The sequence below is a fragment of the Corythoichthys intestinalis genome, chromosome 4 (genome assembly GCF_030265065.1).
Source record: "Corythoichthys intestinalis isolate RoL2023-P3 chromosome 4, ASM3026506v1, whole genome shotgun sequence".
Lineage (NCBI taxonomy): Eukaryota > Metazoa > Chordata > Actinopteri > Syngnathiformes > Syngnathidae > Corythoichthys > Corythoichthys intestinalis.
This window is the reverse complement of record NC_080398.1, coordinates 51,086,358-51,345,586: the sequence shown is the minus strand read 5'-3', so window position 1 is coordinate 51,345,586 and position 259,229 is coordinate 51,086,358. Positions and strand designations below refer to the sequence as shown.

Sequence of the window (259,229 nt, the reverse complement as noted above, 5' to 3'; positions counted from 1 at the left end):
CTGTTTTCATGCTTTTTACTGCCCGCAAAATGGTCGAAATGCAGCAAAGGATCTACACTCTGCATGTGCTGAGGCAACGTCGGCGACGTGAATTTTGGTTTGAAATTGAGAGGAGTCGTGTACGTCACAGAAGGAGGAGAAGAGCCTTTGTTTCATCTGTTATGGCTATTACTAACGCTGCTACACCGACTGTTCGCCGTATGTGGATCCGGGCTAGAATATATGGTTTTTGGTTTTTGTTATGACGGATCACGTACTAGCCTACGTCACCACGTAGATTAGCGTGTTGACTGTTGACCCGGGGTTTTGCTTTCACACTGCATGGCGATCAGAGCCGAGGTGATTTTAACGCGGGTCACTTGCCGGGTCGATTGACACGGGTCGAAGCGGGTCGCTGCACCTTTCCCACTGCCACCAAAAGCCGATTGTTAGCGGGTTGACACAGGTTTTTTGGCCAGTGGGAAAGGGGTATTAGAAAATCAAAAATGCTCATCCATACACCTATAGACAGTGTCCTCAATTAAACTAGCTTTAATGTTTTTGAAATGTGGAGACTACCTGGAGAAAATTCCCACAAGCATGAAAAGAACATGCAAACTATACAGGAAAGCCAGAGCTACTATGAATCACACAAGCAAATAATACATATTGCCTAAAAAGATCTGCTCACGTGGTACTCATGATTTTTAAAGACATGTGCTGCCGATTACAGATCAATGTGCGATTTCCAGATGTCACGCTCTGCGCAAAACTATCACTTCTCTAAACTGGGAAGACCTTCAAGGCTTATAGGGAAAAAGGACTGAAGTGGATACAGAAAACACAAGACCACCACAAAAGTACACATTGCATAGTTTACAGTATAAAGGAAAAATAAAATTGGCTACAAATAAGTAATTGAAAAGTGCCTCCTGTGTTAAAAGCGGGACTAATTTAGTGGCACCATTCTACTTTGACATTGCTTTACACATGCATTAAAAAAATGGGACACTTGATAATTCTCATACGCTGAGAGGGAGTCTTCCCTTTGCAAACCACATCTGTTGTGTACGTGTGTTTGCGTGTGCATGCATGTGTTTCGCCGTTTACTCAATGTGGTTAGTTGGCTAAGATTGAAGCACCCTTTTAATCTGACTGGGAGTGTTTTCATTAGTCGTGTTGAGTCCTGTTATTAAAGCCAGGTTCAAAGACCCGACAAGTGCAACCACTAACAGGAAATGAGCTCTGAAATAGTAGTGTTCTTTGTGCTTCTACTGCATGGGGATAAGAAGATAGAGGACTACAGTTGTCTTTGCAGTGCTATAGCCTACGGTAAATTTGAAGTTGGGGCATAAGTGACACATTTGTTCCAATGTCAACTGAATTTGCAATGGTTGCTACATGTTTTGATATTGAATCACCCATTGGCCTTTGAATTGAAGGAAATCTGGAATCACATTGGTCAGTCATGGGTTTCAGCCAAAACATATGTCAAAATACAAAAATTAAATGACACTCATACTAATGAATGCAATTTCCATACACTGCCCGTCATAGTGTAAAAGGCCACTGAATGACTCCGTGCTATTCATTAAAATCACCTACTCCAAAGTGTCATCTAAATCTATTCTGAATCACCTCATATGGTGTTGCTCGTTAAAATATGTTTTTCAGCAAAAGTAAATTGTCTGTGACCGGTTTTATTTTCCTGTAAGGTTTTTTTTTTTTTTCAAATTAAAGTGACGGGAAAGGTAATTGCAAAAATGTTCTTCATATTTCATAGGATATATTGTATTCCTGCTGACAGAATAGGTTAACGCCTAATGGTTCGTGTGCTTATGCTCACATTTTTGTATGAGTATAGTCGTTGGGACTCGTAAGGCTGCCATGGAAAAAAATGATACGCCGAAGGGAAAAGGGGAGGGTCACTCATGTACACGAACAGGGTGCAAGGCCAATTTCACAGTACATATAGTACATTGGTACCTCTACTTATGAAATTAAGTGGTTCTGGAACTAGTTTCCTAAACTGAAAATTCCGTAAGAAGAGACTCGTTTTCCATGTATATGCCCTAATTCGTTATAAACCCTGCAGAATTCAGACATTAATCTTTTGTAAAGCATGAAAATGCATCAAAACAGATTACAAATACATGTTACAATTAGATTATTGCACAATAAATTTAAGAGTTGTGCATTATGCAAGAAAACAAAGAAAAAAAGTTAATACACTTGCGTAAAGCTGTCCGAACACCTCATGGCCAGAGGGGCGAATGAAGAGGACGCTTGGATTGACACATACACATGCAGTAGCGATCCCTCTTAGCCACTTGGATGCCAGGAAGCGCTAGGTAATAGCCAAAGGCAGAGCAGCTGTAAATACGTTAAGTTCAGTAAACTCTGGCAGCTGCGAGTAGCGGTCCATACTATATTTTTGCCTTTCGTATCATGAAATTTCTTTCGTAACAAGCGGCAATATTTTCCCGTTGAGGCATATCGTAACCTGAAAATTCTGTATGTAGAGAAGTTCATTAGTAGAAGTATCACTGTATCTATGATTTCTATAGCAAACTCTGCATAATCAGGTCAATATTTGTACTTCCTGATATCAAGTGCACATCGACTTTCCGACTCCAGCAAATCAGTTTCTTCTTTTGTCATGTCAAGAACGAGAAATGCTCCACAAGCTCGCTGCCGTTCAAGGGTATAGACAATTTTCCGAGGTACTACCGCATTTCTGCTCGCGACTTCCGTTTTACACTTTCTCCATCCAAAACAACAGTGGAGCTGGATTAACATTACTCATCAAAATCCCTCAAAAAAGACAATTTCGAAATACAGCATCCATCTGCCATCGTGATGATGGCAAGGCAAGGGAGGACAACATGTTTATGAAGGCAGATGTGGAACCAAGCTCGTGCCACCACAAAGACCAGGTGTTTTTGTAGCCATATTGCCACTATGTTATGGAAGGTATGTTCTTCCTATACCTGCATTTTCATGTGTCCGGTGATGAGGATTGTAATTATGATGATCTTCAATACTACCATTTACTACAACTACTGTACTGTTGTGGCTGCTGCTAGCCTGTTGCTAATCAGTACGTGTAGGATGGCACAATTATTTAAACACATAAATGCAAGTGTTACAAGTTTTCTGTTGACAGGTGGAAAACGCTGTTGGGTAAGGGAAGACAACACCATGTGCCTCACAACAACACTTACTGTACATTGATGGACATATTGAGACTACGTGTGTTCTACTTTGATGATGGAAGGCTCGACTCCCAGGGCCGCGAGGCAGGGGCTGGGACAAACGGTGGCTCGCCTCGCAGCGGACCGTCAGCTCGATCCCGAGATCCAGCTACAAGCTTTTTAACTGCAGCAACTTTAAAGTGCGTATGACACCAAAAAGCATGTTTCTCATATTTCACGAGGTGTTTTATGCTCCTGAATGAAATGGACCGCTTGGATGTGTGTGGAAGCGATCATTTTATATATTCAATTTTATGAATCCCGCCCCATGAAAATGAGGCGACTTCCGGCTCCAGTCTCGAACTGAGAAAGAGGACGCTGTGACGTGTACGGTAGAAGGAGTCCTCTTCACTATCCAGCCGTACTGTTGTATGAGAAGGACTATGGATTCAGCTGATTTTGCGGATTCATTCGTTTATTTTTTGCATTACGCCAGCCAAACGGCTGCAGAAACATTTTGCTGCACCAGGGAGAGGCGTGTGATCCTTTTTTGCTGTTTCAAGAGGTTCCCATTCACCGGTGGATATTGGCCAAAACAAGCTCTACTACTGTGGGACCATTGGACTTACGAGGAAGTGAGTAAACATCAAGTTTCGTATTATGTCAAATACTGGGATCATTTTAATACGTAGGTGGCTTGCATTTTGTGGCAGACATGCTCCTTATCCACTTGACTGACGACACCGGCGTCTTTTCGCACATCCCCCCATAGAGAGAGCACTATACTCGGTTTATTGCCCTCTTCATGTGCCTGGTGTTTTGTCAAATTTTCAACCCCATCAGATTTTGCAACTTTGTGTTAGAAATGGCTGTGAATACAGCGATTACAAAGTAAACACTACAAACTTTCTTTGAATAAAGGACTATTTACTTAGGTTTCATCATGGATTAGAAAAGATCTCCTAAGACACATTATGTCTGTCATGTTAGCTAAACAACAACTGCACGCCGCTCTTTGTTTACGTCGTCGCCGTGTAGTAAAGCATTATTTTTCATTATATTCGTGTTGATCATGTGGGAGCTACGCGTTCCTCCGATGTCTGCCGATTTGTCCGGCTGTACTCTCCAGCTGCTTCCTCGGCGAGCTCTCCTGTCCGTAGTAGCAGGGGAACGAGCTGTAACTTGCTCTCCACCGGGCGGGTTGCCGATCAGCAAAGTCAATCGACAACCCTGCGGCTGTGTGATATGATGCGCGCTAGTTTTGTGTGATTTTTTGCTTCGAAAAGTGAAAATAAGACTTTGAGACGTCACTTGGTTTGGGTTAGCATGTCGGCTAGCTGACTAACTACGGCGGCATAATATAGCGTTCGGGAGGTGCGACACTAAAGGTGAAGTCGACAGTTTTGACCATTATGGAGTAATTTTGCCATGTCGGACTGAATAAATGCATTTTTATTATTTCATATTCCATTTAGCACAAGATTGTTATTTGTCATGACCATACCATTTATTTAACAATTGGGAAAAGTACTTCGATAAAAACATTCATTCATTCATTCATTTTCCATGCCGCTTTTCCTCACGAGGGTCGCGGAGGTGCTGGAGCCTATCCCAGCTAACTCGGGGCAGTAGGCAGGGGACACCCTGAACTGGTTGCCAGCCAATTGCAGGGCACAAGGAGACATACAACCATTCACGCACGCACTCATACCTACGGACAATTTAGAGTGTTCAATCAGCCTACCAAGCATGTTTTTGGGATGTGGGAGGAAACCGTAGTTCCCGGAGGAAACCCATGCAGGCACGGGGAGAACATGCAAACTCCACACAGGAAGGCCGAAGCCCGGGATTGAACCCTTGATCTTAGAACTGTGAGGCAGACGTGCTAACCACTCAGCCACCGTGCCACCTCGATAAAAACAATATCCGTTAAAAATATTGGAGTAGAGAAACTGAAACAATGACATTTTGCGGCTCTCTTCATCACTTTTTCCTCGTTATGAATAATTCCCACTCAATGGGCTGCATACTAAATCAGATGAAACCATTCTCCCGCTGACCTCATCCACCTGTTGGGGACACTAGAGCCCTATAATGGTAGGCGTGGCTAGTCGGCGGATTAAAACTCAAATTTCTTGTCATCTGCGCTTTGCCAAATTGTTGTATATAGTCAAATCGTCTCAAAATATGATTCTAATTCACATAATAATAATATTTAAGCCTTTTTTTATCCTGTTGTACGTACTTTGAGATACGTTATTGGAGCTGGAATTACCTAGGACAGCGGGAGAAAGCCCATCTGAATGCTGCCGAGAGTCTCCGTAATGTCGGGTGAAAGTTTGGCGAGGCTCACTTATGCTCTGCTGACTGATAACACATTCCTCGTACGCTCAACCATCGTTAATATTTTTCTAATTATTTTAGAAATTGCGATTTATTTACCTGTTATGAACATGCACCAATCGTTTCAAATAAAACAAGAAATGTAATCATGTTGTCCAAATGTTTTATGGCGATCAATTTCTGCAATATAAAATAACTACATATTATTTTTTTTATATGTACATACCTATTTCCTTGTAACAACAAAATCTGTGTCAGCCCTTCTGCATTTGGCAACTGTGATATTATTTGTAATTTTACCCCATTTTGGTCACTCAAGTGGCCGGCATATCAATCTACACGTCACGTCAACACAGGCTGACACAGGTTGTTCTAATTTATAAAGAACAAACGCACAACACAGAAAGGGCTGGAGCTACATCTCTGTTGTGCTGAATCAATTTTTGGAGATTCCGTGGGTTCCTCTGGTTTGATTTTGCAGTTTTAACTTTGTGAACACACTGCTTACTTTAACCGCACGCCATATTGTTCTGTCTAAACAGGAAGTTCGAAGAAGAATTTGTCAAAGATGGTGGCGCTCATGTTTTGCTCAGGAAACTTGTCAATATGGAAAAAGACTGCTAATTGGTGTCCAATGAGGTTGCAGTATTCATTCCACCAGCAGTACGAAATGCCTTCATTTTTATTTGTTCCCCAGCACGCATCCACCATAGTCTGACATGCCTACCAGCCAAGTTCAACAAGGCGAAAGAATAAAGCATTTCAAATCTAACGGTCTCAGTTGTTTATCCACTTAAAACTGTAGAACTTATTTACTAACATAAATCATATTTGGAGTTGGAAAACATATTCACAGTACTGTATGTAGAAAGCTTAGCAATACTCCCCCCCTCATTTTCATCTCATGATGCCAGAAAACCATTTTCAAGTCTACTGCGAAAATAAATGTATTGGTTTCACACTGTTTCACTTTAGGAGGAGAGTGGATATAAATCATGTTTATTTGGGTGGACATGTACCTGCAGCCCAGCTTGGTACCAACAGGTGCAATAGGGAAATAGATTTTTATAACCATCCATGTAACTCCATGTGTTTCTCACCAAACTGGTGTAGTTTTTTCCCCATGAGTGCAATACATTCTCAGTCCATGTTGCTATGAAATTTAAGGTTCCAAATACAACATTAACCATTGTCCTTGTTCCCATGAGGGAAATTGAGCCACTATGTCCTTCCACACAGGATGTGACATATGAGTACTTTATGACCTGAGCTGAATCATGCACACTTTAAAAACATTATAGGCTGGGCATATATTTCTTCATAGTGGTACTTTCAGAGCCATGGGCACAAGTATTATATTGGGCTTCAAATCCAGCTGGTGTGGACAAACACACAAGTTTTCCTTTTTCCCCCTCCTGACTCTTTGGCAATCCAACTCCATTCATTCAATTTTATATGTGCCGAGTAGCCGTGTTACTACCGGTTTCCAGGGAGAAATAATCGAAAACAGGTCTTATTAAAGTATATTAAGACCAGTTGAAGTGGATATATTGTACTCACTAATAGCCAGGAAGGATATATTTGCACCATTGCTGACACTTGTGGCTTCTTGAGGTAGGCATTGCACTGATTCCAGGGTTGTTGTTTTTTTACTCCAGCCAAGTGCTACATTGTGGGTAAGCAGCTTTTAGTGGGTATGAATACAGTTGGGGGTAAAGCGGGGGTCTCATTGTTCCAGAATGTTTTGCCTCCCACGACTCATTCGGAGTCAGATTATACAATGCAATTAATCAAAAATAACATTTGCCTTCACTTGGAGGTCTGAAGCGGAAGTATCCATTCATTTATTCGTGAGTACAAACATGGCGTATCTGCAAGCGCCAAAGCCATACAAGTTCTACCTCAAGTAAGTGGAAGAGGAGCTCAGAAGCCTGGTTATCGTACCGAATTGGTGAGTTTGGTTATACAGCAAAGCAAGGGCGTAGATTTGATCACAACATTGGTAGGGACGATATAACAGCATAACCTGCATGTACACTTTTTGCTGGGGACGGGACATTAATCAGAACAAACAAAATGGGTGAACGGGGGTCGGGGCCACATTTCTCACCAATAAGAACTTCATTAATTGATAGGCTAAAAGATCAATGGATTATACTAACATTTATGTGTATTGGTTCAGGTGATACACCGTTTGAATCAAACCTTTGTTTTAATAAACTACTAAAGAAACATTTTGAAAATTTGCAGAGTAAATGTCTGGATTTTATTGGCAAATTTAAATGCAATATTTGAACATAGCTTAAATTAGATTAGCATAGATGATAAAAACTTCTTAATAATCTCTTAACTGTCCAGGAATGCAAAAAAATAAACATTTTTCTTAAAAGCACTCAACATTGTCTAAATAAAGAAATCAAATTTACACTTCAACTACCAAGGGTGGATCAGTTGATACAAATCATTTTTGTTACCAGAGAAGGGTCATCTGACTCTAATCAGCATATCTTTTGTGAGCATTGGGGTCCTCATTAGTCATTCCCATTCACACTCGCAAAACCACAGGGTTGGATTGCTCCACTTAGCATCTTGAGTGTTTGCAGGGCAGGGCTGCCTTGGCTTTGTCGGACAGTGGATCGCTCAGGCAGGCAATCGGGCGGACAACCTTTTTACAGTATGTACTGTATGCTGAAGCTTGTGTTTGCTTTGACAAAAAAGCTGTTTGAGCTGCTGTGGAAAGTTATTTGGTCATTGTGTGCTTCAACATAATAAACTGTGAACCTTGACAACTGAATGTTGGACTTGTCAAGACAAAGTAAAGTTGCTTGATGGGATTTGTCCCAGATGTTCTAATACTCAATTTTCTAAAATGTAGACAGTCTGGTTTAGCTACAGTTCTGGATGCTAGTCTTAGTTCCATGCCACATGGCCCTCTCATCATTCTTACACCAACCCAGGAGTTAACAAGTCTGGATTTGCAAATATTCAAGATGCTGAATGCAGCTATCCAGAGTGAAACCCAGTCTTCACACCTAGGCTGCTTGATTGCTTGTTTGAGTGGTCGGTCTATTGTTTGACAAAGCAAAGTAGTCAGTTTGGTATCTGGGTCATTTGGAGCCTTTCTGGTATTTCTTTAAACAAAAAAAATCCTCGGGACTTCGAGTCTGAAAAAACTTCTTAGTCAGGGTATGACAAAAAGACATAAAAATGGATCCTTTCTTCGGGTAAAACACTACTTCTTTTGTCCATAAGCACATCCAAACGCAACAAAAAAAAATGAAAATTTCTTACCTCGATCATGATTAATGTATAATTATCTGAAAAAATGTCTGTATAGGCTGCAAATAAAAACATTTTAAATAAATCATGAAGAAAATAAATAAATACATTTTAAATAAATACAAGCCATCAGCCAATGAAATGTGCGTTTGAGGGGAAAAAAATGGACCGGCACATTCAGCAAATGAAAAGGGGTAAATGAACATAATGAAATTAATTCACCTAATAATGGTAAGGTCAATTCTATCCTTACAACATATGGGAAGACAATCTAAATGTCCTATATTACGGAACTCATTATATAATGCAAATTAGGTTGCTTAAAAGTTGGTGGAGACAATTTGAGAATCCTAAAAAGTTGGTAGTGTTATGTCCCTACCATCCCTATGCACACCTACGCCCTTGCAGCAAAGTTATCATTGTCATCACAGCGTCCATGAGTGCGTTCTATAAGCTCAGCTTAGCTGTCGAGACGGTCTTCACATCATTTTGATATCTTACTGAGTTCCTCTTAAGGTGTTTACAGGGATGGATGTCTCACAGCTTTTACTGCTGATGTCCTGTGGTGTAGTCTCTAGTTCACACTGTGCTCCCTGGTGCTGGATTAAATGAAAGACTGTACAAAAGTGATGACTCATTTTTGGTCAAGACTCTTTAAACAATTGTGGTCAAGAGGAACACTAACCAAAATCAGTCCCTAAATTCTATTTCATGGTGTTAGCTATCCATTCATTGCTTCTCTGAAGGAAAAAAAAACACTGCCCGCAGTTTTACATACTCACAATGACAAGCCAACATTGAGATGATTCACAGACATTGGGTAACGACTGGAGAAAGTGTTTCTTTTTTATTTTTTAGTAGAAAATTAATTTCGCCTGTTGCTGAAATTATAATTTTGGATAATATGACAACATTTTGCATTCATGATATGAATATGAAGGTTAAACTAAAGTTGCAGAATTCAACATTTTCACCACGCATGTGGAACAATGTAGGCTACAAAAGATCCATTCAGAACCTCAATTGATAAACAATTGATGTTGTGTTGTGTATTTTCTTGGCAAAAGACAAAAGCCTCAGTAATGGATGTGGAGAGTTTGAGGGAAAGCAGAATGCTTCACTATTTATTCATTTTATTAGAGTTAACTAAAGCAGGAAATCTAAAACATCAATATTAATGATGCCTTTTCGAATCACATTTTCATCATTCCTCCATCACTAAAGTTAAGATTGTTTCATTATACAGTGGTACCTCTACATTACGAAGTTAATTTGTTCCAGGACTGTGTAAGTCGAAATGGTCGTAGTCGAGCAGGATTTTCCCTTAAGAATACATTATAATTCCATTAATCAGTTCCACAGCCCAAAAACCTACACTAAATCCTGAATAAATACTGCTGGTACTATTACAAATGGCAATAACACATAGCAAAACAAATAAGTAATTAACAAAAACCGGAATAAGAAAATAATATTAATTCCTGTAATAATGTAACGAATCGTGTTCTAATGCGGCAGATGTGTTTTGCATGCTGTACCTGAACGCACCGCGTCGCTGACGTGACAGAGAGAGTTCGGTTAAGATTTTACTTTCTCTTTTAATGTTTTGTTGAGAACACCGTCAACTGCAGCGGACAATAGGCGTGTTGTGTTGCACAAGTTCTGAAATAAATGATAAAAACCTGACAAAGCTGGCGATTTCTTTGGCGATGTTACCACAATATTTATTGTCACCTTAACTTATAAAGACTGGCAAACAGAGGTTGTCGACATTCTAAGGCCGTATTGTTGAGCCAGTTCACGGATGCACACCACACGTTCATATTTTTCTATCATTTCCATCTTCATTTTAATGGTAAGCATCACCCTTTTTCTTGTTTCACCACCTGCATTAACTTTCTTGGAACCTATGGGTATTTCTCCCACAAGAAAATCCGCTTTGCGTCCGTCAGCGGTGCTGTCATGTCGTCGTATTTCGAGCATGTCATCGGATGTAGAAAAAAACAACGCAAGCCGACATCGTTACTTGGGATGTTACAATAGAAGCATATGGTGTGGCGCTTATGCATAAGAGTGGCGATCCTGGAAGTGGCAACAGTTTTGACAGGCAGAAATGTCGTGGAAAAAAACTGCTCGCGCGCCCCTTTGACTGGGGATACCACACAGGTCACTTTTCCGGGTTTAATTTTCCTCTACAGTCTTTTTATATACTCATGTTTGGTCAGAATTGAGTTGGGAGGGGCCAGCCACACAGCTGGCTGATCGGAGACATCGCGGGAGACAAGCTGTGTAAAAAAAACGCTCATCTCTGCATTATCCGCGATTGGAGGGCCACAAATGGGCATTGAATTGAAGCATATTATTGCGACGTAGTTTGAAGGTTCGAGAAAAATGCGTGGAAAAGATAAGAGGAGCAGGAATACCACATCGTGATCGTCCACCTCCATTGTTTATGATGACGTCATGCCGCACTAAAAATGGCGACGGCATGACGTCACTTCCTTAGTATCCGATTGTTGTACGGAGACAGTAGTCCATATTAAGCGTCGTGTAATATTACCCGCCTACATTATCCGTCTTACAACTAATCCGGGTAATAGGCATACTAGTGTAGCCGTCATGCCGCATAGTCCAACTAATTACACGTTTAAGGTCATTATCCGTCCTAGTGTAGACGTAGCCTCAATGAAGCATTTAACAAAGACAAGCATTTTTCTGTTATTTTTGTTTAAAGATAATTCACATTATGAAGGTGGCACGGTGGGACAGTAACATGTTTGAAACTTTTGGTAAAAGAAAAAAAAAACTTTTCTGTATGTGATCGGGACTGTATTGGCAGATTCTCAAAATCAGGTGACTCTGACTCGGGTGCAAAAATATACAATCGGGACATCCCTACAACAGATATGTGATATAAAGTATTGTTATTTTATTTTTTATCGTAATTCTTGCTTAGAATTAGAAAGGAGAACTTGCCAATGAAACACATATTTTACGCGTTTTTTTTTTTTTTAAACCTAGAATATCTTATGGTGAAACGGTCTATTAAATTATGAACAATGGCTAAAGGATCTCAATCAACCCTGCGTGCTGCATGAACATCAACAAATGAAATTCTTCTTTCAAACACAAACTTTTCAATTTATGTAGCAAGTTTACTGGCGTTAACAATGAACAGGCCTCTAATTGCTCCCTGGCTCAGTTCTGTTTTGCGCGTGCTGATGTGGTTATGAGTCAGTGCGTGTGTGGGTGGTGTGGGTTGTGTGTGCGTGCGTGTTTCCTCTCTATTTACTATCACCTTGTGTGGATTGGCAAAAGTTATGTTCTTAAAGGGTGGAAAAAGGGCATCCGCCTGGGCGCGAGTCATGGCTGGAACATTGCCAACCCCCCCACAAGGATACGTCAGTGTAACTCTCGGTATGTTAGGCTCCTGTAGAGTAGTCTGTGTACATGGATGCTGTAGAAATGTGTGTTTCTTTGAAGGCAACCTTTTTTTGCTATAGCAGTTGAATAGCACCCTCATTGTTGCTTTTGTTCAGGTTGACCTCCCTCTAAGTTCCTTTACCGTCCATAACGCAATCAGTCCATCTGTCTCTGCGTGTTATCAAACCAGTTCTGCTTGAAATTAACACCAGACAACTTATTTGACTTTTGTGGTCTTATTGTTGTTGTGAACAATCCAGTCTTACTGAGAGTAGCTCAAAGAACTCACACCATTGCGATTGGAAGTCATGTAGTCCATGGCTCGATTAGATAATAATCAGAGCTGCCTCACAGGAAGGCAAATTTATCTTGCACATTTTAAAGTGTGAGTTGATCATCATTCTGTTGGCAGAGATTTCAGCATCTGTGCTGGACATTAGCAAAGGTCCCAACTGGACTTGTAACTCCTTGGCAATTCTGAAGAAGGCCCAGTACAGACTCTACTTCGAGAGTATAACTTAAGATGTGAGATGCTGTGTCCTTCTACCACTGCAGTGTGGAGTCGGTGCTGAGCTACTGCATCTAGCTGTGGTTCTCCAATTGCAATATGACCAAGAGGAAGAAGCTCCAGAGGGTCATGAATAACACAGACAGACCTGCTGACCTTTTCTGTCTCTGGTAGATATATCCAGTGCCCGCAGGATCTTCCTCTCTCCCAGGCCACCACCTCTTCCAAATCCTTTCCTTAGGCAATTGTTTCAAGAAAATACAGTACAGAGGAAACAGACTTGGAGAAAAGTTACTACTCTGTCGTTGTCCTGAATAAACATTGAATGATAAAAAAAAAAGAAAAAGTACCCTGCTTTTGTGCTCTGTTCCTGCTCCTGAAGAGCAATCGTATGTATGTACAATATGTAAGCACGGTGGTACCTCTACATGCGAATTTAATTAGTTGCAGGACATGGTTTGTATGTCGAAATGGTCGTATGTCGAGCGGGATTTTCCCATAAAAATACATTTATAATCCGATTAATTCGTTCCACAGCCTAAAAACGTACGCTAAACCCTTTATAAATAATGCAGGTACAATTACAAATAGAAAATACCCATAGTGAAAAAAATTAATTAAAAATACAAATCAGAATAATTAACAATGTAATAATAATGTAACAAATCGGATGTGTCGGTTGTGTTTTGCATGCTATTCCTGAACGCACTGTGTGACTGACAAAAGAGTGGGAAAGGTGCGGAAGAGTGGGAAGGTTTTACTTTACTGAATATTCTAATTAAAAATACCGCTTAAAAACGTGTTAAATGTGAAAATGAGTAATACAAAAGCGGTTAAACTCTTGTTTAAAAGTGGTTATTACAGGTATGAAATGCGTGTACAAAGCATTTAGATCCACATTTGTAAATATTCCGTTTTAAGATCTATCCATATTATTTAACTGTGAATGTTAAGAATTCTTCAGTGAAAATACCCTCTAACTCTTTTTGAGACGATGGCGGTGGAAATCGAGTTCTCAACTGAATCTCTAAAACTGACCTAAATAATGTTGAGGTCTGGGGATTGTGCCGGCCATACGAGATGCTCAACTTCCTTCGAATGTTCCTCATGCCATTTTTTAACAATTATGTTCAATGATTATGGTGCCAAAATGTTAGGTGTCCATTATATTGTCTGTCTGACTGACCTATCCTCTCCTGTCCTGTCCTGTCCTGTGTATATACTGTATATGATTTATAAAGTACTAACAGTATGGCCCGGCGTTGCTCAGGTTTGTGTAACATGAACACAATACAACTGAACCAATCACTTTTATCACTAGAAGTCCCGTTTTTTGTTTTTTTTTTTTGGCTATAAAGAAAGAGCAAGGGCATCAGATGACCCCGATACCAAACTGACTACTTGGCTTTGTCAAACAATAGACCGCTCAAACAAGCAATCAAGCAGACCACCCCCCTTCACACTCCTGTGGAGTCATTGTGTAGGTGTGAAGGGGGGGTTTCCCTCTGGATAGCTGCAATTACCATCTGAATATTTGCAAATCCAGGGCTCCCTTTACTTTCTTAAACACGGAGATGGCCAGTCGCTGTGTTCTACAATACGATTGACACGGCAGCACTGAATGCATATGTGTTGTATCAGGCATGCACCGGAAGGCAAGAGAGAGACGGGTGGACTTCTTGGTGGGTCTTGCAAAGGAATTGGCTCACTCTCATGTGGGCGCAAAGAAGGTGCAGGAGGAAAAATTGTTTCAGCAACCACCTCCAACACCTTGCCCCGGGAAAAGGGCGAAGTGTCATAAGTCACCACATAACAAATGTTTTGTATTGTTTTTTTTATTACATCGTTCCCTGTATATTGTTTCTTTTGTTGTCTTTTTCACATACGTTTCTTTATTACATCCATCGTATATAGTTTCTTTTGTTGTCTTTTTCACTTATGTTTCTTTATTGAATAAAAAGCTTTGTTTGTGCAAAAAGGACCTGTGTTGTGCATCATCAGCCATCCATCATCAGCAATATGACAATTATATCTCCATACATACAAGAAACAGTGCAACTAAATATTCAGAGAAATTGAGACAGCTGTTTTCTCAATGCTGTAATGTCAGACAGTCCTCCGCAACAAAACCCCAGCAAAAAAAAAGTGCTCTGATATCTACCCAATTTTGTCAAATCGTGCACAATTCGATCACATTAGATTAGACAACTATACTGAGCAGTTACCAAGCACTAAAACATACTGTAAAAAGGTTGTCCGCCCAATTGCTTACCTGAGCGGTCCACTGTCCCACAAAGCAAAAGTAGCCTTGCTCTAGAGTCAGATGACCCTTCTCTTCATCAACTGATCCACCCTTGGTAGTTCTAGTGGTTACATCACCAAGTACAGTATTTTTGCGAGCGACTTGGAGAAGATTTAGACAGTTTTTATGTTTCACACTTGCTGCTCTTGTGCTCCATACACCGCATGACCCCAAAAAACAGTGCCTTTATTAAACAGAAAACATCTGATCATCACAACGGCAACCTCCACTCTGAGCCATGGTTTCCACAACTATCTATGAACCATTGCGGACGTAACACATAATAAAAAAACAGTCGTTACAGTATGAATAACTGAATCCCTTTGTAATATTCCTGAAAATTGTACTTTTTCTTTTAAAAAGCTTCATGTGGTCAACAAGTAGAAACGTCAGCACCTTTCTGTTCAAATGATACAATTTCACACCCTAAAAATTTTTGTTTTTACACACGGAAATCCAGCGTCTTGTCCTGGACTACTCAAAGCCACAGCATATCATCACAGCACATTTAATTTTGTACATTAAACCATAAAATTTGAAAGCCAACTGCGACATTGCAATCGCAAGAGATGCCTTTCCCCACAAGATAGCGCTGTCGCCTCCATAATCAGGGATTTTCAATGCTGATTTTTGGAGTTTAGAATTTTCCCGCAATAAAAGGAGACCTATAGAAATCAAACCCATCTTGGAACACTCGCAGACATTTATAGTACAAATGTGTATTTTTCAAGAAATTTTGTCAAGCTGTTTCGTAGTCAATAGAGAATGAACACACACACACACACAAGACAAAGCTCAATGTATCCAGTATCCCTATTGGATTTCAGTTCCAGTTTACATTCATATCTGCCATGTCTGCACCTTAAATCTATGTTGAAATGACACCGCAAGTGATTCACTGATGGCTGATCTGCTAACTGGCTACAAAATGAGGAACTGATTTCCTGAAAAGAGGTCTACCTCAATGAAAGGGGGTATAATGAGAAAAAGCTTTCCACAGTTGGCAGTCGGATGATAGGATTTTCTCTGTGAACAGGATTGCCAGTTTTCTTCCTTCCTTTTTGCAATTTGCATACATTCATATATACTGTATGTATCTTGCTTGCCTGTAGGTAGGAGTTAAATCTTCATATAAAATTAAGAAAAATCATTAGAATAATATTACAGGAAACAAGATATCTAATATTGTAATAGTGTTGGCGGGTATCCTAATTCAGGTGTCAAGATCAAAATGAAAGTGAAAAAATATGGATTGGTGCATCCCTAATTTTTTTCTTTTCTTTATTTTAAGAAGTATCTTAACATGGCTTATTTTCTTTGTATCAATAACTGCTTAACATTTTGTGCTCTAACTCTTCCGGTTTCTACACTTTTCTTTCTTGTCCTATAAATTAGCTGGTCGATCCCTTCCTCTTTGGGTGTCACCTTGATAAATCGATGTGACTATCATGTGATACTAATTATAGTCGTGTAGCATACAGTATATACTTAATCGTGTTACAGTTTTATTATGTATCCATATTCTCCATGCTTGAACCTTCTATTTGCCCCTCCAACCCTTTTCTTTCCTGCTGCATATTTGAATAAACACAACAATATAAACAATCAAAAAGGTATTATGTATGGTAATATTCCCTGTTGCACACCAAAGTTGTTCCAGCATTTATAGACATTCAGTATACAGTATATCCACCATTGTATGTCCAACCAACTGAACATGACAGGATTTGAATCGACCGGCTTGTAATAGGTTTATGTTTTTTGTTGTTGTTGTTCAAGCTTTCAAATACTTCTTTTACTCAGTCTGCTTTGGGATCCATATCAACATCTGAGCTGTTTTTAACCATTTTTGTTAATTTAACTTTAAAAAAGTAATTAGAGTTACAAATTACTTCTCCCAAAAAGTATTTTAGTAACTCAGTTACCTCATTGTAAGAGTAAATAGTAACTGACGTTACTTTTCAGGTTCTACAAGCTATTACATACTATAGCCTACTATATAACATCTTTCACATCAAATATGTTTCTCTACACCAAATTACAATTGCATAAACAAACATATTGGCTCAAACACAAACTTACCTTATGCTGGTCTTAACAGGGAGCTGATGGATTCAGCCAGGTTAGATGAGTTTGGTTGTATCCACTGATGCCACGAGAGGGCAGTGTATCCATCCAAATCAATAAAACTAAATGCAGCTTTAAAAAAAAAAACAATTACAACACCACTCTAATAAAACAAATCCTCGAAGTAGCAAAATTTGATTCAAAGCTCTCGAATTACTCTAATTAATTAATTAATCGTGAAGTTCGTGCACGTGAAGTTTCGCACTCGTGTATATACTGTATATACAATACGTGCACACCCGGACGAGTGACACAATACAAAAACATATGAAATGGTTCTATTTCAGTCGCTGTTGCCTGGCACTACAACCAATGAGCAGTGGATTTATTGATCGACAAATCACCTGCGAGGACACTGGCCAACCCAAAAATGGACATCCACTCGCCAAACTTTCTCCACATGGAGGAGTGTATTATTTTAGCAGTGTGCAACCGGTACATACTTTATGATACCTCTCCGCATGATTTCTGGGACATAAAGCAGCATTATTGGAAGTTGGTGAGGTTTAGAAAAGACCGGAAATTTTGAAATACCTTCATAGCCAATCAGACATGAGCGATGATGCACAGGCACAGGCCCATGTGGTGGCTTTCAGCTCAACGGCGATGACTTCCGCATTTTGCCTTGCCCGGCACAGCCAGATTATTCTCCCTATATTTTTTCAAACACTGTGAGTAATAGTCTGGGACCCCGCCCATTAAAGGCCTCTCGAGCAAGGTACAAAATCAATCATCCAATCAGATTCGTTTATTTGCGTGACGTGTTCTTAACGAGTAACGTCACTCTTGCGAGCCGAAAGTCGTGTCTACAACAACACAGATGGCGAACGGGAGAGCCGAGAATATGTTCCAATCTGCGGTAAAACCGGTTTTAAATGACCAAAAACACATCGAAACAAGTCATCGACAACAGTCAACATGGCTCGCGGTAGCCATCTTGAATAAACTTCTCCATTCTCCGCTCACGCTAATTACCTTTCGCCTTAACAACGTCACGTCTGCCCGTCGCTGATTGGTCCACTTCCATGTCTGTTTGCCTTGGCTTGCTCCGCCCTCGGAATTTGATCCGCCGGACGGTCGCCAGACTCAGTCGCTGGAACAGCGGTGAGTCTGGTATACCAGGCAACATTTCGCCACTGCTTATCGCCTCCCATGTGCCTTGCCCCTTAGGCTGCAGCAGCTCTGCCTTTCACATAAATTGAGAAAAGATTTATCGCTTTAACTAAGGGACGTCATTAGCCATTTCAATTAACCTCATGGCCCAAAACTGATAAATAACTAATTCTAATTAAAACAAGTAATGGAACTAAATAAGTAAAATTAATAATAAGGAAATAAAACTTTTCAAGTCTCTCTGACATCCTAGCTGACAGTCTGTAATTTACATCCACAAAACAAGTTTGGGAGTATTTCATGTCAATTCTGTCCTATTATCATTGCTCTTAGAAATTCCTGATTTGTATATTTGGATTCTTTGGGTGGCCATCTTTCACGTGAAGGTCATTCATACTAAGCGATCACTTTTGTTGCAAGTAATTAAAAATGCTGGTGTAGAGCAATAGAATGATCATGTTGTTTTGCTTGGTCACACAGATGTCGTATACCAAGAGACACAAGTGTCACATCTGCTGTGGATGCTGCACTCCTGGTGTTTGTGGAGTGTGCTGCAAATTTTGGGCACTCTTGCGCACACAATCATAAGGCACATGTTATATTGGCTCAACCATTTTCTTTGTGAAATAACAGCTTTTGTTGCATTATTCATGAAAGAAAATATTTGTCATGAACATCACTTTTATGTTTAGCTTTGAATGTTTCAGTCTTTAGGGTCATGCTATTTACAGTATTTTGGTATTTGTGTGATTTTACTTGCCTGATAATAAGGCTAAGATCTTGATGTTGGGTTTGTCAGCATTAAAGTATATTAATGTAATGAGATAATTATGGAACACATGGAAACTTTAGCTTTATTACTTGACATCAGAAGATGAATATAATAAAACACATCCTTTTCACCTGTCAAGTTATTTGCACACTGTACAAAAGTTGCAGAGGCCACGATCAACCAGAGCAGATCAGACCAAAGGTACAGACTGCAAAGATGCTCTGGGGACAGTCCATCCATTCGTAGCAGGGTGTAAGATGCTAGCTGGATCTGCATATATATTTCCAGATCCCAATGGGCCATGTCACAGAGCGTGGCTGAGAACAACAAGATCAAGGTATAATTGAACTTCAGCTTCCAGATTGACAAACAGCTCCATGCTCACCAACCGGACATCGTAGTGGTGGACCAAGAGCAGAAGAGAGTGACGGGGATAGATGTGGCAATACTTACGGACAACAACATCAAGAAAAAGAAACACGAGAAGGTGGCGAAGTACCAAAGGCTGAAAGAGCATGTCAGGGAAATTCAATTTTGAACTTCAAGACAAGTGTTACCTCAATAGCTCGATTAGGGAAATGAATACAACCCCAACCATGGATTGCTTTTCTTCGAAGGCTTTATAAACAAGAGTTCTCGGGTACAAACCGATGAGACCCAGCCAGGAGCTATGATCACCCAGAAAGTAAGAAGAAGTACAATAGAGGCTGGACATTTATACTGTTGAAAGGGCGGTGCCAAAGCCCACTGTGAAACGAAACTTACTAAGAAAGTGAAGGAGAAACGATATCGTCATCGCACACACCATATAATTGTCTGCATTAGTCTAACACATATATAGTCTAACACATACATATGGTACAGGTTTTCGTAGGCACCGTCTAACTGTTTGCATTAGTCTAACACACGTAATATAATTAATCAGGAAATAGTATCATTTTTATATTTACGGTAGGACTACACCACTAATATAAAATAAATAGCACACCATAGTTTAATGAGAAGAAATAGAAGAGATACACAATGCCGTCTTATCACAAGAGTGACGCACCAACTCGGGTAATCTGCTCTCCCAGCAAACTCCAAGGACAAAGCGCTTTGTCCTAAAACAAGTACAACCAGCCTGGGCAGCAAAGTTGATAGCGGGCGTCCCAATCCGCGCACGAACCTAAGCCGCCCAAAACCGGCCACAGCGGGGGCGGCCCAAAAGCAACGCCCAGAAACGCCTTCGACAAGACCCGCGTCAGCAAAGACTTCAAAAAGACTGGACACTGAGATAAGACAGATTTCTTCTGCTCGGAAACATGTAGCCTTGTTTTGGATCCAGAATTGTCCCTCCGTCGTCTGTTTTTGCCTTGTTTTTTACCATTGTCGACGAATAAATTGTCAACCTGTTTTTGGCGAGTGTTCTTCAAGCTTTTGAAACATGGAGTCAGTGTGCAAAGGGTTAACACAGGAACGCGTGGAGTTTGGCTTCCTCCTGGCCTGGCTCTTCTGGGGCGTCGAGCGGCGGAGCACATTTCCGTTCTGTTGCCGGCCTCCCCGTGGGGTTTGGGCTGGGAGGACTAAATTCCTTCAAAAGGAAACTCATCATCTCACAAACCTGGGTATTTTTCCATACAAAAACATCTTTGAGCTGAGACCTTGAGCGCTGGTCCCGGCTAGAACGAATATAAGCTTAGTCTGATAAACCACAGTCGCTCATTGTATTCATTCAGGGCATATTGCAAAACAGGAACATAACAGACCATATTTGGGCATATTGTGAAGGCTATGGGAAGGCACACTCAACAGATTAATGCTACAATGTTCTCATGCAAGCATAACAAAAGGATACAAAATATGATGTAAAATGGTTGTGTTTTAAGCATGAATAAATTATGTCACAGAGCAGTTGGAGCGGATGCGGAAGGTGAACGCTAGCGTGTTTCTCATGATCGCAGGAGCACCTGGGGCAATTACCCCAAAGCATGGAGCTGACAGTCCTCTGGTATGGGACCCAAGCTTGAAGATGATACAGATAACACCACATGAGAGATGAGAGGGACGTTTTATATGTGTATATAATATATACCTTTATAATATATATGGCAGCCCGTCGGCGGGGGGGGGGTTCAACCGGCCTCAGGACTAGGGCTGGGCATCGTTTGAAACTGAACGATTCCTGTTCCGATTACGATTCCACATTTCGATTCGGGTTCCGAACAATTTTCGATTCCAATTCTTTTAAGAGGCAGGGTCAATAAAAAAAGGCAGGGTAATAACAATTGGATGGTTTAAGTTAAAATCTTAAATTCTCGATGATTTTTTAAATTATATGAACTTCTTACAGGGCTAATTTAAACTTGTATATAAATATCAGTGTTTGAACTTGAGCATTTTTTTCCGCTCGGCGGTCAAGGCATTGAAACATGGAATCAAAATTTAAAAATTCGAACGATTCCGGGAGCATCGGAGTGATAGAACCGATTCCTATCGATGCTCGATGTCCAACCCTACTCAGGACCACAGGGGTCCCTGAATGACCTTTAATTTATGTTACTTTACAGTCACATATTTCTTTGACATTTTAAATCATTGTCTGATTTAATATTATGTTCTACTCGATATATACTTGAAAATTTAACATATTAAATATTTCAAATATATATTTTTTAGTTTTTTTGCACAACGTCCCCGCCTCATTCCCTCTGTCTTAGCAGAGAATGGTTTGACCCCGCTCTGGCACACTCAAGGCTACACTATGTACGTGCCCTGGAGAGGGAAATTAAAATCTGTCATTGTTATAAACTCTAAACATAGCGAGTCGTCATAAATCGGGTGCGCAGAAAAGAAAAAAAAAAAGAAATGAGGATCATAGAGGTGAACGAGAAAAAAATGATGAAGATTTTAAAAGGGGGACAAGAAGCCAGAGAATTTAAGCTAGAGTTGTCTGTGGACGGGGTTGTCGGTTAATGAACAACAGTCGCTAACTCTGAACATTTACATTCGCGATCACCGTGACCAAATCCAATGGCATAACAAAATAGCCATGCTCTCCAGTCAGCGTGAGCTTGCTCAAAAACTGGATTTCACTGATGTTATATATGACTTTCCTGTCAAAAAATCCGGGCACATCACTGTTTGAGGGCTTGATAACTCCAGGGATGTGGAGGGGGCAGGCAGAGGATGTTTAGTTATACTGTTTTGTTGCTTAGCAGGCAGGCATAGCAATCTCAATTGTATTGTATTGTAGCTTATATGGGACAATAGATGGAAATTGTTTGTTTATATTGTGTCACATCACATTACGTTCTGTTAAATTTAACTGTCCATCTCAAATAATTTTAAAATGTATACTGTCATTGCATTGTCAAAGCGTTAAAAGTAATGCGTATGTTGAAGGGGTGGGGTGGGAGGCCCTGTAATGGTCTTTTGTCCCCGGGCCCCTGCAAGTCTGTTGACAGCCCTGTCCTGTATATATACTGTGTATATACAGTATATATAAAATTACGTACCATTACAATTTTTATAGTAATATTACGACTTTTTTTGTAGTATTATAATGCATGACTTTATTCCCGTTATATGACTTGATTCTCATCCTCCCAGTCTTTTCTTTCTTTGCTTCCACTTAATACTTCATCATACCCTGTTGTGAGGACGTAGCCTTACTCAATAAAAGGCTAAATGTACTGAGGTGAGAGTTTTTTTTTTTTGGCATTATGTGTCTCAGCGCCGAATTTCTACTTGTAGGATTTTCAGTTAACAAGGTATGTCTTGTAGCTATCATTTTCATTCATTGTAAACTACTTTTGTTTTCCTCCTTGCCCGAAGCACTGGCATGGGGATTTCTCAAGTTTTGACACTGAGCCATGTTGTACATGGCACAAAATGGAAAATTGACTCTGAACATTTAAATCAAGTTTAATTACATACATGAAACACAACATTGCTTCGGAAAAGAAGCTGCACCGGAACGACAGTATTTAAGTTGTTCGTTACATTTTAGAAATGCATTTTAAACTTATTAGTACATGCCATGTACACTTAATGTACAAATTCAAAAATTGAATTTAAACAACATAAAACACAATTTTTTAACTTTTTAAGCTTAAAAATGTAATGTAGTGGTACATTGTATGTACATAATGGCAAGGTTTCAACAAATATTTATCATCTTTTTGTACTTGCGGGAGATGGATTAACCGCTTACCTTTGTTGGAGCACAGACTCTATACACTTGCTACATATACTACCACTGACGAACTGTGATGTTAATGTTGTCTACTTATGTTTTCTACAAGTATACATGTAATGTGTTTTTATATGTTTATATTTTTTTAAATAAATATTTTATATATTTTTTTATTTAATGTTTTGTTTTATAAATCATTCTACGTTTTGCACTTTGCTCTTGGTCTGAGAGGACAGATACAGTATTTCATCCATGTTATATGTCATGTATGTATAGTATGCCTGACAATAAAGCTGACTTCTTCTTCGCACATTGCCACCAGAACCATTCACACTAGGTTTCTGCGAGTGTTTACTCACCCCAAACAAGTCTGGCACAAGCACATACAGTATCCATCAATCAGACTTGCCCGGTCACAGGTCACTGTTCCAATTTGTCCTTCTTTCCACTTGAATTTATGTGACTGTCCTCTCTTAGCTTTCTACAAACTTCATTTCTAACAAATGACCACTTGTACGACAGAGTAATTGCTAGTAAAGCCACCGTATGAAATATTCTCAGTTATTATACAGTAATTTGGCTTTTCAGAAGCAACATCCAGACCTATGACTATCCTCATATTTTTGATTATGTTTTCCTGACCGTGTATGATATTATTTATCTGTACTACTAATGATGATGCAGTAAAGATTGCTTGTGATCCCATCCAATTCACAAGAGGTGGAACATATGAAGACATTTATGCACAGATTCACACATTGTTCGAAAACAAATAATATTAATAAAGTATATCAATTTGGATTTTAATTTGACCTATGTTTCTCAACTGGTGGATTAGGATCCAAAAGACTGTAACACATCAACTTTGGTAGCATATCAAAGAGGCCTGTGCCAAGATTCAATTTTTGGGAGCTGCAGTGTTCACATGTTCATCATTAGTTTCTTATTAGGATACTCTAAAACACAGAAAGGACATGGATGCATATTTACTTGAAAAAAAGTATAAGCTTGATAAAAACCAAACCATACAACAACAACAACAACAAAATTCTCTTTATTGTCATTTCAACCTATTATAGTGAGGTTCGATTTAGTGAAAAAAGGAAGCTTTAGTTATTAGTCAAATATCAATTGAGAATCGATGAATTTTTTGACCAATGGCCAAATTTGCAGAGAAGGAAACAAGCCAGGATTGATTTGATTTCACATCAAGCATCATTGATATTTGATTTTACACTGTTTTTGACATATATTCCAAAGCTACAAATGTGAATGTAGCACGAAGTGCGGGGAAGGATAAGAATTTCTGCCACCAGAATCTTGACTCCTTGCAAGTTTTTCCCCTTCTAATAGGGACAGACAACACTTAGTATAAATGACCATCACATGAACGACAGCTGCTGAAAGTATTTTATTATGCAAATCACAAATTTCTAAAATCTGATAATGAAGAAAATAATGTCAAAACAAAAACATTACATTGCTGGTTCATTACTCAAAAACGCAATCATGAGCAAGACTGCCAACCTGACTGCTGTCTAGAAGGCCATCATTGACACCTTAAAGCAAGAGGCTAAGACACAGAAAGACATTTCTGAGCAAATAGGCTGTTGCCAGGGTGCTGTATCAATGCAGCGCTGGACTGTTGCTCAGTGGTCCAAAGTACTTTTTTCAGATGAAAGCAAATTTTGCATGTCATTCAGAAATCAAGGTGCCAGAGTTTGGAGGAAGACTGTGGAGAAGGAGATGCCAAAATGCCTGAACTCCAGTGTCAAGTACCCACAGTCAGTGATGGTCTGGGGTGCCATGTCAGCTGCTGGTGTTGGTCTACTGTGTTTTATCAAGGGCGGGGTCAATGCAGATAGCTATCAGGAGATTTTGGAGCACTTCATGCTTCCATCTGCTGAAAAGCTTTCTGGGGATGAAGATTTCATTTTTCAACACGACCTGGCACCTGCTCAAAGTTCCAAAACCACTGGTAAATGGTTTACTGACCATGGCATTACTGTGCTCAATTGGCCTGCCAACTGACCTGGCCTGAACCCCATAGAGAATCTGTGGGATATTGTGAAGAGGAAGTTGAGAAACACCAGAACCAACACTGTGGATGAGCTTAAGGCCGCTATAGAAGCATCCTGGGTCTCCATGCCACGCCACATTGAAGCAGTCATTTCTGCAAAAGGATTCCTGACCAATTACTGAGTGCATAGCTGATATATTTAATTGAAGGTTGACTTTTTTTGTTTTAAAAAACACAGACAAGACTGAAAAAGCAGTTTCTGCTCTTGCACTCCTCTTTAAAAGAAACTGCTGTATTTTAAGCCAAAACAACTGTTGTGTTTGATAGAACAATATGTCTACATGCTGCCATAGCAGATTCATGGCACATTAAGCCCCCAACTATTTTTAATTTGTCCCCTTTTACCCAGGAAACCACCGTTTACAGACGTCGCACAACTGCCTTTTTTTTCAACCCATCAATAAAACGAAAGTAATTAAATATATTTATTATTCAAAATGTCTGTCATTTTTAGCTTTGAATCATTAATTGATGTCTAATATTTTGTTAAAAAAAAAAAAACTACTTAAAATTATTCACTCACATATTTTAAAGTTTTAAACAAATGACGACACAATGAAAAAAATGGTGTCTCTAAAAAGGTCATGAATATCTACCCCATAACTATCGCTTAATCGTATTTGTTTTGTTACTGTCGCATTTTCTTTGGTATGTTAGATGATAAATAATCGATCCAAACAAAGAACATTTGAAAAAAAAAAAAAAAAAAAACCTTTGAAAGGATAAATATATGAAAAAGAAAATCTGGACCACTCCTTGATGTTTGCGATTCCTGCATCGCGACCCTTGTTATATTACCATGTTGCACCCATAAAATCCCCAAAAATCCAGCCGTGGCCCTTCACAGCTGTGTCTTGAGACTCAGTGATACATGCTACTTGGAGATGGATCGAAACAAGGTAAGTTCGCGATCATATCTTGTTAAAATCATGGCGGCTGTAATTCTGCTCTCGTGTGCTCTCACCTCCGGACAGGGTTTTGCTGTTTAATTTTTTTTTTTTAAATGCCCTCTTGTTCAAAATTTGTTTTCCCCCAGAAAATTGAGATTTTAAGCTTTCCAATGATGTATCACACCTGCATACCAGACAATTTTGAAAGTTGGCCAAATTGAAGTTCCGCTCTGAGACCCCCAAGTCACCTGAGTGTTTTCCGCCATATATATATATATTATGGAAACGCCTAACATTTATGCATCATAATCCTTGAACATAATTGTTAAAAAATGGCATTAGTTTTTGTTCTTTTTTTGATGTGTTTCTATTAATTTGACCAACCCCCGGGGCAGCTTTCAATCTCATGACACTTTGTGATATGACAATAAAGGCATTCTATTCTATTCTATTCTATTCTATTCTATTCTATTCTATTCTATTCTATTCTATTCTATATAGGGTTAGGTTTTTATTTTATTTCATTGTATTTTTCAAACTCCCTTCCTGTAGTTTTTCCTGTTCTACTGCCTATTTTCAATCCCATTTTTTTAAATTAATATGTGGCTGCCTGAATCCAGTTTGAATGTTCAATATCTAAATTTAATCTCTTTCACAAAAGTATTGTGCTAAACAACAATTACATAATTTGGATACCATGGGCTTGGTGCGGTGCAGTTTAGAACCAGGAGGTGGCCAACAATATGCACTAAAGTGGGTTTGTTTTATTTATTTATTTATTTTGTATGTGGCTTTGAATGCCAATTTACCAAGTCTGCATGACAATCTGTGTTGAAAGGGTTCAGATTTTAATTTTTACTGTAGTTTTTCATTTTTACAGCCTAATTTCAAAATAATAATTTTAAAATCTTAATTTACATTATGATGCGGCTGCCCGGATCCAAATTGAATGTTCAATATTAAAAATGTCAACTCTTGATGAAAGTATTGTTGTAAGCTGCAACATATTGACATGTATACTGCAATATTTACAGGGTGACACAAAAAAATATGTTTTTAACAATGTAATATATTCAAAAATATTTTACTCATAGTACTTCAAACCTTAAAACATACTATTTAAGAAACGATTATGAAATTGTAATTTTTGAAAACTTATGTCCTTTAAATGGGTACCCTGTGTATGACTGCATTCTTGAAATCTGCTGTTGAGATTCCCCGAGACTGCTTGCCTAATTGAAATCAATTTTTACCAAACATTTTAAGTCAGTTGTGTGCCCAATCACTGATGAATGGTTTAAAGCTGCCCTGCCCACTATTCCAAACATTTGGCCTGTACTGTGTGTAAACAGAAATGTAGATTCATTCAATGAAACATATTTGAAATATCAAAAAAGGTCAACAAAAAGAAATCCCAGAGACAAAAAATGTTTTGATGAATCATTTATTGATAAAAACTCAGGTCTTGGAGTCTTTTTGTTGCCATTTGTCCCTACACCCCTACTTCAAGGGTTGCCTACTTGTGTCTGATTGTCCACAGTGTGTGTGATGTTTAACACAAAATATACAGTATATCTGTGTGTGAGTTTTGTTACACCTTCATGGACATGAGTATAAACATCTAAAAAAAAAAATTCTACTGTATACCAAGGTTAATTGTGACAATACATATTGATGACTGCACAGACGTATGTAGAGATTCCTGGAATCACCACTCGCAGCAGAGACCACACCATGTAGGCCCCATTCTACAACAGTTACAGCACAAGCGACAATCTCGCTCATCTCTTTTGTGTCTGTCCCTGACAAAATCGCTCATCTGTTTACAGAAAAAATTTAAAAGAGCATAGTTAAAAATTACCGGTTCCATTTTAGTCTTGCTTGTTGCTCAACTTACCTTTTCTTGTTCTGATTGCATTTGAAAGGCCTCGAAAACATCCCCATCTCTCACTTCTGGCACATTCTGCTTCTGTTCGTGAAATGCATATTTGTTAAGAATGATTTGAGAAAACAGCTTACAAAATTTGTTAACAGCTTACGAAAGTTCAAGCTTACTTGAGTCGATGGCCAGGCAAAGCTGTTCTTTATCAAAATAAAGGCGAGCATATAAATGACTGCAACTGTAAACGTGAAGGTCTTCATGTTACACACTTGTGTTGTTTTAATTGGCAAGTTTCTTAAAATATTCTCTGGCTCAGCTCTGTAGACTGGCTTGAGTAAAGTGTGCAACAAATACTGGCATTTATAGTGGAAGATTTCCTAATCACTGGCAGCGTGTATTTGTTTTTGTTTTTCTTTTAATGGACTTTGCATCTCCACCTGACTGTTTAGAAATAGCAGTGGGGTTTTCCTGTTTTAAAACTTTGAACAGTGAGAATTCTCAATTTAAAGTCAAAATTGTCATCCAACCTTAAAGTCAGAAATCTGACTCAATTCTCAGAACTCTGATTTAAAGTCAGAATGTGCTGAGCTATACTAAGAAAAATACACTAGCTTATAGAATAAACTTTTCAAGAAAATTAACACCAAGTATGCAATGATAGCAAGATTATGGTTCTTGAATGTACCGTAATTTTCGGACTATAAGAAGCACCTGACAATAAGCCGCAACCGACCAAATTGGACACGAAAACGACATTTGTTCATAGATAAGCCGCACTGCACTATAAGCCGCAGCTGTCCTCACTGTATTATGGTATATTTACATGAAAATATACTATCCAGTAACACTTTATTTGACAGCGGCATCATAAGACTGCCATATGACCAAATGAACCACCATAAAGCTTTGAACCAATTGGCTGCAAAGCTTCATGCTCAGAAAGCTTCATTTGGCCACCAGTGCTCGTTTGGGGGAGACAGTCAACGTCTGCTGCCACCTGCTGTCAACACTGTTGTCGTACAGCATGCCTCCTAGCATGCATTGCAGCGCTACAGATGTAAATAACAACAAAAATCCATGTTCTGTGCTTATTATTTCTTCAGTTACTGTTCCAGTTGTTTCACTAATTGCTATTTATGTTATTTGGTAACACTTTATTTGACAATGGTGCCACAAGACTGTCATTAAACAATCATACTTATCACATGACACTGCCAGATGTCATTTTGTGCCATCCGGCAAATGATCTCACTTTTGAATGGGTTTAAATGATCTGAAATGGACATAAATGGAGTTGGTTACATTATTTGCCGGATGACACTTAATGACATCTGTCATAAGCATTCATTAATACCAATGACAGTGTCATGTAATAATTATGATGGTCTAATGGCAGTCTTATGACGACACTATCAAAGTGTTACCTATTAACCTATTAAATTGACAAATAAGCCGCACTGGACTATTCTATTCAATTCAGTTCAATTCAATTCAATTCAATTCAATTCAATTCAATTCAATTCAATTCAATTCAATTCAATTCAATTCAATTCAATTCAATTCAATTCAATTCAATTTTATTTGTATAGCCCCAGATCACAAAAATGTTGTCTCAAAGGGCTTTGCAGAGGCAATATGACACACAATCAGAAACAGCAAACGAAGCAACAAAGATGAATAAATAAATTTAAGTCCTGGGTATCCCCCATCCTTAGACCCTCCATGTCGGCAAGGAAAAACTCCAAAAACTCCAGAGTCTTCGGGAGAAAACGAGAAACCTTGGGGAGTACCACAGTCAGGAGAGATCCACTCCCAGGACGGATAGGCAGTAAGCCCCAGGACCGCTAATGGGAATTAGCAGGCGAAGTTACAGTACGTAAAAAATGCGGTGGAGTAAAGGAACAAGAAGAGGTCCATCTAGCCAGATGAGACGGGGGTAGCAACGAGGACGTCCATCCAGCTTGGGGTCTGGACAGTCAGGAGGCTGCAGCTGAAAAATAGCCCCTCCCCAGAGGGGAGGAGGGAAAGGGGACACCGGGTGACTAGTGATTAAGAGACTAGACAACTAGATACTAACCTTAGAAAATAGAAATAAAGTAAGATAAATGGTAGGTAGAGTGAGAAAAAAGGAGATAGAACTCAGTGACTGTACTTCCCCCAGCTTTATAGCTTCTAGTGCAGCTTAGACTAAACTTTGAGTCTACTCCGACTTCAACTAGCCTGACCATAAGGTTTGTTGAGTAGGAACGTTTTTAATCTAATCTTAAATGTGCAGACTGTCTCGGCTTCTTTAATATTAGCTGGAAGCTGATTTCATAAAACAGGGGCTTGGTGGCTAAAGGCTCTCGCGCCGACAGTACTCTTAGAAACCCTGGGAACTACCAGTAGACCTGCATTCTGAGAGCGGAGTGTTCTGTTGGGGCGGTATGGAACCAGAGCATCGGAGACATACAATGGCCCCAACCCATTAATGGTCTTAAATGTAAGAAGGAGGATTTTAAATTTAATTCTAAACTCGACTGGAAGCCAGTGAAGGGCCTGGAGCACAGGGGTGATGTGCTCTCTTCTATTGGTTCCTGTTAAAAGTCTTGCTGCTGCGTTTTGGACAAGCTGAAGACCTTTTGGACTATAAGCCTCATGATTCAAAATGAGGAAAAAAGTAGCAGCTTATAGTCCGAAAATTACGGTACTTCGTATGTTTAAAATTAATGAGTGTATTTTATTAGGAATTAAGAAAAAAAACACTAGCAGTTGGCTAAAAAAGGTATGTGGGGTTAATTGAGGATAGATACTGTATTTATACTTCTTTTGTGAAGTCTTGAGAAGCAAGTTTTTTTTGCTTCATTGGCAGATGATTTCACTTTTTTTAAGTAAATTATCGACTTTCTATTCTTGCTTGCCCACTTGTGAGTGATTTGGTTCTGCAGTATTTGTGCTCACCCCAAAATATATACCTCATTGTGAGTTTAATTACCCTTCATGGAAATGAGTATAACATATAGATCTAAATCTAAAAAAAAAATACAACTTACAGTGCCTTGCAAAAGTATTCGCCCCCCTTGAATCTTGCAACCTTTCGCCACATTTCAGGCTTCAAACATAAAGATATGAAATTTAATTTTTTTGTCAAGAATCAACAACAAGTGGGACACAATCGTGAAGTGGAACAACATTTATTGGATAATTTAACCTTTTTTAACAAATAAAAAACTGAAAAGTGGGGTGTGCAATATTATTCGGCCCCTTTACTTTCAGTGCAGCAAACTCACTCCAGAAGTTCAGTGAGGATCTCTGAATGATCCAATGTTGTCCTAAATGACCGATGATGATAAATAGAATCCTACTGTGTGTAATCAAGTCTCCGTATAAATGCACCTGTCTGTGATAGTCTCAGGGTTCTGTTTAAAGTGCAGAGAGCATTATGAAAACCAAGGAACACACCAGGCAGGTCCAAGATACTGTTGTGGAGAAGTTTAAAGCTGGATTTGGATACAAACAATTTTCCCAAGCTTTAAACATCTCAAGGATCACTGTGCAAGCCATCATATTGAAATGGAAGGAGCATCAGACCACTGCAAATCTACCAAGACCTGGCCGTCCTTCCAAACTTTCTTCTCAAACAAGGAGAAAACTGATCAAAGATGCAGCCAAGAGGCCCATGATCACTCTGGATGAACTGCAGAGATCTACAGCTGAGGTGGGAGAGTCTGTCCATAGGACAACAATCAGTCGTACACTGCACAAATCTGGCCTTTATGGAAGAGTGGCAAGAAGAAAGCCATTTCTCAAAGATATCCATAAAAAGTCTCGTTTAAAGTTTGCCACAAGCCACCTGGGAGACACACCAAACATGTGGAAGAAGGTGCTCTGGTCAGATGAAACCAAAATTGAACTTTTTGGCCACAATGCAAAACCATATGTTTGGCGTAAAAGCAACACAGCTCATCACCCTGAACACACCATCCCCACTGTCAAACATGGTGGTGGCAGCATCATGGTTTGGGCCTGCTTTTCTTCAGCAGGGACAGGGAAGATGGTTAAAATTGACGGGGAGATGGATGCAGCCAAATACAGGAACATTCTGGAAGAAAACCTGTTGGTATCTGCACAAGACCTGAGACTGGGACGGAGATTTATCTTCCAACAGGACAATGATCCAAAACATAAAGCCAAATCTACAATGGAATGGTTCAAAAATAAATGTAACCAGGTGTTAGAATGGCCAAGTCAAAGTCCAGACCTGAATCCAATCGAGAATCTGTGGAAAGAGCTGAAGACTGCTGTTCACAAACACTCTCCATCCAACCTCACTGATCTCGAGCTGTTTTGCAAGGAAGAATGGGCAAGAATGTCAGTCTCTCGATGTGCAAAACTGATAGAAACATACCCGAAGCGACTTGCAGCTGTAATTGGAGCTAAAGGTGGCGCTACAAAGTATTAACGCAAGGGGGCCGAATAATATTGCATGCCCCACTTTTCAGTTTTTTATTTGTTACAAAAGTTTAAATTATCCAATAAATGTTGTTCCACTTCACGATTGTGTCCCACTTGTTGTTGATTCTTGACAAAAAATTAAAATTTTATATCTCTATGTTTGAAGCTTTAAATGTGGCGAAAGGTTGCAAGGTTCAAGGGGGCCGAATACTTTTGCAAGGCACTGTAAATAAATAAAAACACTTTCTACTGTGCATCAAATTTTATTGTGAAAAACTGAAAACATGGACTGATGAGTGTACAGAAGTAAAGTTTCAGGGGGGCAGAAGGTGCAACAGGGACCACACTCTCCAGGCTGAAAAGCACAACAGTCACAGCACCAGCGACAATCTTTCGCCTCCCTTCTCTGTCTGTTTTTGGCAAAATGGTCCACCTGTATATTGTATACCTGTATACAAACAGCTGAAGAAAAAAAAAGTTTATTAAGTTCATGCACTTACTTGACTTGATGGCCATTCATAACTGTCCAGTATCAAAATAAAGGCGAGCAATAACGCTGCAACTCAGAATTTGAAGGTCTTCTTCTTTCAGGCTTCTGTTGTTTAAGTTGCTAAATGACGCTTAATGATGCAAACTGTTCTATGGCTTAGCTCTGTAGAAAAGCTCTTTTGTAAAGTGGGCTACCAATTCAGGTATTTATAGTTAAATACTTCCAAATCAAAGGCAATCTGTAGCTTTTATTATTTTTTTTATTGGACTTTGTATCTTTACCTACATGTATGGAAACAACAATGGGATTTTCCAAAATACAGAGGTTAATTACCGTGAAAAGAGATTGATATTATTTAATAAATGAAGTTTGTCCACTGTGGTCGTCTTATGTGTCATTGAAGATTCCATATGTATCTAGTGAACACCCGCCAAAAAGGCTCAGACAAGGGTTAATGATTCTTGGCCTCTTTGACAAATGACATTTTATGTTTATGGGAATGCATCTTTAGAAAAAAAAAATCATCTACCATGAAAACTGTAAAAAATTTCAGACTAAAATGATCGTGCAGACAACATGTCAGCAAAGAGAACACTATCACGCTCACACCCTCCCCCCAACACATACACACACACACACACACATTTTGATATCGATTGAGAGATTCTGGATTTTCCAGCCATATTTGTTATTGCCTCTTTCTGTCCTTGTGTTGTTTACTTGTAATTTCAGTATTTGAGCCAAATTAATCATGAGAGGTATCAACCAGTCTTGCCCGGTGCTGGTGACTTACCCCACCTGTCATGGTTTGCACTTCAATTTATGTATCCCTCATCGTTCCTACGCCCTTGTCTACCAGATCTTTGACGACACCAAAGCCACTACACTGTGTAAAATATTTCCGGCACTCACCTGACAAGCCAAATTGATCCAATTATTCTATTTATTCTTAATTTTGTTTCAAAATAAATCAAAAGCTAAAGGAAGTACATTCAAGCAATTACTTCATAAGTATATCAAAAGATGTGAGGGTGTGAGCTGTCCCCAAGGACGGCTCACATCCTGGTTTCCAGCTGTTTGAACTGTTCCCCTCTGGAGACGCTAAAGGTTTTTAAAAGCAAGAACAAACAGACTGGGGAGCCATCTACACCCTGAACTGCCATATGTAATACCACATCACCTAAAGTCCAATATTCACATACATGCAATATTCTATGTGCAATACTACTTACGAGCAATATTAACTTACAATATTGAATGCCTGCACTGTCAACTGCTGCTACTTCACTGCTATTCACACATATTCTATGTGCAATACTATTTACATGCAATATTAACGTGCAATATTCCAATGCCTATTCTATTCTATTCTAGTCTAGTCTAGTCTAGTCTAGTGTAGCCTATTCTAGTCTAGTCCAGTCTAGTGTAGCCTATTCTAGTCTAGTCTAGTCTAGTCTAGTCTCTTGTATTGTATTGTATTCTATTCTATTCTATTCTATTCTATTCTATTCTATTCTATTCTATTCTATTCTAAAATAAATTGTTTCTCTGTATGCAGTGAGTTTCTGCGCCAAATTTGTTGGTTGTTGCTGGTTTGGCAAAATTGCTGGTTTCTATGGACAAGTGAACAGTTGTTATCAAATTTAAGTGGCATTTTCCAATTGTGTTTACTCCAGGATTTGGAAATCTAAGATGCACGGACCAAGTCTAAATTTCTTTGAGGTAAAAACAAATAACATAGCAAAATTGGACAGGTGGGACTTGTTTTGTGCCCACCCACGGACCCGCTCTGCCCACTCAAAGAAAACTGGATGTAGTACAAACGGCAGTCTTGGCACCGCATATGGTATCTCATTCATATAGTACTGATGTGTTCTAAGTTTTAACCTTTGCGTTGTTACTTTCTCTTTCACCTAAAAAAAAAAAAAAAAAAATGAAATGAAATGTTGTTTTATTCCTGGTGTCAATCGGAAACCATCAGTCAGAACGAACCAAATTCACGTGTGGAGTCCCTCAAGGGTCAATTCTTGGACCACTCTTATTTAACATCTATATGCTTTCCTTAGCTCAGATAATGGAACAGTATGACATCTCCTATCACGCCTATGCAGATGACACACAACTGTACATTTCTGTGTCCCCACATGATTATAGTCCCTTAGTCTCCCTGAGTAAATGCATTCATCAAATCAATGAATGGATGTGCCAGAATTTTCTCCAGTTAAATGTGGAGAAGACAGAGGTGATCATTTTTGGGCCAAAAAAGGAAAGGTCAAAGGTAAGCAGGCAACTTAGCTCAATATCACTTACAGCTACAAATCAAGTCAGAAACCTTGGCGTAATTATTGACTCAGACCTAAAATTTGATAGCCATCTAAAGTCTGTCACTAAATCCGCTTATTACCACCTAAAAAATAAAACCAGAATTAAGGGGCTTCTGACTCAACAAGACATGGAAAAACTTATGCATGCATTCATTTTCAGCAGATTGGACTATTGCAACGGTATATTTACGGGTCTTGATAAAAAATCAGTCAGGAAGCTGCAGCTAGTACAGAATGATGCAGCCAGAGTCCTCACAAATACAAGGAAGCTGGACCACATTACACCGGTTTTGAAATCGCTACACTGGCTTCCAGTGAGTCAAAGGATAGACTATAAAATACTACTGCTCGTCTACAAAACACTTAATGACCTTGGACCAAAATACATGCTTGATTTGTTAGATTCCTATGAGACATCTAGACCCTTAAGGTCGTCTGGAACCGGTCTGCTAGACCAGGGGTCCCCAACCTATTCCACAAAGGCCCACTGTGGGTGCAGGATTTCATTCCTACCATACAAGGTGACAACACTTTTTCCCCAATCTGGTGTTTTACAAGTGCAATCAGTTGATTGCAGTCAGGTGTGGCTTGTTTTAGCAGAAGCCTCATTGGTTCAACTGTCTCTGCTGGATCGGCTGGAACAAAAACTAGGACCCACAGTGGGCCTTGAGGACTGGGTTGGAGACCCCTGTGCTAGACCCCTAAGGTCGTCTGGAACCGGTCTTCTGCATGTTCCAAGAACAAGAACCAAGCAGGGTGAGGCAGCATTTAGTTATTATGCTCCTCACCTCTGGAACAAGTTACCTGAACGTCTGAAGTATGCTCAAACTGTTAGCGCTTTTAAATCAGGGCTAAAAACGCTTTTGTTTAGCACTGCATATCCATAGCTGTCTATATATTTCAATCTACTTTCTTTCTATTCCTCTTTTTTTTATCTCCATTGCTGATTTCAATTATTATTAGTAGTAGTAGTTTTTGTTTTATTTTTATTTATTTATTTTTGTTCTATTTGTTATTAAATGCTATTTTTATGTATAATTTTATTTCCAATTTTGATTGTCTTAGTTTTTACGTTGTATTGATTTAAATGTGATTTTTATGATCTTCATGTGATGTAAAGCACTTTGAATTGCCTTGTGTTGAATTGTGCTATATGAATAAATTTGCCTTGCCTTGCCTTGCCTAGGGGGCGCTACACACATTCACGTATATTTTGATTTTTTTTTTCACATTTCATCAAAGTTTTCACCAGTGTTCACCTGGTTGTTGAGTTTGGTGAGTTTAGAAGCATTTTGAGTGGGTCAAAGTAGGGCTGAATGCATCGGCGGATCAAAGAATGACTCCTAGGGGGCGCTTGGCGCTACATAGCGTGTAATGGGAATTTGTCTTTACACGGTATTCAGGATTGCACCTGTCTTGACCTGCCTGCCGATTTTGGTGCATTTTGAAGCATTCTAACAGGGTCAAATTGAGCTCAAAGGGGCTGCAGAACAAAGAATAACTATAATAATAATATTAATAATAAAACCAAGGAACCACAATAGGTTACCTAAAAAAAACATTGTCACCTGCATGCATGTCCATACTGTTCAGTTATGGATGTGTTCTAAGTCAAAATCAAATCAAATTTTATTTGTTTAGACCAAATCACAACAAAAGTTATCTCATGGAGAAAACAAAACATGTTTTAAAGTGCAGTAGCCCTACGCTGGATTTCGAGCTACTTAAGCATTGTAGCTTACCCCCCAGGTAAGACTAATGCCCACCCACACCTGGCATCCTGGTAACACCACTGGTGTGAATGTGTATGTAGACAGATAAGATAAATTAGATAGATTAGACTGGTAGATTGATTTGATGGAACAAACCGAAAATATATTTCTAAAAAAAAGGTAAACAATTAAAAAGGAAAAAAAATCCTAGATGACAAAAAAAAGAAACATTGATGAAACATTCATTGAAAAGGACTCGAAACTTGGGGTCTGATATTTGTTCACATCTGTCCCAACACCCCTACCTAAAGTACTGCTCCTGCTACTTTTAAGTACTCATAATTTCGTCCTGCATGCCTACTTGGGTGTGACCTTCCGCAGTGTGTGTGTTTAACACAAAATATACAGAATATCTGTGTGTGAGTTCTGTTACCCCTTCATGGACATGAGTATAAACATCTAAATAAAAAAAAAAGACTTACTATTAATTTAGATTCCTGGATTCACCACTTGCAGCAGATCCACACGCAGGCCATTCCCTACAACAGTTACAGAACCAGCGACAAAATCGCTCACCTGTTTTTGTGAGTGAATAAGAATGTGAAGTGAGAGTTCTCAATTTAGAGTCGGAATTCTCATCTGACTTTAAAGTCAGAAATCTGACTTTTTTCTCAGAATTCTGACATTAAAGTTAGAATGTACTGAGCTGTATGAAGAAAAATACACTAGCTTATAGTGCAACTAACTTAATAAAAAATGAATGCCAAGTGCATGTCATTATCTCAAGATTATGTTTCTAACATGGACTTAATATGCTTGAAAATATTGACTAAGTAGATCACACGTATTTTATTAGAAAATCAGATAAAATCGCTTGCAGTTAGTTAAAAACACTAATTCGAAGGTATCTGGGGGTTAATCGAGGATAGATATTTATACTTCTTTTGTGAATTCTTGAAAAGCCATTTTTTTGTTCCATTGGAAGAACACTGACTGTGCGGGATTTGGTTCTGCAGTATTTGTGGTGTTCAACTCAAAATACATCATATTTATATCACAGTGTGAGTTCACTTGCTTCTTCATGGAGATGTGTATAATCAATCTTAAATATATTTTTAATTTTTTTTTAAAAAAAACATAATAATGAAAAAACATCACTTTCAACTGTGTATCAAGTTTTATTGTGACAACAAAGATTGATAACGTAAAAATAAAAGTAATAGTAGTTTCCTGGAGTCACCAGTCAGACTGTGCTCAGCTATCTCAAGAAAAGTACACTAGCTTACAGATTAAACCTAGCTGGTTTCAAGAAAATGTATACCAAGTGTATGCAATTATATAAGGAATATTGTTCTAGCATGTACTTCATATGTTTACAATTAATGAATAAGCATGTGTTTGATTAGAAATTAAGAAAAAAACACTTGCAGTTAGTTAAAATACAAGTATTTTAAGCTATGTGGGGGTTAATTGAGCATAGATATTTATAGGCTACTTCTTTTGTGACGTCATGAGAAGCCTTTTTTTTTTTGTTACATTGGCAGAGGATTTCACAATTTTTAGGCAGAGTACCGACTCTATTCTTGCTTGCCTAAATGTGAGTGATTTGATTCTGCAGTATTTGTGTTCAACTCAAAATATACCGTATATCACAGTGTGAGTTCAATTACCTTTCATGGAGATGAGTATAGCTGCATACATAAAATAAATAAAGAAATAAAAACACTTTCTACTGTGTATCAAATTTTATTGAGGCAACACAGATTGATGAGGATACGGAAGTAGAGTTTCCTGGAGTCACCAGTCGCAGCAGAGACCACACTGTCCAGGCTGAAAAGCACAACAGTCACAGCACCAGCGACAATCTTTCGCCTCCCTTCTGTGTCTGTTTTCAGCAAAATGGTCCACCTGTTCTTCATATCTCTCATCCGGCTCCTACAGTATTCGTGAAATGAAGATCTCTTAAGAATATTCTGACAAAACAGCTAAAATTGTTTATTAAGCTCATGCACATACTTGACTCGATGGCCAGGCATAACTGTCCTTTATCAAAACAAAGGCGAGCAAAACCACTGCAACAGTGAATTTGAAGGTCTTCATCTTCCAGGCTTCTGTTGTTTTAGTTGCTTAATTACTCAAAATATTCTCTGGCTCAGCTCTGTAGACAAGCTCCTGTTTAATGCTGCTACAAATTCAGGCATTTATAGTTAAATACTTCCTAATCACTGGCAATCTGTATCATTTTTTTATGGACTTTGTATCTTTACTTAACGTGTTTGGAAACAGCTGTGGGATTTTCCAAGTTTGTTAACCTTTTGATTTCAAGCATGAACTTTGTAAATGTAGCCCACTTATATATTGTTGTCTGGTCATCCTACACTGCAAAAAGGCACCTCCCTAAAACGAGTTAAATTCCCTTGTTTTCGGTGTAAATCTACTAGAAATAAGTAATATTATCTGCCGGTGCTTCAAGTGAATTTTTCTCACTTAGATTTCTTGAAATAAGAACAATAGCTAGCTGAAAATAAGCTTAACAGACTTATTTTAGGCAAAAATTTGTATATCTAATCTTAACAAAAAAGCTTGTTTACCAGAAATGTTCTTAATTCAAGAATATTTTTCAAAATATTTTTTGAAAGCTTTTTTCCTGATTTAGGTGAAAAATGGCCAACTATTTCATGATGTATAAGCTTAATAAGAAGAAATAAATTATTCCACTTATTTCAAGTAAATAATACTGACTCATTATTCTGTTAACTAGTCTTTAACACTCAAAAGAAGATGGAGAAATGTTTTTGATTAAGACAGTGTAGCGGTGGAATCATCCATCTGTTGGCCTTCCCAAGGTTTCCTATTTTCCCCCTGTTGGAGTTTTTCCTTACTCTTTTGGGGGATAGGATCACTGGAAGTCATAATTGTCTGTCAACTGTGGGCCTGAAAAGACCTTTGAGACATTTGTTGTCATTAAGGGCTAGAAAATAAATATGATTTGACATGGCTGAACAAGTCCATGGCACCATGCATTTTATCTGTTCGCTGTAGCAAAATTTTGTCAAGTCCACTGTTTCTTGGGGAAAAACAAGACATTTTCTTGACTGTAGGTTCGTATTAGTATACATTAACAAGCTAACTGAATGCCCACAAAATAAGGCCTCTTAAGTAGGCGATGGTGCTTATATCAATTAATTTATAATTCTTATCATTCGTCTGTAATCCTCAACACTGCTCACGAAGGGTCAACAAGATGCCCAAGTACTTCCCAGCTGACTATGGGCATGAGCAAGGGTACACCCTGAACTGATCCCATGGCAATCCCAGGGCACACATGGACAAGCAACCTTTCAAACTCTTTCAAACAATTTTATCTATAAAAAAATGGAACAGTGGTACCTCTACAGACAAATTTAATTCGTTTTATGACTTGGTTCGTAAGTCAAAATAGTTGTACAGCAAGCAAGATTTTCCCATAAGAATACATTTTAACTCAATTACTTTGTACTAAAGCACAAAAACCGATGCTAAATCCTTCATAAATACTGCAGCATACCTGTCAAACCGAGGCCGTTGGCAATCTTACAAATAGTGACGTAAGCCCTTACAAATTGGTGACTAATCTTACAATGTTTTTTATATAAAAAAAAAAAAAAAAAAAACTCAATTTTTAAAATAATATGAATTAATTGGTAATATTGTCACATACACTGGGGCAAATAAGTATTTAGTCAACCACTAAATGTGCAAGTTCTCCACCTTGAAAATATTAGAGAGGCCTGTAATTGTCAACATGGGTAAACCTCAACCATGAGAGACAGAATGTGGGAGGAAAAAAAAAAACAGAAAATCACATTGTTTGATTTTTAAAGAATGTATTTGCAAATCATGGTGGAAAATAAATATTTGGTCAATACCAAAAGTTCATCTCAATACTTTGTTATGTACCCTTTGTTGGCAATAACGGAGGCCAAACGTGTTCTGTAACTCTTCACAAGCTTTTCACACACTGTTGCTGGTATTTTGGCCCATTCCTCCATGCAGATCTCCTCTAGAGCAGTGATGTTTTGGGGCTGTCGGGCAACACAGACATTCAACTCCCTCCACAGATTTTCTACGGGGTTGAGATCTGGAGACTGGCTTGGCCACACCAGGACCTTCAAATGCTTCTTAGGAAGCCACTCTTTTGTTGCCCTGGCTGTGTGTTTGGGATCATTGTCATGGTGAAAGACCCAGCTACGTCTCATCTTCAATACCCTTGCTGATGGAAGGAGATTTTCACTCAAAATCTCTCGATACATGGCCCCATTCATTCTTTCCTTTACACAGATCAGTCGTCCTGGTCCCTTTGTAGAAAAACAGCCCCAAAGCATGATGTTTCCACCGCCATGCTTTACAGTAGGTATGGTGTTCTACGAATGCAGTTCCGTATTCTTTCTCCTCCAAACACGAGAACCTGTATTTCTACCAAAAAAATGTATTTTGGTTTCGTCTGACCATAACACATTCTCCCAGTCCTCTTCTGGATCATCCAAATGCTCTCTAGCGAACCGCAGACGGGCCTGGACGTGTACTTTCTTCAGCAGGGGGACACGTCTGGTAGTGCAGGATTTGAGTCCCTGGTGGCGCATTGTGTTACTGATAGTAGCCTCTGTTACTGTGGTCCCAGCTCACTGTAGGTCATTTTAATAGGTCCCCCTGTGTGGTTCTGGGATTTTTGCTCACCGTTCTTGTTATCATTTTTACGCCACGGTGTGAGATCTTGCATGGAGCCCCAGATTAAGGGAGATTATCGGAGGTCTTGTATGTCTTCCATTTTCTAATAATTGCTCCCACAGTTGATTTCTTTACACAAGCATTTTACCTATTAAAGATTCAGTCTTCCCAGCCTGGTGCACGTCTACAGTTTTGTCTCTGGTGTCTTCGACAGCTCTTTGGTCTTGGCTATAGTGGAGTTTGGAGAGTGACTGACTGAGATTGTGGACAGGTGTCTTTTAAATTGATAATGAGTTAAAACAGGTGCCATTAATACAGGTAACGAGTGGAGCCTCGTTAGACCCCGTTAGAAGTTAGACCTCTTTGACAGCCAGAAGTCTTGCTTGTTTGTAGGTGACCAAATACTTATTTTCCACTCTAATTTGGAAATTCTTTAAAATGTGATTTTTTGTTTTTCTTTCCACATTCTGTCTCTCATGGTTGATGTTTACCCATGTTGACAATTACAGGCCTATCTAATCTTTTCAAGTGGGAGAACTTGTACAATTAGTGGTTGACTAAATACTTATTTGCCCCAATGTATAACCTGGTTGCAATCAAAGAACAATATCTTCAGCTACATAATGATTACTAGAAATTAACAGTGACTTTTGTTATAATTGTATGTCACATTTTTGGCAATTTCTATCATGTCTTTTGATGGCTGCACTTCAGCTCGCAATTCAGTTTGACTTGAGGGTAGTTCGTTAGTGTGTCCAATTATAAATTAAAAAGGTCAATTGATAAAATTAACTTACCGATGCAATCGTTGAGTCAGGGAACATTTATTTTGCTAATTCTGAGAAGTGATCAGCAGTTGTTGCAGGCAAATTGTGTTCTGAAACAAATTGGCAGAATAAAATCTCCGTTTTCATCACAGCATAGCTTTTCATTCTGCAGACTGCATCTTTATGACCAATGTTGTTCATCTTACTTTAAAAAAGTAATTAATTACAGTTACAAATTACTTCTCCCAAAAAGTTTTTGAGTTAGTAACTCAGTTACCTGAATGTAAGAATAATTGGTTACTTGGCAAAGTAACTGGTGTTAGCTTTCATGTATTTTTTTTTTTTTTTTTTTTCCATTCAAAAAATGTTTTCATTCAAAAAAATTCCTTCAAAAAAACAAAAACAAAAACATAACCTTTGCTATGTTTGGAAGTCATTTAATGTTGTGAATCAACCGTTAAAGTTGTTAAAATTGCTCCTGTTTTTGCATTAGTTCCCTTCTGTCTACTTTCGACATGTTAAAGTTTTAAAACTGTTTAATCATTTAAAGATAGATTAAAGTCAAGATTTTGCTGATTTAGGAGTATTTTAGATAAAAAGTTACTGAGGTTCGCTAGGAAGGTTCACTACAACAGAATATTTCTGAGAAGTCTACTGCTTTAAGATGGCGGTTGTTTACTAAGCTCTATATTCATATGATATCTAGTGTAGTATTAAGTGGGCGTAGATTGTAGGCTGTCGGCTACAGTCAGGAAATATTGGAGCCCCCTAGCATCGCGTTTGCAACAGTGTCACAACACTCTTCCCTCCTTCCCACTCCTGCTCTTCTCTCTCCGTGTCTCTGACTTTTCTCGCGTCGTTCAACCAAGTAGTAGTAACGCATAGTAATGCACATTGTCTCGTTGCCAAAACGGTGACAAAATCCGAATGGAGAAAAAAAATACGTAATGCACGAAAAACGCAAAGATTTTGAATGTACGGCGTACACATTTAAAAATCAGTGCTCACTTTTACAAATGGCTCCGAAACCGTACAACTTGACAGGTATGCTGCAGGTACAATTACAAATGGCAATTGCACATTGAAAACCAAGTAATTTATAAATGCAAATCAGAATAATATCATAATAATAACAATAATAATGTAACAAATCAGGTTTAATGTGACCATTGTGTTTTGCATGCTGTTCCTGAACTCTCCTTGTAACTGACAAGAGAGTGAGAGAGGTGCGAAAGAGTGGGAACTTTTTACTTTCTCATTTCATGTTCTGTTGTTGTTGGCATCTACCACAGCGGACAATAGCTGTGTTGTGTTTTCACAAGTTCTGAAATAAAAGATTAAAAACCTGACAAAGCTGTTGATTTCCTTGCCGATGTTACAATCATAATAATTGTTACCTTAACTTAGGAAGACTGGCAAACAGAGGTCGGAGGAGGATCGTTGAGATCGTAACTCCAGCCGTATTGCCGAGCCTGTTCACAACACTCAAATCTTTCTGTCATTTCCTTCTTAATTTCAATGGTTAGCATCACCTTTTTTCTTTTTTTCACTATCTGCAGTGACTTTCTTGGGACCCATGTTGATTTTTCTCACAAGGAAATCCGCCGTGCGTATATCTTGCAGGAAAACAATGAAATTGCGACGCTGCATATTTCGAGCATGTCGTCACATGTCGAGACAAATGAAGAGTCAATTTTTACCTCGGATATCGGAAGGATTATATGTCATACAGAAAATGATTACAGTACATCCGAAACAAATGATTATAACAATCTATTTGAGAGAAAAAGCATGTCATTTTGCCTTCTTCAAATCTTAATATCTGAACATTTAAATAGGTAAACTAAAGTGCATTCACATTCGTAAATGAATGGCTTCTGGTTTTTTAAATGTAAATAGACCAATCTATTGTGATAAAACAACAAAATTGCAATAACTGCATTAACCATCAAAGTGAAGTCTAACTGTAACTGCAGTCGTAAAACAAATCTGAATAAGGAAAAACATTGCAATAAAATAATGCAAATTGGTTAAACTAAAAAGAGTAGCTAAGATCTATCATGACAGAACATCGCTTAAGTTATATCTGGCGCCATCTAGCATCGTGAATGGGGAGAGTAGCTGAGATCTGTCATGACAGAACATCACTTCAATGATATCTGGCGCCATCTAGCGTCGTGAATGGGTATAATGTCGAGACCGCGAATATAAGACGACCCCCTCTTTTTCAGTGTTATTTCAATGTAAAAAACACCATATTATATTCGGGCCAATACGGTACATTTTCTTCTTCCTTATGCTTTAATCGTTTTTTTTTTTTTTTTTTTTTTTAAACTTTATTTTTCAATCACATATTTTTTCTCATTAACCTTTTGTTTTTGATGAGGTAAATGAAAAATGGCAGGACTTATTTCAACCTTGTCTACAGGCGAGTAACGAGCACTTATGTTTGTTTATGTAGGTATTGTTGTTTATTTATTATTTTTTAAGTTTTTGTTTTTGGTCGAGTAAAATTTATTGCATTTGGAACTTTCAGCTGGTCCACTGCGTTCATTGGAGTCCTCCATGTTTGGATGGATGAAATAATTGTGAAATATCCTGTCACTCATTCAATATCTTCTTAGCCCAATCACACAGCTAATACTACATTGTATTGTACGTTAGATGCTTGATGAGACTGATTGAATCTCCACCATTCTTTTAAATGGAATTTGGATAAGATAAAATCATGTTCATATAGTATGTTATTTATGTGTAGTATAGAGTGTACAGGTAAAACAGCCCTTTTACTTGATCTTAGGCCAATTAACATTATGTAACCAGTTGACGAATGAGCCAGTGTGCTCTTCCAATTACATCTTTGATGTTTTCCTCACAACCAAACCAACCAAATTCAAATTTGACATATTTTATTTTTTTATTGGCATACAGGGAGAGAGACAGAGATATTTCTGAAGGGTTTTTTGTCTTTACAATAAATCCACAAAGCATGCCAGCCAGATCAACTACAGCCAGAACCAAAAATTTGCATATTTATTGTATTTTCTGATGGAACTGACAATGCAGATGATTCCTAGAATCACCACTGGCAGCAGAGACCACAGAAATTGACTTGGCCACAGCAGTTACAGCACATACGGCATTCTCCAGGCTCACTGTGACGTTTCTGCCTGTTGTATGCCACCTGTGTGAGCAACATCATTCAGGAGCAAAGAAACAGAAGTCATGAGCATTCTTTTGCATTATCATTCATCCTGCTTGATGTAATAAATTACTATACCTTCCATTGGTCAGCTGGGATCTCATAGAATTCAGCAGCCACATCTCTTGTTTCTGCCAAATCCTGCTTAAAATCAAATGATTTAATATTCCAGAAAGGGAAAATATCTTAGAAAATAAATGGAATGTATTCCTTTTAAGTTCTTACCCTATTTTCAATGGAGATGGTGCATACCCCTTGAATAAAAAAGAGGGCAAGCATGATGATCACTGCAAAAGAAAAACTGAAGGTCTTCATCACCTTCGCGGAATACCTGTGATTTTAGTTTTGTTAACTTCTTATCCTGTCAGAGCAAACACTGATATACCTGTATATTGCTGCCAAGGTGACACATTCATAATGCCTTGCTGCATTTATATGCTTTTGGAATGGAGTTTGTTTTCCTATTCAAATTACTATTGGAACCAGAAAGGGGATTTTTCCCCTGCTATCTAAGGCAGATGTCACCAACCTTTTTTTGCAGCACAGATGTCACTGTTTGGTTTCATTATTAATTGTTCACTTTTGTTTCGGTTAGGTGTCATTTTGGAGTCTATTTCACAAAGTTTTATTAAACTCTGAGTCTAACTGGACTCAAGAATTCAAGTACTTTGAGAAGGAAAATTGCATTCTCAGCCCCAAGCCCTCAACTTCAACAATAAAGTTGCTATAGTTATGAAGGAGCAACAACAAATCCTATTTGCCTTGACTTCATGGTGGACTAAAGCCTGAGTTATGCTTCTGCGTTGCGGTGACGGCGTAGCGACTATGGGGTTAATTAGCATTCAATAGTTCTGCAGCAAGGGAACACGTTGCTCTGTAATTCCCTGCCAAGCCACAAGAGGGGTGTTGCGTTTTGTTTGTGCGGTTTTGGGGGACTCTTGTCAAATTCCTTGAGTTTTCTTCCAGTTAGACAACAATGGCAACAGAGATGGAACGCTTGAATATGGATCATCAGCTCATCAACATTGAACAACAAATGTTGAGGTGCAGTCGATGCAGAAGACGGTTGCGGAGGTGGCCTGTCCGACTGTTGATGTCGCACTGTGACTGGCAGTCACATTAGGAACACAAACACATAATTGTATCTGAGGTTTTTCCATTTTTTTTTTTTTTTTATGCAATCGCTGACCTCCTCCCCCATATTTTCAGCAATCTTGAAACACAAATTGCTTGCCATTTGCCAAATGACATTTGGCAATCTTTTTAATGTCTTGATGAGACATTTTAGAGGTTGTCGTACTTGCGGACCTCTTCGATGATACTCTCATCGGCTTGGTCCATTCTTGCATGTAGCGCTACAATGTTTGAAAGAGGCTGTGATTTTGCGCTGAACCGGAAACAACAGTGAGCGGACCAATCAAAGTCCATTTGCGTCATGTCATCAGGCGTTCACGTGACGCCAGGACAGTCAGGATTCTGAGGAGGTGCACGTCAGGCTACGGCGAAGGGTTGTAAATCGGGTCTTCCTTGACGGCGTAGGTCTGCCACAGAAACAACTCGACCAGATCTCCAAAGTGTCTGACGAACTCTCTCTCCTACCTTCCAAAGTGGCTTTTTTGGTGGTACTTGAATGTTTTCTCTAGCCAACAAATTAGCATAGGGGTCTGCAATTCCGGTTCTCAAGAGCCGCTATCCAGCTTGTTTTCCATGTCTCCTTCCTTTAACACACCTGAATCAAATAATCAAGACCGTGATTAGATACCTGCAGAGCTTGCTGATGATGAGCTGATAATTTGATTCAGGTTTGTTAAAAGACGGAGACATGGAAAACAAGCTGGATAGCAGACCGGATTTGTAGACCCTTGGAATAGATCAATATGCACCTAAAAATAGCCAACTTCATCATGGCAAGTAATGTGTTTGAACAATATTTCTACACTTAAAACCATCTGAGTCCTATTATCACAGTATCAGGTAAGGGTTCAGGTAAGGGTTAATGATTCTTGGGCTGATTTGAAATGTTATGTTTATAGAAATGCATGTTTAAGAATAAAAAAATATCTGCCATGAAAAATATAGCAATACCAGTCTACAAAGACTGTGTAGACAACATGTCAGTTTACCCCAGTGCAAAGAAAATCCTCATTACAGCGCCCACCACCCCCGCCCCACACACACCCCTTTTGATACTGTACTGGAACATGAACACAAATATTGGTTGAGCAATTCTGGATTTTCCTGCCATCTTTGATTTCACCTTCTGTCCTTGTGTTGTTTACTTTTAATATCAATATCAGAGCCAATTTAATCACGAGGTGCATCAACCAGTCTTGCTCGGTCATGGTGACTGACCACCCTGTCCTAGTTTTCACTTCGATTTACATGTCGCGAGTTTGTGCGTAAATTTGTTGGTTGTCCGGCCTCACTGAATGACTGGTATCTCAGGACAAGTGAATGTTTGTTATCAAATATATTTGTTTTTTGGGTTTCAAGATGCACGGACCAAGTCCAAATTTCTTTGAGGGAAAAATAGCTAAATGTTTTATTGATCATTGAGAAGCTGGGACTGCACTACTTTTTTTTCTTATGCCATAAGCTCTATTTTGGAAAAATCATTTTGTCACAAATAATCTAATTTATAGTCTTTAGCTGCTTAATACTACCAGGTTTGAATGCCTTATAATATTTTCTACAAAGTACAGTGGTACCTCTACATACTGTATGAAGTTAATTCGTTGGAGGAGCTTGTTTGTAAGTCGAAAGGGTCGTATGTCGAGCTCGATTTTCCCATAGGAATACATTATAATTCCATTTATTCGTTCCACAGCATAAAACCTACACTAAATCCTAAATAAATACTGATGGGACTAGTACAAATGGCAATTACACATAGCAAAACAAATAAATTATTGATAACAATCGGAATAATAATAATAAATAATAATAATTCCTGTAATAATGTAACGAATCGGGTTCTAAAATGGCGGATGTTTTCTGCTGTACCTGAACGCACCGCGGGGGTGACGTGTCAGAGAGAGGAAGCGATGGAGGTTGAGAGTTTCACTTTCACTTTCAATGTTTTCTTGAGAGCACCGTCAACTTCTGTGTTGGATAAGTTGTGAAATAAATGACAAAAACCTGACGAAGCTGGCGATTTTTTGGGCGATTTTACCACAATAAAAATTGTCACCTTAACTTATGAAGTCTGGCGAATGGTGGTCGGAGGAGGACCGTGGAGATGTATTGTTGAGCCAGCTCACGGATGCGCACCCCACGCTCATATTTCTCTATACCTTGCATCTTCATTTAGAAGGTAAGCATCACCTTTTTGCTTGTTTCACCACCTGTACCAATCTTTTTGAAACCTGAGTTGATTTCTCACACAAAAAAATCCGCTGTGCGTTCGTCTTTGGTGCTGTCATGTCGTCGTATTTCGAGCATGTCGTCGGATGTAGAAACAAATGGCGAGTCAATTTTTACATCGGATGTCGAAAAGATCTTGTGTCGAAGCGATCGTATGTCGAGGTACCACTGTACATTGCAAAACATTGAAATCACAACGTAAATGGACATTGAGCCAATGCAAGTCTGCCATTATAGGTAGCAGGTAGTAATGTCCCCATAAAATGTTGGACATATTCTGAAGTGCAAGACGGTAGGCTATATGACAAGGGGAGTGTTGCGCAATTGAAGTTGTACATTACGTAAAAATCCATACATCCATTCATTTTCTCCCGCTTATCTGAGGTCACTGATAAAATAAACCCACTTAACAAAAAAATCTTCAAAAATTAGCATCCTCAGTTAACAAACAGAAAGTTGTTAAAAGGAAAGCTGATGCAGTGCAGTGGTGAAATTCCCATTATAGTTTCTTTGAAGCATGTTACAGGGATAACATTCAAAATGTGTAAATATTTGAAAAACAAAAGTTTTAATTTTTTTTTAAATAAATAAAATTGATTGTATTGATTTCAATCAGGGGCGAAATAGCCCGGGAGTCATTGAAAGACCGGCCCACTTCATGGACAGTAATGGAAGCCATCCAGCCAGCAAGACAGAGGTTCACTACTTATATTCACTAACCTTGGCCAGAACTTATTCAGAGCTGTGGATTTACATTACGACAAAAATGAGAACTGTAACCTGCAACCTGATCATAGTATGCATGCAGGACTTTTTATTCAAATGTTCTAAATTTTGGTATAGTAAAAATGCATAGTTTTGAGTATGTGGGTAGTCAGAGAGGTTGACGACTTAAATTTACCAACCTTAGCCAGAACTTGTAAATTCACAGTACCACAAAAAATGAGAACTGTAACTTACCATCTACTAAAACAACCCGTTGCTCAGGGGACTCACATAATATTGTACTGACGTGACAGCGCACATGTAGCTGGAGTGGTTTTAAGATCAGACAACTTTATTTAATTTTTAAGAGTTGGGAACAACGCGAGCATGCCGAAGTCAGCTGCCTTGACGTTCGCTGCATTTACCGTAATTTTTGTATTATGCGGGTGCGTTAATTTTAGGGTCCGCTCATTTGACCACGGGCCCACCGGGGAAATCCACGGTATGCCCGTATGCATTGGTTTCAGTTTAATAAAAGTCGAAACTGGTTTTCAAGTCACTGAACTTTAGTCATGCTTGACTTCATAAAGAAAGGCACTGACTACAATCAATGGGGACTACGTGGAGAGAGTCAATTCTTTCAAACTACTGGGGGTGCATATTTCTGACAACCTTTCCTGGTCTGCTACTACCAGAGCAGTGGTAGGAAGGGCCCATCAGCTACTCCACTTCTTGAGAGGGCTCATGAAAATCCACCTGGAACAGAAGCTGCTCGTGTCCTTCTACAGAGCCGCGGTGGAGAGCATACTGCATCACGGTGTGGTATGCTGGATGCACAGCAGCAGACAGGAGATCAGTCCAAGCTAGCTATATTTACTCACTTATAGCCCAAGAGTATATATTTTCCTATTTATTTTAATACTTATTTTTATACTGGAGTGCCTCGCCAAATTTCGTTGTTGACAATGTTCTTGCTGACAATGACAATTAAGTTTTGTTCCATTCTATATTTACATCTTACGTAACCTCCAAACTTTACTGGATTTGTGGTTTGAACGTTGGAATTGGTGCCAAACAACAACTGGTCTGTATGTGTTTATTTGCATCTATTTACAGTGGCGCAAATAAGTATTTAGTCAACCACTAATTGTGCAAATTCTCCTACTTGAAAATATTAGAGAGGCCTGTAATTGTCAACATGGGTAAACATCAACCAGGAGAGACAGAATGTGGAAAAAAAACTGAAAATCACATTGTCTGATTATTAAAGAATTTATTTCCAATTTAGAGTGGAAAATAAGTATTTGGTCACCTACAAACAAGCAGATTTCTGGCTGTCAGAGAGGTCTAACGTCTTCTAACGAGGTCTAACGAGGCTCCACTCGTTACCTGTATTAATGGGGCCTGTTTTAACTCATTATTGGTATAAAAGACACTTGTCCACAGTTTCAGTCAGTCACACTCCAAACTCCACTATGGCCAAGACCAAAGAGCTGTCAAAGGACACCAGAGACAAAATTGTAGACCTGCACCAGGCTGGGAAGACTGAATCTGCAATAGGTAAAACGCTTGGTGTAAAGAAATCAACTGTGGGAGCAATTGTTAGAAAATGGAAGACATACAAGAGCACTGATAATCTCCCTCGATATGGGGCTCCATGCAGGAATGCACCCCGAGGCGTCAAAATGATAACAAGAATGGTGAGCAAAAATCCCAGAACCACACAGGAGGACCTAGTGAATGACCTACAGAGAGCTGGGACCACAGTAACAAAGGCTACTATCAGTAACACAAAGCGCCGCCAGGGACTCAAATCCAGACGTTTCCCCCTGCTGAAGAAAGTACACATCCAGGCCCGTCTGCGGTTCGCTAGAGAGCATTTGGATGATCCAGAAGAGGACTGGGAGAATGTGTTATGGTCAGATGAAACCAAAATAGAACTTTTTGGTAGAAAAACAGGTTCTCATGTTTGGCGGAGAAAGAATGCTGAATTGCATCCGAAGAACACCATACCCACTGTGAAGCATATGGGTGGAAACATCATGCTTTGAGGCTGTTTTTCTGCAAAGGGACCAGGACGACTGATCTGTGTAAAGGAAAGAATGAATGGGGCCATGTATCGAGAGATTTTGAGTGAAAATCTCCTTCCATCAGCAAGGCCATTGAAGATGAGACGTGGCTGGGTCTTTCAGCATGACAATGATCCCAAACACACAGCCAGGGCAACAAAGGAGTGGCATCGTAATAAGCATTTCAAGGTCCTGGAGTGGCCTAGCCAGTCTCCAGATTTCAACCCCATAGAAAATCTGTGGAGGGAGTTGAAAGTCCGTGTTGCCCTACAACAGCTCCAAAACATCACTGCTCTAGAGGAGATCTGCATTGAGGAATGGGCCCAAATTCCAGCAACAGTGTGTGAAAAGCTTGTGAAGAGTTACAGAAAACGTTTTGCCTCCGTTATTGCCAATAAAGGGTATATAACAAAGTATTGAGATGAACTTTTGGTATTGACCAAATATTTATTTTCCACCATGATTTGCAAATACATTCTTTAAAAATCAAACAATGTGATTTTCTTTTTTTTTTTTTCACACATTCTGTCTCTCATGGTTGAGGTTTACCCATGTTGACAATTACAGGCCTCTCTAATATTTTCAAGTGGAAGAACTTGCACAATTAGTGGTTGACTAAATACTTATTTTCCCCACTGTATTAAAAAGTTAAAGATTTATGAGATTTGCAAAAATTTATTCAAAAAATATCAAATTATCTAAAAAGTTGAATAAATGAAAATATTTTTAAACCTTAATGGGTCCCATGGTGCGTAGAAGCCAATTTTGTTTAGTTTATACTTGATTCCAGTAGCGTATTGTACCTTGGCTGTTTCAAATGCAATATTTCCTACTTCGCAGAAGTCTGATAGAATGCAGCACAAGTATCTGAGCTGGTCATTTTAATGTGGTAGGTGGCAGAAGCACTCCATTTATCCTTTGTGCACATATGACGTTAATAAATGAGAACAGACGCCTTTCCTCAAATTTGGATTGTATGTCGTTAATCAACCATCCCAAAAACATGTAAGAGGTACTGTACATACTGAACATAGTACACCACAAATCCATCCTCCCATCTTCTCGTCATGGATGTGCTGGAGCCAATCCAAGATGACTTTGGTCAAGAGACGTCCTACACCCTGGACTGGCTGTGAGCTAATCACAGGACGCATACACAAAGAACGATTCATACTCACGTCTATCTGCAATTTAGAGTCTTCAATTAACCTACCACGCATGTTTAGGGAATGTGGGACGAAGCCAGAGTACACGGAGCAAACTCAAAACTCCACATAGAAGGCTCCTGGATGACATTAAAACCCAGAACCTCTCAACTGTGAGGCAGATGTGCTAACCATACAACATTGTGGTGCCATACCACAGATATAATGTAATATTATTGAATCGCAATTTCCTTGGAAACTAAATTGAAGCTAAGCTTTAGTAGACTGAAATTCTCACTGCCCACTACTTATTCCAGACTGGTGGTCAGAGTGATGCACACTTGAGATCACCGCTGATTTAAGCAGGCAGTTTTACACCCAGTTCTTTTACCGTGAACAAGCATTTACATGTTAGGGGACAAATTATATATTTTGTCAACTGGAATTTGGGAATTGCCCTGCCGATCTAAAACAGTGTGGAGTCACAGTAAATTAGTGTTTGCTGCTAAGTGAAAAGTGTACATTTTGCCAGAACTCTACTGGCTTGGGACCAATAGAGAACCCACTATACCGCACAGTGGAAGGAGGAGAGCCACAGGAGATACTGAACCAGTGGCAAAAGGAAGCCTACTGTCAGTGAGATTCTGCAAAACCCAGACTTCACCCTCTGACAACTTGGAAATATCCATTTTAATAAGGTGGAAAAGTGGATTTGGCCAGACATCCTCATTCCTCCCATGGAAACTCATCTGTCCTGGTGTGAGGCGACACCCTCCATGACTTTTAACTAAAGGGTTGAGTTGAGTGTAGACTGCTGCGGATCAGTACATCCCACAAAAAGAATCTGCAATTTGCCCCTCTGGTTTCTTTGAAAATGACTTAACTTGAAATCCACTTTAAGAGCTTCTTTGAAAACTACAGGTTGTTTGTGAGTCTTATAAATCAGTTTATTCCCTCTTTTTTTAATGATAGATTATCCAATATAATCCCTTGTTTCTTAATCTGGAAACCACTTTTGGAAGAAAAGGAATTGGGGAAAAATAGTTGACAGACGGCACATTCAGACAGTACAGTATTCTTATGGCCATCTTATCTGAAAGTTCTTTGAACTATTGGCATATTCTAGAAGTCTCGTATCACCATGATGTTGCAAAAACAAATAGTTTAAGGTTAAACGGGACCAAGCACCCTGCAGACGATCAATCGATACCCTCGTAAACATATGTGTTTTTTTATTTTTTTATTTTTTTTACCTAACACAGGCATTTCCCCTATTTCGTAATATCGTTGAATGTCAACAAATAGAAGTTCAGAGAAATTGTAGCATTTAAGATTGTTTTCATCAATTGCTTTAAAACATGCATATTTCACGTAATTCTAGTCTTTAATTTTCCTAAATTATTGCTTAATCGTGAATCACAAAAGCCTAAGTCCAATATTGGTTAACTTGAATTCAAATGTTTTTTGAAGGATCTGTTTAAGGAAGCCACTGCCTTTTTTATGATTTGGATTATAATGGGGTCTTATTTAAAACACATGGATGCCATAATATTCAGCAGCTGCACCACTCTGCCTCTGGGGCATTCTTTGTTCGGCATGGAGGAGGGAAAAAAGGGGGAAAGGAAAAAGAACAACTTCCACATGCTAACATTTACACAGTGATTTCTTTTAATTGCACTCTACTTTTTAATTTACCCTGGACTAATGCTTTTAAAAGTGGAACTGGAGGTATTTTATTGAAGTCATGCCGAACGCTGGACCAAATGTTCCTGATTGCTCTGGCCTTTTAGCCTGGCTCTTTTCTACCTGACAGCCGGTGTTACTCCCTTAGTTCACTTTGTCAAACATGCCACAAAACATTTGGAATCAGAAAGGTAAACGGGAACACGGACTGGGTGAGCTTCCTACAAGCTCCCCCCTTCAAAGAATTCTGATGAATAAATGGTCCTTGTACGATATCAGACAAATGACAAAGTCAATAGGTTTCAAAGTAGGGTTAATTGGAAACTCTGAAGGTCTAATAGTTTTTACTTTGTAATGGGCCAGAAAAGAAATGTTATGTAGACAGTTATCTAAGCAGCCAGAGGGAAGGTGTAATATTTACCTAAACACTTCCATTCATTATCAAGCATCTGTCAAAGCAGTGAAAGCCTATCCAGGGTTTAGTCGCTTAAATAGTGTAGGCTTTGCGATGTCTGACGATGGGAAAGGTCAATGGGAGGTTAGTTTTGAAACAAACATCAATGACTTGAAACTTTATCTAAATAGCTCAGACCTGATGTTAAAATAGAAGTGTTTTTTCCGCTTTAATAAAATATGAAAACTTGTGTCTTTATATAGACCTTATATGACCTTTTAATTCACTATTAACTCATTTGCTCCCAAAAACGTAAAAATATGTTCTATTTTTAATTGTTTCAGTGTCCCAAAGACCTATTTATACGTCTTTTACATTTTTTTTTTTCTTTTTTTTCCCCAAAAATACATCTCTGGGTTCTAATTCAATTTAGCTCCAAAGCACAAAGCTGGAAATCCATTTTAAAGCAATAAAACTGGCCATTGGAGGGCAGTAGCGCATTTAGTAAGACCCGCAACCTGATTCAACAGCAACGAATGGCCAAGCCGCACGGCTGGAGCCGGAAGATGACCGAAAGGATGCCAGGCGGCGGATGACCGAGCAGAACAACCGGTAGGACGCCTGGAATGCCAGGCGCTGGATGACACAGCAGAACGACCGGGACCACTAGTGCAGCCGACGATGCCTTTGAGTCCGTGCTGCTCGCGAGCAGAGCCCGCAGAGACTTTAAAAAAAAAAATCATCTTTATGAGACAGGCGGCGATGAGGGAAAAGTCTAACCGGCAGTCGCGGCCGGAACAGCGTCATCTTTCAGTTAGTTATGTGTAAATAAATTGTTACTTTGCTATCAAAAGCTCTATTTGTCTTGTTGTTTATCTTATTTTGTAAAAGGAAAACATGATTCAGATGTTTGGGATGTACTGTAACTAAAGCAAAAAATAGCTGTGTTAAAGTCAAAGTTATATTTGATATGTATGCTTTCACATAAGATCAATTTCTCCATTTTTTCATCAGAAATTGGAAAATTGCTCAAACTAGGCTATTTTCTAATGCTGATTTCTAAAGAATGGAAAAAGATATGAATTAACTTTTTTGTCTGCTGAAAGAAGAGAGTCTGATCTTTCTTTTGGTGGGTTCCATGTTTACCGTAATTTCCCGAATATAACTAGCGCACTTTTTTTCCCCAAAATCAACTTGTAAAATCATTGTGCGCATTATAAATTGGTACACGGATGGAGACAGAAATATATACATATATATATTATATATTTATAAACCGATTTTTTTTATTGATACGGCCACGTTGTGTTGAAGAAACGTATGCAGCGATCCCTTGCCGACCATTACGGTTAAGTTACGTCACCATTTTGTTTTCGGTTATACTTCACTCTAATCGGCCGAATGATTTCGTCTGTGTTAAATTCTGCTTTTTTCACTCTTCATAAAGCACAGAATTTAATTTCTTGAACTTATTTGAGTCGACGTTTATTGCAGCTCCGCAATTCGGACTATAACAAACATAAGCACACACACTTTCAGTGTCCGTCAACTATATCGGTCCCTCGGGAAACTCAAACCCAAATAACAATAGTTCCTATTGTTACTGTCGTGTTGACAGCGATGAGCTCTCACGGATTTCCGACTTACGTTCTCAATTTCATTTTACCGTATCCATGGAAGAAACATTTATTCATCATGATGAAACGAGCAAGTTATACAGCGGCCTTTAAAAGAAAAGTCACATGTGTTTTGTTTTCTCCTAGATTCTGGTAAGTTGGAGAAGTTGTCAAATCCTATTATTATCGCAAATATTGTCAGTTTATGGTAATGTTTTGAACTACCAATGTGCTATGCTTATGCTGTGTTTCACCAGTCAGTAAAATGACATTTCTGTATCAGTACACGAGCTCTGTTTTCTTTTATTCTTCTATTTATTGGTGCTAAAATTAGGGTGCGCGTTATAAACGGGTACAATACTTTTCCCTAGATTTTACAAGAAAATTTGGGGTGCCCATTATACACGGGTGTGCCTTATATTCGGGAAATTATGGTATATAGCAATAGAACAGAATTTTCTGTGGGCCTTGCAATATCAGTCAAAATCCAGTAAAACGGCCGGCAGCGAAGGGCCTTGCTCCGGCGAAAATGACTGGGAGTGAATGAGTTAAACAAAATAGATGTAACTGTAGGTTAAAGTTTTTTTTTTTTTACTTGTGTTATTTATTTCCTGGCTTTTTCTGTGAAGAACCCAGAGAGGGTTATTTGATTATTATCTATTAAATTAATAGTGTAATTATTATTATTTTTTTTTTTAATTTAATTTTGTTCCATGAAGAATCCAGAAAGGGTTATTTGATTGTGGCTTTCTGAAAAACAATAAATTTTTACATTTAGGCACTCCTGCAATTGTCACACTTTTTCTGTTACAAACTAACCCCGGCCCCTCATCAGAGAAGGGAAAAGTTATGTGGCCCTCACAGGAAAAGGTTTGGGGACCCCTGGTTTACAGTACATTGGAGGCAAAGGAACTACTTTCTGTGAAAGATGAAATCTATCAGAAAGCTTAAGTTTGACAGCAAATTAGCTTACATTATGAATGCTTTTTATGCTGATTTCAATGTTGTGATCCGTTATATAATCACAAGAGTACACTTGATGCTGTTGTTTAACGTCATTAGTGGTACGTGAGTGCTGGTAGTAAGTCTGCTTCACCTTGAACTGAGCTGTTGTCCAAACAGTTGTGCATCCCATCCCTGACCTGTCGCTGGATGTCCCACATTCTTCTCCGCTCAGTGCGCTCTCCTCTCCTTCTGAATCTTCCTGTAAGCTAGCTGATGTCGCACTTCTTGCCTTTTGCTCTGACTGCTCTACCGGGCTAACTGATGCCAGGGTACTGGCCTGTTGCTCCGACTGTTGGTGGTCCACTTGGCCGACTGCTGGCGCTGTAGCTGGCCCCCACTCCGGGTGGTGCTGAACCTGACCAGCTGCTGCCACGGTAGCAGCCTCCTGCCCCGGCTTGGCTGGCTTGCTGCTGCGGCACTTGCCTTCTGCTGCACCTGGTTCTCCTCGTTAGCATGATTTTTAATTTTTTTTTTAATGTCACACGAGAGGTGCCGGATCTGCCCAAATAAGTCCCGGAACACAGAGAGGCCAAAATCAAGAGGTTTTAACAAATTAACCCCTGGTCAAATCCTTCTGCACAGTCAAATAATGGGATTTGAATCATCCCATTATTTGAGGAGGGAAGGAAATTTGAAAAGAAACGTGATTAGGCAAGGCAGGGCATACACAATTCCGGCAAAGTGAGGTGGGGAACCCAGTATTATGAAAATCACCAGTAATTGCTGATAGGTAAACATCCTACTCTATGCTACCTGATTTCTAATCGTTGGCACTGACAATTTCATTTAACTGAATGTGCATAGTTGCACCTAGTAATGTGTGAACCCACTTCGATGTGTGATAGTCATACAAAAAAATTAAAATGTTGTGCGGCGGCTGCCAGAGGGCCCTGGCCCCGCCAACCAGGAGGGGAGCGAACCTGGCAGGGCAGAAAGGGGAGAGGAAGGTGGAAGCAGGAGAAGGCCACCGAAGGGCGGAGTGGGACCAGAGACCTAAATCGGCACACCCCTGCAAACAACATCCCAGACGAAGAGAAGGCCCCGTCCCAGGAGCCCCACTAAAAAGAAAAATGTGGAACCCACCTATACCGCTATTACTGTAGCCACCTCGTCCCCAACTGGCAGCCACCACCCAGTAATGAATGACATTGTCTTAAGGAACATTCATGCGCACAGTATAACAAATCTTCTACTTTGTCAACTGTGTTCGCATAAAATGAATATCAAACAGTCATGGAATCTCCCCTCAAAAAAACAAATAGTGATGTAATTTGACACTCTAAAGTTGTCAAAATAATAACATTTCTACTTGAAAGTTATAAGATTCACATTATATTTAATGTTAATGTTGGTTATAATTTGAAAGGAACATTATAGCTAAAACATTACAGACATTTCCAAGAAGAGATTATAAATATGTAACATGGTTTCTTCTCCATCTGATTTTTGTTTTCAAGCTTTTAATCCATTGATTTGCAACTAAAAGAAACAAATGCCCTATTAAAAACAATGCTAATGGTTCCATACAGAACATATGATGAACATTAAAATGATTCACATCGTTTTCACAGCAACAATACACACCAAACACTTTTGGATCAAATTAAATGTTGTTGTGTTCAGTGGAGTCTGGGAATGTGGAGCCAAATAATAAACATAAGTAGGTGGTGACAAAAGAACTGAGGTCTCACAATTAAACAAAAACAGTCTCGATAATTTTACACCAGGGTTTCTTAAACAAACAAGACACGAGAAATGATTACAATAAATGAATACAGGGAATTTCGAAACCAAGCTATAAGATAAACTAAGCACAAAAGAACGAACGCCACGGGTGCAACATTACAAGCCTGAGTGCTTGTTCAGATGCCTTGCTCACCTCTTTCATTCAGTGCAGTCATTCAGTTACTCCTCATTACAAGTTTTGAATTTGGACTTTTTTTTTTTTGGTTGTTTTTTTTTTTTTTTCAGGTTGCTGTGGTTTTTACCACTTCAAAAACATATAAGGTCAATTTCTAGCAAGTTACACTTTCCAAAACACTGACACAAATTATGGATGGGTTTGGGTCTCGGGTGCTACACAGTAGGTGTCCACAGCTGTTTTGAGACTAAATGTTAAGATTTGCAAATTATGCTCTATGTATGACAAAGTGTATTCAACCTTACATTTCATCTGCAAGCAAAAGCTTGACACCAGATGATTTAAAAAAAAAAAAGAAAAGAAAAGAAAAAAAAAATATATATATATATAATAGGGCTGTCAAAATTATCGCGTTAACGCGCGGTAATTAATTTTTTTAATTAATCACGTTAAAATATTTGACGCAATTAACGCACATGTCCCGCTCAGACAGTATTCTGCCTTTTGGTAAGTTTTACAGCAAGGCTTTTTGTGCTGTCTAACAGCGAACTCTTGTGGTGGCTTTGCGACATGGTTAATTGTTTTCTTGCCAGTTCAATATGGCTGCACGACGTCTCGGGCTGACGCCTACGTTGTAATGTTGTGCTTATATGATCCTTGGACAAGATTTGTCCGTGAGTATGGTTGTTGTAAAGAATGTACATATTATGTTAGTAAGCGAAATGTTATATTTTTTGTATGAGACGCTTTTTGTTTATGTTTAGTGAACCTGTATAGCGGGCTAGGCTAACGTTGTTGCTAATGCAATGCTTGTGTACTTTTGTAGTTTTACGACGGTCTAAAGAGGACAATGGTTTGAGGCCATTTTATTAATAAATGAGATGAAAAAGGAAGAAGTCTGATTATTAAGGCGTCGTTCACTAGCTGTCTAGCTTTGGAAAAAGTAGACGCTTCGGAGTGAGGACAGCATAGACAGATTTAAATGACAGTAGAGTGAAATGCCCACGACAGTCCTTATGTACCGTATGTTGAATGTATATATCCATCTTGTGTCTCATCTTTCCATTCCAACAATTTATTCTGCAGAATATATAATTTACAGAAAAATATGGCATATTTTATAGATGGTTTGAATTGCAATTAATTGCGATTAATTATGATTAATTAATTTTTAAGCTGTAATTAACTCGATTAAAAATTGTAATCGTTTGACAGCCCTAATAAATAATAATAATAATAATAATAACAATAACAATAACAATAATACAAATACAAAGTCCAGTGGAGTCTTCCAAACTTGGAAAGCAATCCAAAAATTGCAAAGCAAATAAGATAAACTTCATATTAGGGTAAAATTGTTGTCATGAAAAAAAAAAACCTTCATTATATAGTACAAGAAATGTTTTCACTTACATCAAGTATATACTGTATTATGAACACAACTATGAAATAAGGGAGGAGGCTTTTTCACTTTGACAGTGGACAGCCAGGTTTTGAAATACTGATTGACCCTTCAGTCACTGGAGAGAGGCCTGCTCTATCAACTATGGCATGACTGCCTCAAACTGTGACTCCAGGTGTTATCGGTAAGACGTAGTACGTTACCACACAGGTAATTCCACGACACGTACAGTACTGAATGAAGTCTTACGTTAAGCATCTGTAGATTTAATGTTGCACATGTTGATGCATCTTCCTCCTTAATATTTGGACAACCTTTGTGTCTTCCAGGGAGAAGTGGCCCTAATCCAATTTTTTTTTTTTTTTCATTAACCACGAATTTTTAGTTTTATTATTTATTCATAACTATTGCTTCACTATCACGTCAATGGAGCACCCCTAGACTCAAATTAAAATTTTGTAATATAAAAGTGATTTGGGGAAAAAATTAATTTAAAAAAAATCTGAGGTATCCAAGGACCAGTTTTGTTTGTTAAAAACGGCGTTAGAATATAACGGTGTTACTAACGGCGTTATTTTCTTTAATAGTGAGTAATCTAATTACTTTTCTCATCTTGGCAACGCCGTTACCGTTACTGAGGCGGGAAAGGCGTGCGTTACTATGCGTTACGATGTTTGTTGACTGACGCGAGAAAAGTCTGAAAAAAGACAGACTCACAGAGACGAGAGAGCAGAGCAGGAGTGGGGAGGAGGCAAGGGAGTGTGACGCCATTACAAACGCGATGCTAATATGCTAGGTGGCTCCAATAATACATGACTGAAGCCGATAGCCTACAAACTACGCCCACATGATGCTTCGGTAGATATCACATATATACAGAACTAGATGTAAATGACAGACACGGAGGCATTAGCAATTTAGCAGCATACTTTATAATAAAGAACTACTGGTAGATGCGTTGGTAAACAGCCGCCATCTTAAAGCAGTAGACTTCTCATGAAGGCTCTGTTGTAGAGAAACTTCCTAGCGAACCTAAGTCACTTTTTATCTAAAATGCTCCTACATCGGCAAAATTTAACTTTAATCTATCTTTAAATGATGACACAGTTTTAAAACTTACATATGTCAAAAATAGACGGAAGGGAACTAATGCAATAACGGGAGCAATTTTAACATCTTTAACAGTTGATTCACAACATTAAATGACTTCCACACATAGCAAAGGTTATTATCTATTTATCGCAATAATTGCAATACCCTGTGTCTAGTAAAGTTTCTTTAGGGTAAAGATTTTTTTTTGGGGGGGGGGACAAACAAACAAACATGAAAATGATCACCAGTCACTTTGTCAAGTAACTAATTACTCTTACATTCAGGTAACTGAGTTACTAACGCAATTACTTTTTGGGAGAAGTAATTTGTAACTGTAATTAATTTTTTAAAGTAAGATTAACAACACTGCCAAGGACCGATCTACATCTGAGGCATACTAAACTACCCTAAGACCCGAACTAAAGCACTCTCATGAAATTCTGATGTGTGATTTCATTTCAAAGATTTTTTTATGTCAGTTCATGTACATGTCAGTGTCCCCATTCTTTGGATAGCTCCCTGTTTTTTTTTTTTTTTTCTTTAATAAAGGGGCTTGGACTCTGAAGCCACCGCATTGCATTACTGTAACGCACGTAATGCAAAGAATGATCCAAATGAGGGACGGATAGCTGGACTTTGTTGTTCCTTGTGGAGGCTTACCCGACTGCTGTAGTTTTGCAGGTTAGGAAGTTCACACAGTTTAAAATTATGCTAACTTTGATGCAGGTCGAACATTCAATAGGAAAATTAGTGGTGTTTCCCCCACCTCCACAACATTGACGTCTTTTTACACTACTCACAGTGGCTGCTGCTGGCCCCCCAAAAAACTTCTAATATTCCTCCTCTTCGAAGGTGGCGGCATGTTGTTGACATGACTCTGTCCGGGCTGTATAAGTGTGCGTGTGCGTTGGGGATCAAACGTGTGTTTGGGGGGGGGGGGGGGGGGGGGGGGGGTGGACCAGCACATTCAGCAAGTGAAAAGGAATAAATGTAAGTCCGAACAAAATGAAAATAAGTTACTTTATAATGGTAGGGTCTATTAGATCCTTACAATATATAGGAAGTCCATCTAATTTACCTAAATAACTGAACTAATTATATAATGCAAATAAGGTTTCTTAAAAGTTGGTGGGGACAATTTGAAAATTCTGAAAAGGTGGTCGTGGTATGTCTTAACAGTCCCTATGCAAGCCTATGCCCTTATGTTGAATGATTTCCTAGTATAGGAGAAGCGGCTGTTTGTTTTCAAAACATTACATTTATTACTTTTAATTATATTTTATTTATTCACCATAAGTGTATGTTGCGTGGCAATTGATCACAGCCCCTGTTTGCTACTTTTGTGACATGGAGCAGGAATGTCAAATGACTGACTGATGTTAAACGTTTCAGTTCTTTAAACGTTTCAGTACTTAGAACAGTGTGAAGCTAATCTTGCTTGCTGTAAATTGCTGTTAAGTGCCAGTGACAATAGGCAAATGTTCAGTATCAAGGTATGCTGATTGATCACATTAATTTAGAGATTTCTGTTTTATTCAAGAAGAGTGTGGCAAGGCTCTCCTATGTAGTGCACTCCTGAGTGAAGTTTAACCCTGGGTGGCCGCCAAACTCGCCCTTATGAGAAACTGCTTCTCATTCCAGCAAGTACCGGGACTCTTTTCAATGGCTACAGTTACACGGACAAAATGTATTTAATCCGATCAGCGTCACGTCCCATCATGTTTGGAATTTCTCTTCACCATCATCTATTGCTACGAGCATGACATGGAGTAGGGAGCAGCAACATAATTGACTGCTGTATTTCTGATGAATCACTGCTTTGAATCAACACAAATGCCTGATTAGAGGGGTTAAGTGAAAAAAGTGAGTGTTTATGATCCCAGTTACCACCTTTGCTGCAGTGCAGACTTTAACTACGCCATTTCTCACACTGCTCTTCAAAGACTCAAATTACACCACATACAAGGTTCCGCATACAACTTTCATCAAAACAGGTCGTTTCCTTTCTATGATGGTCATCATTGTCATCATCATCACCATCATCCTTAATCACAATTCATTTTCAGTTTTGCAAAACTCCTCAAGATCAGCCATGAATATTTTGAGCATGGCTCGCATCAATTGTAAGTGAAACAATGTCAGGCATATCTACGCTGACTGTTAATGAACCAGCATCGCACCGCATTCTGAGACGAAGTAATAAGGATGTGAATTTGTTTTTTACTCCACCCTTTTTCTCAACACTGCAGCTAAAGCTTCATTGATTCTAAAATGCAGTAGCAGCACTCTCTTGTGGACACATGAAATAATTTCACTTATCCGTGACAAGTAACTACAAAGGCCCTGAACATTTTAGTGAAATAGTATTGACTTAACTGTTTACCTTGAAATGATTGCAAATATTTCAAATAAACATGAGTTGCGTAATAAAGCTGACATTTTTAGCCAATACAATGACATTTTAACCAACTTTCACTTGACCATTTTGGTTTTATAGCATTACATACTGTATTCACATCCACCTGTATTTTATTTTTCTTGTATATTATTGATTTAAACAAAGTTATGACACGATTATTGACATCCTAGTCTATGTACGTATAGCCCCTTTCACAGACGCCGAAACACTGTGAAAATCCCGGGATTTAAACGGGCAGCTCTTGAATATTAATGCAATTTCCCGGGTTGACTGACACAGAGATTACGCGGACATTTCACGGGTCGCGTCTTAGTATAATGCCCGGAAAAGTCTCAGGACGAGGCTTATGTGAAAGCAAGCTATAAATTCCCGGGTCACAGCACGATGGCTGATGACGTAAATATCATGGCGGGCCGATCGTCACTTCCTCTTTCTAGGCAGTAAGACAAGAAGTGGTTAAAAACAGCACAATTATCAACATAGCCTGCTGAAATTAAACTGAAAACATAACGAAATTAAATTTCAACTGGATCGTAGAGCCGATGAAGAGAGTCCATCGTCGAAAATGTGTGGTTTATTTTGTTGCCAATGTTAGGGTCCCCAACTGCGGAACCAAGGTTGTACCTCAAAGCCAAAAACAACGGAGGGATGCATTCAAGGTTTTGTTTTTAAATACGGACAAAAATACACACGATCGCTGAAAAGGGGGAGTAACACAATGGGTCCATGAAAGTACGTCGACAGGCATCATTAATACTAACCTTGGCAGAGAGCCAATAAGACAAACAAACAAATACACTCAACTACCAGCACAACATAGGGGATTTCAAAACAAGGATGGCAGAGGTGTCGAATGGCACCCAGCATGTTAATATCTAAGCACCCTTTTCTTTGATCGCCTAAATTTAAATACAGTCTTGACGAGCTTGGATTGGCTGCAGTTACGACATCGGGAACGCTCCCACAAACGGCTCCGTAAAAAAAAATGATTTGACCAACATTGTGACAGCCGATGCTGACCAAAAATGACGTAATGTCTGGGTTTTCTCCAGCTAAATGTGGAGAAGACAGAAGTGATCATTTTTGGGCCAAAAAAGGAAAGGTCAAAGTTAAGCACGCACCTTAGCACGATCTCTATTACAGCTACAAATCAAGTCCCAAATCTTGGCGTAATTATTGACTCGGACCTAAAATTTGATAGCCATCTAAAATCCGTCACCAAATCTGCTTTTTACCACCTAAAAAAATTAGCCAGAATTAAGGGGCTTCTGATCAAACAAGACATGGAAAAACTTATGCATGCATTCATTTTCAGTAGACTGGACTATTGCATGTCTTGATAAAAAAATCAGTCAGGAAGCTGTAGCTAGTTCAGAATGCTGCTGCCAGAGTCCTTACATATACAAGGAAATTGGACCACATTACATTGCTTCCAGTGAGTGAAAGGATAGACTATAAAATACTACCGCTCGTCTACAAACACTTAATGGCCTTGGACCTAAATACATGCCTAATTTGTTGCATCCCTATGAAACATACGGACCCCTAAGGTCGTCTGGAACCGGTCTCCTATTTCTTCGAAGAGCAAGAACCAAGCAACTCGCCTGCGAAGGAATGTCACAAAAATAATAAAAAGGTATACATAAATTGATGTATGCGGGGCGTCCAGGGAAGTTGTATGCATCCTTTTGCAGCTGGAAACTGGACATGTTTAAATCCGAACTGTTTTATACACTGCAGCAGCATATAATAAATAATTTTTCTTCCTTCGCAGTTTAGTCAGCCAATGGGTTTAATGTACAAAGAAACCCACAGACAATTTGGTTTCCAGCTGCTGGGGAACATATGCAACTCTTTTGGAACACCCTATATATTACTTATCAGACTTGGAACAATTAAGGAACTATGCTTAAATAATACACTTCACTGGTCCTTGGCACATATCTAATGGTGTTTAATAAACCTCTTCTTCTGTCAGCTTTACAGGTGGAGTTTGTTGGCGTCCTGCCCTGGGCCGTCCCGTCACCGGTCTTGGCCCCCGGGGTTTTCGGCCGGGGCTTGTCTGGTTGCGTCTGGCTGTGCGGGGGTCCCGTCGGGCGCGCGCTGGTGTCATGGGCGGGTGGGGGTGCCGCGCAGGTGCCGGTCTGGGGCCGCGGCCCTTCCCCGGCCGGCCGGGGTGGGGTGGAGTTGGGGTGGAGGCCGGGGGGTGTATGCGGCGGCCATGGTTCCCTCCCTGGTCCGCCCGGCCGGAGCCGCGTCTCCCTGTACCGGGTGCCGGGGAGGTGCCCTCTCGTGTCATACCGCACGGCCCTCCTGGCCCGGGAGTGGGTCGTGGGGGGTGCACTTCCATCCCCTTGGTCTGTCCCCGGCCCGTCCGCCTCTCTGGGCCGCCGTGGCTGCTGCTGCCCCCCTGCCGGCAGGGCCGTCGACGGGGCCTCTTGGGGCCTGCGGGCCTTGGGTGGGGCTTGTTGTCCCTTGCCGGTGGGGTGGACATCCCCTGGTCGCTTATACTGTAAGTATTCTATGCTGCCTGATCGCTAATCCTGGCACCGATAGTTTCTCCCCTTGAGTGTGTCTAATTGCACCCAGTCATGTGCAAATCCAATCAGACGTGTGACAGTCCTGCAGACAAGTAGAAATGTTGCGCAGAAGCCGCCCTAGCCAGTCAGGGGAAAAGAGAGATTTCTCTCAATTGCCCTCCCTGAATAAATACAGGTGAAATGAAATGCAGTACATTTTTCCTTTCAATCACCTTTAAGACAGTACATTTTCTGAAATAAATTAAAAAAAAAAAACAAACATATAAAGGATGCTTACAGAATTACAAATATAAAATTAAAAAAACAAACAAACAAAAAAAAACCCAAGTCATACCAAATTTCAGTTGTGGAGGGACACACATGCAAAGTAAGATCACATTACTGCTGGTAAATAAATGCGTTTCTTTATATTGAATCAACAGGGCATGACTGAAAGGAGTTTCCTATCCATAATCGTAAATCACAACTTCACTGTCTTTTATTCAGCATCTGGTCATTTTTCCCCCTTTTGATGTTTTAAATATATCCATACTACAAGTATTCAAGTTAAACAACTTGCACGAGTTTGTGTTTAAACATAAGTGGTGCAATACAGTAGCTGTGTATCTGGGGCTTGCATCCAAGCAGCTGGTACACATCTGTTTCTTCGTCTGCTGCTGCGGCCTGTTGCTCATGGAGTGAGTTGAACTGGCATGCGGTGTCTGGGTCTGCACCATTAATGGGGAGGTTGGCTGCATGAATGCGGTTTATGGCGAGAGAAAACTCCTATGGGTAAACTGTAGCCTATAAGGTTTTGTACTCAAGTTGTGTGTGTGAACATGTGGGTACGTAGCTGTGCTTGTGGGTGTACATCTTAAAAATACTGCATGCCTGTGTGCCTGTGGGTTGGTGGTTTGTAATAATCAAATTATATAGATCAATTTAATATTGTTGATAAGCCTTCATATGTAATAGCGAGCTCATCTCACTAGTGCAGTACAAAGTCTTCCATGATGCAGTCGGTTCCAATAGTGACTCATTGCGGTGTTTTCACTCTTTCCACTTATTATTTATGTAACTCCTATATCCATTAGACTGAATGAACATAACATTAGCCATTGCTTTCCAGTTCCTTCCTTCACATATTCCAATAAAAAACCAAACACAAAATCTGTTGTTATATTTCATTTTATTATTCATTTCGATTGAAGCTAATTCCCATTTGCTTCTTCCAGTTGGTTTGCTAAAATTGTGCTCACAATCTCAATCAAATAACGTTTGGTTTATATTACAGCTCTATACTACTACTCTACTGAGTGATGAACACGTAATTCCACTGGAGGGCAGTGTTGGAAAAGAAACTGCTTTGTTGTGAAGTGAATTCAGCGCGACATATGTACACTATTACAATACACTAACACACTGATAAAATTACTACAAGGAAAAGTATAAAGATCACATAATCACAGCTAACAACATGTCATTTCTCTTCAATGTGGCATAATCTGGATTTTGTAATGAATACAATTTTAGTAATAATAGTAATAATAATAGTATTTTGGTAAATATGAGGAAAGTAGAATAAATCAACTTAATAATAATGATCAAAACTATTTATTTTATTATTTAGCTTTCAAGTTTCAAAAGGTCACAATTTGACCACGCTGCCACGTCAATTATGAAACAGATGTGTCAAACTCATTTTGGTTCGCCAGCCACATATATGGCAATTAGAGCTGTGTATAGGACCAGCATATTTTTGGCCTAATAAATTATAAATTACCACAATTCATTTCCCTCACCCATATTAAAAAAAAAAAAAAAAAAAACTACGTACATACATACAATATTCACGTAAATATTCTTTACTGATGATTATCTTTTTGCATTTTTATGTTAACAATATTATGAATAATTGTTTTAACTTACATATGTGGAAATCTCAGATGATCACTTTACAAAACGACCGGGCTCCATCCATACTTTCCATTATTAGTTCATTTAATCACCATTAGAAAATATATATTTTTTTTTAAATTATAACATAGGTCTGATTTTGAATTGACATGCATTCCCACAACCATCTAGAAGTCATAACAAGTTCTAATTGACTCATCACACCCTGAATTCTAAAGTGGGAACTTTTCAGAATAAAGTGCATTTGTCTCCCTGCCTTAAATTTATGCATCAAAATGTGTTGGTAAGCAGTGTGTTACAGTGACATGTAGCTTAGCCTTCTCACAGAAATGTTCCATTAAACATGCAACTTCATATACTCTTTCAGGTCCGTGCGGACACCGATGGAGGGGCAGGTGCTAATAGTTCAAAACGGGCACATGAATAAGAATTTAATAGATCTTACAACAACAAGGCTTCCAGTTTAAGCAGCTTTACAGTAGAATTGGCTGTGACAGACTTTAATTTGGAGTGACCAATAGTGAATAGAAATCAGCACTGTCATCAACACTTTTTGGCTGTGACTCAGTCAGTCTTTGCCTCTTTTCTTTTTTCAACCTCTATATCAAAACTCTTTCTCAACGTGTTGTTCTTCTGAGAACAAACCACATCAGATGTTCACTGAGTCACCATCAGCACAGATTTTTCAAAAGTATTATTTCATTATTATCCCTATTTGACAACTCTAGCACCTAATAACTAATAATGACATATCCTGGTATAGAACAATAACATTGTAATTGTGTTTATAATTGTTGGATTTTATACCTGGATATCCTTTCAATCTGTGTTATTCTTACCTATTGTGCTTTTCACCCAGCTGATGAGAGATCCACTGCCTTTAGCAGCCTCATCCAGCTCCTTTTTTTTCAATCCCTCAACAAAAGTAGGTGGAGTAGCCAAAAATTTTACTCAAGTAAGAGTAGCGCTACCAAAGCCCATATAATAAATCACTCAAGCAAAAGTAGTCATCCAAACAATGTACTCAAGTACAATTAAAAAGTATCCAGTGAAGAGAATACTGAAGTAATTAGTAACACTGTTAGTAATTGCTTACAATTTTTTAAATAGATTAAAATAAATAAATAAATAAATAAAACAATGTTTTTTTTTTTTCAGCACAAAAGTATCTATATGAACTGTTGTTATAATGATACTGTACAATTACCAATTGCATTAACCACGTTAAGCCGAAGGAAAAAAACAAAACAAAACAAAACATTGAATTCCGGCGAGAGAAAAAAAATGACAGAAATGAAGACTTATTCGTTTAAAGAGCATGAGTGCCCTCTAGTGGAGAAAATACTTCCTAGTTTGAATAGTGATTAGTTCCTTCATAGTTACTATTATGAAATTAAAAGGATCATATCTTCGGTTTTCCGTGGTCTATCGGTGCCAAATAAAAACTGGGAGAGAGGTCAAGGGAGTTACGTGGCGGCTAAGCGGCCCACATTTTTTTTTTTTTTTTTAAAGGAGTTTTCGGTGTTCAAGCAAAGTACTCGTTGGCATGTCTACACAGTCGGCCAGCACACATGTGTGCACACACACAAAAAAAGCCCAGTCAAAAGGGGAACTTTGGACATGTAGGGGACAAAGGGGCAGGTGCTCAAGCACCCTTCGCCTCCCCTGCACATGCCTGTACTCTTTGCACTTTTGAAGTCAGAATTCTGGCTTTAGAATAAAGTCAGCTTTCTCTTTTTAAAGAATCAAAATCCTGACTTTAAAGCAGTGGTGTTACCAGGATGCTAGGTGTGGGTGGGCATTAGTCTTACCTGGGGGTGGGGGCTAAAAAAAAAAAAAAGAGCTAAAATGCTCATGTAGGTCGAAATCCAGCGCAGGGCTACTGCACCTTAAAACATGTTTAGTTTTCTCCTTGAGATAACTGCTGTTATGATTTGGTCTAAACAAATAAAAGTTGATTTTATTTTATTTGACTTAGAACACATCCATAACTGAACATTATGGAAATGCAGGTGACAATGTTTTTTTAGGTAACCTATTGTGGTCCCTCGGTTTTATTATTATAGTTAATCTTTGTTCTGCAGCCCCATTGAGCTCAATTTGACCCTGTTAGAATGCTTCAAAATGCACCAAAATCGGCAGGTAGGTCAAGACAGGTGCAATCTTTGATACCATGTAAAGACAAATTCGAAGTACATTATGTAGCGCCCCCTAGCAGTCATTCTTTGTCCTGCCGACGCTTTGAGCCCTACTTTGACCCCCCCAGAATGCTTCAAAACTCACCAAACTCAACAGCCAGGTGAGCCTGGTGAAAGCCTGGTGAAAACTTTGATAAAATCTAAAAAAAAAAAAAAAAAAAAAATCAAAATATGTGTAAATGTGTGTAGCGCCCCCTAGGAACAACACCAAAATTTCATTTCTTTTTCATTTTTTTTTAAGGTGAAAGAGGAGGTAACAACACAAAGGTTAAAACTTAGAACACATCAGTACTATACGAATGGGATACCATACGCAGTGCCCAGACTGCCATTAGTAGGCGACTACATCCAATTTTCTTGGGCAGAGCGTGCCCACTCCTGCCCCCCTCAGCCCCGTAACACCCCGGCTTTAAAGTGAAAATTCTGACTTTCTGAGGCTAAAGTCATAAGTCTGACTTTAAAGTGTGAATCTGAGACTAAAGTCATAAGTCTGATTTAAAAGTGTGAATTCTTAGAATACAGTCAGAATTTTCACTTTAGAGTCAGGAATCAGAGAATAAAAGTCATATCCTGTCAACCGTCTCCCCAGCCCTCAATCCTCTTCTGTTCGTTGGCAATTGCACATGAAATTACCCAACAAACAATATTATAATATTACACAGTATACCGAGATGTTGCTTCTGCAGGAGCAGTACTCACTTTATGCTCGCTGCGTCCGCAAATTCAGCAACCACGCCTCTACGCGCCATGTCCTCAAAGGCCGAACTTTGCATGCCTACTGAAATGTTTAACCCATACGGACATTTTCACACAGAAACACAGTGGATGACTTACTCCTGGCAGGGGTGCTAAAAGGACTTGATTCTGTATGTACGGTATGGATGAATTAAAACAGGCCTGTCAGGCAGAACAACACTGCGGGACGGATTGGACCTCCTGGCGGGCCGTTTTTGGCCGTCGACCGTAGGTTTGACACCCCTGCTTTAACCTAATATTTAGGACAAATAGGTCATACAATCGATCATCGAATTACTCCACTCCAGCATACACGCACACAAACATACTCTTGCATACCAGCCGGTTGAGTTCAATGCACTCGATCGGCATATCAGTCCATGGTTTCCAGCGTCCCACGAGACCGTCTTCCTTCTTCTTTTCACCTCTGCAGTGAAGAGTCGTACAGTTTTACGGTGTCATACACAACCAGAAGCAGGGACGAATACGAAGCCTGGAATGTTTGTTGGCGTCATAGGATACTGGCTGATGAGGAAGGACGACAATGACCGGACACTACACAGCTGGTCTGTTATATGGCACCGCATGAAGGAGTGGCTGGTTCCCGGTTAACACATGCTGAATGCACCGCGCAACTACATTTGGGTGCTTTCTGCGACTATTGTTGCCTCAAACCTACGGATAATTTAGAAGAAAACGCAGCCATGGCTCTTTGGCAAACGTTTCCTGCCCTGCCTTAGGTAACAAGGTTGCAAGGTAAGACAACCCTTCGGATGCTGCCACTGAAATAATGCACCTACTAAATCATTGTAGATTGATTTCTTAGAAGTCAGAGGTAACTTGGCTATCTTACGTTATTTGTTTATTTGTTATTGTCTAACTAGAAGCAGGTGCACCACTGTCAGTAGAGGCAGATGTAAAATAACCTCTATTTGTCCATTTGCCTTAGAATTACTGTATATTACTGTATGTAGTGGACTACGCTCACCCCCTCTCCCCTTATTTATTCATTTTTACGTCCAGGTTACAGGAAAATCAGATATTTCATTCAATTATAGTAATGGCAGTGTTTTTTTCTTTTTTCTTTTTTTTTCTTTTTAAATATATATATTGTCGACAACAACAAAATAAACACTGCAACAGTGAAACAGGGACATGGCCTCACAGCATGCATTATTGTTCAGGTCTACACTACTACAAACTTCACCAATGATAATATTTCATATTTAGAATAATTCCTATTTGTTATGGTAATTTTCTTGTGTTTGGTCCTCATTAGGTTAGCCAATTGATGTATTTAGCATGTTTGCAATGAAGGTAAGACTAATTCACACAAGTATGGAAATAAAAATATATGAGTGGGCATGAACTAAAACAGAAATGCCAGAATGCTAAAGTTGTATGCAGTTAATGCAGTAAGGATGTAGACTAGAAAGTCATGCATTTCCTTGCTTAAATTAATGCACGAAGAAACTAGAATTACTATTTATACATTTATGCTGTTGACTACTTACAATACTCTGCTATTTATCCCTTTGTGTCCGGCTTTTTTATCACAGACTTCTGCAGTTCTTTTCCTACTGAAACATTAGCCAGTCAGATCAGACTTTGTTCTTTCTCCGCCCTGTCAAGAATCTCTTCAAACACATTTAGATCATTTACTCTTGTCATATCATTCTATGGTCAAAAGGATCTGCTCAACAATTTCGGTCATATGATACAGTAATTGCACCAGGCAGGTCATCCTTCTTTGGACATGGATATGTTTGACATAATGCACCATTGATACACCTAGAGAATTTAATTGAATGATACAGTTCTTTACAGTAGTGGCAATTAAAATAGTGAGTATGTTTGACCCTGACATAGTCATGTGAAAAAATTAGGACACCCCATTAAATATTCAGTTCTTTATTAAGAAATGTTCACATATCTTCACATATCATATCTTCACATATCATATATATATCTGAGTTAGTTTTTCTTTATCTCTGTTAAAGAAAGTGATTTAATTGCTGGTAAACAACAAAAAATAACATTGTTTTACTCATTAAACCAAATATATCAACACAAATGCATGTTCTAACAGAGGAAAAAGTTAGGACACCCTATCACCTAATAGCTAGTGTTACCCCCTTTGGCTGAAATAACTTCAGTGAGACACTTATTGTAGCCATCTACCAGTCTTTGACATCGGTCTGAAGAAAGTTTGTTCTACTCCTTAACGCAGAGCACTTCAGCTGTGAGATGTTCGGGCGGTTTCTTGCATGAACAGCCCGTTTCAAGTCACCCCACAGCATCTCAATGGGATTAAGATCTGGGTTTTTACATAGCCATTCCAGGACCATTTCTTCCTTTTCAGCCATCCATGGTGGATTTACACCTATGTTTTGGGTCATTGTCATGTTGCAAGGTCCAATTTCGCTTCAGCTTAAATTTTTTCACAGGTGAGCTCACATTTTACTCAAGCACCCTCTGATAAACAATAGAATACATGCCGGATTCTTTGATGGTGAGCTGGCCAGGTACTGGTGTAGCAAAGCATCCCCAAACCATGACACTTCCACCTCCATGCGTCACAGTCAGTATGAGGTTCTTTTCCTGGAATGCTGTATTGGCTTTATGCCAAACATGTCCTCGGTTCTGGTGTCCAAATAATTCAAATTTTAGATTCATCTGTCCAAAGAACATTATTCCAGAAGGTCCTGGTCTTTGTCTACTTTAACTCTGGCAAACTTCAGCATGGCCTTCATGTTCTTCTTGGAGAGAAGAGCACACCTCCCATTAAGGTTAAACTTGTGAAGTCTCTTTCTGATTGTACAGGCATGCACTTTAATATCAACAGTAGCAAGAGCTTGCTGTAAGTCCCGTGATGACATTTTAGGTTTTTTTGGAGACTTCTTTTAGCATCTTGTGGTCTGCTCTCGGGTGAAATTGCTTGGACGTTCAGACCTGGGCATGTTGGCAGTTGTTTTGCATGTCCTCCGTTTGTAGACTATTCTTTGGACAGTGTAATGGCTGATTTTATATTCTTTTGAGATCTTTTGAAATCCCTTACCAGACTCATAAGCATCTACAATCTTCTCTCTGAAGGCCTCAGACAGCTCCTTTGATTTCACCACTGTTGTTTTGTGTCACTTCAACAGTCAGGAGCACACCAAATTAACGTGAGGTTTAAATAAGACAAGCCTCCCTCAAAACACTGGGTAATGTTGTTCTAATCATGTGCACTTGATGTAATACCACTGTGTGTGATTTTTGACATTTTAAGTGGAATTGAATGTGGGGGTGTACTAATTTATCCCTCAGCAGAAATGGCATTTATTTAAAATGACATTTTACAGAAAGTTATAAAAAAAACGTTTTTTTTTCTTTCTTCAGTTTTATTGTCTATTTCTATTACTTGAACCTCTCAAGATTGTTAAAACTGATATTACATATCCATTCGACTAAATACTGTATGTTAAAAAACACACAGGCTTCCATAGGGTGTCCTAATTCTTTCACATGACTGTAATTATGACATTGAAGCAACTAGGGGTTAACACATTCCTAAGAAAAATATGAAATAGGCTAGCTGTGAGAGCGCTACATCATCAAACAGCTGAGAATCATGAATCATTTTGTATGCGTTACCTTTGTAATTCTCAAGACTACAGATGAGACCAAGATAGGTCAACACCATGAATACATATGGTTTTGGACTGTGATGTGAGTCTGAGTTTCCTTTATGTGCTGTATTGCAGCAGTGCCAACTTGCCTCTTTGATCATTCTTACCTTCTGTGATGGCGACTTCAAAAGAAAGATGCAGGGATGGAATACTATGGGAGGACTGTAATAGAGAAGCTAGCAATATTCCGTGTCCAGGTGACACACTCCCCTGGAACCTGTCCAAACATCAATGGGTCAAACGCTCCAAGTCAGCTTCAGGGGAGGTCCTTGATCCAGCGGAGAGGGCTGTAATCCGCATCGCAGGTAAACTCTGTTCCTTCATTGCATGCCAGAAATGATGCATGTGATTTTAGTATATGATTGGTGTAAATATAAACTCACATTTGAACTGGATTGTCAGTATTTACTAGTACCATCTTTTTGGGACTTTCCTTTTTTTTTTGTAAGTATACTTAAAAATTAACACTGCACCTTATAATCTCCTTCATGTATGAACACAGGTTGTCTTTAACGACGTCGAACCCATTGCTTGTGAGTGTAACTGAGGTCACAGCCATACACGTACGGAGGAATGGTTACTCTTTTAAGTGGGTTTCCTGCTTGGGTATAGCTATTGTTCTCTCCATTATCAGAGCTCTAAGAAATTCTCGATTGCATACTAAATGGAGCCATGTGTAAGAATTGCACTTCAATTATTCATTAAATGGCCCCAATATTACAATACACATTAAAGAAACATTTTTTTGGAAATACTTGTAACTAGGCATGTGCCGGTATGAGATTCTGACAGTATGATACCTTTAACCAAAATATCATGGTTTGACAGTATCATGGTATCGCAAAAAAAAAAAAAAAACAACAAAAAGCATTAAACAGGATTTATATTTTTCAAAACATATTAGCAAATTGGGACATAAGTATAATGTTAAGTTAAAATGAATAAAAAATAAAATAAAAACTGAAATATTCTAAATGAAATTAAAATAAATGTATGCGAGGCTAAACCCACAGCTCAACATTACCATCAGAACAAAAATGATTGATTTTCCATAAAAAACACGTATGGATGACTCATATCATATTTACATTATACACACACTCTTTCTCAATACAGACAGTTGCCAGAGAGAAAAAAAAACATGTTTTACCACTGCTAGACACACTAAACACGCTGGAGTTAACTCTCGTAGTTGGTGGGAAACGTTCATGACAGTGTTTACTAACCTTTAAATTTATATAAATGCAAAATCATATTGGAGGTATTGCCTCCTCGGCAGCCACCCTCCACAAACATGTTTTACATGTCAGCTGGCCCTCCTCCTCTAAGCCGCGGCCGTCTGCAACTTTTCTGTAGCCGAAGTATTCCCATAACAGCGATTTTGTTCACTTTGATGGGGGAAAATATTTAAGAGTTTCACCTCCTCCAGCCATCGTGTAGCACAGCTGACTCACTGACACTGAGCAACAACCCGTGAGGGAGGGTTGAGCCTTGCAGCTGCAAGCGAGGGATTTCTCCCTGCATTTTTGGGACACAAAAAAATAGCTAATACCGTAGGAACCGTATGATGGCAAAATTTTGTGGTTTTGAAACCGTGATGTTTTCATACCACGGTGTACCTTAAAACTGTTAATCAGCACATGTTTACTTGTAACACGGCTGAGATTTTCCCATTTTAAAAGTTGATACTCAACACATTTACAAGCTGCGAAACCAAGACGCAACAAATATGTTGTAGAATGGCCTCACCTTTACATGGTGAAGATGAAAACGGAAGGCGAAGACGCAAACTTTTGATTTCGGCCTCCAAAGCGGAATGATTCAATTGCAGGATTGCTCTGCAACCATATGCATGGAACGCTCGAGCTCCGATGACTTCAGCACTCGCACACGTCACTTTGGGCGTGCAAAGTCGCTGCTAGTAAACATTCTAAACTGTAAACATGGTGAATCGACGGCTTTAATGTACTGTTTTCATAATATTTTTTATTTAAATATACCAGTATTTTATTTTTGCGTTTTTCTGCCTTTTAAAGAGAAAAAAAAAGGCATGGACGCCATTGCTTCGAGTTTTTTTTTTTTTCTATTGACAAGCAATGTCATACAATCATTTAAACTTGTAAAGAACAGCAAATGTACAAGAAATACGCGAGAAAAATAAATATACAGGAAATCTAGAATAAAACTGCGAAATATAACACGGGGGGATGTTAAAAAAAACCAAACCAAAAAAAAAACATTGCCTCGAGTGGGTGTCTTCTGGGCTTCATTATTGGCTGTCGTTTTGTGAAACTGGACTGCCCTCTTGGGTCCGGTATGAATACTACATCGTTTTTGTGCAGAATTGCGACATCGTTCGAATGGAGACGGAACCAAGACGGAACCATGTAAATGCAAACATGAAATTTGTCGTATTCTTGGAGTGTCACCATGTAAACGGCCCCTTAGGTTGTTATAAATTGCCATTGTGCTTACATATTATTGAGAAAGGTATGGTAGTTCCTCTTCTATCATGGTGATAGAAACTAACCTGTACTCGTAACTTGGCTTTTTCTTGGTTTTGAACTCTGTTCTTTTGTGTTGACCACTTTGCTAAAACGATTATTCATTTGTGCACCAACTTACCGGTAATCCCGATGCAATTTGAAACTCATGCGTTTGAAGACTGCAGCTTGTACTCATTTAATTTTTGGTATGTAATAGATATAAGCTGTAGACTAGATATGCTATTTTCACATGATCATTGCTTAGGTTAATGTGTATTTTCTTAGCCTGTCTTTTGTGATTGAAATGCAACATTGGTATGATAACGCGGCTTGAGTCTCCGTTGTAAAGCGCTTATCTGGCAGTGGAACGGGATGTTGTGCCCTACAGTTTTGATCCTGGTTGCAGTACCATTTTTGGCCACCAATCTTACATAAGGTTCCTTTACTTAAATCCTTTAAGAAACTAATTTTCACATGGAGGTAATTTGAACTAGCATTGTGAGATTTCCTGTGAGTGAGGAAAAATAATATTGTTAAAGACATACTGCTCAAGGTTAATCTTTTACCCCACAGTGGCCTACTGTGATATACATATATTTTACAGTCAAATAAGGAAACATATTTTTACATTAGGACTACGAGTACAATGGGGCTGTTTCCAAGTACATTGTGCTCTTTTTTGTATCTAATAGACAATAGGCTGGGATCATTTCCAAACTAAGCGTAGTGTTGCTGGGAACACATGACTTATTCATGTTAAGGGATAGTAGGGGCATATGTGTTTTGTAAAGTAGATGTTTATAGGTGTAAGATGCATTTAGTGTTAATTTTACATCATTCACAAGAGGCGAAGATGTAAAAACAAGAAAGGGAGATAATTACAGTAATTGAAAATGTAAGGCAGGGTAAATTTATTTATAGGACAATTCAACCCAAGGTAATTCAAAGCACTTAACATCAAGTTCAAATTCAAAAAGACAAATAAAAGTATACATATGTAAAAGTCACTTTAAATCATCAAAGAAAGTGTCAAAACAAAAAGATATGGTATGGGTAATAGAAATAAAACCAACAAAATGAATAAAAAGCAAAAGTCATATCACTTGAAATTTGATGTAAATGAGCAGTTATGAATTCGCTTTCAACAAAAAGCACTTAAGCCCTGACACCTGTGACACATAGCGCAATATTAAGAAATGGTAGTTTCCAAAAGCTCTGACAGTGGAGTTTTAACCTTTTACTACTCTTCTGATTCTTGTTTTCAATGGAATTCAAGAACATTTATTTTCACCTGCATTAGATAGCAAGAAAGAAGGAATAACCTGGATTAGTTTTTGTTTGTTTGTTTTAATGAATTTCCCGGCCAGTTTTTGGACAATATGAAGTGTCTTTTAGAATGTTATTTGTTCATGCCAAAGGTGGAGGAAGTTTGCATAACTTGTGTACCTACAATACGCCATTACGCATATCCTGTGCTGTTCTTCCTTGGATCTTCCATCAGGTCAGCTCAGGCAAAGGCCGCTTGTGTTCTAGTGTTAGTACCTGTGTTGGTCACAGAATGGAAATGTGGACAAACTCCCATGGGAATTATTTTTTTTCTCTATTTAAATTAAAGTAGCAGCTCTATGTGAGTACAGTAAAAAAGAAAAAAAAGAAAAAAAAGGTGCAAACACACCCAAGTACACAGCAACCACAGATATTGGTGGTACTTTCCAATCACGTGAGGACAAGGAAGATAAGATCCTGAACAACTGCAGTTTCAGTTTTATCCAACATTGTGCAGCTTTTGAACATATTACCACACTATCATGATATATTTTTGCAAGCAAATCATGTTGCCATTTTTGTGTGTGTGTGTGTACTCAGTTTGCTATCATCTTTTGGAGAACTTTATTGATTCTCATTAGAAAAAGTGCTTATCTATTTTCAGCACTGCTCTGCTTCATTTTTCCTGCTAAATGGTAGCATGCCCACTGTTTTTATACCTTATCGTTTTGTGAGTTTAAAGTGCCTGTGACATGAAAAAGCATGTTTATTTCACAATGCACGCGGTATTTTATGCTCCTGAATGAAATGGACTGCTTGGATGTGTGTGGAAGCGATCGCTATATTTATTCCGTTTTTTGAATCCCGCGCCATGAAAATGAGTGACTTCCGGCAACAGTCTCAAGTTGAGAAAGAGGGCGCTGTGACGTGTACGGAGGAAGGAGTCCTCTTCACTATACAGCCTTACTGTTGTATGAGAAGGACTAAGGATTCGGCTGATTTTGCGGATTAATACGTTTATTTTTCGCATCACGGCAGCCAAACGGCTGCAGAAAATCTTGCTGTAGGAGGGAGAGGCGTGTGCGTCTTTTTGGGGTTTCAAAAGGTTCCCATTCACTGGTGGATATTGGCTAAAACAAGCCCTACTACTGTGGGACCATGGGACTTACGAGGAAGTGAGTAAACATCGTGTTTTGTATTATGTCAAATACTGGGATCATTTTAATATGTAGGTGGCTTGCATTTTGTGACATGCTCCTTGTCCCCTTTGCTGACGGCTTGTTGCAAACCCCCCCCCTCCGCTGGGAGAGCACTACTAGTATACTCGGCTTATTCCCCTCTTCATTCAAGTGCCCGGTGTTCTGTCAAATTTCCCGACCGATCAGAAATTGCAACTTTGAGTTAAAAATATCCGCGAATACAGCGATTACAAAGTAAACAGTACAAACTTTTTAAAAAAAAAATGGACTACTTACGTTTGATCATGGATTGGCATGTAAATGTTCAGCGGTCATTGTCCAGCTGCTTCCCCAGTGAGCTCCCCTGTCCGTAGTAGCTAGGAACTAGCTATAAATTGCTCTGCGCCGAAGACTTTGAAACATCACTCAGTTCGGGTTAGCATGTTGGCTAGCTGTCACGCCTCTTGGTTTGTTTACATTTTCCGAAGCCGGGGAAGGGAAATGATATAAGCCCGATTTAGGTGGCATAAAATATCGTTTGGGAAGTGCGACAGTAAAGGTGAAGTCGACAGTTTTGACCATTATGGAGTAATTTTGCCATGTCGTCTTGAATAAATGGATTTTTATTATTTAATATTGCATTTAGCACAAGACTGTTATTTGTCATGACCATGCCATTTATTTAGTTATTGGGGAAAAATACTTGGATTAAAAATAATATCCTCTAAAAATATTGGAGCAGAGAGACTGAAACAATGACATTTTGCGGCTCTCTTCGTCACGTTTTCCTCGTTGTGAATAATTCCCCCTCAACGGGCTGACTGGTCCTTCTCAAGCCATTTATTTAGCTATTGGGGAAAAATACTTGGATAAAAAGAATATCCTGTAAAAATATTGGAGTAGAAAGACTGAAACAATGATATTTTGCGGCTCTCTTTGTCAGGTTTTCCTCGTTCTGAATAATTCCGATGCGAAGCGTGGTTGCGTTTCGTGTAATCACATTTGTGATGATGCCTATGCATAATGATAATAAATTAAAGCCCATCTTCTGTAACGAATTCTCACAGTTAAACAGTTAAACTGTACGATGCATATTCAATAAACATTTATCTTTAATATTTGTGTGTCTGTTCTATTAGGCAGATAGTGGATTTGACATTTATTTTAATCTCTTCGAGTTGGCAGAAAAAGTTTTCTCAATGTTTAAATAGTTTACATATTTTTACGATTATTATAAATGCAACGAAATAACGCTGGAAAAGTTTGTTAAATATATTTCTCGTATGCGAGCAAAGCTTCACATTCGTTTACATTCAGCGAAGCTGACACAGGTTTCTGTATAGCATTTTCAATAATCAATTTGAAGCGTTTCCATACTCCACTGTGTTAAAGGAGGGAGACTATGGAGGACCAAAGCTGCCAAAATTCAAAATAAAAATAAATCAATCAATAAAAAGCAAAATAAAAACGAAAATAAATACAAAAATAAGAATTAAGATACAAAAACTAAAAATAAATCCAAAAATAAATATGGAAATAAATAGCTAATTAAATAAAAGTAAAAATAAAAATGAATATATATACAAAAATAAGAAATTACATTAAAAATGTAAGAATAAATACAAAAATAAATGTGGAAATAAATACAAAAATAAATATATTGATTGAAATAAATGTCAATCAATAAATAAAAACGCTTTGCCATATATTTACTTATTTCATTGTCAGTGCCAACGTTCAAGTGGAAATGTTATTCAAATGAGGGGGCGGTACTACATGTGTTGAACTATTCACCCATTGGTCGATCGACATGCCAGTTCAGTGATCCTCTCGATCGACGAAGTAATGTCTGCCTTCCTGCTGCTTGCTTGCTTCGTAAAATAATGGGACGAGACGAGAAGGTCAGAATCCAAACGGCTACGGGATGCTGGCAATCGGTTGGATGAGGACAAGGTACGTATTAAATTGGTAATTTGGTGTGTGTTTTTTAAAAAAAACTTTTTACTTAAGTCCAGTTGTCCCGCCTTGCCTCCCCTTCCTGAGACCCAATGCAAGGTATTAGCTTATGGAAGATTATATAGATTCAACATACCTCAACTGGACTTAAGTAAAAAGTTTTTTTAAAAAAACACACACCAAATTACCAATTTAATACGTACCTTGTCCTCATCCAACCGATTGCCAGCATCCCGTAGCCGCTTGGATTCCGACCTTCTCATCTCGTCCCATTATTTTACGAAGCAAGCAAGCAGCAGGAAGGCAGACATTACTTCGTCGATCGAGAGGATCACTGAACCGGCATGTCGATCGACCAATGGGTGAATAGTTCAACACATGTAGTACCGCCCCCTCATTTGAATAACATTTTCACTTGCAAGTTGGCGCTGACAGTGAAATAAGTAAATATAAGGCAAAGCGCTTTTATTTATTGATTGACATTTATTTCAATCAATATATTTATTTTTGTATTTATTTCCACATTTATTTTTGTATTTATTCTTACATTTTTTATGTAATTTCTTATTTTTGTATATATATTCATTTTTATTTTTACTTTTATTTAATTAGCTATTTATTTCCATATTTATTTTTGGATTTATTTTTAGTTTTTGTATCTTAATTCTTATTTTGCATTTATAGTCGTTTATATTTTGCCTTTTATTGATTTATTTTTAATTACTTTTATTTTTAATTTTTGCAGCTTTGGTCCTCCATAGGAGACATGGAACACAAGCAGGAAATCGGCTCTCGAAGACAGGACTTGCAGACCCCTGTTCTACCCACTTGAGTCACCGACATATGTATAATGCGCATATGCATGAAGTTAAAATTATTCCAACGAAACAACTTTCCGTTCAATAGTGTTAACATCGTTTTAAATGTGTAGTAACATCCAAGAAAACTCGAAGCTAGTCACTGATAAGTCCTTTTAACACTTTTTCACCAGGCGTCTACAGTATTACCACTCTTGCCTCTAGCAGAATACAATACAAGTAAGGATGTTTTTTAAGATTGACATTTTAGCACTGAGAAGTCTAACATTTCATTTTTTGGACTGAAGATCAGAATCCAGAATGAAAGGCTCTTTGTGAATAAAAAGTTACATTGCGTACCATAGTGAATTGTCACTGAAACACATTTTTCTGCCCATGATTTTTATTGCTTAATACAGACTGACTGTTGTTCGACACCTTCAATTGAAAAGGGGAATATCTATCTTGACATTTTCCAGAAAGATACAGTACAGCTCTGTCTTAAAATGTCTGTGCAGACAGTAATAAACCATTTGACCAGTAGGTGGCAGTTTATGTCAAAGGGCTCGTTGACTGAAAGCGTTCCTCTTGAAGGACCACCACATCCTTTGGAAAATATGTCTCACTTTCCACTCTCACTTCAAACAGCATTGACCACATAGACTACCCATTGTACTCCTAGTATTACAGTGGACTAAGACAATATGATTTATGCTCTGTGACGTTGCCATGGTTACAACCGTCACCTTCCCACTTGCACCTTTATTTCAGCAATCCCTTTCTGAAACATACCATAAAAAATGGCAGCAATTATATCATATAAGGGTCGGTACAGATCCAAGTGCAACACTTTTAATGCTAGAAAAATAACTTGCCTTTTTGTAAATGTATTCTATTCTTTTTACAATGAATCATGGGAACTTCCACAAGAGAAGGAGTGGTCCCCTTGTTAGACATTCCTGTGTGGTTTGCATGTTCTCCGTGTACTCTGGCTTCCGAACACATCAATAAACATATAAGCTATTTGTTAGGTAAATGAAGGCCCTAATTCTCCTTAAATGTGAATGTGAGTGCAAGTTGTTGTTTGTCCTCAAATCACGACCAGTCTAATGTTTACCCTGCTGGAATAAACTTCAGCTTGCCTGTTGCTTGATAAGAAAAAAAAAAATCTGATGTCAAAAATGGTTAGATTTTTTTTTTCCAATATTGAAAAAACAAAAAACAAATTTTAAACACATTTTCAGAATGCAAGCAGTAAAACTACCATCCAGTGGTGTTGCTGTATGACCTCCCATAAAGATTGGGTAGCACAGTTTGCAGATCAGGTTGCCAAATATGTGCCTCTCTCAAGCTATTATTATGCCCAAGCTCTTTGTTTTTTTTTTTAATTTATTTATTTATTTTTTGGTAAACAAAAAAAAAAAAAAAAAAACACACACACACAAAAGAAGTGGTACTGGGTTACACTCTATAGTAGAGCTGGATATTATATGGCACAGTTTCTAACTGACCCTCACATGCCTGGCAAGTGTATTTCTGCTTGGTGTGATAGGGAAAAGTGCACGGATGTTTTGTGTGCACCACACTGAAGAATGAGAAAGACTGCCTTCTTTGACAACGAACATTGCTTCATGAAACAAATACATCATTTAAATAACTTTTTCTCCCTGAAGCACAAAAATGTCTGTCTTGAAACCATCTTTCATCTGCATAAATGTTGGCGTTATTTAGCATTATATATTATCAACATGTTTTAGTGCCAATGATGTTTATATACTGTACGTGCATCCAATCCATTCCAACATGGAGGCGCTGGCAGCAAATTATCACTCCCAAGCCGTCCATCCAAAATTGATTCAACCTCTATCGCTGTCAATGGCAGTCAATGAGTTAAATGATGCATCCAGAGCGAATGAAAAACTTTGCAAGGAAAAAGATAAGTTTAACCTTACTGTATTTTTTGTGTGGCATTTACGTAAGTTTAAGTCTTTGTTTGCATTAGAATGGTAATCATTATATACTGTATGTACAGTAGAATTTAAATAGGCACTTGTTAAAAAAAAAAAATGGAAGGGGCAGAGGGTGTTCATAATTCTGTATTATATTTTATTTTTCAGCCCCCCCACAACATTCATGAAGTCTTACTGTACTTCTATATCTTCATGAATAGTATTTTACCAAATTTCACTAACAATTAAATGTGAAATAAATTAATCTTAAACACAAGAGAGGCCAAGAAGTCCCAAACGACTTATTTCCTCCCGATTATTCAGCCGACTACTTTTACGATTTGTCGACCAATCTAATATATATATATGGCGGAAAACACTCAGGTGGCTTTAAGTTCCGCTCTGAGACCCCCAATTTGGCCAATTTTCAAAATTGTCCGATATGCAAGTGTGATACATCATTGGAAAGCTTAAGATATCAATTTTCTAGGGAGAAGAAACATTTTGAACAGGAAGGCATTTTTGAAAAAACAAACAAACAAACAAAAAATAAACAGCAAAACCCTAATTGGAGGCGAGAACACGCGAGAGCAGAATTAAAGACTCCACGATTTTAACAAGATATTATCGCGTACTTACCTTGTTTCGATCCAAAAACTCCATGTAGCATGTATCACCGAGTGTCAAGACACAGCTGAGAATGGCCACAGCTGGATTTTTTAAATTTTATTTTACGGGTGCATCGCAGACAAGAAGGAGTGGTTGAGATTTTCTTTTACATATAGTTACCCTTACGTTATTCTTCAATTTTTTGTTTTTGTTTTTGTTTGGATCGATTATTTATCATCTAACATATCGGGGGAAATGCAACAGTAACAAAAAAAATACAACTAAGCGACAGTTATGAGGTAGATATCCGTGACTTTTTTACAGACGCCAAATCTTTCATTGAGACGTAATTCGTTTAAAATTTTAAAATATGCGAGTGAATAATTTTTTAAAGTCGTTTTTTTTTTTAACTAAAATTTAGACATCAATTAATGATTCTAAGCTAAAAATGACAGACATTTTGAATAATAAATATAATTACTTCTTTTTATGGCTAGGTTGAAACAAAAGCGGTTGCGTGACGTCTGTAAACGGGGGTTTTCAGGGTAAAACCGACAAATCAAAAATAGTTCGGAGGCTTAGGGGGCCAAGAATCTGCTATGGCAGCATATAGACATATTGTTCTACCAAGCACAACAGTTATTTTGGCTTAAAATACAGCAGTTTATTTTAAAGAGCGGTGCAAGAGCAGATACTGCGTTTTCAGCCTGGTCTGTGTTTCCCGCCATATAAATATATATTTTTTGCTAATTTAATAATGACATTTTTGTTGAAGCTTATCAGTTCACAAAAAAACATTTTGGAACACCTAAATTCTTTATTACCGATGTACAATATAGTCAGTTGGTACAATTTAGTATTGTAAACAATGAACACTTCTCTGCACAAAGCCTACTTGAAAGGGATTGCCAAGTATTTTAGGAAATAACCCCTTCACAGCTTCACAACAAATGTGTGTTCTAAAAAAATAAACATGATTAAAGTGAAACAACCACTGAAGTAGCCATTCTATAGCCATACAAAATATAGGAGGGAACGCAGTTCATTGTGCTATGGCTTAGTTGTCACAGTTGCTGTAACTCGATCACCAGAGGGTGGTATTGCACATTATCAGTATTGAAATGATGATAATTGTGCCTTGGGGGAAAAGATTGTAGAAAATCGCAGACCACTTTGAGGTAAGAGGCTATTTCTTTTGGGGGGTAAATTTCAAAGTCTTCATTATTCTTATTTGGGGCTTTTACGCATTTGACCTTTCGCAAAAGGTCAACCTCCCCCATACGCGGAGTTTAACGGGGTGCCAAGACGCTAGGCCCCCTGGTGGCCGAAAAGTGTTATTGCATGTAATTAACTTTCCTATTCTGTATATGATTTTAAAATTTAGAAAAATAAAGTTTTCCTGTAAGATATTGTCTATAGAAATGTAAAGCAATAAAACCAACAACGAAAATGAATGAAATGAATGAAAGATATTTTTTTATAATGGGTCAACTTTATTTTTCGAACAAATCATGTGACTAGCACCTCAGACGGTCATTTGCTTTGCTTAGCCAAAACCACTTGAGTACCGAAGAGGCAAGATGGGTATATGCAATTTTTTCACGCCTAAGCTTTCAAAAGTGACAACAACTACTGAGCAAGAACCAAGGATTGAAAATGTGGAGCATGAAACGCCAGAGACCACTGTCAAAATGGTGAGCGGAGTTTCAATTTGCCCAACTAAAGACACTAATTGTACAACAGAGCCACCACCGGTGTCTTGCCAATGTAGTTACCCCCGTCAAAAATTGTATCCCTTGGCCGTGAGAGTGTACACACACACATTAGTTATGAGTCATGTCGACTTAAACAATTAATTGAAGCCAGAAAAGAACCACATTTATACATTTTGGACATTGACGTTTATTAAACTGGAGAAATTCCATACAGGACTTGAATTACAGTAATAACAGTTATAGGTCATTCTATGAGTAAAACAGTAAAACATTGTCTCTTTATGTTCAGTATGTACAGTATGTTACATTATAAGAAAAAATGTGTTTTTATGTACGGGCCATGTTTTAAAACCTTGTAGATAACTACATAAAAAAAACATGGAACTCAAGCAAATCAGTGTAGCACAGTGGTTCCGAGGGGATATAATTTTTGACGGGGGTAACTACATTGGCATGAAACCGGCGGGCGTAGCATATTAAATGGATGACGATCATGGCGAAAAGTATAGCTGTCCTAAGCAGCCTGATTTAGAATTGCCCTCAAGAATGATGGGAAACAAAAAACGCTTATTTTCAATATTCTTGAAAGTTAATTTTATTGTTGACACTGCGTTTCGGGGTCATCAACATGTTGTGCCTCCCCTGCCCCAACAGTCAAACTCCACCTATGTCCTCCCCGTTAATTACTGTTGGTAATCCGTCAAGCTTCGTGACTCTGACAGCACTGGCGTGGCACTTATACCGGAGTTTATTAAGATTTATTTTGGAGCAATACAAGTGCAATATCCCTAATACCTAATGTGTGTGTGTGTGTGTGTGTGTGTGCGTGTGTGTGTGTGTGTGTGTGTGTGTGTGTGTGTGTGTGCGCTCCCAGGGGATACAATTTTTGACGGGGGTAACTACGTCAGCAAGACACCAGTGGTGGGGTTGTTGTAGAATTAGCGTCTTTAGAGGGGCAAATTGAAACTCCGCTCACCATTTTGGCGGTGCTCTCTGGCGTTTCATGGTCCACATTTTCAATCCTTGGTTCTTGCTCAGTAGTTGTTGTCACTTTTGAAAGCTTTGGTTTGAAAATATTACATATCTTGTCTCTTCGGTTGTCGGGTGGTTTTGGCTTAGCAAAGCAAATGACCGTCTAAGGTGCTAGTCACATGATCTGTTCGAAAAATATTTTTGACCCATTATAAAAATATCTTGTTTTGTTCATTTTCATTTTTGTTGCTTGTTTTATTGCTTTACAAATTTTATAGACAATATTTTACCGGAGAATGTTAACTTTAAAATCATATATATAGGAACGTCAATTAAATGCAATGATACTTTTCGCTCCCCCGGACCCCCCCTTAAACTTCACGTATGCATTTAATACGTGCAGAATGTGGCTTGGGATATTTTTGCTGAAATTAGCAGGGATGTCCCTGTAAAAGATGCTGCGTGGATAGCAGCATATGTGACTGCAAAAGCTGAACCTTTTTGGTGCCTTCACAGATCTGCAAGTTATACTTGATACTTGGCTTTTCAATTTTGCTCCGATAACAGTCTGTATGTTCCTTTTCCTCTTCGCCCCAGTTTAAATTTACCAAAACTTTATTAATCTAAAATGTGGACTCATTAAACCACAGTGCAATATTCAACTTTGTGTCAGTAATTTCTGATGAGCTTGGTCCCAAAGATGCTGGTGGCATTTCTGGGTGTTGTTAATACAGTCATGGCTTTTGCTTGGGATGGTTTTACTAACTTGCCTTTGCTATGTCTTAGGATTTCAGTGTTTGTTTTGGCTTTGCTGCTTAATAAATCAGTTCAGTTCAATTTCTTCAGGCATGCCACTCAATTTTGTCCTGGAACAAGACACAGGGCTACGTCACACAGCCCACGCTTCCAGGAGATGTAATACTCCAGCCATTCTTTGGCCTTGCTGCTTAAGTGCAGAGATGTCGTTAGATTTTCTGTGGATGAAGAAATTCCTAATTGCATTTGCAATTGTACATTGGACTTGATTTTCTCACAGATGCTCACGAAGTGCGAAGTGACTAACCCCACACCATCCTTGCTTAAGTAGTCTTTTATGAGAGTTTTCATTCAGGGTTGGTCAAAAGCACTGTTTTTTTATCACCAAATTTTAGTACAACTCTGGGTGTGTTGGAGTACCTAATAATCTGCCCTCTGAGTTTATACCGCCATCAATGACATTCCAGTTGAGTTGAAGTGTTACCGGTAAGGGCAGTGCTTGAACTCTGCTCTTATTACTTTGCGAGTCCAAGCGGTGAGTGAGTGCATACCCTTCTAGTCAGTGTATCTTTAAAAGGAGGGGCCGGACGTCTGTATTCGTTTTTGTGAGTGTGCGTGTGTTTAGGGATGTGTGTGAAGCAGGACTGTGGAATGAAGTTGGCAGCTGTGGAGGGTTCACACACTGCTGAGAGAGCTGACAGAGGACAACACTGACTTCCTAACAAAAACCAAACGCTCTGACACGAAGTAACTGAAAACACGGGGAAGAGGTAGAGTTGGGGGAGAAGGAGGAAAAGAGGGTGAGAGGACTGGCATGGCAATGTACGAACCTGCATACCTGCCTCCGGACGCTGAGGAGCAGGACTTCATCCAGGCTTACGAAAGCGTCAGGGAGAAGTATAAAGGTGGGAACCTGTGTGATGACGTCTGGTGTTTGACTACATGATGTGAAGTTTTAGTGAAAATTCAGCTGTTCTGCTCTGTTGTAGGGGCCAATAACATTTTATATGTCATTATAATGTACTTGTGTGCATTTGCAGTGATGGAAGCTATTGTTTATTGATTGGGGATTTTTCTCTTGCTCGTTCTTGAGTGTTGTGGGTTACAAGAGTCCACCAGGTTTTGCAGAAGTGTTCCACATTTTATGCATGACTCTAGCAATAAGTCTGCTCAGCTCACCTTTGATCCTGCTCGGCGATCAGTTGGGGAGGTTAAGTCTGAATGATTCTCTGATTCTTTTCCACAGGCAGGACCCTTTATGAAATAGACATAATTTTACACTTATCGTAATTGTTTTGTCACTGGGTTGATGCAATCTTAAGGCTGATTTCGTACACTGCGCAATTGATCAAATACATTTACCATTTTTTTATTGCCATGGATACAGCTACAAATGTGTCTAAAATTTTGACTGTGCAATTTTTCCTCTAGCACAGTTCATCTTGTATTCCTTTTCAGTGAAATCCTTTATGGAAAGGTTACAAACAATAGGTGCAGAAAATTATTGGACTCATTAGTAGTTGCTAAAGTCAACAATAATGTATTCTTTACACAAAATTTTTTACAGATACATGTTTAAAAAAAAACAAAATCAAACAAACAAACATAACCATCAAAGTGCAATAAAAATAAACCCACCAAGTTTGGGCAGTAGGGCTGCAACTAACAATTATATTTTATAATTTAAAAAATTAATCAATTAATCAGATTAATGTCACTTTTTTCAATTACCTTCACAATTTAACTTTTAACTAATTTAAGTTGTATTAAAGAAATGAGACAACTTTACTATCTAACAATATATCAAATGCTAATATGCCTCTCCAAAACAATACAAACAGACACTTAGACACTGATTAGCATAATCGCCAACTAGTTTAGCTCTCCATGCTAAGTAGTAATATCTCATCAACAAAGAATACAAACAATATGAATTGGCTTAATTTACTCACCTCTGACGGAGGCACCCTGGATCTAGACACTTCGTAATATTGATTCAGCAACCCAACCTGAGTGTAGCAGTGAACTCTCTCTTGCCCCTGATCACTGGCACTACTTTACTTACAAACAATGAACCAAAAGGGACTGCTCATTGCTGCCGGCAAAAAAAGATTATAACATTTGTTGGAAACTAATTTATTAATTGATTCAATCGATTAATAATTAAAGACTTATCAGGCAGGCACTTTGTATCACTCTTTGGCTGCAATTGGCAGCTATAGATGTCCAATTAATTTTGACCGGTTGGTCTGGTAGTGATCAAAATAGATTGCTTGTCAATCACCATTAATTAGTGTTTTTAATATGCATTTTCTTTTTTTTTTCTTAACTGCAACAACGCTTCTCTGTGAATAATTTGGAATTGCCACTCTGTTAAATATATATTTGTATATATATGTATATATATTAGGGCTGTCAAAATTAACGCGTTAACGCGCGGTAATTAATTTTTTAAATTAATCACGTTAAAATATTTGACGCAATTAACGCACATGTCCCGCTCAGACAGTATTCTGCAAGGCTTTTTCTGCTATCTAACAGCGAACTCTTGTGGTCGCTTTGCGACATGGTTTATTCTTTTCTTGCCAGTTCAATATGGCTGCACAACGTCTCTGTTGTGCTTATATGATCCTTGGACAAGATTTGTCCGTAAGTATGGTTGTTGTAAAGAATGTACATATTATGTTAATTAGCGAAATGTTATGCTTTTTGTATGAGACGCTTTTTGTTTATGTTTAGTTAACCTGTATAGCGTGCTAAGCTAACGTTGTTGCTAATGCAATGCTTGTGTACTTTTTTTTTTTGTAGTTTTAGGACGGTCTAAAGAGGACAATGGTTTGAGGCCATTTTATTAATAAATCAGATGAAAAAGGAAGAAGTCTGATTATTAAGGCGTCGTTCACTAGCTGTCTAGCTTTGGAAAAAGTAGACGCTTCGGAGTGAGGACAGCATAGACAGATTTAAATGACAGTAGAGTGAAATGCCCACTACAGTCCTTATGTACCGTATGGTGAATGTATATATCCATCTTGTGTCTTATCTTTCCATTCCAACAATTTATTTTACAGAATATATATATAATTCACAGAAAAATATGGCATATTTTATAGATGGTTTGAATTGCGATTAATTGCGATTAATTACGATAAATTAATTTTTAAGCTGTAATTAACTCGATTAAAAATTTTAATCGTTTATCAGCCTTAATATATATATATATATATATATTTGGGGTGCAACGGTTCAGTTAGCCCACGGTTCGGTTTGAACTTCGGTTTTGGGATCACAGTTTCGGTTCGGTTTCAATTTGATTTTTTTTTTTTTTTTTTTTTTTTTAACTGCCTTTATTTTGCTTTTAAGAAAATGAATAAACACTTAAAATGTAAACATGCTCGACTGTTAAAATGCCTCTTAGCTCTTTGGCTAGTTTAGTGACTGACTACTGAAATACACACACAGTAGTAAAAAAGTTACTTGGCAAAGTAACTGGTGTTACCTTTCATGTTTTTTTTTTTTTCATTTAAAAAAAATAAAATAAAAAAAACATAGTAACCTTTGCTATGTTTGGAGGTCATTTAATGTTCTGAATCAACCGCTAAAGTTGATAAAATTGCTCCCGTTTTTGCATTAGTTCCCTTCTGTCTACTTTCGACCTGTGAAACTTTTAAAACTGTTTCATCATTTAAAGATAGACTCAAGTCAAGATTTTTCCGATTTAGGAGTATTTTAGATAAAAAGTTACTTAAGTTCACTAGGAAGGTTCACTACAACAGAGCCTTTCTGAGAAGTTTACTACTCTAGAATGGCGGCTGTTTACTAACGCTACCGAGTCTGTCATTTCACATGTAGTTCTATATGCTTGAGATATCTAGGTGTAGGTTGTAGGCTGTCGGGTACAGTCAGGAAATATTGGAGCCACCTAGCCTAGCATCGCATTTGCTACAGCGTCACAACAAACACTCTTCCATCTCCATGCCTCTGACTTTTCTCGCATCATTCAACCAACGTATTAACGAACGGAGGAAAAATAACGTAATGCACGAAAAACGTACAGAATTTGAACGTAACGTACGGCGTACACATTTAAAAATCAGTGCTCACATGTACAAATTACGCCGAGACTGTACAACTTGACAGGTATGAATTATAGTGGACCGTTACAGTTAGGTAGTAGCACTCTGTAGCACAGGACGTCCAACTATCAGTGGTCACGGCGAAACTATGTGCTTCAGCGAAGTCATCTTCGATGGCTTTGCGTGCCATTTCATAAATGTCGGTGAATACGTTGTTGGAGAAATATGTCCCCGAGGGAACAATGTAACGTGGTTCAAGCGTTGCAAATAAATTAACGAAGCCCGCCGTGTGTTTTCACTGGTGTCATCTCCGGGGTTGTCCTGCTCTGAGAAAGTGATATTTGTGCGTGATGCCGGCTGAGGTGCCGGAGTCATGTTATAATTGTTGCCATTAGCATAGGGAACAAGTGCTGAGCAATGCTTGCAAATTGTTTTTTTTTTTTTTTTTTTTTTTTTTTTTCAATATTTTCTCTCCCTCCCATTTTCTCTCCCACCGCATTGTAGTCCACGGGGAAACCGAAATGTTGCCACACTGCAGATTTGAAAGAAGCCGGTGCTTCCTCACGATTCGGTCTCTCCACTCCTCCGCTCGCCATAGCTTTTTGTTTTCTTTCTTGTTTCACTTTCACTTCGCTCGTAAGCGAGAGAGGGCATTACTCGGCTTCTATTACACAGGTGCTTGACAGCGATTGGACATTTACTTGCGGCGGGGCGGGAATTTCTCCACAGCTGTGCTTCATGTCGCACACAGAGCTCAACCAATTCATTCCACAAGCGTTCGGAATAAATTAATTGCAAAACCGAAAAGGTGCGGTTTATAAAGGCGTATTGAACCATACAGGGCGAACCGTACGGTTCGGCTTTGAACCGCAAACCGTTGCACTCCTAATATAAATGTATATTTGGTAATGTCAATATATTTTACTTTCAGATATCAGCAACATATACAGCAGGAAATGATGTTGATTGTTGTTCAGGCATATATTATATACTCTCTATTAATTGTTTCAATTTAGTTGGGTTAAGGATCCTATCAATAACTTGCAAGAGGAGAAGAAATTTTACAGTAAAAGCAAATTATTGTAATGTGGATGATTGTTAAAATTAATCTAAATCCAGTTTGTTGTCCTGGTTCTTTCCAAGGTTATAGGAAGCAGCAGCTTGCTTTGTGGCAGTTGTTTACATTTCAGACGTCTTCCCTGCTAGACTTAATCAGTGTTGCATTTAGTAACTGGATTCACTCCTTATTAAGGCACATTGGTGACGACCTAGCAACCCCTCTCTCCATCATTCTTCACCTTCATTTCATATTAATGTTTATTCTTTTCAGTGTTAATCAAAGCCAGTCTTTTTTTTTTTTTTAGCATTGATCGGTGATTCATTTAATGAGTGGCGCGGGATGTGGGGTGTTGAGGGTGATGCAGCACCTTCTGGTGTCAGAGTGAAAAAAGGTTTGGTAGATTATTTTTATGAAAAATAAATAAATGCAAACACATTGAAGCAATAGTGTATTTAACTTTGGAGATTAAATATATATGTTGAAAAAATTAATTAATAACATGGTCACCACCTGACACTTTGCTTGCTACCTGGTCACATAGAATAAGGCGCTATTGGAATGGAAAAGTTAACTGTTGACAGAGGAGGCGATAACATGGCACAAAAACGATTTTTTTCTTTACAAAAACAGTGAATTTTTCCAAAGTTCAATTTGGTGGCAAAATGAAGATTATTATGATAATAATTCTATAATAGTGCCCAGCGAGGAAAAGTAGACCGTGGAGTCCAGAAGGGAAATGTCTTTGGTGTCTTCAAATACTGTATGTAAGACATGCTTGCATTGTAGCCATATTATATTATTTGTTGTTCCTGTTGAGCTTCCGGCGTGCAGAGCGCTGTTGGTTATTCGTGTGCAACTGACCTGTTACCTTTTAGTTTTCAAATGTGCTCGTGTTTCATTGTACCATCTAGCTGCCGGGATTGCATTATAACACACGGGCGCTTTTATTTCCAATACAAAAACTCCAACACACACTGTAGATGTAACAGAATGCTGTCTTTGTAGTAGTTGTTGTAGTAGTAGTATGTAAACTATCCAGCATGCGTGTGTACTGCCAATGTGCACGCCTTGTATGGAGAAAATGCGCGAGCATGACAAATTTGGACCGAAATGACTGTTTTTGAATGGGAAAAACCAAAAAAGATCCTCAGCACCCCCTGCTGTGAGTTACTTCCAGCGTCCCTGCATTTGGTTGATGCTTCTTGGAGATTTTTTCTTGACCACACTTTAGAAAATATAAAGGGATGTGTAAGGTGTAACGTTCTCATAACTAACATTGTACTTAATCTCTGCATTGTTTGTGCAAATGGAAGTGGTTACTACAGGGTGACCCAAAAAAAACGGGCCCCAACTCTAATTCGGCCCCGTTTCTTAGTGTTTCGTCCGAATGAAATGAAACTTTGGTCATAACTAGTTTATTATATTCAAAACATCACATCAAAACACTAGGGTCTTTGGCCTTTTTTTCTCCGTTCTACAGCATATGTTCTAGATGGCCTCCTTTTAGCTCCATGCATTTCTTGAGGCGCAGCACGAAGTTGTCCATGACGTTCTTACAGACTGAATTGGTAATGGCTCTCATCTCCTCCCTGATGGCTTTCTTGAGTTCCGTGATGGTTCTGGGTTTCCCTGCGTAGACTCTGTTCTTAAGATAGCCCAAAAGAAAAAAATCTGGGGGGCTTAGGTCCGGGCTATGGGGTGCCCACTCAAAATCAGTCTTGAGACTGATCACTCGGCCTCCAAAGTTCTCTTTCAGCCAATCTCGGGACAGGTTTGAGGTGTGAGAACTTGCTCCGTCTTGCTGGAACCAGAACTTGCTCATGAGCGACGGGTAGATGGTCTGGAGCTCATTCTTGAAGGTTTTGAGGACCTCCACATACCGCTCCTTGGTGACTGTCACTGCTGCGCCAGATTCTTCGATGAAGATTGGTCCAATGATGCCTCTGGCCGAGATTGCAGCCCACACCGTGCACTTAGGAGAGTGCAGGGGCTTGGTGGCTACTTCATTAGATGAAGCCCACTTCCATCTTGATGGAAAGGCGAACTCCAAGACAAATGTCTTCTGGGGGTCCTCCAGACCCAATGAAGTAGCGCCTCAAGAAATGCATGGAGGTAAATGAAGGCCATCTAAAACATACGCTGTAGAACGGAGGAAAAAAGGCCAAAGACCCTAGTGTTTTGATGTGATGTTTTGAATATAATCAACTAGTTATGACCAAAGTTTCATTTCATTCTGACAAAACACTAAGAAACGGGGCCTAATTAGAGTTGGGGCCCGTTTTTTTTTGGGTCACCCTGTATTTGATTAACTATGGAAGTTGCCTGTATATACTCTGTGTGCACAATGTATTTTGTGTAGGGTTTTGATATACTACACTTTGATTTTCATCAATTGCTTATTACACATGAGAAATGATAATCATAACTGGTTTAGACTGCATTAAAAGAAAATTTAGTAACATGTAATACTTTTTTGCTGTTCAAATTGTTTGATGTCTCTAAAAGAAAAGTATTAGGTCACTATGACAACTTCTTCATTAGCACTTTCAGCTACTAACATTGGCATTAACACAGGAATTTAGAACATTCACCAAGACTTTCTTTATTTTATGTAATATTAACAGTTTATTTTATTGACAGGAAATTGATGAAATGACAGTTAATATTCAATTTCTTCAACCAAGGAAAAAAATGATCCATACTACCAAAAATATCATCTCAGCTTTTAATAATTGAATTATAGTGAATGAGTAATAAAGTATGCGACCTGTAATATTGCTTGCTGCTCATCGCCTGCCCTAAACTGCAGTTGAATGGATGGTGGAGTCCAGGCTGTCCTCCGACTGACGTCGTAGGCAATGTGTGCTAGCAGCAGCTGATGCCGATGTTCCACAGCCACCTAAAGGGGATTACCCTGTTTATGTTGGGTAGATTACTGATGGAGCACAACCATGGCTGGCATCCATAATTTGCCAAAGTGAATGTTCTGTAAGGCCCTGTCCTTTTGGTATGCTGGTCTTGAAATAATCCTAGTACTGTATAGCCAGGGACATATTCAATCATCCAATTAACGGGTTATAGTTGGCAAGCTATTTACTGTACTAAATTAAATTCCATTTTTTATTAGGTATAAATACTTGCACACTTAACAGGCTGTAATAATGGAAAAAAATAAATGATTAATGACTGATTGAATTGCAAATCATTTAGAGTGGAAATAAAAAGTCTACAGACTCCCGTTCAAATGCCAGGGCTTTTGTGATACAAGAAAATTAGACCAACATTTCAAAACATAATTTTGTGAGACAGTAAAACTCAAATTGAAAAATCTATATACTTGGAAGGAGACACAATATTATTAAATGTGATAATGTGCATCTTTTAACTGGGGATATGTCTGTGGTGAGAATTGAGAAATCATGCCAAATCACGTTAAATGGGAGGCAGAACATACCTGACATTTATTTTGGTAGGCTCAATTTACACCACAAGTCATGGTCTGCAGAGATCGTCCAAAGCATTTGTTAGATCTCTGGTCAAGGAAATCTGTCAGGAGAAGGATACCAAAGCATTTTACGTTTCATCTTATTTAATTATACCGTGGAATGAAAATACAACAGTCATCACTTTTTTTATTTTTGCCTTTTTTACCGCCACGACAGCCGCAGTGTTTTCCACAGGTACCAAAAATTCACCCCATGAAGCATTCATGTCGACCTTCCACTATCCAAATTCAAAGTTTGAACCCAGCTTTAAACTGGTTTACTTTGATGGTGAAATCGGGCAGTCTAAAATGGAATGTAGCGTCAAACTGCTCAATTGTGCTCACAATGTCAGGTTTCCAACTGATTGCTGTTCATGAATTTTATACAAGACCACTGTTGTTTTTAATTTCTCAAGAGTGATGCTGTACAGGAAGTTGGGTTTCTATACCAAAACCCAGGCTAAAGCTCTCCCCTTAGCATTGTTGATAAACTGATCATTCCTGCTGTTATGAGAGGCAAATCATCTTCTACAACATCAACAATTGTCCAGTTGCCATCGATTCACTGCCCCTAGAGCGACAGTACACTTTACCTACAGAAAATGGAGAGTTGGCAGAAAATAGTATATGAGTTGTGTACTCTATATGCACATATACAGTGGGGCAAATAAGTATTTAGTCAACCACCAATTGTGCAAGTTCTCCTACTTGAAAAGATTAGAGAGGCCTGTAATTGTCAACATAGGTAAACCTCAACCATGAGAGACAGAATGTGGAAAAAAACAAATTTTATAAATATTTCCAAATTAGAGTGGAAAATAAGTATTTGGTCACCTACAAACAAGCAAGATTTCTGGCTGTCAAAGAGGTCTAACTTCTTCTAACGAGGTCTAACGAGGTTTAACGAGCTCTAACAAGGCTTCACTCGTTACCTGTATTAATGACACCTGTTTTAACTTATTATCGGTATAAAAGACAGCTCTCCACAATCTCAGTCAGTCACACTCCAAACTCCACTAAGGCCAGGACCAAAGAGCTGTCGAAGGACACCAGAGAACAAATTGTAGACCTGTACCAGGCTGGGAAGACTGAATCTGCAATAGGTAAAACGCCTGGTGTAAAGAAATCAACCGTGGGAGCAATTATTAGAAAACTGAAGACATACAAGACCACTGATAATCTCCCTCGATCTGGGGCTCCATGCAAGATCTCACCCTGTGGCGTCAAAATGATTACAAGAACGGTGAGCAAAAATCCCAGAACCACACGGGGGGACCTAGTGAATGACCTACATTGAGCTGGGACCACAGTAACAAAGGCATCAGTAACACAATGCGCCGCCAGGGACTCAAATCCTGCACTGCCAGAAGTGTGCCCCTGCTGAAGCCAGTAGATGTCCAGGCCCGTCTGCGGTTCACTACAGAGCATTTGGATCATCCATAAGAGGACTGGGAGAATGTGTTATGGTTAGATGAAACCAAAATAGAACGTTTTGGTAGAAACACAGGTTCTCGTGTTTGGAGGAGAAAGAATACTGAATTGCATCCGAAGGACACTATACCCACTGTGAAGCATGGGGTTGGAAACAATCATGCTTTAGGGCGTTTTTTCTGCAAAGGGGACCAGGACGACTGATCTGTGTAGAGTAAAGGAAAGAATAATTGGGGCCATGTATCGAGAGATTTTGAGCGAAAATCTTCTTCCATCAGCAAGGGCATTGAAGATGAGACGTGGCTGGGTCTTTCAGCATGACAATGATACCAAACACACAGCCAGGGCAACAAAGGAGTGCCTTCGTAAGAAGCATTTCAAGGCTCTGGAGTGGCCTAGCCAGTCTCCAGATCTCAACCCCATAGAAAATCTTTGGAGGGAGTTGAAAGTCCGTGTTGCCCAACGACAGCCCCAAAACATCACTGCTCTAGAGGAGATCTGCATGGAGGAATGGGCCAAAATACCAGCAACAGTGTATGAAAAGCTTGTGAAGAGTTACAGAAAACGTTTGGCTTACTTATTTTATACTTATTTTATACTTTATACTTATTTTCCACCATGATTTGCAAATACATTCTTTAAAAATCAAACAATGTGATTTTCTTTCATTTTTTTTTTTTTTTCCACATTCTGTCTCTCATGGTTGAGGTTTACCCATCTTGACAATTACAGGCCTCTCTAATATTTTCAAGTGGGAGAACTTGCACAATTACTGGTTGACTAAATACTTATTTGCCCCACTGTATATACATACATTAGATTTATCAGCCAAACAATAAAGGATGCTCTCTGAAAGGTGAACTCATTTATTGGGCAAGTAAACCAGAAAATCAGTTATCGTGTAACTGTTCCACTAGCAGTCGGAGAATGCTACAGTACTTTGAATTACATGCATAGTTAGTCACAGTGTAACGTGTCTTGATAGAAGGCAGATCCGATGTGTGCAGCCAAAACGTGTTTTATGTTCTATAATCATCTTTTTGTTGTTGTCAGCATCTTACTCCCTTGCATCGATCAGCGCTGGAATACAATTTAGGAAATACTGTACTAGATTACTGTTGGGCAATAATAACACTGCTGTGAAGGAATCCTTCAGGGCCTTTTAAGGGAGCATGAGTTCCAAAGGGATTCTTCCTCAGGCTTACATCCTTCCTGTCAGACATTGAATTACATTGCTGAAAACAAGCTACTGTCCTTTTTCAAAGAAACAAACCAGATCTGCTACTGCTGTTGGTCAAACTATTTTCACACAGTTTTAGTTAATTGATTTTTGTATGCACTTGTCCTGTTAAATAATGATTTTTTTTCCAGTTAGGTAGAGCTTTTTTTAACTTCTCTGCTTGTATTTCTTGCCTTACATTGTTTTCAGCATGTTCATATGCTGTATCTATATTGCATACTGTGATAAAATTAACAAAAAGCAGCATTCACATTATGATCTATAGAGTATATGTTTGTCAACACAGTACACAAAATAAAATATACTGTAAATATTATGAAAATTAGAAATGGCGAAAAATAAACCTGTCAATTACCATTACTGTTTAGCAACAAAAAAAAAAAAAAAAAAAAAAAACATCTCTCTATTAATCAGCTCAATGCATTTATACATGTGGGGAACTGTGGCTGTGAAAATGACTCTTTGGTCCTTGTTTCTAAAGGTGGTTGCCGTGATGCATTCATTACTATCAGTACAGGTGAGCACACAAAACATGTGTTCAACCTTTTTACTTGAGAAAGGAACAACCTTGCATTCACTCACATGCCAATTTTGCTGGTTTGTTGTATTTCTTATATATTATGTGTTCCACTGCAACTTTTTATGAAGTGTGTACTTTTTGAAAGGAGTAGTGGAAATTTCTTCTTTGCTGCCAAGGAGACTTAAGAAATACTTTGGGTGTATGACTTCCTAAGAGAATATAGTAATGATGCAAATCCCTTGACACCTGATTTGATGCTTGGTATCGTAGAGTTCACTGATGTTTGATAGTAAGCATGTGTGAATTTGAATTTGACTTGTTTCCTGACACTGAAAGGCTGTGACATTATTGCTTGGCTATGGTATTCAGGGCAACTGGAGCCAGTGTGACAGTCACCAACCACAAAGTCCGGGAATGTCTCCACAGGTCACCCCTCACAGCTGACACTCACGGTGAATGCACCTCATGCACATGGTCTCACTCTGATTTTCTCTCTCTCTCTCTGACTTCTCTTTTTCTCACTCCTCTCACTACTTTCTTTCGCAAAGTGACACCCTAACACAGGAGTGTCAAATGTACAGCCCATAGGCCAGAACTGTCACGCAATGGGGGTCCAATCTGTCCTACAGTCACGTATAGTTCATTCATAAATACACAATCATATTTTGTGACTAGCATTTATTTTGATATGGATACCATGAAACCAGAAGTATATGAGCTTACATAATGCAAGTCTTTTAGGCTTGCACACGTCGATAGGATAGAAAGACCAATATTTTTTTTTTCAGTTAGCAACTTAGTGTGCTCTTGCAGAAGCAATAACTGTATGTATAATACAATAGTTTGTTGCATGGATTTATGTGTAAATGAGGACTTAAAATGAGTTTTTGCATTTACATGTCTATTAAAAAATTTCAGTGAATGGAAGTGTAGTGCTACTATCTATCACTATCTATAACCCAAACCATGTCGGTTCGATGCGCTGTCAATTCTTTCAGAAGTTCTTTCAGTATTTTGCTAAGACAGTGATGAGGTTGTCAAGATTTCAAGACTGATGTTGAGATGTGGGTACACTTTAAAATGATTTCTCGCTCATACATTCATTTATGAGGTGACGCAGAGGTGATAATGGATGAATCTGTAGATTTTCCTTGTTTTGTAATACATCTAATGACCCCCATTGTTAGCTTTAATTTATGTGTGTTGTTGGATAATGCAACATTCATGCTAGTAGGTAGAGACACTAAACACACATTAGCAAACTCTTTAGACAGCTAAGCAAAATGGGATGAATTAAAATATATGCTTTGTAACAGGAAGGCATGAAGCTCGAAAAGAACCCTATAAACAAGCCGTTTTGTTATTAAAGCCGCAGATTTCAAAGGGAGAGAAAAAGGTAGTGGCACATAGTCTGAAAAATCTAGTAAATTAAAGCAGTGATTCATAGTTTTTTGTTACGTTTATTTTGATGAATAAATAAAAGTCAATTTGCAGCAACATAACCACCTGTAAATTTATCATATTTAAAAATGGGTAGAATAATTGTCATTCTTTATAACTTCATATGCCAAACTCATACTCGTGCGGCCCACTTAAGATCAAATTGCCATTAATGTGTCCTGGGAGCCAAAATGACTGCGACACCCCTAGCTCCTAACATGAAAGTTCTCCCAACTTTTTTTCACACTTACACAGTCTTGGATATGACAAAACATGCAAGGAATTGGTGCATCACCCCCCTAAACAGATCACTTAATCTCTTTTGAGTCTGGAATACCAAAGAAGGAGGAGGCGTGTTAACTCAGAATACCCTTCACTGTAATTCTCTTCAGCTTTGACAGAAGATGTGGTTAGTTTTTAACTGCCCTAAATGGCTGGTCTGAGTCCATGAGCTGCTCACTGTTCAGTTTCATAAAAGGTATGCATAAAAGCTTCAGAGATAATAAATGCCTGTTAAATTAAACAGAGACTCGGGACATGTTAGCATTTCTGTTGACTGTGAGGTCCCTGAAGGGTGTGGCTGCTCTCCCTCAGAGCACAGGTCAACAGGCAAACCCTGGAAAAAACACAAAAAAACAAACTCCCATTTGTTTTTCTTATCTCTGAGCTTGAATCACTGCTAATTTAGGCTTTCCTGTAACACTGGAGCTACACTTCACATTTACAGTCTATCAGAATAACGCAGCACCATGTGAATTTTGACCTCCAGCCAGCTTTCATCTTGTCATATAAATCTTTGATATGTTTATCATGTGTTTGTAATTAACGTTGCAGTGTACAGTATTCTGAATATTTAATGTTTGAAAATGTATACATAAACATACTTTTTAATTTCCTGAAATATTGTTAATTTGGAAGGGGTGGCATTCCACCAGACTGCACCAATATATAGTAACATATAAGTGAGTACTCCCACTTTATAGAAAAGTTAAATATACAGAGAAACCAATTTTAAGCCTGGATTAGGCTTTATAGGCAAGTCTCACACACTGTTTTAGGGGCAATCTGAAATGAGAATGAAACATGGTGATGCAGAAACTGGCCCATGTAATGTACACATGATGGGAATCAAAGGAAAATCAATAGCAGGAAACACAGAACGGGATTCAGAATTATTGGGCTTCTCATGTAACTGAAAAGAAAGTATGCAAGGTAGATGATATGCTCAGAAGCAGTTTATTTAGAGAAGAGAGCTCTGGTAAGATATGTGAAAACGATTATATGAATAATATAAACTATGCCTTATCATTTTGGCCTCATACAACACTCTGTTACACAGATTGATTTTTGTAGTTCTGCTGGGAAAAATTATTTGAACTTTGAGGATGAGGGGGCAGGGTCAATGTGAAGAGTGACCCTTGAAATCCTCCATCTGGTAATGTGTGGGTGCGACACATCTTCCACATGTGTGACACTTGTGGTCACAGTAATAAGCAGATTTAAGTAATAAGAAAATATATTTTTATTAGGGCTGTCAAACGATTAAAATTTTTAATCGAGTTAATTACAGCTTAAAAATTAATTAATCGTAATTAATCGCAACTAATCGCAATTCAAACCATCTATAAAATATGCCATATTTTTCTGTAAATTATATATATATTCTGTAAAATAATTTGTTGGAATGGAAAAGACACAAGATGGATATATACATTCAACATACGGTACATAAGGACTGTAGTGGGCATTTCACTCTACAAACTACAAAAACAAAGTACACAAGCATTGCATTAGCAACAACGTTAGCTTAGCACGCTATACAGGTTCACTAAACATAAACAAAAAGCATCTCATACAAAAAAATATAACATTTCGCTTACTAACATAATATGTACATTCTTTACAACAACCATACTTACGGACAAATCTTGTCCAAGGATTATATAAGCACAACATTACAACGTAGGCGTCAGCCCGAGATGTCGTGCAGTCATATTGAACTGGCAAGAAAGCAACAAACCATGTCGCAAAGCGACCACAAGAGTTCGCTGTTAGACAGCACAAAAAACCTTGCTGTAAAACTTACCAAAAGGCAGAATACTGTCTGGGCGGGACATGTGCGTTAATTGCGTCAAATATTTTAACTTGATTAATTTAAAAAATTAATTACCGCGCGTTCACGCGATAATTTTGACAGCCCTAATTTTTATTCATGCAATAAAATGGAAGTAATAAGAAAATACCTTTTTATTAATGCAATAACCCTTATAAACCCTTACACATGTACTCATACTCTAATATGTACTAATATTTATATTCCTGTGAATCTCAACCGTTTCAAATCAAATTATATATTTGCAGTTACCCTTACCAAAACGTTTTGGCTTCAATTAGTCTTTTGCAGGTATAATACAGGGTTTCCCCTACACACAAGAGATTGTGGCTCACCGCCACACCCAAATAAAAGCCGCCATGCCTTGCAAATGAGATTTTTTTTTTTTTTTTTTTAAGTTCGTTTCAAACCAGCGGCAGCAGAGTGTGTAGAGTTCAGCGGCAGCCTATTCATAGTTTATTGTAATGTCCGTAACTAAGCGCGGCCCTCCCTTAAGAGACGTTTGGACTGGGGAGCTGTGATGCAGGGGAAAGTGAGTAGGAAGAATGGGGAGCACAGGCGAGATATTAAGAGATAACGGTCGCTTGTCGCGGCAGCCCGCTTTTATTTTGTTATTGTTTTCTTTATTATTGTTACCACAATAAAGTGGGTAAGCCAATACAGACTCCTCTCCTTCTTCCTCGTATCCGGGGCATTACAGTAGTTTGGATCTCACTTTTCGGACGGAAGGCCAAATTTGAATGAATTTGCGCCGAGAGGCGGGGCCTAGAGCGCCTCCGCGCTAACTTTGACAACGGGGGGCAGGCGTACTTATATCCGTGCTATCAGGCTGTTTTGGCGGACGGATATACGCAATCACGGTTGATGAAACTTTGATAAACGCGCATTTTTCAAGTTTCGTGAGTTCTGGGACACTCGAAAAAAGACTCTTATCCTGCTCCTTGCTAAGTTAATGGTACCTCGATGTGTGTTTGTGTGGAAAAGTAGTTCACGAACAACAAAAAACTATTTACCTTCTCACCGAAACCAGTAAAAGTCTTTACACGGCTATTAGAATTTCCCCCCATACTCCTTCAAATGGGTCCATTGACAGAAGGACTATTATTGTTGTGGTAATGTAGTACGTACTAGTACTGGACTGTCTCAGGAAATTAGAATACACAATATTCTAATTTTTTGAGACAGTCCTGTGTATATATACAGGACTGTCTCAGGAAATTAGAATACACAATATTCTAATTTCCTGACTGGAATATTGTGTATTCTAATTTCCTGAGACAGTCCTGTATATATACACAGGACTGTCTCAAAAAATTAGAATATTGTGTATTCTAATTTCCTGAGACAGTCCAGTATTAGGGCCAAATAAAAGCAAAAAGAAGGACTACGACGGGGGTCTGCAACCCGCCGCTTTAGAGCAGCGTGCGGCTCTTTAGCACTGCCCTAGTGGCTTTTCAGAGATTTTTGAAAATGGAGAAAGATTAGGGAGGGAAATATATATTTTTTGTTTTAGAATGGTTTCTGTAGAAGGACACACATGACACAAACATTCTTTCAATTCATTAATATTGTAATGAAGTTAAACTCAAGGTGGCATCGTAAAACAGCGTAGTCACGTGGTGTGTCATTCTCTATAGGCTCCACTGCAGAAAAAAAACATTTAATCATGAACGCTAATTATGTATTTATAGCCAGCTAAGTCATTTTTTATAGTAAGCTAATATAGCTATTATCTATACATACAGCCGGTGTTGCTTTCATTATAAGGCTTTTACATTATAAGGCTTTTAAATTTTTGCGGCTCCAGACATACTGTATCAGTTTTTTTTTTTTTTTGGTCAAATATGGCTCTTTCAACATTTTGGGTTGCCGTACCCTGGGTCACTACGAGTTGCAAGTTGTACTATTGCTACGAGAAAAAATGTTGTATTATTACGTAGGGTAACGTAGCTGTAATCAGCTACTCATTTTACGTACCTGTAGCGTAGCTAAGAGCTACGACATTAGCCTGGCTAATGAAATATTTCAAATTTATCTTTGTTATGGTTTTTCTTGGGGGAAAAAAACATGAAAAATAAAATTCGACACAACATGGTGAGGCTGTCCAACTCTGATGCAGCCCACCACCACAGCTTCAAAAAATCCTAGGGAAAACCCTGATAATACATTGTGTAATGAGTTTAGAACAGTTTAAAGCCTTTGACCCTTTTTTCACTTCACATTTTATATTTGCCCACTGCCTAAACTATTCATGAGTATAAATTATAGTCATGCTCTGGGCACTGTTTGGGCAGAGGGATGAACTCAGGGCACTAAGGTTTCATTTTCCATTCAGCTGTTGACATTGTACAGTCATACAACTACTGCCAGCTCCGTGCAGGTTCTTCACTCGAAGGCTCCTGTTTGTCATCACGCAGAGAAGGCAGTGTTCCAGTCTTGTGTTAGCAAACAGCCTTGTGTGAATCATTGCTCAGCCAGCACCATTCTTGAGATTAAACTTAACAGAAATTGCTGTCTAATTATTCTATTACATTTAAAAAAAAAAAAAAAAAAAAGGAAATTCTGTGACTTTACATAACCTTTAATCGGATTTTGATTTAGGTTCTGCTTTTTGAAGTGTATTGGGTTGTATTTAAATTAAGCTAAAATTGATTCAGATATTGAAACTTTAAAATAGGGCAGTCTTTAATAAATATTACGTTAAACAAGCTACCCAAAGATCACTAGACATGTTGTATAAGAGAAATACCTTGAATGGTAGAAGTTCTGACTAAAGCATTGTGTGGCAGATTACCAGAAGGAGTGTCCAAAACTGTCAGTTGATAGTTCACAAAACTATTTTTTTGCTGACAAAAACAGTGGGCAGTGTCTTGGATGAAAACACAGACTGGTTGATTAGTGTCCAGTGCTCTAAAGCCACTACATTGGGCAGGAGATTTCCGTGGCTGCGTGACATCATGCTGGAGGAATGTTTTATCTGGATGTCTACCGCAAAGCTAATCATTCTTATGAAAACACCAAAGAGTCAAATACATTATTGGACACTTTAAGTAGGTCCCCTCCCCCCAACACATAAACACTCACAAACAAAAAGCTGATATCTGCAAAGGATGATAAACGAGTGACCTTTACAGCTACTGTATTACATGGCATACAGTATCTGTCTCTTAGATTACCTACTGACTTTAACCTTGGTATTTAATATATCATCTCATGAAATACACCAAGAATCTGGAAGGAACTTTCATTTTATTGGAATTTTCATATGCTCTGGGCATACATAGATTTAGAGATCAGAGATTCAATTTATACTCGTCTGAACACAGTAATAAAAGTAGGCCGCCTAACAGCCCCCACCACTCAATAGCAGCTTGTTTTCAAAATTATCTGTCTAATTATCTGGCACCTCCCCTTCCAGCCGAGGTCAGCGATGACATGATCCTTACAGATTGTGTGAAGTGTGTGTTCAGGGATCTCCTGAACAAGACAATCATTAATGCTTAATATTTATTAAATATCTTTTCAACTTCCAAGGACATACTTAAAAAAAAGGATTGTGATTGTTAATAAAATGGAATGATCGCCAATTGGGAAGAAAGCTTAACCCTGGACTGCACAATACTGTTTTTGAGTTAAATATACAGTATACTGTTATCTTCAACTCATGCACTGCAATTGATAGCAGCAGATCCAATCAATTTGAGCTGGGAGGGCTGACAGTGAATGATTATTTTTCAGTGTCACTGATGGCGATAGACAACCAATTAATTTCAATTGGGAGGGGCTGGCGATGAATGATCGATGCCACCCTCCCAGTTTAAACTGGATTAAATGTCTATCCCTGTTAATGGCAGCCGCTGAGTAGGTTTTCAATCGTTTGATCACATTTTTCCTCTGTCTGGCTTCATCTCCTAACTCTAATGCTTTAAAAAAATACTCCTGCCTGAGTAACAAACAACCAGAGCCAGCAGGTGTAACCAGTAGGGATGGGAATCGAAATCTGATTCCAATTCCGAACCGGTTCCTTGTGTTTCGAGGCCTCGACATCACAATGAAAAAGTCTGGACGATCCCTTTAACGATTCCTAAAGACGCATATTGCGTCGTGACGTGTCTTGTTGTCCAGATGCATCAAACTAGCATGGCGCCAAGAACCACCCGCTCCAAAGTTTGGCTACACTTCACCAGGAAAGAGGGTGAAAACGAAAGGTTACGATGGTTTAGCACGAGCATTGCAGCCGTAAACATAACAATGACAGCACGTAGGTTCAAACGCTCGAAAGTGTGTCTTCACTTCACGAGGAAAAATTACAACAAAACGACTTGCAGTCTTGCAAGGTGAAGATAACTGCATCGGGAGGGAAGGTGGAGATAACTGCATTGGGAGGGGAATAGACTGCTCTGTCCTCACCAAGACACTAAGGCTTAGTCCTGGCTATACAGCTAGCTAAACTCCCAAATGACGATAAAGAAGACGTTGGTATAATTTGCTGACTTTATTCAACCATCACATGAAGAGTGAAACTAAAAATAGAAACGAAACAAATCAATTTCGTCCCCAATAACAAACAGGTTTGCATCAACGTAAATCAGCGATGATTAGCTGCTAACAGTGATAACAAAACGGTTAGCATGCGTTCGCTAGCATTAGCACATCGTTCAAACCACTATACAACTGGATTTAAGTGTCCGATCGCGAGTGGAAACACACAACAACAACAACACAAAAGATGATACATACAGGCGATGCCTCTGTAGATATTTTACAAACATTAAAAAAGAACGTAGGCTCGTAGCAGTGTTTCCTCTCTCTCACTAACTTGCTCACTCGCTTGGATGCGCATTTCTTCTTCGCGTGTAAGCGCGCTCTTCTTCACGTGAGCACGATCTTCTTCGCGTGAGGAAGCGCAAGGGCGCCCCCACTTGAGCGTGAAAGCGCCATAAAAACTAAAAGACGTGCATTTCAATATGCTGGTAAATAATACACTTTAACAGGGGTCCCCAAACTACGGCCCGTGGGCCGGATACGGCCCGCCCCCACATTTGGTCCGGCCCCTGAACAATACCAGAGAATATTTTGAATTTTTAAAAATTTTTCTCAATAGTGTTATTTATTTTTGGGCCTTTTTCTGTGAAGAACTCAGAGAAGGTTATTTGGTTATTATCTATTTGATTAATAGTGTCATTATTATTTATTATTATCATATTATATTATTATTTTTATTTTATTTACTTTTGTTCCGTGAAGAATCCAGAAAGGGTTATTTGATTGCGGCTGTCTGAAAAACAAAAATTTTTTACATTTCGGCACTCCTGCAATCGTCACACTTTTTCTGTGTTCTGTTCAAACTGACCCCGGCCCCTCATCCGTTAAAAGTTATGTGACCCTCACAGGAAAAAGTTTGGGGACCCCTGCTTTAACATATATTGCCAACGGCAGAACAACGACCTATATGCCAATATATACCAATATTTTTTATTTCTATTGGAAAAATGTTTCAGTAAAATGTTACTCATTCTCGGCATTTGCTACTTATTGCCACAGTTAATATTGAGGCTTTGGGCCTCTTTTGACCTCGTTGTGAGTTTTGAAGGTTGTGACTTCTGATTAAACAAACTCGATGCCAATCAAAACATTTGTTCATCTTTTTCCCCAAATTAGAATCGATAAGAGAATCGATAAAGAATCGAATCGTTAAGCAATATCGATAATGGAATCGGAATCGTAAAAATCCTATCAATTCCCATCCCTAGTGACCAGCAAGGTTCAAATCATTTACCCTATCCCCTGTTACTTTAGGCTTCATGAACTTTGCTCAGTCTATGGCGGAATATTCCTTGTTTGCCATTGAGAATAACACTAGCAAACAGAATCGGTGCAAAGCAGCAACAAATGAAGGAGTTGGAAAGTCCTGAGACAAAACAAGGGTGGACATTAGAGGTGTGCGAAATTTCCGATTCTTAGATTATTCGCGATTTGGCCGTGCAAGATTCGAGAACGATTCACAAACATCCAAATTCCGATTATTGAAATATGTAAAGCGGAACTAGAACACAGTCAGCGCGATCTTCGGGACGCAATGAGGAACGGACCGCATTGCGTCCCGAGAGTAAACATCATGCTTGTCCTTACCCGGCTAATGACAATGCTCAATTCACGGCTCAGGCTCAAGTCATGCCGCTAGATTAAAAAAAAACAATAATACCTGACTGCTGCCGACAGCCGCTACAAACTACGTCCATATCATGTTACAGTAGGTAATAGATATCATATGTATACAGAACTAGATACAAAATGAGAGATTCAATGGCGTTAGTAGCACATGTATTGAAAACTAATTGCGAAATGACAGACTTGCCGGCTTTGGTAAACAGCAGCCATCTTAAAGCAGGAGACTTCTCTAGAAGGCTCTGTTGTAGCGAATTTAATTACCTTTTTATCTAAAACACTCCTAAATCGGAAAAATCTTAACTTGAAACTATCTTTAAAACAGTTTTAAAACTTTCACATGTCTAAAGTAGACAGAAGGAAAATTATGTAATAATGGGAGCAATTTTAACAACTTTAACGGTTAATTCACAACATTAAATTACTTAAATGTAGTTTAAAGCTGCTGATACAGAATGGGGACTTGAATATTTTATTTACTGTTTTGAACTGTTAACTTGATACTGAGAAGTCGTTTATTCAAGCCTGAGAGGCTTTATGTACAATTTTTGTAACTAATGTATGAAACATTGAAAGCAGCTAATAACTTGGGGGGTTTGTGGGTGTCATCAATAATCGATTTATAATCGAATCGTTGCCTCTGAATTGTAATCGAAATCGAATCGTTAGGTGCCCAATGATACCCACCTCTCGTGGACATGCTGTACATGTTGCCTTTAAGAGGTAGAGGAAACGTTGAAGATTCATTAGTCATGCTAAATTAACAACATTCTTGAAAAAAAAATCCTTAACTTGTTTTTGTATTTTTTAATTGCACATAAAATTATATTAATTAATTGTACTTAACCAATAACATCCAGTTTTCCAGTCACATTCCATCACGAGAAAGTCATACCACCAATTTAGCACACTTTGCTAAGAGAACTGTTAAAAAAAAAGTCATCGTAGTTCTCATTGAATAAAATATTATGGTTGAAAATGATATTAATTAAGTAGTTGAATTAATTCAGAGTGATTGCTCGAAATCAAAATCATCATCCAATGGAGAGCTGAATTAAAAATCATACCAAATATCAAAGTGGAAAATAAAAACAGGCATCTCCAACTCCCCCAAAAAGTGTCAGCATGAACCTGTGCATGGGCTCCACATTCATTTATACACTCCCTACAATGCCTGGGTATGTGTTCTCCTGAAGGATTTCTTTCAGACCTGGATTATTGCATCAGTCAATCCTGGACATATTTGTGTTGCAAAATGATGTTAGTTGATGGCACAAGACATGTCCCAATTGTGCTCAAATGAACAAGAGGGCTAAGGTTAGCAGGAGTCTAATTATATCAACGCCTTCATCATGCAGGAACTGCTAACTCACTCCAGCCAAGTAGCTTGATATTATCAAGCAGCAGAACAAACCATTGTCTCACCACACCAGCATATTATTTTAGAATGGATCTGAGGAGCTTGTCCTGGCACATAAAGATAGTGGCCCTCCAAAATAATTCTTCCCCATCATTGACATACTTCTGAACTGGTGATGCTGGAGGAACTTGCAGGTAGCAGTAAAGTTCAACTTTGATCTCGTAATTTCCCGAATATAACGCGCACTTTTTTTCCCCAAAATCAACTGGTAAACTCATGGTGCGCATTATAAACGGGTACATGGATGGAGACAGAAATATATATGAATTACATATATATATAAACCGATTTTTTTTTCATTGACACGGCTACGTTGTGTTGAAGAAACGTATGCGGCCACCCGTTGCCGACCATTACGGTACGTGACGTCACCGTTTTGTTTCGGTAATACTTCACTCTAATCGGCCGAATGATTTCGTCTGTGTTAAATTCTGCTTTTTTCACTCCTCATAAAGCACAAAATTTAGTTTCTTGAACTCATTTGAGTCGACGTTTATTGCAGCTCCGCAATTCGGACCTTAACAAATGTAAGGACACGCACTTCCTGTGTCCGTCAACTATATCGGTCCCTCGGGAAACTCAAACCCAAATAACAATAGTTCCTTTTGTTACTTCTCGTGCTGACAGCTATGAGCTCTCACGGATTTCCGACTTACGTTCTCACTTTCATTTTACCGTATCAATCCATGGAAGAAACATTTATTCATCATGAGGAAACGAGCAAGTTATACAGCAGCCTTTATAAGAAAAGTCACATCTGTTTTGTTTTCTCCTAGATTCTGGTAAATTGGAGAAGTTGTCAAATCATATTATTACCGTAAATATTGTCAGTTCACGTTAATGTTTTGAACTACCAATGTGCTATGCTTGTGCTGTGTTTCACCAGTCAGTAAAATGACATCTCTGTATCTGTACACAAGCTCTGTTTTCTTGTATTCTTCTATTTATTGGTGCTAAAATTAGGGTGCGCGTTATAAACGGGTACAATAATTTCCCCTAGATTTTACAAGTAAATTTGGGGTGCGCATTATACACGGGTGCGCCTTATATTCGGGAAATTACGGTATTCAATATCAGGATAGTATCATCAAGAGATTCAATTTCAGATCAAACAGCAAAGTAATCCCATACTATAAAAGATAAAAAAAATAAAAAAAAGTGAAACAAATTTTAGAAGTACTTTATCTGAACAATTATTTTTGGGAAATTCATCATAGTGGCATGGTGTCTTTGAGAGATTGAGGGAAGATTACCTACTGGGGCTCCAAGAAATGATGTTTCCCAGTTAGGTTTTGTGTAGCCTGGACGCAGCCTGTTATAAAACAGTGCTCAAAGACAAGTCAAGGTCACCTTGAGCTCGTGATTAAAAAAAAAAAAAAAAAAAAAAAAAAAATCTGCCCTTTATAACAATTTCCTCACTCACTTTTCTTGTATTATTTTACTTTTATTGGTGGAAATTGTGACATCTTTCTCACGGATTATTAACATTCCCACAAGGCATATTGGCTGTTTTAAACATCATAAACAGGATAGAACTGACAGCTAGCACTGACAGATAGCTGACAAAAGAGACAATGGTCTGTAACAATAAAAACTAGAATTTCAAGGGTCCCTGATGCCCACAAGTCTGCCAAAATAATTGCCTGCCTGAATTTGCGACTATACGAGGGTTTTTTTGTTTAGGGTGGGGGGACAATTCGAAGGAGAGCGTGCATGTGTGTCTGTTCAAAGTGAGCGCCCCCTTCTGTTCAGTCCTCAGGGTTGACAAAAAGCGCACTGATTGCTTTATTCAGCAAAATTAGCCAATAAGCTTTCACTGTATGCGGTGTTTTGACGTACTGTCTTCGACCGTTATGGAAGTTATCACTTTCAGTCAGAGCAGTTCACAAGATGGCAGAGGGTGAATTCTCTTGAAGGAAATGCAAATACAAAACTCACTTTACAGCAGAATATACAAAAGTATATCACTGTTTAGTTAAAGTGAAGACTGATGACACCAAGGCTAGGTCAACTTTGTGCAACACGGTGGACTTAATGATTGTGAAAGACATGTTGAGGTAGCCTAAGTTTACCACTCCATCACCTGTATTTTATTTCTACAGGTTAAAGACTGTCATACATTTTAGAAAAACATAGGCTAAAATATACATTAGATAATTAATTATTTTTGAAAAATGTATAATATGCCTTAAAACAGAACTTTTGTTGGGTTGCTGCATAAGGCTCTAAAGAAGGAACACAGTATGCGGATAGGTGTGAATACATACACTGTAGATCAAATTTTTAGCAAATACTGTCGTTGTTGGTTAGGTTCTGCAGAAAAACATTCTATTGGTCAAGTGTGATATAGTTGTGAATAACAGCCCCATAACAGTATGCGCAGACTTATTTTCTCTGTAAATTGTTCTACTTTTCCATTAAAGAAATATTAAACCAATGTGGTGACTGAAATAACTTGACACAGATTAGATTGGACTTTGGAACAAGATACAATTTTTCTGGGAAAATGTCATTTTGGCTGATGTGACTTGCCAAGAAGCTACAGTATTTTTGTTGATTGTAGTTGTGTGTCTTGTCAAGTTACATAATTTACAAGCACGAATATGAAGTATGCAAAATATAAATGATGACATCTTCAGATTGGTAACCCACTACAAAAGCTCTGCTAATTTTTGTTATTAATGTGTATCTATCCATTGCTGCTTTCATTTGTTTTGTTCACTGTTTTAATCATTTTGTTTTTGTGGCATTTATTGGAGTAGAATATCAGTACTTTGTGGCTGTGCCTTTTTGGTAGCTTTGTTTAGAAGGATGGAAGCACTGGTTACTATTCAACTATAGTGATTTAACTGTGGGACACTATTTTTATTTAAATTTTGCGTTCCTGAGTGTCATATTGTCTGCATGACATTAAATTAAAAAAGTGCTCACTTCTTTCCATTTAAAAAAATAAATAAAATCAAACAAACTTTCGTATTCTTTCGTATCTTTGAGATTTTCTATAATGGCATGATAAGGGCAAAATATTTGAAGAAATTATTATAAACATTGAGTGTTTTGATTGTGACAATCAGTCATTCCTGTACAGTGGTACTTCGACATACGATCGCTTCGACACACAATCTTTTCGACATCCAACGCAAAATTTGCATTCTCGAAATACGACAATTTTGGACAGCGCCGCAGTTTCTTTGTTTTTGGCTGGAAGACGGACTCAATACTGGATCCTAAAAGGTTATTGCAGGTGGAGAAAAAAAAGAATAGGTTAAGATTAGGGTAATAAGAATAGGCTTACCATTGAAATGAAGATGTGCGTGGATAGCAAAATATAATTATGGTGTGTGCATCCATGAACTGGGTCGACAATAGGGCTGTATAATGTCGATCTCTGCCGGTGGTCCTCCTCCGTTCGCCAGTCTTAATAAGTTAAGTTGACAATTCTTATTGTGGTAACATTGCCAAAGAAATCGCCAGCTTCGTCAGGTTTCTAATCATTTATTCCATCAACTCGCCTAGTGTCCGATGCTGTTGACGCCAGGATTGAAACAGAAAGTAAAGTAGCGCACTCTTGCTCACCGCCATGTCAGCCCCGTGGTGCGTTCAAGTACAACAAAAAAAAAGTCCGTCATATTAAAACCCGATTTGTTCCATATTATTACATGTATTATTATTATTATTATTGCTATTATTATATTATTGTTATTCTGATTTTTATCTGTTTTGGTTTTTGTAATTGCTATTTGCAATAGTAACAGCAGTATTTATTAAGGATTTAGTGTAGGTTTTTGTGCTGTGGAACAAATTAATGGAATTATAATGTATTCTTATGGGGAAAATCCTGCTCGACATACGACCATTTCGACTTACAAACAAGCTCCTGGAAAGAATTAACTTCCTCTGTATTTCCTTTCATTGCGCAGCCATGCATATTTCTGTGTCCTAGGGATTCGTTGATCTTTTGTTTGAGTCTGTGAATGACACTCATTCTTCCCTCCAGGCGTATGGGTGTGTTCCTCCCTTACGCACTTTCCTGTGGTTCTAAAACTGTTGAACAGATGAACGTGCCCTATAGATACGTCCTTCCTGAAATGACTTCCAAGGCCATTTTTTTTTCTTTTGAATAGTGGCGTTCGATAGGATGCATGAAGAGGAGGGTGGTGCTCTGCGTCATGTCTGTAAACGCACATCGTGACTGGGGATGAATGTGTGCTTAAAAATATTCCCAGTTGAAAGATTTCTGGTAGCCTTGCGACATCAAATTTGATATTTGTTCAACAAAGACGGAAAAGTCTGAGAACAACTACTTAATTCTATATGCCAAACTTCATCACTGTATAAAGAAATTATAACAAAGAAGATAGCTGCAATGGACGACTCAAGATTAATCCATCATTAGATTACCTCTATGAAAGGTATTTTCCATGTTTACTTCATGCTACCGATAAACAGCAAAAGTTGTTCTTATTGTGATTAATGTGGAAGGAGGGGCGGTGGCGGGGGACATTGTTTCGAAAAAAGCGGAAAGGAGAATACATCCTGGCATAGACCTTTTTACTCAACTGTCACTTTGAAACAATTTATATAAGTTAAGTCAGGGGTGGCTGGCTAGCGGAAGAGGACCCGATTTTAAGGAAACAGAAGGAAAAAACGGGAGGTGATTGAAACTTAAAAAGTGTTTATTTAACATTAAGTGGTTCTCCAATAACGGACTACTCCAAGAATAAACAAATTTGACCTATTAATTCATCAACGACAATAAGAAACGTATAAATGTAAATTTATAGTTTCTTACCATTCACAACTTCTTGTTCGCGCGCCGCCATTTTTAAAAAGTAAACTGATGTCCCATCTCAGAAACTTGGATATCATAATAAAATCCCAGTTTTCCAGTAGAAGATACGACTTATGGGGGCGTTAACATGCAATTTCCGACTTGACAAGGGGTATTTACTATAATTACGACTAGTGTTGCACCAATACCATTTTTTGGCCCCGATACTGATACCTGGCTGTGCATTATCGGCTGATACAGATACCATACTGATACCACTGCATATATATAGCCTATATACACCAGCCTCTTTATTAGGTACACTTGTCCAGCTGCTCGTTAACACTTAATTTCTAATCAGCCAATCACATGGCGGCAACTCAGTGCATTTAGGCATGTAGACATGGTTTAAGGCAATCTCCTGCAGTTCAAACCGAGCATCAGTATGGGGAAAAAAGGTGATTTGAGTGACTTTGAAGTTGAACGTGGCACGGTTGCTGGTGCCAGAAGGGCTGGTCTGTGTATTTCAGAAACTGCTGATCTACTGGGATTTTCACGCACAACCATCTCTAGGGTTTACAGAGAATGGTCCGAAAAAGAAAAAAATATCCAGTGAGCGGCAGTTCTGAGGGCGGAAATGCCTTGTTGATGCCAGAGGTCAGAGGAGAATGGCCAGACTGGTTCGAGCTGATAGAAAGCCAACCGTCACTCAAATAACCACCCGTTACAACCAAGGTAGGCAGAAGAGCATTTCTGAACGGACAGTACATCGAACTTTGAGGCAGATAGGCTACAGCAGCAGAAGACCACACGGGGTGCCACTCCTTTCAGCTAAGAACAGGAAACTGAGGCTACAATTTGCACAAGCTCATCGAAATTGGAAAATATAAGATTGGAAAAACGCTGCCTGGTCTGATGAGTCTCGATTTCTGCTGCGACATTTGGATGGTAGGGTCAGAATTTGGCGTCAACGACATGAAAGCATGGCTCCATCCTGGCTTGTATCAACGGCAGAGGTTGCGCTAGACTTTTTCGTTGTCTGTCATTTTGACTGACAGGGTCATAAAAATCCGGTCATAATCTATTTTTACCCGTCACTTAAATTTTTAAAATGATGATAATGACATTGTGGTGACCCTTTGTTTGGCATAATTCACCTTCCGTACTTGTGTGTCCATTTGGCCGAGCGCGTTAGCGGCTACGACACAGTCACGTGACAGAGACACTTAAGAGCAGAGAGCAGCAGAGCTACAGTGGCTGGACACAGCAATTCGAGCTAACAAGACTCTTAACATTGCATACCGCTTCAACATATTCAATAGTATTTAGTTTTCATTCATTTTAAATTAATATTCTGTCCGAACAAGTTTAACAGAGAATCCACACCGTGCCATCACACATCAAGCAGATGAATATGTAACTTTTTCTCCGCAGTGACAAAAACAGCTGACTGTGGCCCCAGTAGGTAAGGCTACATATGGAACAATGAAATTAACAGTTCACCTGCTGTGGCCTGAATGGAGTCTTACACCTTCCTCCTGGTCCGCATGGACTTGAATTGCGTGCCCGCTTGTGCAGTCCCTGTTTTTTCACCTCTTTTATCAACACCATCGTCGTTTTGGGGCTTTTTGAAGAAACTTCGGACACTCAGTTGCCTTGACATTTTTCAGAGTAAGGCCAACGACGTCATGCATCAAGAGAGACAAGAGCTAATTAATATGCTCACTCGCCACCCTGTGGTCTGGGGTGTGAATTGCAACCTGTCAAAATGACAGGTGGACTTCATTTTTTTCCGTCACCGTTTTTAAAAATCGGTCAACGACGGAAAATATTCGGTTAACGTGACCCCTGATCAACGGTTCAGGCTGGTGGTGGTTGTGTAATGGTGTGGGGAATATTTTCTTGGCACTCTTTGGGGCCCCCTGGTACCAATTGAGCATCGTTGGAACGCCACAGCCTACCTGAGTATTGTTGCTGACCATGTCCATCCCTTTATGACCACAATGTACCCAACTTCTGATGGCTACTTTCAGCAGGATAATGCACCATGTCATAAAGCTGGAATAATCTCAGACTGGTTTCTTGAACATGACAATGAGTTCACTGTACTCAAATGGCCTCCACAGTCACCAGATCTCAATCCAATAGAGCATCTTTGGGATGTGGTGGAATGGGAGATTCGCATCATGGATGTGCAGCCGACAAATCTGCACCAACTGTGTGATGTCATCATGTCAATATGGACCAAACTCTGAGGAATGCTTCCAGCACCTTGTTGAATCTATGCCACGAAGAATTGAGGCAGTTCTGAAGGCAAAAGGGGGTCCAACCCGTTACTAGCATGGTGTACCTAATAAAGTGGCCGGTGAGTGTATACTGTATATATACTTGGATGTGAAATCATTGCTATCATGGCTTTTTCAGGCTGCTGCTCACCTTTGCGAAACAGGAAAAATACTAATATAAAGTGAATCCAGTAAATCTTTTAATTGCGTACCTGGTATGGGTGATAATAGCTGAATAAACCTTTGGCTCTTAAAGGCCAAAACAGTGCTAAATTCGTTAAATTTAAACATGTATAATACTAGCCAAACACTACTTTTTAAAACCTCTCATAGGCCAAACAGTGCAACATTCATGAAATTGTAAGTAGCCTAATAATAACAATAATTGACCACAGCATTCTGTCTCGCTATTAGCCTCCCTCTTTGTGCACCAGCAGCAACATAACTCAACTCCATCTATAGCAACACACAAATGCAAACAGCGCACATGCACACACAGCTTAGCCACTTATGGTAAATAGAGAATACTTACTGTATATAGCACATTTATCTTCATTGTTACAATTCCCAAAGTGCTTTCCATTAGCACAGATTTACCCTTTCTTTGTAAATAACCGAAGCCTAATTTTTCTGTCTACCGTATGTCTTTTATTTTGTAATTCACCATTACTTCCAGTTATGCTTTTATTTTGTTGTATTTCCCGTTTTAAGTGTTTTGCAATGTTTCTAGCTTGAAGGCGGGCGAAAAGGAGTGACGTGACTGCGAATGTCTCGTCTAGCGGCCCCTCGGGAAGAGGCAAAGCTCTTAAGGTCTAGTGTTTTTTTATTTTCTAGGGTGATTGGTTTAATTTTCTTATCGTTAAAAGAAACATTTTGCAAGGTTTGATAATAAGACACATCAGTCAAGTTTCCCCCTTATTCTGAGCGGGTCCACTACATTTAGCTTACTTCTATACCACTTTTGAAACAGGTCTCAAATTGCTGCGACATTTGTTTCAATAAAAGACAAGAAAAATAAAGTACCTTTGACTTTGGGATAATCCAGTTGTGCAGCTTGGCCGGTCTGTGTGATCCCTTGCAAAGAATGCAAGTAATCACGTTTGATCACACAACATAGAGTGGAATGAGGAGAAAAAAGGCTGTGTTCAGTGTTACCGGACCAGTAAATGGTATCGGCACCCTCTTTGTTGGTACTCGCCGATACCGATACCACCATTTCGGGTCAGATTGGCCACCCCTGCCGATACTGGTATCGGAATCGGTGCATCTTTAATTGCGACATCCCATGGAGGCAGCATAACTCAAACCCTACCAATATACAGTATTCTTTTCTTGATTTTTTTCTGCAATCTCATCTGATTCTTTTTATTAGGTTGATGCCAGACCAGCAACTACCTAAAACAGACAGTCAAACAAGAGACACTTTACGGTTTTATTGCTTTGCATTAAATGCCCTCTATGTGTCTTTATTGCAAAGGTCAGGAGATCAAAATTTACACTTCACGACTGTAGTCTAAAATGTAACGTATTTTCCGCACTATAAGGCACATCAGAGTATAAGGAGCAGTAGTTTTAGTAGTAGTAGTAGTAGTGGTTGAGGTTGCGTTACGCATCCACTAGCTGTGCTCAAGGGACTCTCATGCAGTGATTAACTAATATTGAGCCATTTATATATATAAGGCGCATCAGATCATAAGGTGCACTGTCAGCTTTCGAAAAAAGGCTTTCAGGTGCGCTTTGTAGTGTGGAAAATACGGTAGTTTATCAGTTAAGTGGAAACCACACCGATTTCTTTAAATCTAGCGGCGATGGTGTTTGGTCATTGTTTGGTATTCTTACAAATTTGATGTTGAAAGTGCATTTTTTTTCTGACCTCAGACTCCGTATCAACCAAGGCATTTCACGTGAAAAATAAACCAATCAAAGGGCGGTATATTTTGACACTTAATAACCTAATAAGATCAGAGAAATCAAGTCTATATTTGAATAAAAACAATATTTTATACATTTTATTTTTAAAATTACGAGAAAAAAACTAGTAATCCGCTGTGTGATTTTAGCTCATAATGATGCACTGTATAATTATTCAATTGGGTGAATAAATTAGCAAAAGGGAATCTTCATCTTTATTTTGAGTCAGTTGGGAATTCCCCATGTGCATATCTACTAAGATAATATATAACTATTTGGTGTTATATATTTTAGACACGTTGTGATGTTTATTTATTGGTAATGGAACCTTGAATCAATAAAAAAAATGTGTTTATGAAAGCTTTAATGAGCAAATGTAATTTTGGAAAATTTTCACCGAGTGAAACATTTAGCCTTTTTGTTCAGAATCTCTTTGTACGACGTCTGATTCATTTTTGAATAGCACATCACATATTTGAAAACAAATCGAGTTCTTATGTGCATGTTTTATCAAGACAGGCTCACAATAATTACCTACTTTGGTTAAGGGTTATCAGGTGACATTGGGTTCCAGCCTGTCATGTGCGGAATTTGAATGTTCTCCCTCTTCTTGTGTGGGTTTCTCTGGACTTCCTACCAGTCCCAAATTTAAACAAAATACGCATGTTAAGTTCATTGAAGACTAAATTATCTTTAGCAGTGAATGCAAATGTGGACTGTTGCTCCACTGTATATGCCTTTGATTGGCTTTCAACCAGTCACCCAAAAAAGGAAGGAGGAAGGAAGCAGTATAGATAATTGATGAATTAAACGGACAGTGGCAATATTAGAAAATGTCCAATTAAATAGTCTTACGCATTTCAAGACGTAATAGGCCTACTATGCACAAATGATCGAAAACACTTATATTAGAGTGAACAGAATATCCAAGCCAAGGTGTAAGATAGTGTAAAGAATAAACCCTCAAAATTTGTAATTCTGCCTCATTTTTATTTTTTGTTTCTGTGCCATTGCTAAACGATATCAGTCACTGGCCTGCTTGATCACCTTTAGTTTTCCATGAACACTTGCGTAGACTGTTTCCTTTTACCCCGGTCAACTTCCTGTTCAGGAAAAGACTTCAATGCTGAAAAGCATTTTGCCCTTTTGGTCATCCCTGGTGGGATGCTGCAAAGATACCAACCAACAATAGTTTTAAAATGTGATGCGCAGATGAAATGATCCCTTGCCTTCCTTTGATTGTCTTTTTGATGTCTTAGGAATTTATTGAATGTCCTTTGAGCGGTTATTGCATGTGGGTGAAGGTTAAAGCTTCTGGCTTTAGTTTGTAAAACGGTAAATCTGAACCAGTGTGAGTCTGCGACAAGCAAAGGGGCATTTTTAGACCAGTTTTTGGTAATTTCGTGGAAAGCAAACATAATTGCATAAAAGCAAACATGATACTGAATCTGTGACTCTAAGGCTGGAGGCATCTGCACAACAATGCCAATTTTTGACAGATCTGAGATAATATAAATAAATAAAATAACATACATTTTTTTAGTGTGTGACAGTTTTCAGTGCCTCCTCCTTCAGGGCAAGTACCGGTACCATGACAACTTGAAGATAATAGGCTTGACAGTCAGATGACATAAACTCTAGTCCTCAGGTTTGGAAGTGTTCTTACTTTGTTTTGCAGTAGATATATTAGGTTGATATTTTTGGAAAGAATGGTTGCTTCCTTGATAATGACTATGTTATGCACATTTAGTCAATAAACAGGTACCATTAGAAAAAAAATGAATAGTTACAACAAATCATGTTTTGACTATTTATTCAACATTTATTTATGTATTTTACTTTTTATTTATGTTATTCTTGCACTCTTGTTCTCCTTGGACCACATGAAATAATTTTATCTGTCATTGGCTCATCAAACTTGGTGGGCGGGCGTGAACTAGGCGGGGTTTGAGTTGATCGAGTCAAGCTACATTGCTCTGAAGTCAAGCTATTGCTACTTCCTTCCCAACATGGCAGCATGGCAGCAATTGCTGAGGTTTTGTAAGCCACGTGCTCAGGGTCTGAATTTCTGCTGAATCTTACATGTCTGTTGTTAAATCCCTAGAAAGCTCATGCAGAATAAAATATGTGAATATAAAATGTGTGAATAAATATATCTACAGCCCCTGGTCATTTCACCTACATTGCTGTTGACAAATAACGCTAGCCAGAACATGGGGACTAGTCAATCAGAAGTGTGTGTGTGTTTGGTGGTCGTTGGCAACTGCAGTCATATCGTAAAATGCATACCAAAATGCACCATTCAGGGTTTATGCGGTTCGTTAAAAAGAATTAAAAGTCATTAAATGGATTTTGGCAAAATTCAGGCTTTAAAAAGAATTAAACTAAATGTGAACAAATATGCAAACATTAAGGTTGAAAAAAAACATTTTTTTTTACATAATTTATCCAAATCTAATTTTGATTTTGTGTGTGAGTGTCTAACGTAGCATATGTAGGTTGCTATTTGATGATATCTAGTGTGTGCGTGCCAGTGTTGTCGGGCATTAAAAAAGTAACAAACGCCACAGAAGTCACGTCTGCTCATTACGGCACAACACCAGCATTTAACAATCGACTTTCATAAACAGGACAAGTTTGAAGTACAGCGCTGTTAATTTGCCCCTCATTGTTCCTCATGTAACCGTGAGATAGCTCTCAGTATCGTCCGGGGGTGTCCAGCTGTCTATTGTCATAGCAAAGTTGTTCGTAGCAGCCAAGTCGTCATCAATATATTGGCGGACTTTGTTGTACGTATCCGTAAAGACAGTCTTTGTTAAATATGTACGAGTGGGGATTGCATATCAGCTCAGCTAAAATGCTGCCAAACAACGGATCTGTACGAAATTGAAGCCGGCAAGCCGTTTATAGCTCATTTATACAAGCAATGACCCTCGTGCGCCACACCTCCCACTTTTCAGGCAGTTTGGGGGAGGAATGGAGAAGGGGGGCTGCTAGCGGCAGAGTTTGTTTCTTTTAAGGCAGAGCTGTGCCTGACATTTTAGCGAGAGAGACGACACAAATAAATTCGGAAAATACATTTTGGGAACTTTTCATTTGGATCGAATGTTTTTAAGTATTGAATCAAAGAGGGCGTATCGAACGTATATACGAGTATTGTTGGATCTTTAACCGGTAGCTTCTCTTGTTGCCTATTTTAGTGCTGAATACCCATTGGCTGGTAGTGTTCCTCTGCTAGCTCTCCTCCATGCATCCATGGCCTACCTGAGCCTTGTGTTCTCACTAGAACAGAAGTTGTATCAAACTGTTTGTTGCGTTTAAGTTGCATTTGTATTTTCAACTATTTCAAATTTTCATTGTTTAACACTTACAATTTTGTTTGTGAAACTATCTGCAGCTGGCCATGGGCATTAAAAAGCATTACAGTATTTTTTGGACTTTTAAGTCGCACCAGCCAAAAAATGCACAATGAAAAGGAAAAAAAAAACATATATAAGTCGCACCAGAGTATAAGTGGCATTTTTTGGGGGAAATTTATTTGATAGAATCCAGCATCAAGAACAGACATTTGAAAAGCAATTTAAAATACAATAGAGAACAACAGGCTGAATAGGTGTACGGTATGCTAACATGACATTAAGTTAGATCGGGCCTAAAAAATCCAGACCGGCCCGAGGGTATTAAAGCCCGAGCCCGATCAATTAACTTGATTTGCTTGCTCGATCCCGAAAAAACCCAAAATTTTATGTTTTATTTGTAGGCACGAGCCTGGAAAAAAAAAAAACGAAATTTTATGTTTCATTTGTGAGTACTCAGGAGAAGGCGAAAATGCGGGGATGCAATGCTTGGATGCGTTTTGTGTGATCATGTTTGTGACGATGCTGTGCATACATGCACAATGATAAAATATTAAAGCCTGTCTTTTGTATCAAATTCTCCCAGTTAAACATAGATGTAAGATGGATATTCAATAAACATTTATATCTTTTATATTTGTGTGTCTGTTCTAACCGGCGGACAGTGGATTTGACATTTATTTTAATCTCCTCGAGTTGGCAGAAAAAAAATGTTCTCAATGTTTAAATAGTTTACATATTTTTATGATCATTATAAATGCATTTACACAACGAAATGCTGGAAAAGTTTGTTAAATATATTTCTTGTATGAGACCAAAGCGCCACATTCGTTTACATTCAGCGACGCAGACACAGGTTTCCGCATAGCATCTTCAACAATTAATTTGAATCCTTTCCATATCCCACTCCTACTGCAGTTGTTTGCTTTTCAATTCCCCTGTCTTTAGTTTGTTTTTCACTCCTCGCTGCCCAATATTGAAACGGAGACACCACGATGCTCACGGAGGGCGCCAGGGCGGGAGGGGAAGATTGAAAAGAAAGCGGGGCCACTGCGTTTACGTGTGCAGGCATGCACAGTGCCTTCTCTATTTTATCCAAATTATTTATTTTATTTAACATCCATACATCATTTTAGTATAAATATATGAATTAGGGTTGTTCCGATCATGTTTTTTTTGCTCCCGATCCCGATCGTTTTAGTTTGAGTATCTGCCGATCCCGATATTTCCCGATCCGATTGCTTTTTTTTTTTTTTTTGCTCCCGATTCAATTCCAATCATTCCCGATAACTTTTTCCCGATCATATACATTTTGGCAATGCATTAAGAAAAAAATGAATAAAACTCGGACGAATATATACATTCAACATACAGTACATAAGTACTGTATTTGTTTATTATGACAAGAAATCCTCAAGATGGCATTTACATTATTAACATTCTTTCTGTGAGAGGGATCCATGGATAGAAAGACTTGTGACTTTGTTTATTGTGACTAAATATTGCCATCTAGTGTATTTGTTGAGCTTTCAGTAAATGATACTGAAGGCCATGCCCAATGCATGATGGGAAGTGGAACCACGACAAGTGAAACCACCAATGTGCGTAGTGCTACCAGTTCATATATCTTCTCTGCGATGGGATATAATACAAGGTGTTAAGCAAAAAATCAATTGTTACCTTGCTTCCCCACATTGCTTCCCATGATATTTCCAATCGTAGGGAGAGGGATTGTAAGGTTGTAGCCAATTAAAATAAGGCTTCAAAGGCTGCCAAAATTCACTCTACTCATTATACGCTGCCTTTTCGCTCTCTGTATTGGCTAAACGGCGCCATAACAGATGAAGCATGTCAATGCGCGAGTGGGTCGTGCAGCGCATGCATTAATTGCGTTAACTATTTTAACGTGATACATTTTTTAAAAAAATTAATTACCGCCATTATAGGGATAAATTTGATAACCCTACCTTATTAAGCCTTAACTAAAGACTCTGGATAAGTTTAACATATTATGTCTGTAACGTCTAGAAAACGATTTGATTAAAAAAAATATATATATATATATATATCTATATATTAAAAAAAGGCATGGCCGATATTTTTTTGCCGATTCCGATACTTTGAAAATGACGTGATCTCTAATATGAATATATATTTATTTTTAAAAAACTTAACGAGTGAGAAGTCGGCCAGACCCGACTGTAAATAATCCCACATATGTCGCTCCAGAGTATAAAACGCACTCTCCACCAAACTATCACGTCATCAAATCCTGGCACTCCTGACCCAGAAAACCCAAAAAACATTTAGCCCAGGCTAGGGCTGGGCGATATGGCCTTAAACATGTATCACGATAAATTGAGCAGATTTATCTCGATAACGATAAATGACGATAAATTCGCCCAAGCGGACTGTTATATACCGTATTTTTCGGACTATAAGTCGCGTTTTTTTTCATATTTTGGCTGGGGGTGCGACTTATACTCAGGAGCGACTTATGTGTGGAATTATTAACACATTATGATATAATTTCACGTTATTTTGGTGTTTTGCAGTGACACTGATGGTTTTGTAAAGTTGTTAGCATGTTCTTATGCTATAGTTATCTGAATAACTCTTTATAGCTATGGCCACATTTGCATTCTGCCTTTGGCAGTGTATGTTCAATTGTATTATTGACTTTTTTATCTTGAAATGGATGCATTTAGTTTGTGGCGCTTTCATGCCCACGTGAGGGCGCACTCGCACTTGTTTACGTGGAGAAGAGTGCTCACACGCCAGAAGAAGACGGACAGCTACTTAGCTCTGAGTGAGTGGGCGAGTTACAGCGAGAGAGAATAGACGGCTGCGAGCCTACTTTCATTGTTTATGCTTTAAAATCATCTCTACAGAGGCAACGCCTGCGTGTATCATCTTTTCTGTTGTTGTTGTGTGTTTTCCACCCGCGATCGGACACTTAGAGCCAGTTGTGTGGTTGTTTGAACGATGTGCTAATGATAGCGAACGCATGCTAACCTGTTACTTATTACTAATAGTACCTAATTATCATTTATTTACGTTGATCCGAACCTGTTTTCTATCAAGGACCAAATTGATTCAGCAAATTATACGGACGTCCAGCATTGTCTTTTGGGAGTTCGCTGTACAGCCAGGACCGAGCTGTAGCGTAGGACAGTATATTCACATTTCGTTGTTCATGCACTGTACACTGTATATTTATTTAGCATGTTGTTCTCTATTGTATTTTTATATTAAATTGCCTTTCAAGATGACATGTCTGTTCTATGTGTTGGATTTTATCAAGTAAATTTCCCCCCAAAATTCGACTTATACTCCGGTGCGACTTGTATATGTTTTTTTTCTCTTCGTTGGGCATTTTATGGCTGGATCGACTTATACTCAGGAGCGACTTGTAGTCCGAAAAATACGGTAATTTGAAAATCTGAATCAATGCATGAAATACAGATTAACTATTTCTTGTTGATTTACCAGCATTCAATTTGATATACTGTATTTAACAATTGTACATGCAGTCTAAACATTAAGTTTATAAAAATGTATTGTAAGCAATAAGAATTCAAGTATGAACATTTATAACAGCGTGTATGACTTGAACAATGTACATTGTCAAAATCAATATGCCTGTGCAAACATGTAATTGTAACACAAATGACTTGCAGCTTGAACAGTACACTTCAAAAAGACTTATTGTTAATGGCTGCTGTGATATAATTATTAAATACAAGTGTTTACTTTATGGTTTAAGGTTTTTTTTCCCCCCAGTGCATTTTTTAATAAATGCACGCACAATAAAAATAGCTGGGGCCATTTCTCGGTCATTATAAGTTTCGCCGTTGGATTGTACTTTATGCGGAATTCTTTACCATCACAAAAGCTATCAGAGGAATCACACACAGACAGATACAAAATAACGCCACATAGTAATTGCTAGATGCAGTCCGTGCCCAATCCACTCATTAAATTCAGCCGTTTCGACAAGGTTAGAGCCTCTATCCGACTCCATAACGTTCATTTGTAGCGTTAGCCGCTAGCTAGCGTTAGCCTGGCTATCAGTAGAAAGCACTGAAAGCACCATCTCCGGAAATCGTGAGAACAAAGGAGGACATCGGGTGAAAGCCCGTCTGGATGCCACCAAGAGTCTACTAAATGTCGGTTGAAAATTTGGTGAACCTCCCTTAAGCCACACTCCATCACGTTTTGCTTGTAGCGTTAGCTGCTAGCGTTAGCTTACCGGGCTTTTGTTTGATTGGCTTCCTGATGATCACGTGACTCCCTACGTAAGCACATTCACTGCTTTCTTAAAGGGGAATGAACATAGACGAACAACAGAATTAAAGCGGGATGAAAAGACTATATTTTCTTGTTTTATTAATTTACCGAATTTACCGACATGGTCAAAATTACGTCGGTCATCGTTAAGAATTTCGGTGACGGTAAATTTTCGGTTTACCGCCCTGCTCTAGCCCAGGCCAACGAAAGCAAACTATGGGCTTTCTTGGTGTGAATACACGCTTAAATAATTCTGGATCTACAGTGGTGGAACAGAGGATGACTAAGGCTAGCTTCATATCGCAGGTCTTAATGGAAAAATCTGACTTTTTCGTGTTTTTCCTACTCGAGATAGGCAATAACTTGACAGTCTGAACGGGACAGGTCACATAAAAGTGGACCATTTCAAATCCGATCTACATCACTTTCGTATGTGGTTAAAATCCGATCTGGGCCTCATGTTTCCAGAATGTGGCTGTGGTCTGAACCGTCAAGTCCCCAAAATCAGAATTCATGCAGCAATTACGTCAGCAAAAAGCGATGGAGCCGTGCATTAACGTTAGCGCCTAGCATGAACGCGGCTTTTAGGGTAGAGGTGAGCTTGACAACAGTCATAAAAAAATAAAATCGGGGGAGGTAGGGGTAAGCCTGAGAATGCTCTGTTTTCTTTTTGTCCTCCAAATGAGCAATATTTCAAAATTGCTTACACGGCCGAGAGTCGGGGCAAACTATCCGTATATGAGTGCATCATGCAGGCACAGCGTTCATGCTATCAATTACAGCTGTCCCGACTAGTTGACGTTGTCGACGTCATCGATGACGTAAATGCGTCGACGGGCAAAACATACCGTCGATGGGTAATGACGGGTTAAAAATAATTACATGCGGATAAAGTTTAGAATGGCGGGCGCTCGCGATACAAGCGGTTGTTACTGGCACCCCCAAGGGGGTCGCTGTTATTTCAGTGTGACCGACGTTGTCAGATTGAGCAAAGAGGAAGAAAGTGGCCTCGGTGAGTTGGAAAAGTGCGCGGGTAACGCCAAGCTGAGTGGCTTCATCCCCCACGTTTTTGTTGTGGTCACTAAAAGTATGCATAAAGAGCCATCCGAAGCCTCCCGGTGTTTTTATGCAGGCCGCCGCCTCCCTGAGGAGGAAATCGGACGAACCCAGACGAACCGACGACAACGAGCCAAGTGAATCGCCGGTGAGGAGTTGAAAACACCGCCAATTTCCAAAAAGGGCAGAGTCGGTAACACGTGAAAGCGGCATAAAGCCAAAAAAACGGACCAGAATAGCCAGAGGCTGGAATTATTTCAAGGAAAATATGGAGGGTACCACTTTGTGTACTCTTTGCTAAGCTGAGCTTGCATACCGCGGTAGCACGTCGGCTATGAACGAACACTTGAAGCGCCGTCACCCAAGTGTAATTTTCTAAGACAACAAGAAACAACAAGCTAGCGGATTGTAAGTCCATACAACTTTCTAACGATTTTTTAAATGGAAGTTGCCTTTATGTGCGTCGTATCAACGTGCATTTTTATATAACAAAATAATTAATATAATTATATATATATTTTTTTGTTATTATTACATTTATTAGGATCATGGAAGCTCCCACTTGGGGAAAATATACACATATATCCTGTATATACATAATATAATAAAAATATAAATGGAAACACACCACTGGCCTGCTTACTGTAATCCATGACTGCACTAATGTTAGTTATTTAATATTATAAAGTTTTACATATAGTAGTATACTATAAAATTTATACTATATATTTAATTTTTGTTACTGTGGGTATGTGTGCCTTTCATTCCAAATAATTGTGGTAATATTTCAGTGTGTCCTCTACTTTATATATTTTCAGGTTAAAACAAAAGTTGAACAGTTTTTCCCATCCCCCAAAAATGCGGCATGCACACCAGAAAAAGCATCTGAACTCACACAAAGTATTCTGAAAATGGTTGTCCGGGACATTGCAATTCATTTTAACATTTAGAAATATATAGACAATGACATACCACAAAAAGAGTAAGAATTGTTTTGACTCCTGTTAAAGAGGTGAAGTCACAGTGTTTCCGTTTATTTTTTTGCACTAGTTAATGCCAGCAGCATTTGACCTCATTGTCTGTGATTTATTATTGGTATTTATGTTATTTATGTATACGTTAATAAAGAATTTAGGTGTTCCACAATGTTTTTTTTTGTGAATTAATAAGCTTGAACAAAAAAAATCATTATTAAAGTAGTAGTAAAAAAAAAAAAAAAAAAATTAGATTAGTCGACTAAACGTAAAAATAGTCGGCTGACTAATCGGGCGGAAATTAGTCATTTGGGACAGCCCTACTATCAGTCCGGATAAACTTTGAATACAAGACTAAACAGCGATTATTTACTGTATGTCTATTAATTGTGTCCTCTTTTTGGAAGTCAAAATATGATCACCCTAGAATGATGTTGAGCCAGCATTTGTTTTGATGCACGTGGGTCAGTTTGCTTAGCGCATCTCGGACTGCGAATTTGTGCTCATGTGTGATACTTGAATGGGCTCAATGGACAAACGCATTCTGATCAGGCACGCCTAAAAAACATATATCATAAAAAATTGGATTTGTACATTAGGACCTGAGGTATTAACCTAGCCTAAGTGGCACATCTGTCTCCCCGAGTTCTGAGACCAAGGATTCATTCCTGGGCTCCAGTCTTCCTGTTCTCTCTGTGCTTATGTGTTCTTACTCCAAGTACTCTGTTTTTTTCCCCCAAATTAAAAAAAAAAAAAAAAAAAAAAAAACATGCATGGTGGTTAAACACTTTCAATTTTCCATTGGTGTGATTGTGAATGTAAAAGGTTGCTTGTCTACTGTAAATGTACGCTCTGATTGGGTGGCAACCAGTTCCAAGTGTAATCCGTCACCTGCCCATAGTATGTGGGGATATGCTTCAGCATCCCCATGACCCTCGTGAGGAGAAGTGTTTGCCTACATATAATGGATGGATGGATGGATGGATGGATAAATGGATAAATGGGTCTACAGTAACTTTAAAGGCCTAGTTAAATGTAAATACATTTGGTTGCATTTGAAACTTTATCTTCTCTTGCCCAGCAGAATGACAAAGTGTGAGGAGGTGACGTGAATTAAGGAATTAATGTTGAACTTTTGAATGAGTGGTTAATCTGTTGAGTTACTCTGATATCTATGTGCTGGGTTAATGTGTGTTGCTTTGCCACAATGTAGGTAGGTGTATCAATCATTAACCTAACCTGTATAGATGTGTCCATCTGAACACCTGCCTCACAGTTCAGCTTTTACACCACAGTGCCAAATATCTCAACCGCAACGTGTGTCTGTATTCTGGATGTAATTGTATGGGAATTTAGCACATTTACCCTAGACAGATTCATCATAGTCCATACAATAAACTCAATTATATATACTTTCTTTTGTATAATGTTATGTAAGCATTACTTGTATCATTAACCTGCATTAAAAGTAGATGATGGAACATTCTCAAGCTATACCTTTTGAGAAATTTCACAAATGAGAAATTGTTCTGGCCGATTCACCAGCAAAGAACATAGAATTTAATGCAACCCGATCATTTATTCAAAGCTGAGTGAAAACCTAAATTGTTATGCTCATGGAATCACAAATAATTTTTCAAAAATTTTATTTGGCAACTCATCCCACAGTCCTGCAAGACCTGGGAAGTGACGCTTCTTTTCAGATACTTCATACACTTACTGTACACAAGTAGAGGCATTATAAAGGAGGGCGGCTCTGACCTGCGTGGGAGGGTGTTCAAGAGACTCCCATTCTGTTCGACGAAGCGTGACTTGTTTGGAAGAGAGAAGGAAAGATCATCGAGAGAGAAAGTCAAAAGTCGGGACACAGCGAGAGCCCTAGAGATTCAGAAGTTCTTGCATTTTCAAAGTATCTTTGAAATCATGTTCCCCATGGCGTCCTTCTATTCGAGCAAAGGTAAGACACAATATTGTGAGTAAATGAAAAAAGGTGCAGCTGCAAACAAAGAGAGGTAACAAAGCCAAGAGGTAAAGTGATCCAAGTGGAAAGTAGACAGAGAATTTCAGCACTGTGGGAGGGACTCCACATGGGGGGCATTGTATTATCGATCATGTGTGGCTGGATTACTTGTTACATTGGGTTGGGGTTAGTGTCTGTTTGAAGATTGTTAAAATTTCAGATTTAACTGCTTTTCCCTGAATTATCCGTATTGTTTGGTGTACCACTTAAACTCAGTTTAGTAAATTGGCCTATATATTTTTTATGTGTTGAAAACATGACGTTTAACTGAATTTATGCACTTAGTCGATAAAAACAATGGAAGAAGTTACTTTGCAGTCATGCGTATGTTGCGTTACATACGTACATTAGATTTACTATCCTGCATTCAAGGCACCAATTGACAAAGTATATTTAAAGTACCTGCAGTCAGGATGCTGTCTAATCAGTCATAGTAAATGTGTGATATGTTTTTAAAAAATATGTATGATGCATGGCTATCAAGTGCACTTAATAAACTTTAAAATATTTTACAAAGTGACGGAACACACAGCTGTGTTGGACTCCTATTGCAATTTTGCAATTTTGCAGAGTGCAATAGCTTGCTTTTGGACTGTGGGCAGGAATGAGAATGGCATTCCTTCAACAATCAGTCCCAATTTGCAAATCACATTTTTCATTGGGATTTAGACAGACTTTTTTTCAGGACATAATTTGTTTTCATTTCTTGGTCTGCTAAATTGCTAGTAAGTACAGTTGTAACAGCTTGAAGTCTACACATACAGAATACCTGCAAAGGTGCCCATGCTGAGTGAGATGTTTCACGCACTGAGGATTTTTTGCTGTCACTTTTTAGAATATGGGCTAAAGTTCTCACCAATACTCTATCTGGCTAAGGAATGATTTATGGAGCTCCCCATAGTGAGAAGAACTAGTGTGCATTTTGCGGTTGTTTGAAGCTGTTTGTTTGCAGGTCAGACATTTGGAAGGTACACGTCCAATACAGCAAGTAGATGCTGTTTGTCATTTTTCAATCAACTGTCTCTGTCCTGGATTCACTCACTTCAGTTCTGCTAGACTTTGGGATTGCGATTTTCATTGAACTTATTGTGTTTGCAAATTGCATTGTAAAATTGCATAGCATCAAATACCGTGAGTTGATTATACTCATTTAAACTGGGACAGTTTGTGGAAAAACAGACTTTTGTTTGTTTAATTTGTTTGGAATGCCATCCCATCCAGGTGTGAAATAAATTATGCAGCAAAGTGCATTTTGGTTGCCAATTTGCCAAAGTGAGCAGTTCTAAATTTTGCCAAATTGTGACAAACTATCAAAGCAGCAGTGCTACACAGAGTATCATTAGCTAACAGTGTTGAAAATGTTTGGTTCTTAAATCATGACATTCACTTAATTTCTGCAAAAGTTGTCGAGGTGGGAGCTGGGGGAAATCCCCGCTTTGCGTATGCTTTCTGCATGCACCACATTCAAATTCTTCACACTAATTTACCAGTGCAGCATGAAGTTGCTGTGTCCACAAATAAAACATTTCTATCTTGATGCTGGCTGCTTGACTGATTAACTCTTGTTTCTTCAGTCTGTGGGCTGGTTTTGAACAAATGGCCACTCTTCCAGTCGCATTTTCCTAAGTCCTCCACCCGTCGGCATGGTGACAAAAGGCATAACTCGGCATTTTATAGGCAGACATGTTGAACTGCAGCCCATTAACATGAGAGAGTCACCCTACACCCGAAAATGTGGTGTTTTTTCCACCTACTTCGATGTTGAATTTGTAAATATTTGTATTGTTTGAAAATTGTTTGTCAACCACATGAGACAAACAGTTCAGTGTCCCGGGTGAGGTGGAACATATCCTAGCCTACTTTGGGTGGGAGGTGGCGTATGCACGGGTCACAGAAAAACAACCATTCACTTGCATGGGCAACCTACAGTTTTGTAGTGTCTCTAATGAACCTAACATGCATGTTTTTGGAATGTGAAAAGTAGGGCTGTTCGATTAATCGATTTTGAACCAAAACCGACTTTTCTTTTAATGATGTTAAAAAGGTTCAAATCGGTACGTTCGATTTTCAAAACCGCACCATTTTGGTTTATCTAAGCCACCTACTTTCTTCCCCATTTCCGCTTCCCCCCACAAGAGTGTGCTGTCTTAACAAAAACAACAACAGCCATGGCTACTGACGATTCTGCTACTTTTGCCCAACCAACTTTGGACACAAATTGCATAATGTCACGAGTAAGTGTATCATCTCATGATTAGGCATCTGCCGTTTACCGGTTTTAAGGTTTATCGGAGTATGAACATGTCACAGTTTCAAAACCACTAAAATTTTCAGTCATACCGTAATACGGTATTAGCTGTTTTTTATGTCCCCAAAATGCAGCGGAAAATGGCTTGGAGCGGCAGCGCTTACCTCTCCCCCTCCGGTTGTTGCTCTGTTAGTGACACTGCTGTTGCTGCTGAAACTACACCTGAGCTTTTTCAAAACCCCCTCAAAAAAGTCTGGTATGTGAGTATTTCGGCTACCGAAAAGAAACAGACGGCCGCGGCTTAGAGGAGGAAGGGCAGCCGACGTGCAGGCTACATCTGCAACATAACTTCACTTTAACATGACCACAATCCGTCACTTTACACAAAATTTAAACAACTTAGAAAAAAAAAAGCTAAGTAAATGCTGTCAAGAACATTTCCCACCATCTACGAGAGTTTACTCCAGCGTGTTTCGTGTGTCTGGCGACGGTATAAAACAAGTACTAAAACCTAAGCTTGTTAACGAGGCTATTAATGTGGCTAGTTAGTATGCCAAGACGGCTAACTTGTTTCCTCACTAACCTCACTATAAGCGTAATTTTGTGAAGTCTTCCGCTATTTTAAACATCTGTTCAAAATAACATGTTCATAATACAGCCTGTGGTGTTTTTTCTCTTTTGCGACTTTCTGTGTTGAGATAGGGTGTAGGGGTGTGCGTGTATAATGCGTAAATAATGATGCATGAGTCATACATACACACTCTGTCTATTAACTTTCGCTCTCCATTAATATTCAACTAATTAATATTTATCGTAGTGACACACTCTGTCTCTTAACTTACGCTCTCCATTAATATTTAACTAATTAATATTAATAGTAGTGGTGGTATATTAACTCAGAAAAGGTGAACATACTCACATTCCTGCATCATTACTTGGACTAAGAGAGAAATATGTAGAAAATGAGCAAGTCTCTAAAAATGTTGAGATGGAGCTTTAAGGTCAGTGAAGTGTCTGATATACACATACCGTATTTTACGCACTATAAGGCCCACCGCATTATAAGGCACATAGAATAAATGCTACAGTAGAGGCTGTGGTTATTTTATGCATCCATTAGACGGTGCAGCGCTAAAGGGAATGTCAACAAAACAGCAACACAAAAGCAAGGTAAAACATGTAGTGCATCATTTATATCACATAGTGGAGGGGAACTTTTTTCTTTTCCACTGTCACCCTTTTTGTGTTAGATGGGTATATTATGATGGAGAGTGTTATTTGTGGTTTTCTTATTATAATGGTGCAATTTTGTAAGTTTTTGTTTGCAAATTTGTATAAATCTGTCAACAACAACAAAAAAAAATACAGTTGCGGCTCAATATTGATTCATATATAAGGCACACCGGATTATAAGACGCACTGTCGGCTTTTGGGAAAATTTAAAGCTTTTAGGTGCACCTTATAGTGTGGATAATATGGTATTTAAAATATTATTTGGAACTGTTTTTACTATTTTTTTAAAGTTTACTTTTCTTTTTTATTTTTAATGGAAAATAATCTTTGTTCTATTGTTTAGCAACTTGAGCTGTGGGTTTAGTCTATAAGTTCTATTTCTTTCAAGTTTATTTAAAATATTTCAGTTATTAATTTTTTGGTTATTTTATTTATTTATTTTAACATATTCATGTTGATGTTCCAATTTGCAGATATTTTGTGAAAAATTAAAATATCCTGTTCAATGCAAAAAACTTTTTTTAACCAATATATCTCAAAATAACACATTTTGTAGCCATATACTATATATATAATTGCAAATCCGTGATACTGTAAAACCTTGGTATTTTTGCTTAAGGTTATCATGCCTACTCATGATGTACTTAAATTATGAAAGTATATGTAGTATATGTGTGTTGGTGTGTTTGTGTCATTCTGCCTCGCTGTGTGTGTCTGTCCCGCCGTCTTGTTTTCCTGTCAAGTTTGCTGCTACTAGATTACAGTCACTAAAAGCATCCCATGAAGTTTATTATTTTAATACTATAACATATTTTGGAAAAATACATAGGTCTACATTTGAAAATTTAAGCTATATGCACATTGTTCATTGGCCCATTAATGTGTTTGACCTGACGTCTTTTGTAAAGATGAGGTGCTCATAAACCTAAATGATCATTGTTTGTTACCTTCACTGGGGTGCATATTTGTGTTTGTTTAGACAAGATGATTGCCACCTTGGATATTGTTATACTGAGTGACAGTTTTGCACCAATCATTAACTTATGTAAGTAAGACCAGAGAGAAATGTGACAGCACATCACCCTGAACCTACCTACTTCACCTGACTGACTTGATTGACTGGAGTGCTTGCTGGTTGGCAGACTGACTTGCTGAACAGACTATTTGGTTTAGAGACTGATTGACAACCATTTCTTATGTTTGATTTTGTTTCAGCTGTTATATTTTCTTACTTTCTTCTTTCATTTTTGTTTTGATTAAGGACAGCTGGAGTCTGTTGTATCAATAAAACACAATTATTCCCAAGGTATTGTTCTGTGTATATTAACAGAGTTAAATTCACTGGCACTTTCAGTTCTAATAAAGAAAATGTGTTTAAATTGAAGAATTTCCAAATACTTTTTCTCATTATTTTAATTTTCCCAAGAAATCGTAATTGATATTGGAAAATCGGGTTTGACAGAAAATAATCGGGATTTTCTTGTTAGGTAAAATCAAACAGCCCTAGTGGAAAGAAACTGGAAAATCTTGTAAAAACTTCCAAGCACAGAGCATACATCAGTACAATGAATGAATCTCTGGCAGTATCAATCAACATTGAGTGTTATTAATTTGACCACATAGTTATGGGTACATCATGTGGTCATTTATGAGTAAAATGTATGAATCAAATTTCTAAATGGTATAGTTGCGGAAGGTTTGAGTTTTTTATCAGTCTACCCGGTGTAATCTTCATTAAAGTAATATTCTTTACTCTTATTCTTTAATGTATTTTTGAGGCTGGGTCTATTACTTATGTTGGGCAGGCCAGGTGTACCTATTGACTTATTGGAGTCACATAGCAGTCACATCTAACCCTGGGACTTTTGCAATTATGCTTACCAAATAATATTTTGCTTTTCAATAGTTCACTACTTCTATTCTTTGCTATTACTGCACACAATGAAGGTCCACATCTGGTAATGTTGACTTTTGTCTACCCAAAATTTTTCCAAAGCTTTCCACCTAATCTCCTGGCCCTTATTTTCCACTTGAGAGCTCACACCTGAAAGATTACATACAGTACGAACACATTCTCTTGATTCGGTCTAAGCTTGCAAAATCCAAAAGAAACTAACGTTTTTGCTCGATTAACAGAAATAGAGACTGGGTAGCTCACTAAACAATAAACAGCTTTTTCAAAATGTTTTATTGGCTTTAAACTAACTTCCTCATTCACTGACTGTGGTTCTAGGATGAAATTATAGAATGTTAGGATATATTTTTAGTTCATAATAAAAATTAGAGATGTTCTGATACAGATTTTTTTTTTTTTTAACTTAAGTTCCAATTCCAAAGTCTATTTCTTGCTGATTTTTATCTGATGGCGTAACGACACCTACATTTTTAGACAATTGACAATGAAATTAAAAAAAAAATAATGCGACTAGTAAATGACAAATCACATTTTTTGTATGAAAGTGAGTCCTGCTGGTACCTCCTCGAAAAATGCTCTGTTATCAACTGTACCATGATGTTTTGGTATCTTTGATTTTTAAAGAGGAGTAGTCGATGGTGCTTAAAACATACGTATGTGAATACTGGATCAGATCTATTGCTCTGAATGCTGTCCAATACACCAGCTGTATTAGTCTGATATTGAGTATCAGATTGACAAGATTTATAAAAATCATACAAATCCTTCCGTGATCTACGAGCTCTCCAATTTCTATAAAAGGTTAACAGGTCTTATTTCAGCTCCCCATGTCAACAATGTCATGACGTGATGTGATAACAGTGTTGGTTACAGCACAGAAAAACCAGAAGGCATACACATGGCAAACGACACTGTCACTAATATGTGGAATGTCCGACACAGTAGCAATGTAATGTGGGTGGCAAGTGTCAGCAATGAAGTGGCATTCCCTCACGCAACGCAGATCTCGATTTGAAATTTCAAGTATTTCATGCATCTTACTGAAGAGGTATTCAGCCTGTTTTTTCTCGTCCATTCATCACACTTTAAAATTTAGCTTTAATTCCCAAGAATGTTCTTTTCGTGTATTATTCATCAGTCGTGTGACGGATAGGATAACTATGCCATTCACTGTCCATAACTGTTTCACCAGAAATGAGAAAATGGGTTCTCTCCAAAATTCTGGCACAAATAAACATATGATTGTTAAATATATATTGCATGTCGTATGTATTGTTAATTATTATCATTAATGTTCCTTAAGGACATTTTCTCGAAGAGGATTTGCAGTCCACAGAATGGCTGGATGAATCATTCTTATTTTCTTTTTGTCCAGTAGATGGAGATATCACCCAGCATCTATAGTTCAGGCAGACACCTTTTTAATCTTTCCCCACAAAATTGACATTCCTCCACCCCAGAAATAATCGCACAAATGCCCATGATTGAATTCCATTCTATTTATTGATAACTTGGCACCTGAAAAACGATATCTCAAGATTTAACATATGGTAATACATAGTAGTAGTATTCTAAATGTAATACTCATTAGTTTAGTAGCACTATTTGAAGTATATGTGCTGTACTGTATGTCTTGCAAAATCTTATTTACCATTCACATATTTAAGTGACTCAAATACATTTTCTTTTTTTGTTTGTTTTACAGGTGAGTGACCGTTTTAAAGTTGGTTGTGATGAGATGTTCATCTGAAGCTTTCAGGCCAACAAGTAGTTAAGTACTCTGACAACATTTACTGAACACACACGCACACCCACACATATGCACACATCATTATTACAACAAAGAGGTTAAGGATGAATGTTAAGTACATGTGCATAGGGTTACTGTTTGTTCTGACATAATTGGTGTATCCTTGACCCAGTCATCCATCTAAAAGGTTGAGTCAAACCCTGTATTTCCTGGTTGACCATTTATTTTGAAATAATTTGGAATTATTTCACATCCAACTAAGTACTTCTGGTGTGACCCTCTTAAACATGTCTGTACCCAAGCCCCTTACATGGAGCATGTTCATTACATTTGTTTGCGATAGAGATGAAGTGTCAGCCGTGTTGTGAAAAGCAAGACAGCAGTCGTGTTCAACCCATGGAAATACTATCACCTACTAAACATAATCTAAATTAACTGGAAAAAATACTTTACTCAAAACTGTCACAAGAATAAAAGTAACTAACAAGACTGTACTGTATAGAAGTCTAGCTTCCATCCTTGAGCAAACAAATTTCTGCACATCGTGGTCACACATCAACTATCCAAGAAATGTTTAACTACAGGGTGACGCTGTAATAATACTCATACTCTACGCATTGCCATTTGTATAAGGCTGCATTGTGATTTATGTGTCAGCATTGAGGGACAGGAATTGCACACAGTCTGACCTAACAAAGTATTTTTCTTTGCATTGCAAGCAAGGTCTTTTAAGGGGGGGGGGTGGATTGCATCAGGAAAACAATGCATATACATCCAATATTTTCTTCTCACTTATAAACATTATTGTTGACATATTATGTTCCTAAGATTGGTATTTACAGTACAGAAAAGCTGGAAAATCTCACGTAACATTCACAAATTACAGAGCAACCTGAGAAGTTGTCTTGTCCCCACTGCTGCAACACCCTATCTAGAACAAACTGGTAACAAATGTTTTGTTTTCTTTTTCATCTCCGCTGGAGTGTCAGCCGTGCGTATGTTAAACTTTAGGTGCATTGTTCAATGTGTTTTTAAACCATGAGGGAAGGGAAGCAGGTCATTGTTTGACTTACTATCTTTTATTTTTATGGTTGGAGGTTTGAGTGGTGCATGTTACAGTGGAAACAGGATATGGAGTCAACCAACCTTACTGATAAAACAATGTCCTGGTGTGAGGACACTTATAGCCACTCTTTATATATTAATTATGCTCATCACTGGCCACAACATCACATATTCCTGTAATACAGGGGTGTCCAAACTTTTTGCAAAGGGGGCCAGATTTAGTGTGGTAAAAATGTGGGGGGGCCAACCTTGGCTGACGTCCTTTATGTAGAACAATATATTTATGCAAATTTTAGCAAGCCATTCTGTGTGTGACATTTGCTTTGTTGAAATGATTAATTAAAAAAAAAATTATAATAATCTCGCAACTAGAGTTTGTGGCGTAATCTTGTCGTACATGTCAGCATGTCTTGTTTGGGGATATCGCCTCACATTGAACTCTTTAAAAACAGCGACTGTATCTTTGCAAATGAGGCAGACACAGTTGTTGCGTATTTTAGTGAAGTAATAGTCCAATTTCTACCTATCCTTGAAGTATTGGCCGTCGCAGTAAACTTTCTCTTTTTTGTTGATTGTCGCCATTTTAGAAAATTGGGAGTAAAGGGTCACACGGTGTAATGTTGCTTAGAGTGCTGCTGCCTTTCAGTGGGTAAATGAGGAGCAGCATTTAGTGTATAAGCTACTTCATAATGCAGTAGCAGTACTGCTGACCAGTTTATTAAGTCTGTGTGCGGGCCAGATGTTATTGATTTTATAACGGAGGCTGGGGGCCGGATCAAATTTGACTGCGGGCCGCATTTGGCCCCCGGGCCGGACTTTGGACGTGTCTGCTGTAATAAATAACTCAATAGAAGAAAAAAAAATTGAATGCAGTATCATTGTAGCTAAATATGAATATCCAGTATGAAAATCCAATAATATTTTTGTAAACAATGCGAATTGTGATGCACTGTAGTCCTTGAAGCACCATGGCAAACGACCATCACGATACAAAAAATATTGATGAATTATTGCATTTTTTTAGGCTACGCCTACAGATAATGGCCTTAAACTTGTAATTAGTTAGACTATATGGCATGTCGGCTACACTAATTTGCCTCTTATCCATGCTTATTACCCGCCGCTTAATATAGACTAGTGTGTCTGTACAGCAATCGGATACTAAGGAAGTGATGTCATGCCGTCGCCATTTTAAGTGCGGCATGACGGCATCGAAAAACAATGGGGAAGACGATCAAGATATGGCATTCTTGCTCCTCTTTTCTTTTCCACACATTTGTCTTGAACCTTCAAACTACGTCGCAATAATCTGCTTCAATTCAGTGCCCATTTGTGGTCCTCCCGTCGCGGATTACGCGGAGATGAGCGTTTTCTTACAGAGCTCGTCTCCCGCATCAAGTCTTCAATCAGCCAGCTGCGGGGCTGGCCACTCCCAACTCAATGCGGACCGGGCATGAGTATATAAAAGTTGATTAGAGGAAAATTAAACCCCGAAAAGTGAACTGCGTTGCACCCCCAGTCAAAGTGGCGTGCGATCAGTTTTCTTCCATTACATTTCCGCCTGTCAAAACTTTCGCCATTTCCTGGATCGCCGCTGTTATGCACAAGAACTCCTAGTTGCGGCTTCCAGGAAATATACGCAGCACCACACCATATGTTTCTTTTTGTATATTTTCCAAGTGGTGAGAGCGCAACTGAACATCGATAGTAACATCCCAAGTAACGATGTCAGGCTTTCGTTGTTGTTTTCTAAAGATTTATTTCAATCACAACTCTGCGACTGCTCGTAAAAGCCGAGCGTGCTCTCCCTTCACTCTCGCGCGATGCGTTCAATTGCGTTCACGAAAAAACAGTGATCACAAAATGGAGTTCCCAACTCCTGGTCGAGAAAGTGTAGTAATTTCGAAATTTCCCGCCTGAGAGTAATGAGTTTCCGGTTCAAAGGTAAACCGCGCGGGCGATGACGTAACACATGAGGCTGCTCCTTTCTACCCATGCATAGTTTGTGCAAACGCAGGCGTACCTTGCAGAAGCGGGGGGGGGGGGGGGGGGGGGGTGTTAAATGTAGTGCGGACAGGTATAAAAATAGTCGGCAAAATACCCTGGAGAAAATTATCTGTCCTAGTGTAGACCTAGCCTCACTGTGTCACTTAAAGAGCATACGACACCAGAAAAAAAGTCTTAAATGGCATTATTATGTGAATTAGAATCATATTTTGAGACGATTCGACCATATACAACAATTTAGCAAAGCGCAGATGACGAGAAATTAGTCTTTTAATCTGCCGGTTAGCCACGCCTACAATTATAGGGCTTTAGCGTCCCCAACAGGTGGATGACGTCAGCGGTAGACTAGGCTCATCGGTTTTACTATTCAGCCCATTGAGGGGGAAGTGTTCAGAACGAGGAAAACGAGACGAAGAGAGCTGCAAAATGTCATTGTTTCAGTCTCTCTACTCCCAATATTTTTACAGGATATTCTTTTTATCCAAGTATTTTCCCCAATAGCTATATAAATGGCTTGAGAAGGACCAGTCAGCCCGTCGTGGGGGAACTATTCACAATGAGGAAAACGCGACGAAGAGAGCGGCAAAATGTCATTGTTTCTGTCTCTTTACTTCAATATTTTTACAGGATATTCTTTTTATCCAAGTACTTTTCCCCAATAGCTATATAAATGGCTTGAGAAGGACCAGTCAGCCCGTCGAGGGGGAACTATTCACAATGAGGAAAACGCGACGAAGAGAGCGGCAAAATGTCATTGTTTCTGTCTCTTTACTTCAATATTTTTACAGGATATTCTTTTTACCCAAGTACTTTCCCCAATTGCTAAATAAATGGCATGGTCATGACAAATAACTTGTGCTAAATGGAATATAAAATAATAAAAATCCATTTATTCAAGACGACATGGCAAAATTACTCCATAATGGTCAAAACAGTCGACTTTACCTTTACTGTCACACCTGCCAAACGATATTTTATGACACCTAAATCGGACATATGTCATTTCCCCTCCCCGGCTTCGGAGAATGTAAACAGACCAGAAGGAGTGACAGCTAGCCGACATGCTAACCCGAACCGAGGGATGTTTCAAAGTCTTCGAAGTGGAAAATCACACATAACTAGCCTGGATTATTTGACATGACGACCCGGTTGTCGAGTTTCTTTGCGGATCGGCAAACCGCCCGGCGGAGAGCAATTTACAGAGGGTGGCTGGAATTGTTGTGTAGCTAACGTGCTAACAGCTAACTGCTAATGAGCGTGAGGATAGCTTTTTACATGCCTATCAATGATCAAACGTAAGTAGTCCTTTATTTAAAGGAATTTTATAGTGTTTACTTTGTAATCACTGTATTCGTATTTGACATAATACAAAACAAGATGTTTACTCACTTCCTTGTAAGTCCAATGGTCCCACAGTAAATATCCAAGGTGAATGGGAACCTTTTGAAACTCCAAAAAGGCGCATACGCCTCTCCCGCATACAGAATGATTTTTCTGCAGCCGTTTGGCTGGCGTGATGCAAAAAATAAAAGTATTAATCCGCAAAATCAGCTGAATCCTTCGTCCTCATACACAACAGTACACTGTAGCGTGAAGAGGACGTCTTCTACCGTACACGTCACAGCGCCCTCCTCCTCAATGCGAGACCGAAGCCGGAAGTCACTCATTTTCCTGGCGCGGGATTCAAAAAACTAAATAAATATAGCGATCACTTCCACACACATCCAAGCGGTCCATATCATTCAGGAGCATAAAATACCGCGTGTATTATGAAATAAACATGCTTTTTCGTGTCACAAGCACTTTAAACCTAACATTAGAACATTTTTTTGATCCATCTCTTGTAGTGGATCTCACCAGATTAGTTAATGTAACATGTACTTTACCATGTACTACAGGTGGATTGAACTTGTAGAATAGTACAGTAAAGCATAGTAATAGATTTGTGGCATTAAATCAGACTATGAAAAACTTGTGCAATGTTGGTACCACGAAACAAACATTTTCTGTCTTTCTGTTGAAACATTCCAGATCGCACATGTTTTACAATGTTGCATGGGCGTGCCAATGTCTGCTAGTAGTGTCTTATTGCAGTGGAAGAACAGGATTTGGAGAGAGAAATGAAACCCATTTCGATTTCCCAATAACGCTCTTGTGACTTTCTGGTTTAGGACAGATAGTTTTGTCATGACAGTTTATTGTAGATACCAATGATGGTGAGTCACCACTGTCTGCAACTTGACTCTAAAGCCGCCAAATAATGGGTCTTTTCTTTCCCTAGCCACACACACATCCATGCATAGCAAGTTAACTGCACGTCTTTCGTGAAAGTAACAGCCCATGCAATCATTTTTCTCTCCGCTCAGAGTGGAGAAAGAATGCAACCGATTCATTCTCTCCAGATGTAGTTTTATGGAAGTGGGCATGGTAAATCACTTTTGTACATGTGTATGTGCGTACGTACAGTATCTGTCAAACAGAGGAGGTTCCCGCATTGTGATAACGTCAAATTTATTACACACCAGTCTGCAGGATCCAGATCCCTAAATAACCTGTAGCGTCTCTGGTTACAATGCAAATCCTCACATTGTGCCATGTGGTCAGGAAGGCCAATGTGTGGATCCTGTGACAAGTTTTGTTGTGTGATTGTTGGTAACCCCTAGCAACTGCGTGGCCACGTTCCCTTTGGATCTTAACGGTGCACAGCTCATTTGCTTAACCTTTGGGTTGGGTTGCTATAGCAACCTAGGGCCACACCCAGACAGTGACTCAGCCTACAAGAATCTTTTTTGCCCCCCCCCCCCCCCCCCCATTTTCCCCCATCAACAGCTGCCCTAATTTAAGCATATTTTTAATGACTAAAGTCAACTGTATGTTCCTTTAAGTTCTTAAGATTCATAATATAAATTATGTGTTTAATGTTGAATCCTTTTAAAATGTTCAGTAACATGGGCCTGTATAAAAACTGCACAAAGCCACAACATCTCTTACAATTGTGGTGTAAACAACCTTTCCTCAAGGGATGGGCGTAATAATTGTTTTTGTGGAAATAATTCTGTGGATTATCACTGTTGTTTCATTCTCAACCGCTTTACAGTCTGCCAAATGCCATTGCTTGAGCAGGGGAGTCTAACTCATTTTGTTTCGCGGGCAAATTCCCGGCAAATAGATCTCAAGTGGGCTGTATATTTTTGACCTTGTAATTTTATTTTGTTTTACATTTTCCCACCTATGTTTTTCAAGAATCCCATTGGGAGAAACGTTTCATTAAACATGCAATTTCAGACACTTATTTGTAAATCCACCTGAAAATGCCAATCATGCAATATTATGTTGTGACATAGACATGCGTTACTTCTGAAGGTGCACATTCAGATTATGCTCAATGTGTACATGAGTTCAGCGCTATTCCATGCTGGCACTGCGCCTGTCCACGTGATGTCCGCATTGGCCGACCTTTCGGTTTCCGCTGAAATTTTCTAAACCATGCGGATGTTTTGCACAGAGAAACATGGGGTTGACAACCTACTGGCGTCGGATGTTTGTAACTGACTGCAGACACAAAAGAGAGAGAAATGTATACCCTCACTCACAAAGTCCAACCACCTCCGGTTTTGCGACAAGCTCAGTGCAGAGTGCACATCAATGACATGCTCAAACAAGTCACAACATTTTTTGCATTTCATTCATTTATATAAAAATAAAAGCATGTGATTTTATACGTACTGTTTGAATGAACTAAAATGTGCCAGTCAGGCTGGACTGGACCCCCTTGCAGGCCTCTTCCGCCCTGCGGGCTATGCGTTTGACATACCTTCCTCAGAGCCTTAGACTTAGGGCACTTTCACATTAGACCAAGAGGACCAGGGTCCGATTTGAGAGGTACCTTGCAACAACACTTGCAAATGACTTTTTGAAAGGTTCAGCATTCACACTGCGCCAAACGAACAGTCCCTCCCACCCATTCCTGCCATAAAAAGAGGGGAAAAAAACTATGAAAAATGGAGCCTCTGGTGTAATACTGTAACAACGATAAGGAATTTGCCAGCTTCAACAGGTTTTTAATCCTTTATTTTAGAACTTGTGCAACACAACATGCTACTGTACGCCGTAGGTGACGCAAAAAACAACAGAACATAGATCGTAAAAGTGTCCCGCCCCACGCTTCCGCACTCTCATGCAGTGCGTTCAGGAACAGCATGCAAAACTGAACCGCCACATTAGAACCAGATTCTCTGCATCAAATGCAACTGCTTAGTGCAGCACAACAACATTTGGACATGGTTGTCATGTCTGTCCTCTTGCCATTGTTGATTTTGAATAAACTTCCGCTTCTAAGGATGCACTGCGTGTAGCGTCACAGCCTGGAACATCACGGCTCCACACTGTGACGCTGCACATAAAGTCACAAAAGCGCATTGCATTCACAAGCGAAGCAGGGTCTGCTTAAGGGGCAGTTTACATGGCGACTCTGCGACACGAAGACACAATGACTGTGTTGTGGAGTGGCCTCGCGTGCATACGGTGTCGGCGAAGACGAAAAATTCTGAATCCTGCCTCCAAAGTGGAAGAATCCGGTTCAGGGGGGGTTTCCTCGGCATGCATATCAAAGGCTCCCGCGGCGCGAGACCGCGTCGATAACGTCAGCACTCGTACACATCACATTGGCCGTGCGCAGCGGTGCATTAAAAACAGCAAATATGGCGCAATGTCGGCTTTAATTTACTGTTTTAAGAATATTTTTAAATTAAATATGTTGAATGTTTCCATTTTTGTGCCTTTTTGAACAAAAGATAAATGCCATTGCTTCGAGTGAGCGGGCAAATTTATTTCCGGGCTGAGGGAGCTTGATGGGGTCAAAGTGCATAATTCTCTGTCGCCCTGTAAATCTGCACTGCCCCTAGGGCCTGGCATGAATACTACATCGTTTTCATGCGGAATTGCGACATTGTTCGAATGGAGACGAAAATGCAAATTTGAAATTTTTCGTATTCTCGGAGAGTCACCATGTAAACGGCCCCTAAAGCTGACCGAGACCCACATTTTTTGAGTGGACCATAGTTCGTTTGTTTGGTCCGAACTAGAGTTCGGATACGTGCTCACATTTACAAAATGAAGCGGGCTATCTGAGAAAAATAACAAAACAGTGCTAGTTTGAAAGCGCCCTTAATAGCTACTCTTTTTAGTGGCATTTTTACTAACGACCCCCTCCCCCACCCTCACCCCCGATGTTCAGAACAATCCAAGATTTTTCCATACCTTTTATAATTAGTTTGTTTAAATATTCATTGATTAGCTTTTGGTTCAACTTTTACTTATTTTAGAAGCACATTTCTCCATTGATATACAGTATGGGTGCTTATAATTTTATGCATCCATTCCATTCTGTGTCAAGTGACACTGGTTACGATCTGCATATTTTAATCATATTGTGTGCTTGATTTTTCTTATTTTTCTCGATTTTTTTTTTTTTTTTAATAACCAGCAACTTGGTGCTTGCAGGAAAACTTTTATTCAATGAAAACATGCTAAAAATAAAACAAAATTTATTATATTTTCGCTCATAAATTCCTTTGTTAGCTATTAATTTTATGAAAATGTCCCTTTTTATTTTTATTTTCTAAATCTCGGTCATTGCTATGTAAGACGTTTTTTGCCACTGGGCGTCCATTTGATTTCTATGACTGCCAGTAGATATATGTGGGATACGGCCCTCGGTATCCCAGACAGCCGAGAGAATGTATCAAGCTGCCAAGACCTCAAATTTACGGCGTAGAAGTTCTTCTTCTTCTTCTTTGCAACAGACATGAAAAGATTCCCTTGTTCTTTTCCACAGTAATACCCTCCTTCACACTCCCATTCCTTCTCTCTTCCGGACCCAATTTGTTGATGCCATGTTGGTGCTGGGCTTGTAGTTGCTCTCACAGGGGGTAAAATGTTGTCGTGACAGAATAACTGCTTTGAAAGCAAAAATAATTTTTTTCTGAAGGCTTTATTACACACTATGGACAAAGGGGATCCACTTGGTGACAGGTTTTGGCTCAGTGCAAAAAAAGGTAAGTGGCTTGTTACGTTACGAAAAATATTGGATCTGTTGTCAAATTGACTCACAGGTGTTTCGGAGAAGCAAGTTAAGCATATCTTGTGACAGAGTTGTGAAAGGTCTCCATCTCCTGGCTTAAGCCTTATACCTTCTGAACAGCTCTTGGGTTTGGAGGTAATGATATATTTTTAACTTGTGTGTCTGCTGGAGCATGATTGCTGCACTGTGTTTGTGTCTGACACTACTAAAGGTCTAAAATGTACCCTGTATAGCACGAGATGTTTCGCTTTAAAGCAAAGTGATGCTTCTGATTGCTGATTAGTGCTAAGACAGCAGAAAAGGCTACAAGGCCAATAGTTGAGCATAACTCATTTTCCACAGTTGATGGTGTTACCATGCCAATTCTGCTTCATTATTATTCTTGCTTGGCTGCTTCAGGAAAAGCTAGAGGGATTTAGAAACATTTTGGTTGTCTTTGCTTATTTTGGTGACTGTAGGCATAAATCTGTGACCTCAGTTATTTCCACTCTGGAAAAGGTAAAGTCAGTATGATCCTGTACTAAAGAATTTCATCACGCACACACTAACTGTCACCCCCCCACCACCACCACCACCACCACCACCCCTACACGTTAGGGATTTTCCACATGTCTTTATGCATGAATTTGTGATACAAAATACATCCAAGGAAGTATTCTTTGTTTTGAATGCTTGTACAAAAAAAGCTATGGTGGCTTCCACACATTTTTTTAAATTTCTGGGTTAAACATCTCTTGTTTTAAATTTCTCCCATAGGGCAAGCACCTCACATTTTTTGGGAAACATTTTCTCTTAATTACCTCACTAAAGTAGCACATTTTTCATGGAGCAATATTGAAGCAGAAATCAGGGCTCTTTGGAGACTCAAAATATTCCTATTCTTGACCTATATTTTTGGGACATTGCATTTTCATTCATCCGTGCCTCATTTCTGGAATTCAAAACTATAACCAGAAACAGTGGTATCTCATCAATTGTACCAGTCACATGGTTTCCATCATGCTTATAGAGTTGTCTTCCAGCTATCATCAATTAACTCATTGGCTGCCCCTGACAGTGATAGCCGAATTATATGCTCTAAAAATGAATTGTTTTTACATTGACCACACAATAACTTACAAAACTCAAAATAGACAAAACACATCAATAACCCTCTTACTGTTTTAACGGCACTAATGTTATTTAATAAATTAAGTAATTGGCTGCCACTGATGGCAATAGACAACCAATTACCATCAGAGACGTCAGGCAGCGAGCATTCACCTCTCATTTATAGACTTAATTAAGAAACTAGGGAATGGTTAAATATTTTGTTAATGTTTGAAGTAAATATACATAAAATTAACAGCACTTATTACTTATTTGTTGTAAAGCACTTTGGCAAGGTAAGGCAAATTTATTTGTATAGCACCATTCAACACAAGGCAATTCAAAGTGCTTTACATCACATGAAGATCCACGTGCAGAGATAAAATGATTAGTAAAATTTTTATTAAATCAAAAGAAAGTCAAAAACAATTGAATCAGGAAATAAAAATGATACATAAAAATCACATTAAATTTGAGGGCCTCCTTTCGTAAAAGGGCTAGCTAAATGTTAATTTGTATTATTGTGCTAAATGCCTCTCGCAAACACTCCTGGTCAATGTCTTAAGATGCAAATCTTTCATTAGATATACATACATACATACGAACTCAATAAAAAGAAAAAAAAACTAAATCAATACGGAAAAATATTAAAAGTACATTCAAGGTTATGAAAAAAAATATATAAATAATCATGGCTCAAATGTTCAGTCTTTTTTTTTTTTTTTTTTTTTTTTTTTAAATGTATATGTACATATACAGTATATTATTTGTTTTTTCATAGATAAATCATGAAAATAAAGTGCTCCTTCAGGGAAAATTAATATACTTGCATCATATTCAGTAACAAGTTTTTCATGTTAAAAGCAGCATAAAAAAGACAGCTTTCTTCCTCTCATGACTGATTAATATATTATGACTAAAGGTGTAACGGTACATGTAATAGTATTGAACCGTTCGGTACGTGGTAGTCGGTTCGGAATGGACGCGTACCGAACGAGTTTCTGACGTAATATAACCGATCAGGTTACACTTTCTTTGTGTAGATTATATTTACTCCGTCTTCTCTACTATAATGAGGACCAACACGGCAGGACAGTCCAGAAAAGTCAATGGCGCGAGAACGTAGCCGCCGCGAGAACGCAGTGAAACGCGGGCGTAGAGTCAATCAGCCAATGCACACCAGTCGCAGTACAGCCGCGCGTTAGATGCGTCCCAGAAGCGGCCCCACGCGAACGGCAGAGTTTATTATTTGACACAAGACGCGGCCCTTCTGCGTCAATACTACTACCGGTAGCTAGGACGGGGCCGGAAGTCACTCGTGTAATAATACGGTGGATCCGGTCGGTTTTCAAACTAATATGCAATCGTAACCTACTTTTTGAGTCCATCAGATCTCTTGAGTGGTAGATCGGGGCTCAGTTGACTTGTCTTTGTTGATTTACTGCTGTCTTCTCTGCTATAATAATAACCAACACGGCCCCGTGTTCAATACAAAACCCTCCTACCACAACAAAACAAGTAGGAACTAATATTCTCATAGGAACTAAAGTTATACAACATAAAATATACAATATAAATGAATACTACATCACATTTGTGAAATATAAACACATAATAAAATAATAGCCCATTTAAATAGAATAAATTGAAATGAGCTAAAACACCTGTAATTAAATAATAAGAATAATACACACATCCTGCTTACACAATTAAATATATTAATTTCTGTGTGGCGCTTTAACTTGAGAAAATTCACCAATAAAGCTTTTGAAAACCGTTCATTAAAAAAAAAAAAAAAAAGTTTCATTGAGGCATTTCATTTGTAAAATGCATGTTAAAATCTTTGTCATTGGGATCACTTTTCTCTTTAGCACAGGACTTCTTTTTTCTTCTTTCAAACGGAAAGAAAGCTGACCAATACGCGTGGTCTGAAAGGCAAATTGTCGTTGGATTATCTTTAAATACCCGCTACTTTTTGAGCAGAATTCCAGCTTTGTATAGGCTAATGTTCCTATTGTTGAAAGCACAAAAGTAGGTAATAAACAACTAGCACATTTATATTTTGCATTTTGTTTTCTTACTGTACCGAAAATGAACCGAACCGTGACCTCAAAACCGAGGTACGTACCGACCTAATTATGACTGATCACCAAAATTGACCTTAAATTTTTTGCGATCAACGATCATAATGCTCGGAGCATTAATCTGCAATGTGTTTAAAGGGTTGTTTTAAATCCATACAGCATCCTGGTGTTTATGCTATCATGTTTTGTTATTAATATTTTGATATTACCATATTATCAAAATATAAGTTTCCCCACGTGTAAATAAAAAATAATAACTTTTAAATTCAGAGGTGAAGCAAAAGAAGATGCAGTTGAGTTATACGACTATAATTTGATTCACCAAAGAAAGAATAGGCAAGGTTTTATAATCTCTCACCTATTTTTTGCAAGATAATCCCTGCTGAGAAGAAAAAAGAAAAAAAGAAAATAGCAGACCACGGGTGCTCATTACATTGATCGCGATCTACCAATCAAACACAACGCTAGTGTGGGTAGATGTCATAGATGATGTAAATGTATCAATGAGCACGACATCCCGTTGATGGTTAATTATAGGTTAAAAAAATATATGCTGATATATAGTTGACAATGGCGGACGCTCGGGATGCAAGAGGGGAAAGCAACATTAAGCCGGACCAGAGTGGCTAAAGCATGGACTTACCTTATTTCAACGAAATCGGCCATAAATAAACACTTGAAGCGCCGTCACCCAGGAGTAATTTTGGAAGACGACAAGAAACTGCGGTGGCCGAGAGGTGTCAGGCGAAATGCAAAGTCCAAACACTTTGCAAATACAAAAAAGCACAAACTCCAATTGCAAACGCTTTGCAAAAGAAAAAAAGCACAAATGCAAAGTGCCAAAACACGATCCCCAATTCCTAAAGCGCGACTGCAAATTGGCAAAAGCACGAACCCCAATTGCCACAAAATGACAGCAAATGGCTCGCAGAATGACATTAAATAGCTCGCAGCATGAATGCAAAAGGCTCGCAGCACAACAGCAAAATCACGCAACACAACAGCAAAATCCCGCAGCACCATGGCAAGAGGATGATCCAGAAGTTAAAAAAAAAAAAAAAAAAGGACGACACTTTGCATTAGGGGTGTGAAAAAAATATCGAAATGGTGTTACTTTGTAACCCAAAAGGTTACCGGTATGCTCCTGCCAAGTATCGAGAATCGTTTTAAAAAGGTGTCAGTATCTTTAAAAAAATAATAAATAAATAAAAAAGAACCAACAAGTTGCACTAAAATATTCCACCACAATGGTGTCTCAGTTAACTCTAAGGCTGCATTGACGGTGCACGACGCCCAATCCATTTAGACTGTAGGTTTTCAGGGCATTTACAGGTCACTTGAGGTTCATTTTAGGGAATTTATAGGTCATTTTCTGTTGAGTTTGAGTCACTGCCTATTCATTTGGGTGATTCCCAGGTCACTTCCTGTTCTGTAACTCAAAATCAACAGGAAGTGCCCCATAAAATACCCCAAAATCAGCAGGAAGTAACTGAACATCAACAGGTAAATGACCTTAAATGGCCCAAAATTACCTCTTTGCCTTGACGGCCATAGACGTTCAATCCGTTTGAAGTGGAAGGGATGGCAGTGAATGAACGAATGTTCATTCGCTGCCATCCTCCCATTTCAAATGGATTGGGCGTCTACCAGTGATAAACTCATTCCAATTCCCAGCAGAAGGTTGTTTTTCTGTTTATTAGTTGTTGGTCAGAAAATCATTCTAGGATATTCTACGAATGTATCGATAATCGTTGTACCGCCATATCATCAGATCATCGTTATCGTGACCAAATCATATCGTGAGGTACCAAGAGGTTCCCACTCCTACTTTGTATATTGCATATTGTATATTTGCAACTATAGAGAGGTCCGTAGAGATGGTCACGAAGCACATATAGCAATATACAAATTTTTGTCCTTTTTCTTTTTTTAACTTCCAGGTCATCCTCTTGCATTCGTGCTGCGAGCCATTTGCTGTCATGTTGTGGCAATTGGGGTTCGTGCTTTTGCCAATTTGCAATCGCGCTTTAGGAATTGGGGATCATGTTGTGGCAGTTTGCGTTTGTGCTTTTTTCTTTTGCAAAGTGTTTGCAATTGTGGTTTGTGCTTTTTTTTTCTATTTGCAAAGTGTTTGGACTTTGCATTTCGCCTGACACCTCTGGGCCACCGTAAGAAACAACAAGCTGGCGGATTGTAAGTCCATATAACTAACTAATGATTTTTTTTTAATTGAAGTTGCCTTTACGTGCGTCGTATTTATGTGCATCATTGTTTTTTTCACATACTCCAGTGACATATGAGTGACGTGACATTTATTTATCAATCTGCTGCTGCTTCCGAAAGCTGCAGGTCTCACCATCTCTGTGCACAGCATGCAGATTCCATTTGTTAGGATGATGGAAGCTCCTGCTTGGGAATTTTTTTTTTTTTCTTCAAATATTAATATTCTATAATAAAAATATATAAGGAAACATTGGCTTGCTTATTATAGTCCATTACTGGACTAATTTTACTTTATATAATAAAGTATTATTATGTATATACATATTAGGGATGTCCCAATCCAGGTTTTTGCACTTCCGATCCAATACCGATATTGTTTTGCACTTCCGATCCGATACCGATACTGGCCGATACCGATACCGGCCTATCTGAGCATGTGTTAAAGTTTAAAGTTATTTAGCCTCCTTACTTAGTTGTCAGACTCATGTTGAAAAGAGTTTTAGTACTCTTGATAACGACTAGCCAGCTGAATTAGGTGAGTTTGAATAACACACAACGGTTGGTAACAAGAAATTGAACTGTTTATTCAATGACAAACACAAAACATTATAAATAAGAAACAGAAATGGCATAGTCAGTCAGTAAAACATGCAAATATTATTGTAAACTGTCTTAAAAAAGCAAAACACACAAACAACCTCAGTGGAAAATCCCACAACCCCCGCCCCCACCAAGCTATTAGATGCTTTTAATGTTTCGTGCATTAGTTACAATAATTGTATAAAAAGCCTCTCAGGTTTAAATAAACGACTATTCCAGTATCAACTTAACATTTTAAAAAGGTAAATAAAATTCTCAAGTCCCAATTCTGTATCAGCAGCTTTAAACTACATTCAATTCATTTAATTTTGCGAATCAACTGTTAAAGTTGTAAAAATTGCTCCCCTTATTCCATAATTTCCCTTCTGTCTACTTTCAACATGTAAAAGTTTTAAAACTGTTTTGGAGATAGATTCAAGTCAAGATTTTGCCGATTTAGGAGTATTTTAGATAAAAAATTAATTAGGTTCGCTTGGAAGGTTCACAACAGCCTACTAGGGAAGTCTCCTGCTTTAAGATGGCGGCCGTTTAGTTTTCCATACTTCAATGTTGCTAACGCTGTCGAGTCTGTCTTCTTGCATCTAGTTCTATATACATATGATATCTATTATCTACAGTAAAACGATGTTGACGTAGTTTGTAGCGTCTGTCAGCAGCAGTCAGGTATTCTTGTATTTTTTATCCAGCAGCATGAGTTGAGCTAAAGCCGTGAGTTGAGCATTGGCATTACCCTAATACCCGCGTCTATGACAAGAATGATGTTTACTCTCGGGACACAATGCGGTCCGTTTCTCATTGCGTCCCAAAGACCACGCTGTGTATTAGTTCCGCTATACTTGATATATTTCAATAATCGGAATTTGGATGTTTGTGAATCGTTCTCGAATCTTCCACGGCCGAATCACTCAAGGATGTAATGACGGCTGGGCATGTTGTACCGTGGTTCTAAGTGTTGGATGGTGCGTCTTTACTCACGAGAGATAATGGCTCGTCATCCAGAATGAATTCTTCGTCAATGACTCTTGTTATTCCATGGTCTTTGGGACTGTCGGGTGCCAGTTTGTCACGCATAGCAAAAGTTTCTGCCAGTGTTAGTTGCGTAGGACCTTTCTTTTTGTCTTTGGTTTTCTCAACATACGCCTTATATTGTTTGTGGTGGTATTTCGCTAAATGCTTGATTAGGTTGTAGTGTTGTATCGGTCGTGAACGATTCGTTCTTTTTGAACGAATTGTTTGGGTGAACGAGACCGAACTAATCACCTTCTGCACTGATTCGTTCTATGAAGTTGGGGCTTGCCTTGTTATCTGCGTGGGAGGGCATTGAGCAAGCGGCAGCGTCTACTGACATAGCACACGACCAATCAGACGCCAGCCTCATCGCGGGCAGGGGAGGGAGTGGAAACAGAATCAGGGCGTCTGTCACTCACTTCCACGTGTGGCCAATAAGCAGCCAGCGTGCAGGCAGGGGGCAAGACTGAGTTATGTCACTTCCCGTTCACTGTCTCTCCGTCCTACCGAGAATGCTTAGATGATTCGTTCTGCTTGACTGCTACGCTAATTTATAGTGTGCCTACACCGGCAGTCACGCAGCAGCGCTGCGGCAGTGAACGAGCTAAGGACTGAAAGGAAAGGGCTTTATCACATATTCTTTCATGTTGAGCCTATCATATGCAACTCAAATGCACAAAAATCACCACATAAACACAGTGAGCAAAGTTTACTGTGCTTTTCTCAACAGACTCGAGACTACATATGATCAGTGTTGTTAATAACGGCGTTACAATATAACGGCGTTACTAACGGCGTTATTTTTTTCAGTAATGAGTAATCTAATTAATTACTTTTCTCATCTTGGCAACGCCGTTACCGTTACTGAGGCGGGAAAGGCGTGCGTTACTATGCGTTACTAAGTTGGTTGAATAAAAAAAAAGTCTGAGAGAAACTGACTCACGGGGACGAGAGCAGAGCAGGAGTGGGGAAGACGCCGTTGCAACCGCGATGCTACATGGCTCCAATAATACCTGAATGCAGCCATAGCCGACAAACTACGCCCACATGACACGGTAGATATCATATTATAGAACTAGATGCAGATGACAGACACTGCTGCATTGCCAACATGTTTTAAGGACTACATGCGTTTGTAAACAGCCACCATCTTAAAGCAGTAGACCTCTCAGGAAGGCCCTGATGTAGAGATCCTTCCTAGCGAACCTAAGTAATTTTTTTTAATCTAAAATGCTCCTAAATCGGCAAAATCTTAACTTAAATCTATCTTTAAATGATGAAACAGTTTTAAAACTTACACATGTTTAAAGTAGACAGAAGGGAACTAATGCAATAACGGGAGAAATTTTAACAACTTTAACGATTAATTCACAACTTTAAATGACTTCCACACATAGCAAAGGTTACTAGCTAGTTATCGCAAATACCCTTGTGTCTAGTTAAGTGGAGGGTAAAGAATTGGGCTTGGGCCAATTGTCCCCCAAACCCTTTAAGCTTCACATTGTGTGACCTGTTTTTTTTTTTTTTTTTTTTTCCGGAGAAAAAAAAAATATCACTAGTTACTTTGCCAAGTAACTAATTACTCTTACATTCAGGTAACTGAGTTACTAACGCAATTACTTTTTGGGAGAAGTAATTTGTAACTGTAATTAATTACTTTTTTAAAGTAAAATTAACAACACTGCATGGCACTAAATGCGTTAGTAGACAGCCGCCATCTTAAAGCAGTAGACTTTTTAGGACGGCTCTGTTGTAGAGAACCTTCCTAGCGAACCTAAGTAACTTTTTATCTAAAATACTTCTAAATCGGCAAAATCTTGACTTGAATCGATCTTTAAATGATGAAACAGTTTTAAAACTTTCATATGTCGAAAGTAGAGAGAAGGGAACAAATGCAGTAATGGGAGCAATTTTAACAACTTTTAACAGTTGATTCGGGGTAAAGGGTAAATTAGGGTAAAGAATTGGGCTCGGGCCAATTGTACCAAAAACCTTCACAAAAAACTTCACATAGTGTGGCCAATGTTTTTTTGAGGGAAAAAAAAAAAGTAATTATCACCAATTACTTTGCCAAGTAACTAATTACTCTTACATTCAGCTAATTGAGTTACTAACGCAATTACTTTTTGGGAGAAGTAATTTGTAACTATAATTAATTACTTTTTTTCAGTAAGATTAACAACACTGCATATGACGACATTGTATCCACTTTACAGTACGTTAAAACTTTCGCCAGTGGCTACAAGGCGATAAGGCTGAGCTATGGAGACGTCGCGGGGGCGGGCGAGAAAGCTGTCAATAGACTAGCTGGACTTCATGGCAGCGAAATTTATCTAATCTGTGCCCATGGAAAATAACTATTTAGTATGATCACCATAATACTGATTTGCTATGAAATGGTAGTTTCATGACATATTTTTCCGAGAGTTTTTTTTTTTTTCCCCCCCGTGTCACAGCTTGTCGGGTTGGGGCGCAAATTAATTAACGTTGAGTCCATCAGTCCATCCTGTGCGACTAAAGCGTCCAAAAATTAAACGCGGGGACGTAGGATGTGTATACAGTATATACATGTATGTCTCCATTTTCTTAACATACCAATGAGAGTGGAATGGTTACATTGTAAAGAGCAAACAATTCTTTTTTCGTCAGCATTTGGCGATATGAGATCGGGAGGGGATGACTGCGTGGAGTTGATGGGATTATTTATATATTAATACCAGTGCAAAAATGACATTTCAACACGATTTTTAGGTAATATTTTTTCGAGTGTTGTTTTATTTATTTATTTTCGTGTCAGAGAGGCCAAATAATAATAATAATAATAAATTGTATTTATAACGCTGATTTAATATATTATTAATGTACATTATAAATGGATTATTTATTAATATTTTTTATATTTTCTTATTTGTGTGCAATAAATCTCACTCAACCGAAAAAAATAGCCGAAGACAGTTTATTTAAATTCCACATTTATTTGTTCTTCAGCCAAAATGATTTGGTGGAATATCAAGTGGCTTTCACGAGCAGCCAGCTCACGTAAACACGCGTTTAAGGTACGAATACGGAAGGGAGCGTACACGCAATTTAGCGTAATTGAAAAAGTTTGTGCTTAAAAAAAAGGGGAAATGTTTAACCATTTCCTATATCAAAGTGAAGCAAGCACAAGCCATGGCTTTGATCCCATAGAAATATGATAGACACGGAAATTCTCATTGCTGCAGCGGCTGGGGAGACCCGGGCGCCCGCAAAGACTAGGCAGTGAAAAAAAAACAAAACAGAAAAACACAGTCTGTCACTCACTTCTGAATCTACGAAGAGAGCGGCCAATGAAAAGCCTGTGTACTGTGCAAGAGAGGGAGGGACCAAGCCTTCCTGTTCAGTTATATATGCTAAGCGGTCTTTTGGTGATTCGTTTGGCAACGTCACTTCCCGTTCACTGACCGAACGATTCATTTGGGCGGTTGTGGGTGGTGGGGATGAGGAGGGCGAACGATTCGTTGAACGATTTGTTTGAACGAATCTTTTTACTGAACGAACCGGAATTGATTCGTTTCCTCAGGTGAACGACTTTTCCCGTCACTATTAGGTTGGTTGTATTAAAACATCTTACAGCTTTACCACCACGCTTGACTTTATTGTGGCATATGTTGCACTCTGCCTCTTCGTCTTTGTCGTCCTTTAAGGTGAAATGATCCCACACAGCTGACATTTTTACCGATAAAGTCTCTCGGTAAATTGGGAGACGGTAATGTAGTCTGTTGAAGGTGTGCCGTAAAATACGGACCGGATTTTAGAGAAACCGAAGCAAAAACTGGAATGGATTATGTAAGTCCGTGCGTTGTAAAACCCGGACCGGACTTCAAAAAACTGGATCGGAAGTCAGGATCGGAATTTTTCCGTGTCGGCCGATCCGATGCGCATTTTTTTGCCCATATCGGCGTCCGATCCGATCCAAATATCGGATCGGGACATCTCTAATACATATAGTAGTAAACTATAATATTAATACCAATATTTAATTTTTGTTACTATGTCTATGTGTGCCTTTCATTCAAAATCATTGTGGTGATATTTTCAGTATGTCCTCTGCTTAATCTGTCTATTTTCAGGTTAAAACAAACAAAAGTTGCACAGTTTTTGCAAACCTGGCTCTCCTGGCCAGATCATACCTGGCAGTGGCAACTTCAAATCCATCTGAGCATTGTTACCATTAAAAAAAAAAAAAAAAAAGAAGAAAAAAAAATTTTTTTAAAAGGGCAAGCTTGACACTTGACCATGTAGACACGATCACCTTCCTTCATTTTGATGTTTAAAACAGTATAGACATACCACAAAAAGAGATAGTAAGAATTGTTTTGACTCCTCTTGGAAAGGTGCCATGTTTCCGTTTATATTAAATTCTTTTGCACTAGTTAATGCCAGCAGCATTTGACCCTTATTCTTTGTGATTTATTATTGTTATATATGTTTATTGTTTGTACGTTTATAAGGAATTTAAGTGTTCCAAAATATTTTTGTGAATTAATAAGCGTCAACAAAAATTTGTTGCTAAATTAGCGAGAAAAAAATAAAAATAAAATAAATAATTTATTAGATTAGTCAACTAATCGTAAAAAAAGTCGGCTGAGTAATCGGGAGAAAAATAAATGTTTGGGACAGCCCTACCGTAATATATATGAGCCTGTTCATTCATCATCCTAGGTTTAGAAGGTTCCCGAGTTGAGGTGCTGGGGCTTTATAATGCCATAGCTCTGTCAGAGGCCACAGCTGTCCCTTGCCGAAGGGTCAACCTCCTAAGTTTAACTTGTCAGGTGACAAGCTGGTCCAATAAAAATAGGTATATCATCCGAAGGAAAAAAAAAAAAGAAATCATTGCATTATGCTCTTTGGTCACTACAGCATAAGCACGACCGGGTCATTCCAGAATTGGAAGACATTAAAAATACTTGAAAATGAACCTTCACTTTTCTGATGTTCTGTTACAGTACATATCATTAATAATAGTTGATAAACTATCAAAGGCATGTTTAGCTCAATTTGCCAACAGTAACTTTTTTTATGACTTGATTTATTTGGTGTTTACAATATGTGGTATAATCACAGTAACTGGTTTCTAAATCCATGATAATGTTAGTTTTTCACAGTAGTAGAAGATGGTTAGCGGTTTATCTAGATCAGGGGTGTCCAAACGTTTTGCAAAGGGGGCCAGATTTGGTGTGGTAAAAATGTACGGGGCCGACCTTGGCTGACGTCCTTTAGGTAGAACAATATATTTAAGTAAATTTTAGCAAGCCATTCTGTGTGTCACATTTGCTTCATTTTTTTTAAATGAATAATTTCAACAATCTCGCAATTAGCCTTTGTGGGGTTCTTTTTTGACTCTCGGGCTCTCGCGAAATACTGCTGCTGTGAAATTAAACTAGCTTCAAGTTGCTTCAATTTCTCGCTGCGTATCTACCCTGTAATCTTGTCGTACATGTTAGCGTGTCTTGTTTGGTAATATCGGCTCACATTGAACTCTTTAAAAACAGCGACTGTATTTTTGCAAATGAGGCAGACACAGTTGCATATTTTAGTGAAGAAATTTTCACCTATCCTTGAAGCATCGGCCGTCGCAGTCAACTTTTTTTTTTTTTTTTTTGTTAATTGTCGCCATTTTAGAAAATTGGAAGTAAAGGGTCATGTGAGGTAATGTTGCTTAGAGTGCTGCTGCCTTTTAGTGGGTAAATGAGGAGCAGCATTTAGTGTGTAAGTTACTTCATATGCTGGTAGCAGTACTGCTGACCAATTTCTTAAGTCTGTGTGCGTGCTAGACGTTATTGATTTTATGACAAAGGCTGGGGGCCGGATGAAATTTGACCACGGGCCACATTTGGTCCCCGGGCCGGACTTTGGACATGTCTGATCTAGATGTTACTTTTGACTAAGAGGACAAACTCATGAGCATGAAAACTGAAAAAAAAAATAAATAAAAATTCACTTCAAAAATGTGTAAAACTTTCTTTTAAACAAGTACAACAATCTGAAAAACAATGAAACAAGCAAAAACTGTCTAAAAATTACCAAAGATTTTTATTTTTGAGTTATTTAATCTTATTGTACCTTTTTTTTTTTTTTTTTTAATTTTACAGACATATGATACTGTTATTATTATCATAGATATATTTCTATTTTTTCTCGGCAGGAGTTTTTTGCAGTGTATATTAAAAACTAATTTAAAAATTTAAATACAAATTCCCAATTCTGATCGTATGCATAACAGGGTTGCATGAGTAATTCAGAGTTAGACATTCACTATGATTCATAAAAATATGAAAAATAGAAGAAAGGACATTTTTGGTTTCCATTCTTTTGGAAAACTGTTTGATGTGAAGTCTTGCTTATCATATGATATGCTGCTTTCTTCTTCTACCGTGCTAAAAAAAAAAGGTTATGGTAACAGGTTGTGTGCATTTAGTGGAACACACATTCCACGAATAGTAATTAATGAAACAAATGTACAACAAAAAAAAACCTGCGATATTAGCTCTCATACAGTGCATTATATAAATTATATTTCAATTTGGTTTCAGAACAAGTAAATTTACTCATAAACTACATGTTTTAGTATTTTGTATGTGGATTGTCTGAAAGTTTAATGGATCGGAAGACATCCATTGATATTCAATCTTTAGTATGTAGGAATTGTCTATTAAGGTCCAAATTGACCATTTCTTATTCTAATGGACTTGAAAGGGTTTTGTTGACCTTTTTTGATCTTACTTGGAGCTGATATCAAAAAGGAGGCTACATGTGTTGCACAAATAGAGTGTTAGGCCTTCACTTTGGGCCAGTCTCCAGCTAACATTATTTTGTCATGACGGGTCTATTTGAAGACTTGTTAATATCTAAAACATTGTAGTAGTTGTGCACCCTTAACCAGGTTGCTGTGTTGTTTTTGGCAGTGCTTTTAATTTCTGTCTTAGTCTTTTGGATGAAAATACTTATTAGATTTGATTTATCCTATATATGATATTTAGACATATTTTAGTCATTTCAAAATGTGTTCATCTTTGTCTAGTTTTCGTTGAGGAAAAAAAAGACACATTTCATCTATTTTTAGACGATGCATACTCAAAAAGGTTTCCAACCAATGAACTTTGACAGACGAGCACATATTGTAGCACCTACCCCAGGGGTGCCCAAGTCTGGTCCTCAAGATCACCTATCCAGCTGGTCTACAAGGACAACGCCAACTTAGTGATGATAATACACACTTAGCAGGAAAACGGTACATTATTTTAATTAATTATTACCTGGATGCCACGAACTGTAGGTTGAAAAAAAAAAGGTTGTTCGAGAGTGTAAGAAGACGCTTGCCACGCTAAAGTTTTTTGCTAATGCACACATGAAGGCAAATGCCATGCTAACGCTAATTATTTAATGTGTGATGATCAGGGTTGTTAATAACTGCGTAAGAGTATAACGGCGTTATTAATGGTGTTATTTTTTTCAGTGGTGAGTAATTTAATTAATTGCTTTTCTCATCTTAGCAACACCGTTACCGTTACTGAGGATGTAAAGGCGTGCGTTACTATGCTTTACTACAGTGGTTAAATCACGCGAGAGATGTCAGAGACACGGACTCACGGAGATGAGAGAGAAAAGCGGGAGGAGGGAAGGGAGTTGTGATGCCGTTGCAAACGCGATGCTAGGTGGCACCAATAATACCTGACCTACAAACTACGGCCACATGATGCTACGGTAAATATCACTTGTGCATAGAACTAGATGCGAAATGACAGACACGGCGGCGTTAGCACATGTATCGAGAACTAGATGCGAAATTATAGATTTGCCGGTAAACAGCCACCATTTTAAAGCAGTAGACTTCTCAGGAAGGCTTTGTTGGAGAGAAGCTTCCTAGCGAACCTAAGTAACTTTTTATCTAAAATACTAAATTGACAAAGTCTTGACTTGAATCCATCTTTAAATGATGAAACAGTTTTAAAAATTTCACATGTCAAAAATAGACGGAAGGGAACTAATGCAATGACAGGAGCAATTCTAACAACTTTAACGGTTGATTCACAACATTAAATGACTTCCAAACATAGCAAAGGTTACTGTTTTTTTTTTTTTTTTTGTTTATTTCTGTTTTTTTTTTTTTTTTTTTTTTTAATTTAAAAAAAAACATGAAAGGTAACACCAGTTACTTTGACAAGTAACTAATTACTCTTACATTCAGGTAACTGAGTTAACTCAATTACATTTTGGGAGAAGTAATTTGTAACCGTAATTGCTTTTTTAAAGTAAGATTAACAACACTGGTGATGATCACTCAGTACAGACCTGTAAAAGCTAAAACAATTAGATAGTCTCTCTTGCTAAGAAAACAATTCTTACCATGTGTTTCAAAACAAGCAAGCCTAGAGTGCAGACGAAAACAACAATGCCAGGCTGTGCTTTAACCCTATTGTGTGGGTTGACCATACTTGTAAATAATTGCATACATATTATTTCTAAATGTCTGAAGGATCCCACAGTCCTGAAACTCCAATATTCATCTTGGAGTGCTTATTAATGCCCTAACATGAAATTACTTTGGGCATGCATTGTATTCAACAGTAAGCATGTTAAATATGATTATTTGCAAAAAAAATTTTTGCAAGTGCATATCAGTTCAGATAACCTTTGTTACATGCAGCATTTTTGCATTACTCTAGATCAGGGGTTTTCAACCCAGTCCTCAAGGCACACTGTGGGTCCTGGTTTTTGTTCCAGCCGATCCAGCAGAGACAGTTGAACCAATGAGGCTTCTGCTAAAACAAGCCACACCTGACTGCAATCAACTGATTGCACTTGTAAAACACCAGATTGGGGAAAAAGTGTTGTCATCTTGTTTGGTAAGAATGAAATCCTGCACCCACAGTGTGCCTTAGTTGAATAGGTTGGGAACCCCTGCTCTAGATGATCAAACACCCATACTTGCCAACCAACTTTTTCAACATTGCTTTTTTCCTAACAGTTGTATGGCGTTTGCATCTGTGGGACTTGTTTTCAGTAATGGAAAAACAGACAGGAACACCAGACAAGGGTTAAGCTAATACCATTGAGAGATACACACACTGCCCAAAGTAATTAAAAAAAGATTCCCTTTGTTTGTCGCCTCCCATCCTTCGGAAAGCTCATTAAGCCACAATCAGGAAGGAGGTTTTGAAATACAATATGTTTGCCAAAGGTCGTACTCATGCCTGCTCGGGCCATCTTACCTGCAGACTATGCAATGGGTTGCAATATGGTGAATACATTTTAAAATATCAGGTTCATTGACGTTATGTTTTCATCAACCCTAATCATTTCAATTTCTGTACCAACATAACATCACAGATGAGGTGACGACTATTGTCATTGTAACATATACGGAAAATTGACAAAATTTGGGGCACTTGACCAGTACACCTAAAATACCGGAAAATGTGGAGTTTGAGCTTCCATACCTCTTTTAGAGTTTAACAGTGGAATATCATTAATTCATAATAACATTTCTGAGGTAAGGGATGAATGATGTTGGATCTGTGATAGGGCATATTCTGCTTGCCATATCTGTTCCAGGTCATCCCAAAGTTGATTGATAGTATTAAGGTCAGGGCTTTGTGAAAGCCAGTCAAGTACTTTCACACTCAGCTCACCCAACCATGCCTCGATGAACTGGCTTTGTGCACTGCCATTATTGAACAAAAGGGCCTTGTTTAAGAATGATCAACTCTATTCTCTTCTACTTTTCTCCACTGTACACACAGTAGATCATTTCTAACTATACTCTGGCACATGCAGTATGGCAAAAAAAAAGATAAATGATTTGACTATTTACAGTACAAACACTGAGTGTCAAGCTTTATTCGAGCAACTCCAGGCTTAATGACAGTGTGGCTGTCCAGTTGTCTTATACTTTATATATTCTAACTCTACTACTGCATTTAAAAATGATCTGTGCCGAACACAACTAGCTCATTTGGCTGCTACCTTAGTAAATATAATAAATAAAGAAAGGAAAAAAAAGTTTTCCACTCGTTTCTGGATTTGTAACAGTGTGTGTGTGGTTTCAAGCAGCTGGGAGTAATGGATCTTTTCATAGCTGCCCACTAAAATTGCGCAACTGTGATTCACACAGCCGTCTACTCATAGTTTGTTCTTTTGCCTGAATCTTGTCTGTAGTACACGATCGACAGTTCATCTCCGCTTTTAAATGACTCTGTCCATGAGAGGTCACTCTTCGTGACACAGAGAGACTGAAAGGAGACAGATGCACAGAAGGGATAAATGATCTAGGGATAGAAATCTGATATCCTGTCTCTAAGGGCTGAAAAGGTAGACTGTAATGCAAAGTTCTTTTTATAGTTATACAAGAGTTATCAGCTAATTTGAAGTATGACTTTCTAATAATGTTAGCCAGATGCAGCGCCATGTTGTTTTTATAAACTGTGAAAGTGGCCTGAAGTTCCTATTTAAAATATACATCAGATGAATATTAGATTCATAATTTCTATCCTTATCCTCATGAGAAATTACATAATAGTAATATAAACAGTTCACACATTTTGTCATTTAACGTGTTGTATAATGTGTGTCCAAATTCGTTGTCTTTGTTTGACTCATTCTAAGACTGTGAAAGTTACACCTTCAATGTTGAATTATATTGGATCTGGAAATGTGTAAAACTAGATACCTTGCTCTTGATAACCTATATGAATGAATAGCGAGTGGCTCCAGGCTAGGATGGATGTATGCCAGCTGGTAGTCTCACTTTCCTGTAGTGTATCTGAGTTTAGAAAACCCATTCACTGAGCTGGTGTGTATGACACACTGAAGGGCGTGTGTCAGCTAGCCATCTAGGTGTTAGTTATAGTTGCGTGTGTGTGGGCATGCGTGGTCCTGAGCATGTATGTGTGCGTGGAAATGTGTAGACATTACAGGAGATGTGTACTTTGGTGTGTGAGTGGGCGTTGCTGTGGAAGTCAGAGGCACAGAGCATGTGCTCGGTCACACTTTATTGGTGTATTGCTCCATTCATTTGACTTTTCTTTTTCTGACTGTTAATCCGTTTATTGCAGACACTTTTCTCTGCTTCCTGGTTACTACTGGTATATTTACTGAGAACTTTGTTCCATGCAAGTTTTTTTTTTCCATAAGGAATTATGAGAGAAGGTAGGAGGAGCCCAGCTAAGTGTGCTTCACTCTTTTTCTCTCACACTCGCAGCACTCTCTCTCTTCCATTCTGTCATTGCCATCCCAGCAGAAGGGAGCAACACTTTATGCTGTGAGGGGACAGACTTTGAAATTTGTTCGAATACATTTGAATGGATTATTCTTTTCTTCACAAAACCTGAAGGATCAACGAGAACTCAAGTGTGATAAAGTAAGGGGACACATTACACTGACTTTTCTCTCTCATTGACATCTAATTGATTTGAAGCACGTGCTTTGCCGGTGGAGCTACTTCCACACAGTGAGACGTGTGGCCTGTTGAGTCATTATTTCTACTATTAGATTTTGTAGATATAAAGAAAATGGTTGCAGGAATGCTTATGCCCCTGCGGGACTTGAGGGCAATCTATGAGGTTCTCTTTCGAGATGGCGTCATGGTGGCCAAAAAGGACAAGAGACCTCAGACCCAGCACCCTGAAGTACAAGGGGTGTGCAACCTACAAGTAATCCGTGCTATGGGATCACTTAAGTCAAGAGGCTTCGTGAAGGAAACGTTTGCCTGGAGACATTTTTACTGGTACCTCACCAATGAGGGTATTGTTTACCTGCGTGACTACCTCCGCCTGCCCCTTGAGATTGTCCCAGCCTCCTTGCAAAGGTTTAAGAAACCAGTTACCACTCTGGCCATGGCCAAACGAGCAGGAATGGTCCAGTCTGTTGAAGGTCCTACATCTTACGTGCCTAAACCAGGGCGTAGGGGAGAAGCTGAAAGCCAAGAAGCAGTGGCAGAACGTCAGAGCTACCGCCACCGGGAGATAGGTCCCAGAGAAAAAGAGAGCTACTCTGACAGAAATCCCAGATTCAGGGGCCGTCCACTCTCTGCAGAACATGCTCGGCCTAAACAAATGGATGACCAGTCCCATTCGTTGTTTACAAAAGGGAAAAGCATTAAAAGTGAATCAATGTCACTGGGCAGCTCATATCAGCAGCTTGATGTTCACAATGATAAAGGATCATCTCAGGAGAGAGAAATATCTGATGTTGAAAAGGAGGAAAAAAGCAGTTTTCTCTCTGCTTCAAAAGCATCTTGGAAAAATGATGTTTCAAAGCCCTTTTTGGCAGCTCCTATTGCAGAGGCTACAGATGCTACACCTCAAGGAAATAAACATGGGGAAGATAGTCTTAAAGGAAGCCCAGACAAGTTGAAAACTGCGGATGCAGATGATTGTAAATTGATTACTGATACCAGCAGTTCAACTAGTTCAGCACCTCCAGTAACCGAGATCAAGAAGGAACCTAACAATGAGGCAGTGGCACTGGTTAAAGCAAATGTACCAGCCACTAATAAGATAAAACCCAAGGCCTTTACCAGTCAGGCATCTACCAAGGTAACTCACGATCTTTTGCCAGACACTGTCACAGCCACTCATGTCCAAACCAAAGCTTCCAATGCTGATCTCAAGGAAAAGGTGAAGGTGACTATTATTACAGACACCCATGTCATTACCAAATCCCCCAACAATGATTCCAATGAAAATATTGTCGATGCTGATGCAGAACTTGCAACGACTGAAACAGCAGCTCATAATGTAAATCATAAAACTGGTTCTTGGGAAGCGACTAAACTCCTAACCACCACTGAAATTCCTGTTATGAAACCAGCCAATACAGACGTTGTGGGAGAGCAGGTTATAGGTGGAATTATGAAGAAAAAAGCAGAACCAAAAATTGTTAATGAAAAGGCAAAAACAGCATCAAAAAGAGCCATCACTAAAGAGGAAGCCAAATCTCAACCAGTGATGTCTGCGGATGCAGAAGAAATTCCTACAATTAAGGGATCTCAGGATCTCATTGTCTCTATGAGCCCAGTGACTCTACCAGGAAAATCTAAAAATGAAGAAATATGTGGCAACATTGCACTGGAGTCTTCAGTCACCAAAGTTATGACAACCACTGTCGCATCAGTAATGGGTGGTACTGAGAAGGCCAAAACAGAAAAAGACAAAGCCAAAACCAAAAAGAAGAATGTAAATGCAAGTCCTGATGTCAAGAAAGATGAAACATTAGCACCGGAAGAAAGTTGTAAAACTCCTGTACAAGTGTCTTTAACAGTGGAAAAAGGCATTTCTGCTGGAATTAGTCCAAATGCTGTGCCCTCTGAACTGGCTATTGTGAACAAACAAGTGATTGAAGGAAGCTCTAAATCCAAACGGAAAAAAAAGAAATCTCAATCTGAGAAAGTCAAGAGTACCGAGGGGACACCTCAGACAAAAATAGAAGACACCAATATAAAAGACATGGCCCATGAAAAAGTCAATGTCCTTGAAACAAGCACAATGACCAAGGAACTTTTTTCTGCACAGGCAAATAAGGCTAGACCAAAATTAAGTAATGATAGAGAACACGCAATCGATGCCTCTGTGACAACAGAAGAGAAAACTTCTAAACAAACAATGGCGATTTCTGAAGAGTCACCCTTGCCATTTGGTCAGAACACTGCGGTGCCCCCAGTGGCTCATCAAGAAGTTGCACAAACTAAATGTGTTCTGCCTCATGTGGACTCAGTGAAATATGGGGAAATGACTGCCACGAAATTGGAAACAGTGACAGAGCCAGTACAAGAATTTGCCCAGCTTAACAAAAAACATTTAAAATCATTGAAATGCACAAATGTTAAAAAACATGTAGAGACTTCAGAGTCTTCCACTGCAGACATAAAACTGGAAGCAGAAGCACTGCCATCCACTGAAATGACACCTCTTCCTCCGGGCACAGTTAAAGACAGCTCGGTTGTGACCTCTGAACTGCAAAATCGTAATGTTTCTCCAAAAATGACTCTTGAAAGAATGTGCAGTGAGGAAACCAGACAGGCAGCAGCTGTGCTCTCTCAGGCCCCATCAGACAAAGGGGAGGTGGAGCCAGTTCTACTCTTTACAGAAAAAATCAAGCAGGAGGTTCCAAAAGCAAAAACATCCTCTGCTGTTAGGGAAGCACCCAAAGCCAGAGAATTAGCGTCAGCAGAGCCAGTGGTAAAAGCAGAGGCAGCTGTAGCTCAGGCACAGGCCAACCCCCTTGTCAAGCAAAAAGAGCCTCCCATAGTTGCACAACATTCAGCCACTCCGGCAGCAGAGAGCGGCACAGCAAATAAGCTCTCTGTGTCAGAGGCCTTGAAGCAGGAGGAAGAAACGAAGTGGGACTTGGAGGAGGACACACCCTCTGCCACTGCAACTCTCGCAAGTGCCAAACCTCACGTGGGGGACAGCGTTTTGTCCGCAAGCCCTGAAACAGACGAGGCCAACATGAAGAGGAAAATTGTTGTGGTTGAAGAGATAGTTGAGGTGAAGCAGCTTGTTAGTCCTCAGGCAACTGGGGAGCAGTCAAGTCCACAACCTGTGCAGCCTGAAACAGAAGAAGAAGAGTTGGACTTGGATGTTTTGGAAGAGATTGCCATAGAAAGAGCACTTTTGTCAGCGACGCCGGGTGTCAGGGTGCAAGGAGCCTCCCCTGAAGTAGACTGGGACCACTCACTAGAGGAGCCGGAGGATAAGACATTCCCCAACTTCATTGAAGGTTTGTGTAGCAATTACTCTACTTCCTGTATCGTTCTCCATTGCGCCTTGCACATTTGATTTGAAGTGGATTTAAAACAACCGTGCACATCACTGGTTTTTCTCAGAATACAGACAAAATGAATTACATCTCTAATTCATTTTTTGTTGGGTTTTAAAATGGATTAAAAGATGTTATAAACAGAAGCAAACCTCATTCATCTAAGGTCAATTAGCTTATCATGAATAGACAGTATGAGTTATCTTTTTACATATGCATGGAATTTAATTGTCTCAGTGCTATAATTGACACATTTTCTGCAAGGCTGAACATACCAGGAGTGTTTTCTTGTCACTGTCACTTATCACTCAGGAGTGATTTTCATCTGTACATAATAAATACTAAACATGTTGTTTCTATAAAAAGTAAAACATGATGCATCCAAAGAATGCAGAATATGAGTGTTCATGTAGACCACAGGCAATTGATTAAGATAACAAAAATCTAAAGTTAAATTTTAGGTGAGGTATTCTGGTTTTGCCGGATGATGAACTGATATGCAAATATTTAAATTGAAATTCATACTCCCCTCTGGGCCCACTCTTTGCATGTTTGGCAAATCGGATTGTACAGACCTGAGGTCAGTCCAGTAAGGTGGGGCTGTTTGCTGAGATTCAGCCTCGCCTGGTCCCTGCAGAGAATCTTTTGCTTCATAGCCAAAATGACGAGAAAGAGGTGTGGTGTGTTTAAAAGCCTTTCGATCCTTTCACTGGCAATAATACTTAGTCACTGTTAAGATAGGATTGTGGCACTAATTTGCACTGTTGTTGTCTCTTGGTTCTCCTCTCAGCTTGATTTGTATGAAAGTTTTGATGACATTCCATTATGCAATGGCATTTGTAGGATTTTGGAGGTATGCATGCAATGTGATAAGAACGCTGTAAGGTTGCCTCCTTTTTTGAATTCCTCAAAAAGGTTAACTATCTGGTTTTATGCTTGACAACTAGGGAGGGGAGTTGAGTATTGGCACTTAATTCAGTTCTTGTGACAGATTAATTGGAAATGAAAAGTGAAATATATGTACTTGTCCTGCTCACGTGACAGTTTAGAGCCCTCTAAGGGTGTAAAAAGTGCTTTGCATGGGCGTTGCCTGATGTGGGTGTGAGTAATAGGCACAGAGTGAGGGAACAGCTTGCTCATAGCTCTCCAGTTGTATTTGTTTGGTTCAACACATGACACGAGAGCTGGATCTAATTAGCAGATATGATTCAATCTGTAGTCACAATGTAACAACTCCCAACATAATATCAATGGATACAATCCTACTTAGACTGAACAACTCCCTTTAAAATAACACTTTTCAAAGACTGCTTCATCTTTTGTGGTTTAGTAATTAATTATGATTTTATGCGTGAAGTGGTTAGTTATGCTGAAATTGCTTAGCAAATAACTCTATCAATACTATCAGAGTTTGGTGTTCCACTGCTGACATCTACTGTCCATTTTCAACCACTGTTTTGTTAGACATCGAATGCCAGCAAGTTTAGACAGGTGGTATCTGAGTCCTTCAGATTTGACCTTAGATGAGGTTGTATACATGATGACAATGAAGCCATTTTTAGCTGTGGGAATATTTGTTGGTGGATTGTTACACACCTACCAGCCTCAGGAGAATATACTACTAGATGCATGTGTACTTTCTTCCTACATTATGTGTTTCTACTTTTCTTTTCTTTTCTTTTTTTTTAAATCAACGATTACCCTAATTTTCGGACTATTAGCCACTACTTTTTTCTCTCAATTTGAATCCTGTGGCTTATAGTCCAGTGCGGCTTATTCATTGATTTATTTGGGTTAACAGGCCTTCATTTGACTGCGCCGTCATAAGACTGCCATAAGACCACCATAATTAGGACATGACACTAACATGAGCATTAATGAATGCTTATGACAGATGTCATTAAGTGTCATCGGGCAAATTATATCACCAACTCCATTTATGTCAATCCTGGATCTTTTACATCCTTTCAAAGTGAGATAATTTGATATCTGTCATAAGCATTCATTAATGCTCATGACAGTGTCATGTCATAACAGTGATGGTTTTATGAGAGTCTTATAGCGCCACTGTCAAATAAAGTAGCTAACTAGCAATTAATGAAACAACTGGAACAGTAACTGAAGAAATAATTAGCACAGAACATGAATTTTGATATTTACATATGCAGAGCTGCATTGCATGCTAGGAGGCATGTTGGATGACAACAATGTTGACAGCAGGTGACGGCAGAGGTTGACTATCTCCCCCAAGTGGCCAGTGATGGTAAAATGATGCTTCTTGAATTAATAAAGCTTTAGAGCCAGTGGTTCATTTGGTTATATGACAAACTTATGATGGCGCTGTCAAATAAAGTGTTACCGGTTCATATCTTTTGGTGTAAAGATCCAGTTCTACATTGAGCACAGCTGCGGCTTATAGTCCAGTGTGGCTTATCTATGAACAAATGCCTTTTTCATGTCAAATTTGGTGGGTGGTGGTAAGCCTGTCGCAATATGCAATAATTCCATTTATTGCGCGATATATAAAAATGAAGGCGGTAATTTTTCCGCTGCGATTTATCGCCTCACGTGCACGTGCGTGCGCGCGTGCGGCAGACGTGCTGTTAAAAGTTCGTTACCAACTTCGTTCCAGGTCCGGCAAAAACTTGCGCCGGAGCCACTCGTTCCCATTACATCCTATTGTTCAACGTCTATGGCGCGCCGGTGTTGTTGACGTGTGGGTGCTCCCGTCAGGAGTGACATTTCACGCGGGGCGGCTATTTTTCGGCACAACGCTGGATATTTACAACGAAGTCTGCCAAAACATTGTTACCGACTTGGCTGCAACGAATAACCTCACTTTGACAAAGAACAGCTGAATGAAATTAAGAGAGCTGTGCTTCAAACTCGTCCTGTTTATGAAAGCCGTCATATGCTGGTGTTGTGTAGTAATGAGCAGACGTGAATTCAGCGGCACTTGCTAACTTTTTTAATGCGCGGTTGCGCGCACACACTAGATATCATGAAAAGGCAAACTAGATGTGCTACGTCCCATGCCATTGGCTACGTGAGCCCAGAGTGATTATGGGACATGTAGTCCATATACTACATCGATGAATTCTAAACTGTCATTTGTCACATGAGGTTAAGAAGGCCAAATCAATCCATACCAGTGACTATAGATAATGTTGCAAATATTGTTAATTCAGTACGTGACACAGATGGATTCAGACCATAAATAGGATGTCTTGCTCATGTAGTAAACCTAGCTGCTAAGAGAGCTGTAGCAATCAACGGTGTGCCCTGCCTCACTTTACAAAGAGTAAAGATTGTTCTCAGCACTTTTATACAATTTTTTTCTCATATCAGTAAGAAGTAAGCACGTAAATATTATCCACTAAAATTCATGTTTATATGATGGCAATTTAATTTTTGCTCGTTAGCAGAAAAAAAAAAAAAAAGAAGCAAAAAATACAATTGTTATTATTATTATTTTTTTTTTACAGAGCATTAAATGTATTGAATCGGATCGAAAATCATGTCCCCCGTATCATAATTCGTACCGAACCATGACTTAACTGTATCGTTGCATCCCTATGGAACACCATTGCAGAAGCTATGACGGGAAAAGTTTTCATTTTCCTAAATGCTTAAGTTATTAAGTGCAATTTTTTTTTTTTAAACACATTTTATTTATTCTGAGTTTCTGTGCGGTATCAATATTGTTGTTTTTTACTTAAGAGGCAGGGTCTATTGTTTTTAGTTGTGATTTCTTAAAAACTATATTTGAATTTAAGAGTAAATATTTATCGTGTTTAAATGGGTGTACTTGATCTATTAATATATACTGTATTCGCACTGTTATTGTAAATTGGTTAAAAAAAAATTGGGGGGGTGCAATAATATCGCATATCGCAATGATTTATGAGAATAATTATCGCACACTAAAATTTGTTATCGCGACAGGCCTAGGTGGCGGCTTATAGTCAGGTGCGCCTTATAGTCCAGAAATTACGGTACTTTTGTGTTATCCACTAGTGATGTTATTATCAGAAGGGTGAGAGTGTGCAAAATGCTGTTTGTATCTGTGGAGGCAATATCCATTGAATGAAGAGTGGTGCACAATGGTCCACATTCCACATGCTTTGAAAAAGTTTTTCAACTCTGCCCACGCATTGCACAAGTGACAACTGAACGGACATTCCACTGAGGTCCTCCTTGTTGTCAAAAATGAACTGTTCCCCATTGCATTTTTGTGTAATGCTTACATTGAACAACATAGCATTCAGAAGGTTCTTTTACAAAACCAAACTCCAAAAAAGGGAAAAAAAAAACCTGAAAAAAAAATAATTAAAACACAATGCAGGGATTTGTACTTTTAAAACTGACGTATATTTGTGTCTGTCTATGTGACCATCACTGTTTGAATCTAAAGATAGACTGGAGATAGTCTAAAATCATTATTTTGATTATGATGTTGCATTGACTTGCAAATGTTTTGACATACCTGCGTGCAAATTTTTGCATGTCACTGCAGGGGTCGACAACATAAATGGCCCGTGTGTACTTATAAAACCGTCAGGGCCACCAGAATGCTCCCATCAAATGATGCGTCGATTAATAATGCGTGGGGCGTTCACTTGCTCGCTCCCACGTGACCGGAACAACCTGATTACTGCTGCTGATTGATTGTCAGTATCTCAGTAGCCACCTAATGTTATACTACAAGACGGCGTGTTTCTGAAACCCCCAGCACCAGGCCAAGCACCGTAGGGGAAAAAAGACCACTCAAGAAAGAGAAAGTCACCAGAGGAGTTGAAGGAAAGCGAAATCCTATATGAAAAGAGAAGGGAGAGAAAGTTTCAGCCCCAGTGGCGAGACCGCTGTAATTGGCTCTGCTACAATGAGACCAAAAACAAGGTTTACTGTGGGGTGTGCAGATCAATGCTCACATAGGCAGACAAGTAAGTTTAAAAAAAGTTAACGAGAATGGAACCTTTGGTATGAACGTAACTTGATAATTCATCCACGTGACTACGGAGAAAGTAATATAGTCATTACGACGGTTTAGCTTGAAAATCATTAGCTGTAATTGCCTTAGTCATCTCTTTGACTTCTAAATTGTTGCCACGACAACCGAGCCGGGGTAGACTTCCAGAGGGCGGGAAGGGAAGACACGAAAGCTTTGCCCAGCCACGGAGCGCTCCCATGGGCCCGGGTCCCCCTGGAGCTCTCAGGAAAAAAATGGTTTTTTTTTTGGTGTGTTTTTGTTTTCCGAAAACATTAAAATACAGTAGGTCTATGTGTAAGTACCGTAATTTCCCGAATATAAGGCGGACCCGTGTATAGTGCACACCCCAAATTTACTTGTAAAATCTAGGGGAAAATATTGTACCCGTTTATAACGCCCACCCTAATTTTAGCACCAATGAATAGATTGAATACAAGAAAACAGAGCTTGTGTACAGATACAGAAATGTCATTTTACTGACTGGTGAAACACAGCACAAGCATAGCACATTGGTAGTTCAAAACATTACCGTAAACTGACAATATGTACGTAATAATATTTGACAACTTCTTCAATTTACCAGAATCCAGGAGAAAACAAAACAGATGGGGCTTTTCTTTTAAAGGCTGCTGTATAACTTGCTCGTTTCATCATGATGAATAAATGTTTCTTCCATGGATAGATACGGTAAAATAAAAGTGAGGCTAGAAGTCGGAAACCCGAAACCGCGCATTGCTGTAGACTAACAAGAGGAACTATTGTTATTTGGGTTTGAGTTTCCCGAGGGACAGATATAGTTGACGGACACAGAAAGTCTGTGTTGTGTTACATTTATTACGGTCCGAGTTGCGGAGCTGCAATAAACGTTGACTCAAATGAGTTCAAGAAACTAAATTATGTGCTTTATGAAGAGTGAAAAAAGCAGAATTTAACACAGACGAAATCATTCGACCAATCATAGTGAAGTATTACCGTGTAACGAGTTATAACAGAATTCACCGGCGGAACTTATGTTGGCACGTTGTATAGTTCCCGGGGGGAGGCATTTTGAACAGTCGGAAAGATAGTTATATTCCGCGGGTTGCATATGAGACAGACATTGCTACCGTATTTTGTTGCAGCCTAGATGTCAATAAAGCAACGCGGATTAGCTCCGTTGTTTGATACTCCGCCTCCGACTCCTTCCCTAGCTCGCCACGACCAAAACAAAATGGTGACGTCACGTACCGTAATGGTCGGCAATGGATCGCCGCATATGTTTCTTCAACACAACATGGCCATGTCAATTAGAAAAATCGGTCTTTATTTATATATATGTATATATATACATATATATAATTATATATATATACATATATATATATATATATATATATATATATATATATATATATATATATATATATATATATATATATATATAAAATTATATTTTTGTCTCCATCCCTGTACCCGTTTATAATGCGCACCATGGTTTTACAAGTTGATTTTGGGGGGAAAAAGTGTGCGTTATATTCGGGAAATTACGGTAGTCAGTGTAGTCGGTCGAGTTTATTCATGTTTCTGGGTGGGTTATTACTGTTTCGGGTTGGTGCACGCCGTAAAGTTGAAAATGGTTAAAATGCTGACGCCATACAGCAGTTTGTTACACACCGTTGTTAAATAAAAATAATAACAAGTATAAACATCATTTTAGCGCAAAAACTCCCTGGTCATGTGACAAATGGACTCAAAATTTGTGTGGGATGACAGCACACCACTGGCTTCATGAGTTAGGCTACGCCTATTGTTTGCACATTATACTTGCACTAGATCAGTACTTCTCAAATGGTGGGGCGCGCCCCCCCAGGGGGGCGCAGAGCGATGCCAGGGGGGGCGCGAGTGACCTCGGGGAACATGCTTTTTTTTTTTTTTTTTTTGCCGTACTAGAATAAAGTGTACTTGCACATCCACTCCGTGGGTGGCAGTGGCGCTCTCATTTTCAAAGTGCGTGCAGTATTTTTGAAGTAAGCAAGAGCACACGGAAGAGACTCATGCAGAGCTGGACTCACGCAGCGACCCACTGTCTTTCTCACGTGTCCGGCCGAGAAGTGCCGTTTTCGGCTTGGGATCGTCACGACCACCGCCCTCACCTACGGTTCTCCCTCGGCCGCCGAGAATGCGCTTTTTTCGGGCCGTTTGCCTTTGACTTTTAATATAGTGGGAAATGAGGAAAGACCACTGTTTACTGAGTCTAAAAATGATTATAGCGGAGAAGCCAAATCAGTTAAGACGCCACGTTTTTCAGCGAAAATGTGCCGAATATTGCCAATTGTCACAATCGTCCCGCTTTGTCAGTGTTATATCAGTAAACCAGTGAGCACTGTGGTGAATCAGCGAAAATAAAAACTTTCCTTCTGTCCAGAGACCTTTTTCCCCCCTTCTATTCAGTTTTGTTTTTTTTCGGTCAAATTTTTTGGCATGTTGTCCTGAAGAGTAAATGTTTCTAATCAATTTGAATTTGTTATTATTTACTGATTTTATTACATTTTATTTTTCAGTATCAAATGGTCAAAAATGTACCTTGAGTGTATTTTTACAGTTTGGATGTGACTTTTTTTTTTTTTTTTTTTTTTTTTAAACTTCAGGCAAATTGATGCGCATTAAGTCTTTTCTGTTACAAGCAACACAATGTTAAAAAAGTTATACTTTATTATAAGTTGATCTATGTTACTTTTTTTCTTTAATAGAAAAAAAAGGACACAATGTTAGGCTGAGGCGTACTTATAATAGTAATATAGACGAATGATACTATTTACAGTGGCGGCAGAGAGTTGGGGGGGGGGGCGCGAAACATTTACGTCTTCCTTGGGGGGGCGTAACAGAAAATAATTGAGAAGCACTGCACTAGATTGATGTTATTGCACCGTTTTGCTTCGAGAGAGAGAGTGAGAAAACACTACTTTTCTGCTTCCTGATTGACGACAACACTTATTTTACCAGCAAAAGAATGCTTAATTCAATATCTGACAAGCCCAGGCAACAGATCAATAACATATGGAAATAATTGTGGGTTCAGTTAAAAAAAAAATGACTGACTCTATTCATGACTATCAAGTCTTTTATAAAGACTTTTTTTTTTTTTCACAGAGGTTGAATACGGTCATTTTTATGTTAGAACCAATTATCCTGAGTGATCTCTGTACACTTAGACAAAAGGTGTCAATGGAGACATATAATATTCCCATATGGACACATGCTCAAAATACAATACTGCTATGTGTTTTAACATGAATGCTATGTGCATGGACGGGGCCTCTCTGAAGATAAATAGGGAGCTTCATGGAATAGATTTCCCACTGTCCCTTGTGGCACTCCTGCGTGCTCTGTCCAAAAACTTCACAATGAACATCCTGCAAAGTAACTACATTTCAAGTCTATTCCCAAGACACAGGGTGGAATTGCTTCTAATATTGCAGAGAAATGGTATGTGCTGACATCTCTGTAAGTCATCATGTCTCATGCACATAAGAAAGCAACCTATATTTAAAGATTGTTTGTGCAATGGAGTAATCCCAGAAGAAATATGGGATTAACGCTAGAAGCGCCAAGGATGCTGAGCTATTTTTTGGCGTAAACCATGGGTGAGAGACTTTAAAATTGAAACTGGTCACATTTGTCAAACATGGAATGAGACAACTCAAGAATTCATACCTCAAAACACTAAATTGACCCAAAATATTGATACTGGAACTGTTTAAGACAATACATATTGTAACGTAAGACAAACTCTAAATAAATGAACCTATCCAATGTTCAAATGTTTTTTTAGTTGAGTTTTAATAATATTATTTTTTTGTTTCCATAATTGCTAGTATGTGATGGAGTGTGGTCTAGAGGCCCTGATTGTGCTTGTGTCTCCAGGGACAAATTTGCTAAATGTCCCGCCAGAGAGCTTCCATCAGATTCTAACTGTGACACTATGTGATCATCTGGCTATGGTAGATATTTATAGCCCCCAGTTAGCCCCAACCCTTTCTGCCTGAACATCCAGCCCTCTTAGCCCCTCGCCCCTGCCCTTTTCCCCAGGCTGGGGGTCGTCCCTCCTCCCCTGACCACAGACGACCAGGCTGACAAATCCAAGCAGCAGGCGCAGCCTGTCAAAATTCAACACTAGGGAGATACAAGGCAGTTCAGAGACAACAAACAGCAGTCTCTCCTGTCACGTTTATCCCCCTTCAGTCCCGTTCCTGTGTTTTCCGTCCTCGTCTTCCTGTTCTCCTCTGTATCATCCCCTAGATGAAGATCATACCTGGTAGGTCATCAAATTGGTGTTGCTGTGGTGTCTACTGTATGTGTCCAGTCTTGTGTGTCCTGTCTGTTTGCTGAGTTGTCGGAATTCTTTTGACAAACACAACGTTGATGTCTTCTTATCCTAGTACTCCCTCACATATTAACACCAACACAACAGAGACAGAGTACGTACAGTATGTGCATGGCCACATTGCATTAACAGCAGCTGGCAGCTAAGCAGCACACACTAAACTTGTCCACCACAGGATTGAATTAAGGTTGGCCGCTCTTCTCCTTTATTTCATTTGATGTTGTGTCAGTGGAGGGCACTGGGCCAAAGCAGCCGCCCACTAGCCAAGCCAGCACCCCTTTCTACTTTTAGGAACTGTTTGTTGCCAGCAAACTCATGCTTGCGCTGCTTTTAAAGGGTCTAAATTATATATCAAATCATTTTACATTTCATTTCATACAATTATGGAGAAGATAAGGACTTGCAAATTTTTGTTGCCTATTGAGTAAAGTAGAAGAAGCCATTCACATGGCTGTGTTTTAAATATAATATTGTGAATGTGGTTGTGTAAAACAAATTCCAATGGCTGCAATAGATGAAAATGGTTCAGTAAATCTTCTTTCCCTTATGACGGCTAAATGTGAATTTAGATGAACACAGCTCACAACTGAAAGAGGGGGTTTTGGCCTGTGTTACGTGAGTCACAAATTTCTGGAGACAGCTGTTTATGTAACATTTATTTGATGGGTGGAGAAACAGCAGGAATTATTTTGGAAAAAAATACCACACCCATACTATCACTCTGTTCTTTGTCTCCCTCCCCCAACCATGAAGACCCCCACCTGTCACCACCACCCAGGCTTGTGCCCTCATCACTTCTACCTTCTCATTCTGTTCCAAGAAATACTTGAAGCCCCCAAGGACCATCACTCCCAACCTTGATTGTGGTAGGGCACTTAATAACTATCATTATAATAAGACGATTAAGAAAACACAAAAAGAAACATAAGAGAGATGCAAGTTGCAGTTACTGGAAATTACTCCAATATAATTAAACCGAGAATTTTAATATTTAAAATGGTAAACGTTCTTTGTAGTTTTTATTTTTGTTTCTTCAGAATTGCATTTAGTCTAAGATACTCAACATGAAATATCTGGAGTGCCATTGTTGATTTGTTCTGGTTATCGATCAATCAATGGGTGACTGGTAAGCACTATGTCTCACAGTTCTGAGCTCGACTGGGCTTGGAACTTTCTGTGTAGAGTTTGCATGGACTCCTCATGCCTGCATGGGTGTCTTCCAGGTTCTCCAGTTAACCCCCCCCCACACACACACACACACACACACATCCCAAAAACGAGCATGTAGGTTTATTGACCACTCCAGATTACCCATAGAAGTGTATGTGAGTGAATGGTTCTTTGTCTATTTGTGCCCTGGTATTGGCTGGCAACAAGTTCAGCATGTACCTCACCTCCTCCCAATAGTCACCTTGAATTAGGCTCCACCAACCCCGTAACGCTTGTGAGGATAAGTGATACGGATGATATTGTATCCGTTGGATCTTGTGTACAGCTCTGTATGTGCAGCTTGGTTACACTTTGTATGTTCATGTGCCAACTTGAAAAGGGATTTCCCCACACAGTGGACACTGACCAGCTCATGAAAGCCTGCTTTCACATCTAGCTCCAAATAATTAAACATCACTGTTAAGAAATTGGGAACTGCCTGATGTTGCAGAGGCTTTTGTTACCTTAATCAGCTCCCAGCAAAAGACACAATGACTTGCCATTTTACAGCAAAAATGCAGATGACAGCATTCAAACAACAGCACCTCCCAAACCGGTTTGGTCATGTTTTGTTAACACCTAAAAAGAGGTATGTCTGTGTCTGGAAAACAGGTCAAGGCATTAAAATTCCATCCAAAATCACTTGATAAAGCAAAGTTTTATCTATGGCATCCAATGTTTATTATTATTATTTTTAATATATATATTTTTAATAAGCAACTGTGAAGAAAATATGTTTAACTAATACAGTAAAGGTTTGATTTACTAACCGTGTTCCATTCTCAAGACACATAATTTGCACTTTAATTTCAGCTTTTCGAACAAATTAAGCAAGCATTATCAGTTTGCACTTTTTTGGACTTTTATTTGAATACAATGTTGTAAATTGTATTTTTGTTTATAGAAGTGTTTTATACAAAACAAAAGTCTTGCACTTTAATCTTTTCAAAAAAAGTTTGAAATATGTATTTCACCAATCTTTTTGATGGAGTGGATTCACCATTCATTTGCTTACATTGCTCTGCGCTATATAATGATTCAAGACCTGTTTTCTTCAAGACAGAGGAGAAATGATGGTTAAGTTTCTTAGTTTCTTATTATAATATGTGTATCTCTTTCCAATGCTAATAACTGGTATTAAAAATAATAATGATAATTATATATATATATATATATATATATTTTTTTTTTATTTATTTATTTTTTTTTTTAACATTTATTTTCCCTTCAGGCATGACAAATCCAAACAACCATACAGCATTTATATGTGTTTACAATTAATTCAACCCGAAAAGAAAAGGGCAGACGGGAGAAGCTGAAGCTTATTGAATCCCGCCCCCAGTAATAATTAATTAAATGAACTTGTTTTCCGTTATCTGGCTACCTTTTGTACATACTGTAATTCCTTTTAAAAGTAATAGGAGAGGGAATAATGGGGGGGGGGGGGTCATTATTCCTAGTATTTTGTAAATAATAATAATAATAGTAATAATACATAATAAATAAATAAATAAGAGATTTAATTTTCAGCAAGATCACCTTGATCACCTAGTCCTATGTGCAAGTCTGCATGGTAACAGCTCTGCCCTTTGTATAAACTACCATTCACTGCAGTAATGAGAGAGTAATAAAAACCCTAGGATTTTGTTCATTCTTTTTCAGCACTGCTTCTTATTGGATTCAGTGTGTTGTTTTGTGCTGTGCATGTGAATGTGAGAACATGAATATTAACATTCTTTCATGACCAAGGTGGAATAGCGCTATGTGAAAGGGCATGAGTAGAGCGGCCTCTGCTGTCTGCTACAGCTCCATTGAGTGAACCAAGATGAGCTGATCCCACAGGTGTTGCTCATTTTGGTTATACAGTAGCAGCTCATCATTTTACTAACACATTATATACAACTTGGAAGATTGTCAATTTCCACAATGGTATGTGAAGATAAAATGGTGATATATCTCAGCTACCGCATGTAAATACTATGAGATAATATCATGGCAACTCAGTATAACACATGGATAAATTCAACAAAGAAGATGAACATGAACAGCTCTAGAGCCACGGGTTGCTGACACCTGCATTAGAGTATGCAGTGATGTCAGATCTGTACATATGTCCTGACAATCATTTAACTGAAATGGTCACTTCTTGACTTTAGCCGGTCAAAACTAAATAAATAAAAGTCGGTAAATAAGACATGCATAACTTTTTACTGACATTTTCACATTGCCCCTTTGGGAATTTTGCCGCAGCCAATGTCCCAAGTGAGTAATTCATTTCACAGTACCCCGAATTTGACCTGCTTCCATGTCAGCAGTATGGATCATATGGAATTCATTGAATCATACAGAAGAATGTTGTGCATTACCACCCCTCGATAACTTGTTTGAAGTAGTTGGTAGTTTTTCATTTGTCACAAATGCATTTTCTGTTGCATATTGTGTCACGGTAACTTACTGAATGTTCAAATCTGGGCCTTCCTCTTTGGTGTTTGCTTTTCTCTCCATACCTGCATGGGGTTTCTCTGGATAGTCTGTTTTCCTCCTATATTCCAAATACATACTGTACATGGTAGCTCAATTAAAGACTAAACTGTTCGTAGGTGTAAATGTGAAAGGTTGTTTATCTATGTTTACCCAACAATTAGGTGGCAACCAGTTCAGGGCTTACCCCACCTCTTGCTCAAAGTCAGCTGGAATACCCATCAGCACATCGCAATTCTCGTGATGAAATAATGGATGGAGGGTTGAATACATTTTGTGTCTTTCTAATTTAGGCTTCACAAATGACACACGTGACAAACATTATGTAGGTTTTTTGCCTCAGCTTGTAAAAATTTGGTTATATCACTATCAATTGCTACATTTGCTTGCATGGAAGAAGGTCATGTGAAACGTGAGAATGTGAGATTAGACTTTCCTTTACAGTCTTAGATCAGAGGTCACTGTCTTGTAAGAAGAGAACTCTTTTACTTTACCTTTCAAATATGGGCAAAGAACTTCTCAGCTGTGCCTCATTAAGAATTGTCACATCCTGAAGTTGACTGGTAACAATCAATGTATGTGTCATTCAAAAGAGGCTGCTTAGTAAAACACGCATCCGGCCTGGCCTCATTCATTTAAGGTTTGTGTGCGATGATTGTGATCTAACGTTTAACTTAGAAAAGGTCACAGTGAGTAATTCAGTATCACCTATGAAAATGTACCTTTTGTGGCTCATTTTAGCACACCGTGACAATTGGTGTTGGCCTCACCCTGAGCAATTTACATGTTCTGAATGCAATGATGCAAGATAAAGGCATGAGTAAAATCAAACAAAACATAACTTTTATGCTGGTGTGAGAATTTTCTAAAAGGAACCAGTAATATCAGTAATATTGCTTCAAACTTTATTTGCGTGTTGCTTTCACAACTGTTCTGTACAGTGGTATGAAAAAGTATCTGAACCTGTGTGACATGAATAAAAGATCACAGTCGTAGTAAATCTTTCACAATGCCCCCTTAAAGTAACAGAAGAATGCAGTGATGACTAGTCATGGCTATGGTGTCAAATAGTACACTATTTAGACCAGTGCTTCGCAATCATTTTCCAGTTGTTTTCTCGTCACACCCCCGAAAACCCTATACATATTCAGAAGAAGAAAAATCAAATATGGCAGTGTTAAAGAAATTGAGTGAAAATTAACTAAGAAATGATAAATGTTTTCTATGTTAAGTGATAAATGACCCTGCAGTTTTTCTTATGTTAACATTTGAGGGGGAAACAAACCTAAAAATAGAATGCAATAGAATCAAATCTTTATTTGTCATCATGCAGTGTACACCGAAATTCCGTTAAAGCTCTTGGCCCATGCAAAGAGACATCACAAAATGTACACAGTAAAAGTAAAAATTATATACATAAAAGGAAGACAGTACGGATAAAATATCACACGTCCTCGAATTGAGTAAAATGTAATAGTGGAAGTAAGTCATCACAGTGTAATAGTGCAAGAGAAGCAGAAGGCAATTGCACATGTTTGTATTCAATGGCACAAGATATTGCACATATTTACTACAGTGCACATATTTACTACAGTGTGAATGATCTAAAATTTAATGTGCAGTAGAGAGATTCAAGTATAGAGTCTTGGTTAATATCAGAAATATTTATGGGAACATCAATAGACAGTTTTGTTTTTTTCCCCCCTTTATTTTAACAGAGAATATCTGTTCTTTTTGTGTACCCTGTTTTTCATAGCGGCCCTAAAAATGCCACAGGTGGGTAGTAGCTCTCCAGCCGCCATGGCTTGGCCCCCCTACAAAAATGATAAAAATAAGAATAAATGAATGAACTTACCATAATTTAAGTATTCAACTAACCTTGTTAAACAAGGACATTTATAGTGTGATTTCAAAACTGGGTTGACTGAAACTCATTGGACGGCAACATTACATAGTTTCATTTTACTTTCAGTCTCGATGAAAATATATTTAATGCTCTGACCTGCAGAGGGAGACACATAATACTGTTTTCAAGTCAGAGCATGAGCACCATTCTCAGCTTTTTACAGTACATCACCAGGTTGCATGCCTATCCAAGTTAAATATGTCCATTTTAACGACTGACATGTTGGCTATTCAGGCGCTTGTTGGCTTTCAGGCTTCTACAACACAGAGCTGAGCTATTTTAATACTCAGCTGTTGTGTTTTATCAGGCAACTTGTTGAGTTAAATAAAGTTTTCAGATTAATTGTTTGACCGGATTTGGACACACTCACGTCTGGTATTTATGGACTGTGAAATTGATGATTAGAGGACACTAAAAAGGGTGAAAGCAACCTGCCTAATTAAAGGTCATACTGGATTGCTGCAGATGTACCCTGCCTAGATATGTGTATACCATATAGAGTGGATTCATTTACTTTGGAAATGCAGTACACTGTACAATCCAGTGGTGTTTTCTTTTTATAAGCTTTTTTTTAACAGCAGGGTCTTTTTAAAAAGCTAAAACTTTAGGAACAAATATAATTACGAAGACAAAATGCTCCTAAGTGGTGAAGTTACTTCCATCGGTGGGTCACTATCAGATCAGTTTCCCCCTTAAATCTCAGTTGCACCTTCTGTTAACAGATGGACACACAAACAAATATCACACTACTGGTATCTACTTTGATAATATCACTCTGGGAAGGAGAGTGAACCTGGCAGATATAGTACTTGTTTTATGAGTAGGTGTGTTATACAGAAAACTGCTGAAATTGGACCTGTTATGTGATGTGATTTAGTTGGCAGCTATATATAACTGTTCATTTTTTTCTGAAATACCCCTCTTTTTCTGAGAAAGATATCTGTAATGTAATCCCTTGGGTGTGTATAGGTCACTCCCACTTTTATTAACATTCCATTTCTATGGTTGGGGTGTGGTGGGCCAGATATTGCAATATTATTTAACTCTTGCTTGAATGGACCAGTTAAGACATGCCATTATGAAAGAAATACTCAATTGTATTCTGCCCCCTTTACAAACACTCTGTTATCAAACTTCAAAATAAATTGCCTTCTTTGTCACTCTTACCGGTAATTTGTTCGTGACTCACATGAATCCTACTTAAATGTACAGTAGGTTGTGTTTCCCATACCAGTAGCATGAATGCAAAGGATGTTTGTAAATATGTGACTGCAATGTTGATACAGTATGTCCCTAATCAGTCTAGGTTATGGGTGTTTCTTAAAGTTCACATAGATATTAACCTTTCTATGTAAATTCCTATCTGCCAAAAACATATCTGCTATCACATAAACCTCCACTTGATATGACATTACAAGGGGAACTGAGTTACTATCTGTTGACTAGATTACATATGGTATGCAAGGGCACAAAACATACTGTAGTAGCAACAGTGGTAGTAACAACAATTCAGTAAAAAGAATAATATCTGTCATGTGAGACACAAACAGGTATTTACGGTAATTGTATTTTGTTTGTTTTTAATATAATTTGAAAACCTACATCCAGTGAAATAAAAAAAATTTAAAAAACTGATACAAAATCATGAGACTAATGTGTGTCTATAGACTACAGAGGGAAATAAATGTTGATTTAACCCAAAGATAACATTTTAAAATAGAAATAATACAATTCATGTCAGTTGTAAAATAGATTGCCACGTGGTACTTTTTTTTAATTGCAGTGAGAAGCCTGCAGTCCCAAAATTTTCCCCAGGTTCTCACTGCTTGTATAAGACAACAGTGTTACATCTGGTTTTGATAAAGCAGCATGAGAGTAGAGTAATAAGCATTTTGAGACCTTAATGATATGTTTCCTTTGTGGAGAAAAGAGCCCATGACGACGATGTTCCACAGTTGCTGTATCTCAGTCGGCTTTGATTTGAGTCTCCTGAAAGTGTTACATTATAAACTCTAGTTTTTAATGTGTGCTCCACTGACAGAACTTTGTTAGTGTATCCAGCATATCGTTTTCCTTTAATGCAGCTTCAATAGGTCCTAGTCCTTGACGATGGTCCAAGAGACTAGCGATTACCAGTGCTTATACCATAGAAGCAATGTCAGATAATGATAAACCGGTATGCATCTCAAATTCCTCTTTATTGTAAATCAAGGTTATTTTCCATTTTTGGCTCTGAATTGCACATCCATACACCACTCCTTAATTCCTAAGCTTGCCTAGACATTGAATGGAACTGCAAAGGTGTGTCGCGAACACACCCACACCCATAGAGACTCATTTACACAGACACACAGCACATTCATGTTTGTACAGGCTGGGTTTTACACTTTGCACCTTTGAAATACTGTACAACTTTGCCTCAGAATCTGATGTCAGGAAAGGTGGGGAAATTTGATCTAAGTATGCCGTATATATGTAGTCAGCCCATTGCTTAAAAATATGGGATTAAAGCAGGAGGAAACAGCCTGTCTTTAAATTCAGTTTGCTTAATCTTGTATAAAACTATCATATTTATGAAGCAACTCAACAGTCATTCATTGCCAGTCTTTGCTCCTTTTACTGCAGTAGTAAATATATTTTATATTATTTTATTTTTTTACATTTCACTGGTGCATCTCTGCATCTTCAAGACAGAACACTGCTTTACAGGAAGTAATAAAGCAGAAGTTGACGTGTTTTGATTAAATTCCACAACACAGGAAATGTGTAATTAGTATGAGCTGAATTGCTGATTGTTTCTGAAAGCCCTTGACCTCAGCAAGCCAACCATGTTCTTAAAGTGAAAATACCAATCCAATCTAAATTTGATTAAATGATGAAATCATTGCTCTTTAGAAAAATCCACTTTAAATAGAAACCATTGTGTTAACGTTCCAGCCGACTCCCAGGCTGCCTCATGGAACCTTCCCACCTTGGTACTAATTGTTGGTTTATCTGTTGCCCCCATCACATTTGTGCCATACAAAGTAGTGATTAATGTAATCAGAGTGTGAGTTTGTCATACTTCCGGGGCAGTGAATGACTTACTGGTACTGCAATCCTTCTTTGTAAAACCATATTAAAACATCAATTCAGTTCAATATAAAAAAAAATCAGCAGTGACATACAGCATGCAGTGAACCCCTGAACATTTACAGTTTGGCATTTAGACATTTGTATATTTAGGTAATGTTTTGGAAAACATCCTCTGTTATTTCTTTTCCGACAAGTGGTGAAATCTTGAGGGTGTGGTTAAGTTTATATCGTTGATAGTGTTTTTTTCATCTGTGTTTGAGAAACCCTTCTTTGTTAGTGGTCCTGGAATGCACGTTTGCAAGGTCAAAAGTGAAGCTGAAAGCATATTTCTTCTCTCTATGTGCTGATACTAGTTGCCTATTTCCAGATATTTATTATCGTGTGTAAATTGCAAATTGGGAGTTTAATTACCTAATATTATTTGTGTGAAGTGGTAGTGCATCTGTTTGCCCATGTGCAATGTCAAGTCAATTTAGACTCGTGTATTGTTTATGCTCGTATGCTAAAGTCATAGTTCATATTATGATAAACGTCATGTAAAGGTGTTTTGTTTATTAAATGTGTTTATACAGTTTATGTAAGGGGGGTCATTGATATTGTACATTTTAAATGCATGTTGTTGATACTGTTATATTGGTTTTACTGCCATCTTGTGGCATTTGTAAACAAATCCAAGCTGCTTTTCAGGGTGGTGTCACTTATTCACAAATGTTCCTTTTTTATGCCAAACCCATGTCAATAGTGCAGGTTATCTTTATATGTATACTCAATTATGCTTTATGACGTAGCTAACGGGTGGGGGGTTGTATTTTGTGCAAATGGGATGATTAAGTGATTCTACACACTGATTACCACACCCCTCCCGCCACCCTCCTCTTCTGGTTTAGGGCGTGTTTAAAGCCCTACCCACAATGTCCTCCACTAAATACACACTTAGAACTACGCATAGGAAGACAGGCCTGAACTTTATAGCCTACAGGCACCATTTACTACGAGTTTGGGTGAGCAGGAGAAAAGGGAAAGGAAAAACACACAAGGAGGATATAGGAGGGTGAAACTGAACCCAGCCTTGGAGAGGGGAGGTTTAGAGGCTGCAAAAGAGAAATTGGTAGATTTTCCAATCGTGGGGCTCCTGGGACATACTAAGGGACAAGACCAACAGCATATTGCTGAACAATCGCCAATGTAGGAATAGTATTTTGTGTGAAACAGACGTGACACACAATGGCCTCTTCACCGCAGAGGTACAGGAATTTTTCATCTGACGGCATTGGCAGAGAGAGGATGCCCTCTGATGAAAACTATTACCAGGGGAGGTTGAAGGCAATGGACACCAGGAAAGGTAACTATGGGAAAACAACAATTACACAAACTACATGTATATTGTACAAGTTACCAAGTTGATGACAAGTTGTAATGCTTTTTTAAACACCATACATGTATTTTGAATTAACTATTAGGTTTTAAAGGGTACTGTTTTTATCTCACTTTCTATGTGTTTGTCATACTATATATTGTGGTACAGCATCCATTCTTTGTAGTTAGTTCTTTGGCTGGTTATCATATTGAATATTCACCTGTGTAGCAAAATTGTTTTATGATACAGTATATGACGACTACAGGGTTTGGTTCAATGAGATTTGCTCTGAAATGCCTGACATACAATTGGGTTACTCATGAGATACTTCACACATATGTGCCTCATGCCCTGCAGTAGTAAAACCGACATTGCTCCTGTTGACTTTTCTCATGTGTCACTCACTGATACCGGTCTGAAATATTTTTGGCTGCCGGATTGTTTTGGGTTTGAAGAAGTGTTTGGATCTGGTGATACTGGCATTAGCCCCTGTCAACAAGCATATCATGCATTTATAATGTCACCATACAGCAATGGAAACAGGGCGAGGTAACGATGCATTGACCACATGGGCCAAGGAATAACTCAAGACAAACAGTTTCCCGGTGTTATTAATCTGTGGCACAAGTCAAGGTGGCTGACTGCCTTGAACAAAGAGATTTTTTTCCTCCCTTGAGAGCAATCCAAATAATAGCCACCTCTTCAAAGGTCCGTGGATTTCCCTAATGTATTAAAAATATTTATAATAATGTAGCGATTGGGCATCCACTCCAGAAGGATTGTATTGTTTAATTGTCTTTATTTCAAACCTGTAGAAAAGCATAAAAATAAAAAATAAACAAAAATACACTAAATAAATTATCTAAAAGAAACAATATACAGTATATAAATACAGTGATCTCTCATTTTTTGTGGTTAATGGGGAACAAAACCTGCAGCAATAAGTGAAAAACCGCGAAGTAGCTCCCCCACCACCTATTAAAAACTTTTTTTTTTTTTTTTTTTTTTTTTTTTTTTGTGGGTATTCAATGTATTTATTCCGGTATAGCATTGGAAAGAGATACATATAAGACATGATTTTTCACTTTTTTTCCCCAAAGTATAATAAAAGAAAAAAACCAAAAAAACTCATGTATAACTATATATTTTAATAAATGGCTTTTAAACAATTTAAATGTAATAATTATAAGTTTTAAACATGTTACTCTCTTATTTTTAAACTAGAATAAAGTATAAAAATGCTTGTCTTTATTAAATGCTTCATTGAGTGAGTCCACTCAACTCTGCTCCATCTCCTCACACACAATGAGTTGCCACAGCAAGTGTTTAAAAAGTTAAACGATGATCGACGCATGCAGCGCTTTGATACTGAGGCTTCCAGTTATCTGGGGCAAGATGAAACTGAAGACTTATGTCAATCATCGTTAACTTTAATAAGCAACTCTAGTGCATTGCCTGGACAACAAAGAGCTGGGAGAGGGAGGGAGAGAGCGAGACTACACGATCGGTTCAGGACAGCTCATTTGTATTTTTTTTTTAAATTGAAAATAAATCCGCGATGGACTGAGGGCACGAAGATTGAAGGGTGAAGTAGCGAGGGATCATAAAATTAAACATAGGTGAGTTAACCCACCTTCATGTGCTTGAGTTAATGAGGAAATATGAATTTATCTAATCCTACCCCTTATTGACCAAGGATGTAGTGACTATAATTACACATAAGTTTTCTTTACTAAGATTATATTTCTGTCCTTTACTTATACACTGGTGGGAGTGTCATAATGCTTTGGAGACATCACTCTCTTTAAAGTTTCCTTTACTAAGATTATATTTCTGTCCTTTACTTATACACTGGTGGGAGTGTCACACTGCTGAGGAGACATCACTCTCTTTAAACTGATAAGATAAAATGACTTTATTGATGGCCATGGTTCATTCCAACAAATTACATGATTTGCTACGTGAGTCCATAATTATGGGAGGAAGTGTCACAACTAAGTTATATAGAGTATAAGAAATTCCCAAATCTGCAATGCTCGGTTTAGGCTTTATTCTGACATCGAATGAGCAATATCCTTTGTTGTCTGCATAGTAGTTCACGTAAGTTGGAATCACGCAACTCTGGTTTCCCTGTTTACTAAGAGACACTTACGGGGACTGGTACATGCAGGTACTGCAATATTAAAGGGTGTGTTCCCAATCGGGGTCTTGCTCTGTCTTGTTGCATAATTGCTCTCTCACTATGTGCTATGTCTTGTGATACACAGACAGTAGGGTAACACCTAAATCAACATAAACAGAATCATACAATGGGGTGAATCTGCCTTCTCTACTCTGATTCAGTCTGACTCAGATGCAGTCTTGTGTTTCGCAACCATTGACACATTATGTTTGTATGGGAATGAAACAAATCTAGTAACTTGGTGACCAGCTCTTAAAAAAATGCTTTCATATCAGCAAAGTATGTCTATATTGTGTATCCTAAACTAACTCTAAGTGTTTAAGTAACACAATTTAGAGGTGTGCGAAATTTCTGATTCTTAGACTATTCCCGATTCGGTCTTGGAAGATTCAAGAACGATTCACAAACATCCAAATTCCGATTATTCAAATATGCCAAGTAAAGCCGGAACTAAAATACAATCAGCGCGGTCTTTGAGACGCAATGAGGAACGGACCGAGAGTAAACATCATGCTCAACTCATGCCGCTAGATAAAAAAAACAATAATACCTGACTGCGGCCGACAGCCGCTACAAACTACGCCCACATAATGCTACAGTAGATATCGCATATATATAGAAATAGATGCGAAATAACAGACTCGGTGGTGTAACACCTGTATAAAAAACTAGATGCAAAATGACAGACTCGTCGACGTTAGAAAACAGCCACCATCTTAAAGCAGTAGACTTCTCTGGAAGGCTGTTGTGGCGAACCTTCCGGGCGAACCTAATTAACTTTTTATCTGAAATACTCCTAAATCGGCAAAATCTTGACATAATGTTATTTGTGTAATTTGCTGATATGAATGCAGTTTTTTTTTTTTTTTTAAGAGCTGGTCACTAAGTTTCTATATTTGTTTCATTCTCATACAAACATAATGTGTCAATGGTGGCAAAAAACAAGACTGCGTGTGAGTCAGACTGAATCAGGGTACAGATGGCAGATTCACCCCATTGTCTCAATATGATTCGTTTATTGAACTATGATCACTGTATTGACGATGATCACGATGATCACGATTATCGATGAATCATGCAGTATTAATTAATAAAGTAGCCAAAGAAATGTATGTCTATTATTTATTTAAAATATCCTATTGATTCAACAGTAACGATGGAGACATGCCCACACATCAAAAAGCTGCACTGAAGCTGTTTTTTTTTTTTTTTTTTTTTTTTTTAACAGGAAAGTGCAAAAACGTAACCGTTTCAAAGGCAGTACTTATTTCTCAATTAACAATATTTTAAAAAAGACTTTAGTGGAATGAATTCAATATTTTCTGGAAGACATTAAACAAAGTGCCTTTAGAAATAAATAAGACTTCTCTTAAATGAAACATTTTTTCACAGATTTCTGTACTTTTACAAAAAAATATATATAATCTACTGTCTTTATTTACATTCATTTAACATTTAACATGTAAGTGCAACATAAAGACAAATCATCTCTTACTCATCATCATTGCTGTCTTCACTATCAGTCATTACTGTCATCATTTCAGTCATCAGCCTCGTTTGAAGGACTAACTCACCAGCGCCCAGTCGTTACTCAACTCACTCATAAAGTGCGATGTTACTGTGACATATGATTCTGTAGCAAATGAAGTCCACGCATCACATGTCAGAGCTGTCCTGCATGCTTTCTTTAGTGATTCTAGGCACTTTGGTTTTGGTCATGTTGTACAGTTCGGGAACAGCTTTACAGGCAAACTAGCGCAAAAGTCTTGGTTGTTAACGACTGCATATGGGCGTAAATCCTTAGCGATAAAGGTTGCGATGGGTGAATAGATTCGTTTCACCCTTTCAAAGTTACGGGGAAGTTTTGACAGTCCTTATTCTATTGTTCACTGGTTAGCAGGCGCAAGAACAAAAGGCTGATTCTTCTCCGCTAAACCAGGGTAGAAACGGTAGAGGTGATGTCATTCGTTTGTCGTGTTCCCGCTGTTTTTAATCCTGGTTTTACATGTTCTATATATGGAGTAACTTTTGTCAATGCCCTTTTCATTGTCATGTTGGTAAAACCCAAAATGCTTCCAAACGAAAGATTTTAATCCTGAGGAGTAAATCTCCCGTTCAGTAATGTTCATTGCTGCCATCATTGCCATGTGGGCTCCTATAGGGGCGGCAGACATGTCTTTTACTTTCGTTCCACGAGCAGCGGCTGTGTTCCTGTAATTGTTTTTATGGAAAATAATCGTTTTTGAACATTTATGAATCGTAATCGAATTGTCATGTGTCGAATCTCGATGAATCTAATAATCGATGTATTGGAACGCTGTTACTTCAAACTATGCTATTTTTTTTCTATCTTGCCATTTACACTAATAATTAGTCATGACACAATGTGATGTTTGCTTGTGCTTTCTGCTTTGCAGATGAACGAGACAGAGTACAGAAAAAGACCTTCACAAAATGGGTGAACAAACACTTGATTAAGGTAAGGACCACTCAACAGTCGTCAATCATCAATTCATACAGAAAATACTTGTTATTACTCCTTTCATCGTGAGTCCACTACTAACATAGAATATTATGCCAACACATTTACTATGTAGCTCATTCTTGTTTTACATACTCTGTGTTCGTTGAAAAGGAGTGTGACTCATAGACATCTGGATTATCTTAGTTCTAACGAAGAAGTCAAATTATGGTGTGAGCCCAACACTCATGGTTGTTGAGGCCAACAGTAGCACATACATTATGCTGTGCAAGGTTTGGATGGGTAGCTGTATTATGGCCCATCTTAAACTGATGCATGTTTTTCTTCTATGTAAATTACAATTATAAATATCATTATTGTATTTAATATACTTGGAAACATGTTTTTACCAAGAAATGTTGACATCTGATGTTACATTTCATGTGACATGTTGATGTTAAAAAAAAGGAACAAATATATAAATACAAGGCAATATTAAATCAGTACTGTAAGTCAATTTAATTAATTCAGTAAAATACGTCAACATTGTTGAGGGAATCCTAATTAGACAACTTTAGTACACTGGTAGTATAATCTATAACAAGGTGTTACATGAGTAAATACAATACATTATCTTTTTTGCCTGTCAATTGTGTTGTTTTCTGATATACTACAAGTGCCACACAACTAGTAGAATTAAAAACACAACAATACTGCACTGAGCCAGATATATACACTATATTTTTGTTCTTACTACCATCGACTAGAAATGTGTATACCTATTTGGTCCATAAAGTTAAATGCTACATGATATGTTTACAAATATGGATGAGAAAAGCTCACATTTGGGAAGGAATGTGTTAAAGGTTTGGAATGTTATGTTAAAGTTAAACTGACAAAGTGATTGATAGCATAAGTTTTACGGTGGGCTTGACAGTACACACAGCAGTTTGGGTGTGGTAAGGAGAATTTATAAAGGGGACACAGAACAGAAAGTTTTCCTTGCTCAATGAGTTGTATGGGATTACGTAAGGTAATGTTTATTGAATGTCAAATGCAGGGCATATGAAGTAGTTGATGACAGAGAAATCGGTGACAGGTTGGAGGGCCTGTCAGTCTTCTTTTGTGAATGATTTTCAGCCTTAGAGCAAAACAGTTATATTTGTCTTTAAGAGTAATTTGTCCAGCAACACCACATGACAGTCAATCATTGTTGAACCCGCCTAGTCCATTCATTACTACTGTATGTTATTAAAAGGTGCTGATATGCATGTAAAGCTAAGCAGTAAGCAGGACATTATTTAAAAAGTTAAAAATCATATATCATGCTTAAAGTTAATATAATGCACCAACAACTTAATGAGTATATGCTACTTTTATAATTTCATCAAGACAATATATATCTTCAAAATACATTCTGATATTACTGTTATGAAAATACTGTTATCCAAGTAAGCATGTAAATTGGTTTAACACAACAGTGAACCCTGGTGGCCACTTTGGACCTTAAACGACAGTACATGCAGATCTATGCGCAGGATGGTTTCATTTTTTGCCTACATGAATCAGTAGCTGTTCTAACTTGTAAGGGCAATTCTGTTTCATTCCATTTAGGGTTGAGATTTCCTGTGCCACAAGAGCAAAGAAAATGTTCCTTTCTTCTTTAGTATTTGCCACCGCTCAAACTTGACTATGTAAATCATAACCTCTCTCTTTTATCATTATCACGCACACCACCAAATAAAGTAGGAATGCACTGAAATGAAGTATTGTTTGAAACCAAACACAGAATATGAGAAAACTGAGGTTGAAAACAAATATTATACAAGATATATTTTAAAATGTTTTTACACTTAAATATCAACACAATTAAGGCAATTATTATTCAGAATTTATTTTTTTTAATGTTATTTATGTGTATGCTTATTTAGATTGTTTTAACATATGCATTCTTCATGCTTTAATGTTTAATGCTTTTAATTACAAAAATATTTATTCGCTAATAACTATTTGGTACTGGCATTTCACAATGCATGACATAAAATAAGAATAAACACAAAATTAAATATTTGATGTGACCCATTACAGAGTAAAAACATGTTCAAAATGCTAATAATAAACTGCTACAGGTTCACAGACACTCTTTGTGCTTTATTTTCATTTATTCATGTTATCCACTTATCCTCACGAGGGTCGTGATGGTGCCAGAGCCTATCCCAGCCATCTCTAGGCTGGAGGAGGGGTACACCCTGAAATAGTTGCCAGCCAATCACAGAGGACTTTATATTTACTATTATATTTTTTGTTTTCTGTCTCCTTCGTTTGCGTTGGTAATGGAAGGGCTAATTTTGAAATTGTTTCTCAGAGTGGCCCATGGCAACTTACTCCGTGCAGTCGAGTATCTGTAATAAAAGAGAGCTTGCCTGCAGAGCGAAATAGCTTCTAAAGCCGGTGTCGTGCCAATGTTGTTACCCCAGTCAAAAATTTTATCCCCTGGGCGGAGCCCCTGCAGTGCATTCCGGGAAGGCGGAGCCATTGCGCTGCACTGATTTGCTTGATTTCCGTGCTTTCGTGATGTAGTTATCTACGAGGTTTTAAAACACAGGTGTCAAACCGATTCCAGAAAGGGTCAAGTGGGTGCTGGATTTTGTTCCAACCGATTCCGTGAAGAGAGTTTAACCAATGAACTTCCTGCTGAAACAAGCAGCGCCTGACAAAGTTTAACTGATTACACATGTAAAATATCTGATTGGTGAAAAGGTGTCCTCTTCATTGGTTGGAAAGCAAACCTGCACCCACTTGGCCCTTTCTGGAATCTGTTTGACACCTGTGTTTTAAAACATGGCCCAAAAAAAAAAAAAAACAATTTTTTTTCTGTCGTATAATGTAACATACATGCTTAACGTAAAAAAGGCAATGTTTTACTGTTTTACTCGTAGAATTACCTATAACTAACTATTATTACTGTAATTCAATTCCCTGATGGAGTTTCTCCAGTTTGATAAACGCCTACGTCCAAAATATACTGTATAACTGGTTCTTTTGTGGCTTCAATTAATTGTTTAAGTTGACATAAGTCAAAACTAATGTGTGTGTGCGTGTGCGCTCGTGCGGCCAGGGGATACAATGGTAACTACATTGGCACAACACCGGAAAGACTAACTGGTAGCCCACTTTTTAGCTGCTCAAAGGAAGTAAGGAAAGAGGGTGGAAAGGGAATTTGGTGGTTGCTTTCCACAGTAAGTGTGATTGGCTCCACCGAGCCAACACATCCTCATTCACCACTCTAGTGCACTCGAAGAGAAATGCATGGTACCAAGCTTTTTCCTTGAGCTAAAGCAACTTCTGGTTTCAATATGCATCATTCGGTGAAAAACTCGTTCGGACCGAAACCACATTTTTACTCACATTTCGGAAGCTTCATTTTGTACATGAACTAGTTCAAATTGCAGTTCACAAATTTTAAAATGAACTGCTCACAGTGCTCAGTTCGTAGTTCGTAATTTAACATTTTGAACTACAGTTCATGATTCAAAAAAATGAACTTTTGTAATTCTTTTGTAGTTTGCTAAAATAACACAGCGGTTACAGGCTTAGGCAGCTTGAGTTGCCAGGTTGGATAGTTTTCTGCGATTAAGGTTTGTTTTTTATGGTGTTTTTAGCCTATGGCTTTAATGTGCAGTTTTGTCGGAAAGGTTCTAATTCTGAACTCATGAATGTGGTATACGGACGACGTGTCCCATGATCACCCTGGGTTCACAAAATCAATCTCATGAGACTTGAGGGATGGGGGAAAATCACTGTTTTGTCATATGATATCTAGGCGATGTGCACGAGAGTTAAGGTGCATATAAAAAAAACATTTACATCATACGTATATAAGCTACCCCAGTAGCCGTGTATGTTCTTTGCTGCACAACACCAGTACTTGACAATGAACGAGGTTATGAACGCCGTTCACAACTGCTAGAATGAGCTCGTCCACTGTTACAATTATGAGACAAAAATATGATACATTCAGTTCACGTTCGCCCAAAATATCAATGCGTTCATGCACAACACTGCATTTCGGCTACTGAATTTTTTCATTTTACATCTTGCACTTGGGATTTTTTTTTTCAGGTATCATATACCTGTTTTCATTCCTTTTTTTGCATTACTCATCCATTATTTAATCTTTCTGTTTAGCCCTGGAGAGCAGAGGTATGTACCATCATGTTCCAGTTTAGCTCTTCTAAACATGTGTGGACTGGAAGGCTGGCTAATACAGTGATTGCATTGTGACAGCCTCAATTTTTAATGTGTGTGCTCTCTTTTCACATTAAATTGCATTTTCTCTTTGCTCACCCTCACTTGTTTTCTGAACACTTGATAAGTGAATTGCAACTATAATACACCTCCATTACTTACTTAATAAGCATAGTTTTGCCACCACAAACATTCATTGCCACATTTAAATCTGCTTTTATGTGGTTGAATTTATTTTGCTTTTGGCCAATCTGGTTGCACCCTTAAATTTCTCATTCTTCATTCAGCATATTTAGGAGGGCTCAGACTTGAGTTGCTTACGGCATTACATTCTTGACTTATGTATAATTGTACTGGAAAAGAAGACAGCTGTAGGGGAGCGATGAATTCTTATCTAACAAAGTCATCAGTCCTTACCACAAACTCAGCTTGCCATTAGTTTAAATGAGGTCATAGACTTCATAACGATATTGACGGGACACTGGACGTGGGGCCGATTAATAGGGGGCCTGCATTGTTGGCGTGGCCGCCAGAGCTGACCGAGTGGAATCACAGACAAAGACCTTTTTTCGTATAAAATTCTTGTGAATAAATGCTTAAATCCCTAAATTCTTTATAGATATGGACGTAAAACAGTCTTGATTCTTGGTTGAAAGCAAAAAAAAAAAAAAAAAGTGCAGTTAGCATTTATGTTACGTAAATATGTCAAAGTATGATGCTAGTCTGTCAGTCAATGTGGCGGCCGCCATACGTAAACAGAGCTTTTCCGGTGAAAATTATTCTGAATAAATGCTTAAATCCCTGAATTCATTTTAGATATGGACGTAAAACCGTCTTGATTCTTGGTTAAAAGCAAAAAAGAAAAACGTGCAGTTAGCATTTATTTTACGTAAATATGTTGAAGTACAATGCCAGTCTGTTAATGAATGTAGCTAGCGGCCGTCTTATGTAAACAGATCTTTTCCGGTGAAAATTCTTATGAATAAATGCTTAAATCTCTGAATTCTTTATAGATATGGACGTAAAACAGTCTCGATTCTTGGTTAAAAGCAAAGAAAAACGTAAAGGTAGCATTCACCTTACGAAAATATTGCGCATGGCGGCTAATTTCTCGCACTGATTTTTTTCATGTTTCAAAATGCATGGTACGAAAAATACATTAGTCACCTTAAATCCTCGAACAAATCACTCCTGACACAATCCTTCCTGTTTGTATGCGGAGCAGCTTTCGTACTTTTTCAACATAAATCCGGCGTTGAATCGCATGTGTCGCTGCGACCAACTGCGAATAACTGAAGCAGATTGTGGAATGGCCCCCTACTTGAAGGCGTGGCGAACTGAAGGTCGAATCTGACCCGTCAATATCATTATGAAGTCTATGATTAGATAATACAATATATGTACAATCATCCTCTTATTATTACTTGCAACATACTGTTGTCACATCTTATACATTGATACCTTCTTAAAATAATCACCTAAGTCATTCTTTTTTCAGGCAACACAAAACACTGAACCATTTGATGAATTGTTTATATATAATTACAATTCTGATCATTTTTGTAAAAAATGGACATAGGTACATAGGACATTGGTAATTGTTTTAACCCTATATTGCCAAATCTATCACATTTGATACAAGCATTTCTGGACTTCATTGCATTTAAAAACTTAACACCTTATTGTGTTCAATCTCACTTTAGTTATATTTACCACAAGAACTGCATGTAATGCTTAATGTGTCATTTATGATAGAAATTAGAGATTTGTTTGTTGTATGTTTCAGAACCACATAAGGCTTTGAAAGTTAAAAAATGAGAATGTTTTGTTCATTATTTCTGGGGTCAAGCATAATAAGGTCTAAGAAGGTGACAATATTGTGTCCCATCTCTCCTCGCAGGCCCAGCGTCATGTGTCAGATTTGTATGAAGATCTTCGAGATGGACATAACCTGATCTCGTTGCTGGAGGTCCTCTCTGGAGAAACACTGGTTAGTAATACAGTATGTTTTGTAAATTTGATTTGAAGCAAAAAAACTAGGTCCAACACCTGCAGTGCATATTTAATCTTCGGTTTGCCTATTCCGTATGTCATTTTAATTATGATCATAGTCAGGTACTGTAGTGCAGTTCTTGGCTGTCACTATAAAATTAGATGTGTTCTGCAGTGTGGATGCTGGCCCAAATAGTTTGTGACTATAGTAGAACCACATGCACTCTGCCAAAAAAAATGTATTCTGCACAATATGGAACAGGCATTGAAATTTAAACTGAAGTTCATAATATTCTATCTAAAATGAATATGAAATAATGTTTGAAAAAAAGTTGATTATTTAATTGTTAACTAAGCAAATCATCCTATTGTTGATCAAAGACATGAAATCAAATATACAATAAAGCTAATATTAGACTTTCTTTTAAGTCAGTGGTAATTAGTAAACACGATCTTGAACTTGCCCTTTGTTTATGAAGGCCTGTCACATCCAGAGCTCGGCTCCTGTTCTCCCTCTTCTCCTTTAACCCGTTTTCTGCCTCCTCTCCCTCTTTACCTTTCTACTGTTTGAACTGATTATTGCCCTCTGGATCTTTTTGCATTGCTCCTCTTGGAGCTAGCTGAGGGAGAGAAACTTTCTCAGAAGATCATTTCAATTGGTGAGTGGGTTTATTAACTGACTCATCGTATCCTACTTTTCCCAATCATTCCCTTGTGCATTCACAAAATTATCGACAATAACTTCATCTCCAACTCAACTTTTTGTATTTTAGTTTAACTTTTCCTTAGTTATGCTTGCTTGTTCCGTTGAGATGGTTTTGTTATTCATTACACAGTGTACAATATTACGATACAGATAAAGTGTAAAATATTTACCATGACCTCTCCTGATCGACAAGCAATAGTAAAACCTTAAAGAAATAAGCAACATCTCGTACAGTGGTATGGAAAAGTTTCTGGAGATTTTGGAATTTCTCACATTTCTGCATAAAATCACCATCAAATGTGATCTGATGTTTGTCAAAATCACACAGATGTAAAACAGTGTCTGCTTTAACTAAAACCACCAACATTTTTTTTAGGTTTTCATATTTTAATGAGGGTAGTATGCAAACAATGACAGAAGTGGGAAGTATAAGTAAGTGAACCATCACATTTAATATTTTGTGCCCACTCTTTGGCAGCAATAACTTCAACCAGACGCTTCCTGTAGCTGCAGATCAGTCTGGCACATCGATCAGGACTAATCTTGGCCCATTCTTCTCTACAAAACTACTGCAGTTCAGTCATATTCCTGGGATGTCTGGAATGAATAGCTGTCTTTAGGTCAAGCCACAGCATCTCAGTGCGGTTCATGTCTGGACTTTGACTTGGCCACTCCAGAACGTGTATTTTGTTCTTCTGAAACCATTCTGAAGTTGATTTACTTCTGTGTTTTGGGATTTTGTCATTGTCTTGTTGCAGGATCCATCCTCTTTTTAGCTTCAAATGTCTAACAGATGGCCTCAAGTTTTCCTGCAAAACATCCTGACAAACCTTTAAATTCATTCTTCCATTAATGATTGCAATTTGTCCAGGCCTTGAGGTAGCAAAACAGCCCAAAATCATGACGCTCCCTCCACTATGCTTCATGGTGGTCATAAGTTGTTGTTGTTGTTCTTGGTGAGCTGTTCATTTCTACTCCGCACATGACGTTGTGTGTTACTCTCAAACAATTCAACTTTGGTTTTATCAGTCGACAAAATATTTTGCCAAAACTTCTGTGGAGTCTCCAAGTGCCTTTTTGCGAACATTAAACGTGCAAGAATATTTTTTTAGACAGCAGTGGCTTCCTCCGTGGAGTCCTCCCATGAACACCATTCTTGGCCATAGTTTTACATATAGTTGATGTGTGCACAGAGATATTGGACTGTGCCAGTGATTTCTGTAAGTCTTTAGCAAACACTCTTGGGTTCTTTTTTACCTCTCTGACTATTCTGCTCTGAACTCTTGCCGTCATCTTTGGTGGACGCCCACTCCTTGGGAGAGAAGCAACAGTGCCAAAATCTCTCCATTTGTAGACAACTTCTCTGACTGTGGATTGATGAACATCATTTTAGAGATGGTTGTGTATCCTTTCCCAGCTTTATACAAATCGACAATCCTTGATCGCAGGTCTTCAGACGGCTCTTTTGACCGAGCCATGATGCACATCAGACAATGCTCCTCATCAAGATATTTCTTACCAGTTGTGTGTTCTATGGTGGGTAGGGCAGCTTTATACCACTCATCAATGATTGGGCACACACCTGACTTAAAATTTTAGGTAAAAATTGGTTTCAATTGCTCTTTAAGTCTCTTTGGGCGGAGGGATCACTTAGTCATTTTTCCCCGTTCTGTTATTGTTTGCATGCTATCCTCATTAAAATATGAAAACATATAAATGTTCGGTGGTTTTTAGTTAAAGCAGACACTGTATTTTCATCTGTGTTATTTTGACAAAGATCAGATCACATTTGATCGGGATTTTATGCAGAAATGTGAGAAAATCCAAAAGGTTCAGATGCTTTTTCATACCACTACATAAATGATCTTTACTTGAAAGAAGGTCACGCAAACTATTTAGGTACTGTATGTGTATTATACTGTACATTTCTTAGACCTCTGATAATGGCGCAATTAAATATTGAAACCAAAACAAAAAAAGACACCTCTTACAAGCGTAGTCATTATGTGAACAACATGACGTCAGCCATGCCATGCGCATACAGCACGTAAATGCTCATACACTCGAAACAGGTAAAAAGTAGCTAAGAAAAGAGGCACAACACACTCTTCATAGTTTCTGTACCTGTTCAATCTGTTGCTGTCTTTTTCGTTTCTCCGTCGGCAACTCAGACGAAGCCTGCTTCAGTTCCTTTGGTCCAATATGGTTGTTTCTCTAATAGCCGCGCATAGCAAATTGGGTAGCCCATGTGTGATGAGTAGGCAGGAAAATCCGAGATCCTAGAATTTGATTGGCTGCAACAGTATTGTCATTTAATAATGTCTGAAGACAGCTATTTCGCCTTCTACCGGGAAATATTGGCTTTTTTCTCCAATAGTACAAGTCGTAAAAATGAAATTACGTGTCTTTTCACTTTATTAAAAAAAATTCTCTCAGCCCGGATGCACGTGATAGAGGTGTTGTCTATCCCTTTAACTCTATCAAACCTTAATAGAATTGTGCCCGAATAAATTGCATTATGGTAGTTGTATGAACTGCGAAAGTCCAAAATTTCACTGTTTTATTATTCCAAAATGACTGCTGTGTAAAATGAATTTAAGAAACAGAAACACAATTTGAATGCAAGCATGACATTTTTGGTTCAGCATTTTTTCTCAATTGATTTAAGTGACATACTCATTTCCTTTTCCTTTTCTTCCTTCTTCTTCTTAAATGATGTTCTTTGTTCTCTTTAGCCCAGAGAGAAAGGCCGCATGAGATTCCACAAACTGCAGAATGTACAAATAGCGCTGGATTTCCTCAAGCACCGGCAGGTAAAATATATTAGATAAAGTAAAATTTGGAATGATTTGCCCCATACATGTGTTTTTTCATCAGAGTACTGCTATGTCTATTTTCTACCTCTAGGTCAAGCTTGTTAACATCAGAAATGATGACATTGCAGATGGAAACCCCAAGCTGACCCTTGGGTTAATATGGACAATCATCTTACACTTCCAGGTCTCCTCCGCTGTCAGTGTTGTGTTTTTATCATTTTATCGCTCCATTCCTCCATCTGTGGGATCTGCACCTACCATTTTCCTCTCCACACCACTTTGGAGCCAATCAGAATGAACGGCACCCTGCCAAATTACTCTCAGGGAATAAATTGACAAATGTTCCTCTTCCCACTTCTTTGGAACCAATCAAAATCAACTGCACCCTGCCAATCTACTCTCAGGGAATAGATTGAATCTCTTTACCCAATTCTCACCATAATTCTAGTATCTGTAACGTACTAATATAGCATGGGAGAGTGTGTTTGTGTGAGTCTCTATGCCTGACACTGAAAGGTAGGGTGTGCCAAGATCACATCTCATATGCAAGTATACAGGCCTCTTCTTGCACTTCATACCAAAAGCAAAAGCAGAACTCACTATCGATAACAAAAAAATTTAAAAAAATTCAATTTGAACTGTGACCACCCGGCTCCCTAAACGTCTCAACAGCCAAGAGACATGATAAGCATTCCCGAAGTGTGTGTATGCCCTCCACGTCGTAACTCAGAACCTACGGCAATAATAAGTTCGCAATTAATTGGTCTCTGAGGATCAATGCAAATACATCCGAAGAATATACCTACCAAATTTCATTCTGATCTTTCCTCAAATACTGGAGGCATAGCCATTTTATTTAGTGTCCTCACCAAGAAGAAGAAGAACAACAACAAAGCGAGCAAAATATCGAGTCGTGCTTCCAGGCAGTCTAAAAGTCGCAACACACGATTTTGCCATGAATCGCATTTTTTTTTTTTTTTTTTAAATTGGCAGCATAGGAGATGGCTGATTGCTACAGATGATATCTAATGATAAAAAAGCAACCACTGGCTTCCCGAGATAGTCAACAGAAAACTGTACATAGGAAAATGTAAGGATAATATTAATAAAAAGTAAAGGTTAACATTGTGAATATTTATAGTAAAAGTTTGGTTACTGCTGTGCTAACTGCTACAAAGTAAAATAATAATAATAATAATAAATAATGATTTTGGTCACTGCAATTGCATTGTTTTTCATTAACTCGGTCATTGTCGGCAAAAGGCATTCAATCCATTTTAACTGGGATGAATGACAATTCATTGCCAACTCTCCTAGTTCAAATGACTTGGACGTCTAATGCTGTCAATGGCAGCCAAAGAGTTAAATTGAGCTCTACATTTACAAGATTATAAGCTTCAAATTTTAGCATTTTTAGACCTGATAGAAATTTAAGTGCTTTCTGTAGTAACATTTTACATGAAGAACCTCTTCCGACTTAAAAAAGAATCAACTTCTCCTGATGATTATAATTAAATTGAAACTAAACAATTTTTACCCCGGGTTTCCAATACGATTCTGTTCAACTTTTGGGTTTCTACTAATGTTTTTCCCCCACCACATTTCCCCAAATTCTTTCGACTGTTCAACTCAGTTTGTGACTACAAAATGTCTATGTACTGTTACAGATCTCAGATATTCAGGTCAACGGCCAGTCTGAAGATATGACGGCCAAGGAGAAGCTCCTCCTCTGGTCTCAGAGGATGACGGATGGCTACCAAGGCCTCCGATGTGACAACTTTAGCACCAGCTGGAGGGATGGAAAACTTTTCAACGCTGTCATACATAAACACTAGTAAGTCTCCTCACTCTATTGCTTGCAGTACTCAAAGGTTAAAGCTTGTCATGACACCTCCTCATCTATTAATTTCATATGAAAATAATAGACCAGGTATTTGGAAATTTCAAATACAATATATAACTGTTTGCAGTAAGTCCCTCTCTATTTTGCCTCAGGTTTTGACAAAATGTGTAATTTTATCTAATATGATCCATCAGGAAGTAATGCCACTGTTTCTATATAATAAAAAATATAAACAACAGTTGTTATCATACTCTCAGCACTTTAAATATATCAGCAGTTCTTTGATGTGTGTCACTGAAAATCTGTAGTTTTTATGTGTTGTTATTATTACTGAGTTAGTGTCTTTGGTGCCATGTTCCCTTAGTCCCAGGCTAATTGACATGGGCAAAGTGTATCACCAGACCAACCTGCAGAACCTAGAGCAGGCCTTCAACGTGGCTGAGAAAGACCTTGGTGTGACTCGTCTTTTGGACCCTGAAGGTATATGTGACTTTAAAAAAAGTTGTTATTTTTGTTTAGTAGGAGAATGTGATGCAAATGTGTGGAAGTACACATCAGAAAGGTGTATACAATCCCAGTCATGAACTATTCAGTGGGAAAATAAATGTCTCAAAACCCCAAAGACATGATAAGCACACCCCAAGGTAAAACATGCACTCTGCTGGCTAACTTGGAACCGTCAGGCAACAATAAGTCCGCAACTAATTGATCTAATAATTAGGGGTGCAACGGATCACAAAACTCACGGATCGGATCGTTCTTCGGATCAAGAGTCACGGATCGGATCATTTTTCGGATCAGCAAAAAGCAAAAAAAAAAAAGACAAGTAAAAATAATTGTTGTTTATTGAAAACTGAAATTATTAAATTAGAATATTGAAAACTGAAATTATTAAATTAGAATATATAAAAGTAGGGCACAAGGCATAATATCTTCCTTTTAACAAAATTATAACAACTTAAAGTGCAACAGCAACATAGAAATGCACATCTTCTCCTTTTAATATTGGTTCCAATGGCACTAGTAAAATAGAAGGAGATGGTCCATTTTATTGACTGAGACTCCCTTTTGTGATGCCAAATTCACTACATGTGCAAAGCACCCTATTTGTGGACCCAGTCCAGCTTCCTTCACTGCATTTATTTATTTATTTATTTATTTATTTATTTATTTATTTTTTTTTTTGCATTATCAGTTGTTACTGGGATATTAGTACTGGGCCTCCGTATCTTCTATTCTTCCACTGCTTGTGTCAGTACCTGCGCAAGATGAGTGCCTGTGTGACTCTCATAGAGGGGGCGTGTCTGCAGCACTGGACTTTTCATCTCCCAATCTGGTGTGATAAAGTGAGCGGTTATCGTCACATAAACTCTCCCTTCCACTGGACGTCCACCCGTCCGTCGTGAGCGCAACAGTTGACGCCCGGGATAGTTCATTCACAACGTTTTTCTTTTCTCCTTCGTAGAGATTTGGCACAATCTTTTCACTAAAGTGTGTGCGCGATGGGATGTCGTAGCATGGTTTAAGCACTTTCAACATGTATTTAAAGCCCTCGTTTTGAACAACTGAATATGGTCTCATGTCTGCAGCTATAAACACACCGATAGCTTTAGTGATGGCTTTAGCCCGGTCGGATTGTGCAGGAAGAGGCTGCTTAAATGGTCGGTGATGAGCGGTTGTTTGCCAGGTTTTCTTCGGTCAGTAAAACACCCGGGTGATGTCGCTTCTAATGCGTGAACATACTGGATGTGTTTCCGCTGTCATATGGCTTCTTATGCCACAATGTGTACACACTGTCGCGGTTTTGTCCACTGACCTTTTTCCTTTGTCATCATACTTGACAGGGAAACCAAAATGCGCCCATACAGGGGATTTAAGTGTAGCAGGGGCGTTCAAGCTCCTCCTTTCTTCCACTTGCCATGTCTGCATTGTGCACTCTGCTCCCCTCTTTCTCCGCTCTACACAAGTTTGTGCGCCCGGAGCACATTTTTTTTTCTCAGAAATCAATCCGCGGATCACATGTGTGCCGAACCGATGACGTTGATCTGAACGGATCTCGGACCAATCGTGATCCGTTGCACCACTACTAATAATCCACCTTGAGACAGAAAATTAAAATTTGGGCTCCGAAGATCTATGCGTATAAAGTTTTTGGTTTACATACACTTACAAAGAACATAATGTCATGACTCTCTTGAGTATCCAGTTAGTTCAACAACTCAGAATTTTCTCTGATAAGTTCCAATAGAACATTGACCCCAAATGCATATCCAAAGTTTTAATAGAATATCTAAATCTGGCTAAAAGCCTAGTAATAATGTTTTAGAATGACATTCCCAAAGTCCTTTTTCAACCTCAGTGAGAACATGTGGACAATGCTGAAAAAATCCAACAAGTTTAATAGAACTGTATCAGTTCTATCAAGAGGAGGGGTCATAGGTTCACACAGAAGCGTGTGCATAATTTAAATGAAACTGGCCAAGGGAAGTGTAACCAATTAGTATTTCTGTATTTATATTTTTGACCCTGCAGATTTGGTCATTTTTTTCTGTTAAGCCATAATACAAACTTCATGAATATTGTCTAGAACCTAGAAAAATCAGGGTTGTAGAAATAAGTGGAAACTCAAGAGAGCCATGAAATTGTCATTTGCAAAGTGCAAGTGTATTAAAACTTCTGACCACAACTGTACATCCCTAGAATAAACCTACTAAATTTAGTTCTGTACTATCCATGGATAATTTTAATTAGTATCCTCACCAAGAAGAAGAATGACGACAAAGCGAGTGAGACCTTGAGCCCTCCCTCAGGGCTGTCTAAAAATACACTTCACAGCAACACTCCATATTTGTTCGGCAATCATAATGCATTTACACTGCAAAACAGTTGTTTTTCAAGTGAATTGTGTTATTTCATCACATGTATAATAGAGAGCCTATTAATATATGTTAAATAAATGTTTTTTATTCTCTTCCCCAGATGTTGATGTTCCACATCCCGATGAGAAATCCATCATCACTTATGTGTCATCCTTGTATGATGTCATGCCTCGGGCTGCTGTACAGGAAAGCGTGAGATCTAATGTGAGTATAACATAAAACAGAATTTGAATTGATGCAAATCTAGCGACGTACTTTCAGTAGAAAATATTTCACAATGTACTGTAGTGTATGACAAAATACTGTTGTTTGAAAATAAGCCTTTTCAGCATATACTGTACAGAACTGGGCTATACTTGTAATTGTGTTATGCTACTTCTGCGCTCCTGTTGCATTACATTTGTGAAGTCACTTTAGCAGAATCCCAGCAATACTGTCCTGAAATGTCATAGTATTTAATTGCTAGGCTCGTGGTTTTCATATGGTTTGTTCGTTTGCCTCTTACACCAACACTGCTATTTTAATCAATTAACATTAACAACTTAACTTTTTTTTTTTTGACATTGCAGCCCTATCCTACCTAAAGCGGGGGGGGGGAAAATTAATATGGAATGTCAGGATGTTGGCTTCTTTTCTAAAGTGCTATTTTTAAGTCAATATGAAAGGAGGGTAGGACAGAGATTGTAGTGCTACTACAACAAATTGGATCTGTTGGTGGATGTTTGCATGCTTTCTTGATGCGTCGAGAGGCACAGATGCCGCATATACAGTGGGGAGAACAAGTATTTGATACACTGCCAATGGGACAACCCATTGACAGTGTATCAAATACTTGTTCTCCCCACTGTAGGCGTACAGTATCTGGTGTGACTCTGGGGTCACATGCTTAAACAGTAGCTCTATTTTGAGCAGATTAAATTACAACTGAATGATTTTGTGGCAAAAGTGGTTAACACGAAATGGAGGTTTTCTGAAAGAAATATATCATTAACTTGTTATTAATAATCATAATTACAATTCATTGCAGTAATTCTGACATTAAAAGACATTGATTTCTATTACCCTGAAATTATTTTCATTCTCTCCTCATCTCCCACTTGGTACCAACACTGTTCCTATCATTGACCCTCTTCCCAATTTCACCCTCTGCACAATACCTGGATTGTTGGTGGTGCTTAATTGAGTTTACCGTGGTGTGTGACTGATGGGAAATGTAGACTCAGGAGGAAAAAAGGTCCCCTGTTGTTGTCTGCTGTTGTTGTTTTACTGACATTTCGTTGCTATTTATTTTGCTGTGTTGGTTTCAGGAGTTGGAGTTGCGCTGGCGGGAGTACTATGAGCTGGTAACTCTTTTGCTCCAGTGGATCCGCCACCATGTCATGGTCTTTGAGGAGAGGAAGTTCCCAGCCAGTTATGAAGAGATAGAGGTAAGACAATTATGAAAGCATGCTTGCTGTGTGTTGTTTTGTATTCTGATAATGTGTCTTTGTTGTTTCACTTAAGACCAAGGGACACAAGTCATAATAGTTTTTGTTAGTTCAATTTGACTTAATAAAACGTAAAACTTAAAAGGTGCAAGTATCATAGCGTGTATTTTATTTATTTTTCTATTTAACTACTGGTAATCCATTGTTTGATATAGCGTAAAGCTTTTTGACAATACTCAAAGGGAAAATACAGTACATACTTTGTGTACTGTGTGTTTGATCAGTTATGAAGCTTGATGGGAGCAGTAAAAGGATTACTGTATCTTTCGGACTATAAGTTGCACCTGAGTATAAGTCGCACCAGCCCAAAAATATGCAAAAAAGAGAAAAAAAGCATATTTAAGACGCACTGGAATATAAGTCACATTTTTCGGGGAAATTTATTTGATAAAATCAGACACCAAGAACAGACATGTCAACTCAAAAGGCAATTTAAAATAAAAACAGAATACATAACAACAGGCACAACTGAGAATGTGCCTGGTATGTTAATTTAACATAGCTATTAAGTGTTATTCAAATAACTATCATAAATTCTTGCGGTAAAGTATGAGAATAACATGTGAAATGATATAATGTGTTAATAGTTTCACACATAAGTCACTCCAGAGTGTAAGTCGCACCCCTGGCCAAACTATGAAAAAAACCTATGGCAAGGCAAGGCAAATTTATTTATATAGCACAATTCAACACAAGGCAATTCAAAGTGCTTTACATCACATGAAGACCATAAAAATCACATTTAAATCAACACAACGTAAAAACCAAGACAAAAGATTGCATTTAATCACAGATGAAAAATAAATAAATAAATTAAAACAAAAATAAAAATAAAGCAAAAACTACTACTACTAATAATCATTGAAATCAGCAATAGAGATAAGCACAAGAGGAATAGAAGGCAGGTAGATTGAAATATATAGACAGTTATGGATATGCAGTGCTAAACAAAAGCGTTTTTAGCCCTGATTTAAAGGAGCTAACAGTTTGAGCATACTTCAGACGTTCGGGTAACTTGTTCCAGAGGTGAGTAGCATAATAACTAAATGCTGCCTCACCCTGTTTGGTTCTTGTTCTTGGAACATGCAGAAGACCCGTTCCAGACGACCTTAGGGGTCTAGATGTCTCATAGGAATCTAACAAGTCAAGCATGTATTTTGGTCCAAGGCCATTAAGTGTTTTGTAGACGAGCAGTAGTATTTTATAGTCTATCCTTTGACTCACTGGAAGCCAGTGTAGCGATTTCAAAACCGGTGTAATGTGGTCCAGCTTCCTTGTATTTGTGAGGACTCTGGCTGCAGCATTCTGTACTAGCTGCAGCTTCCTGACTGATTTTTTATCAAGACCTGTAAATATACCGTTGCAGTAAAGAAATGACTTATATTCCGAGAATTACGGTACCCTTTACCTTTAAAAACAGATCCTGATGAAAGATGATGGTTGACTGGTTTGTTTTTATGCTATTGCCACATTATTTGCACTTCACTACATGAATGTCTTGAGTGTTAGTAGAAACATTAATGAATGATAGACAAATAAAACAAAAAACCAAACCAAAAAAAAAAAATCCCACCATATTTTTGTTTGATTAACAAATTCACCTTAACAACTATCAATTTGTATTTACATCAGAGAATTTGAATTAAATTTGACCTCCCAAATATTGCAGATGCCATGCAGGAGTCGCGTCTTGCTAAATTAACTTGCCTATGTTAGCGGCCTGCTTTCAGTAATGTTATGAATAGGGGAAGGACTTTAATGCACAAATTACAATTGATGAAATAATTATACCTGGATTAAAGAAGTGAGACTTAAAGAAGTGAGACTTTACTAAATTTGGGTCACCAAAAAAGAAAAATGAGGTCAAAAGTGTCAATTGGCTATAGTTTTTGAGATACGGTATCTGGCCGAAATGTTAAAATCCAAGAAATTTAGGCGAAAATGGGTATTCATTGAAATGGAAACGGTTATTTCTGGGTAACCATTTCAAAATATAATCATGTAGGCAACAACTTTGACATAATATTCTGTTTGTGATGTATTGCATAAATCCTGGTGTTTTGGAAGTGGACAAAATACATTAATGTCGACACATTTCTTAGGCGGTGGCACAAACTGATATATCTCATGTCAAATGTAGCAACTTGTAAAACTGATGTTATATAATAATACCAAAGTACTAGTATATTTGTAATCAAACTTTTACATTAAATATCTGTAATACTTTAGCCAACCCGCACTAAAATCTTTTATTTTTCAATCCATGTCACCACAGCAAGTACAGTACGATTTAGCCATTTTTATCTCTCAAGCACATATTTTCCCAAATGAGCACATTTTGCAGGTTACATTCCAAGCATGGATTGTTTGTCGTTGCACAATTGACTGGAAAACTGGCTAAATTCACACACACATTAGCTCATCCAACGTCTGCCGAAATAGAGGATTGTGATTGAATAAGCATATTTCATCTAAAAAAAAAAGTTAGATTGATTTAAAAAAAAATGTGGACTTGTGCAAATACAAACAGTATAATGTGCAAGTCTTTCAGTTAAGTTTTAGGCCTCTCAAATGAAGTTATTTTTCTGGTTCAATTACCAGAAGAATGATAGGCACTTCGGGGGGGGGGGGGGGGGGGGGGTGGAGTCTGAGTGGCAAAATAGCACTTCAGATATTTTAGGGGTTTGCTCAGATAATTATTTTTTTCACTGTTGAATTTAAATGCATTTAATTGCATTGCATTTTTCAGAGTGTACGATTTGATTTATTCATCAATAAAATCCTATTTTATTTTATTATTTCCAAGTAGCAAATTTTGATATGCAGATAAAGTGTGATTAATCAAGGTTAACTAATTTATTAGATTTTATAATTTATTTTAATGTTGCTTCTCACTGTAAACCTTTATAACTGAACCATGCGGTGCTGATATCCTCATCTAATTAAAAAAATTAGGGTTTCAAAAGAATGCCCGAAGTTTGTTGCGGTATTAGGATATGTAATTTATAATTTTTAATGTTTCGGCCATGGCACAATTACTAGAGGAGGGGGTCTTGGGACCAAAGGGCGAGCAGTTTGATTCTGGCTCCGACTGCCCAATGTTCGAATTTCCTTTGGCAAGACATTTAGCCCAAAATTGTTACAAGTAGGCATGGCAGCATCTGGCATTGCAACAGCACCACCTACTGATGCATGTTTGTGTCTGGTGAATGGGTGAATGTGTGCCTGTAAAGTGAATCGGTCACTGGAAAACCAATAAAAGTCTTCTCCATTTACCATTTATATTTTTTCTCCTACAGATTCTTTGGCGTCAATTCATGAAGTTTAAGGAGACAGAACTGCCACCCAAAGAATCAGATAAGAACCGCTCTAAACACATCTACCAAAGCTTTGAGGCAAGCTATATTCAACCCTAATCTTTTATTTGCATGATTTCTGATGTACTAAACAGTAACTAATGGTCTGAACTTGGTCACAGAGTGCAGTGCATGCTGGTCAGGTGAAAGTCCCTCCTGGCTACCACCCTATTGATGTGGAGAAGGAATGGGGTCGACTCCATGTTTCCATTTTGGAGAGAGAGCGACTGCTGAGAACCGAGTTTGAGAGGTTAGCTGACAGATGTTAGCTAACGTAAAATCATTAAACTTTTTTGTGGTGACCAAAACCAATGCTTTATATTGTAACTCTCACCCAAGTCAAACAACAATATGACAATCTGCCAATACATATTAAAGAGTAGCAACTTTAAACTAAAGCGTAGAATAAAGATGATCAATGTACACTTAGGAAAACACTAAGTAATGGCTATACAGCACATACCTGTTTAACCTTTTGACAAAAGTCTTTGGGGGGGGGTAAGCCTTTTGTTGTGCCTTCATGTACAGTGCCTTGCAAAAGTATTCGGCCCCCTTGAATCTTGCAACCTTTCGCTACATTTCAGCCTTCAGACATAAAGATATGAAATTTAATTTTTTTGTCAAGAATCAACAACAAGTGGGACACAATCGTGAAGTGGAACAACATTTATTGGATAATTTAAACTTTTTTAACAAATAAAAAACTGAAAAGTGGGGCGTGCAATATTATTCGGCCCCTTTACTTTCAGTGCAGCAAACTCACTCCAGAAGTTCAGTGAGGATCTCTGAATGATCCAATGTTGTCCTAAATGACCGATGATGATAAATAGAATCCACCTGTGTGTAATCAAGTCTCCGTATAAATGCACCTGCTCTGTGATAGTCTCAGGGTTCTGTTTAAAGTGCAGAGAGCATTATGAAAACCAAGGAACACACCAGGCAGGTCCGAGATACTGTGGTGGAGAAGTTTAAAGCCGGATTTGGATACAAAAAGATTTCCCAAGCTTTAAACATCTCAAGGAGCACTGTGCAAGCCATCATATTGAATCAGAAGGAGCATCAGACCACTTCAAATCTACCAAGACCCGGCTGTTCTTCCAAACTTTCTTCTCAAACAAGGAGAAAACTGATCAGAGATGCAGCCAAGAGGCCCATGATCACTCTGGATGAACTGCAGAGATCTACAGCTGAGGTGGGAGAGTCTGTCCATAGGACAACAATCAGTCGTACACTGCACAAATCTGGCCTTTATGGAAGAGTGGCAAGAAGAAAGCCATTTCTCAAAGATATCCATAAAAAGTCTCGTTTAAAGTTTGCCACAAGCCACCTGGGAGACACACCAAACATGTGGAAGAAGGTGCTCTGGTCAGATGAAACCAAAATTGAACTTTTTGGCCACAATGCAAAAAGATAGTATGTTTGGCGTAAAAGCAACACAGCTCATCACCCTGAACACACCATCCCCACTGTCAAACATGGTGGTGGCAGCATCATGGTTTGGGCCTGCTTTTCTTCAGCAGGGACAGGGAAGATGGTTAAAATTGACGGGAAGATGGAGGCAGCCAAATACAGGAACATTCTGGAAGAAAACCTGTTTGTATCTGCACAAGACCTGAGACTGGGACGGAGATTTATCTTACAACAGGACAATGATCCAAAACATAAAGCCAAATCTACAATGGAATGGTTCAAAAGTAAACATATCCAGGTGTTAGAATGGCCAAGTCAAAGTCCAGACCTGAATCCAATCGAGAATCTGTGGAAAGAGCTGAAGACTGCTGTTCACAAACACTCTCCATCCAACCTCACTGAGCTTGAGCTGTTTTGCAAGGAAGAATGGGCAAGAATGTCAGTCTCTCGATGTGCAAAACTGATAGAAACATACCCCAAGGGACTAGCAGCTGTAATTGGAGCAAAAGGTGGCGCTACAAAGTATTAACGCAAGGGGGGCGAATAATATTGCACGCCCCACTTTTCAGTTTTTTATTTGTTAAAAAAGTTTAAATTATCCAATAAATGTTGTTCCACTTCACGATTGTGTCCCACTTGTTGTTGATTCTTGACAAAAAATTAAAATTTTATATCTTTATGTTTGAAGCCTGAAATGTGGCGAAAGGTAGCAAGGTTCAAGGGGGCCGAATACTTTTGCAAGGCACTGTATATACTACTAGTACATGTCAGTAGTTACTTTGACTTTTTAAGACAGGAGGAATGAGTTCAATAGAAGTAAGAATAAACAAGCCCTCTTTCAAAGTGACAAAATGTCCAGCTAAAACATAGTTGGACTTTTTGGTTCATGAAAAATGACAAAACGGACTAATGGAAGGATGGTAAGCATAGTTCTCATTTAAGTGAAAATAAAGAAATGGTTTCCATATGCTTTTAGCCAAAATCGTACCAAATGTTAATGGTTCAAGTAATTACACAGTATTTGCTTACTGTTAACTAAGAAAACAACTAATGGCTCTCACCTATACAGTGGCAGAGGTATTAAAAAAAGAATACTAATTGCCCAAGAAGTATAAAACTCCTCAATCCTCACATATAGTAAGAATGACCCAAAAGGTTGTCCATTGTAGATTGTGCATCTATGACAAAAATGAAGCTGTCATGCCTGAGAAACTATATAGTTTGTATACAAGATTGTCCAGTCAACTTCTCAGTCTGATTAAAATCATGAATCTGGAATACTTGCTGTAGCACAGATTCCTTTGGTATGGTGAATGAGTTTTGAGCTGTATTGTTTTTGAAACCACAAATGCAGCATGGATGATTCTTTAATGTGTTCTGTTTTTTTTCTCATTTTTTTTTTCTTTTATTTTGTTATTCAGACTTGAGAGACTTCAGAGGATTTTAAACAAAGTCCAGATGGAGTCCGGAAGATATGATGAGCACCTAAACCACCTTGAGACCTTACTGCAGACGGTGAGTCCTAAGACTATACCGAACTGTGCCTCCAAACTTAGTTTCCCAAATCACTGGACACATGATTTTAAATTGCCTTGCAAGATGACATGACTGTTCTTGAACTTATACTTAAGTACCATTTATATACCTTTTTTCTTCTTTGTTGTTATTTATATATTCTTTTTTTATTATATTTATGATTATTATAATTTTGGCTTGTGCGACTTATACTCCGGAGCGACTTTTAGCCCAAAAATATGATATAGGTACAGTAATATATTTATATATCTTACTTGTGAAACTGTCAGTCTCTGACATTGACAATCTTATTGGTTTCTTCTTTTAGGACATCCGCCTCCTCAATGCTGGAAAACCAGCCCAGCACACAGCAGAAATTGAGCGCGAGCTAGACAGGGCCGACAATGTTGTTCGTCTACTCTTCAATGATGTACAGACACTTAAAGATGGACGCCACCCTCAGGCTGAACAAATGTATCGCAGGTGGGTTTTAGATGAACTCCTCTCACAGCATTTAACAGGAAGTAACATGTCGATATGGGATTCTCTTTCTGAACAGAGTATACAGCCTACATGAGCGCCTAGTTAACTTGCGCAGCGATTACAACCTTCGCCTGAAGTCTTCCCAGATTGCCTTGACCCAGATATCGCAGAAGACTACCATGAAGGCACGGCCAGAGTTGGATGACGTGACCTTGCGCTATGTTCAAGATCTTCTTGCCTGGGTGGAGGAGAATCAACGGCGTATTGACGGAGCTGAGTGGGGTTCAGATCTCCCTTCAGTGGAGTCGCAACTGGGCAGCCACAGAGGCTTGCACCAGACCGTGGAAGACTTCAAATCAAAGATTGACCGTGCCAAAGCTGATGAGGTAGTCATTTCATTGCTTGTATTTTTTTTTTTTTTTTTTTGTTGAAATTTTTATGTTTCCCTTTTCAGATGAAGTTTCATTAAGTATTTTGTATGTCTCTGTTGTACTCCTGGTGTTCAGAATCAGCTATCCCCTGCTAGCAAAGGAACATACAGAGAGTACCTGGGTAAACTGGACCTTCAATATGGCAAACTGCTGGTAAGTATTCACACATATGATACTTATATATTGTACACTATTGAATGTGCACCAATAAGTAAAATGCTTAAAGGGTACCACGGATAGAAAGACATTTAGTTCTTAAAAGATATATGTTAGTACGCGTAATAATAATTTGATATTAAAACCCCTCTTATTGTTCTCGTTTTCATAACATTTTTAAAATTTTAAATAAAAAAACAAATTAGAAGCTTGCAACTGTTGTTGACGTCGCAGGGCGGTGACGTCACATGGCCACGCTGCCGTACTTCTCCGTGTCACTCTTTAACTATGTAAAGTAGTGATTTAAATACACCACAAGGTGTCAATGGTGAGTTTTAAATTAATAAGAGATCAAGTCAATGAGTGCGTTTTGTCCCTCGACTGACGCCGTAGTTTCCTATTTATTGCGGGGTCATTGTGATTTACGTTCATTTGAGTGTTGTGTTCACAACAAACAAGACTCCTGATAATGTCTCCCAGCATTATAGTTTGTATATTGTGACGAAATATTGCCATCCAGTGTATTTGTTGAGCTAAACGAGTTGCTAAAATGTTTAAATAGAGTTTGACCAAAGTCTAAGTAAGTTTTATGTGTATTTTGCATATCTATTATGATTGGGAATTTGTTAATGCCAGTTTTCTTTGCATTATTGATTAACTGTGTGAGAATAGGGCCTCATTAATACAGATAGAAGTACTTTTCTTTTTGTGAACATTATTTTTTGAGAGATATGAATATTATTTTTGTTGTATTTTCACTATATGGTACTTATGTGTGTTGTGAAGGAGTTGCCGATGCTTATGCCAGTGAACGGCGTGGTCCAAGCTACAAATCTGACCGCCTGTTTTTATTTTGCTTTTTTAATCGGAACGCCTTCATCCACTCTCCTATCTGTCTGCTTTACACCCCACTGTGGATTAAAAGAAAACTACAGCATCAGTCAAAGGACAAAATGCGCTCATTGGCTCGATCCCTAATTATTTTAAAACTCCATTGACACCTTGTGGTGATTTTAAATCACTACCATACATTTTTTCTTTTTTTTTTTCTTTTAAAAGAGTGACACGTGAAATTCCGGCACCATAGCCATGTGACGTCACCGCCCTGGGATGTCAACAACAATGGCGACCTATTGGTTAAAATAATTTTACAAATTTTATTGAAACGAAAACATTAACAGGGGTTTTAATATCAAATTATTATAACTCGTACTAAGATTTATCTTTTAAGAACTATATGTCTTTCTATCCGTGGTTCCCTTTAATACTATTTTATCTTTCCATTTATTTTGCTCTTTTATCACAGAACTCCTCAAAGTCCCGCTTACGAAACTTGGATTCACTGCATGCATTTGTGAGCGCAGCGACCAAGGAGCTTGTGTGGCTAAATGACAAAGAGGAGGAGGAAGTCAATTTTGACTGGAGTGACAGAAACACCAACATGGTAGCAAAGAAAGACAACTACTCGGTGTGTCTCTGAAAATGATACTTTTATGGTCTTTCTTTTCAGCACATTATATTTCTATGAAATATATGTAATGTTGTTCATATCATTCAGGGTCTTATGCGAGAGTTGGAGCACAGGGAGAAAAAAGTCAATGACATCCAAACCACAGGAGATAAATTGGTCAATGATGGCCATCCTGGCAAGAAAACAGTGGAGGTGATTAAAATGAGAATTTAGTTTGGACAGAGAAATCAGATAAAATGCACTTTTGACTTTTACTAACATGTCATTTCTATATCTGCTTGCAATCTACCAGGCCTTCACAGGTGCCCTGCAGACCCAGTGGAGCTGGATCCTTCAGCTGTGTTGTTGTATTGAGGCTCATCTTAAAGAGAACACAGCTTACTACCAGGTTTTACGGATTGTACAATCACTTAAAATGACTATTTGCATCACAATTTTGTCTAAATGCTTTTGCAGACCCAAAATGATGAGCTCTAAAGTGATTTATTCAATCTCAGCCAATTATTGTGATTAACAAATATTAATGAAGTGGAACATTTACTCTCCTCTTTATTGTAGTTCTTCGCCGATGTTAAAGAGGCTCAGGACAAGATGAAAAAAATGCAGGAGACTATGAACAAGAAATACAATTGTGATCGCTCCACCACAGCCACACGCCTGGAGGATCTCCTACAGGATACTGTGGTGAGGGTTGATTGCTTATAAAATATTTAATGTGCAGGATACTTGTAATCCGTTGGTTTTAATATTGTTGCATTTTATGTCAACAGGAAGAGCGAGAACAGTTGAATGAATTCAAGACACACGTCAATGGCCTTAACAAAAGGGCTCGCTCGATCATTCAACTGAAACCACGTAACCCGACCACCTCCATCAAAGGCAAACTTCCTATTCAGGCTGTCTGTGACTTCAAACAGCAAGAGGTGTGAATTAGTTTAATTTATTCACATCATGCAGGGGATACAATACAATACATTACAAAAATATCTAATATTGGGCTACGTTCACACCGCAGGGTGTGATGCCCAATTTAGATTTTTGGTTGATTCCGATATTTTAAGCTGTATATATTGCACAAACATGTGCAACTCGCAGTGTGAAGGGAACGTGCTCGTGATGTCACACGCATGCATGCCCACGGCGACACGTGTCATGTCCATGAGTCGCGGTGCTTACAAAAGTAAATATGACCCCATTCGTGAGGTCTCATCCGTCATGCTTTTTTTGGGCAATTTTTTGAGGATTTTATTTTACCTTAAGCTAACTTTTTTGTTCAACCTGATGGTTTCAGTTACGACATCAAGAAGCAAAAGATATGTTTTAGTGCCGTTGTCTGCCATTGCATATTCATGTCTGTTGTTTGTTTTGCTGAACAGTGGTGACTAGGGCTGTTCCGATCATGTTTTTTTGCTCCCGATCCGATCCCCATCGTTTTAGTTTGAGTATCAGCCGATCCCGATATTTCCCGATCCGATTGCTTTTTTTTTTTTGCTCCCGATTCAATTCCAATCTTTCCCGATAATTTTTCCCGTTCATATACATTTTGGCAATGCATTAAGAAAAAAATGAATAAAACTCGGACGAATATATACATTCAACATACAGTACATAAGTACTGTATTTGTTTATTATGACAATAATTCCTTAAGATGGCATTTACATTATTAACATTCTTTCTGTGAGAGGGATCCACCGATAGAAAGACTTGTAATTCTTAAAGGATAAATGTGACTTTGTATGTTGTGACTAAATATCGCCATCTAGTGTATTTGTTGAGCTTTCAGTAAATGATACTGTAGCCATTTAGCTGTTGTGCCCAAATGCATGATGGGAAGTGCACCCATGACTGTGCGTAGTGGTATCAATTGATATATCTTTTCTGCGTTGGGAAATAACATAGGGTGTTAAGAAAAAGATCAATTACTACCTTTCTTCCCCACATTGCTTCCCACGATATTTCTAATCGTAGGGAGAGGGATTGTAAGGCTTTAGCCAATAAAAAAAATGCTCCAAAGGCTGCCAAAATTCACTCTACTCATTTTACGCTGCCTTTTAGCTCTATATATAGGTAAAACGGCGCCATTACAGATTGAACGCGACAATGCGTGAGTGGGTCGTCCAGCGCATGCGTTAATTGCATTAAATATTTTAACGTGATAAATTTGTAAAAAAAAATAAATACCGCCGTTAACGGGATAAATTTGATAACCCTACCTTAAGCCTAAAGACTCTGGATAAGTGTAACACATTATGTCTGTAGCATTAAATACAATTAGGAAACGATTTAATTAAGAAAAAAAATATATATATATATATTTAAAAAAAGGCATGTCCGATATTTTTTTGCCGATTCCGATACTTTGAAAAAGACGCGATCGGACCCGATCGATCGGGATCGGGACATCTCTAGTGGTGACGTAGTTCACTTGTTGATGACGTATAGATCGCATGTGTAGAAATGAACGGGCAGAGGCACCGGATATGTATCCTATGTATATCCACATATAAAAATGGCCCAGGTCAGATTTAAAAACACCGGAATTGGACTATTTATATTGCATGAAAATGTCAGATATGTATCACATAAGGGCAAAAAAATCTGAATTGACCTGTGGTGTGAATCCAGCCTTACTTACTATCAGATGAGAAAATAGTCACCCTAAGGAAGCTATTTAAATATTTTAAAGGAGCTCAGTTTTCCATAAATACTAGTATTATATATTTACTGGTTATCCCTATAAAATTAACAACATACAAACAGGCAATAGATACACAATGAACTCAACATTATGGCTTCATCAATATGAATTATTAGAAACAATAAGATGTATGTATTCATAGAATTATTACTCAACACTTTATTTATGAAGAAGGGAACGCAACACTTTTTGTTTTACGTCTATCTCATTGCTTTCAATAAAAAATGATTACATGAAACAACCAAGAGCCACTGTAGGGTGAAAGCCTGTATTTTTTTCCCACAGATTACTGTTCATAAAGGAGAAGAGTGCGCACTTCTCAACAACTCACAGCCTTTCAAATGGAAGGTCCTGAGTCGCTCTGGAAATGAGGCAAGTGTGCCTTCGGTGTGCTTCCTGGTTCCTCCAGTTAACAAGGATGCCATGGACAGTGTGTCCAGGTAAGAAATACAATAAAGTACAACAACAACAAAAATCACATTCCATGTAGTATAGTACAACATAGCAGTGTAGCTGTGTAATATAGTACATTTTAGCATAGTGTCTAATAGTATGGTAAGAGACTGTTTCTATTAATACTAATGAAATATGTACCCTGTTGCCTACTCCCAGTCTGGATACAGGTCATCAGCAGATGGTTTCCATGTGGCAGACGTTGTATATCAACATGAAGAGTCTTCTATCATGGCAGTACCTGATGAGGGACTTTACACAAATACGTTCCTGGAACATCGCCACGGTGTGTGTTGACACAATTCTTATTGAATAAATACAACTTTGGTCCTTACTGCTTTAAGTTTACGTTTAAATAAAATGTTGAATATAAGGAAGGTTCAACCATTATTTTTAAAACACTAAATTCATATGAAATATACTTGTTAAAAATAGTTAAAATTGTTCCTTATATACACTACCATTATTGGTACGTTTGATGAGGAAATCTTGGATACTTGTTCATCCTGCAAAAATGAAGTCATTGTAAAATAGTGAATTTGTATAAGAAACAATATTTTTAATGTTCTTTTCTTTCCTCTCTCATTTCCAGTTAAAGTCAATGAAACCAGAAGAATATAGACAAGTGATGAGGAATCTTGAGATCCACTACCAGGACTTTATGCGCGACAGCCAGGACTCTAATCAGTTTGGCCCTGATGACCGTCTACGCATAGAGGGAGACTATAACAAATCCACCCAGAACTTTGACAGCTTGCTTCGCGCTATGGAAAAAGGTAAAAATTTTGTATATAATTGTCTCTTACAAAAAACAAAAAACAAAAAGAATAATATCTACTATAATATATCGAGCATACCTGGTATGTTCTCATATATAATTCATATTCCAGGGCGAATGGTTGTTAGGCTACAAGGTAAGTGACACATAGTCAAGGACATTGGCAGCTACTATGTGCACACGCTTTTAAGCTTTAGACTAGAAATGGAAATGTTTTTTGTGAGAGTAGATTTAGATGAATCACTGCATGGTGTTTTCACTGAAGCATATACTTCATAATATATTGACGGGACACGGGCCGCGGTCCGAATCATATGGGGCCTATCTCCATCAAAGGTGACCGAGTGGAAACACAGACAAAGAGCTTTTATGTTGAAAACTCTTGTGAATATATGCGTAAATCACTTTATTCTTTATAGATATGTACGTAAAACAGTCTTGATTCTAGGTTAAAAGCAACAACAACAACAAAAAAGCGGGCAGTTAACATTTATTTTACGTAAATATGTCGAATGTGCTGCTAGTCATTAAGCCACTGTGCCGCCGCCCTGTCACCACAAAGAGCTTTTTACGTTGAAAATTCTTGAGAATAGATGCTTAAATCTCTGAATTCTTTATAAATATGGACGTAAAACAGTCTCGATTCTTTGTTAAAAGCAAAAAAAAAAAAAAAAAGGGCAGTTAGCATTTATTTTACGTAAATATTGCAAATTATAACGCCAATGCTGTAGCGACTAATTTCTCCCATTGATTTTTTTTCACAACGTTTCAAAATGCATGCATGCATGGTACCTAAAATATAAAAATTACCTTGAATCCTCAAACAAATCACTCCTGAGACAATCCTTCTTGTTTGTATGCGGTACAGGTTTCGTACTTTTTCAACCTAAATCCGGCGTTAGATCACTGCATGCATGTGTTTGAGAATAACTCCTCTTGATGCTGGGTGTTCAGGCCCCCTACTTGAAGGCGTGGCTCAGTGGCTGAGGGTGTGACCCATCAATATAATTATGAAGTCTATGACTGAAGTCTGCAAAAAGTACAGCCCATGTGGGTTGAGGTTTTTCTATTGTTATCTGTTAATATCAGTCCTAATTAACAGGTCAGTACATACTGTTAACATGAATTGAATCATGTGATCTTATTTTGAGTTAATCAGCTTTTTGGCTGAATATCTTGTATTTAATTCATACCCCTAAGTTAATATTAACTCTTCTCCATAGGTCAACAAAATGAATCTCTGTGTAAGAACTACATCGCAGATCTTAAGGACCTGCGACTGCGAATTGAGGACTGTGAGGCTCAGACTGTGGCTCGCATACGCAAACCAATGGAAAAGGAACCTCTTAAAGAATGTGTTCAGAAGACCGTAAACCAGCAAGTATGTAACATTTTGTTGTCTCTTTCATACATTGTTCCCACAGTATTTGTGCACCATAGCCTAAAAATAGATGCCACCTGTTACATTTATACAACCCAGTAAAGCGGGATATTGGCACCTCTTTTCACAGTGTCATAAGATATTCACAGTTTGCTGTGATGTATAAAATACTTGCGTTGAGAGGTTTGTCACATTCCAACATTGTGGGATACACTAAGCCACCTCTGTTAGGGCTCAGAAAATTCCATACCTGTGCTCTGAGAAAGAAAAAAAAAGCACTAGTATGCCACAACACACTACAGACTGAAGGCTGTGCGTGCATGCCCGTTACTGGCTAACTCATAACTTACAGGCAACACTGGTACCAATAAGTCAACAATTTATCAATCAGCCCAGACAAAAAAAAACAGAGGATCGATAGTTACTGGCCCATGCTATGGCTACCAAGTTTCAAAACGATCAGTTCACGAATGATGGATACGCAGTACTTCAAAGTTAATATCCAAAACAATAAGAACAACAACTACTAGTACTACTTGAGTATCGCTTTGACATGCCTTCAGCCTGAAATATGTATTTGCTTTGTTAAACCCAAATCAACTTTATTTCTACAGCACATTAATGATAACAGCAGGTTTAACAAAGTGCTGTACATGATGAAAAAGACAGTGATTACAATGGTAAAAAAATAAAACCATGAATAACTAATTAAATATTAGTTTCCAATTAAAATGTACAACAGCTCTCTTGTAATTTAGCATGAAGGAGGTGGTTTTATTCACCTATTTTTGCACGTGACACTGTCAGTAGATGAGCGAGATGAGCAAGATTGAAGTTGTTTATTTCTATAGCGATAAAGCATCAAAATAACCTAAAACGGGGTCACAGACAAACAACAATTGACATTAAATTGATAAAGACAGTAATATACTGTAAATAGGTAAGTATAAGAAATAAAACGTATATGATAAAAAGCTATTAATGCACCTAAAAGGGCTTCACAGACAAACATCAGTTGACTTTGAATTGTTAGAAAGATATATTACAGTAATATAAATAGGCAAGTATAAGAAATAGACTAGAACCCCCCCCCCCCTTTCCCTGGTTAACAGGCCCCCCACATGGTGTCAACCAGAAATACATCTAGCTGATGATAGCCCCAACATATTCATACTTAGTGTAGGCGTTCAACGTATTTCCTGTTGATTTTTGTGTTTCTTCTGTCTCTCTCTCTCCTTCTTTTCGTCTGTTCCCCCATAACCCCTTCCCGTTTGCTGATTTGTCTTAATAAATGAGATATGTTGAATGATAACAATGGGATTAGGTCATACTCCAATGTGAAACATTAAAACTGTTCAGACCAACCGGACACTCAAGACTTCCATTCTCTGTGTTACACAGCTGAACAGAACAGGTTTAAACAAAAAATATTCATTCATTCATTCATTTTCCATGCCGCTTTTTCCAATATAAATAAATAAACAAATAAATAAATAAAAAGAATGACTTGTGAGAAAGAAGTGTTGAGTAATGTGACAGAAATATCTTAAATATTTTATGTTATAAACATTAATGCATGAATGCTGTATGTAATCTTAAATAAATGGTAGACATGGGGGCTATCTGAGACATGATTCTCTAAAAAAGATTGAAAGATCAGGTCCCTGTTTCCGTTTAAAGAAGAACAATAATAATAATAATACAGTATGTTGTTTTGAAAATATATTTGCAGTTGGTATTGGGGGGTTAATTAGTTTTCTTTTTCTCAGTTTGGTTGTTTTGTTTGGTTTGATATGTAAAAAAAAAAAGTTTTTGTCTACTGTCAAATGTCTACTTACTATTTGTTGACAGACACCCCTCACACACTCAACACCTCTCTTTCAAAATTAATTCTTGACATGAAGTAACATAATATTTTCAGCTTAAAAAAGAAAAAACTATATATATTTATGCTGGTATATGGCGGAAAACACTCAGGTGACTTGAAGTTCCGCTCTACACCCCAATTTGGCCAATTTTCAAAATTGTCCTATATGCATGTGTGATACATCATTGGAAAGCTTAAACTCTCAATTTTCTAGGGGAAGAAAAATTTTGAACAGAAAAAATTGAAACAGTAAAACCCTGACTGGAGGTGAGCGTACGCGAGAGCATAATTAAAGACGCAATGATTTTAACGTGATATTATCACGTCCTTACCTCTTTTCGATCCAAGAACTTCATGTAGCATGTATCACCAAGTGTCAAGACACAGCTGTGAATGGCCACAGCTGGATTTTTGGGGGATTTTATGGGTGAAACATGGTTATATAACAAGGGTCGTGATGCAGAAATCGCAGACATCAAGGAGTGATCGAGATTTTCATTTTTATATATTTACCCTTTTAAACGTTTTTTCTTTTCAATTTTTCTTTGTTTGGATCGATTGGATCTAAAATATTGGGGAAAGTGCGACAGTAGCGAAAAACAATTAAGCTATAGCTATGAGGTAGATATACATGACTTATTTACAGACGCTAATTTTTTCATTGTGACGTAATTTGTTTAAAAGTTTAAAATATGCCAGTGAATAGTTTTTTTAAAGTCGTTTTTTTTTTTTTTTTTTTTTTTTTTTAACTAAACATTAGACCTCAATTAATGATTCTAAGCTAAAAATGACAGACATTTCAAATAATAAATACGATTACTTACCTTCTTTTTATGGCTAGGTTGAAACATTAGCGGTTGTGCGACGTCTGTAAACTGGGGTTTCCAGGTTGAAACGGACAAATCAGAAATAGTTCGGGGACTTAATGCGCCATGAATCTGCTATGGCAGTATATGGACATACCAGTATTTTTCTATCAAACACAACCGTTCTTTTGTCTTAAAATACAGAGGTTTATTTTAAAGAGGGGTGCAAGAGCAGAAACTGCTTTTTCAGCCTTGTCTGTGTTTGCCGCCATATATACATGGTCTCCACGGAATGTATTCAGCTCAACGTTGGATGTGCAAAGCTTCTTGTGGTTATAGTGCCTCAATAGTTGTAGCATCATAAACAAAATATGGTTGACTATTCTCCACCAAAGAATGCCATCACAACAGCTTACCATGACACAAAATGAATAGTGGAGGCGTAGCAGGCTACTAACTCACAGGGGTTTTTTTCATTTCCTTTGTTGTTTATTATTTTGTTTTGGTTTTTTTCCCTAACCAATAAGTTTGACTGTTTGTTTTACAGAAAGTGCAGACAGAGCTTGAGGGCCTCAAGAGGGACCTCGATAAGGTGTCTGTGAGGGCACAAGAAATCTTGAAGTCCCCACAGGAGTCTACTTCGACCCCTGTGCTGCGTTCTGAGCTAGACCTCACCGTGCAGAAGATGGACCACGCCCACATGCTCTCCTCTATTTATATTGAGAAGTGAGAACCTCAAAAGATTCTAAATTATATAATAAAGAAAAAAGCTCAACAATATTTCACTTCCACTGTGATATGCCTTCAACTAATTTTCTCCGCAACAGGCTCAAGAATGTGGAAATGGTCATTCGTAACAGTCAGGGTGCCGAGGGTGTACTCAAGCAGTATGAGGACTATCTTCGTGAAGTCCACACTGTGCCTAGTGACGTCCAGGCTGTTGAGACATACCGTACAAAGCTTAAGGTAATTGGAATGTGAATGAATGCCTCCTTCAAGATTGCATATGAATCACAAGGACAGTATTAAAAAAATATGACAAACGCTACATCTCTTGACCCAGCTTTTTTGATACTGTGCACCTCAGTAGTTTAGCCTCATCTCTTGTTGTCTTATTGTGGTCACTACTCATAACTGTTACTTTTTTTGTTTGTTTCAAATGGGCAGAAAATGCGAGCTGAGGCTGAGGCTGAACAGCCAGTGTTTGATTCCCTCGAAGAAGAACTGAAAAAAGCCTCCGTTGTGAGTGACAGGATGAGTCGCGTGCACAGTGAGCGCGATGCTGAGCTGGACCACTACCGTCAGCTCCAGTCTAGCATTCAAGACCGGTGGAAGGCTGTGTTCACTCAGATTGACCTTCGCCAGAGAGAGCTGGAGCAGCTAGGCCGGCAGTTGGGTTACTACCGGGACAGTTATGATTGGCTGATCACTTGGATAGCAGAGGCAAAGCAAAGGCAAGAAAGGATCCAGACCGTACCTGTCACAGACAGTAAAACTCTGAAAGAGCAACTGGCATTGGAAAAGGTCAGTAATGTTTTCTGATTTAATAAGGAGCCAAATGCATTGTCTTAATATAAAACAGGAGTTCAACCTCATTTGTATCTTGTTTTATAAAACAGAAATTACTGGAGGAAATTGAGAAGAACAAAGGAAAAGTCGATGAATGTCAGAAATATGCTAAAGCATACATTGACACAATTAAGGTGAGTATTACACACTACAATTGAATTATAATTTCAGTTTCCTTACTTTGAGCTGGTGATGCCAAGCTGAAATGATCGGGGAAAATTGAGAATTGAATTGTCAAAATGCAATTTTTGGCATTTTACTTTGTACTTTCTTGCAGGGATCTGCATATAGTACCATTTTTTTAAAAGATAAAATGCACCAGATTATAAAATGCACCACCAATTATTAGGTTTATTTTCATACATTTGGTTGAAACTTTGTCATTTGTTATTTATCTTTAAAGATCATATATTGTTTTATTTATTAATGTATTTTTATTGTATCTATTATTAATGTATGTTTGTTGAGTGATGAATGTGTCTTGAGCACTTCACTGGAGCAGTGAAATAAAGTTATGCTCCAACAAAATAGATTAGAGGTCATTTAGCACAACCAGAATTAATACTAGTGCTGTCAAACGATTAACATTTTTAATCGAGATAATCACAGCTTAAAAATTAATTAATCCTAATTAATTTAAATTCAAACTATCTCTAAAATATGCCATATTTTTCTGTAAAATATTATTGGAATGAAAGATAAGGCACACGATGGATATATACATTCCACACACTGTACACTCTACTGTATTTGTTTATTATAACAATAAATCCACAAGATGGCATTAACATGGTTAACATTCTTTCTGTTAAAGGGATCCACGGATAGAAAGACTAGTAGTTCTTAAAAGATGAATGTTAGTACAAGTTATAGAAATTTTATATTGAAACCCCTCTTAATGTTTTCGTTTTAATAAAATTTGTAAAATTTTCAATCAAAAAATAAACAAGTAGCTCGCCATTGTTGACGTCGCCAAACGGTGACGTCACATGGGCTCCCTGCCATTCTTCCACAGTGTCTTTAACTAAGTAAGGTAGTGATTGAAATACCCCATAGGGTATCAATGGAGAGTTTTAAGTTACTTAGAAATCAAGCCAATGAGTGTGTTTTGTCCCTCGACTGATGCAATAGTTCCTCGTTTACTGGTCCATCTATTGCACTTCACGGTCATTTGAGTGCTGGCTTCACAACGTATGAGACCTGTGATAGTTTGTATATTGTACCTAAATATTGCCATCCAGTGTATTTGTTGAGCTAAACGAGAGCTAAACGAAATGTTTGATTAGAGTTTGACCAAAGTCTTAGTTAGTTTTATGTGTATTTTGCATAGCTGTTTTGATTGGGAATGCCAATTCTCTTTAAATTTTTGTTTAACTGTGTGAGAATAGGGCCTCATTAATACAGATTGAAGCACTTTTCTCTTTGTGAACATTATTATTTTTTTTTTTAGAGATATGAATATTATTTTTGTTGTGCCTTCACTAAATTATACTTATGTTTGTTGTGAAGGAGTTGCTGAAGCATATGCCTATAAACAACGCGGTCCAATGAACGCCTGTGTCCACTTGCCTTTCTCTGCCTCTTAGCTCTCAATGTGCAAAAACCGGCGTCATTGTAATCTGTTTGAGGCAACGGGTCATTCCGCGCCTGAGTTAAATGCGTCAAATATTTTAATGTGATTAATTTTTAAAAATTAATTACCGCCCGTTAACGCAATAAATTTGACTGCACTAATTAATACATAAAGTGTACTGGATTATAAAGTGCACTGTCAGTTTGGGGGGAAAATTCAGGATTTCTAGTAGTATAGTCCCAAAAATACGGTACGTTTTGTTGTCAAGTACGGTATATTTTTGTATTGAATCTTTGGACTGAGGCAGCAAGCTTGCATGTCTGCTTCACAAGTCATAGTTTTGTGTTTGAAAACTTGGCTCATCCCAATACCAAATAAATGCTAAGTGGTATTGAAAGTGGATGACTTGATGTTGGGACTGAGAAAATAAGATAACTGATTAGGATTGATTGAAATATTTGGAAATAGGTGGAAATTATATATATACAGTACAAATGCCTGTTCATCTCACTAAATACATTTTGGTTTTTTTCCCAAAAGGACTATGAACTCCAGTTGATTGCCTATAAAGCTCAAGTGGAGCCTCTTGCTTCTTCTCCTTTAAAGAAAACCAAACTGGATTCTGCATCTGATAACATTATTCAGGAGGTGTGTTATTTGTTGCAGGGTATATTCATTAGTGACAGACTTTGACAAGCGACAATTATTTACTAATACGACTCTTCTTCCATTATAGTATGTAACACTGAGAACCCGATACAGTGAACTAATGACTCTGACCAGTCAGTACATCAAGTTCATTACTGATGCGCAACAACGCCTGGAGAACGAGGAGGTGCGTGCCCCTTTGCTGGGAATCCCTAACAAACTAAAGTCTAACAAGATCTTAACCAACAAACTAATCCAAAAAATCAACAATTTGTTTATACTCCCAACACAACAAAGCAATATGATTTATGACTGTTTCAAGTTCATGCTGATGCTGAAAACACGTACAAGCACACACTTTCTATGGATAAACAGTATTTGATAGAAAGAAGACTACTTATGTTCTTGTTTAGGACGAAGTCAAAAACAATATGAGGTTCTTAAAATATAAAGGTAAAGGTATAGTATTGTTATTTAAATTTATATCATATTTTCAAAACTTTCCTGTCACATAATGTTGGTTAGAGGTTCCTTATTTCACCACATAATTTTGTGTTCAGGTAAAATTTATTTCCTCATATGTTGGGTTTCTTTTTCAAATCCACATCCTTTTCTTACCCTAACGGTGTGTTTGTTTGCTTCTCTTAACTGCTTGCCAGTGGTTTGCCCTGATGAATGCTTGAACTTGTGTGAGCATTAAAAAGGTAAATCTTTAGTGGTGAAGGTTGTTTCACATGTTTTCTTAATGATTGTCTTACATTTGACACGGTGCACTACACAATTTCTACATCCTTGGTGACGAAAATGCTTTACAGTGTTTTAATATAGCAATTTCTTTTATAGTAGCTATAGTACTACAACTGCAGTGGAAAGTTTTGAGACACGTCACCATTCAGTAGGATGAGCATGTGTCTCAAAACCTTTTACCGCGGGTGTGCTGTCACTTGCAGCAAGTACCTTAACTCAGTATTAAGTAGGCCTTTCAGTATATTCTGTAAATGTTGTAAAACCCTAACAGTGAAACTTGTTTATTTTATGAAAAGTAAAGGGGACGTTATGCTTGGTGTCTTCATTAACGGTGCAATTTTCTGGATGTTTTCTCTTTGCCTTTCTTTTATTTCACTTCATTGTATGGTGTACTTTACAGTGACTTAAAGAACCCTAATAAATTCAGTAGGTGCACCAACAAACAGATACAAATTAAAAACAAGCTATGTATAGTATGATTTTGAGCAGCAGATACTTCCTTTAAACTATAATGTATTGAAATAAGCGTGTACAACCTATTTATTGAATGACATCTCTAGTTATAGAATTGTGAATTTAGTTTAATACAAAAAGAAAATGTAAACAATTTTACTATTTGTAAGTCCAGTTGTATTTGCATGCAATTTGATTTTCTTACTTTTTAATTTGTCCATTCCATCCATTAACCAATACCATCATCTATTTTTACTGATTTGCCTTGTCATGAATTAATGTCATTGCATTGTGAATTTAACATCACTTAACTGTAAATCTATTTTGCATCAGACAATGACCTTTGACTTGTTCTGTGTGCTAACATTTAACATTAACATTGCATTGGTAATACAGTACATTGCTTGCTCTCTCTGCAGTGTGATTTTGTTGTGATTACCAAAGTAATTACAATTTTAAACCCACACTGTTTAGAGCTGGTGAATGTAAAGTTTTACCTTTAACATGCCATGCTTAATTATAATCTCTTCTTTGCCATTTGCTTCCACTAATGCAGAAAGCTGCAAAGAAACTCAAAGCAGAAGAACAGAAAAAAATGGCAGAGATGCAGGCTGAATTAGACAAACAGAAGCAGTTAGCAGAAGCGCATGAAAAGGCCATTGCCAAGGCAGAAAAAGAGGCACAAGAATTGAAACTCAAAATGCAGGAAGAAGTTAGCAGGAGAGAAATTGCTGCTGTAGATGCAGAAAAGCAAAAGCATAATGTCCAGCTGGAGCTCCATGAGCTAAAAAACCTTTCAGAACAGCAGATCAAAGACAAAGCCCAACAAGTGGATGATGCTCTACAAAGCAGAACAAAGATTGAAGAGGAAATACGCCTAATAAGAATCCAACTTGAGACAACAGTAAAGCAAAAAACTACAGCTGAGTCTGAGCTAAAGCAACTTCGTGAAAGAGCAACTGAAGCTGAGAAACTTAGGAAGGCTGCCCAAGAAGAAGCAGAAAAGCTCCGCAAACAAGTCCATGAAGAGACTCAGAAAAAACTTATTGCAGAGGAGGAACTCAAATTTAAATTTGAGGCAGAAAAGGAAGCAGCCAGGCAAAAGCAAAGAGCACTGGATGACCTTGAAATGCTAAAAAGGCAGGCAGAGGAAGCAGAAAGGCAAGTAAAGCAAGCAGAAATCGAAAAGGAAAAACAAATCAAGGTGGCTCATGAGGCAGCACAAAAGAGTGCTGCCATTGAGCTCCAGAGCAAACACTTGTCTTTTGTAGAAAAAACCTCAAAACTGGAAGAATCTCTCAAACAAGAACATGGTACTGTCCTTCAACTGCAACAAGAAGCCTCACGGCTCAAGAAACAGCACACAGATGCAGAATTGGCTAGAGAAGAGGCTGAAAAAGAACTTGAGAAATGGAGGCAAAAAGCCAACGAGGCCCTCCGTCTCAGGCTCCAGGCTGAGGAAGAAGCTCACAAAAAGAATCTTGCACAGGAAGAGGCAGAGAAGCAAAAGGATGAAGCAGAGCGTGAGGCTAAGAAAAGAGCCAAAGCTGAAGAATCAGCGCTTAAGCAGAGAGATATGGCTGAGAAAGAGCTTGAAAGGCAGAGGAAGATGGCTGAGACAACTGCACAGCAGAAGCTCACTGCAGAACAGGAGCTGATTCGTCTCAGAGCAGACTTTGACAATGCAGAACAACAACGATCTCTGCTAGAAGATGAGCTTTATCGTCTGAAGAATGAGGTTGTTGCAGCTCAGCAACAAAGGAAACAACTCGAAGATGAACTAGCCAAAGTGAGGAGTGAAATGGATGTACTTATCCAGCTAAAGTCCAAGGCAGAAAAGGAGACAATGTCAAACACAGAGAAGAGCAAACAGCTTCTTGAAGTAGAAGCCGCCAAAATGAAGGACCTGGCTGAAGAGGCAGGTAAGCTAAGAGCCATTGCGGAAGAGGCCAAGCACCAAAGGCAAGTTGCTGAAGAAGAGGCAGCTCGTCAGAGAGCTGAGGCTGAGAGGATTCTTAAAGAGAAGCTGGCCGCTATCAGTGATGCAACCCGTTTAAAAACGGAGGCTGAAATTGCTCTGAAAGAAAAAGAAGCAGAAAATGAGAAACTACGTAGACAAGCTGAAGATGAGGCTTACCAGAGGAAAGCACTTGAAGACCAAGCCAATCAACACAAACAAGCAATTGAGGAAAAAATCATCCAACTGAAAAAATCATCTGAAGCTGAAATGGATAGGCAAAAGGCTATTGTGGATGACACACTCAAACAAAGGCGAGCTGTCGAAGAAGAGATCAGAATCCTCAAGCTGAACTTTGAGAAAGCGTCATCTGGTAAACTAGATCTGGAACTTGAGCTTAACAAGTTGAAAAATATTGCTGAAGAAACTCTACAAAGCAGGCTGGAAGCAGAGGAGGAAGCCGAAAAATTAAGAAAGCTGGCCCTAGAGGAGGAGAGAAAGAGGAGAGAAGCGGAAGATAAAGTTAAGAAGATCACTGCTGCGGAGGAAGAGGCAGCTAGACAACGCAAAGCAGCCCAGGAAGAACTTGAGCGACTGAAAAAAAAGGCAGAAGAAGCCAGGAAGCAGAAGGAAGAGGCTGATGAAAAAGCAGAAAAACAGGTCGTTGCAGCTCAACAAGCAGCCCTGAAATGCAGTGCAGCTGAACAGCAAGCACAAAGTGTACTTGCTCAACAGAAGGAAGATAGCATCATGCAGAAAAAGCTCAAGGAAGAATATGAGAAAGCCAAAATACTTGCCAAACAAGCTGAAGCTGCAAAGGAGAACGCCGAAAGGGAAGCAGTGCTTCTTCGTCAGCAAGCTGAGGAAGCAGAACGACAGAAATTGGCTGCTGAACTAGAAGCCGCAAATCAAGCCAAAGCCCAGGAGGATGCTGAGAGGCTTAGAAAGGAAGCTGAATTTGAGGCTGCTAAACTTGCCCAAGCTGAAGCTGCAGCCTTGAAGCAGAAGCAACAAGCGGATGCTGAAATGGCAAAGCACAAAAAACTGGCAGAGCAAACACTGAAGCAGAAGTTCCTAGTAGAACAAGAGCTCACAAAGGTTAAACTTCAACTTAATGAGACTGATAATCAAAAGTCTGTCCTTGATACAGAGCTGCAGAGATTAAAAGATGAGGTTGACGATGCTGTTAGACAAAGGGCCCAGGTTGAAGATGAACTTTTAAAAGTAAAAGTTCAGATGGAAGAGCTACTCAAGCTTAAAATGAAAATTGAGGCGGAGAATCAGCGCCTTATCAAGAAAGACAAAGATAACACTCAAAAATTCCTTGCAGATGAAGCTGAAAACATGAAAAAGCTTGCTGAGGATGCTGCAAGACTCAGTGTAGAAGCTCAAGAGGCCGCTCGCTTGAGACAGATTGCTGAAGAAGACCTCAATCAGCAACGAGCTCTTGCAGACAAAATGCTCAAGGAGAAGATGCAGGCCATTCAGGAAGCATCGAAATTCAGAGCTGAGGCAGAGATGCTCCAGAGGCAGAAAGACTTAGCCCAAGAGCAAGCACAAAAGCTGCTTCAGGACAATCAACTCATGCAACAGCGTCTAGAAGAAGAAACTGAAGAATACCAGAAGTCACTTGAAGCGGAAAGAAAAAGGCAATTGGAAATCATAGCAGAGGCAGAAAGACTTAAACTCCAAGTTTCTCAGCTCAGTGAAGCCCAGGCTAAAGCAGAAGAAGAGGCAAAGAAATTTAAGATACAGGCAGATACAATTGCGTCCCGTCTTCATCAAACTGAAATTGCCACCAAAGAGAAAATGACTGTTGTTGAAAAATTGGAAGTTGAGAAACTAAATACCAGCAAAGAAACCGGTGATTTGCGCAAAGCTATTGCAGAGCTCGAGAACGAGAGGGCTAGACTGAAAAAAGAGGCGGAAGAACTTCAAAATATGTCCAAAGAGGTATTGTGTAAAAAAAAATGGCATAACAAAGCAGTTTATGCCATTGTTAACCCTTATCTGAAAACTAACCCAATTCTTTTTACAAGTTTCTTCTATCCCTTTTATTTGATTGTACTAACCATTTATCTTTGATTTTTAGTTCCACATTCTATTTTTTTTTTTTTTGCAGTGCACTGTGCTCATGCACATCCCACCCTGAACGCTTCATGCCATGGAATGCCTCTATGGAATTACGTTTTGTTTATTTACTAAAAAATAAATAAATTAAGTAATTAATTTTAAAAAAGAACAGCAGTAAATTTAATGAGGGCATTCCTCCAGGCGCTTTTAGGATAACAGACTTAGATTGTGATATATATATATATATATATATACATTTATTTATTATATATTTGTTAGTTAAGGTCAGCAATAATATGAATCAGGGGTCACCAACCATTCTGAAACTGATAGCTGTTTTTTTGGGTACTTATTAATGAAAAGAGCTATCAGTTTTTAATACACACATGTGAAACTCAAAAGCAACTTAAATTACTTTTATTTATTTTAATTTTTTAACTTGTCATATTAATCTATGGGAAAACTAATCATGTTGATGACGTTCCACAATAAATATAAAAAAACAATATAACAAAGAAGAAATCAGATAACTATGTAACACTGCATTTTAGATTTTCTTTTTTTTACAGAAGACCAGAATGTCCAGATTTAACACGTTACTAAAACTAATAGACCTATTTTTATGAGCTCCATGTTGGTACAGCTGAGAGAGCTATTGCAATATTTTAATAAAAGAAACACATTCTCAAAAATATGTAAAACAAGTAAATTTATGCATCTTCACAACTGTAATGTTTTGTTTTGTTTTAAAACATGTATATATATATATATATTTTTTTAGTTTTTTAAAAGTTATTTATTTTGGCCAAATAAAAAAACATCATAGCACAATTCATTGCAGACTAAATGGCATATTCATATACTGTATATATAGACTTGTAGTATTTGTATTTTTTATTACTTGTAAAAAAAAAACAAATAGAAAAATTAAAAACAGGCAGATATCACTCCACATAACTTCACACGGAATGAAATGTTATGCATAAGCAAATTGCACTGTTTGGTGTGGGGTATTGTGATGCAAAGAATGGTGTGAGGAATGCATTTCCAGCACAGACTTGTACTTATTTTATTTTTGTTTTTTTTCTCTGCCAGATGGCTGATGCACAACAGAAACAAATTGAGCATGAGAAGACAATGCTTCAGCAAACATTTCTTACTGAAAAAGAAATGCTGTTGAAGAAAGAGAAGCTCATCGAAGATGAGAAAAAGAGACTGGAGAACCAATTTGAAGAGGAAGTCAAAAAGGCACAAGCTCTGAAAGATGAACAAGAACGCCAAAGACAACAGATGGAGGAAGAAAAGAAAAAGTTGCAGGCTACCATGGATGCAGCTCTCAATAAACAGAAAGAGGCAGAAAAGGAGATGTTAAACAGGCAAAAAGAAATGCAGGAACTGGAAAAGAAGAGACTAGAGCAGGAAAGAATTCTGGAAGAAGAGAACCAGAAACTGCGGGAGAAACTGCAACAGATGGAAACGGCAAACAAAGACACAGTTCAGCCTGTTAAAGTTCTAGGCACTATGGTTGACAATGTACTTAATGGACAAAATGCCAATGACACAGTAGACAGTTTGGGGAAGAAAGTAGATCCCCTAGCTTTTGATGGTATTCGTGAAAAAGTCCCTGCGAGCCGACTTCATGAGTTAGGTCTTTTACCAAAGAAAGATTTTGATAAGCTTAAAAATGGTAAAATCACAGTTCAAGAGCTCGGTGAGACTGAAAATCTCAAAACCATTCTCAAAGGAAAGAACAGCATTGCTGGGATTTTGACACCATTAAATAAAAGGGCAACAATCTACCAAGCATCTCAAGAGAAGAAGATTACTCCAGGCACAGCCATGATACTTCTTGAAGCCCAGGCAGCAACTGGTTATATGTTAGATCCCATTAAAAATAAAAAGCTGTCTGTTAATGAGGCTGTTAAGGAAGGCTTGATTGGCCCAGAGCTACATAATAAAATGCTTTTAGCTGAGAGGGCTGTTATTGGTTACAAAGATCCATATACAGGTGACAAAATATCCGTCTTTGAATCTATGAAGAAGGGTTTAATAGAGCATGATCATGCCATTAGAATCATTGAAGCTCAAATTGCAACAGGGGGCATTATTGACCCTCTCAATAGTCATCGTGTACCCAATGAAGTGGCATATAAACAGGGACTATATGATAAAGAAATGAACAAGACTATGGAAAGCCCCTCAGATGATACAAAGGGTTACTTTGATCCTAGCACCCAAGAACCATTGACATACTCTGAATTAATGTTGAGATGTTCTACAGACCCTGAAACTGGCTTGCTTCTTCTGCCAATCTCAGAAAAAGCTGCACAATGCTCAAGTATATACACAGAGGAAGAAACCAAGGATGTGTTCAGCAAAACAACTGTGTCCGTTCCATTTGGAAGATTCAAGGGAAAGCCTGTCACCATATGGGAAATAATAAATTCTGAGTACTTCACTGAAGACCAAAAGAAAGACCTTCTCCGTCAGTATAAGACAGGCAAGATCACAATAGAAAAAATCATTAGAATTGTGATCACTGTGGCAGAAGAGAAGGAAAAGAAGAGTGAAATTAACTTCAGTGGTCTTAGAGCACCGGTTCCTGCCTCTGAGCTCCTTGAATCAAAGATTATTGATAAAGATCTGTACAACAAATTACAAAAGGGTAATACAACTGTCAAAGAGGTATCTGAAATTGACACTGTCCACAAAGCTCTTAAGGGCACAAATTGCATAGCAGGTATAGTTACTGAGTCATCAAAGGAGAAAATGTCCTTCTATAAGGCAATGAAGAAGGACATATTAAGTGCTGGACTTGCCTTAAATATGCTTGAAGCACAAGCAGGAACAGGCTACGTGGTTGACCCGCTTGAAAATCAGAAGTATACTGTTGATGAAGCTGTAAAAGCAGGTGTTGTTGGTCCTGAACTGCATGAAAAGCTCCTAAGTGCAGAGAGAGCAGTTACGGGTTACAAAGACCCATATACCGGAAAGACAGTATCTCTGTTCCAAGCAATGAAAAAAGATCTTATTCCTAAAGAGCAAGGGATCAGACTGCTGGATGCACAAATGACCACTGGTGGCATCATTGATCCAGTCAAGAGCCACCGTGTTCCCCATGATGTTGCCTGCAAACGAAATTACTTTGATGATGAAATGAAGCAGATGTTAAGCCGAGCAGCTGATGAAATGAGATGTTTCTATGACCCCAACACAAAAGAAAAGGCTACATACGCACAGCTTTTCCAGAGATGTTTAACTGACGAGAAAACAGGTCTTCAGCTTTTGTTTCTTACAGATGAAGCTATCAATGCAAAGGAAGAGCCAACACTTACTGAAGCCCAGACAGAAGAAGCTATGACTCAGGCAACTGTCGAAGTTGACTCTGGACCATTCAAGGGCAGGAAAATGACAATTTGGGAAATGATCAACTCTGACTATATAACTGAGGCACAAAGACTTGATTTGCTCAGACAATTTAGATCTGGAAAGATATCAATTGAAAAACTTCTTAAAATTATAATCACGTTTGTAGAGGAAGAGGACGCAAAGAAGCAGGAGCAGTTAAATTTTAATGGACTCAGAGCACCTGTTCCAGCAGGATGTCTTTATGAGTCCAAAATAATTAACAAACATACATTTGATCTCCTACAACAAGGCAAAACTACACCTAAAAAGGTCAGTGAGAATCCCAATGTGAAGAAATACCTCCACGGCTCAGACAGTGTTTCAGGCATCTTTTTAGAGCCGAATAAAGAAAAATTAAGCATTTATCAGGCTATGAAGAAAAACCTCATCAGACAGGACACGGGTCTTTCTCTTTTAGAGGCTCAGGCTGCCACTGGGTTCATTGTCGATCCTGTGAAAAAACAGTTTTTGTCAGTAGATGAAGCTGTAAAATCAGGCCTTGTTGGCCCAGAGCTACATGAAAAACTGCTCTCTGCAGAAAAAGCTGTCACAGGTTACAAAGATCCATTCACAGGAAAGAAAATCGGCCTATTTGAAGCGATGCAAAAAGATCTAATTTTGAAAGATCAAGCTATGCCATTCCTAGAGGCACAGATGGTCACTGGAGGAATAATCGATCCTGTAACTAGTCTTCGTGTCCCAATGGATGTTGCATTTGAAAAGAACATTTTCAGTCAGGAAATGGCAAACACTCTCTCTCAGCCATCTGATGATAATAAGGTTTTCACAGACCCAGAAACCGATGAAAATGTAACTTATAGTCAGCTTAAAGAAAAGTGCAGAAGAGATCCAGATACAGGCATGTGCATCCTCCCACTCTCTAAGCCTCAGTCCCCTACAGTTGTGGAAAAGACATACCTCTTCACAGAGGAGCAAACACAAAGTGATCTTAGCAATACCCAAATTGACATTCCAATCGAGGGTCTTACAGAAAAACCCACAAATCTCTGGGATATTGTGAACTCAAATTTGATTCCAGAACAGCAGAGGCAGAAGCTGATGGATGAATATCGTTCTGGAAACATGACTAAAGAACGAATGATCATAATTATTATAGAAATCATGGAGCAAAGAGAGATCATTCGAAATGCAAATCCTCTTGCATGTAAGACAATGAGGAGGCAGGTTACAATTGAGGAATTATACAATGCCCATATCATTGATTTGGAGACCTACAACCTTCTTAAACAGGGGAAAAGAGAAATCCGTGACATAATGGAGATGAGTAGTGTGAAACAGTATTTATATGGCACTGGCTGTGTTGCTGGGGTCCAGACTGACTCAAGCGCAAAGATCAGTATTTATCAAGCAATGAACAGGGGATTTCTTAAACCTGAAATTGCTCTTAGCCTCTTAGAAGCACAAGCAGCAACAGGATACATTATTGATCCTGTAAAAAATGAAACACTCACTGTTGATGAAGCTGTTCGTAAGGGTGTTGTTGGTCCTGAGATCCATGATAAACTACTTTCTGCTGAGAGGGCAGTTACAGGATACAAAGACCCATACAGCGGAAAGGTCATATCTCTTTTCCAGGCCATGAAAAAAGATCTTGTTAAGGAGGATTATGCTTTGAAAATGTTAGAGGCACAATCTGCCACTGGAGGAATCATTGATCCTGAATTCCAGTTCCACCTGCCTGCAGATATTGCAATGCAAAGAGGTTATATCAACAAGGATACCAATGAGAAACTAGCAGATGGCGTGAAAGGATTCATAGATCCCGTTACTGACGAAAAACTGTCATATGCACAGCTTCTTAAGAGATGCAAGCTCGAAGGTGGATTGAGACTTCTATCTCTGGGAGACAAGAGGCTGATGTTCAAGGGTCTTAGAAAACAAATCACAATGGAAGAACTTCTCCTTTCACAAATTATTGACCAGCAAACTGTGACTGAATTGAATGAAGGTCTTATTTCAGTGGAGGAGGTCAGTAGTAGGTTATCAAAGTACCTTGAGGGCACAAGCTGCATTGCAGGTGTATTTATTGAGAATACAAAGGAACGTCTATCAATTTACCAAGCCATGAAAAAGAACATGATCAGGCCTGGCACAGCCTTCGAACTTCTTGAGGCCCAAGCAGCCACAGGATATGTTATTGACCCAATTAAAAACCTTAAGCTGACTGTCAATGAAGCCGTGAAAATGGGAATTGTTGGACCTGAGTTCAAAGACAAGCTTCTCTCTGCTGAGCGTGCAGTGACAGGATATAGAGATCCATATTCAGGCAAGACAATATCACTCTTCCAGGCCATGAAAAAAGGACTTATCCTGAAAGATCATGGTATCCGTCTGTTGGAGGCTCAGATAGCCACAGGTGGAATAATTGACCCAGAGGAAAGTCATCGTTTGCCAGTTGAGATGGCCTACGAACGTGGCTTCTTTGATGAGGAAATGAACGAAATTCTGACAGACCCATCTGATGACACCAAAGGCTTCTTTGATCCCAACACTGAAGAGAACCTAACCTACCTGCAACTCATGGAGAGGTGCATTACTGATCCAGACACTGGCCTGGTTCTCCTTCTGCTCAAAGAAAAGAAACGGGAGCGAAAGACCTCATCTAAATCCTCAGTTCGCAAACGACGAGTTGTTATCGTTGACCCAGAGACAGGCAAAGAAATGACAGTATATGAGGCATACAGGAAGGGACTCATTGACCATCAGACCTACTTAGAGCTTGCTCAACAAGAGTGTGAATGGGAAGAAATTACAATGACTTCCTCCGATGGTACAGTCAAATCCATTATTATTGATAGGAAGTCAGGGAGACAGTACGATGTTGATGATGCCCTTGCACGTGGCCTTATTGACCAAAATGCCCTTGAGACATATCGAGCTGGAAACTTGTCCATCACAGAGTTTGCTGACATGCTTTCTGGAAACATGGGAGGCTTCCGGTCTCGCTCTTCTTCATTTGGATCCACCACTGCTTCTGATTTCTCCTCTCCTATGAGCCCAATACCATCCATAAAACCACCTGCAGTCATATGGAATGATCCATCAGAGGTAACTGGCCCCATAGCCGGAATTCTGGACATAGACACATTGGAGAAGGTGTCAATCACTGAGGCAATTCGCCGAAACTTGGTAGACAATATTACTGGCCAAAGATTGTTAGAGGCCCAAGCCTGTACTGGAGGAATAATTGACCCTTCAAGTGGGGAGAGATTTTCAGTTGCTGCTGCTGCAGAAAAAGGTCTTGTCGACAAAATTATGGTTGATCGTCTTAATCTGGCTCAAAAAGCTTTCAATGGGTTTGAAGATCCCAGAACTAAAGAAAGAATGTCTGCCTCTCAAGCTCTGAAAAAGGGCTGGTTGTATTATGAAGCTGGGCAGCGATTCCTAGAGGTACAATATCTGACAGGCGGACTTGTTGAACCTGATGTCGAGGGCAGAGTATCACTGGATGAATCAATCAAGAAGGGTACAATCGATGCCCGCACTGCCCAGAAACTAAGAGATGTCAGTTCTTACTCGAGATACCTAACATGTCCGAAAACAAAACTGAAAATCTCTTTCAGAGATGCTATGGACAGAAGTATGGTAGAGGAAGGATCTAGTCTTAGGCTTCTTGAGGCCTCATCACAATCCAGCAAAGGTCTTTATAGTCCCTACAATGTCAGTGGCTCTGGTTCTGCTTATGGTTCACGATCAAGTTCAAGGACTGGTTCCCGATCAGGATCCAGGAGAGGCAGTATTGATGCAGGGTTTAATGTCACCTACTCATCCTTCACATCTTCCTCCACTGGCTATAGCCGTAAATTTTAATTGGCCATACCTGTATCTAACAGCTCTTCTCTTTGACATATTCAACATAAAATCCATCAGAAACAATATATGATCCATTCATTTATTTCAAACAAAAGTAAAATTTTTAGTAACAGAAATTCTTATTTATTTTTTCTGATAAGTGGTCAAATCAAGCCTTACCTTGACTTTTTTTTATTTTCTTACTTGACAACCATCTATCAATAGGGTGTTCCTGTTGGGAAAACAAAGCATTAGGACAAACAGAAAGAAAATAATAAAACATGCTTTTGTTTTTAATAGTATGAATTAACAACTTAACATAGACAATATTTAGCATGACATTTTTTCCTTTACCAAGTGGCTTCAGATTTTTTTAATGGCTAAAAAGTTGAAATGTATTGTTGTCTTTTCTGAACTAATGTACTGTATGCTGTTTGTTTGTTTGTCGAACTAAATATGTTTCCAGTATTCCTTGTTTATTTTTGAATTCATCACAAAGTGTTTATTTTGTATCTTTTTTGACACTACTAAATGAGATGCATAGTTGAGTTATTTTGACAAATATAGATATGAATCTAATGCATACAGAGGTTCTAATGTTTGTATAGAGTATAAACAGATTTTGTTTCATCAATTCTATAATTGAATGTGTAATTGCAGTAATGAATATACTAAAATGAGACAACACCGAAATCCAACACTGGCACAAAATGTCAGAATTAAAGTTATGCAAACAAAAATACTTTCATATGAGTCTTTGTGATGCTTTGTACTTTATGTAAAACTGACTTGCTTGCATGCTCTTTGTTCACTATACATACATGTTGCACATTTTGCATTCCTCATAATTTTCTTAAGTTCCTGCCACACCCTAAGATGATGTCAGACTCCATTCCGCTTCTGACGCAGCCCTGCCTTCTGTTAATTTTGTTGTAAGTTGTTCTGCTTTTCCATGTTGTTTTTTGTATTATATTCATGTTCTTGTAATTTGTCGCAGCCCCAATTACTCACTGAATATCATTGAACATTTTTTTTATTTTTTACAGTCTATTACTGTTAAACTACAATAGATTTTCTTCTTTTTAACAGCTCCCTCAGTCTCTTCGAACTCCTCCTTTGAGCACAGATTTCCAGATGGTCCCGTTTTATGACCCCGACAAACTGGATGGATATTTCAATCCATGTAGTAATCACATTGAAGAACAGGTACAGTAAATGTCATTTTTGTTTCTTCAAGGTTCCTACAAAGCATTTAATTTCAATCTTGACCATAACTTCATTATGAGTTTAGCTTAAGTTTTTTTTTTTTTTTTTTTTTGTTATTGCTTTTATCATCATATTTATTTTGTTCTCACATTAGAAGAGCGCTGAGACCATCTTGAGTTGCCTTTACTGGAATCTTCTTCATCATCAAGGATTTTTATTTTTGCCACAATACCCAGCACCCTTAAACCCAACAATTTCACCTTAAAAGGGAACAGCATCGACACGTATTTTGCTCCACATCAGTTAAACATTTTCTGTTAACACGTTTTAAAAATAAGTCTAAGGTGGAAATTGTTGACCTCTTCTTTCATTTTGTATTTCATTTTGTTTTGGCAACAATGTTCAGTTTTTTAATTTTTTAAATTTGCTACGGTAATACTAGGGTTACATGGATGTATAATTTAACTAAAAAGTTTGCATCTAGGAAAGGTTTACTCTGTACAGAATCATGTTTTTTGTTCACTCTTGACACAAAATTTTGCAAATGTTTTGAGATCTTCTTTTGCTATTTCAATAAGCAATTAATCTAAATGATTTTTTATTTTTTTTTGTATAATATTGTGTTTAGTGTTATTTCATTTAGTTTAGTCACATACTGTGGTCAATTGAGAGTTTCAAGTGGGGAAGCCCCCAAAAAATAAATAAATAAATAAATTGAAGAGAACGAGACACATGACCATAATGGATAATGTAAGCAATGAAGCATAGGCCAGCTGACTTGCTCAAGTAGATTAACCTGTGTCACAGTGACGGTATCTTTTTTGTAAGTAATCTTTATATAAATATCCTGTCAAACTGCCTGCCTACTATTATAATTTTCAAAAATATTGTGGGTTTGATTTTTTGGGAGGGGGTGGGGATGGGCTAGAGTGACTTAGAATTTTATTTGATAAATATTGTTTTCATGCTGTATTCTTTTCTTATTAAACATTTGAAATACTATTTAAACATTACTATTGGTATTATAAATTTGAAATTGTGAATATTTTGCTCTGTGCCAACATCAGCGACTGACACCAGTCAAGAAGACTTCAAGCAAGGACAGTGAGGAATTTATCTCAATTAGTTGTTCACACGACTGTCTTTACTGCTCAAGTATGAATCAGTCTGCCTCCGAACTTTCTGTAAGCAGTGAGGTAAGAATGTAAAAAAAGGAATAGTATTGTCACTAACTCTTCATACACTGTGTGTTGAATTGCGCTACACAGAAAGGGTTAATGTTTTTTTGCAGGATGTAGGAGGCGATTTGTCTGAATCAACAACACCTACATCACAAGATCCGCAATCCTGGTATGCTTACGAACAAAACTGGTAACAATAGTTTCTAGTAATATTAAAAACAAACAAAAACAAAAAAAAAAGATTAGTTTAGGGATACTTATTGAATTTTGTTTGAAATTTGAAAACCTATAACGCATTACAGTATAGCCTTCACTGATTACCTTAGTGTAGTTCCTTCTCTGAACTTGTCCACAGCTGATCTTCCATTACTATTTGCATAGTTTGCTGTGTTCCAACTTGGGGATGAATTTCAAAATTCTGAACAATTGTTTGATTCAGTATTGGACCAGTGCATTTCCAGGTTAACTCATTAGAATTTGTACTTAAACAATTATCTATACATTGCTCGTATTTAACATATTGGGGCATAAAAATTGATCTACTTAAAAATGTTGATGATGGAAACACAGAAAGTGCTGAAAAACTCAGTGAAAACCCAAATAATTATTTAGAATTATATAAAATTGATTACACAATATTTTAGGAACGTACTGAATGTCTTAAATGTTTTGAGTACAACACAAAATAGCTATTAAATATTAAGTCCTAGTTAATTGAAGTGGCATGAATCATAGCACAGCTCAAAACATTATAGCTCAAGTCAACTACATGACGACATTTGACTGTTATGACCTTAGTAGTTATGAGCTGCTAGTTGAACTGTTATTACAGTATTGAACTATTGTACATGCACATTCAAAGGAATTAAGATTAAATTAAACTGTAATGATGATACTTTTAGTATATTTTAGTTTAACACTAAAATTTCTGCCAAATGATGAATATACTTTTTTGAGTATAGTGTATGTAACAATACAATTATCACCGATGAGCAGCAAGGACAATTGGGTATAAAATATGTGTTGACATGACCGAATGTTACTTTATAGTCCATTTACTGCGTATAATCTTGATCCTCTTTTACTTTTTTTTTAATTAATTTGTAACCGTCAATGCGGATAATTACATACAAGCCAACATCAGGGTATCCTTGGGGCAAGCTCACCTCTGTTGCAACATACCTGCACCTGAAACAGTAAACGGAACAAATGAAGCGTGCTGTTGTTTTGTTTTAAATCTGTTTTCTGGAAAACCTGAATTTACCTTATTTAAACGATCTCCATGAGCAGTATGTTAATTTGTGAGAGCTGGGGTTGGAGCACTGTCAAGCCATGTCACATATTGACACACATATTATACACTATAGTAAAATTAGCTTCATCTGCTGGTGTAATTTAATAATCAAAACTGTTTAGGGTAGGCCTACATCAGGAGTCGGGAAACATGAACACATATTTTTAAATGTAATTCCGTGAGAGCCATACAATATGTTTAAAAATACAAGTAATTGGTGCATTCTTTGTAATTTCAACACTTTTAAACTATTATAAGTCTGAATTATTTTTAATAACATAGTTATGCTGTTGCTAATTAATAATGAGTATTTCTCACCATTAATGTGACTTCTGGTGCTGCATGGTTTTGCTGATGGCTTTGTAGGTAAGCTTCATGCAGGCATTGAGAAACGTATGCACGAAGCACCATCAGTGCACACCGAAACAAGTTTATCCTTCTGTAGATTTTTTTTCTTTACCGAACTCAGTGAAGGACTTGAATAAATCCTCCCTTCTTGTTGTCTTTTTCAGTCAAAACCTTGCAGTCACGCTGAACTGCGATAAATAGCTTACGTCTTTTGACTCATCCAATGCGAGGGAAAAAACGGTGTCACATTTATGTCTTGCTGAAAAGTACGATACTCCTCGTCTTTTTTTTCTTTTTGCCATCTTCTCAAAAGGGCTTCTAAAATTATATGACAACGTGGAAAAGGAAACTGAAAACAAGGGAAGTTTACTTCCTGATCTCACGCATAGCCGCACATTGGCCGCTATTTTTGACAGCAAAATATGTTAACCCCACTTGAACAGTGTCTCTGTCTCATCCGTGTTGCCTATGCGATTGATAGACAGATAGATACAACGACATGTATGTTTGCCACTTTCCCACTAAAATTACTGCGAAACTGGCTTTCTTGTCGCCGGTTGTAGTATATGGACTACGTGTCCCATGATCACCCTGGGCTCATGCAATGATAATAATGAACCAAATGAATAACAAAAAAAATTGGCTATGTGGCCCCAAATTATAAAATCACACATGAAAAATAAGGAACAATTAGAACAACCAAAATAGTACATAACATGGCTCCTAATCATAAAACTACACAAATTCGAACAAGTTTCGATTTTCTTCATGCAAGTGTCCTTAGCTCTGCCCCGTTACGCACATTGCCCCAAACTGGTCCAAATTACAGATCTCTGGCAGCGTTTTTGCGAAAGGGTCAAGAAAATACAAGAGTATTTCATAGTGTAGTGATATGTTAGAATTCCTACCTGTTAATCTGTTGGCGGGCCTGAATCGCTGTCTAAAATGTGGATGGCTTCATCTCCAGGAGGTCCAAATAAATGTGTGCCCACTTTTGGCAATATGTGATTTTGTTCTTTTCATTTAAACTTTTCATTACACTTTGTCGCTTCGCTTTTATGTTCTTACGGAGTACCTGTTCAAATGAGCTACTCCAGCATGCTAATGACTTTCTTATCCACTCAAGTGACTTGACAATTTACCCAGAATGTGTTTGGAAACAATATCAACAATGAATTAAAAATACACCTTATTAAGTCAAGTGTGAAAGTAAAAATAAAGCCATTCATACAGAAAGTATTCGTTCAGGGTACGTGGACTTCAACTTTTGGTGACATAATAAGATCGATGTGAACACAAAACAGCATTTGGCGTAGTGCAGGCTAAGCATTGTCGGGCAATAAATCGCGGCTGGTCTGAGTGCAGCATAACAGTTGCTGAGACAGGATGATATATCAGTATTAGGGCTATCAAAATTATCGCATTAACGGGCGTTAATTATTTTTTTTAAATTAATCACATTAAAATATTTGACGCAATTAACGCATGCACTGAATGGCCCGCTCACACATTGCCTCAAACAGATTACAATGACGCCGTTTATGGACATTAAGAGCGAAGAGAATGCCACCGGCCGCTTGGGGGCAGCGCCATTCCATACTAATGTTATTCCTTCTAAACTTAGGAGAATTAGTTGTTGTGAGACGTTTATGCTGTTGCATTGTGTTTATTTGTGCTCCACACATATTTCTGTAGGTTTTCTTTCTTTTAATGGCAATTATGTGTCTCTTGTTGAATTTTGGGTAAGATATGTACAGAGATATATATGTTATAAAGGCGAGTGGACACAGGCGTTCTTTGGACCGCGCCGTTTATTGGCATAAGCTTCGGCAACTCCTTTACAACAAACATAAGTATCATTTAGTGAAAGCACAACAAAAATATTATTCCTATCTCTCAAAAAAAAAAAAATGTTCTCAAAAAAAAAAAACACTTCAGTCTATAGTAATGATGTCCTATTCTCACACAATTAAACAACAATGCAAAATGAACTGGGATTCCATATCAAAATAGCTATGCAAAATACACGTAAAACTTAGACTATGGTCACTCTATTCTTATTATTGTTATTTTTATTCTTCTTATTATTATATTAACTCTACTTTTGATTGAAAATTTTACAAATTTTATTAAAACGAAAACTTGAAGAGGGGTTTTAATATAGAATTACTATAACTTGTAACTATAACATCTTTTAAGAACTACAAGTCTTTCTATCCGTGGACCACTTTAACAGAAAGAATGTTAATAATGCCATTTGTGGATTTATTGTTATAATAAACAAATACAGTACTTATATGTACACTGTGTTGTATGTATATATCTGTCTTGTGTCTTTCCATTCCAACAATAATTTACAGAAAAATATGGCATATTTTAGAGATGGTTTGAATTGCGATTAATTACGATTAATTAATTTTTAAGCTGTGATTAACTCGATTAAAAATTTTAACTGTTTGACAGCCCTAATCAATATAGTTGTAATAATATAACATCAAAATCATAGAATATCAATATAGATGGAACACAATATACATATATAATAATAGCAATTTATTTGACAGCTACTTTCTGGGATCACCTTTGCAAACCATTTTTTGTTTTAGGAGAGACGCAGAGGATTTGAGCCAATGGCAGTGTGAGTTCAGGGGTCAACTCAGAGCTCTAAGACAATGGCTGATGTACATGGAGATGAAGCTGCCCCCCTTTAACTCCAGGGTCAGTTGTTGTTTTATCTCTTAATGTTGTCACAGTACTGCTCTTTTCTCCCTCTCTCATCCTATTTTTGTATTCATGCAAAAAAAAATAATAATACTGGATTTTTTTTTTTACTATAAATCGCACCAGATTATAAATCACCCCCACAATGTATTACAAAAAATTTTTATTCAAATTTAATCCACACCGGAATATAAACCTCAGTTGTCCACATTGGATTATCAGATGTTTACATCAAAAGATATGTAGTTCATTATCCTGTAAAGCAGGAGTGCCCAAGTCCGGTCCTCGAGAGCTCCTATCCAGGTTGTTTTCCATGTCTCCCTCGTCCAACACAGCTGAATCAAATAATTGAGATTGTTATCAGCAGAGCCATGTAGAAAGAGAGTTGCGACACTCTCTGATCTCGCCGCGGGTGGTCACGTGGTTCACGTATGCGTGAGTAGTTCCAAGCATAAGCTGTGCTGTAATTGTTTTCTATGGAACTGACAACAGTGATTACAACATTTATGGTAAAAATGGATAAAATCACACATCTAAGTACTTGTTTGATTATGTCACTGCATTATAATATATTTGGCAACGCTAGTTTTACATTTTTAGTGCTAAAGTGACAACTGAACACTATGTAAGTTTTTACGCAGAAGGGAACTTTCCCATGTAGGGGAAAAGTAGGGGAAAGTTTCATGTTTGTGTTAGCATTAGCTTGGGAAATCAACTTTTACACTGAAATGAAAGATGCTTTTTCACCACTTTTTTTCCAGAGAATGTCTAGATTTTCCTGATTCACTTACCTGTGGTAATAAAGAATAACAACTCAAGACCCTTTAATAAAGACAATCATTTTTTTTTAATTGAACTATTGGTGAAATTGGTGCCATGGTTCACCTTTTCCATCTTACATTTTATAGGTCATTAGGCTGTGATGGTTGGTTATGCAGGATTTGGATGCATGGATGGATACCAGCAGAAGCAGCAGCATGATGTGAATCATGGCCTAAAAATATTATATAATATAGTTTTCTCTTATAATTTTGTGTAATATATCACTTTTCAATCTATACACATCTCTAAAATATAGTATAATATATACAATATATCTTCATCATTTTGATGTAAAGAATACAGTTTGTCATGCATTAACTTGGTACTGTACGATGAGGGCGATACCTTCAAAAGGTTACATATTCGAGCTAACAAGAACATGGAAGCCAGTCGTCTACCAATACTCACAAATACAGATAAGTGTATGCATCACAAAGGGCCTCAGAAAGACTTTACGATTTAAAAGAAATAGTGTCTTAATTGATCCCCGGCGATACCTGACGAGTTAGGAGTGGGATTAAAAAATAGGAGAAAATCGCTTGTCATCCAAAATTAAATCTTTATGGCAGAAAACACTCAGGTGACTTGAAGTTCCGCTCTGAGACCCCAATTTAGCCATATTTCAAAATTGTCCTATATGCATGTATGATACATCATTGGAAAGTTTAAAATCTCTATTTTCTGGGGGAAGAAAATTTTTGAACACGAGGGCATTTTTTGACACCTTAAAAGTAGGTCAATTACAGGACTTGAACTGGAAAAGGCAGTCAAATCTTTACAAAGCGGGAAGAGCCCAGGTTTGGATGGGATTCCGTCTGAGTTCTATAAAACGTTTTGGAAGACCTTAGCTCCGTATCTGTTGGAGGTGTTACAGAGGCTATTGAACTAACAAACATTAAATCAGGCATGAATATCTCTGATTCTCGAGAAGGGTAAAGACCCATTACAGTGTAGCTCATATCGCCCTCTCAGTTTGCTGAACTTGGATTTTAAACTTCTAAATTGCTGGCTCTTCGCCTAGAGTGAGTCCTACCGTTGATTATTTCGCGAGACCAAATTGGTTCTATTCGTGATAGACAATCTTTTTCTAGTCTTATATGGGTTTTTAATGTTGTGTACAACTGTTCGTCAAAAGCTCGGTCGGAGGCCTTGGTGGCCCTGGATGCTGAGAACGCTTTCGACCGAGTGGAATGGGATTATTTATTTTACTGTTTGGGAAAATCTGGGTTTGCAACTAAATTTGTGTCTTGGATCAGACTGATCTACTTGTCCCCGCAAGCGTCAGTTAGAACTAATAATACTAATTCTGAATATTTCCACCTATCCCGATCCACCAGGCAGGGCTGCCCGTTGAGCCCACTGCTGTTTGCAGTGGCCATGAAACCTCTCTCGGCTGCACTGAAATGTTGCCCTGACCGAAGCGGTATAGTGCGAGATGGAGTGGAGCTTAAAGTTGGACTTTACGCGGACGACCTTCTGTTATTTTTGTCTGATTTATCTCACTCCATTCCTGCAGCACTCACTGTTTTAAATGATTTTAGTAAAATTTCAGGGTACAAACTGAATTTGGGGAAGAGTGAAATATTTCCTGTAAATCAGTTAGCCAAGGTATATCCATTAGAGAACTTTCCATTTAAAGTATCTAAATCAGCTTTTGTCTATCTGGGGGTTTATGTGGCAGACACACTAAATAACCTGCGTAAGATGAATTTTAACTCACTGCTTGTGCAGCTCAGACAAGACTTTGAAAGATGGTCTTTGCTTAATCTCTCCGTCCCGAATAAATTTGGTTAAAATGAACATTCTCCCCCGCTTTCTTTATTTGTTCCAATGCATTCCAATATTTCTTCCTCTTTCTTTTTTCAAATGGGTGAACAGCCTTATTGCTGATTTTATATGGAATAAAAAGAAACCCAGGCTGCGCTATCAGGCACTGCAGAGACCCAAATAATTAAGTGGAATGCCTCTTCCAAACATTTTGTACTATTATTGGGTAGCAAATATAAAAACTTGTCATATTGGCTCCGTGGTGAGAGTACTGACACCACCCCATTGTGGCTTGTTGTTGAAGCCAATCCTGTTAAACCATTGACATTGAAATCCTTATTGTTTTCACCACTTCTGTCACCTACATCCTCATACTCAAAAAATTTTGTGGTATTATCTTGTATTAGGATTTGGAACCAATTTAAGAGATACTTCGGTTTACGCGCGCCTTCGGTTCGTGCTCCAATTAAGCCAAATCATGCCTTCCCCCCTTCTCTACTGGATAACACATTCACTATATGGTCTAGGCTGGGCATAGAAACGTTTGAGGATTTATTTCTGAATTCAACGTTTGCCTCCTTTCAACAGCTAGCTGAAAAGTTTTCATTGCCCAATTGTCATTTTTGCAGCTATCTCCAAATTTGCAGTTATGCTCGCTCTATTTGGCCAAGTTTCCCAACACTCCCTGGTGCCTCTGCCTTAGATATCTTTATAAAACCCTTATTATCGTCAAAGGGTGCAATAACTACAGTTTATTCTAATATTTATAAAATCAGCTCAGATAGCACTTTAAACACACTTAAGGCAGTCTGGTAATTGAATTTGGGAATGAGTATATCTGAAGAGGTCTGGAGAGAAATTTTAGGTAGCGCACACAAATCTTAAATCTGTGCCAAACACGGTTTCACTCAGTGTAAGATTTTACACAGAGCTCACTATACCAAAGCTAAGCTAGCCAAAATATTTTATAGTCTCCTCCATGTGCGATCGCTGTAAGCAGGCCCCAGGCGATTATGCATACATGTTCTGGTTTTGTACGTCTCTAACTTCATATTGGTCTTATATTTTTGCTGTTCTATTGAAGATTACAGAGATAGACATCGCTCCAAATGCCTTGACTGCTCTGTTTGGTGTGGTTCCAGCTGCACATGGTCTACCTCTTCAGAAGGGGGCCCTCATAGCATTCGCTACCTTGTTGGCCAGAAGGCTAATTCTTTTGGGGTGGAAATCTTCAGTTCCACCTACGCAAGCATATTGGATCAAGGAGATGCTTTTTTTCTCAAATTGTAAAGGATAAAACTGACGCTCTGTGGATCAGCTGGGTCCTATGCGAACGCTTGAAACCAGTTTTATGCGTATGTCAGAAGCACAAATTGCCATCTCTCTGTGGATTCTTGAAGTATGCCTAAAAACTGTACAATATAAAGGTGTGTGTGTGTGTGTGTGTGTGTGTGTGTGTGTGTGTGTGTGTGTGTGTGTGTGTGTGTGTGTGCGTGTTCTCGTTTTTATATCCTGGTGGGGTCCACAACCTGAAATATGACTCACCCCGTGGGGACCAATTTTCCCCGTGGGGACCGAAGCCCGGTCCCCACGGGTACAAGCATTTAAAATCAATAGAAAATGACCTGTAGACCAATTTGGTGCAAAAAAAAACATGGACCCCATGAGGTCGATGTTCACACTTTTTCCACACACTGCGTGTGTAACACAGCGCCCCGAGAGGCCCAAATCACTACTGCAAGTGTGTGTATTTGCACCGTGGGGACCATTTTTTCAGGTTTGTGTATCCGAAAGTATAGTCATAAGTAATAACATAGTAATAGTGATTTTTATTTGAAAAACTGGAAATATGTTAGCGTGAATGTGATCTCAATTTTATGTTTTATGTTTTTATCAAATAAAGTTGGTTAAAATTAATAAGATATCCTAGAATGTCACTATTAAAGTGTAATAGTATCCTTTGGCGATTCTAAAGGGGGTATTACTTTTCATTGTGGTTTTATGAACAATTGCCTGGATCAAAGACCAAATAAATGGTCATTTATTTTCATCATGGCCTTTTCACCACACCCTCACTTATAGTCAACAATAAAATAACTGAAAAAGTTCCCTAATAAATATACACTCACCAGCCACTTTATTGGGTACACCTGTCCAACTGCTCGTTAACACTTGATTTCTAATCAGCCAATCACATGGCGGCAACTCAGTGCATTTAGGCATGTAGACATGGTTTAAGACAATCTCCTGCAGCTTAAACTGAGCATCAGTATGGGGAAGAAAGGTGATTTCAGTGACTTTGAACATGGCATGGTTGTTGGTGCCAGAAGGCCTGGTCTGAGTATTTCAGAAACTGCTGATCTACTGGGATTTTCACACACAACCATCCCTAGGGTTTACAGAGAATGGTCCGAAAAAGAAAAAATATCCAGAGGATATGGCCAGACTGGTTCGAGCTGATAGAAAGACAACAGTGACTCAAATAACCACCCGTTACAACCAAGGTAGGCAGAAGAGCATCTCTGAACGCACAGTACGTCGAACTTTGAGGCAGATGGGCTACAGCAACAGAAGAAAACGCCGGGTGCCACTCCTTTCAGCTAAGAACAGGAAACTGAGGCTACAATTTGCACAAGCTAATCGAAATTGGACAATAAAAGATTGGAAAAACATTGCCTGGTCTGATGAGTCTCGATTTCTGCTGCGACATTCAGATGGGAGGGTCAGAATTTGGCGTCAACAACATGAAAGCATGGATCCATCCTGCCTTGTATCAACGGTTCAGGCTGGTGGTGGTGTAATGGTGTGGGGAATATTTTCTTGGCACTTTTTGGGCCCCTTGGTACCAATTGAGCATTGTTGGAATGCCACAGCCTACCTGAGTATTGTTGCTGACCATGTCCATCCCTTTATGACCACAATGTACCCAACTTCTGATGGCTACTTTCAGCAGGATAATGCGCCATGTCATAAAGCTGGAATCATCTCAAACTGGTTTCTTGAACATGACAATGAGTTCACTGTACTCAAATGGCCTCCACAGTCACCAGATCTCAATCCAATTGAGCATCTCTGGGATGCATTATGGATGTGCTGCTGACAAATCTGCACCAACTGTGTGATGCCATCATGTCAATATGGACCAAACTCTTTGAGGAATGCTTCCAGCACCTTGTTGAATCTATGCCATGAAGAACTGAGGCACTTCTGAAGGCAAAAGGGGGTCCAACCCGTTACTAGCAAGGTGTACCTAATAAAGTGGCCGGAGAGTGTATATCGGCTATGTAATTGACCCTCAGTTCTGTTTTAAGACGAGATGAAACAATCCCTTGAGTGAACATAATACCAGAGGCATGAGTGGTTACAATAACTAGATCAAGGTTGCTGTGGTGTATGTCGACGGTGGGAGGGTGGGGGTGGGGGGGCTGTAAGCGTCATTGAGGTCATCAGGGGGGCACCCTCCTTACTCAGTGTTTTGATGATAGGCCCACAACGCCTCCAGAAGGCTCATTGGCAACATCTGGCAGGCAAACATTGGCTTTCCATCCACGTTGCTCCACATCAGCTGCCAGCTCGGCGCACTTAAGGCTATGGCATTCGAAGGCCTCCGCAACAACAGTCTCCCAGGGAAGGGTGAGCTCTATGATATAAACAGTTTGAAGTGAGGAGGAGGAGAGCACAACGTCCGGCCTGAGGTTTGTTGCAGCGCTCTCCGATGGGAAGCATAGCCTGTGGTTCAGATCTGCTACTATCTTCCAGTCTCTTGCCCCTCTAAGTTGGCCAATGTCCGGTTTTTGGCTTTTGGTTGGCTTTGTTACTTCTGCAATAAACTGTCCTGCAGGTGTAGGCTGGGCTGATGGATGGGCGAAGGCATTGTTACTTGTCCGCTGAGTCTCCACAGTAGCTGCCAGGCACTTGAGGACGTGGTTGTGCCCCCAGGTGTAACGGCCTTGTGACAAGCTTGTCTTACAGCCTACTATAATGTGCTTCAAGTTTGCGGGGGATAGACAGAGAGGGCATGTAGGGTCTTCTCCGTACCACTGGTTGAGGTTTGAGGGGGAGGGTAACACATCATACATAACACGTAAGATAAACCTGATGTGAAATGCTTCCATTCCCAACCGTTCGCTCCCTGAGAACTTTCTCCTCTCAACTTCCTCCCATTTCATCCAGTGTCCATCCTTGGCTTGTGAGACAGCCTTAGCGTACCCCATTGCCTGTTCTTGCCGATGCACCCTTCTGCCAAGATAGCCTGCACTCTCCAAGGCCTCCTCTCCCTTGTTGCATAAGGCCAACTACAGTATGTCTCTATGCCTAAGATCTGACTTCACCTGCCGAACAGCTGCAGTTGGCACCCTTTTCCTTCCGGTCACCAGGGAAGGAGCCGTTTGGGCCAAGCAAGAGTCATGGGTTTCCGTCAGAGTCAATTCTAACCTTACTTCGAAACATTAGAATTCCTCAACAAGGCTGGAAATTGGAAGCTCCAGAATGCCTCTTCCATAGAGCCAAATGCTACTAAAGCATCTGGGCATCCCAGCCACTTCTTGGCAAAAGAGCTGACCAATCTCTCCAGTTTTTTTCAAATTTTGAGGTTGGGACCTCATAGATCGTAAGAGGCCACATCAGCCTGCTTAGCCTAAGCTGGTCCACTTGTTCCGTGTCCCTGAGGGTAGCATCGTACCAGCGTCCAAGGCTCTTTGCTTTTGTGACACTGTTGGTATGGGTTTATCACCCAAATAGAACTGGTGTTCAGATAGTTTCCCCTTAATGACTGATATGCTCCTGGATTTGCCTGGCTTTATTTTAATGTGGGCCCACTGGAAATGATCATTTATTTCCATCATGGCTGTTTTACCACACTCTCACTCAGTCAACAATAAAATAATAAACAAAGTTCCCTAATAAAAAAAAATTGACTCTGTAATTGACCATCTCATTACAACTGAACACCGAACATTTCCTCAAAATGACAAGTCTCATCTCTCTCTGTAAGCTCTGCAAACTTCAGGTTGTTAGTGCTTTCTAAACATGTTTCTTCGAATCAGTCCTCACAGTCCACGTCCTCACCTGGTTTGGTTCACTATATCTCAGTAATTAAGACTCTCAATATGATCATTACAATCAGCAGTAAAGTCATAGGTCATGAGCACCAGTCACCAGCATTTACAAAAAGTTATATATCAAAATGGCACCCAGATATCAGCAAACGACTCACAAATCCTGCATCCTCCCTTTTCACGTCGTGCCAGCCCAATGTGATGCAGGCTTGTGTTTTAACATCAGGGAGAGTGTTGCGAGCCAAGATCCCATTCACTGTGAAAAATGGGCGAAACAAGTCTGACTTTTGTTTGTGCTTACAACACAGGGAGAGAGGGTGACAGGGGGAGTGATTGGGAGAAACGCCCCTCCCCCATTTAGAACCCAAGTGGTGTTCCATTATTGGACTTCTGCGCTCTATGCTGATTGTCCATAATGAACACCATATTCATGCATAAGGGTGTCTATATCTGCACTAGGCACCACGAACAGCCTAGGCTGTAGTTGGATGATTGACTTTGTAGTCGTGTCATCGGACTTGCGGCCGCATGTCTTGGACACTCGGGTGAAGAGAGGGGCGGAGATGTCAACCGATCACCACCTAGTGTTGAATTGACTCCAATGGTGGGGGAGAATGGCGGTCTAGCCCAGCAGACCCACACGTTCCAGTAGACCTTCGGCAATGTCCAGGGAGAGACTGGGGACATTGACTCCGGGTGGACCGTGTTCCACGCCTCAATTGCCGAGGTGGCCAACCAGAGCTGTGGCCGTAAAGTAGTCATTGCCTATTGTGGCGGCAATCCCTGGACCAGTTGGTGGGCACCAGAAGAAGGAGCCCTATTGGGCCTTTTTGGCCTGTGGAACTCTTGACACATCTTATGGGTACCGGCGGCTCTGGTGGTCACTGAGGAAA

General features: G+C 38.5%; 4 protein-coding genes and 1 long non-coding RNA gene across 28 annotated transcripts; 2 read left to right on the top strand and 3 right to left on the bottom strand.

The window, feature by feature from the left end:
- Window positions 1-27,615: 27,615 nt before the first annotated feature.
- Window positions 27,616-28,416, bottom strand: LOC130915022 (hepcidin-like). The gene is made up of 3 exons (XM_057834690.1): window positions 28,243-28,416; window positions 28,085-28,156; window positions 27,616-28,006 (listed from the first exon to the last, which is right to left on the bottom strand). The coding sequence occupies exons 1-3, from the start codon at window positions 28,327-28,329 to the stop codon at window positions 27,896-27,898; spliced, it is 270 nt and encodes an 89-aa protein (XP_057690673.1). The 5' UTR covers window positions 28,330-28,416; the 3' UTR covers window positions 27,616-27,895.
- Window positions 28,417-38,755: 10,339 nt separating this feature from the next.
- LOC130915447 (hepcidin-like) lies at window positions 38,756-39,226 on the bottom strand. Its single transcript, XM_057835468.1, is given in 2 exon segments — window positions 38,756-39,002; window positions 39,051-39,226. Coding segments are annotated over 2 exon segments (255 nt in total). The 5' UTR covers window positions 39,130-39,226; the 3' UTR covers window positions 38,756-38,826.
- A 6,169-nt stretch (window positions 39,227-45,395) lies between these two features.
- LOC130915322 (hepcidin-like) lies at window positions 45,396-46,116 on the bottom strand. Its single transcript, XM_057835281.1, has 3 exons — window positions 45,931-46,116; window positions 45,784-45,846; window positions 45,396-45,687 (listed from the first exon to the last, which is right to left on the bottom strand). Exons 1-3 carry the CDS (start codon window positions 46,018-46,020, stop codon window positions 45,583-45,585), a joined length of 258 nt encoding a protein of 85 aa, XP_057691264.1. The 5' UTR covers window positions 46,021-46,116; the 3' UTR covers window positions 45,396-45,582.
- A 26,069-nt stretch (window positions 46,117-72,185) lies between these two features.
- On the top strand, window positions 72,186-244,794 carry plecb (plectin b). Of its 24 annotated transcripts, none has more exons than XM_057834644.1 (35): window positions 72,186-72,584; window positions 75,575-75,804; window positions 194,879-194,940; window positions 199,111-199,125; window positions 201,071-201,160; window positions 201,783-201,821; window positions 204,604-204,681; window positions 204,776-204,868; window positions 206,352-206,518; window positions 206,892-207,007; window positions 209,507-209,610; window positions 210,714-210,833; window positions 214,193-214,288; window positions 214,372-214,499; window positions 217,081-217,174; window positions 217,503-217,657; window positions 217,734-218,043; window positions 218,164-218,241; window positions 219,551-219,712; window positions 219,803-219,907; window positions 220,008-220,103; window positions 220,274-220,399; window positions 220,486-220,638; window positions 222,700-222,854; window positions 223,027-223,153; window positions 223,460-223,643; window positions 224,869-225,026; window positions 228,247-228,425; window positions 228,527-228,665; window positions 228,867-229,223; window positions 229,319-229,402; window positions 231,382-231,489; window positions 231,578-231,676; window positions 233,246-236,599; window positions 237,815-244,784. In XM_057834644.1, exons 2-35 carry the CDS (start codon window positions 75,615-75,617, stop codon window positions 243,956-243,958), a joined length of 13,665 nt encoding a protein of 4,554 aa, XP_057690627.1. In that variant the 5' UTR covers window positions 72,186-72,584; window positions 75,575-75,614; the 3' UTR covers window positions 243,959-244,784. The 24 variants fall into 24 exon arrangements, with proteins under 24 accessions (XP_057690627.1, XP_057690626.1, XP_057690628.1 ...); XM_057834643.1 differs by having other exon boundaries at window positions 204,776-204,880; XM_057834645.1 differs by lacking the exon at window positions 199,111-199,125 and having other exon boundaries at window positions 204,776-204,880.
- A 64-nt stretch (window positions 244,795-244,858) lies between these two features.
- On the top strand, window positions 244,859-245,328 carry LOC130915008 (uncharacterized). The gene is made up of 3 exons (XR_009063040.1): window positions 244,859-244,872; window positions 245,030-245,146; window positions 245,301-245,328. It is a non-coding gene; the product is annotated as an uncharacterized LOC130915008 (long non-coding RNA).
- Window positions 245,329-259,229: the final 13,901 nt, after the last annotated feature.

Excerpts from the sequence above, each read along its gene's own strand:
- LOC130915022 (XM_057834690.1), bottom strand. The coding sequence starts at position 28,329 with ATGAAGACCTTCACGTTTACAGTTGCAGTCATTTATATGCTCGCCTTT. Across the intron at positions 28,157-28,242 it reads TTGCCTGGCCATCGACTCAA|AAGCAGAATGTGCCAGAAGT; the intron begins GTAAGCTTGAAC and ends TTTCACGAACAG. Across the intron at positions 28,007-28,084 it reads TGCAATCAGAACAAGAAAAG|ATGAGCGATTTTGTCAGGGA; the intron begins GTAAGTTGAGCA and ends TTCTGTAAACAG.
- LOC130915322 (XM_057835281.1), bottom strand. The coding sequence starts at position 46,020 with ATGAAGACCTTCAGTTTTTCTTTTGCAGTGATCATCATGCTTGCCCTC. Across the intron at positions 45,847-45,930 it reads CCATCTCCATTGAAAATAGG|GATTTGGCAGAAACAAGAGA; the intron begins GTAAGAACTTAA and ends GATTTTAAGCAG. Across the intron at positions 45,688-45,783 it reads TCCCAGCTGACCAATGGAAG|GTGGCATACAACAGGCAGAA; the intron begins GTATAGTAATTT and ends TTGCTCACACAG.
- plecb (XM_057834634.1), top strand. The coding sequence starts at position 167,652 with ATGGTTGCAGGAATGCTTATGCCCCTGCGGGACTTGAGGGCAATCTAT. Across the intron at positions 201,822-204,603 it reads TCAGAAGATCATTTCAATTG|CCCAGAGAGAAAGGCCGCAT; the intron begins GTGAGTGGGTTT and ends TGTTCTCTTTAG. Across the intron at positions 228,666-228,866 it reads CATACCGTACAAAGCTTAAG|AAAATGCGAGCTGAGGCTGA; the intron begins GTAATTGGAATG and ends TCAAATGGGCAG.